General features: G+C 42.7%; 1 long non-coding RNA gene and 1 pseudogene across 1 annotated transcript; both read right to left on the bottom strand.

Moving 5' to 3' along the window:
• Positions 1–59,568: 59,568 nt before the first annotated feature.
• Positions 59,569–213,986, bottom strand: LOC112923245 (uncharacterized). The gene is made up of 5 exons (XR_003235646.2): positions 213,902–213,986; positions 124,686–124,737; positions 113,223–113,344; positions 66,385–66,488; positions 59,569–63,029 (listed from the first exon to the last, which is right to left on the bottom strand). It is a non-coding gene; the product is annotated as an uncharacterized lncRNA (long non-coding RNA).
• LOC112923244 (nucleolar protein 16 pseudogene) lies at positions 186,523–187,296 on the bottom strand (annotated as a pseudogene).
• Positions 213,987–214,618: the final 632 nt, after the last annotated feature.

Raw genomic sequence — 214,618 nt, 5'->3', positions numbered from 1 at the left:
TCCAAAGGTTTCGGAGTTAGGGAAATTGGAATGTTGGAGTGGATTTATCATGTAAGACTTGTTCATCTGCCTCAGGAGCATCACCACAACTGTGAGAAATAAATTTGTGAGGGGAGACCCTGCATCCTTGAAGAGATTTGTGGTTGCTCTTCTATGTCAGAAATTACAGTGGGAATTGCTGTTACTAAATTGGGATTTCTAGATGCAGTGGGGATAATTGGATCCTGGGGTGTCAGGGGCCAAGTGGCAGCTCTTAATCACCAAAGGCTAGGTGGGCATGGTTACAGTAATGGACGGTGGAGTCAAAACAGTAATCAGAACAGTCTGACTCACTGAGACGTACAGGGTTGGTTAGCCGATCACAGTGTAGCTGGAAAATAAATAAATGCACAGTCCACTAAATTCTTACTTGATCTGTATAAACAGGGGAGTTTTAGGTCAAGTGAAGAGAAGTCTAACTTGAACCACCAAGACAGAGAGTCACGGCCCCTCAATCAATTCCCAGACTTGAGCCAGTTTACAGACCCAGGAACCCCTGACTGCAGGAGAAGTCGGGTCCCCTTGAGGAAGGACCACACTAACCTGCCAAAAATTTGTTCTGTTACTCTTTCTCTTAGTCTTCCCCAAGGGGACTAGGCTGACTGTGCATTGGGGATAAGGAAATCACCAGATCTTTTGGGGACAACTGGACTGTGGCCCTGAATGAAGCTATTTCCAGGAGATGCAGGACCTCATGATGATCCACCTGCCAGAACAGGGGCTAATGGAGATCAGCCAATCAGTTAGGAGCTCATGTCCATTGCAGTGAATCCAGTGGGTCCCACCCCATGGTTATTTCCCCAGTTCTAGGATGCACTATTGGACCAGACATAGTCCAATGGGTAGAGTTCCTAAAACACTCACTTTGATCTGAAATTCGGACTGAACTGGGCATCCTGTGTTTTTATCTACTGAGTCAGGAGGTCCTTCCTGAAGAAGAGTCCAAGTGGGGAGAAACAGCTAGTGCACAAACACTTTGAGGGCAGGAGAGTGAAGCTTTGTTAGGAAGATGGTCATGACCCAGAGCTAGACTCTGAATGGCAAAACCCAGGGCCAAAGGACACGAAATGCTGCAGAGTGAGGGACTTGGGAAAGCTCTGGAAATTTTCCCTTTTCAAAAGAAAAAAAAAAGAAAAAGAGCCCATTTGTCCCTCGCCAAAACAACCCCCTCGAACCAAACCAAACCTCTCCAGTCCTTCCTCAGTTGATTCATTTCTAGGAAGTTCCCTTTATTAGGTCCGGTGATCAGAAAACAAATCGTCTGTGATGATTTAAATTGCACAGCTGCAGAGCAGAATATTCACATCAAAGGAGTTTAATTCTTAGAGCGATGCCATAGCCAATAGCCGCCTTTGCAAATGTGCTGCTTGGACTCAGTGCCTCAGGGCGGGAAGAGTGTCAAGTGCTTAAAGTAGTTTGAATTGGCTGGTTTCAGGGAGAGCTAACCACATCTTGGGTGCTTTGTGTCGAGAGACCTGCACATGTACATATGCTCCATCACAGCAATTCCACTCGGAGCAATTTATCCTAAAGCAAAACCCAGCTAACTGCATGAAGATGCATGTCCCACGATGTCACCACAGTGCTGATGAGAAGTAAAAAGCCAGAAATCCCCCGTATGCTCATTAAATGGGAATCAAGTAGTGCTGAAACACCCAGACAATGAAATGTTAGGTAGCCATTAAAAAGGATGTGGTTTTTTTAATAGAGGAAAAATGTCGCCCATCTATCCTGAAATGAATAAAATTATAAAACTAGATCCAGTGTGATCTTCTTTATGTCTGACAAGAAAAAAAGTACATCTGCCCAGCAGAAGAAAAGATGATGGGGATGGAATTCCTAGATGTGGTTTCTGGGGTGGTTTTATGAGGGATTGTTGAATGTAGCCTTGGTCTTGTTCTGTACCTGATTCTCTTTCTCATGTTCTTCGACAATAAATACGACTTTTCTGAAGACCAAACTGTTCTAATTTTTAAATTTTGTTTATATATATATTTTTAGATTTTATTTCTTCATTCATGAGAGACAGAGAGAGAGGCACAGACATAGGCAGAGGGAGAAGCAGGCTCCATGCAGGGAGCCCAATGTGGGACTCGATCCCAGGACCCTGGGATCACGATCTGAGCCAAAGGCAGATGCTCAACCACTGAGTCACCCACGTGTCTCGAGAACCAAATTGTCTTAAAGAAAATAGCATGCAGCTGCCAGGGCTCTGTGGGAAGGGTGAAGATAGGGACCCTGCTCCATCACAGCTGTCCACCCTGGGGGCCCTCGGGGGTGCCTGAGGCTTTGTAAAGGCTGCTGTTCCCCAGATTCCCCAGAAAACCATTCTTGCTGCGACAGTGCACCTTCCTCCCCTTGTCATCTCCCTCACATGTTAGTCCCACATCTAGAACACCCTGGGTGTTTGTCGAGGAAGTCCTAGAATCTCCCCGTGACCATCGTGGTCTCAGTTGTTGCTCTGTCCTAACTCTCTAACCCCACCGAGGTTCCGGTGACAGCTTTGGGATGGCTTATCATGTTCACCATGTAGACCTTTTACAAGGTTGCTTTCCTGCTTGTTTTTTTGTTTTGTTTTGTTTTAACCACCCTGTATTACTCTTCTCTCCCTCTCACCCTCCCTGTCACTTTTCAAAATATTTCCCAGTTTTCCCTGCTTTGCACACTGACCAAGAGGGCTTGGAGTGGCAGCGATTTTCTGGGTTGGGCTCCTTCCTCCCTTCTGCAGCCTGAACCCAGTGGTCTCTGTCCTTAGTGTATCTTAGAATCACCTGGAAGAGCTTCTTAAAAATAGGATGCCCGGGCCCTCCTCTCAGAGATTCTGATAGATTTGGTCTACACTGGGGAGTTGTTTTAGAGTCTTGCTCCCAAGTGAGTCTAATGCCCAAGTGGCGTTCAGAAGCCTGGCCTTCGCCCCTATAATCCGCATGACATCTGCAGGTCTAGAAGGAGGACAGCCTGGAGCAAAACTGCTTCAGCAAGGTGGGGGCAGGGGGGTGTGGAGGGGAAGGGGGGCCACTGGCCTGTGTTCTCTCCCCAGGTGGACCTGAGCAGCGAGCCCTCTGCCTCAAATTAACCCTGACAATCGAAAACGTTGCCCTTGCTACTAAGGCTCTGGTCCAGATCGGGAGGCTGAGTCAGCCGTGAAATCCCCGCTTGACTCCTTCCTGAATTGACTGATGTGTATTTTCTCTCCTAAATGCACAGAGCAGCACCCTCTATGCCTCTCTTCCGCTGTCACTCAGAGGCACATCAAGGAGGCTGACAAGAATCCATCCTGCACTCCCAGAATGTTCACCAGTTTCTGTCAGGTTAATTTCCAGGTTTCTTCCTCTCTTCTACTTCAGGACTTCATCATCTTTTTGCCTGGACGTGTACAACAGCCTCTTAACCAGCCTCCCTCTGATCCCTGCCATGTCCCCAACCACCTACTATAGGGATCCTTCTAGATTCTTTTTTCCCTGGCCATGTCGTTCCTTTGCATCGAAAGCTCCTACCTGCCTGACTTATAACCCTGGTAATAGAATAGTCATGAAATTAATAATCATCATGAATTTTAAATATTAATAATTATTAAATAATAATTAATCATGAAATTAATTTTAACTGTTATATACTTTTTGAGTTGTACTCCGTGCCAGGCATGAGGCCAAGCATGTTACCTGCACAGTCTCATTTTTCAAAACGTTTCATCAAGAAAATTTCCAAACATACAAAAAAGGAGAAAGAGTAACACAGGCACCTACTCTCTTCTGTAATTCTAAAATTCAAAGAGCTCTGATGTTCTGAAGTCCAGGAGTTTATCAGATATTTGGTGCCAAACCTTATTTGATAGCAAAGTAAGCATGAGTAAGCATGAAACGGTGTCTTTATTTAACACACTTAGTGTGAATATCCAAACATATTATTGCAGACATATTTGTAGGTTTTATTATGGACTGTTGTCCAGGCTCCCGTTAGACATATAATGCAACATATGGTGAATGCACCTGAAAGCCTTCCTAAAATCTGGAAGCATAGGAATTCAAAAACACGGGATTTTTAGAATTACACTGAGAATTTATGTACCTGTGACACAGATCAGAAACTCTTCACATTTTGACACCTTTGCCTTACTGTCAGTCTATAGAAATGATATAGATATACATGTACAGCGATATAGGGATACAGATGTCTCGGTGATACAGGTACAGATATAGATGGTGTAGATAGATTCTGTGGGGTTTTCCCCCCAAATATATCCACATCAAATCCCTGGAACCTGTGAATATTACCTCATTTAGAAGAGAAGTTTTTGCAGATTTAATTCAAGATACTAAGGTAAGGGTAATTCAGGCCCTACATCCAATGAGAAGTGTCCTAAGAGACACACAGACAGAAGAGGAGAGGCAATGTGAAACGGAGGCAGAGACCAGTGTGATGTGACCACAAGCCAAGGAAAGCCAGGAACATCAGAAGTGGAAGAGGCGAGGAGGGACTCTCCTCTGCCAACACCGTGAGTTTGGACATCCGGCCTCAAGGACGATGAGAAAATAGATTTCTGTGATTTTAAGCCACCCAGTTTGTGGTCATTTGTTGTGGCAGCCTCTGGAAATGGATACAGACTTCAAAATATGTGTGGACACTGACATAGCTGTGGCCACAGGCTGAACCACTTAAAAGAACTTGCAGCCCTCCTGACCTTTCACTATGAAACCTTCCAGCACGTACATCTCATGGAGCTCCCCCAGAGCCCGGTGAGGTACATATACATATTTTTTTAACCAACTTATGCAGCCATCACCATAAATCAGTTTGAAAACATTTCATCCCCTTGGCAGGATCCCTCATGCACATTTCCTGTTAGCTCCTGACCCTGCCGCCCGGCCACCACTAATTTATTTTCTATCTTTATAGTTTTGCCTTTTCTGGATGTTTCACATAAACAGACCATGCAATATGTGGTCTCTCGTGTCCAGGCTCTTTTCCTGAGCATAGTATTTTCGAGGTTTATCCATGTCATGGCATGCATCTGTAGAACGTTCCTTTTTATTGCTGACTAGTACTCTACTCTAAGGATAGATCACATTTTGTCTCTCCAGTTACCAGCTGATGGACCCTGAGGTTTCCAATTTTGTCTAGCCCATCAAATGTTAACCTTCACGGCTACTGTCAACTCCTTGACATGACATGCAAAAGATGTGTGTTTCTTTTTCTGGCCTGAGGTAACAAGATAACAAATGGTCTGAGATCCACTAAGGTTCCCATTGCAGAGGCCAGGAAATGGAGGCACATAAAAAATCAGAGTCAAAGCAAGGGGACTACAGCAGACCTGCCAGGGAGTATACAAGCAAGCATTCCAGGAAGAGAAGTTTGGGAAGTCATAACCCCGGAAGGAAGAAGGGGCCAAGGGCAGATGACAGCCCCATGCCTTTGAAAGACAGAAGTTACTCTAAGAATTCTCTGCAGGGGAGCATTTAGGAAGCAAGGAAATAGGGCTTTCCAGCCATGCTCAAGGCAACAACAAAGAGCTTCAGTGACTGTCAGAGTTAGGTCTGTCCTACATTCTGATGCCCTGTCCTTCTTGCCTTAGCTCCACGGAGTCAGCCAGGGTCAGTGGATGAGGTGACTGGGCCGGGACGGCTGCCTCCCCAGCAGGGACGTCTGTGTTTGTCTGAGCAAGATGACACAGGCAAATAGCATTACTGGGTCAGCCACAATGAGGTAGGAACTGGCTGGGAAGCTAACAAGCTCATAAATTGGAGAGGAATCAGACTATCAGATGGTAGAGGCAGGACACAACACAGCTACCCACTGGAGTCTCTGCCATAACTCAGGGAAGGCATAATATTTTCCCAGGAAGGGGTCATCTGAAGAGCAAATCAAATCAGGATGCTCATTTAGAGGGGGAATTTATGGCTCTATTAGCAAAGTACCCCACGAGGCTGATGCAGGGACCTGGGAGAAGAGAATGTATCATCCGACTTTCAACCTGCGAAGAAGGGCCCCTCCTGGCTGACGAGACCCTTTGGGCACTTGCAAGGAGCAAGGGAGCTTGGAAAACCTCCCAAGGGGCAGCCTGTGAGGTCCCTCGGGCACTCCGTTGGGGGAAGCAAGGAGAAGGCAGGGCAAGCTGATGTTCCCCATCACCCACCCCCCCAATTTAACCAGAGAAACAAGCTGGTTTGTAAAAGGAAGTCTGAACAGTTTCATTCGATGAAAAGCATTCTGCTGTTAAAAAAATATTTTTGAAACCCCTGAGGCATATCTTTCAGCTAAGCTACTGCAGTCGGCAACGACAGTCATTCAATGATGATAAATGAGCACTTCCTGTGTGGCAGGCATGCCCTGTGCCAGGTACCGGGAACAAGGTGGGCACAAAACAAGCGCGATCTTTGACCTCTTGGAGTTGACAGTCTCCTGGGACACAGAGACATTGGAAGGAAAAAATTCACAAATAAAGAATTATAAGTTATGGTAGGTTTGATATGGAAGAGGGTAACAGGAGACAGAACACTAACAGGAGAGGGACCAGGGTGGCCAGAGAGGGTTTCTCAGGAGAAATGACATTTAAATTGAAAGCAGAGTAGTGGCAATCATTAGAGAAAGGTGATGCATCTGTGAAAAAGCCTGTGTGTTTCCTAAAACTTTACAATTTTCTCTGAACAACCCATCCACGTGTAGAGAGTAAGGTGGTCCTTAAAATATAAAAATCTAGGGTGCCTGGGTGGCTCAGTGGTTGAGCATCTGCCTTTGGCTCAGGTCGTGATCCTGGGGTCCTAGGATGGAGTCCCGCATTGGGCTCCCTGCAGGAAGCCTGCTTCTCCCTCTGCCTGTGTCTCTGTCTCTCTGTCATGAATAAATAAATAAAATCTTAAAAATAATGAAATAAAATAAAAATCCCATGTTATTTTATTTTTTTCCCCAAATTTTCTACTAATGGGCCAGTGCCAGCAGCCTGAGTGACATCAAATGCAGCAAAGGACTCGGAGACAACAACCCTGAGCATGGCACTTGCACAGAGTGGTTTCCAGAAACCTCAGGTCTCTCACTCATCCATTCATTTGTTCAACAACATATGCCACTTATTTATGATGGGCCAGGAGCTGGGGTGGAGCAATGAGAGGGATGTGAATCCAGATCTTATACATCTTAAAACAAAGTAAGGGTAGACAAGGAGATAGGACATAGAGGACCATGCTGAGGACTACAAGTCACAGATAACATGCGGAGGGTGCTTGAAAGCATGGACACTGTGGCACCAGACAACCCGGGTCTGAACCCCAGCTCTGCCACTTACTAGCTGTTTTACCTTAGGTGAGTGACTTGACCTCTCTGTGCATCCCCTTCCTTCCTTTTAAAATCATACCTCATAAGATTACTGTGAGGCTTGAAGTATTAATATTTGCAAAGTCACACATAGTAAGGGCTATAGAACTATTTGATAAGTGGATTTTACCAAGGTGAAAATATATGCATTTTACTTTCTACACGTAGAAAGCATAAAAACTATGTGTTTAAATAACCATGGTTTTGCCAAAGCTGAGAAGAGTTTAAATTTTATCAGATTTGTGTAAGTGTGTGTGTGTGCGCAAAGTAACCCAATTCCTGTAAGTCTGTTACGTAGGACACCTCCCCTGCCCATTATCATGATTTTGGTATGTATATATCCTTCTAGGCAATGTTTTTATGATTACCTATATGTACCTATAAATTATATTTAGTATATATAAAAATAGGATATCATGGCACATCATTTTGGAATTTGCTTTTACCCCCACCCCAGCATTACATTTCAGTACCCATGCATGTGGATACTTATGTAGTTCATACATTTTATTCTTATTTTTTTAAGATTTTATTTCTTTATTTGAGAGAGAGAGAGAGAGAATATAAGCTGGGTGGGGAGGGGCAGAGGGAGAAGCAGACTCCCCCCTGAACAGGGAGCCCAAAGTGGGGCTCCATCCCAGGACCCTGGGATCATGGCCTGAGCCTAAGGCAGACACTTAACTAACTGAGCGACCTAGGTGTCCCAGTTCATGCATTTTAACAACTGTCTGTATTTTGTTGTGTGAGTGTACAATAACATATTTATCCATCCCCCTCCTAATTGACATTCAAGCTGTTCCCAGTTTTTCATGATTATAGTTGCTACTGCAATTACTGCCTTCAAACTTGTTCAAAGAGTTTCTCAATCTACACCTGGAATGTGTACTTTAAAGTGTCTTTGCCAGGGTGCCTGGGTGACTCAGATGGAAAGAGACAACTTTCTTTGTCTCTTGTCCTCATCACATCTTTGTGAGATAGAGCTTGGGAGCTCCAGTTAGAGCAGAGAAGTGATGTGCCGGGAAGCTGCCGAGCTCACCCACAGCTGCCACGGTCTTTGAGTGGGAATTAGAGCATCTCGCATTCTCATCGGGCATGCTGACCTTCAGCCCACTGGTATCTCGGTGGTGTTCCTTAGAGCAACAGGGTTCTAGAGTGTTCTCAAAGTTAAAGGGAGGGGATTATGGAAAAGAAGGTGGAAAGGGAAGGTGACCAGAAAGAATTTTAGGTGCCCTCCTCCCGTGTCAGCCCAAGCAAATCTGTCCTAACTTGTCTGAATGCTAAAAATACTTCATTTGGGGACCGAAGAAGAGTCCCCTGCTTAAAAAGAGAAGGAGGGAGGCCTACAGCTATTAAAGAAAGTCAACCAATAATTAATAACCTTCCAAAACAAAAGCACCAAACCCAGATGAATTCATTGATAAGTTCTACGCACCACTTGAAAAATAACTCATTCAATGTGACAGGCATTACTTTAACACCAAAACCAGATAAAGACATTATTAGAAAAGAAAACCACACACCAATGTCTCTTTATGAACATATACCATTATCTCTTATGCAGAACTCCTTAACAAAATATTAGCAAATTGAATTTTAAAATGCATTAAAAAATTATACATCATGACCAAGTGGGATTTATCTCAGGTATGCAAGACTGGCTCGACAGTCAAAAATCAATTATCTAATGTAATAAAATTAATGTAATCCATTACATCAACAGGCTAAAAAAGAAAAATCATGAAGCGCCTGGGTGGCTCAATCGGTTAAGCACCCGACTCTTGATTTTGGCTTAGGTCATGATCTCAGGATTGTGAGACTGAGCCCTACAGTAGGCTCTGCACTAGGCATGGAGACTTCCACTGCCTCTCCCCCTCACTCATGCTCTCCCTATCCCCCCTGCAAAAAAAAAAAAAAAAAAAAAAAGAAAAAATTATGTGATCATATTGATGCAGAAAAGGCATTTGGCAAAATCCAATACTCATTCATGATAAAAACCTCAATAAACTAGTTTTAGAAGGGATTTTTTCCATTTTAAAAATCAACAACAAAAAAACACCCTACTGCTAACATTTAGATCTAATGGTGAGAAATTTGAAGCTTTCCCAATAAGATCAGGAATGAGGCAAGTATATTCACTGCTTTTCAATATTGTACTAGAAGTTATAGATTTTTTAAAAAGATTTTATTTATTTATTTAAGAGAGCTAGAATATGAGTGGTGGGGTGGAGCAGTGGAAAGAAAGAGAGAAGCAGACTCCCTGCTCAGTAGGAAGCCTGATGCAGGGCTTGATCCCAGGACCATGACCTGAGCCAAAGGCAGATGCTTAACCAACTGAGCCACCTACGTGCCTCAGGAAGTTCTAGATAATGTAATAAGAAAAGGAAATAAAATGCATACAGATTCAGAAGGAAGAAATAAAACTGTTTTTGTCCACAGATGACAGGATCATCTATGTAGAAATTCTGAAAGAATCTACAACAAAATAATAAAAACCCCTGAAGCTATTAAGTGATTACTACGATGTTTCAGGATACAAGGTTAATATACAAAAATTAATCACTTTACTATATACCAAAAAGGAACAAATGGAATTTGGAATTTAAAGCACAACACCATTTACAAGTAGCACTCCCCAAAATGAAATACCTTGGTATAAATCGAACAGAATATGCACATAATCTATGAGGAAAACTACAAAACTCTGATGAAAGAAGTCAACGAAGAACTAAATAAATGGAGAGGGATCCCCAATACATGGATAAATAGACTCAATATTGCCAATGTCAGTTCTTCCCAGTTTGATCTATAGATTCAGTGCAATGACAAACTCCCAGCAAGTTATTTTGTGGATATTGACAAATTAAAGTTTATATGAAGAGATGAAAGACCCAGAATAGCCAACACAATATTGAAGGAAAACAAATGAACTGACAACGCCCAATTTCAAGACTTACTACAAAGCCACAGTGATCAAGACAAACTGCCACCTAAGGCGGGGGTGAATATTTCCCTTCCCCCTGTGGAAGTCTATGGCCAACTGAGTTGGCTACTTCTCTTTCCTGGGGTTGGTTATGTTCCAATCAAACCCCAAAGTGTTAGGTTCTAGCTAAGTAGTTTCTCCTGAGGGCAAGGATAGAGTGATCTGGCATATTTTTGAAATGGTTCCTTTTCCCCTTCCCCTGATTAAAAGCAGGGGAGATTTTTCTGCAATACTTACTGTAAGAAACTGGTCAAGTTCCTGGAGGTAAATCTCATAATATTGGGTGGCGGGAGTCCTTGCTATGAAGTTGAAGGAGAAGGGACACAAGCATTTAATCTATAGCAAGGTGTGTAATGTTGTCTCATTGTTATTTGAATTTTAATTTCCCTAATGACAGATGATGCTGAGCATCTTTTCATATGCTTTTTTTTTTTTTAAGATTTTATTTATTCATGTGAGACACAGAAAGAGGCAGAGACAGAGGGAGAAGCAGGCTCCCTGTTAGGAGCTTGATGCAGTACTTGATCCCAGGACCTCAGGATCACCCCCCCCCCCCCCGAGCCAAAGGAAGACCCTCAACCACTGAGACACTCAGATGTCCCAACTCATATGCTTATTTTTAATCTGTAACCTGAGGTGTCTGCTATTCAGGTCTTTTGCCCATTTTTATGTTCAGTTCTCTTATTGTTGAGTTTTAAGAATTCTTTGTATATATTTGGATGCCAGACCTTTATGAAATATATACTCTGTGTCTTGTTGGATATTCTTTCTAGGTGGAAACTAAGTTTCCAAAATGTGGGTCAATTTAAAGAAAAAAATGTTATGAAAATATAGGAAATCCCTATTAGGAACTAAGGATAGATGGTAGTTGAATATAGCATAAATCTTGATGGCAATAAACAAATGAACAAAATTCAGAAAATGTTCCTTTATAGGTTAAAGTGTTTCTGTCTGTCTTTCTCTCTCTCTCTCTCTCTCTCTCTCTCTCACACACACACACACACACACACACACACACACACACACACATATTCTTCTTATACACACAGAAGAGTCAAATCTACCTCATGAGCATGTTCATTTCTCAGGTAACATTTCAGACTCTGGTTTATGTAGTACAGGTAGGTTATTTCAGCAGCTTGCACATTTGGGAAGTTAATTATTCCAAGTCTGTAAGAAAGAGGGTTTGTTTTGTTTTACCAAGGATACATGCAATACACAAACACACACACACACACCCCATTACATAAGTTTTAAACCCAGTGGAAGGCAGAAAGAAAGGAAACCGGTGTCTTCATTCAAACATGCAACACTTTAGTTTAACTGAATTCTTGCCCACACAAAACATGTCTTCCGTGGGTCTCTATACTCCTGGGTTTTCACACCAACTTCCATCTCCCAAATTCACAGAAGCAAGAAAGGCACATTTCCCCAACATCTTAACAGAAATCGTTGGCATTTCTGAATCAACAGTGGAACAAATAGCATGAGCCAAAGCTGGGGGCGGAAAGGAAATGGGTGTGTTCAATGACCTGAGAGAAGGTAGGTGGCCCGACTATCATGAGGGTTAGTGGAAAGTGAGGAGCCAATTGAGTGGGGCTTTGGATGCCACTTTAAGGATTTTGGAAGCAAAGAGAAGGTCATCAAAGGAGTAGCACCAGAGGGTGACATGATGACATCTGACTTTCAAATAAAAAAAGAACGTAGTTCCTCTTCATCATATATTCCTAAGGATGGTAGTTTCAGGGATAGAAAATTGGGTCACTTGAGTTGCTGGCTGCATGCTGGAGAATCGGGAATGAGAAAGATGCTCAGTAGGCCAGCAAGGAAAAACTAAGACTGGTAACAGAGTATGGGCTAGTTAAAGACTTTGTTTCTTATCTATACTTTTTTCCTACAAACACAATTCCACTTCTCTTTCCTGTATGTGAGGGGTCTATGTAGATTATTGTCCCAACTTGGCTACTTTCTGGTATCTTTAATTGAAGTGTGGTCTTGCCAATTGCTTGGTCTTAGACTTGCGGCCTCCAGAACATTGTTCATGTTTCCCAATTTATGGTACTTTATTACAGCAGCCCTAGCAAACCAACGCAGCGGGCAGCAAACTGCTATACTATTTGTAGTATTCAGAACTTGGTCATCAACAAATCTTGGATATTTTTCTATTACATCCCAAATATTACAGTTATTTCAAAATATCATTTATGCTCATCAGTACTTTAAATCACAGTTGCTATTAAACCCTCTACTAAGTTATGGAATTTAACACACTAAAAAAGGAGCACATAGGTTATTATGTCATAATTTGTAAAATTCTTTGATAACTGAAATTCAAAATGATTGATTTTCTTCATAACCCCATATATTTTATGTTACGTATTTTAATACGTTATTCCGAGGAGGGCTTGTACGATTGCCACAGGGGTCCCTAGCTTGAAACAGGTTAACAATCCCTTCTTTAAGCAGAAGAGAAATATCTCTAAAGATATATCTCCACACCTCAGACCCCCTCCCCCATCCCAGAGTTCTGTGAGGTATGCAGGGGAGGGGCAGGGAGGTATATGTTCAAAGAATTGCTTTTCCAGTTAGAGAATGTTATGTGACTAGAAGTAGCTGTGCAAATTTGTCTTGATACTTGACAAACCAGGTGCAAAGATCTCCCCCAATGCCATCCCCATGCACCAAAATATAAGCAGCCAAAGGCAGAGGCTTTATTTCAGTTGTGGGTTCTCAGATTAATCTGGGTTTTCCAGAGAAACAGAACCAGTGGAAGTCCCAAGATCCACAGTTGATAAGCTGGGCACCCAGGAGAGCCTGTGGAGTGAGTTCTGGCCTGAGTCTGAGACCAAAGTCAGAAGATTAATTTTCCAGCTCGAAGGAAGTCAAGCAGGAGGAATCCCCTCTCATTTATAGGAAGGTCAAGCCTTTTTGTTCTATTTAGATGTTCAGCTGATTGGACGAGGCCCACCCATTCTGGGGAGAGCATTTTCTTTACTCTGTTCATGGATCCAAATGTTATTCTCCCTCTCACACATATACCCAGAATGTTTGGCCAAATATCTGGGCAGCCCATGGCCCAGTCAAGTTGATGCATAAAATTAAGCATCACATCACAGTAAAGTCTAAGCTGTCCGTAGCACACCACTGATGCTCACATAAATACCTGTGGAATAAATGAATGAAAAAGAAAGAGAAGGTATGCTAGACATATCCAAATGGGCCCAACAGGAAAGTGGAGAAACAGCCCAGGGGTCCAAACTATCCTCCCAAGGATGGTTTCCCAAGGATAACTGGGAGATGGAGCAAGATCTCTGTTGGCTTCTGGGCACACAGTTTGCTATTGATAGACTCCCTGGAGCCACAGGACTATGCACGGATGTGGCAGCGTTGCTGAGCTGGCCAGGCAACATTCGTAAAAAGCTAGTGGCCAACATACCAATGGGCAAACACAGGACCCTAAAGGAAATCCTGGCGTCTGATGCAGATTCTAGAGGCTTCGGAATGCCTAGGACCACACAACAAGGATCTGGCTTAAGCCAGGAGACTTCACCAAACTACCCCTGCTCTGCACACTCCCCCTCTCTCCCACACAGACCTTGCCTCCCAAAGTCTCCAGGTCTCAGAGGGACACTGAGTCACATGACCCTTTGAAGCGTGAGTCCTGACACACTGCTGCCTCCCCTGTCACTGCTAAACTGCTGCTCCAGACACATCAGAGGGGTCAGCTGCGAATGACTCAGACTCCAAACCCCAAGAGGCAGAGGATGAAACCCCCTTCAAAGGACCTGAGGGGAGTAAAAAGGATGTGAAGTCGGCAGATCATTGTTTCCAGCTGCAGGGAAGGCAGGAGGAGCCCTGCTGAAAACTCTCAGGAAGTGTCACTGAAGCCAACAGCCGCCAGATAACCAGAGTGCAGGTCAGCCCGGGATAGAAAACCCAAATGTGACCTCATCAGTGATGAATGAGTGGCTTCTGTCTTTGGGGGGATCCTATTTTCCATGTGACCGCTTTCTTGAAGGTGCCACTTTGCCCAGCCACACACACACACACACACACACACACACACACACACACACACACACAATTAGCAGTAAAGTCCACTCTGGAGATTAATGCAGCAGCCGGAGTACATCAGGGCCCATCCAAGCACTGAGCAGAGAAGAACACAGGCTGACCCTGCCACTCCCCGGGCTTGCTCTTCCCAGCCAGTGGTTGCCATAGCAAAACATGTTCAGCAAAGGGGTAAAGAAAGAGAAAACTGGATGTGGATGGGCCTCTCTCTAGAGCAGTGCATCACAACCAAGATAAAGAAAGGGAAAATGTGACTGGTGCCACAACCCAAGTGGCAGCAAATCTGTTTTAGTCAAGGTCTCTCAGTCGGGATAAAATTCAGCAGGATTTTTTTTCAGCCTTTGGGTTTCCCTGCAGTTTGTCCAACACACTTATATAAATAAGCCATGTGGGTGCTGTTACGGGTTGACCCCCAAATTCATATATTGGAGTCCTAACTCCTCAGGATCTCAGAATATGATACATATATTTGGAGATGGGGCCTCTAAAGAGGTGATTCGGGTAATATGTATCATCCATGTGACTGATGTCCTGACAACAAGAGGAGATTAAGACCCAGACACACACAGAGGGAGGATCATGTGAAGCCACAGGGAGAAGATGGCCATCTAGAAGCCAAGGAGAGAGGCTTTGGGAGAAACCAACTCGGCTGGCACTTTGATCTTGGATCTCTATCCCCCAGAATTGTGGGGAAATAAGTGTCCACCGTTGAAGCCCCTCGGTCTGTGGCTTCAAACTCATACAGGCACCCCACAACAGAGAGCATGAGTACATCGTCAGTGAAACTACCCATTTAAAGGAGTCCTGAGCCAAACGGATTTCTACTCTTCCCTCCAAGTCTCCAGCCAATTCCGTGCTTCCCAAATTTCAATTTCATGGGGGAAAGCTCCCCACCCCTGGTTTCAACTTTGAAACTAAATGGGAATCTAATTAAAACTTGTCTGTTCTTAAGACCTGTGTGCCCATCCTGGATACCTTTCCCATGTGTAACTCCCACAGATGCCTCACAGGCTGGGGAATCAAAGGACTGGAGAAGATAAAGAGACAGGGTGGAAGCAGCCCTTGATATTTATCCACACTGAGCTGCAAAGCCTGCATTTGACATTTCCATTCCCTAGGAAATCCCAGGAGACACTCAAGGGCAGTTGTGATTGTTCCCATTCTACAGAAAAGATAGCAAAGGCACAAATGGTGGGATAGCTTAAAACATTGTTTTCTAGCCAATAGGGGACATACCTATGGTGCTTGCATAAACTTTTATGTAAAAAGTGTAAAAGGGTTGCATGTGTGCACGTGTGTGTGTGCCATGTACATACACTGAAACAGCCACCTAATGGTATTCCCACTGCCAGGCTTGGCCCACTCCAATCTCCCTTCCACATTGTATCCAGAGAAGGTTTCTACAGACTATGTCTGATCTTACCACTCCCATAGTAAAACCTTCCAATAACTCCCCACTGCTCTCAGGATAAGTCTGAAAGGTCAACCATAACTGAGAAGGCCCTGAGGTATCTGGCCCTGGCCCCCCACTAAGGCCCCATATCCCTCCAGCAATGCTGAGCTTCTCCCTCTCCCCTGGCCTTTCTTTGGGAAACGTTCTTCTCCTTTCTCCACAATTCATCTGGCCAACTCCTTCCCCTACGTCAGTCTGAGTTTAAGTAAAACTTCTTCAAGAAGCCCTCCCCAATCCCACAAACTGGCCTCAATATCTTTCTGTGGACAGCCCCTACATCCCCTGCTTTCCTGCTCCTTGCAAAGTATCACACTGTTGGCTTGTCAGGCTCCCCCCTGGAGTATCAGCTTGGTCAGGACAATGTCTACATCAGGTTCTCCATATATCCCCAGGGCTGAGTTTAGCACATAGCAAAGAGGAAATGCTCCCTGTCCACTATTTTGAATGAATTTTGAATAGAAGTATATGGCCACGTCAGGCAGGAAAACAAGGTACCATCTTTGTTCTCAGGTTTGGGCACTTTGATGGGTACAACCCAGAAGGGGAAATGTTTAAAAAAAATACACCTTGACTTTCAATCAAGAGGTCTGACCTTAAATCAACTGTCAAAGAGGGGAAGTAGAATTTGGAAAAAAAGAAATAGAATTTGGGGCTCCAACGAAAGCATTATTTCCCCTTCCTTGTTTAGCACTCATATCCCATTGTCCAAAGCGTAGATATGTGGCCCCACAAGGGCATAAAGAAGACTGAGACATTCTGTCTCTACTCTGGGTAGAGAGTAGAGTCTCTACTATCATTTTCCTCTGGAAGAGAGGAAGGCCGGAGGTGGAAGGACAGCTAGTCGCCCTTTGCTCAGCTTCCTCAGGTCTCCACGGCAACCTCTCCTACTGGCACAGCCTGCCCTCTGTGTCAGAGTTCACGGAAGCACCCAGCACAAGTGACAGCAGCAAGAAGCAACCACACTTCATTCCAGGACCCACTGAGGCATGACATGAGTCATCAGATGGGAAGATTGGGAAACCATACATCTTTCCTCAACGCCCACTGCCCCTTTGCATCCTCTCTCCTTCTCCCTTTCTCTTACACCATGTTACTTGCAACTTGAGAGGCATCTGGTCTAATGAAAAGATCACTAACTGTGGCCCAGGAGACCCAGGTTTGAATCTTGAAAAAACCGCTTACAAGCTGTAAGACCTTGAGGCATTTAACCTGTGTGTGCCTCATTTTCTTATCTGTAAAATGGGGATAAGATTCTCATGGGATTGTATTAAGAACTAACTGGTTCAGAGCAAAAGCTCGAAAAATGGCAGCTACTGTTATCACGATGATTCCCTTGGTCCGAGGTCACTGTAGCTGCCTTCTGCATAATCACCCAATAAGCAGAGTTTATTAAAAGAGCCTCTATGCCAGGACTAAGCCACATGGTTTTCAGAGAATCAATATGTTAAGCCATCCAGCATACGCAGACAGGCTATAAATGAAAGTAGATTCAAAGACTGTCCCAAATGGAAGAGACCTCTGTATACATCCTGGTTTATCATTTTTCTGCTTGTTGCTAATATTGCTAATACCTAGGGCAATAGCTGTCATTTGTCAAATGCCTCCTACATACCAGATCCCATGCTTTTCCATCTTCAAGGTATATCCTGGAGGCACAAACATTTTCTTAGCCTTCTTTCACAAGTGAGAAGACGACTCAGAAAGTAATTTGCCCCAAGTCACCCAGAGCAGGCCTGATATTCAGATCCAACTCTAAAATAGTATTTTATATTTCATCCGCTCCTTCTTATATTTCCTTTGTGAAAAATGTCCCCAAAACAATAAGAGTACAAATCACCTGTTGGCACGCCCCTCTCTCCTCTTGAAGTCTATAATGATGAAATAAATGAGAGCCACCACCAGCCTCGCCGATCCCTCCCCCAGAGAGAACTGCTCTTAGCACACTGTTCTTCATGTCTATGTGGTTAAAAGGTCTTTAAATTGTCGTTCCCACTGTCTTTCAAACAAGACATTTCAAACAGGAGTTAAAATTGCTGGGTTCCAACCTGCCGGGAGAAGTGGCTTCCACGCTACACACACTGGCTTTAGTGGTTATGTTTCTTTCATTCGTGTGCTAACTCCCTCATCTATTCATTCCACAAACATCAACCAAGCACCTCATCCTTCCCAAGAGCTAGTTAGGCACCTGGAACACAAAAATTAATAAGATTCAGGCTCTTTTCTTGGAGAAACCACCTATATAGAGAGGAAACCCATTCCCTGTAACATATATCAAGATGAAGGTAAAAAATGAGGAGAAGCCTCAGGGAAAGACACACCTGAGTTAGGACTAAGAGGATGCACTGATCACACAGACCAGGGGGCACATCACCCCAAGCAGAGGCCAGTGGGAGGTTAGAACACCACGGAAGAGGGTGGGAAAGTCCCTTCAGCCTTTTTTGTTTTCTTAATTTGGAATTTTTTAGACTTAGATTTTTTTTTTTTTTTTTTTTTTTTTGAGAAAGAGTGAGCGAGAGCATGAATGGAAAGGGAGGGGCAGAGGGAGAGAGAAAATCTTAAGCAGACTCCACACCCAGCACAGAGTGCAACACAGGGCTTGATCCCACAACCCTGAGATCACAACCTGAGCCGAAATCAGGAGTCAGACTCTCAATCGACTGAGCTGCCCAGGTGCCTTAACCTCCAGCCTTGAATACATTTCTTTTTGACTATGCCTGACTTTCCAAGCTGCTACAAAGCCTCCTCTTCTACAAGGAAGATGTATGTTCCACTTGTAGAAATGTTAATAACTGAGGCAAATGTAGCACACTCTGTTAACCATACTGGAATTAAAACTAAAACTTAAAAATAAGAAGCCGACATTTAAAAAATCCATCACTAGGAATATTATTTGGCAGTAAAAAGAAACAACATACTGATGCACGCTACAACAGGGAAGAATCTTGAAAACATTATGCGAGGTGTTAAAAAACCAATCAGAAAAGGCCATAAACTATTTGATTCCATGTATACAAAATGTCCAGAACAAGCACATCTATTGAAACAGAAAGTAGGGGGCACCTGGGTGGCTCAGTCGGTTGAGTGATAGACTTCTGATTTCAGCTCAGGTCACCATCTCAGGGTTGTGAGATCAAGCCCTGCATCTGGCTCCATGCCCTACTTATGATTCTCTCTCCCTTTCCCTCTGCCTCTACCCTCCCTACCCACCCTCTATCTCTCTCTCTAAAAAAAAAAAAAAAAAAAAAAAAAAAAAAGGAGAAGCAGAAGAAAGTAGACTCATGGTTCTTGGGAAGGGGAATAAAGGTAATATTTTAGTATTGATTGTGGTGATGGTTGCACAACTCTGAATATACCAAAAACATTGAATTGTACACTTTATTTTTTTTTAAGATTTATTTATTCACGAGAGACACAGGGAGAGGCAGAGACATACGCAGAGAGAGAAGCAGGCTCCCCGCAGGGAGCAGGATGCAGGACTCGATTCCAGGACCCCAGGATCATGACCTGAGCCAAAGGCAGACGTTCAACCACTGAGCCACCCAGGTGTCCCTGAATTGCACACTTTAAATGAATGAGTTGTATGCTATGTGAATTATGTCTCAATAAAGCTCTTAAAAAAAAAAAAAAACCCTTAACGGAGAAGAAGAAAACTAATTATTCCACCACTCAAAAACAATATATTTCTGGGAAGCTGCCAGACATCATAAGTGTCCAGGATCAGTTTTTATTGTGATTGTTACTTTCCCATGACCTCCCTTTGGACCTGGGGAGAAGAAATCTACTTTTGAACTTGGGTTACCTTGAGAGTCCCTTGGTCAGGGAACAACCGAGGTCTAGTTTTCTCTCTCCTTGGTTTAATCCAGAGGTTACCTGGAGGAACCTGCTCCTCAAACTGCCTCCATCAGCATCACCTGGACCGTGGGGCACAAATGCAGATTCCCAGGCACCATCCACACCCTGTGAATCAGAACCTCGGAACGTGGATCCCAGGGACCTGAATGTGTGCCAAGGTTTGAGGACAGTGCTCGAGACAATGATTCTTGGCTTGTAACTTTCTCCATCACGTCATGTTGGCCCCCAACTGGTTTCTGAGTCTGAGCTGATTAGACTGAGTCCTAAATAGACTCAGACCACTGAGACCACAGAATCACATCAAGACATACCCGGTGTGGAAGAACCTTTGTGAAGAGCTATAAAAATAAAGGCCAACTGCGTGCGTGACTGCTGCAGGTGAAGTGTGAGAGGCAGACAGTGTGAACGGGCCAACGGGAGGCTTCACAGAGCACGCCGACAGAATGAAGGGGACGGGCAGCTTCAATTCTAGCCAGATTTAGGATGCCAGTCCCAAATCCGATCAGCTGGATGACCTCAAATTTAGCTCCTCTAATCTCAATGTTGGGCTGGATCACCTAAGAATATGTCATTCTGTCTCCCTTTCCGCCATCTGGATTTTTTTTCCAGCCTATAGTACGCCCTTCTGCCCCCTGTAGGGCTTTGGCCTCTGCACTTCCCCTCTCTGAGGGTCAATCCCTTCGTGTATTAAAACGATGGCTCTGAGGGGCAACCAAGTAGCTCAATGATTGAGCGTCAGCCTTTCGCTCAGGTCATGATCCTGTGGTACTGGGATTGAGTCCCACATCAGGCTCCCCACAGGGAGCCTGCTTCTGCCTCTGCCTGTGTCTCTGCCTCTCTCATGAATAAATAAATAAAATCTTAAAAACAAAATAAAATGATGGGTTGGATTGTCTGGAGATTCCCTCCCCACTCTAACATTATGTTATGCAAGGTCAAATGACCTTTGGGAAAGATTGTGAAGGCTTCCGTTGTTATTCTGACCCCCAAAATTAAAACAAGAAAGGATATGACCTGCATTTTTCAAGATCCATTTTATTGAGGTATATTTTACCTACGATAAAATGCACCCATTTTAAGAGTACATGTTGGTGAGTTTTGGCACAATCTTGGTCTCTATCACCACAATCATGATATAGAGCATTTCTAAGTCCTCCCAAATTTCCCTATGCTTTTTCCCAGACAACCCCTCCTCTGTGTTTTCTTTCACTATAGATTGTATTTGTCTTTTCTAGAATTTTGTATGCTGAGATAATCTAACACAAATGTGTGTAATGCATAGAGATCCATCCATGTTGCGATGTGCATGGGCGAGGTCTTCCCTTTTGTTGCCAACTCTGTTTACATGGGCCTGAGAAACAGAGGGCAAGCATCACTTCCTAGAAAGCCCTCTGCTTCCCCTGACCAGGCTACCCCTGTCATTTGATCCCACATACCATGTACCTGAGCACTGTAGTCCCTGCCACAAAACTTTTGGTTTCTCCATAGATGCTCAGGGGTCTCTCTGGGACCTCTCTGAGGTCTGTGAGCATTTCCTCTCTCCAACATGCCACAACACCATTTTTAATGTCCTGTCCCCAGGCTGGAAGGGATGGTCAGGTTATCATTATGTTCTGCTGGTTCTCTGCAGAGGGACTCTTGTAGTTGTATCCACATTCTAAGTTCTGGCTTTTGGGATCTGGGTAGTAGCAGCTAAGCTTAGTCTGCTAACAGAAAGCCCCGTTCTCACACCCATTCTCCAACTAGAATGTTCCATGCAGATGGTCCCTACTAAATAGATGACCATCTATATCCACTTTTCCTGTATCTTCTAATAAGGATACATTTGAAGTTTAATGGGGCAGAAATATAGCAAGAGTCTAGTGTTGGAGACAGCTTTAGAATCCCTCGAAGGTCTGTTCAAGATGTTAGCTTGAGTATTCAGAGGGGTTCCTGTTCCAGTCACCCCAGCTGTCATTTTCACATATTCGTGTGGCTGTTTGCCTGTTTGCCTCTCCCCCCACACCCTACTCAACGTCACAGCCCTGTAAGCCTCAGAGGTCAGGGCCTTTTCTGTTCTGGTCACCTCTCCATCCTCAATGTCCAGCACACTACCTAACACACAGAAGATGACCAACAGGTATGTGTTGACTAAACCACAAAAGGGAAAGAAAGAAATGAAAAACTGATAGAAGGACGAAAGGGAGGAGAGGAACAAGGGAAGGAGGGAAGGAAGGGCAGATTACACAGTAGGGTTCCTCCCCTCCATGGTACTTGCAACAAGGTGAAATCTGATAAAATAGAACATTGAACACGCCTTTACTTACACCACTGTGGGGCAAATTGTGTCCCCCAAAAAAGATATGTTCAAGTACTGAATCCCGGTACCTGTAAATAGGACCTTTCTTGGAAATAAAGTCTTTGTAGATGTAATCGGGTTAAGGAGAGATCATCCTGGAGTAGAGTGGACTCTAAATCCAGTGACTCTTAATAAGAAGAGGGGAAGAGTGGTGCCTGGGTGGCTCAGTCAGTTAAGCATCCAACTCTTGATTTAGGTTCAGGTTGTGATCTCAGGGTCCTGGGATTGAGCCCCATGTCAGGCTCCACGTGGGGTAGGGAGTCTGCTTGAGGATTCTCTCTCTCCCTCCTTTCTCTCTCTTTTTCCCTCAAATAAGTAAATCTTTTAAAAAGACAAAGGAGGAGGAGGAGGGAAGAGACACCGGGAGAGGACCACGTGAGGACAGAGGCAGAGAGCGGAGGGAGGCATCAACAATCCAAGGAGCACCGAGGATTGTTACCAACATCATAAGCTAGGAAGAGGCAAGGAAGGACCTTCCTCTGGAGCTTTCAGAGACAGCATGGCCTGATTCACATCTTGGCTTTGGGCATCTGGCCTCCAGAACTGTGAAAGAATAAATTTCTGTTGTTTTAAGCCATCCAAGTTTTTTTTTTTTAAAGATTTTATTTATTCGTGAAAGATACACAGAAAGAGGCAGAGTCATAGGCAGAGGGAGAAGCAGGCTCTATGTAAGGAGTCCGTCATGGGACTTGATCCCAGGACCCTGGGATCACACTTGAGCCAAAGGCAGACACTCAATTACTGAGCCACCCGGGTGCCACTAAGCCATCCAAGTTTGTGGTCCTTTTGTTACAGCGGCCCCCGGAAGCAAATACATGCACCCATCATCCGGGGTTGTAATGGCCTGTCTACTGGGCTATTTCCCCTGCAAAAGGTGGGGCTGTATGTTGTCCGTCTCAGTAACCCCAGTACTAGGACTGTTGTGCTCCATGGCAGGCTGTTGTTGCTCAGTCTCCATTCATTGAGTGGCCTGGTGGAAAGAGGTGGTGGTGGCTGTGGGGGACCCTCTGAGCCTCTCTGAGGTCAGTGGTTGCATCTTTTCCATAGGACACCAGCTCCACAGCACCACCCCTGCCCGGGACCAGGTGGCTTTCCTCCTCCTCAGAAAATGAACTCAAGAAATGACTGAAGTAGTTGTATCCCAGGGAGGACTGTGATTTTGAAAAAAACAAACTCACTTCCTGTTACCTCCCCCTGCCTCCCACCTACCAAACACCCCTTCACTATGGAATGCCTTTCCACCAACTGACTGTTCTGTCCAATGAAATTCTTCGTGTTGGCAAAGAGCAGAATAGCTCATCAAGGACCAGGTTTGCAGGTGACTGAGCCATCCTGAGAATCGCAGCTCATTTTTAGAAAATAAACTCCAATTAGCAATCTCAGTTGCTTGTTTCATTTCCTGGCTGTTCATTTTTCATGTGCTGCTGCTGCTGCTGCTACTGCCACTGCCACCGCTGCCACCACCATCTCTGTGGGGACTTCAAACCTGGAGACCCTGGGCACGTGTGTGGGTTCTTTGTTCTTAGCCTATGGAGACTTGCATTTTGGAGAGGTGAGGTCTGAGCGTAGAGGACACACAACCGATGCGGCACACTGATCACCTCGCATGCACCAAGTACCAGGCCACCTCCTGCACACACTCGCAATATGGGGGATATCGGACCCATTTCACAGGTGAAAAACTGAGGTTTGGAGAGGTTAAGGATCTTCCATCTCAGAGAATGTCACCCTGGTCTTCCCTCCTCCCACCGCCCCAGTCCAAGCCAGAAGACCAGGAATCATTCTTAACTCTCATACAATTAATTCTTAATTCTATTCCTTGGGCCCACAGAGGAGGTCTCAAATCCACACGCTTCTCTCCATCTGCACTGCCTTTGCTCTCCAGTCTAGCAAACCATGGCTGACTGCCTGGTGTGCACCAAGCTGTGGTCAGCGCATCTGGGATACAGGAAGAAATAAAACTGGTCAAATCTGGCCTTTCGATAGCCTTCATTCTAGCAACTTCTTGCCTAGAATTTCTGGGATTATTGCCTACATCTCCCAATTCATTCAGATATTCTTTCTCCTTCCACACAAACCATTCTCCATCATGTAGTTGACTTTTCCAAAATTAAAAATTTGATCATGTCATTCTCCTTGTACAATTGTCTGTGCGGTTCCTATTGCTCTGAGGATTAAGGGCTATCCTTCCTAAAGTGGTTACAAATCCCTTTTGTGGCCTGGCCCTCACGATCTCTTCAGGCCCACCTCTCACTGCTCCCCTCTCTACCACACACTCCTTATCCACCTTCCCCCATATGAACTTTCCTCACTTTAATTTAGAGTCTAAGGCACCCTGCCCTCTCTGGCCCCTGGCTCCCACACATAGAGGTTTCTTTGCCTGGTATATGGCTTCCTTCCTCTTTGCTTCCATTGGAAGCCTTCCTAGACCTTCTACCCTGCCCAGGTTACATTTGAGGCTCCTGGTGACTTCCTAGCACTGGGTCTCCTCGTATCATGGCACATGCCACCGTCTATTAATGCTGTCTTTGTCACTGGATTGTACCATTTGGAGATAGAGATGGGATCTTCCCTTCTTGGCATTGTATCCACAGCACTAGGACTTGAGAATGACCAACTTTATCTCCAGTTATCAAGGGAAGGGCAGAAACACCGAATACCCAAGTAAGCGTGCATTTTAGACATTGCCTTGTCTTTTACTTCCATCAGAATGATGAAATTTAGGCTCAGGGTAGGAAAGGATACCCTCCTCAACTTACCCATTGTAACAGGTTTCTTGCCCCCAAGTCTCATGCTGATCTCATGACCGTAACTAAGTGTTGATGAGATCAGCACTTATAGAGATGTCTATGTGCTTAGTCATGGTTCAAAAGCTAAAAATAACCTCTAGATTTGCTCCTATGCATCAGAGCTGTGGCAATGGAGGAGAAATCCTTACTTTTTGATGGAAAATTCCTTTCTGAGGAAAGGAGGAGGATGAGTGGAAGGAAAGATGAATATTGACACAACCTGGGTAAGCACAGCGACCATTACGGGTCATTTCAGGAAAACCAATGGACTTTTTTTAGTCCACTTAGTCTTCTTTAGTCCTTTAGTCTTCTTAGAAGAGAAGTGAGTTAGAGAAATGAAATCTGACTTACCTGTAGGGCCACTTACAACCACTTCCACTGGGAGGAAACGGGGATGAAGGAACTTGTAGGAAGATGGAGTGAGCCCACCTACTTAATATGTACCAGTCACACTAAGCATATCACATGCCTCAGCCCATTAAATTCTCACAACAACCCAATAGGACATATGCCCAGAGTTGCCCAACTAGTAGGTATTGAGCTGGGATTGGAGTCTGACTTGAAGCCTGGGGTTAATAAATACTATACTATGTTGACTCTGGGCCAGAGTTGTTGGCCAACATCTGTATAACCACTCCTCAAATACTGCCTGGTTTAGTACTAATGTCATCTTCTCTGCCTAAAGGAAGTCCCAGACAAGATAAGAATGATCCCCGAGATTCTTCAGATGACCCCATAACTTCGAAATGCCTAAAGATCAAGAGTATTGAAAAAAAAGTACTAATTTTACACCTTCTAGAAAGTTCTCATCCATTGAGAACAATGAAAACAAAACACTAAGCATCTACCATATGCCAAGCATTATGGTTTCCATAGATAACCTCAAATTGTATGTGGTTGACCCTGGGAGATCATGATCGTCTCCATCTTCACTTCCTTTAACAAAACACCTGATTTGAAGATATCAGGTAATGTTTCTGAAGTCAGACAGATGAATTGAGTTAGGATTCAAGTCTAGATCTGCCTGTCCCCAAAGCCCCTGCCCTTAACCATGATGGGATGCCATGATGACACAGCACTACCATCTGCCAAATGGCAGCACCTGGGGAAAATACAGCAGGTTCGAGGTTCAGTGTCCTGACTTGTGCCTTGACTTTTTCTGTCAGAAAGCACCTGCCTCCCATGGTGATTTGAAGGTAAAATCAGACAACTCCAGAACAGGTGGAGATTTGCACCATTGCAAATATAGGCTCTTTTGCTCTGCTTTGAATTTTTATTCATTGTCCTTGGAGAGACAGGAAGGAGGTAGAGGCAATTTGTTGCGAAGCCCCCAGCTGGAAAAAGTCAGAACTTGGAATGAAGTGGGAGTGGGGGAGTTCATTCCCCTTCCACAGGCTAAGACCTCTACTTTAATTTGCATATATGCAGATTAATGAAAAGCCACCCTGCAGCTACTCACAGCATTTGCATTGCGAACTCTTGCCCTGGAGTGAACCCACCTCTGCTAAAGGCCTCCTGAGTCCTTCACCCCCAGCCTTCTCCCTCATACTCACCCCTAGAATCCTGGGTAGGATTAAAACTAGAGAGACAGGGGATGTCTGGGTGGCTCAGTCAGTTAAGCCTCTGCCTTCAACTCAGGTCATGATCTTGGGGTCCTGGGATTGAGCCCCTCATTGGTCTCCCTGCTCAGTGGGGAGTCTGCTTTTCCTTCTCTGTTTCCCCACACACACTTGTGCTCTGTCTCACATTCTATCTCTAATAAATAAATTTTTAAAATATTTTTTAAAAATCTGTAGAGACAGCAAAATTCAACAACTGTTCCTGTGACATCTAAAAACTAAGCATCAGCTCATCTCTCCCAGTAGCCATTCCCTGCCCAGGGGACAGAGCTGGTGGGAGTTTCCTGCAGCAAACACAAAGCAAAATGGCCCTGGAGCCATTTGTTCAGGCTGTGGCCCTTTAAGCCTCCCTCAGTTTTCTCATCTGTAAAATGGGCACATTAAGCGTGGCATCCTCCTAGAATTGTGCTGGGGATTAAAAGAGCTAATGCATTTAGGGGCCCTGGGTGGCTCAGTCTAGTAAGGGTCCGACTCTTGGTTACAACTCAAGTCATGACCTCTGGGTCCTGGGTTGGAGCCCCACATCAGGCTCTAGACTCAGCAGGGAATCTGCCTATCTCCTTCTCTCTCTCTCTGCTCCTCCCCTGCTCAGGAGCACTTTCTCTCAAATCAATCAATCAATTTTTTTTTTTAAAGAGCCGAGGCATTTAAAGCCTTTACACAGAGGCTGGTACTATGTAAACATCCTATAAAATATAGTGTGGGGCTTGTACAGCCCATGTTCAGATGGCTTGGTGGTTAAGGACCTGGGCTCTAAAGGTGGATGGGCCTCAGTTCAAGTCCTAGCAATTGAGTTTTCTAGCTGTGTGACACTAGGCAAGCTTTTGACCTGAGTTTGTTTCCTTTTCTGTAAAATTTGCAGGGACTGGGGAGAGGAGAAGATGGCACTCAGCTCAAAAGGTTGTTGCAGGAACAAAATGAACAAATATGCCAGACACATGGTAAGCGTAACTCAGCTTAGGCTCTCCTGGCAAAATACCACAGGCTGGGTGGAAGACCAACAGACATTAATTTCCTCACAGTTTTAGAGGCTGGAAGGCCATCGAGGTGCTGGTGAATCTGGTTTCTGGTGAGACCTTTCTTCCTGGCCTGCAGACCACGACCTTTTCGTGGTGTGCGCACAGGGCCTTCCCTCCCTGCACACACAGACAGAACTTGGTGTCTTTTCTTTTTCTCATAAGATACCAGTCCTATTAAATTAGGGTCCTATCCTTATGACCTCATTTAAACTTAATTACCTCTCTATAGGCCCTATCTCCTTATATAGCCTCCCAGAGAGTTAGGGCTTCTACATGCAGATTTTAGTGGAACACCACTCAGCCCCTAATGGCATTCAAACAACACTATTTTGAGCCATCCACCAACTGAGGAAGGAAGCTGGAACTAAAATACAGAAGTGGAAAGCTGATAACCTGTTTCTCCCTCTGCAATTTGCCCTCTGCAATCCAAAGCACTGCTTGCATTTCCCCTCCAACCACTGAGGAGTAGCTCTGTCACCAAGGCATGGATGCTTCTAGTAACTCAGATCTTCAGGGACGCTATCACCGCTCATGGAGAATCTGTTTTCTCCTTCCGTTTTCTAAACTCCTTTATACTTCCCTTGGACCGAGATGACACCACTTAGTCACAGAACAACCTGAAGATTGATTTCTCTACTCCAACCAGCTGGTGGCTTAGCTGGGAACCAAAATACGTTTCTAGTGGTGCGTGGGGCAACTAGGGATTCCTATCTAATATTGGGGGAATTTGGGGACCCTGGAGATCCAGGGATTCCATAAGAATCCTCAAGGCGGGGGGCGGGGTGGGAAATAAGACCATGTTGGTTTCTTTTTTTTCGTGTTGCTTTCTATGTGCAGTTTTATAAATACAGTTTTAACTAATGCTTGTTGTCTACTCACTATGTAGTATCTACTAAGCAGTGTCTGGAAGCCTTAGAAGGTATGTGGCTTCATTTCATTCTACCCCCAGGATGGCTCCAGGCTCTCAGGGAATAGAGGGAGGAGAGCTTGTATCTTCTAGGAGACATTTAGCAATGTCCAGAGACATTTTTGGTTAGCAAAACTGAGGTTGGGGGTGGGGAGATTTTGTGATTGGCATCTAGTGGGTAGAGGCCAGAGATGGGACAGTCTCCCAGAGGGAAGAATTATCCGGTCCAAAATGTCATGAGTGCCAAGGTTGAGAAAGTCTGCTCTGCATGATAGCTATCCCTATAGTTCCTGTTTTACGGGCAAGAACATGAACTATCAGAGGGCATAAGCAATCAGCTCCAAATCACAGAGCGGTCAGGGTCTGAACACAGGTCTGATGGACTTCAGAGGTCATCTGTCCACCCCAGACCTACAGACCATTGCGATCATGCATCAGACATAACGTTGTGTCATCATGAGAGCCATCGGTGTCTCTGAGACCCTGGAACCATGTGTGGGTGTCCACACTTCATCACAGACCAGCTGGTTGAAGCAACTTTTGCAGTATGCTCACACCTAAGAACCAGCTCACCCAAGATTCCAAGTCATCTTTGAGCCAACAGAACAGATACCTTCCACAAGGTAATAAACACTGATTCATGAATTTGCCAACTGGTTTTCCCCCCAGCTGCAGCTAACATAGGTAATTCCAGCTACAGATTATACTGAGTCTTGGGGACTGAAAAAAAAGAAAATCAGCTTCAGGTGCCAGGCTGATGAGAGCACGAGTCTTGGAAGGAGAATGATTCCCCCTGCTTCTCCGTATTCATCCTCACACTTCGGATCAAAAAGTAATTGCCAATTGTTGTCATGTTAAGAGAGGTAACTGTGTAGGTCAAGCTTTCTGATTTCTTATTCAGGAAAATTTTCCATTCCCCAAACTCTCATCGAGAAGCCCAGACCTGAGAAAGCCGTGCTGTCAAAGGGGGCTCAGGAAACACAAATGATTTTCTTTAAAGACTCCTTTGTCCATCAGAAAGCAAGCAACTGGATCAGACTAATTATTTCCCAACAAAGACAGAAGGTTTCCTTTTAGCATCTGCTTGCTTCTTGCTATCAAAGGAGCATTTTTTAAAAAAATGTATCCCGGACAAGGAAGATCAAAAGAGAGGCACGTGTCCGGGGCGAAACATATTTTTTCACATTATTTCCAATTGAATTTGCTTAAATCTCTCATATTTTACCACGTGTCATTATGTGAAATCTTCACCTTGAGTTATGGCTGGTGAGGGAACAGGAAGACGCTCTAGTGAGTGGTGCTGGGTAACAGGATGAAAAGCGAAGACAGGTCCAGGGTGACCGATGAACAAAAGGAATAAGAAAGAGACAACTGTTTCATCTCAATAATGTTATTGATACCCACGTCTGTATTAGAGACATGAAGGGACCACACGTGTGAACTGGAAGGGGATTATTCCAAAGGAAAAATCAATGTTTGGATTAAAATGGGTTTATGAAGTTATGTCAAGTGAGCTCCTTTTATCTCTTGCCTCGGGAGCCCCCTAAGAGGCCCCAGTGCCCGCAAGCTACCCTGCCTTTTTTTCCTGGCACTTGAGCACTGAGGATTAGCAGTGGGAAAGGGAGACGGATCCTCTTAGACACAGTGAGGCAAAAGCGAAAATAAGCATCGGGTCAGCCAACAAGGGCTGAGCTCTCGATGTCAGGCACCCTTCCAAGCCCTTTCTATGTTTTAGTTCTTGCTGTTCTCCCGGTAACTTTAGAAGTGGGACATTTCTTCCTCTCCGCATTTTACAGCTGGAGAAACTGAGGCACCATCCATTGGTGCAGGTGTCATGGTTAAAAGCTGGGGCATGTCTCCAACTGCAAGTTGCCTGGGTTCAGATTCAGCTTCTGCATTCGCAAGCTCTGTGTCCTTGGCCAAGGCCAAGTTAGGTTTCTGAGTCTCGGTTTCCACATCAGTAAAAAAAATAAAAATAAAAAAATAAAAAAAGAGATGACATGGATCATGGTGATGGTGATGTGATGATGCCTAGGGAAATGTCATGGGATTTGGGGGGGATGAAATGAAATAATCCGAGCTTAGCACCCTGCCTTGCACAGAACAGCTGTAAGTAAATGTGTGTGCAAGCTTGACAATTCCTATTTTGAAGCTGATGATCAATTCACTGCTTTAATTCTCCAGGAGATGTAGACTCGGAAAGATCTTTATGTTTTAAGCCGATCAAGCTAATGTCAGCTCAGCTCCTGTGTGACCCTAGACAGCTGAGACTCTCTGAACCTCAGATCATGGTGTGTGAGGAAGAGTCTAGACCAGCAGTGGTCATATGTTTGGTAATTTGCAATCATTATTTGATGAGTAAAAGGCATTTAAACAAAAAATCTCAGAGTGCTCTAAGACTCTCCCGTCCTCTCAGTCTGACAGACCCCTAGCCCCGAGCCAACCCTGAACAAGGTCTGGTAGGAGGCCAGGAGTTCATTTCCATGCATCCCTTTTTGGCTGCAAGACCCCAGGTGTCTGTTGACCCACCAGGACAGTCCTCCTGAGCCCTACTGAGGGGGCTCCAGTCCCAAGGTCCTGCCTCAGTTTTCCTGTCACCCTCCACTTCCCCATGGAATCAGGGTCCATCCCTATAGAGTTGAGTCTCTGACCAAAAGCCTAGTTTCAGCAGCCCTGGAACCTTGGGAGGCTACACACTGTCTCTTCTTTCATGTCTTGTCTCCCAGCCATCAGCCAAAGTCCTGTATGAAGTCCAGAACCTGAGGTCATTACCCACTAGTCAGACATTTAGGAGTTTAAATCCTAGCTCTGGTTGACCAAATCACTTCACCGTTGTATGCCTCAGTTTCCTTACTTGTAAAATGAAGAGAATAAGCCGCATAACTTACAAGGTTGTTGAGAGGATTAAATACAACACTGCATGTGGAGCATTCAGGACTGTCCCTAGTTCCTGACTTCCCTGGACACTTTTCAGAATTCCACTCTCACGTCAGCACTCAGGTCAGGCCCCCAGATCATCTGCAGCATCCCCCTTTCACACCAAGTTAGTTCCCCAACCCTAGGTTCTCACACTCCTGGCATCCTTGCTTTCTTTCAATCACCCCCAGAGCCTGGTGAGGTTCCACATTTTACAACTTGGTGTGACCTAGCCTCTTGGAACTGCTTGCAACCTTCCAGATACCAAACCATTGCCCGTTACTAGGAAGACAAACAGGTCTGAGGTGAGAGATGCCCTCAGACCAGGTTCCCCTCTCATCAGCAGAGTAATCTGGCTTCTCACAGTTCTCTATCAGGCTGCAATCCTCAGAACTCTCCAGGTTGCAAGTGACAAACCCAACCCAATCTAGCTTAAGCATAAAAAAGGACATTAAGTGGCTTACATGAAAGGTCCAGAGAGGCACCAAAAATCCACGTCTCTCTCTCAACTCTGCTTTCTTTCATGTTGACTCCATTCTTAGGCAAGCTCTTCCTTTTTCTTAGTAAAGATGGCAGCTCCAGGTAATACTCCTACTAGGTTAGCATCCCAGTGGTTCCGTCTTACATCCCCAAATAGAGTCTCATTGGCTCTGACTGGGTTACATGGTCATCCCTTACCCAATCACTGTGGTCAGGGAGATTGGCTAAATTGAGCATATCTCTATCACATGTCCACACCTGAAGCCGGGTAGCGGGGTTGGGAGGGCCAAGGGGGTAGGAAATAGCTTCATTCAAAACACCTGGGCTAAGTGTGGAACGGGTGATGGATTCCCCCCAAGGGATAAGCAGGGCCTCTGATCAGAAGGAAGAGGAACGGATGCTAAGGATGCTGAACAAAACCAGATATGCCTACCACTGGCTGAGGGTTAGAACAACTTCACTAGGCCATTGGCAATCCAGACTGTAGATTGGTTCAGCTCTACTCCAGCAATGCTCCCGTGGATCAATCAGAGACTACTCCAGCAATGCTCCCGTGGATCAATCAGAGACGGAGCCTATGGCTCCAGACTTCACTTAGTATTATTCTCCCCTCTAGCAGACTTTTCTTCTTTCAGCTGCCAGTCATCCACCTCCCAACGCACACCTTGCTGGTGCTAATCCCCCTACCTGCTGTTGACACCTCGTGACTTAATTCCCACAGATGGGTGTCTGTGTTTAAGAGCAGGCATTATTGTCATTGAAATAACAGGATGCTAAAACCTTTATAAATTGATATGCCAGACAAGAGGGAGGCAAAAATGAATGCTAAGTTTCCTTGCATAATACTCTGTGGGATGTGTTTTTCCCCCTAAGAATATTTTAGCATTAATTAAGATAAACAATGATATATGCTGAAAGACAATTGAATCTGTTCTTGGTTAAAAATGGCCTCGTTGTGTAAAAATAGTACCCAAATTATAGCATATAAAGATGCAGAGGGAAAAATACTGTAAACCTATAACATGATTAAAATAGAAATGCAAACCGGTAATGATGAGGCCTTGAACAAATCTGGGGGAAGAAAGGAAAGATGGGGAAAGAAGCAAGACGTGTCATCATGCTTAATTTATTCATCTCCCCGTGGGATCCTCTTTACTGTGCTTCTTTTAATAATAACTACCATTTATCATGGCATGGTTAACATTTGTTTTCAGGGAAAGTGGGGTTGCTATTATCATTTTATAAGTGAGGCATCTGAGCTTCAGAGAGTTTAAGTCAAGGTCACACAGGTAGGAAGCAGTAGAACCAGGTTTAGCACCCAGGTTAGCTTAACTTACCACCCAAACACTTCCCACCTCTCCAGGCTGCCCCCCTGGTCCCAGGGGCTCCTCTCTGATAGTCCCCCCAGGGCTTGCTTCCGCAGCACATATACTAAAATTGATAGCCCCCCCCCCCCCCCCTGTGTGATCCAGCCAGTTCATCTCTGCAGGTGAGAATGAGAGTGATCGCTCACACATACCACACCTATGATGGGCCAGGGCACTGTTCCAAGCTCTGAGGACACATCCACGTACTGTGTCCTGTGTCCTCACCGAATCAGGAGATGGTTACTATAACTAACCACATTTACAGACGGGGCAAGTTAAACAGCGTGTCTAACATCAGACAGTGGTGGGAGCTGGAATCCAAGGCGAGCGATCCGAGTCTGCGTACTGAACCACTGTGCTGTACTGTTCTCTTTCCTTGGAGGAGCTACCTGTGACCTCTGATGTCACTCCCCCCAACGCCACTCTCCCCCCAGTTCCTGCAGGGATCATTACCTACAGTGTCTAGCTGGGTACAGTCTTGTGGTTCAGGAGGGGGTATTTTTATGTCTTTGTCTAATAAGTTAGAGTCTGCAAATCCCTTGAGAGCCAGAAGTTTCTGGTTTTCCTCCTCCCTCCCACTTGACACTGCTGGTTAATGCTTTGCACGTGACAAGGGTTCAGTTCAGCAGGGTTTCGTGGGGAGGCTGATGGAGGCCAGCTGATTTTGCCTCCCTCCGTGGCTGCCATCTGCGCGCTAAGAGTGAGGAGTCATAATCCTCGAGTGGGTCCTTGTACAGGAAAGGACTGGCCGAGGGTCAGGGATGGCTTTACACGAAGCCACCCTGGCCTAGAGGAATAATTCAAAGCTGTGGCAGGGTCTCTTAGGTGCAAATTTATTTCATTCACTCATGTCCTACCCGAGAGTTACTGGGCGGCTGCCCTGAGCCAGATGCTCTGCTTGGCCTTTGGGTATATAAAGGTGCCACCTCTATCCATCCGGAGGGACAGAGGATGGACAGGAGTGGTGGCCAGCCTGATGCCAGGGCATCAAGAAAGCAGCATCCTGCCTAGCAACTTCTGCAGCCTCTGAGCCCTGCAAACTCAAAGCAGTAGCAGAATTGCAGACTCCCTTCAAGCCTCTGCCTTTGCCCAGGGCCTGATGGTTCATCCTGGGCCCAACGGTTCATCCCCGGCCCGATGGTACATCCCCAGCCCATCGGATATCTGAGGACCAGGGCGCTCACTGCAAAGTTTCAGTGGTAGGGAGGAAGCTTCAAAGTCTCTCCTCTCCTCTTCGTTGTTTTTGGACCTCCTGAGTCAAACCTGCACTTGCTTTTCTTTCTAACGAGAGGATAGCGTGAGCTCCTCTGTGGCTACCCTTGGCTTCTCGCGGCTAAGTTCTTTCTGTCTCCGCAATGACAACAGCTTTATTGAATTTTGAGAAGTATATTACTTCCCCTTTTTTACACCATTTATCAGGCGCCTACTGTGTGTCACTGAAGCTACATTTGTGTTATCTGTCAGACGGGTGCTGTTCTTGCCTGCTTAAAAATAGGCAAACCCATGAGCCTTGTAAAAACAATTTGAACCCCAAATGTTACTGTTACTGATCCTGAATTACCTTATATGTGTCCGTTCTGATTCAGTTGGTGGTAATATTTGCACATCTCCTCACTTTATTCCTCTCTGTCTCTCTCTTCGGCTCATGTATAACATATATATATATGTATATATATACATACATAAAACATATATTATGTGAAATTATATATGTATGTATAAATATATAATTTCACATAAATGGAATTCTCACAAATGCTCTCTTATCGTGCACTCTTACTTTACATGCGTAAATCTGTATATGTGCATGCCTCTCCCTATTCTACATATAGTATATATTGCTTTTTATAATCAGAGACAAAATGTATACCATAATGTTTGTAGAACATTAAGCAATATAAAAATGTGTAAGTAGGACAGGAAAGTTCTCCAGCAATCCTACCCACTCCTCCAAGCAACTGTCACCAGTTTGATAAGAGTTCCTGGATTCGGGGTAGATTTACCACCATGATTAGGACAAATTAACCAGAGATGAAGGTCTTCAGGTTAAAAGGAATGTTTTTTTTTTTTTTTAAACTTTCTTGCCTTTGCATCTTTTTTCTCTCCCCAAGCCAATGTTAGGAGGCAAGGTGTATCTTTCTCTTCTTTTGCCCATATTCATATAAATATACGCAAACATAAGATTATGTATGTTAATAATGGGACATGATCATTATGTGTTTTACAAAAAGGGGTCTTGTGTCATACAATTTCTACATCTTGCTTGTGTCACGAACCAGAAAGCATATGAATCCCCTTCAAATGAACTGGCATAGATTTAATGCATTAATTTTAAGGGCTACATAATAGTCCATGGCATGGGGCATCACTGGGTCTTCTCCCCAGCTTTTTCCCCACTAGAAAGCACACTGAACTTCTGGATGTCTTCCTTCCCCCAGCTAATCTGGAGGTGGGGGAGGAACAGGTAACTCTATTTCTTTTCTGTTCCCCTTCAGCTTTGGCTTTGATGTTCAAAAGCCAAGAAAAGACTCCCTTTGTCTTCCACCACACGATTCCAAAATTTTTATATGGCACTTTACAGTTTGCAGAGAGGCCTTCCCACATTGTATTCAAAATGCACACTCAGAGAAGCTCTCTAAGGATAACTCTGAATCCAGTGTAACTTACTTTTTAATTTAATTTTTTTAGGATTTTATTTATTTATTCATGAGAGATACAGAGAGAGAGGCAGAGACACAGGCAGAGGGAGAAGCAGGCTCCATTCAGGGAGCCCAATGTAGGACTCAATCCCAGGACCTGAGGATTATGCCCTGAGCCAAAGGCAGACACTCCACCACTGAGCCACCCAGGCGACCCCACTCTAATTTATTTCAGAAAGTAAGAACCTCTTAAAATTCTAGCTAATTTTAAAAATTCGCCGCAACATACCACTTGCTGGAACTAATACCAGAACTCAACTCCTTGCTACTAAAGAAACCGGTCAAAGAAAAATCAGGGCTGGACAGTCATTAAAATGGTAAAACCAATTTCATTCAGAACTAGTGCAAGAGGGGAAAAGAGGCCTCTGTATAAACCTGGGCTCTTCTGGGGATCCACCATTAACAAGTGGGGATTTATGGCCAAGGAGCAGGCAGGGAGGCGAGTGGATGGAAAGTTGTAAGGAGGAAACATCAGAGGTAAAGGGGATTTCTGGCTACACCAATTTAGCAGGACTCTTGCTAACACTGGGTAGTGCAGACGAACATGGAAGCCCAAAGGTCAGGGCTCAGTTGAGAAAATAGCTCAGAGGAGCCTAACAGAAGTTTGGTCAAGGACAGAGTCTTTGTCAACTGCAGGCCACATTCTGGGAGGTGAGGTAGTGTGGATACCACTGCATCTGTCCACTGCATTCATCCATTCTCTCTTCTTGCAACACCCCACCCCCTATTTTCTTTTGGGATCAGCCCTCTCCCTACTTATAGCCTGAGTGATTCAAATGGGTTTTACCTCTTGCAGAGGTGGGGGTAGGCAAACACCTGACCTCGTCCCAAATCAAGAACATCATCTGACTCTTCCAAAGCCAGTGACACACAGGGAAACCTTTGCTGAGAATGCTGGGATAGAGGCAGCCTCTCTGTTGCACTGAACTTGAAACTTTGAGGATATGAGTTGAGCATTTCTGGCAGCCATTTTGCCACCAGGAGAAGGGAGCCTGCTCAAAGCGGGGTCAACACAGAGGAAAGCAGAACTGGCAGATGGCAAGGACCTGGGTCCTGAGGAAACCACAGGCATCCCTAGATCCAGCAGTGCCTAAAACTAGAGCAGTTACATAAACGACATCCTCAGCTGCTTGAGCCTTTTTGAGCTGGGTTTTCTATTTCATGCTACTAATGAGTTCTGATACCCATGAGTTAGGAATGCAAAGAAATTTTTTTTTTTTTTTTTTTTTTTTTTTTTTTTTTTTTAGGAATGCAAAGAAATTGTTAAACAGAAATCAGAAGGGGCAGTCTGAGCATGGTCTGGCAACACAGGCCCCAGGCTACCAAGTGGGGCTCTAATAGGACATTGTAGTTTCAGGGGATGGGCTTGGGATCCCAGAATCAGATGGATGTAGATGGCAGAGCAGAGACACACACACCCCAACTCCTAGTCCATTGGGTGTTTTCCCCCGTCCTCCTCTATAAAAACCATCTTTGTAGGTCTAAGGTGGGAAAGCATTCCTCGTGGGAAAGTTTCTGAAGCAGTAATACTGGCTCTCTCTCTCTTTCTTCACCATTACTAAGACTCCTCTTCCAGTCAATAATCCTTCCTCACCTTCATCAATCTCTATTGATCTGGATTTCCTTGCAAGTACTGGGAGAGGGGCTAACAGGACCCAGCACCACTCACATGCCTGCCAAGCCAGGAAAGAATGAATCCAGGGATGCACCCAGCTCCCTGGGCCTCCTTGCTGTCATCCTGTGCAGCAGTTAAAGAAGAGTTCCATGGTGGCTGAATCCCAATCGCCCTCCACAGTGGCAGCTGAGCTGTCCATTATCTGACAGGAGGGATATAACTGACTATCTGATGTCTGAGTTCAGCTGCCAACTGCCAAGTGGTCATTGTGACTGGTGTGTTATAACAGGGCAAGGAGGATGCGGGGAGAAACTTCAGTCATTTCTCAGAAATGACAGCCAAAGCCAAGCTCTAGTTCTTCTTCATGGAACTAGTCAGTTGGGCATGTCCATGACTTGGAAACACATGCCTCTGATGGGACACAGATCTAAAGAACTGAAGTCAGTGTGGGCCCTGGCTCAGCACTTCTGATGGTCAGCAAAGCTACATTGGCTACAGGCCGCCAATCCTCTGTGTCTTCATCCTCTGATCCTCCAGATAGAGCACAATCTCCAGGTAAAGGAGTAACTATCACTTCTCTGCTGAGCAAGAAGGGCAGGTCAGTGTAGTGACTAGACCTAGACCTAGAGCGAAAGCTGGACCAGAGCTACACCTGGACCTAGACCTAGAGTGAGAGCTGCACCAGATCTGAACCTGGACCTAGGTCTAGACCTAGAACTAGACCTGGAACTAAACCTTGACCTGGACCTAGAACTGGAACTGGACCTGAACCTAGACCTAGAACTAGATCTGGACCTGGAACTAGACCTGAACTTAGATCTGGACATAGAGCTAGACCTGGACCTGGATCTAGACCAGAGCTAAACTAGAACTAGACCTAGACCTAGACCTGGTCCTGGAACTAGACGTAGAACTAGAATTATTCTGTCTTTCCATTGGTTAAGACTGGACAAAGGGCCATGGGAAAACTGGACCCAAGATCATCTCAAGAACCAGCTTGGTGACCTCATCACACTTCATACAACTACTCTGGCTTTAGCCTCATGGCTTTATTGCATCTTTATAAGGAAACCCTCTAGAATGTTCTTCCTATAGGAGTACTTACAAAGTGTTATCAGTTAGGGCTTACCATTATAAAGAATATTCTCCTCTGATACAGCCTTTCTTATGCAATTGAAGGCATAATTCAAAGAAATATGCTCTATCATCCCGATAACTTCCTGACTGGTCTTTTTTTTTAACCTTATCAATCCCTCTTATTGTAACCCAGCTCATATTAGCTACCTGCCCAAACTATGTCCTAATGTTTAATATATAATTAATGCATCTTAGAAACACCAATGCATCACACATATATTAAGTTGGAATACCCACCCAACCGCTCCCTCAGTTCAGCTGAGTGGGGCTTAACACTTCAAGCATGGCCTCAAATCTTCTTTGCCTCTCTAACCATGGAGCCCATGGAAGCGGGCTCCTTGCAATGCCTTTAAATCCTCACCCCACTAGATTCGCAGCAGTGAGATCACACTTAAAAGTGTGGAACCACAAAACCCATGTTTCTCAGAATGTAACTACTAAAAACCACATTGAAACCAGCATAATGAGATTTTGAAACACACACAAAGCAATTTCTTCACCCAGCTCTCGCCAACAGAGCATCCAGATAGGTAGGATGAAGGATGGAAATGGACCACTCTAGCTACCTAAGTTCTATAGGGGAGAGAGACCCAGGTTATTTATAGGATAGGAAGTTATTAGAAGGGCAATGGGAGGTGAGATAGTCAGCTGTACATGGGAGGCATTCTGAATGTGGTGTCGGTCCTCCCAAGAAAATGATGTGAACAGTTTGCCCTGCAAGTAAGCTTACCCTGTGAGGCTCAGTGGAACGGCTGCCCCTCTGTCTCACAAGTAGATATGGCAAGATATTGCCTGTGAAGTTCCTGCCTGTGCCCTCCCCTCCACGTGGTTCTTGTTATTCCTTATTTTTTCTTCCCCCAGACTAGCAGCAACTAGATCCTATGACATTTATTTATTTAAGGAAGGGGTTGCAGAAAAGCAGTGAGAAGACTTTTTTTTTCTTTTCTTTTTGAGAAGACTTTCAATTTCAAATGCCTCATGTTGTAAGTTGTAAAATTTGGGCTCTTAAGCTTCAAAAGCTCACCTGTAAAGGGAGTCAGGGCAAAAGAAAATTGTTATTGGGCAAAGAAAAGTTCCCACCTCCCTGACCGAACATATTTCTTGAGTCTGGGGAGAGGGAGAAGAGCAAAGACAGTGAAAGGAGTAGAGTCAATTGACTCTGGAAATAAGGAGACACAGACACCTGCAGAGAGCCCTCGAAGAGGTGCAAAGCCCACCCTGGCACCCCTCAAATGCCTAATGGAATGGGGACTCTCATTACTAATCCCAGGAACTGCCTAGAAGCCCAGCTGACCCCATGAACACGAAACCTCTGTCACCCTTATTAACAAGTTAACAAACTAAGATGTGAGGGGAAAAGTGTATTAAGTGGGAGCCACTTTTCAGTAAAGAAATGGCTCTTAAATGTTAGCATGCATCAGAAGGCTTATAGAAACACAGATTGTGGGGTGTTTCTGACTCAGTTGTTCTAGGGTGTGGCCCGAGGGATGGAACTGCTGCTCCTGCCACGGACACCACTTTGAGAACCACTCCTTCCAAAGAACCTTAAAAAGAAAACACCTGGGAAGCCACCCTGCTGACTGGGTTTCTTCACATCCTCACAACAGGAGACATTTCCATCTCCAACTTCCACGTAAGAATATTGGAGCTCAGGGGTGCCTGGGTGGTGGCTCAGTGGTTGAGCTTCTGCCTTTGGCTCAGGTCATAATCCTGGGGTCCTGGGGTCGAGTCCAACATCGGGCTCCCCGCAGGGAACCTGCCTCTCCCTCTGCCTGTGTCTCTGCCTCTGCCTGTGTGTCTCATGAATAAATACATAAAATCTTTAAAAAAAAAAAAAAAGAAGGAAAGAAAGAAAAGAAAAGAAAGAAAGAAAGAAAGAAAGAAAGAAAGAAAGAAAGAAAGAAAGAAAGAAAAGAAAGAGAAAAAGAAAATTGGAGTTGAGAGGCAAAGTAACTTGATCAAGGTCACAGAGCACAAGATTAAAATCCAAGTCTCCTGGGTGTCCCTCCAGTCCTCCCCGCAAGCGGGGGCGCAGCTGGGGCCAGCAGGAGATCTGCTACAGGCAGGATGGGGGGTGCACATGCCCAGGCTCCAGCCAGCTGTAACCCCAAGGCCTGGCGGTGGCCGCCAGCCCCAAGCGCTAGGGAATTAAGGATGCGGAGCCGAGACTCTGCTCCACGTGAGTACAAACCGCTCTTTCTGGGGACCGTGGACCCCTGCTGCTCCCGTTATTTGAGTTATGTGTTATAGCTCTCGAGGGACGGATTTATCTTGGTTTTACTCACTCTGGAGCACCAGTTTTGCCCACTTAGTGCTTTTAGCTTTATATATCATTATCACACGCTCTGTTCTCCTATCGCAGACAGCTTAGCCCTTTTGGCTTTAATTTCTCTCCTGGTGTTCTTGCCAGGGGACAAAAGGCAAAGAAAACGGTCCTCTGGATGAGACAGAAAGGGTGGCCGGCTCCCCGGCCTCGGCAGCGAGGGCACTGATGAGGGCCAACTCCTAGTGTGCGCAGGACGCAGGCCCCCCGTCTTCATCTCCTCTTCTGCACAAGGCGGTGTGGGGAGGAGAGTGAAGCCCCCCGGTTCTGCAGGCGGCCAGCAAGTGCCTACCTGACTGCAGCTACTGCTACGGATCACTCTGCCCAGCACCTCCGTGTCACGCTCACGTGGACTTCCTACCCGGGGAAGAGATGACCACAGGTGAGGCTATCCAGATGCCACAGGGCCATGACGTGACTTGCCGGCTGCCGTTTTGCAGAACTGAGAGGACTCAATCCCAAGACTCCTCCTCTCTCATATTCTCATATCCCAGACTCTTTAAAAAAAAATATATATATATATATATATTTTTTATTATTATTATTCATTCGTGAGAGACACAGAGAGAGAAGCAGAGACATAAGCAGAGGGAGAAACAGGCTCCATGCAGGGAGCCCGACGTGGAACTTGATCCAGAACCCTGGGATCATGACTTGAACCAAAAGCAGATGCTCAAGCCCTGAGCTACCCAGGTGCCCCTCATTTCCCAGACTCTTATGCTCTGCCCCAAACACACTTTCATCTCTGGTGAAAATGCAGAATTACCTCCAGTTCCATTGCCTTGGGAATTTGGTCCAGGAGCTGTCATCTCCACGGCCTCCTGGTCACGTTTACCTTCTGTCTTTTGGAACTGAAGAAGCCCAGTCCCTCACATCTGTTCACAGAGAGTTCTACTCAGAACTTGGAGAGGCCTCAGCAGTCCCCAGGGGTCCCCAGGCCCAAGAGGGTGCACAGAGATGTTTCTGGAGCCACCAGGGAGCAAAGGGGAAGCCAAACATGGACAGGGCTCCTGTCTGCTCCCCTGCTCCTACTATCCACCCCCAACACACACACAAGGCTTCCATGAGAAAGGTTCCACATTTATCTGTTGGACGTGCTAAGCTTTTATGTAGGGGTTCAAGAAGGTTAAAAGAAATGTTAGAAACCACTGATTTTATTCAGCTTTCTTAATTTTCAGATGAGAAGTAGAGAACTCATTTGTCTCTACAGTTGGGATGCTTTGGAGGATCTTGGGGTGACTTATGGACAGCAGATATGTAATGTCTGGCCAAGAGAAGCTTGGGCAGTCCTCTTGCTAACGTGGCACCTGCCATGGGCTGGGTGGCAAAATGTGCCCTGGTCCAAATGTGACTCAAAGACCAAGGTCTTTACTGAGGGCCTCAGAGTGAGACCATTTCCCTCCTCACTCCCTGTCCACTCCCAACACATCACCCCAAATTCTGACATCCATATGACAAGGCCAGAGTGACCCAGAAGGTTACATGGGAGCCTAGAGCACTACTAAGTTTGATTTCTAACCTCTGACTAAGCTGTTTTGGTTTCCAACTAGGCATGAAATATATCCCCACCACACTGCTGTGGTAAGTCATCCTGAGCGTCCGGACTGTACACCAAACATCCTCAACACACTGCCTTTGCCTGCCCCAATCTGTAACCCTGGAGACATAGGGGAGGGGAGAAGGCAGGGCCAAGGCAGAGGACATATTTTGCTTCTGTCCGATGCTTCCTTCCTACTCTGTGCAGAGCTGGGAAAGCTGCCAGTCAGATGACACCAGCTCTATCAATAGGGCAGGCGACACAAGAAAGTCAATCAAATCCTCTCATCCTGGCATTCGAAGCTTCTTAAGAAGCTTGAGCACTAACAGAGGGACGGGAGGTAGGTAGGACACCGTGGCCACCCTTGACAACATTCTAGAAGGAGAATCACAAATCATCTGCTGCCAAGATCCCTGGAGGGTCCCTGATTCCCGACATCCCTGAGGAGGTGAGCTTCCCCGTGTCCTTCTCTTAAATGCCCTTTGGCTATTGTTTATGTCAGAATGGGTTTCTCCAGCTTGCCGTGTGTGATACAAATGAATAGAACTGACCTTAAGCAAACCTGTCTCCGAATAGAGCTTGCCCAGCTCCATTACTTGGGTATCAAAGATGCAGTTGGGCACATCTTGAGCCATGAAGAACTATGACTAAAGAAAATGTCAGCTAGAAGGAAAGGAAGCACATGTTGAGTGACTCCATGTGCCCCTCAGAGTTTACCATTCATTGAATCTGAATTTCAAGCCCATGTGTGCCAGCTCCCCGTAGCTACATAGCAAACCACCCTGAAACTCTGTGGATTACAGAAATAAGAATCTAAGGGCACCTGGGTGACACAGTTGGTTAAGTGTCTGACTCTTGATTTTGGCTCAGGTCGTGATCTCAGGGTTGTGGGATCAAGCTCCACATCCAGCTCTGGGCTCAGCAGAGCCCAGACTACTTGGGATTCTCTCTCCCTGTCCCTCTGCCCCCACCCAAATAAATAAATCTTTAAAACAACAACAACAACAACACAAAACAGGAGTGCCTGGATGATGCAGTAGGTTAAGCATCTGACTCTTGGTTTTGGCTCACATTGAGATCTTAGGGTTGTGAGACCGAACCCCGCATCGGGCTCCATGCTCAGTGTGGAGTCTGCTTAAGACTCTCTCCCTCTGCCCTTCTCCCACCTCTAAAATAAATAAATCTTAAAAAAGAAAAAAAAACCTGTAAGAATCTACTGTTGTGTGTGAGACTATGGGTCAGCTGGGGGGTTCTTATGTCAGCCGGGGACCATGGGCTGTGGTCAGTGGTAGATCAGGTCAGATGGTTTTATCATCAGCTGGGTTCTCTCTCTCATTGTGGGGATTGCTGGCCATAAGGTAGGGCACCTTGGGTGTTTTCCACAAGGTCTCTCATCCTCCAGCAGAGCAGCCTGGGCTTGTTCACAGGGCAGGGGCAGGAAAGAGCAGAACTGTGCAAAGCCTCTGAGGCCAAGGCTTGGAGCTAGCAATCTGCTGGATTTTAATAGACAAAGGAAGTCCCAAGGCCAGCCCTGATGTAAGGGGAGCAGACATAGACTCCTGCCTTGGTAGCCGGAGCGGCAAAGTCACAGTGCATGGGCAGTGGGGAGAACTGGGACCATTTTTGCTAGCCATCTTACCACGTCATGTAAAATGATCAATATACCCTAACAAAATAGTGGCCCAGAGAGGTTCAGTTGCTCATCCAAAGTCACAGAGGTTTTTACAACAGGTATTCTCATCCTCAGCACTATCGACATTTTAGACAAGATCCTTTTCTGTTGAGAGGTACCATTCTGTGCATCATTAGGATGTTTAGCAGCACCCCTGGCTGCTACCTACGAGATGCTAGAGCCAAGCAAAAACATCTCCAGACATTGTCCAGAGTCACCTGGGCTGAAATCCCCATTTTCCCAGTTGAGAAACACTGCCTTAAATCCAAGACTCGGACTCGCACACTACCTCTACCCAGTACCAGACTCGTATGAGGAAGTAATTCTCAACAGCCTTCAAAGGCAGAAAGAAGGGGCTGAGACTGTCACTGCAGTTTAGGATGACAAAAGCAGTGCCCTTCTCTTTCCTCTTGATCTTTCTCTGTAATGTGTTCTCCCCGGTTCTCCATGGACCTGGACCCCAGCTGCCCGAGAGGCTTCAGATGTGAATCCACCAGAGCCACCACTCACACTGCCAATTGGGCCCGGGTTCCTAACAGGAAACATTCACCCGACAAGATGTGAGCATGCCCGTTTTCAATCTCAGTTAACTTTTACAGCACTTTCTCCCATTTGCCGGCCACTCCGGCTGAATGCGAAAGCGTTTGCTGTTTCCTTTGCTGGGTATTTTTCATCCTGTGTCAATTAGCACGATGAAGGGAATCTAATAATGATGTATGGGCTGTGCTGGTGCGGCTGGCGCTGGCGGCTCTGCAGGAGGGCGGATGGTAGAGCGGAGCCCCAGCCATGTCCTGCCCTGGTCGCCGCTGGACCTGAATCTCCAGGGTTGCTGACAGCACCTGCAGTGACTCATTGCTAGTGCAGCTTGACCGAAGGACAAAAGGAAAAACCAGAGAGACTTTTGTACCCAAACATGTCAGGGCCAAAAGGGACCTAGAGATCATTCTGTCCAACCTCCTCACATACAGAAGTTAACTTGACTCCAGAGAGGTCAACTGGCTTCTCCAAGGTCAGCCAACCAGTTAATACCAAACCCAAGCCTAAAAGTTAGATTTCTAACACCCAGTCCAATAGTCTTTTTATACTTTTTTTTTTGCTTTGAAACATATACTTTTCTTTTTTATCCCTTTCTAACCTCCACTTGCCCAACCACCTTATTCTTTTTAATTTAATTTAATTTTTTTTATTGGAGTTCAATTTGCCAACATAATAGCATAACACCCACTGCTCATCCCATCAAGTGGCCCTCTCAGTGCCCATCATCCAGTCACCCCCATCCCCTTCCCTCCTCCCCTACCACCACCCCTTGTTCGTTTCCCAGAGTTAGGAGTCTCTCATGTTCTGTCTCCCTCTCTGATATTTCCCACTCATTTTCTCTCCTTTCCCCTTTATTCCCTTTTACTATTTTTTATATTCCCCAAATGAATGAGACCATATAATGTTTGTCCTTCTCTGATTGACTTATTTCACTCAGCATAATACCCTCTAGTTCCAACCACGTCGAAGCAGATGGTGGGTATTCGTCGTTTCTAATGGCTGAGTAGGGATCCCTGGGTGGCGCAGCAGCTTAGCGCCTGCCTTGGACCCAGGGCGTGATCCTGGAGACCCGGGATCGAATCCCACGTTGGGCTCCTGGTGCATGGAGCCTGCTTCTCCCTCTGCCTGTGTCTCTGCCTCTCTCTCTCTCTCTGTGACTATCATAAATAAAATAAATAAATAAATATATCTAGTGGCTGAGTAATATTCCATCGTATACATAGACCACATCTTCTTTATCCATTCATCTTTTGATGGACACCGAGGCTCCTTCCACATTTGGCTATTGTGGACATTGCTGCTAGAAACATCGGGATGCAGGTGTCCTGGCATTTCATTGCATCTGTATCTTTGGGGTAAATCCCCAGCAGTGCAATTGCTGGGTCGTAGGGCAGGTCTATTTTTAACTCTTTGAGGAACCTCCACACAGTTTTCCAGAGTGGCTGCACCAGTTCACATTCCCACCAACAATGCAAAAGGGTTGTCCTTTCTCCACATCCTCTCCAACATTTGTTGTTTCCTGTCTTGTTAATTTTCCCCATTCTCACTCCAACCACCTTATTCTTAATTAAAATTTAAACTCAACAGTTATTGAATGTCTCATATGCACAAAGATCTGGGTTAGGGGACTCAGTCTCTTTCTGCAGGGATCTCACACTCTCATGAGGGACAAGGGGATAGAGGAGGAGGAGAAGACAGGCACAAACATAACTAAGCCGCAAGTCAGAACTTCTTTGGTCCAAGAAAATGGACAAGGTGTGGTGAGGGCATGAAGAAGAGACAGTTGCTCTATGTCAGAATGAGGGCATGGATTTTGCCCTTCACAGTTGTCGCTGAAGACAAAATCAATCCATCTTCAAACCCGGGCCACAGTAATGGAAAGGAGCAGGACCCAGAACCTGGGACATTGACCCTTTATCTCTACAGCATAGACCAGTGATGGAAAATTCTAATACATTCAGAACCAGCACCATCTGGTGGTCATATTCCAGAGAGACAGAGCATCTCAAAATTTCCCCAGAGCTGCTGTAGATGATTTCTGTTTAAGAAGTAGGTTGCCTGCATAAAATGATCCCATCTATATACACTTGAAAAGCTAGATAGAGTTTTGAATAAATATATAAATGATACGTCCAGAAGGAGGTTCATCAAAACGTTAAAAGTGCTATCTCTGAGTGATTTGTTTTGACTAATATGTGTTATGTTCTATGTACTTCTTTTTATCATTGGATTCTTTTTAAAAAACAATGAACATAGATCCTTTTTAACCACAGAAATTGATAAAATTATATTCATTTCAGAGGGAAAAAAATAAGTGGAGAGGCTGAGGGTATCTCGACCCAGAATAAAGCACTGAGTTATTCCTGTGTGCTCACTAACCTGTTACAGGAATGAAAGCAGGTCAAAATGCAACTAACAGGTAGCTTTGAAGAGGGAAGGCAGGGAGGAGATGTCACACAAGGGCAAGAATAATAGCCGGCCAGTAAATAAACATTTTATACTTATATAACTCCAAGCAATTTACAAAGTACTTTTTAAATGATCCTTTAACTCACAAAGTACTCACTCAGCTTCGTGGCATGGAGTGGCTTCACAAAGCTCTGTTCTTATCCCTGTTTGAGTCCTGCCAAAGCTATATTATGATTTATCTGCTGTGATCATAATAAATAACACTAAAGCTGATTGAACATCGTTCTGATGTCAGGCACTGTGCCAAGATCTCTATATGTGTTACCATGTTCCATCCTTGAGACAATCCTATGGGGTAGATAGTAGGATGATCCTCACTGAATATGGACATCTCACCCACTAACTTATGGGAACTGGGACACCAAATGCTATGTTGTATTTGGCTTCATATCTCCAGTACCTATATGTTTGTGCTCGTTGGGTGAATGGATAAATAGATGGATGGCGTGTGGGGTAAAGTACAAAATTAAGAAGAAAAAATTGCACGACACTTGGATGGCAAAGTGGTCAAGCGTCTGCCTTTGGCTCAGGTCATGATCCCAGGATCCTGGGATCAAGTCCCACATCAGGCTCCCAGGGGGAGTCTGCTTCTCCCTCTGCCTATGTCTCTTCCTCTCTCTGTGTCTTTCATGAATAAACAAATAAAATCTTAGAAGTAGAAGTAGAAGAAGAAGAAAAGAAGAAGTAGAAGAAGAAGAAGAAAAGGAATGCAGTGAAATGAACCTTTACTGAGCACCTACAATGTATCTGATAGGCTTGCAGGTGCTGAGAGTATAACAATGTGTGAGACCAAATCCCATGCCACTCCATTCATTGGAATAGACACAGTAGAAGAGAGACATTTTTGTGGGGGGGAAGATCAGAATTCCATTATTATTATTATTATTATTATTATTATTATTCAGTTAGAATCTCAATAGGAAACAGTGTAGCATAATTTGAAGAGCTTTCTACTAATTTCAAAAATATGGCAAGGTAAAGTCCAGTGATTCTCAAACCAGCATGCATCAGAATCACCTAGAGGGCTGCTTAAGATGCCCACAGCTGGGCTCCACCTCCAATTTCTAGTTCACAAGGACTGGGAGTGTGACGCCCAAATTTGCATTTCTGATAAGTTCCCAGGTAATGCTGACACAGCAGGTGCACAGGAACCCACCATTAAGGTGAGAGCAATAATCCAGCACCAGCAGCAGTGGAGGAGCTGACTGCCCCAAGCCATCAAGGATAAGAAGATAGAAAGTTCAGAAAGTTGCCAGAACTTGGAAAGGGGAAGAGAAGGCTACCTTTCAGGATAGGGATTGAGGAATAACACTGTCACCTTCTTCCTCCTCCTGCCACCTAATTGGTCTGACCTAGCCAGAGCTGATGAGGATCAAATGCCTCAGTCTCCCAGAGACAGCATAAGATGGAGCCAGGTGGAGAGTGGATATAGGGAGGCTGAGGGAAGATACTTGGGACACACGTTGAGTTTTAAGTATCAGTGGGACATCCAAGAGGAGATGTCAAGCAAGAAACAGAGTACGGGCTAGAGCTCAGACAGGAAATCCCAAAGACCAGGAAGTAGCCTATCATATTTGCACTGCTGGGACCCAACCAAGATGCCCAGAGGTTCAGCGGTGGATCCAAGGTTGGAGAGACCCCAGGTCATGCTCACAGAACTCAGGGACCTAGCCAAAGAGTCACTTGGGGAGCGCAGGACAAGCAGAGAAAAGACCCAAGATGAGGATGAGGCTGGGAGAGAGAACTCAAGTACAGAAATGAGACAGGGAGGGTATGGAGGGGTGAGGCAGAAAGATAACTTGATACAGCCCCTAAAGCACAGTTGTCAAGAGGAAGCAAGAGACTGCTACATCAAAATACAAATGTGACTCAATGTGGCACCAACCCCCAGGGAAGTTTCATCAGTTAGGCAGCATGACCCACCCACTTGAGAGACAGCTCCCTTCAGAGCCAACACACCCTCTCCTCATACCTTTGATTCCACAATACCCCCACCTCAACTCCAGTTCAGTTCCACGAAGCTTCATCAAGAATTTGCTCTCGGGGGCACCCGGTGGCATAGTCGGTTAAGCCTCTAATTCCTGGTTTTGGCTCAGGTAGTGATCTCAGCATACTAAGACTGAGTCCCACGCTGGGCTCCATGCTCGGTGGGGAGTCTGCTCAAGATTTTCTCTCCCTCTTCCACTGCCCCTCCCCCCCCAAAATAAATAAATCTTAAAAAGAAACAAAAAGAATTTACTGTTTGTGAAGATTGTGAATTGCCATGCAGCCTGTTTTCAGATCTGGGAGATTTTGGAGAATGTTATGAGAACCCCTGAGAAACTGGGGATCATCAGGAAGACCTCTCCCCCTCAATATTAGTTTTTCATAAGGTTCCTGGTGTCTCAAATTTCACCATTAAAGATTCATTCCTTTGGCTTAAGGCTTTAATCCTCTATTAAATGTAAATCTCACTGGCAAGCTGATAGTGTTTGGGGAATGAGGTCATACATTAAGCCTTATCTATCATTGACACCTCAATGAGAGTGAGTTGACAGTCTTTTCAAGAGCCAGGTTTAATAGGGGAGAAGGGAGATAAATGTGCAGGTATGGAGGAACTTAGCAGCAAAGGGAGAGACACTCAAGGAGATAGCATCAGAAACTAACATTTATTGAGGCATTATGCTAATAAGAAAAAGAAAAATAGCTACCTTTTACTGACTGTTTAAATGTGTCAGGTTCCATGCTGTGCTTTTTACATATGGGGGGATAATTTACTGTGATATCTGTTTGTGCTTTGTTCTCATTGCTAAAGAACTTTCCAAAGATCAAGAGGGATTTTCCTTGCCTCATCTTAGATGACAAGTAACCAAGACCTGGTGTTCAGGGTAGTGTGCTCCTTCATGTCCAATCAGGGTGCCTTTATGTAATAAAAAACCCAAATAGAAGGGGCTTAAAAGATGGACAAACTATCTCATCTCATATAACAAGCCTGGATGTGGGAGGCTCCAAGGTGAGTCACAGATCATCAGAGAACTGGGCCTCCCTTCCTTTAGCTCCGTCATACTCAGTGGTTGCCTGGATCCTTGAGCTTATCCCTTAAGGGTCACAAGATGGCAGCTGTCATTTCAAGCATCATGACATTGGACCATCATGACATTGGGTTTCCCCTTCTGTGTCTTTTCTATGGTTGAAGACTCTGTCCCCTCCAACTCACTGCTCTGATCCCCACACTCTTGGTCCAAGATGGTGCATTTACGTTCCAGGCAGCAGGACAGAAGAGGGGAATAATGGAAGGGACAAACAGCAGGCATGAAATGCCTCCTAAAGTTTCCCAGAAACTTCCATTCACCCTTTCCACTTTGATCCCTTTGGCTAGAACTTAGTTACATGGCTACCCCCACCTGAAAGTCAGGCTGATAAATGTCAGCCTTACTCTAGGCATCTACTTGTACAGCTAACAATGCCATTGGTATGAAAAAAAGAGAAACTTGATAATGCAGACAACCAGAATCTCAGCCAAAGGGCCTAAAATACAAATTATGAAGAGCCATCCAGAAGGCCACTCTTGCCCTAGTTTTGGAACCTCATTGACAAAGAGGGAAAAAAGTCTGATAAGGCAGTGAAGTGGTACATTAAGCATTGACTTCTCCATTATGTAAGAGTATGAAGATTTGAGGTTTTCACAAGTGGTACAACCAGTATTCCATCTGAACACAGAGCCCTGTGGGATACCAGGGGGGTTGGACAAGATGCCAAGACTTTGACAGCACTGGCAAAAAAAAACTCTGTGGTCAAACCTCTGGCTACAAGAAATGCAATAGTAAGGAGATGCATCCCTGAGTCCTCAGAGAGGACAAAGACTGGGAAACAAAGTAAGATAAGTTCAGTGGCATTGGGGGAGCAGAAGGAGCATCAGGAACTCTGGTGGCTCCTGAGGACTGAGGTCCAAGCCCTTTCTAATTTTTTAAGACCCCTCCTAATCTTTAAGTCATAATTTAAATCCCCTAGATTGTGTATATCTCCAAAGAGAATATCCCTGTATATCTCCAAAGAGAATATCCCTGAATATACCCATGATCAAAGGTCTCAATGCTCTAGCTCATGAAAACCTAGAGCCAGATTTAACTTGATTTGAAACAAAATTATTTTGGCATTTGCGGCATTTGAATGCTGTAGAGCAAATTCCTAGCTGCTCATTTACATTGTTGTCATGGTCTCAACAATAGTATTAGATTGGTGCTGTGTTACCTGCATTACTGATGAGGAAACTGAGATTCTGATAAGTTATATCATTTATTAAAGAAGAAAGGAAAGAAAGAAAGAAAGAAAGAAAGAAAGAAAGAAAGAAAGAAAGAAAGAAAGAAGAAAGAAAGGAGAAGAGAAGAGAGAAAAGAAAAGAAAGAAAAGAAAAGAAAAGAAAAGAAGAAAAGAAAAAAGGTTTGGCAGGGCCATGAGTCACATCCAGATCTCTGACTCCAAAGCCAACACCAATGACCTGGTACCTATCAAAGGTAAAGGATAGATAAACTCATAAAAGGAAGAGTTAGGGATCCCTGGGTGGCGCAGCGGTTTAGCGCCTGCCTTTGGCCCAGGGCGCGATCCTGGAGACCCAGGATCGAATCCCACGTCGGGCTCCCGGTGCATGGAGCCTGCTTCTCCCTCTGCCTATGTCTCTGCCTCTCTCTCTCTCTCTCTCTCTCTCTCTCTCTCTCTGTGACTATCATAAATAAATAAAAATTTTTTAAAAAAAGGAAAAAAAAATAAATAAAAGGAAGAGTTACCAACTCCGCCATGTTGCCAACAGCCATCCAGGATCCCATCTAGAGGTAGTCAAGCATAAAGGTAGAGAGACCATGTTGGACAAGAACTGCAGTTACAGGGGACAGAAATAAAACTGGCATAAATTTGTAAACAAATCTAGGAAGTCCACAGTACATCTGGCTTCATTTATGGCTAGACCTACGCTGCCTCTTCTCAAATCTCAAGTCTCCTTTCCACGGATGGGTTCTATCCATAGGTGTGCCATCTTCATGTGGTGACAAGATGATAGCCAGTAAGTCCAGGCTCATCTTGTACCAAATCAGTGGCCCCAGAAGAAATGGGAACATCTCTTCTCCAATGGGTTCTGTCATAAGTGCCAATATTCTTCTCTTTGGCCTGGATGAAGTCATGTGTCCCTCTCTGAACTGATCGGAAGGCAGGGAGATAGAAGACAATTAACCGAGTCATTAAACCACCTCTGGAATGAAAGTAGGGGAAGATGACTCTCCAAAGGGAAATCAGGATGATTTTATTGCAGAAGAGGGAATGAATGTGGGTGGGCAGCAGCAACAGATATTCATTGCAAAGAACAAAGGAAGCCCCAATGTACACACATACATATGTGTGCAGGTGCAGGTACATGTACACACACAGACACACATGCGCACACATTCATGACCTGCAAAGAGCAGCAAATCAGGCTTCCACCAGTTCTGGATCCCATGAAGTGAAGTAGTAGGAATGCCAAGAGCCACTTCAGAGAACTCACTCTCAACAGTCCTCTTATTGTCCTTCCTCAGTAGAGAGAGGTATCCCACAGGCATCAGGGACATAAACTTCTTCAACATCTTGCTCACTTCCCCCTTAACATTTGGCAAAAGACAGACTCTCTAGGAAACAGAGCATGGGGACAACCATTCTCTTTCCTACCCAAGAGCTATCAAACTGGTGGTTTGGCCGTAGTCCAAAGGTGCAATCATGAAAGGATAATGGAAATGTGCCTGGATGGGGATGTATTCCTGCTTGATTGTGTGGCAGAAAAGGTAGCCTTGTTCTGAACCATCTGCCACCTTGGAAATGACAGTAACAAGACTTAAGCTGCCAGATTGCTTATATAACCCGTACATTCACATAGCAGAAACAGAGATGCTATGTAAATCAGTCAAATGGCATCACAGAAGGCATATGACATAGCCATGTCATCTTCCCAAATAAACGGATTCTACACAGTTGCATCAAAGTATAGACACTCCAGCTCCTCAGTCTCTGAACTCTGTGTCCAAATGCCACTGTGCTTCAGGATGAGTCAGGGGATGCCTCAGATTTTTTTAACCTCCCTCACATGTCTCTCTCTCTCTCTCTTTCTCTCCTCTCCTCTCCAAGTATTCAATCTATGCTTTCTCCCTGGATCTCTGGTGCCTCTGACACTCAAAACCCAAAAACCAGATTTCCACCAAGCTAGAATTTTCAGACTCCAGTTTCTCAGAAGAGGTGAACAACATTGACCAAACTGTCAAATGTGAATAATGTCATTCGTTGGCCTAAAGCAACATATACTGTCCAACTGGCAAGTGTTTAGAATCTTCAGATAAGGATTTACACACCAACTTTGCTCTTGGCCTTATCTTCTCTTTCCTACTTTCCGTTGTTCTTTGCCTCACTTTCCACATCTCCTTATCTTTATAATGGCATGGTCAGCATTTGTGCAAGCCAACTTAAGCTCTTTCTAGAATGAGGTGGCATGCAAATAAGCAAATACCTTCTCCTGTAATCTTTTTCCATCGCTGGTGTCACCATATACTCCGATGCCCAAGTTAGAAAGATAGCAAGCCACCCATATCTCCTCTCATGCTTCACCCCCACTCCCTGTCCTGTTCACCAATATCACTATTCTTATGCATATTTATCCGAACCATCCTGAAGTCTCCATCCCTGCTGCTACTGCATGAAAAAGCTTTGCAATGGTTCTGCATTTCCAATCTCGCCCTCTTTCAGTCTTCACCATTGATCCTGGTGAGGTCTACCCCAAATTCAGATCTACCATGTTCTTCTTTGCTCTCAATTCTCCCATGGCCCCTACCACCCACCAAACAATCTTCTCACATTCTTCCAATAAGTTGTAAGGGGCATTGCAAGTAATTTGTGACCAAAAGCAACTCCAGTACCAATGTTTATGAGTAGTTTCCCTTTTTGCGTATAAATTTGAACAGGTTGGAGAGAAATGGGATAGGAATCATTCATGTGAATGTGCACAGACTCCCCCACACCACAAGGCTTAAACAACAGAAATTTATTATCATGCCATTTTAGAGGCCAGAAGTTTAAAATCAAGGTGTTGGTAGGGTTGGTTTCTTCCAAGGCCTCTCTCTTTGGCTTGTAGATGGCCATCCTCCCTCTGTGCTTGTCTATATTCAAATTTCCTCTACTGAGAAGGACACCAGTTATATCAGATTAGAGTCTGCCTAGTGACCTCATTTTAACTTCTTTACCTCCTTAAAGACCCTCTCTGCAAATATGGTCACCTTCTGAAGTATTAGGGGTTAGGATTTCAACATATGAGTTGGGGTTGGGGCAGACACAATCCATCCCCTAACACGAAGGGTGTGCTGTGACTACAACTGCAATTATTGAATGTCCATCTCCTAGTCTCCAAATAGGGATGGTTCCTCTTTGCTGGAGGGAGGCTCAGATCTTCTTACCTAGTCCAAGAAGACACAGTGGGGGAGAAGATAGAAAAGGTGCACAGAGCTGTGTTGGCAGAGGGAGGCTACAGAAAAGTACAGGAATAATAAAATCATGACGTTGCTGTGAACTATTTTTTTGAATCTCTCTTATGGTTTTGGGGAAATGTGAACAACATCATTTTGCTTCCCGTTTTGGTGCCATGTTAGAAAATCAGCAAGGCAAGTAGAAGAGCATATAACAAATATAACCAAATCTCCTAAGGAGCCCATTAAACACAATTGATGCTGGGCTTTGTATATGATCAATCCTGCCAGTGATGGATTGGTTTTTCGGTGAGTCCTTTTACCTTGTGTTTAGCACCCAGGTTTATGAAACATGTATCTTTATTAGAATCCCACTAAGTTCAGAGAGAAGCTCACATTATGGAAATTACATGGGAAACTGAGCCTGATGACAGGATATGAATGACAGTCCATCTATCTCATGTTCTTTCAGGCCATGCAGTGGATGGTGGAGTTGGCTGGACCATTTACCTTATGCCCACTGTCTCCCATGGATGTCCCATCTCTCACTTTTGTATGTTCTTTGCTGAGCATGAAGAGCTGGATTATATTAAGTCAAAATATATGGATGATTTGACTTCATTGTAAAGGGGCTGAGCTATTTGAACATCGCATCTGTTGCTGGACTTTATTTCTTTGACCTCCACTCCTCTTCAAGCTCCAGACCTTCACTTCTCCAAGCTCCAAGTTCGAGATTTATATATAAGGACTGTGGAAAAACTTCATCTTTTTCACACACTTGCTGGATAAAGAAAGGGGTGCAGATACCACCAGTGAGCTGGTAATTGTGCATAAGCCTAGACACACCCAAGAAAATATATAATGCAGTAGAATGCCATTTGTGTGTGTCCAGTTCTGGGGGAAAAAAACAAGTTAACCTACAGAATAAGTCACAAGTCTTAAAGAGAACAAACAGACCTCATCACGCTCTATCTCTTCAACCACTACCCACAACATACTTTCTGCTCTGGAAACACCAAATCACTTTTTATTACACACATACATGCATCTTTTTAACATTTCTTTTCTCCACTTATTTAATAACAGCCTTACTTCCCTGTATAGCTGCAAAAATTGACCCAGCATACCCAAACAATACTAATATCATTGCCAAGACACACCTCCTCTAGGAATCCTTCTTTGGGTTAGATTGGAAAGCTTCCTTCTATCAAGGAACTTAGCACATTGTATTACACACATCTGCTTATGGGTTGACCTGCTCTGATGTTTGTTACTTGAGCCCAAGGGCTACCTCTTATTCATTTACATTTACATCCCTAACAGAGGACTTGGTGCATAACAAATGCTGGCATCTGGCTAATGGCCCAAACTTCCTCCCTCTGGGATTTTACCCAGTTGGTACCAGACACTAAGGCCACATGACAACCTAAGTAGAGTATCATCTTTATCCCTGGCTGGGCCAGGACCATTCACCTCACAACACAAGGCTTTCTGACTAACTGTGTTGGCAAGCATGGCCTACCTAGGCTTAGAGCCAAATCTAGCCTTCCTCCTATCTCTGTATCTAAACCCTTAAAAAGCGAAGATGAAGGAGGTGCTGAGAAAAAGAGGTTTTGTCACCACCATCATCAGTAGAAAAAGCTGATGCTGATAAATGATAAAGCTGGCTAATGTTTCACTTTTTCTAGAAAAACCACAAGTATGTTTTTTTTTTTTAAGACAAACCCCATAATGATAACAAAATGTACTGCAAAGAAACAGGCTTCAGCAAAAATAAAGTGCACTCATTTCCTGAGACTCGTGGACAAGACTGCATGAGGAGTCAGAAGCTTTGCGGGTTCATATTATCTACCCAGTGTTTTTCTAGCAAATACAAACCAAGTCTGGTAGCTGTTCCCTTCCACCCCACCTAAAGACAAAGCTAAAAATACATAAAGGGATGGATTGCTAGCATGGGATCTCACCATTTGCCTAAAGGTTTACGGGTAGCTTTGGACCCTGGTATAGAGAGGAGGCCAAAGCAATGCCATTTAGTGGGTCCATCAGACAAATTTAATGATATCTATTGAATATGTTTTAAGTGCATCTCTTTCCAAAGCCTAGAAGGAGACATTTCTGAGAAAGAGAAATATGAACGACTCTTACATATAAGAAAAGACTCTAGCTTTCTCATCAAAGGGAAACACCACTTAAAATTACAATCTTGGGATGCCTGGGTGGCTCAGCGGTTAAGCATCTGCCTTCATTCAGCTCAGGTCATGATTCTGGAGTCCCAGATCGAGTCCCACATCAGGCTCCCTGTATGGAGCCTGCTTCTCCTTCTGCCTGCGTCTCAGCCTCTCTCTCTCTCTCTCTCTCTCTCTCTCTCTGTTTCTCTCATGAATAAATAAATAAAATCTTTTAAAAAAATTACAATCTGATGCCATTTTCACCTTCTCAGAGTGGCAAGAATTATAATGTTTGATCATATGCTATGTGAAGGGGAAAAACTCTTTCATATATTATTGATGAAAGAATTAACTGGTATGATCTCTAAGATGAGAAATTGGTCAATATCAATCAAAATTACAAAAACTCATAACCTTGGACCCAGTAAATTTACTTCTAGAAAATTCTTCTATAGATATACCTGCAAAAGAGAAGATAATATATATCCATGGGTATCCATTACAGCATTATTAGTAAAGACAAAATAATGGAAGGAACCTACATTATACGAAGGGGGGTATACATAATTTATGGCGTATCTATACGGTGGACTATTATGTAGCAGTAGAAAAAAATTAAACTTAATTTTATGTACTGCTGAGGAAGCTTTTCAGTATATATTATAGTGGTGAAGAAAAAGGAAATTGTAGAAGAAAATATACAGTAAGATACCACTTATATAAAAATGTATGTGTGTATTTATGTAAATGCAGAGGAAAAGTTCTGGTTACCAGGAGTGCGACAGTATTTCTTGAAGGCAACTTATTCATATGAATATGATTATTACATGGGTGCTCCCTCAGAATATCGATGTTAGAAAATTGCCCTTGGCAAATATTCCTATAAGTACAGACATTTTTGAAGCTGGAAGAGTCCTTAGGAATCATCAAGCCCAACCCCCAGATTCTACAGATGAGTCGAATAAGGCCAGGTTGTTCACTGCCAATCCTTACATAAGAACCCAGCTTCTTTCCCAGCACGAAAACGGCACATACCAGAAAAGCTCCAGTCTTCATGTAAAATTTGCCTTTATTATGATTGCTACCTATTCTTAAATGCCCTCCCACCTACTCTGACCCCACCTTGCCCCAGGGAAACATTTCCCTGTACTAACTAAACAGAGGGGAAAGAAGGAAGTTCATTTCACAAAGGTGAGGGCTGCTTCAGAAATCAAGTGTGGTCTTTCTAATAGTGGAGGGTGATGCACCATCAGTTTAATTCCTATTCATTTGTGGTGCTTATTAGAGTGTCTGAAAATATAAGCTGAGTAATTGGAGCATTAGAATTGATTAATTGAAGTAGGCTTTGGTGTAAATACACCTGGAGAGATTTTTCAAGGTGGGATTCTCTGCTAAAGATTCAGAGGAATTCAGACCTCTGAACATTGGAATAAGGATGGTAGGGTGGTTTTAAAATATGGCTCCAAAATTTTTGACACTCCTGCCATCAAGAGGCAGGGTCTGGGTGCCATCTCCTTGAATCTGAGTGGGCTCATAACTGCCTCAACTTATAAAGTATGGCAGAAAGGATGCTTTGTGACTTCCACAGCTAGTTCATCAAGAGCCATACAGCTTCCGCTCACTCTTGGAGCCATGAGGCACCATGAAAGAAGTCTGACCATCCTGAGGCCACCATGTTGAAAGAAAGCCCAAGCCATTGGGAGAGACCACAGGTAGGCATTTCAGTCAACAGTCCCAGCTAGGCCCAAATGGCAGGCCTGAGTGTGAAGAAGCCTCCAGATGATTCCAGGTCCCATCTATTGTACTCATCGCCAGCTCTTCAAACGTTCTCAGCTGGAACCCCAGACAAGGTAGCCCCAGTATTTCCTATCCAAAGTCCTGACCCACAGATCTCATAATATAATAAAGTAGTTACTGTTTTACAGGACTAAGTTTGGGGTGCTTTGTTATGATATAGCAATAGGCAACTAGAGCAGATGGATCCTGTGACAATGAAATTGCCCAACCTCCACAGCCCTAAGAAAAACAGTGCTCCAGAAATTAGTTTTGACCCCATGCTGACTTGATTTCTCACCTACTCAACTAAGTTACCCCCTACTCTGCTTGTACCTTCACTTTAGGAACAGTAACTCATTGTTCCTATGGACCTGTTTCTGCCTCCAGACTAGAAGATCCTCAGCTACAGAGATATCTCTCTTTTCATGTTTAGAGCCATATTATCCAGTACAGAGTCTGGAGCATTTTGTATTCAGTACTAAAAAGGGAAACAATGTGCTGAGGAGAAGATGGGATCATCTTCGGGGGCTCTGGAAGGCTTAGGTTCCATGAACATGTTTATGGAGCTCAAGGCATGTCTATTGGATGGATGACTGCCTACACCCGCCCTGCTTTGGGGCCTGGGAAGACAGGGCATATTAATCATCAGAACTGAAAATAATGGTAGAGATTCTCTAGCCATCCCTTTTACTTTACCAGGCCCTGAGAGGAAAAGTGACAAACCCAAGGAGACATGGCTAATAAATGAACTAGGCACACAGCCTCCTTTACTGTATCATCACTGAGGTGTAATGAGTCCAAGTAGGAGGCAGGGAAACAGGGTGGTTACAGGCTCCAGAGACAGATAGTCCTGGGCCAAGCTCCTGGCCATCCTCGTTGGCGTATGGAGGTGGCTTCTTCAGAAAGAATGACAAGACTCTGACCTGTCATATCCTGCCAGCCCCACCCTCCATATAGAATAAACAGGCTTTTGGGGGTTTCTAAGGTCTGAGACTTTCTTTTTAGGATCTAAGTCCCTATTATAGGGGGAAAGCAGTATAATTAGCTTTTTTTTTTTTTTTTTTTTTGCATTGAATAGCCTTAAACAATGTCAGGGTTCAGAGATACAGAGGAAGAACTATAGGAAAAGGAAAAGGAGGAAGGGAATCTGGATCCAAGGGATTGACCCTAGAGAGAGCCAATGGACAGGTAGTGGTTCTCAACTGGCAACTTTGCCCCCAGGGGACATTTGACCATGTCTCAAGACACTTTAGGTTGTTAGAACTGGGGCTTGCTACGGGCATCTATCTAATAGGTAGAAGCCAGGGATGCTGTGAGACATTCTATAATGCACAGGACAGCACCACACCAAAGAACTACCCAGGCCAAAATGTCAGTAGTGCCAAGGTTAAGAAACCCTGGGCTAGGGGAAGGGCGGCTGTGAGGGGCACCTTGCAAATTCCCAGGAGCAGAGGCCCAGCTAAAGGATCTATCCCAAGGCAAAGGCCCAGGGATGGCTCAGAGGGAAGCCCACCCAACCCCGTGATGGGTCTTCACTGTGCCTGTGCTTCAAGATCTTCTCTTCTAATTGGCTGGTCCCCAAATAAGGATGGTCCCCAGCAGTGCCCCCCAGGACACGAGCAAGTTGCAGGAGATAGGCATAGGGACCGGAGCAGGGATGGACCGGGATGCGTAAGTGCATTCCAAATTGGGAACGTGGACCTCTGTATTACAACAGAAAACAAAGGTATTTGAGCAGAGTTCTCTGGGCCAGGCTTGTGGCAAGAGACGTGGTAGAGATAGCACTTATAGGACTAAACCAGTGTCTCAAAAAGCATTAAAGCAAAAGTGACTCCGACCACCCGTTAATGATCGTGATTATTTGGCTGCCTATGAGACAGTTTAAGAAATGATTTGTGAATTTAAATTTTAATTAAGGCAGAAGCCCTTGGGGGCCTCTGGATTTGAAACACGAAAAAGAAAAATCTACTGCTGGAAGGAGTGGGCTCAGAGGGCCTCGTAGCCCAGAAGAAGTGCACCTCCTATGCAACCAGTGGTCTAGCAGCCTGCACGGGAGCCCAAGTTTGAGGTCACTAACAACACTGGGATCAGGGGTCAGGGCTGGACAATTCAGTGGAACTATGCTCTTCGGTGTTCTAGAAAGTTCTTTGGAGTAGATAATAAAAAATAAGAAAACAGCCAAGTTTTCCACCTCTTTCTTGGGTTCTGTCTAGCTTTTAAAATGTGGTACACCACCCACTTCACTAACTCAGGGCCCAGCACTGGAATTTCTGGGATCTAGTCTCCTCTCCATCACTGATACCCCAAGTGACTCTGAAGTCCCATTAATCCTGTTGAGTCTTGGTTTCTCCATATGGGACTAATATTGCCACCCCTGGCTACCCTGTATACCATTTGGAGCCTCTACCCTAAGAGAGATAAAGCACTTTGGAACGGGCACTCTCTGGCAGGTCCACCCGGGGCACCCGATTCTCAAAGTTGTTATAAAAAATGAAACATGCTCAATCTGAGCCAAAGGTATAGCCTTGGTCACAAGAATGCAAGATAATGCTTTCTGTCAGACTTGACCTTATTGGACCCTAGAGATATGGGTTCCAGTACTAAGTCGACCTTAGACAGGTTTTTATCATTCTGGTAAAATACACATAACACTAAATTTGCCATTTTAACCATTTTTAAGCCTACAGTCCAGTAGTGTTAAGCATATTTACATTATTGTACAACAGATCTCTAGTACGTTTTCATCTTGCAAAACTGAAACTCTATACCACTAAACACTACCTTTCTGTTTCCTGTTTCTATGATTTTGCATGCTGTATCATTTTTTCCAGCCTTATGAGATATGATTGACAAATAAAAATTATATATATTTAGAGTGTACGTGATGATTTAATATACGTATACATTGTGAAATTGCAATCACAATCATGTCAATTAACACATCCATCACCTCACGTAGCTACCTTTTTTGTGTGTGGTGAGAACATTTAAGATCTACTCATTTAACTAATTAAAAGCATACAAGACAGTATTAATAATTATAATCGCCATGCTATAAATTAGATCTCTAAAACATTCTTCTTATGACTCAAAGTTTATACTTTTGAGCAATATCTCCCCATTTCCCCCAGCCCCAAGCCCCTGGAAACCACCATTCTCCTTTCTGGTACTATGAGTTCAACTTTTTTAGATTCCAAGAAAATGGGTTAAATATATATAATGGAATAAAAAAGAAGATCTTGCCATTTGCAACAACAGGGATGAACCTCGTGGATATCATGCTAAGTAAAATAAGCCAGACACAAAAAAGCAAGTTTTGCACGATCTCACTTACATGTGGGATCTAAAATAGTCAAGATCCTGCTTCGAATTCTTTTGGGTATATACCCAGAAGTGGGATTGCTTGATCATGCAGTAGTTCTATTTTTAATTTTCTGAGGATACTCCATACTGCTTTCTATAATGGCTGGACTATTTTACATTCCCACCAACAGTGCACAAGGGTTCCAGTTTCTCTGTATCCTTGACACTTGTAATTTTCTGTTCTTTTGATAGCGGCAATCCTAATGTATGTGAGGTCACTACAGACAGTTTTGAGAAATTCAGTACCCTCTCTGGGTCAGGACAAGGGAAACCAGCCAAATTGGTTTAAAAGATCTTTCAGATTGTTCTAAAAAAAATTTTCAGCAAATCAGTCTTGGTGTGGGCACCAAATGAGATCACAGACATGAAAAAAATCATCTTTGTCAAGTGAGAAGGGCCATATGGCTATTAAGCAGCAGATCGTGTAAAGGCGAAGAGAGTAGACTTGATGGTCAGAGTATCTTAGATTCATCACTCAGATCTGCTGACCACATGCTGTGTGTCACATTTTTAGTTTCTTCACCTGTCAGATGCAGGCGATAATTCCTGCCCCTTGCCCCGAGGGCTGATGAAAAGACCAGAATAAATCATAAGAGATAACAAACTTGAAGCAACCACAAGGGTGCTGTTCCTTGCTAAGAGTGAGAGCTGATACTATTTGTTCCATTAATAAGTGAGGTGCATTGAACTGTGTACACTTTAAATGGGTTGATTGTATAGTTTGTGAATTATATCTCACTAAGCTGTTTAAAAAAAAAAAAACCACCACCACCACCAAGTGAAGCACATAGAGGCTCTTTGATAAGGTTCAGCTACTTATGGTCTGAGGGAGATCCAGAATCACAAAAGGATACAGGCTTGGAGATCAGACAAAGCGGGGCACCTCGGAATCTCAACTCAGCACCCTGGTAACTGAGATTTTAACTCTGTACGAGCCTTGTTTGGTTTACTCAAATGGAACATAGGATTTTTTTTTTTACTTACTTTTCAGAATTGTTGTATAACATATAATGAATCTGCATGCCATGTAATAGGTGTTCACAAATAACTGTTATTTCTGTTGTTGTCAACTGTTATTTCTATTGTTGTCCTTTCCTAAGAAACACAGCATTCCTGAAGGTGATGGTGCATCTCAAGGTTCTGCCTAAAGTGGGAGGAAGAAGTGGAAGAAGAGTGGGGGGAAGACTGAGTTTTGTATTCACAAATACTCTTTTTCCAGAAACAAGCCATTTATCAAAGTACCGGAGTCTCGTTTACTGTCACAACACAAGGGCTAATTACATTTGAAGAACAATGGACTACAAGAGCAAAAAAGACAGGGCCTGTTCAATTAATGGGGAGAGAAGGGGGGGGTCTCTAGCATACAATATTTTGGACATCAGATTAGAATGGTTTAATTAGCTACCACTACAGACTTTGGATCGTCTGTTGTTCTATAAGCCATTAGTCATCTGTAGCTTTTAAGCATATCATTTAGATTCTCCCGTTCAACAAATACTTTTTGAGCACCAGCTACGTGTCAAGCACTCCGCTCAACGCTGGAGAGACACCATAGTCTAATGGAAGACAAATAGACCACCAATGGGTTTCTCAAACTAACTAGCCTCTAACAGAGTTCTAGTTTTAACCAATGCGATGCTCCCTTCCCATCTTCCATATTTCAGAAAAAGGCCTCTCCATCTATCCAGTTGTTCATGGCAAACACTATGGAGTCGTTTGTGAGTCCTCTCCTCTATTAGACCCTCGTCCTGTTGGTTCTGTCACCAAAATAGCTCTTGACTCTATCCACGCCTTTATCTATGGACACGGGCCCTACCGCAATGTAACACATCAGCTCAGCAAAAGCGTCTCTTAAGAAAAAGAAAAAGTGGGGTTTTTTTCTGTCTACGCCTGCTTCCCGTTGCAATCCACACAACATCCAGGGTGATATTTTAAAATTATGAATCACATTCCATTCCTCTGTTTAAAACCCTTCCAAGTCTTCCTGTTGCTTTTTAGACTGGAACCCAGAATCCCTGATACTGCCAACAAGTTCCCACGTGCTCTGTCCCACCCACTCTCCTGATGGTTGGCAATGTTCAAGTCCCAGCAAACCCTCCCTTGCCTTTAAGCCTTAGTCCTTGCTACTGCCTTCTGCACCTGCTCCTCTTCCATCTATCCCCAAGCCGAATTCCTTCTCATCTTTCAGGCCTCAGCTGAAATACTACTTCCTCCAAGAGGTTTTTCCTGACTTCACTAAGTGACTTCTCCTAGTTATTCTCCAGCTCATCACCATGTTTATTTGCTGCTCAGCACTCACTCCATGGATAACCATCTGGTGCATTTGTTGGTTCATTGGACATCTTATTCCCACTCATCAGTGGGTATCCTGATGGTAGGAGCTTTGTCTACTTGTGCACGGCTGTATTCTCAGTGCTTCGCGCAGGACTTGGCACACAGTAAACCCTTAACAACTATTAATTGGCTGGATGAAGGAAGGTGGTCATGTGCAAGGCGGTAGAAGAGCTCAGGAGAGGACATAAATAATGCTCCAGGGAGAATGGAGCTTTCAGCAAAGATGTGTTATGAACTTAAGCTCAAAATGTTGACTAGGAGTTTCTAGATTGACAGAGGCAGAAAAGCAGAAGCAGGTTGGGGGATGGAGGACTGATGGATTAGGGGATAAAATGCATTACAGCCACAAAGAACTGCTGAATATGAGCAAACGCAGAGTCACTTCAAGACAGTGAACTTCTCAGCTAATTCCAAGCACAACCACCCCTCATTCATAGGGTATTATGGAGGAAAGACAGCCAGGATAACCCCAAATCACAATCAAACAAAATGAGAGTCAACTCTCAATAGCTGGGAGTGGGTTATCCATACTTAATACACAGCACAGTCTTGGGACTGCTCCATGGCGCTTACATAGCAGGAGATGACAAAACATATTTATTGGTCCTGTGGTACTGGTGTTGGAAAGCAAGGTGTCTGTTCTGTTGCTGAACCCTATGGACAAATGGGTCTTGCTTTGTCCCTCTCCAAAAAGAGCACCTGTTATCCAGGCTGGGTCTCCCTGGAACCTGTCATTAATCCTTACTTAGCTCTTGCTTACATAGCAAATGCCAGTGGAAATGTGAGCATGTCCCCAGTCCTGCCTCCCTGTTTATCTGGTTAACCGGCAAGCTGGCTGGTCAGTCTTAGATAAATAAATGCTGGACACAGGCCTAGGAAGTAGCAAGAACTGAATCTATACAAGGGACATGAAGAAGCATAGCATTTTATTCTTTTTTATTTTATTTTATTTATTTATTCCTGAGAGATACAAAGAGAAGCAGAGACATAGAAGGAGAAGCAGACTCCTCACAGGGAGCCCGATGTGGGACTCAATCCCCGGACTAGGATCGTGCCCTGAGTCAAAGGCAGACGCTCAACTGCTGAGCCACCCAGGCATCCCACATTTTATTCTTTTTTTTTTTCCACATTTTATTCTTATATCTATGGGAGGACTTCAGGCAAGGGGGGCAACCTAAGTATGATACGAGCAGGGTTGCTCTGGCCACAATACAGAGCTTGGGCTGGAAAAACAAACCAAAACGCAAAAATCCCAAAGCAGGAGACCTGTGAGATGAGGTGTGGAAAGAAAGACTGGACTTTTGAGGCATATTTGAGGGGCAGAAATGATAAGGATTTGGGTGATCATAAGATGTTATGCTTAGATACGAGGAAGGAATCTGAGGTAACTCTCAGTAAGCTTATACCCCTGGGTGAATTTAGCCATTAATCAAGATATGTAACATGATCGAAAGAATAGGTAGATTCAGGAAACCTCAGAGACCTTCTCAGTTTTCACATTTCTTCTTGGACTTCCATCACCGCAAGGATTTCTACACCTTCTGGTAATGGAATGCATTGTTTCTCCACAATGACTTGTATCCTGCTTTCTGCTGCCATGCTTCTCACTAAGTAGAGTGTCATCCCCACCCTGTTGTCATTAGGCTTTGTAACCTGTATTTTGACCAATAAAGTGTGAGCAAATGGGACATACACCATATCCAAATGGAAGCTATAAACATGCCCTGTGGTTTGGTTCCACCCTTCTTGAATCTCACTTACCAGGAGAGTCACATGCCCCAGAGGGTGGCTGTTCCTTAGAAAACACATGGAACAAGGTCAGTTCAAGGCCAGCCCAGGAGAGTCATGGTGACCTGCAGCTCTGACATAATATAAACTGGAAACTCACACCTCTGGAACGTGGGGTTGTTTGTTGCTGCAGGAAAAGCCAAGCATGACATTTCCAAAATCTCAGTGATCTCCATCAAATGATTTACCCTGTCCAGCCCCTAATTCCCTCATTAGTAAAGTTGTGCTCAATGATTCCAAACTTTTTCCTAGCGGAAAATGGCTTTGTTTTGTTTCTTAAGACTGTGTCACTGCTCTGGATGATAGCATCATTTGAGGGTTCAAGCATTTTTTCCTCCTTTCCAACCATATAGGTTAATTAGGCAACAGCAACTTACCAAACTCCAGACTGGCGGTTAATGATGCCAAACTAGCACAAGATCAGAGCAAAAAGTCCTGGGATGGTTTAAGCTGTTGCAGCAGAACTTCTATTCTGAAGACCCTGAAATTAAAAAAAAAAAAAAAAAATCTATAGAGCACAAACCTGCCGCATTCAGCTGCTTCAGTTATTTATATGAGCATTTCCCGATTCAAATTGCATACTCAAATCAAATTTCCCTGGTTTATGCCTTCTTCAGCAATTACTTAAAGGCAGTTTACCTCTCTCTGGAGGAACATAGCAGAAAGGCCTATAGACAAAATCTCGTTGACTCAGGGAGAGATAAACGAACTCCAGGCCTGGCACAGCAGAAGTCACTTTGCCCATGGAAGTGAACACTGATGGGCCTCCTGGCTATTTTTCAGCCTCACTGATGGAAAGCATCTTCTAAGGAGGAGAAGGAGGCCCATGGAAATTGAAAGAGAGGGGAAGACACTGGGGATGGAGTGAGGAAGAAGGGACCACCTTCTCTTACTTTTGTGGAAGTCAGTAGGCTGACAGCCTAAGTCTGCTCCTACTCCAAAGGGATAGAGATAAGTCAAATGGGGACAGGGAGATAAGGATCATTTCCACACTAGAAAGGTACTGAGTCCTTGAAAATATACCCTAAGCAAGATGAACCTTATTGCAAAATTATGCAATGTGCAAAATTTATCTTCATTGGACTGTCAACTTCTCCTTCATTCACTTTTCATCATTTGGAAGGATTCCCTCATCCTCCACCAAGAAGGCAACTTTTGTTTAGTTATAAACTCCAGGGAGGGCTCTCATTGGTTGGGCTTGGACCACTGTTCATCCTCAAACCAGTAACTATGGACCGGACAATACAGTATTCTGATTGGTCAGGTCTGTGTATGTACCCATTAGTTTATGTCCCTAGTCACTGATTTTCTTACATTTCCTTCTTCATTCAGTTGTTCAACTAGCTAGATCTTATCTTAATTGCCTGCTGGATATCTATTGCCTTTTCTTTCAATTAATACCACTCTGGATTTATTTAGGGGAAGAGTTCCCTACTGTTCCCACTATGTGTTGTAGAGATGAAGGTGCTCTCTTTACTCTACACTACTCTACTGTCCTCACCTCTCCACTACTCTTATTCTATTTCCTCCACACGAGAGTTAGCTACTGACACAGACCTGACCAACTAAAACACTACATTGTCTGGATTACAGCAATTGGTTTGAAAATGGGCATGTGGCCCAAGCACAACAATGAGAGTTCTCCCTGGAACTTCTGCTGGAATCATCAAGAAAAAAGAATGGGAATTCTCATAACTTACTGGGAATAAATAAATCTACACAGGACATATACACATGGATAAAATATTTCTAGTCACAAAAAAGGTAGTGGAATGAAGAGTTGGAGCTATGTCTAGTCTGGAATCTACCACTTAAATAGCCTGGAAAACCTTGGGCAATGAATGTGTCTCCTCATCTAAAAAATGAAGATAATAATGACCACTCTAGTGCATGACTATCTGTGAATGTGCCACACCCCCTCACCCATCCAAGTGGTTGGAAGTAAAGAAACTTGAAATAGTGTAGCTGCAAGATGAATGCCCCCCAGATCTCTGAGTCCCTCTGAGTTCAAGAAGTGAAGTCAAGGAGAGCCACCAGAACCACCACTAATTGTGATGTGAAAGAGACATATATCTTTGGTGTCTCATGCCAGAAACATGTGGTTTATTTTACTGCAGCACAGTGGAGCCTAGCCTGATTAATGTAATAACCATCGGTTCAGTCATTCACAGATACCTGGAAAGCCCATGATATGAAGCCATCCTGCCAAGATGTGACTTGGAATAGTGTGTTCTGAGGCACACAGAAGGTGACAGCAGAAGCAGATGCTATTTCTGCTGCCCAGCATCTATAGCATCTATTTCTGGGACATTTCAGTGGTTTGTGGGGATGAAGATGTTTGAAATTGGGACCACTTCTATAGTCCACAGTTAGTATGTGGGGGTATGATATAATCTCAGTGTGTCACCGGGAAAAGAATAGGGCCAAGAATCCAACCATAGAAAGGGGCAAATCTGGATAAACCACCCAAGTTAAATATAGCACACTGAAAAGGAGGCAGACAGAGGTAAGTCACATTAAAAATCTATAAGAACCTAGAAAGAAAAGATAAAGGAAGTAAATGGGCTGGTAATATCCACTGTGATGGAGAAAATATAAGCATAGTGATCGAAATCATGAGCTTTGGGATTAATTTAATGCAACAAGTATTAAATGCACAGATTTAATGCAAGGGGTTTGAATTCCATTTCTGCTCCTTGACTACTTGAGCAAGACGCTTTATCTCTGAGCCCGAATTTTCTCATCTGAAATATGAGGATTAAGAGAGTCCCCACCTAATGGTGTGCTATAAGGATGAAATTTAACGATCCATGCAAAGTGCTTAGTACACAGTAAGAACTCAATAAATTATCATAATGATATTATTGGCATTGTAAAATAAGGAGTGGACAAAGAATGATCTCTAGAGGAGACGAAGGAATAAAGGAGAAAGATGATGGTATGGTAGTTGGGGTGGGAGCCAGAGGACCACTAGCAATGAACAAAGAAGCTGAAAGATAACAGCAGGTAGAAGATGATGCTCAAGAAGAGAGGCGAGGAGCTCTCATCACAGAAGTGAGACTGTCTGAAATCCACAGAGCAGGAGAGGAAGGGGAAAGAGGACCTAGAGAGAATGTACCAGAAAAAAAATGAAAACAGTTTTTATGCTAGTCATGTATGAATCCCCAGAAAAAGAAGGAGCAATGCAAGAGGAGGTAAAGAATAGAGCCAGAGGTGAGAGGGAGAAGTAAAACACAGGCTGCCAAGGGAGAAGGGCTAAGGGTTCAAAGGAAGCCTTGAAAGATTAAACAGAAACATGGAAAGGTAGGAGAGGCACAGATTAAACTAGAAATGGGTAACAGAAATAGCTTTACAACACAGAATGGGGGAAAAATGATAACGATGGCACTGGTCTCTGAATTCCAAAAGAGTTTCAGAAGCCAAAATTGTTTTCATTAACCTTGACACAAACTCATTTGGCAACAGTACTGGACTTGAACTGACATGCAGTTATTTATAGCGTTTATTTATCCCACACCCCACTTTGCATGAACATTCAAATATTTTACCTCACTAATGAGCTACTTATGAAGGGCCTACCACAGACTTTGCTGGTGAGTGTCTGTGTGTCTGTGTGTGGTGGGGGGGGGGGGGCGGGGGACAGATGTACGGTATGTGCACTGCATTATCTTTGTTATCTCCATAACATTCTGAATTCCAAAACACATATGGCCCCATGGGTTCCAGATCAGGATTTGTGGGCTCATACTGGAAGACACAAGAGTGGACGTGAAGAGACAAACTTGTATCTAATAATAAAGCTGATGAAAATTCCCATTCCTTGAGTGTGTACGACATGCCAAAGGTTGGATATGCACTATCTTAGTTAACCTCCAGCAATATATCAGGTACTATGTTATCCTTCATTTGTAGAGATGGGAAGGGAGGCTCAGAGAAGAGACTGGCCATGAGTCTACAGACAACAGGGGGGGCGGGGAAGAATTTAGGATTTGAACCCCGCTGTGTGACTCCGACACTTGCACACATCACCACTAGGCTATGCTGCTCCCCTTGTTAATGGTAAAAGAACGGAATTAAGTGTTTCTTGGGCCCTCACTGTGAAAGAGCCATTCTTAGACGTGAGCTTGCATAATTTTCGTAAGAACTCAATAAAGTCATATCATTATTCCTCATCAAAGGAGCTAAGCAACTTGTCCAAAGTCACAGTTAACTGATCAGATACCAAATCCATTATTCTCTCCTTTCACTGTGACAATATAAAAGTGAGCTTGGGAGCGTGTTATTCAAAGTAGCAGGCAGAAGAGAGCTGGGGCATTGCTGCCTTTAGAATAAAGATTCTTGGGGATGACAGCCCCGGTGCCAGGGGATGTTTGCAGAACACGGAGAGCTCTGTTGCCCCATAATCTCCATCAGCAACCCCCCTACCCCGTCATTCCTAGATGTGGGCAATTGGCATTTCTTCATTCTGTAGAAATGTACCTCTAGTCCATACTTCCTCCCAGCTCAACTCTTAAGTCTATCCTTTACAGAACTCCTGAAATTGGGGCAACTGAGTGGCTTGGTCAGGCATCTGACTCTTAATTTTGGCTCAGGTCATCATCTCAGGGTTGTGACATTGAGCCCCGCATCAGGTTCTTTACTGAGTATGGAGCCTACTTAAGATTCTCTTTCTCTCTCTGCCCCTTCCTCCCACTCACACTCCCCTTTTCTACTTCTTGCTGAAAGAAAGAAAGAAAGAAAGAAAGAAAGAAGAGAAAGAAAGAAAGAAAGAAAGAAAGAAAGAAAGAAAGAAAGAAAGAAAAGGAAGAAGAAAGAAAGAAAGAAAGAAAGAAAGAAAGAAAGAAAGAAGTCCTCAATTAGATTATAGAAAAACAAATGCTAAAAGGTATGTAATAACAATGAGACAAAAATTTCCCCAGGAGGGTAAAAAATATAATCAAAATGAATAAGGGAATAAAACAGATGATGGTCGAATAATGAAAATTCAAGAAGGACAGGTATGCAAATTCTATGAAAATTCTATCAATTGGGATAATGGCATAAAATCTGTGAATGCTCTTCATGGTTTTAGAACACTCTGTAAGGCTCAAAGTGACAACAGGTGTTAAAAATGCAAAGATCTGGGTCTCAGTGTGCCCTCCATCATGTCAGAGCTTGATCTTGAACAGTTACCATAACCTCTCGAAATTTGACCAAACGCTCTCCCCCTTTCCTGCAACCAAGCAACTCTTAGCTATACCCTACGCCTGTGTGTGTGTGTGTGCGTGCGCGGGTTTGTGCATGTGTGTTCACACAACATACAAAAGGAAACATTGTCAACTTTTATACTTTGTTAATGTTTCCAATCAGGCAATATGTGGAACATTCTGAACATGATTTTGAGCATGTTTATCTGTCTGAACACTCCAAAACAGTACATTTGCTTCATGCTCTAAATATAGCAGCCTTCACTTCCTTCTGGACATGTCTGCCAAGACAAAATATTTTGTCTGTAAAGATATGCCAGTTCCAATGTTCTGAATATTTCTTTTGGTTTCAAAAGTTTGGCAACAGTGTCTTTAGAGAGCCTGATGGGGGTATCAGTCAGGATAAGCTAGTTGAGATTGTGATAACAAACATGTCCAACTCTCATTCACTTAAAACAACAAAAGTTTATTTCCTGCCCAAAGTCCATCCCATAGTTACGTGAGGGGAGGCTCTGCTAAACTGAATGAATTTGGGGCAGGCTGACAGAGCAGCCACCACTTAAATATTGCCAGCTGCTATGCCAGTGCGGGAGGAAGACCTCTGGAGGGTCTCAGATTAACACTTTTGCCAGAAGTGGCTCACATCACTTCCACTCATAGCTCATCAGTCAGAATGACTTAGCAGGTCTTTTTTTTTTTTTTTAAGGATTTTATTTATTTATTTCTTAGAGAGAGAGAGCACAAGCAGGGGGGCAGGGGCAGAGGGAGAAGCAGGCTCCCTGCTGAGCAGGAGCCTGAGGTGGGACTCAATCCCAGGAACCTGGGACCATGACCCGAGCCAAAGGCAGATGCTTAACCAACTGAGCCACCCAGGTGCCCCTATTTAGCAGGCCTTATGCAACCACCAGAGGCCAGGAAAAGTATTCCAACCGTGTTGGATACACTCAACCGTGTACCCGACATTTGGGAGAACCAGAGATCTGTGTTGACCAGCAGTAATGATCTCTACTTTCTGAACAAATGTGACCTGATGCCACAGCAACCAAGCCTCTAGTGCCAGGCAGGTGAGCAATTCAAAAGTGAGGTCTGAAAACACGAACCGAACCAAACCAAACCCAAGCTGCGGTGTTTCCAAAGCACGTTTTCTAACATCACTGTACACTGAGGTATATAATTTGTAACTTCCATTATAGCTAGAAGCCGGGTAGTATGCTGGAATAGATTGCAGAACACTGTTTTTCACTTTTTCCTAATAAGGAAAAACCCCATGTAACTCGTTTTTGCAAAACAATTTTTAGGTAAAGATGAAAAATATAGATTTTTTAAAATTTCACATCTTGATATCACACGTTTTTTAAGCTTGCATTTAGGGGAAAAAAAGAGAGTGTGGTGTGAGGATGGAGTTTACGTCCAACACCTGAAGAATTACAGGAGTGGGCTAGGCAGGAAAAGAGGGAAGATACAGGGAAAGGGAGGGTGAGAAAGAGGTCCGAAAGCCAGCTGTGCCAGTAACTGGATTCTCTCAAGCTGCAATGGGCAGGGATGCACTGGGGGATAGATTTATTTTATATACAATTCGCAGATCCAAACTCAGAAGTGAAAAAAATCACTTTGTATGTTTTATAGTTATAAATTAACACTAGTTAATGTCCCTCTGGCTCTGAGCCCCTATCCCCGTGAACTGGCAGGAAGTTTAGCCTCTGATTCTCAAGACTGAGACAGAGAAACTAATTTCATGTTGCCGTGGGCATGAAAGGGCATCTCCTCCAAACGTCAGCCCATTTGCCCACTGCCAGCATCCCATCTGCTTCAGTCTCTATGATGCCTTTAGTTCTAGGGATTTGGTGGTCTTAGGGACAGAAGATCCTTAGCAGGGTAAGGGCACCCAGTCTCCCTGAGATCTTTGCCACTTCCTGGGAGCACTCAGAGAGGGCAGGGCTCAGCGCCTACTGCTCGCTGAACCTAGTGACCCCTCTCCATCCCATCTCTAGGAGTGTCTCCTTCCCATCCCATGGCTCCTCAATGTACCCCTCTCCCTCTGGGACACCTAGCGCCAACGGGCTCAGCTTCTGCAAAAAATAGGAACTCCACTGCCTTTGACTGCTTTTGCTTATGACTGACAAAAATCTTCCATCATGAGATGGCAGAGCAAGCCATGAGTATATTGGGGGGAAAACGCTTAGGAGGAGGAAACAGAAAAAGAAAGAAAAAGAAGTCATTGTGGCTCAAATGGAGGGAGTAAAGGAGGGAACAGTAGAAGATAAGGCCAAGTTAGTGACTGGGTCCACATTATGCAAAAAAAATACTAATAATTCTCCATAATAATGGCCATCATTCATGCATGCAGCACTAAGTACTCATGGAGATGGGGACACTTATAACTCTTCTGAACAACTCTACAGGGTGGCACTATTATCTCCATTTCACAGATAAAGACATTGAGAGTCAGAATGGAATGATTAATCACCAGAGCAAGTGGCCAAACCAAGACTCAAACTCGGGCAGATGTCTCCAGAATCTTAAACACTGTGCCCTACTGCCTGTCAAAGCAAAAGTCATAAAAAGAAAGAAGAGTCATGAGAATAAAAAGACAAGCCATAGGTTGGGGGAAAATATATGCAAAAGATATATCTGATAAAAGACTATTATGCAAAACATAGAAAGAACGCCTAAAACTCAATAAGAAGCAAACAGAGTGATTTAAAAATGGACTAAGGACCTGAACAGACACCTGACTAAAGAAAGCAGACAGATGGCAGATAAGCCTATGAAAACATGTTCCACAACATATTGTAAATGAAAACAATAATGAGATAGCACTTCACACCTATTAACATGGCCAAAATCCAAAACAATGACAACACCAAATGCTGGCGAGGATGTGAAGCAATAGGAACTCTGATTTGTTGTTGGCAAGAACACAAAATAGTACAGTCACTTTGGAAAATAGCTTGGCATCTTCTCACAAAACTAAATACACTCTTACCATATAATCCAGCAATCCTTGGTATTTACTCAAAAGAGTTGAAAACTTATGCCTACACAAAAACCTGCACAGATGCTTGCAGTAGCTTTATTCATAATTGCCAAAACTTGGAAATAAACAAGAAGATTACAGGTCAGGTGAATGGGTAAAGAAACTGTGGTATATCCGGATAATAGCATATTACTCAACGCTAAAAAGAAATGAGGTATCAAGCCATGAAAACACATGGAGGACTCCCAAATGCACTCTTACTAAATGAAAAGTGAGGTGGAGGAAAGGATGAAATCAATAAAGCGCAGAGGATTTTTAGGGCAGTGAAATTGTTCTGTAGGATACTATAAGGGCCATATATGCCATTGTACCAAAACATATAGGATGTACAGCACCAAGAGTGAACTCTGATGCACTTTGAGTGATAGTGAGGTATTGATGTAGGTTCATCAATTATAATAAATATACCACTCAGGTGCAGAATTTTTATTCTAGAGGAGTCTGTAGGTGGGTTCGGGGGTTGGAGGATATATGGGGAATCTCTATCTTCTGCACAGTTTTGCTGTGAACCTAAAACTGCTCTAAAAAATAACATCTATTTAAAATAATCATTAATGCCTGGGGGACGGACAGAGAATTGTAGCTCCCTGGAGGCAGGAGAAAAAAGTAAAATATAGAGAGGTAGATGCAGATTTATTTTTTAAAAAACTATTATATAAAGGGTCTGTGCATTTGATGTAGTTATCAAATATTCATTGGGTAGCCACACTATATACCATGATGGATAGTATATAGTCATAAATCAGCAGAGGAGACAAGGTTTTTACCCACATCCCACTCCCTCTGAGCATGTGTCACATTCAAATCTTTCAGAAAGAGAATCTAATTGGGCTAATTAATTATAATCCTATAGAGAGGCAGGATTCTCACATGAAGCCACCTCGTGGGCTGCTTTTAGCTCAAGTGCCAATCTCTGCCCAGCCACCTGTGGTCATGACACTAAATATGGTGCCTCAGTGGGAGACTCCAAAGAGGGCTACAGATGTAGAGACACTTAGGGTCTTAAGACACCATTCCAGGGATCCCTGGGTGGCGCAGCGGTTTGGCGCCTGCCTTTGGCCCAGGGCACGATCCTGGAGACCCGGGATCGAATCCCACATCAGGCTCCCGGTGCATGGAGCCTGCTTCTCCCTCCGCCTGTGTCTCTGCCTCTCTCTCTCTCTCTCTCTGTGACTATCATAAATAAATAAAAAAATTTAAAAAAAAAGACACCATTCCAGAGAAACCACAGTCTTAAAACTCAGTCTCTGTTACTCTACTCAGATTTCTATTTGACAGGAGCTCAAGGAGAAGTATTAAATTTGAGGGGGGAAAAACCCAGACAAAGAAACACATAGTTACACAGAATTGGAAAAACCAAGCCCGCAATTAGATTCGAGTTCTTTTACATCCAAGACAAGGCCCTGTTAGTGCCAGTTATGAAAGATGCATTCCGGCCCAGTCTCCAGCTTTTAGTACCATCTGCTCCCTTTGTATGAAAAATCGCGATTTTGTGAAAGTAAAAAATATAAACAGATTTCTAAAAGGTTCCATTAACAAAGGAAACCAAAACGCAAAGAAAAATTCATCTGATTCCCTGGTTCTGATTTATTAGGTGTCAGGGAACAAAACAGCGCTCTTTGATGCTGTGGAGGGCGATGCCTTGAAATTGCTGCCCTGCCCCCCATGCTCCCAGAAAAACCATTTTGCTGGACAGTAGGATTGATTGGCTAGTGCTTCTGGCTAAAAAAAAATAATAATAATTGTTACTCCTTGGCTAGTAGAACGGGGTTTGGTTTTGACCAGCAAAGACCCAAAACAATTTATGTAGCTAACAGTTCCCCGGCAAAACTGTAATTCTTCCTTTCCATCTGCTACTGCTAGATTATTTTATTATTGTCCGTGATGTCATCATTTTTGCTGTGGTTCATTTGGCATGAACTAACTCCATTCCCTCTACCACGTGTGGCTTATACAACATCACTGGAAAAACAGCTTGGAGAGCTTGATTGATGGGCGGTACTGAGTATGAATCACTAAATCTGATCTTTAGCAGCTGTTTCGGGGTGCATCTTCTCCTTGTTCCCCTTCTCCCCTAATAGAATGACTTTGAGCATAAGGGAGAAAAGTCTAGAGGTCCAGTGATCCTTTTAGTAAAATTCACTAAGTTTTGAGTTTTGAGACACGAGAAAAGTAGTATTCATCTCTATCTCGATGGCCGGAGCCTTGAAGGATAAAGAGAAACTGATGCTTATCTTAGAGGCTCTGGGCATGAGCAGAACTGCTTTGGGAACCTGATGGCCAAGGTCAGTGCAAGGCTGGGCAGAGGGATGTTCTCCTTGCACACTGCAGGGACTGTGGCACATTTGTGAAAGAACTCCAGCTGCCCACTACACCCAGCAGCATGCCAGGGACCCAGACCCATCACAGAAGACCCCAGCAACAGTATAGCAGAGGGTTGGTGCCCTCAAATAGTCTATAAGGTACATTTCCAGAAAAGACTCGAACAAAAGAATCTGAGTGGGATTGTCTTTCATGTACATGAGACATGCCTGGGGGACTCAGGTAGGGGCCCAGCAGGAGGAAGCCAAAGCTGCATGCCTTGTATCACCTGGACATTTATCTTTCAATGATCTTATTTGTGCCAACCAGCCGGTGAGGCCTGGAACACTTGGCTTACTTAAGGCAATTTGGGTTGCTCACAGCGAATAATCAACGTCAGGGAAAAGAGTAGAGTTGAAGAAATAACATGTAGGAGAGAAAACATGATCCACCATGTCACCCACTGTTCTGCCAGAGCCAGCCCTACTGAGGCACTCTGGGTTATCATAACCCTATATTTAAATTTTAATTATAACAAAAATTGTCTCCTGTCCAGGAAGGATGTGTGAAAAACCAATCATAAACATTTGCCAAGTCAGTGCTGAAAAGTTATCTGCTCCAAGAATAGACTCTGGCTCAATCTTGGAAAAAGAAGGTGGGAAAACTTTACTCCAAGACCTCACACCAGGCTGACTGGCAAAGCTAAGCAAACTCTGAATCACCCAACCTGCTTTTAGCATCCACCAGCTATTCTCGGCCGGGGTCCTTTGACTCCTGGGTTTGACGGAGCAAAGCTCGTGGCTGATGATCTTGGTACGAGCCACAGCTGGACCCCTCCAAATGCCAACACTGTCCCAGGGCAGGTGAAAGGTGTCTCTTCAGGCGTGGGCACTGCGTCACTTTTGAGGACCCAAATGCAATGCGCAAAGGTTCGACATTAATGAAATGAAATTCTACAGGATGAGAAAATCAGCCAGATGCCAACTAGTAGGTGGGAAGCATAAGTTCTCACCACCCGAGAAGCATTAAATTAAGGTTGAGAGGCTGAACTTGGAAAGCCAGCCAAAGCACCATCCCAGGAGGCTGAATTGGGAAATCAATTAGGGGGAAGGGGAGGATGGGAGCCCTGCCATGTCTTAGCTGCAGCAGGGAGAGAGGGCGTTTTGACTGACGGTGCTATATTGGGATCATGTAGCATATGTGTGTCTCCACCTCTGTTTTAACTTCATGGAGAGAAATTGCTAGAGAGGAAAGAGAGACCTAGACCAAGCAGAAGGAAAATAACTGTCCACAAGAAAACTTTAGAGGAATTAGGGAATTCTAAATTGGCGGCTTGGCTTGGCAACAAAGGGAGGGGCTGTGGCTCTGTATGGACAGGCCTGTGTCATGGGACACTTCCTTGGTTGCCAGACATTGGAGTCAGATGACACCAAAGGGCACTGCTTGTGGAGCAGAGAGGAAATGACCAGACTTTTTGGAGACCAGCTTCAGAGTCTCTTCAGATCTCAGCTTGTAACAGCTGAGTCAACAGGTCTTAAATAGTAGGAGTAAGTTGGAATACAGGAATTCGCCAGGATTCTGAGAAACTGGAGAGGCATGATGGCTATGCCAAATAGCCAGGATCCTCGAAGACCCCTGCTGCTGTGCCCCTTCTGAGCAAAGCCTCAGGCTGGCCCTGCATGTGGTTACCATGCTCCATGTCATGCAACTTGAAGCCTTGGTCACACCAGGAATTAGCACCTGGGGTAAATATAGCCCTTTATAGAATGGATCAGGAGAGAGGAGGCCCTTGGGGCTGCTGTATTCCGGAGAGTGGCTAACCAGAAGTTGCAGTGGGGCACCACCCAGATCTCTCCTTCAGAACTAAGGCTCTCATTCCCCCAGCTGCTGGAAGTGCTGGTAGCTAACTCACTCTGGGAATAGTCAGTAGAAGGGAGCTACCTCACCCAACGGCACCCCACAGCCAGTGATGGTCAGTGTTCACGTCTCGACACTCACCTAGTGGTCCCCTGAGTGGCTCAGTCGGTTAAGCGTCCAACTCTTGATTTTGATGCAGGTCATGATCTCAGGATCATGAGATCAAGCCCTGCATGGGGGCTCCATGCTCAGCACAGAGTCTACTTGTCCATCTCCCTCTTCTCCTCCAGCACCCTCAAGTAAATAAATAAATTTTTTTTAAGATTTTATTTATTTATTCATGAGAGACACAGAGAGAGAGAGAGGCAGAGACACAGGCAGAGGGAGAAGCAGCCTCCATGCAAAGAGCCCGACATGGGACTCAATCCTGGATCTCCAGGATCATGCCCTGGGCTGAAGGCAAGCGCTAAACCACTGAGCCACCCAGGCTGCCCCAAATTCTTTTTCTTTTTAAAGACAACTAGCTTGCCCAAAGGGAACAACTCTGAACAACTCCGGAGTGTGCCATGGGATCAGCTGAGGCATTGGTTGAGACTGCATCACGTACAGCTCAATTTCTCCCCTGCCCAGCCCTTTCGTCCTCACCCCTCCATGGTGCTAAGCCTAAAAGTTCTCCCCACAAAATTCCTGGAGGCAAATCATCTGAGAACCTGTTTCCAAGAAACCAGAGCTAAGATGCCACCCAATCTGATCTTCTGTCTTATAGGAAGGTGGACTTGAAATTAAGTAGGTAGATAGATAGATGATAGATAGATAGATAGATAGATAGATAGATAGATAGATAGATGATAGATATGAGAGAGGAGATGACTTAGAGGCAGAGAGGCACACAGAGAAAAGAGGAAGCACAAGCAGCAGAAGACACAAAGCAATAGAAGCCTGAACATGCAGAAGCCACAAGGTGGAGGATAAAGGTTACCATAGGGATTAGGAGAAACTCCATCATAAAAAGAGCACAAGTCCCTAAGGGTGCCTATTGGAGCTTTTTTTTTTTTCCTTAAAAAAATTTTTTAATTGGAGTAAGATACTCATAAAATTTACTATCTTGCCCATTTTTTTAAAAATGAGCTCTATACCCAACGTGGGGCTTGAACTCACGACCCTGAGATCAAGAGTTGCATGCTCTACCGACTGAGCCTGCCCGGTGCCCCCCGCCCTCCATCGAGCCCATTTTTAAGTGCAGACATAGTTCTGTGGAGCTCTTAGTTCCCTGACTTCTTGGAGCACAACAGCTGGAGGGAGTCTCTGCTTCCGAAAGGCCCCAAACCCTGTGTGCAAGAGGTAAGAGCAGAGGCCCCCAAGATAAACAGAACTAAGTGCAAATCCTTATTCTGGAACTTTCTACCTGGGACTTTGGGCAAGTTATCAGACCTGATGGGCCTCAACATCTTCATCTGCACAGTGGGGGTGGGTGGGCCGATGGCATGGTGCCTGGGAACCGCGGCTGGACAGACGGAGCAGGCTCTGGCGCAAACAGGCGTGGGTTCCTGGCAAGAGCCTTCCCCTCCCTGAGCCTCAGTTCCCCCACCTGGAAAATGTGCCCTCCCCATACCATCGCCCAAGGATTGGATGACATAATCCTTGTTGCATTCCCAACACTGCAATTCTTAATAATTGGAAGCTGCTTTATTACTGAGCTCTTTTAACTCTGGTTAAAATAGCCAGAGTTGAATTACGAAAATTTGTGTGGGTTTTTAAAACTGTTTCTCCAGTGGGAAGGAATAAAGCCAAGACTTAAATCTCTAGGTAGCAGGAAGGAATCTCAGATAAAACACCGCCCTCCACATGTTAAAAAGCTGCCGTGGCACAAATCAAGGTCTGTTCTCCCACTGATCCTCCTGTTTCGCTGCTGTGGCTGGAGGCCAAGTCCAGGATTTACATGGAAGCTTCCTCCCGAGCTTCTTGGCAGGGACTCCTCCCGGCCCCAGATTTTGGAGCAATAAATAAGGCTCAGAGGCAATGACCTGGTAGGGGCAGCCGTCTGGCGGAGTAGGGGGGACAGGAGAGGGAGCAGCGGGGATCCAAGTCTGCATCTCTGCCCCCCGGCGTAATAAGCAGAGTCACACATGACAGGAAGAGACCCTGCGTGTCCCAGGCTTCACCTTCCCACGCATGCCGCCCAGCCTGCCTTTCTCATCTTTCCTTCTAGCTTCATACATGAACATGGGAGATCATGTCACTGGCACACCAGCCCCGTCACCCGTACGTCACTGTGTGTGATGGAACATCACCGACCAGCCAGCCTGTCCTGCATCTACCACTCTCTCTCTGCCCTTCACCTGTCATTCTGTGTCTCTGCCCACCTGTTCCCCCAGCACCCCAACCCACACGCACACTGTACGTCTCCGTGTCTTTCACCTCTAGCTCTATGGCTCAGTCCTCTCTATATCTTGGTCTCCTCTTTATTTCTTGGTCTTTCTCTCTGTTTATCTGTCTCTGTCTCTCTCTCAGATCAGGAAAGAGGACAGGTATGTGCTAGGGCCTGGCAAATCCCCACACTTCAGTGTCTTGTACCACACCTGGGGTGACTCAGCCACCTGGTTTCTGGGCCAGAAAAGTGCTGAGCCAGGCAAACGCAACTTGTAGATCTGGCCTTCAGAGTGGCTCCAACCCCCAAGCCAGTCTTCCCCAGAAAGGGCCACCTGTGCTCTGACTCCATTGTCAGGATGGTGGTGCAAGAATTTGATAGGATGCTGAGATCTCTGACACTCGAATGCCTTGGGTCTGCCCACCCAGCCAGGTTTGCAAAGGTGGACACAGAGCTCTACCACTTTGGGATCCTCATGGGGCTTCCCAGCTGGCTTTGGCCATGACCTAGGCTGCCATTTCTCCTCTTACTAGAGGTACAGGAAGAGAGAGCGTGGTTTACACACAGATCCAGGAGTCAGGGGTCTAGGGTTCCCTCAACAGTCTGCTGTGTGACCTGCTGTGTGCAAGTCTGCTGACTTTTCTTAAACCCTTGTCTGCAAAGTGAGGCTCTATAGCAAATGTTCCAAACATGGCTCTGGGGAAATCACATCCAGTTGAGGCCCAGTTCCACTGACCACTGACAATTCACCAGGTGCTTCTGTATGGCCACATGCGCTATTACAATATGGAGAGAAGTACCCTACAGGTTGGAGTTACACTCCTGAGCTCCTAAGACCACCCCTCCCCCCATCACTCTGGCTCTTCCTCCTTCTAGTCCCTCTGAATTAGAAACTAAAGTATTCATATGTGGCACAGCCGGGGTCTCCCCAGCTTTTCATTCTGATCCCATGCTGCCTGTGCTTTCCAGGTTGTTAAAAAATAAATAAATAACAGGGGCGCCTGTGTGGTTCAGTCAGTTGAATGGCCCCACTCTTGATTTCAGCTCATGTCATGATCTCAGTGTCATGGGATAGAGCCCTGTGTGGGACTCCGTGCATGGGGAGGGGGGTCTGTTAAGGATTTCTCTCCATCTCCCTCTGTCCCCTCCCACCCCCGCTCACGTGCTCTCTCTCTCAAATAAATGAATCTTCAAAATAATAATAATGGGGCACCTGGGTGGCTCTGACAGTTAAGCATCTGCCTTCCATTCTGGTCACGATCCTAGGGTCCTGGACCAAGCCCCAAGTCGGGCTCCCTGTTTCTCTCTCCTTCTGCTGCTCCCTGTGCTTGTGCTCTCTCTGTCAAAAACATACAACTTTAAAATAAAATAAAAATAATAAGCTGTTTAAGCCACAGAGTCTATATATGATAGTTTGTCTCATATATAGTTTGTGGCAGCTGGAAATGTCTAAGATGGAAGGTCCTAACTCCAAACCAATAGGCTTTTGAGAAGGAATGACGCGTATCACGTTATGTTTATGTGCTTTACTGCTTCAAGGCTCTCTTGACCTATTGTGGGAGTAGAGAACCGCCACGAGCTCGAAACTCACTGACAATGTCACAAAGCAAGAATTAAACCTTCGTTATTTTTTTATTTTGTTTTGTTTTAAAAATATATATATATATATTTTGAGAGAGAGATAGAAAGAGAAGGAGGCAGAGAGTACAAGCAGGGGGATGGGCAGAAGGAGAAGCAGACTCCCTACTGAGCTGGATCCCAGAACCCCGGGATCATGACCTGAGCTGAACGAAGCCACTCAACCAACTGAGCCGCCCAGGCACCCCAAATCTTTGTTGTTTTAAATAACTGAAATCGATGGTTGTTTATTCCAGGAGCATGACTCAGCCTGAAAAATCAGCATTTAATGGTGACAGCAACATATAAATATTTCATTTCTTGCATGATATGTGGTTTGGTTGTTCAAACCAGGTCTTGTTTTTGGGTTTGTCATGGCAGTAGTTTTTGGTCTTCCTCTTTGTGTAAGGCTACCTTTATTCAGTTCTTACTGTTAACAGACACCAGGGATCTTCAATGGGAAATCATTCCTTCCTTCCATCCTTTCTTCATTCAGTAAATACATATTGAGCACCAACTGGAGCCAGGCTCGAGTACACAGTGGTGAAGGGAGGAGACATAGTTGGCTCTTTCCTCATGGAGCTTAATTGAGTGCAGGATAGAACGATGGGGTAGACATAATCAAATAAACTGATGTTTTAAAAGATTTTATTTATTTATTTGACAAAGAGAGAGAACGAGAGGGCACAAGAAGGGGGAGTGGCAGGTGGAGAGGGAGAGGGAGAAACAGGTTCCCCGCTGAGCAGGGAGGCCGACGTGGGGCTCGATCCTAGGACCCTGTGATCACAACCTGAGCCGAAGGCAGATACTCAACCACTGAGCCACCCAGATGCCTCAAATAATCTGATTTTAAGAGTACCCACAAGGGGCTGTAGTCCAGACTCAAGGTGGGAGCCTTGTGCTGGGTAAAGCTTCCCCAAGTCTTCTTCTGAAGTCTGAAGAATAATGTACAATACTCATAGGCTACTAGTGTTCTTGATCCATTTTACTGTTGAGAAAACGAATTTCCTACAGTGACAGTTTGTAAATGGTAGAATTAATATTAAACCAAGCTCTGACTCCAAAGCCAATTCCCTTAACCACTGTACTATATAGATGTATGTTTGCATTCAGGATAACAGGGGTAGTTCAGTTTTTAAGAGAATTATTCAGATTTTCAACCACTGCCCTTGCCAGAGGATACTTTAGTTTTCAGTAATCTCGGTAAAACTAGAATTTTGTTGGGCTCTCAGTGTTTCCCAAATCACCTGGCTACATGAGTATGTAGACACAGTTTAAATGTTGGAGTAAATATAGTTGGGGTGAAGTCAAATACACCACTTACCAAGTCACCTAGAAAAGAAATAAAGGGTCAAGAACTCAAGGTAGCATTAGCTAAACCAGCAATTAGAATCAATTTTTGAGCAACAATTAAACCCTCCCTAACATGGCTTCAAAACAGGTAAGTTAATTCCCAGCTCTTTGCAATTTATATTGTCTGCTCTCTAAAGGAGTTCTACAGCACAGCATCAGTGTGGATAATTACACCATGCTTGGGCAGTCCCGGTGGCACAGCGGTTTAGAGCCACCTGCAGCCCAGGGTGTGATCCTGGAGTCCCGGGATCGAGTCCCACGTTGGGCTCCCTGCATAGGGCCTGCTTCTCCCTCTGCCTGTGTCTCTGCCTTTCTCTGTGTGTGTGTGTGTCTCTCATGAATAAATAAATCAAATCTTTTTTAAAAAGTACACCATGCTTATAAAGCATTTCATAAGTAAAAAAACAAAACAAAACAATGCTATTGGGGGAACAGGGCAGTTGCTAGCCAAAATCAGGAGGCAGAAGCTGTAGGATGGGAGTAAAGGAAAAAAAACTGGAATACTCACCCCCAACATACACCCACTCCCCAGGCTCTGCCTTTTTGGACTCTGAGCTAATATGCACTCTCATTAAAAAAAGGAGAAGGAAGAGGAGGAGGAAGAGAAGAAAAAGAAAGAAAAAAAAGAAAAGAAAAGGAAAGGAAAGAGAAAAGAAAAGAAGAGAGAGAAGAAAGATGAAAGAAAGAAAGAAAGAAAGAAAGAAAGAAGGAAGGAAGGAAGGAAGGAAGGAAGGAAGGAAGGAAGGAAGGAAGGAAGGAAAGAAGAGGAGGAGGAGAAGCACCTGGCTGGTTCAGTCAGTAGAGCATGTGATTCTTGATCTTGGGGTTGTGAGTTCAAGCCACACATTAGGTGTGGAGATTACTTAAATATTAAATCTTTTTAAAAAAGAAATAGAAGAAAACACTCCACAAAATCAAAAGCCTTAGGGCACAGCTGTTTACCAGCTGGGGGGGGGATCTATGGTCACAGGCAACAGAAGCTGACATAAGCAGAAAAGGAATTTTCTAGAAGGAATGTTTCTAGTACAAGAAATCATTGCTCTGTCTCCTAAGTGCCCTCCCCCATCCATGGAATCTTGTATCCTTCTGTTGAGAATTCCATGTCCTAGGTCGCTTGACTGCTCCTTGTCTGTTCTAGAAGGTTGAGAGGGAGCGTCTATAGCAGGGGTTCCCAAAGGAAAAAGGACCTGTTTGATTTCTAAAGTAGGAGAACAGGGCTTGTGGATTATTGCCCCATGATGACGCATCAAAATGGAGACATGATAGCTCCTCACAAGAGAGATCAGGTTTTGTTAAGAAAAGGGAAGAGGAAATAGAAAGAAGGGAAGAAGACAGAAAGGGAGGGAGGGAAGAGGGAGGGAGGAATGAAGGAAAGAAAAAGTGGCTATTTCCAGTTGCTACTACTTTTACAGATGAGGGCTTAGGGCAGTTAGTTCAACTACCTGCAGACCCAGGATTCAACCCAATGTCTGCATGGTTCCAAAGACAAGGCACTTCCCCCTCTTCCACGCTGGCATGCACACCATGTGCCTCTCAGTGGCTCTTGACCTCTATATCTCTTTCTTGAAAAATCAAGTATAAATACAGGACAACTGTTTTATCGACTTAGAACCTAATGTGAAGATGGTGTGAGGAGGATATGGGTGGTAGTCTTCCCAGGGCTGAGTCTAGATACTAAAACTTAAAACCTGGTTAGATAAACCTAACCATTTTGGTCAAGGAAGCCCACATGTAAATCATCCCATGCCAAACTAATCATTCTGTTTCCTCCCCTTTCCCATCAGCCCACGTCAAGAATCCCAGCACATCCTCTCTCCCCACTGTGCAGCATGACCTTTTAGACACCCAGAACACAGAGTGAATGGACAATGGACCCTGTCTTACAGGAGGGCGATTGGCAGCCCTGTATTGAGAGTGTTAGATGTGCACCCTTTTTCATCCCCACCCCCCAATCCCAATTCCAGGAATCTATTCTAAGGAAACAATGAGTCACATCAATGCTCAACACAGCGTTGTTCATGAAACTAAAAATTAAAAGTGCCCTAAGTGTGAGAGAAATGTAAGGAAATGGTTAGTACTTCTAGCTAATTCTTATGGATGCTTTATTCCAGATATTGTGCTGATTGCATTTTCGGTGACCCAGGTGAATGCACCTCACAGACCTCCAACCAAAAGGAGTGTAAGTGACCAAGAGTCCAAGTGCTGCCACTGGAAAGCTATCACTGTATTTGCACAGAGGCCACCTGTCCCAAGGGCTGCTTTCAAACCAATGTCTGGGAGCAGCAGGATACTAAAACAGATCCATCCTGGGACATGTGAGACTTCTCTGGGAGCCAACATTGGCTTAAGAACTCCCTGATGGTCTTGGAACCTTCCTTAGACTACATAACAGTCGAGGATGCTTCCACCCAACCTTCTGTCCCTCTCTCCTTCTCTTGAGGTCAAACTTGCCCTGTGGCCTGATGTCTCCCCCATCTGTGGCTCCTTCACCTTTTTCTTCCACATGCAAGTCTACTAAAAAAATCATTGATCCTGTCTTGGTGCCTACTCCTCAGAGGATTAAAATGAACACAAGAGAGACCGGAAGGGGCCTGAACAAACAGGCAGGAAGATGGGGATTTGAGACTGGCTCACCTGCTGCCCAGCAGCTGAAGAAGATGCCCTCCCTCTCGGTACCTGAGTGTGGATAGTCTCTGTCACAGAGTGGTGGCTGAATTGCTAACCATTTCACTGATGGTGACCAGGGAAAATGTCCCAGTGGAAGGACATGCTGTAGCAAGTGTAGTGATGAATGCACCAGCAAAGCTTACAAAGTTAGCAGAGTTGGCTGGTCACTACCAAGTTGTACTGATGCCCTAGAGAAGAATGAGAGTCTGAAGGCTGTCAAAAAAGAGTTAATGGTAAAGTGTGAGATCCAGAGCACTTCTGTGCTTCTGTGGTAGCTAACAAAGGGGCCTTTGTCTCCTACAAGGAAAGAGCAGACACAGCTGAGTGGCAATCTTATGACCTGTTACAGAGCTGCAGAGCCCCAGAGATATTGGAGTGCTCAGCCAAGGCAGGTCTGTTATGTGAAGATTAGGGACCTGGTGGAGAAAAGCTGGGACCCATTAAGTTATGGAGGAAGTGGATTCTACAAGCACTGCTAGACTCTCTAGTTTTGCAGGGGTGGCCCGTCCTTCCCTATTAAGAGCCCCCAGCATGCTGGAAGATGCTGCAGAAGCTTCTCCCCAACAAGGCAACAGGTACTCCCACTCAGGAGCTGGTCTCACCTCACATCCTGGATGCCAGGCCAATAATAACCAGGCTAGCTCCCAGGATAAGCTGGCTGGAGATATGCTAGGCTTGATAAAGGAGGAAAGAGACTATATACCTAAAGAATTATAAGAATTATCCAGAACAGGGTGGCTCAGTCAGTTAAGCATCTGCCTTTGGCTCAGGTGTTGATCTCAATGTCCTGGGATCAAGCCTCACATCAGATCCCTGCTCAACAGAGAGTCTGTGTCTCCCTCTGCCTGCCACCCTCTCTGTCTCTCAAATGAAACAAAATCTTTTTAAAAAATTATCTAGAACATACAGTCATGTTGCTTCCCTTAAGCTGCTCCCAGCCAATGCTAGAGCTTGTCAGGTTTGCCAAAACAGGCCTATTTCCTGAGAGACCTTGGATTCCTATGATCAATAAGGACATAGAGATGAGTAGTGATAGATATGGAGATAGAGAAATAGATATAAGGTGAGTTGAGTTTCCTATAAAATACAATCCATGCCTATATGCACACAGGAAAATTAGTGCCGATCCACCAAGACACTTTCAAAAAATGTTTGTTCCTTCTTTTATTTTTCAAGTAGGCTCCATGACCAGTATGGAGCCCAACATGGGACTTGAACTCACAACCCTGAGATCAAAATTTGAGCTGAGATCGAGTCGGATGCTTTACTGACTGAGCCACCCAGAAGCCTCAGGAATGTCTGTTCTTTACTCATGATAGCGGAAAGCTGGAAACAACTCAAATGTTCATCAGTGGATAAAGAAGTTGTGGTATAGGATACAGTGGCTTATAACCCAGCAATAACAAAGAATATAGTTAGCTTTATACTGTAACAAAATAGATCTCACAATGTTAAATAAAAGAAGCTGGGCCCTTAATATTCCATAGGAATCCATTTATATTAAGTTCAAAATCATGGTATTTATTATGAGAGTAACAATAAATAGTACCCTGGGACTGGATGGTGGGAGGGGGGCAGTGAGGGTGAGCATTGCCTGGGAAAGGGCACGAAGGGGCAGAGGGGCTTCTACAAATGTGGTTTATCCTGATCTAGGTAGTGGTGATGCAGGCAGATAAGTAAAAGTTCACTATATGCCAGAGCTTACAATCTATGCACCTTATCATATGGTTGTTATGCTTCAATAAAAAGTTTAAAATGCAAGAAAAGGGAGAGAAAGCAAACATGCCACAAGGTTCACACTGGCTCTTTGGTCAAGGGGATTAAGGAGAATTTTAAATGCCTTCATTAGAAGTTTCTGCCTTTTCTAAATTTGCACCCCCTCCCCAAAAAAAGTGTATTTATCAGGAAGCAAAAATAATAAGTTATTTTTTTTAAAAAAGATTTATTTATTTGAGAGGGAGAGAGAGCAAGTGGTAGGGAGGGGAGGTGGGGGGGCAGAGGGAGGAGAGAAAGTCTTCAGCAGACTCCCTGTTGAGCGTGGAGGCCACTGTAGGGCTCGATCTCATGACTCTGAGATCATGACCTGAGCTGAAATGAAGAGTCAGATGCTTAGCCTACTGCGTCACCCAGGCGCCCCTAAAAGTTATTCTTAAAAAGGCAAATACATCACACGGTGCACACGGTCACTTGGCACTGACGTCAGACACCGGGCACTTTGCATGCAAAATTGGTTTCATGAGCTATCAGAGCCACAGAATCATGACTCTCTGTCCTGGTTTTTCCCAATTCATCACAATCCTAAAGCAATAACAGCATTGACAATGCAGTTGAGTAACTCTCCCGATGGTAACGTTCTCTAGAAATTAAAACTTGAGGCTGTAACATGGAAGCCCGTAGCTCTGGTGTTCTATGTACTTAGGCCCACTGTATATTGTTCCTTAGAAAGTATCAAAAATACCTCAAATCAAAGCACAATTATAGACCTGTAAATGCAAAGGCATTATTATGTTTCTGGGCAAATACCTCAATTCCCCTTGCATTTTAATAGTTGTTTTCTGATACTGAAGTTGCTAATGCTTTCATTGCCCTTTAATGACTATTCTTAGCAAACAAATTTGGTGCCTTACAATTAGTGATTTTCTTCCTAATTATGGCTTTTTTCAATTTCCACATGAGATGACAAAAAATTCATGTTTTGCCCAAGAACTAGCTTATTAGTTAATGAAAATTTGTCTAATAGCAGCCTTTTAGATACCCTGTCAAAATCAAAAGCGGCATTCAAAGAAGAGAGAGGTTGCTTTCATATTAACATTCAAAATTAATTTCTGGGTAGGGGCTGAGAGTGAGATGTAGAAGGCATAATTTCTTCCAAAAAGATTAAAATAGATATTCTTTCTGGAGTCTATAGAATTTAAAATTATTAAATATTTCTCTCTCTCTTTCTCTCTCTCTCTCTCTCTTTCTCCTGTCTACCAAATCCTTCCTTCTCTCTCTCTCTCCCCACCCCTCACAATCTCTCCCACTCTCTCGGTCATTCCCACCCCCTTCATTTGTACCTTTTCCTTTGCCTATGATATGTATACACACGCCCTAGAATTCAAATTGGTGGATAGGCAAAGATTAATCTCTGGAGTTAGGGTCTGATCATTTCAATATTGCTATATAATCAACTAATTCTCCACCTAGGGTTAGATTATTCAATTTCAATTCCCCATCCTGGATGCATTTGCTACGCAACAATGCTTTTGCAAGCAAGGACACACTGACCTAGGACAAATCTCCTACCTGTTCTTTGGTTTTTGAACCATAAATATGGCATGCTGGGAATGGATACAGAATCTAATATTGTCCCCCAAACAAGCATCCCTATTCTCTCCAGCAGACGCAGTCTGGTTCACTTGGCTGGGTTTGTTAATAATATGGAGGGAAAGCGAACTTTATCAAAAAGTAGTGACTCATTTTTCTCATCCAGTAAAATCCATAAAAGATTTAGGCACGACCCAAACAATTTACATCTTAAATATTCATGCCCTAGTCCCAGCCCTGAAATGACATTTAAATTGTGTCTGGGGAATCTGTTGTGCACTAACTGCCATGGTCCCTCTTCGGAGGGCTTCAAAGACTGGGAGGGAGAGAAAGGAATACTGAGACCTGTTTTTCATTTCAGAGATTTACAAGGGAGCAAATGAAATTCGCTCCTGCTCTCAGATGCCCCTCCTGGGAAAGGAAACACTGTCCCAATTGAGTAAATAAGGCCCTCGGTGTCAGCAAAGGCTGTGGTGGATGAAATTAATGTTCAAATGATCCTGAAGTTTCTTGGATAGGTTCTTTTAAAGCAGGGTTTCTCAACCTCAGAACTACTGACATTTGGGACTGGGTAATTTTATTGTGGGGGCTGTTTGTGCACTTGAGGATGCTTAGCAGTATCTCTGGTCTCCACCCACTTCATGCCAGTAGCACCCCCCAAAATGGGAAAGCCAAAATGCCTGCAGACATTGCCCAATGTTCTTGTTGGGGGGTGGGAAGGGAAGAGGGAAGAAGGAAGACAAAATCTCCCTTGGTTGAGAACCACTATTTTTTTTTTTTTTTTGAGAACCACTATTTTAAAAGACAAGTCTTTGGCCCTTGTTGTGTCCTAAACTCAATGAGTTAACTTGTTTCTTTCCAACATTTTTCCTTCCAGCATGTAAAAAAATTTATAATTGACATATAATATTCTACAGGTTTAAGGCATACAACATGTTCATCTGGTACATTTATATATTGTAACACCGTCATCTCACATAGTTATTTCTTTTTTATGGTGAGAACAATTAAGAGCTAGTCTCTTAGCAACTTTGAAGTCTGTTAATACAGTATCATTGACTCTAATCCCTATGAGGATGCATTGGATTTGCAGGACCTATTTATCTACTAGTTTCTATTTTGTACCTTTAAACATCTGGCCAATTCCCACAAACCCCCTCCCCTGGTAAACACCAATCTACTCTCTGTTCTTATAAGTTGGACTTTTTTAGACTCCACATATACATAAATCACACAGTACTTGTCTTTCTCTCTGTCTGACTTACCTCACTTAGCATAACGCCCCCAAGGTTCATCCACATTGTCGCAAATGTCAAGATTTCCTTCTTTCTCGTGACTGAATAATATGCCATTGTATACAGTACATTCTGGAATTTTTATTGAAGTATAACATGCATGCAGAAAAGCGCATGTATCTTAAGAGTACAGCTCAATGAATTGTCATAAAGGGAACACGCCTGTGCTACCAGAACCCTCCCTGAACACCTAGGTGTCAGCTGATGGAAGAACAGATAAAAAAATGTAGTCTTGGCCCTGCGCAGGAAGGGAGGGAGCGAGCGCGGCGGCGTGGCCGGGGGAGGGGGAAAAAAAAAAAGAAAAAAAAATGTAGTCTTATATATACCATGAAATACTACTCAGCCTTAAAAAAATAAGGAAATACTGCCATTTGCAACAACATAGAAGTACCTGGAGGGCATTATGCTAAGTGAAATAAGCCAGACAAAGACAAATACTGCATAGTATCACTTGTATATAGAACTTTAAAAAAACAAAAAAGGCCATATTTATAGCAACAGAGAGTAGAAAAGTGGTTACCAGGGGCTGGGATATGGAAGAAATAGGAAAAAGTATATAAAAGGGTACAAAATTGCAGCTATAAGATGAATAAGATCCGAAGAGATAATGAAAAACATGGTGGCTATAGTTGGTAACATGGTGGTGTATAATTGGTATTTGCTGAAAGAGTAGAACTTTTTTTTAAAAGATTTTTATTTATTCATGAAAGACACAGAGAGGGAGAGAAGCAGAGACACAGGCAAAGGGAGAAGCAGGCTCCATGCAGGGAGCCCGGTGTGGGACTCGATCCCGGGTCTCCAGGATTACACCCTGGGCTAAAGGTGGCATTAAACCGCTGAGCCACCCAGGTTGCCCTGAAAGAGTAGAACTTAAATGCTCTCTAGGATACCAAAAGCTAACTGTGGGAGATGATGGGTGTGTTAATTAATTTGATGGGAGAATCCCTTCACGATGGATACAAATATCAAATCATCACAATGTCCAATTTAAATATTTTACAATTTTGTAAATTACACTTCAATGGAAAAATTTAGAAATTGAGTATAACCTCCTCCACTGCCTCTCGCTTTCTTTATCTCTCTCCCTTGCTTCATTATCTCCCTTGAACTTATCACCTTCCAAATTACTTTCCTTTTTTTACCTTGCTTAATGTCTAAATCTCCCCCACTAGGATATGAGCAGGTAAAGCAGCCAGTACTGGGACTCCCAAGTCCAGTGCTCTTTCTACCACACCATGTCAAAAGCCTATTCCTGATTGCCCCAGGGCAGAGACTTGGCCCATTTTGTTTACTGTTCTCTCCCTGCACCCAGAATATGAGCTGGAATATAATAAGTGTTCAATAAACCTATGTTAAGTATCTGTCCCCTGGTTAGCCTTGCCTTCTCCCATAGCAGACATTCTGCAAAGAAAAACATAATTTTCTCTTCGACTTTGTGTGTCCTGCAAACAGCCCAAAAAACAACCCCTTTGTTCCAGCCAGCCCAATAGGTACTCCAGACCATCTTCCCCACCAGAGTACAGTCAGGTTTTCATCTGTGTATACAGGCAAGGAATGATGCCTAACAAGGCAGTTGAGGCCAAGTGGCCTTCACTTAGTGAAACAAAAATCTAGTAGGAAAGGCAGTGGGAAAAGCCAGTGGGCAAGCCAGCAGAGCTCAATCTGAATCACAAAATTTGTTACTGCAAAGTGTGAGTTTGTGTCTCCAAAAGGAAGACAGTCTGAAAAATGAGCAGACCTGTAGACTAAGGAGTATTATCCCAACAGGGGCAAGTCCCATTCAACAATGAGCTCTCCCTGCTTTTGAACCACCTGTTGAAGAGGACAAAAGATCAAAGTCTGTAGACCACACAGGACATACCTTGCATTTGGGCTTTCTAAGTTGAAAGTCGTGTGCTGTATTTTTTTCTTCAGCCAACCACAAAAGTGTCTTTCATTAACAGCATGGTGCCTGGCTCATCTCACAGTTGTCTAAGGCTTTAGGCATCAATGACCCAAGGTTCAGGGAGGGTGAGTGTAGTCTCACACAAAAGGACATCTTTACCCTCATGAGAAAAAGACTCTGGTATCCAGTGACCTGCTCTAATTGGTGTCTCTGTGGACCCCCCTTTACTCTCTGCGCTGGTGGAATCAGGACACAGCATTTGAGATGGCATGCAAGAACTGGAGTGGGGGGTCCCAGCCCTGGCTTCTCACTTCATCATTAGATCTTTGCAAGTCAACTAATCTCTCCAGACCCTGGTTTCACAGAGCACTTAGTTTTGTGGTAAGGAGAGAGAAGTGGTTATTAGCTGAGGGCAAAGTCAGAATTCAAACCCAGCTCCTGAGGCCCTGAAGCCTATGATCTTAATCCCTCCATTTCATCACTTTCTGTGTTCATCTTGACAATCGGGTTCTCCCTTCCCCTCTGAAATTTGAGTTTCTCTTCTCTCAGATGACAGATGTTTTCCCCCAAGTTATATGGATGGTTTTGACAAAACAACACATTTTCTTCCTTGATATCATCTGAAATAATCCCAGTCACTACTGTGCATCATGCTTCTGATAAAAAAAAAAGGCAAGTGTAAACATTATGTCTCTCTAAGACTCAATTTACACAAATTAGATATTAGATGAAGCAGACCCAAGAAGGCATTGTGTCTGGAGGAGACTAAGATGATGTAACTGTCAAAAAACAGCCCAAGCACAGCTTGGAAAGCTTTAACAATGGGAGGTGGCAGCATGGGAGTGGGGAGCGTAGACCGTGGAACATTCTCTCCTCTTTTACAATGTCGCTCTTTTCTGGCTTAATTAGGATCAGATAGTGTGCAATATAATCATCACCTGATAACATAATTCCGTCAAACATGGAAGAGTAATATTCAAGAGACTGAAGCATGAACGTAATTCACCTCAAGCAAGGGAGAGAAATTGGATTAGCAAAATGCCGCCAGATTCACTAATTAATTTGCTATATTATGCATGACAGGAAACATCATAGAACAGGAGGAGGAAAAAAAAAGCCTGATTTTTCTGAGTTTGGGAGGTACCAATGGACGTGTTTCCCCATAATTTATTTTTGCAATAGATTCATTATTTGATTAAGGATTGGCTGAAGGGAGATTCCACGGGGTAGGATGAGAACAAAGCAATGAGCTGCTGGAGCCAGTGTACTTATCCACTTAGCAGATGTCAGAATCACTCTACTTCACCACTCACTGTCTTCATTTAGAGAGCTCCCTTCTCCACCAGAGCACTCATCTGTACCCTGTTTCTCTATAAGCCCAAGAAATGGGCAAATTAGCAGGTGTGTGCCTTGGCCAATCCAGTATCAGTACAAGTCAGTACCAGTACAGGTTGATAGTCTTCAACTTTATTGTGTGTGTCTCCTGTAAATGACTGGATTTCTAATGAAGGCATACAAAATAATAGCAAATCCCTACTGTCTTACCTTGAAATAAGGGACAGACTCTCACAAAATTGAAAACCTCATTACATTCTTCAATCTATATGTTGATGATGATGTGGGTTGAGATCATGAAGCAATGCCTTCAAACTATTTATTTATAACCTTTCCACATAGTGATGTGAAAATGAAGATTTTACACTCTGGATCCAGACAAACCTGGACTCAAATCTTCCCCCTCCCACTGAATAATCTTGATCAGGTCACTTATAGGTCTCTCTAAGCTTCAATTTTCTCATCTGTACACTGGAGGTATGATAATTGTATTCACCACCTTAATGAGATAATACTCATCAGAGGTCTTCTTGAATAACTGGTCGCCTTCTCATTCTGCCATATTGCTGTTTCTGCTTCTTGAGACCCGGATGAAAGTGTAATAAGCTGGGTAAAGCTGGTCTCTACTGGAAACCCCACTAGCACTATTCCTGTCTGGAAACAGAACGAGCCCTTCCCTTTGGTTCATCACAGCTCACCAGAGATCACTTTGAGAATTTACAGGTTTCAGTGTAATGAAAAGAAAGCAAACACCAAGAATAATTCTCAACGGGTCAGAGGCTGTATTGTAATTCAACCACATAAGTAATGACATTAAATGTAAACAGGCTAAATATACACATGAAGAGACAGAGATTCACAGATTGGATTTTAAGAAGGAAGGCCCAAATACATACTGTCTACACAGGATGTGAGGTGAGACCAGCTCCTGAGCGGGAGTACCTGTTGCCTTGTTGGGGAGAAGATGCCATTGTGCCAGCACAATTCAAAACTGTTAATTATGCATATGTACAGAAGAGCTTCAAAACACATGAGGCAAAAATTGATGGGACCAAAAGGAGAAATAGATAAATCCACAAGTGTATTTGGAAACTACAATCTTGGGGGACACCTGAGTGGCTCAGTGGTTGAGGATCTGCCTCTGGCTCAGGTTGTGATCCCGGAGTCCTGGGATCGAGTCCCACATCAGGCTCCCTGCGCGGAGCCTGCTTCTCCCTCTGCCTATGTCTCTGCCTCTCTCTCATGAATAAATAAATAAAATTTTTAAAAAACTACAATTTATTTCTCAGTGATAGAACAAATAGGTATCAGTAAGAATATACAAAACTATCAAACAAGGTAATCTAATTGACATAGAACATTCTACCCAACAACAGAATACCCATTCTTTTCATGTTACATGGACCATTCAATAAGATATTCTGGACTATAAAACCAACTTTATCAAACTGAATTGATACAAAATATGTTCTGTGAGCCTGACAGAATTCAACTAGAAATCAATAACAAAAGACATCTGAAAATTTTCTAAATACTTGGAAATGAAACAATATCATCCTAAATAACCTATGAATCAAAAAGTTCTCCTTAAAAATTAGGAATTGCTTTGAATTTAATAAAAATACAAGTTGACATATCAAAATTTGTGGGACATAGATAAAACAGTGTTTATAGGGAAAACTACATCATTAAATGCTTATGTCAGAAAATAAGAAAAATCTCAAATCATGGTCTAAGTTTGCACCTTAAGAAATTTGAAAAAAGAAAAAGAGTCAAGGCAATCAGAAGGAGGGAAATTCTAAGGATAAATGCAGATCAACAAAATTGAAAACAGAAAAGCAAGAAAGAGCAAAAAATCAATAAAGCCCAAACTTGGTTCTTTAAAAAGATCAATAAGTCTAATAAACCCTTAACCAGACTCACCAAGAAAAAAATGAGAGTGTGAAGACATAACTTATGGATATCAGGAATTAAAGAGGTGACAGCACCACAGATACTGCAGATGTTAAGGTGATAATAAGTGAACATTATGAACAACTTTATGCCAAAATATTCAATCACTTAGATGAACTGGACAAATTCCTTGAACAACACAAGCTCCAAAGCTCACTCAAAAAGAAATAGAAGATCAATATACAAAAATCAATCATATACTATATTCCAGCAATGAACAATCTGAAAATGAAATTAAGACAATTCTAATCACAATAGCATCAGAAAGAAGAAAATACCCGAGAATAAATTTAACAAAAGAAGTAAAATACTTGTCACTGAGAACTACAATACATTGTTGACAAAATTTAAAAGTATCAAAATAATTTTTTAAATATGTTATTTATTTATTCATGACAGACACAGAGAGAGAGAGAGAGGCAGAGACACAGGCAGAGGGAGAAGCAGGCTCTATGCAGGGAGCCCGACGTGGGACTCGATCTCAGGTCTCCAGGATGACACCCTGGGCCGAAGGCAGCGCTAAACCGCTGGGCCACTGGGGCTGCCCAAAAGTATCTAAATAAATTAATATAAATTCCATGTTCATGGATTGGAAGACTCAAAATTATGATGGTTTTCTCCAAATAGGTCAGATATGACCCTATTCCTATGAAATCCCAGGAGACTTTTTTTTTCCCAGAAAGCTGATCTGAAATGTATATGTAAAGCAAAAAAATCCCACCAAAAGAAGAACTTTGGAAAAAAAGAACACAAATGGAAGACTTGAAACTCCCAATTTCAAAACTTATGAGCATTTATCATAGCACCAAAAGACATGAAACACTTAGAAAAAAGTGCAACATCTGTATGATGGAAATTATAAATGTCAATGAAAGAAATCAAAGATAACCTGAGTAAATGGAAACATATACCCTGTTCCAACTCTTGATTTCAGCTCAGGTCATGATCTCAGGGTTGTGAGATTGAGCCTTGCACTGGGCTCTGTGCCGGGTGTGGAGTCGGCCTGAGATTCTCCCTCTGACCCTCCCCACTACCCTCCTCTCTCTCCCCCTCAAATAAGTAAATAAATAAATAAATAAATAAATAGTTTCTAGGGAGGCATAAGAACTAGAATAGCAAAAGCAATTTTTAAAAAGATGAACAAAGTTGAAGAACTCAAGCTACCTGATTTCAACACTTACTATTAAAGCTACAGTAATTAAGACTGTGTGGTATTGTTGAAGAGATAAACACCCAGCTCAATAGAACAGAACAGGGAATCCAGAAATAGACCCACACAAATATGGTCAACTCCATTTTCACAAAAGGGCAAAAGTAGTTCAATGGTACTGGAATAATTATTGGATATCCACATGCAAAATAATGAATTTCAACCCATTTGCTACATCATCTGCAATAATTAACTCAAAAGGGATCATAGGGATCCCTGGGTGGCGCAGCGGTTTGGCGCCTGCCTTTGGCCCAGGGCGCGATCCCGGAGACCCGGGATCGAATCCCACGTCGGGCTCCTGGTGCATGGAGCCTGCTTCTCCCTCTGCCTGTGTCTCTGCCTCTCTTTCTATCTCTCTGTGACTATCATAAATAAATAAAAATTAAAAAAAAAAAAAGGGATCATAGACCTAAATATAAAACCTAAAATTATAAAACTTCTAGAGGAAAACATGGCATAAAAATCTCTGTAACCTTGGGTCAAGTGAAGATATTTTAGGTATGAGATTCAAAGCATAATCCATGAGTGAGAAACATTGACAAACCTGACTTGACCAAAATTTTTTAAATTCTTTTCAATAGACACTGCTAAGAAAAGGAAAAGGTAAGCCACAGAATGAGAGAAAAATACATGCAGAATACATATCTGATATCTGGACATATATCTAGAATTTATAGGGAACATTTAACCAACTCGGTAAAAACAGGCATAAGGTTTCATCAGGTACTTTACCAAAAAAAAAAAAAAAAGGGGGAATGGCAAATTAGCATCCAAAAAAAAGGCTCAGCACCATTAGCCATTAACTAAAAGCACAATGAGACATTATTATCCACCTATCAAAAAGGCTTTTATTTTAAACTGACAATATTTGAGGGGCACCTGGGTGGCTCAGTCGGTTAAGCATCTGCCTTCGGTGCAGGTCAAGATCCGGGGATCCCAGGATTGAGCCCTGCATTGTGCTCCTTGGTCAGCGAGGAGTCTGCTTCTTCCTCTCCCTGTGACCCTTCTCCCTGCTCATGCTCTTCCTCTCTCTCTAAATGAATAAATAAAAAATCTTAAAACTGACAATATTTTATGTTCACAAGGATATGAAGCAACAGGAACCCTCAAATGTTTTAAGTGGGAATGCAAAATGGTACAGCCACTTTGGAAAGCATTTTGGAAGTTTCCTATAAAGTTCAGTAGACAACAAATCATATGATTCAGCGACCCTGCCCCTAGACATTTACCAAAAGAAGTACAAAAGCATGTTTACACAAAATGCTGTCCACAAATATTCTGGTAATTTTTTCATTGTCAACTAAACTTGGAAATAGCCTAAATATGATTTGGCTGATGAATGGGTGAGTAAACAGTGCTGTGCCTTTACAATGGCCTGAGTCTCAGCAATGAAATGAAAGCACTATTTACACATGCTACAACTTTCTAAATCTTAAATGCTAAGTGAAAGAATGCCATGTGCTGTATAATTCCATTTAAGTGATATTCTGGAAAAGGCCAAACTATATAGACAGAAAACAGATGGGTGGTTGCCAGAACCAGGGGCTGGAGGGAGGCACTGACTATAAAGATGCAAGAGACAATTTAGGGGAATGTTTGAAATGTTCCGTATCTTGATAGGCATGGTTGTATAAATGTAGGTTGCCAGAATTCACAAAAGAATAGGAGTGGCCGGGTGACTCAGTCAGTTAAGTGTTTGCCTTCGGCTCAGGTCGGGTTCTCTACTCAGGAGGGAGTCTGCTTCTCCCTCTCCCTCTCCCTCTCCCTCTGTGATCTCTCTCTCACTCTTGCTATCTCTCAAATAAATAAAATCTTAAAAAAAAAAAAAAAGAACAAAGTCAAAGGACCAACACTTCCAGATTTCAAAACTTAATGCCATTTGCAGTGGCACCAAAAGATATAAAATATGACATATATTTAAGAGGTTGGATTTTACTGCATATGAATTTTAACTGAGCAGGGAGCCCAACACGGGGCTCGATCCCAGGACCCTGGCATCATGACCTGAGCCAAAGGCAGATGCTTAATCGACTGAGCCTCCCTGGCACCCCAGATACAGTCATTATTATAAGGACTGATGTTTCATCGTCGCTGGGGCTACTGTTTCAGTCTGCTCAGCACCTCACACCCCACTCTCCTGGTAATAACGATAAACCTCGCCAGCTAGAGTACACAATTCACATTTGGACTGTCTTTCCTCAAGATTTTTCCCAAGTGAAACTAGCGATAAAGGTCCCTTTTGTCTTTTCTGATCCTAGGATGTGTGTCAGATCAGCCCAAAGGTCGGCCTCCTCCCCACAGAGAACTCACTCTGGGCCTCAAAGCTGATGTGAGAAGAGGCAGAAAAGAGAGAGAGCAGGAGAGAAACCATGGTGTTGAGTCCTTGGACCCAGTTGTCCTAAGGCCACCTCCACCTGTGCACTTCCCTAGGTTGGTTTATAAGAGTCAGCAAATATCCCCCCAGCACCATCTTTTAAAATAAAACGAGGGGATATCTGGGTGACTCAGAGCTTTAGCGCCTGCCTTTGGCCCAGGGCGTGATCCTGGAGTCCTGGGATAGAGTCCCATGTCAGGCTCCCGGCATGGAGCCTGCTTCTCCCTCCTCCTGTGTCTCTGCCTCTCTCTCTCTCTCTCTCTCTCTCTCTCTCATGAATAAATAAATAAATAAATAAATAAATAAATAATAAATCTTTAAAAAAATAAAAAATAAAAAAATAAAATAAAACTAGTTTCCATCATCGGCTACCAAAGATTTTAAAAACCAGTAATAACATTAACAGTGACTATAAGAGCCAACATTTATGACTCACTCGCTGCCAGACACATTTTACTTTTTACCTCCAGTTGATCCTCACCCACGACCCTGTGAGTTAGGTGCTCCTTTTGCCCAAGTTTTTTTAAAGATATTATTGATTCATCCATGAGAGACAGACAGAGGCAGAGACAGAGGCAGAGGGAGAAGCAGGCTCCCTTTGCGGAGCCTGATGCGGGACTCAATCCCAGGACCCTGGGATCACAACCTGAGCCCAAGGCAGTTGGGTTCAGTGGCAGAGCCACCCAGGCGTCCCTTATCCATATTTTATAAACGAGAAGACTTAGGAACCTCATAGAGGTCAGTTTGTCAAGGTCTCGCCATCAGTACAGTTGGTGGAGTTAGTATCCGTGTGGCATAGACACCATTTATTTCCTACACTTTAAGCTGTTTAAGGGGAAAACTCTGAGCTTGCAAATGGATTTGTGGCAGTGGTTCTCAGCTCTGGCTGCACACTAGAACCTCCTGGGACACTTAATAAAAGCAATCCCATCAGACAGGCCATACCCTCATGACGGAGCAAATCGAAATCTCTGGGTTAGGAGAACCTGGTTTTGTTTTGTTTTGTGTTTTGTTTTGTTTTGTTTTGTTTTGAAGCTCCCGGATTCCCAGTGTGTGGCCCTGGTGGAGAGCCCCCTACTCAAAGGTTTAGCATTTGTCTTGACCACGGAAAACACGGCATCCCTTCTCCCTAGCTGTAACGGAGAGTCCAGAAATGTGCTTGATCCTCCACAGAATTAAATTGGGATCCAGGATTAAATTGGGATTTCCAGAATTAAATTGGAAGGGAAGCTCAGTTATAAACATTTTGAAAGCAGAAAAATAAGACTTCTGTGCAGGGATTTTCAGGGGAAAAAAAATATATATATATATTATATGTTGATTTTCATACTATTGTTCATTTGGGCCATACAGAAAAGTAGTCAGAACAGTAAGCCTAAATCGTATTAAGCCCCCAGTGATGCTTGGTTTTTGCCAGTACAGCCAGCTATCAAAACAGGAGAGACGCAGAAAGAATATTATCTGAGCCTCGGTGGTCCTGTAATTACTCCATGTTTGGGTTTTAACACCTGAATCCTGGCTCTTCTTTGAGAGCTATAATAATAATACCATATGTCCCCCCAACCTTGGGGCTTTCTGTCATATTTTCATTCAGAAATATGGACAAAGACTTTTTCTTCAGGGGAGACTTGCAGAAGATACCATTTGGGGTCTGTTATCCATCAGTCTGTCGGTGGGTTGTAAGGAACTAATTCATGACCCCATAATTCTTCTCTTTTCCTGCAAGGAACATTGCTAGTGAGCTCCTCCGTGTGGCCTTTTAGATGGAAATAAAGCTGTCCCTTTACCAGCAAAGAGTTTTATTATATTTTCTTGATGAGACTGAGCTATGTTGGATTCTAGCCCGTGGGACAAGAAGGATGGCAGGGTCGAAAACATTAGCTTGCACCTCCTGGACCTGTTTGGACCCATCTGTCAAGTAGACAGGACCTCACATGATCCTTTCAACTTTATGTCTCCGGACTAATTCTAGCCCTACTCAGGAGGCAACACCACCCTCAGGCCACGTTCTATAAAGGTCCTTTTTCCATATGTTAAATTTGTGTGCATTGGTGGGTGGGTGCTAGAGCCCTAGAGCCTGTTGGCCTGGGAGTTAAAAAGATGAGATGTGGACCAAGCAGTCTTGGGTTCTGTATTAGTCAGCTCTAGCTGCCCTAACAAACATGCCCCAACCTGCATAGCCTAAACAACAGAAATTCCTTTTCTTCCTCACAGTTCTGGAGGCAAGAAGTCCAAGATCAAAGTGCAGTAAAATTTGGTTCCTGGTGAGAACCTTCTCCTGGCTTGCAGACAGTTGCCTTCTCTCTGTAGTCTCACGTGGCAGAGGGAGACAGAGCTCTGGCTTTTTCCCCTTCTTATAAAGACACCAATCTCATCACAGGCACATCACTCTCATGATCTCATCCAAACCTGATCAACCTCCTAAAGGCCCCACTTCCAAATACCATCACATGGGGCGGTGGGGGGAGGGTTAGGGTTTCAATATATGTATGTCCTTGTAAGGGGGAGGAAATCCAAACACTCTCCGAGCCCATATTCATCAGGATTCTTTCCATGGCAAGTGACAGAAAACCTGGATCAAAACTGGATTAAGCGCAGAAATGACTGTTGATTCAACCGAAAAGTCCAGGATTATTCTAGCTTGAGATATGTCTGGATTCAGAGGCTCAAACAGTCACAACTGGAAGCATTCTCTTGTCTTCCATCTATCTTTCCTTGGGGTTGGTTTTATTCTCACTTAAGCCAGGATGTCCTTCTCTCCTGTAGGCTCACATTCTATAGCCTGAGCCCCCCGCCCCCAAGCCAAGCCAAGAAAAAAAAGGCAGCATTGTTCCCTCCATCCCCAACAGAAGTTGCACATTTGGCTCTTATTGGTCTCACAGGCCCATCTCTGAATGAGTACAAGGGTCAGGAGGGTGGGATATTCAGACTGGCCAGGTCTCAGGCACAAAAAGCCAAGAGCCAATTCCACCTGAGTCACATGCTCATGACAAAGGGGGAAATGCTGAATAAGAGAAGATACCAGATGCCCACTCTAAAGCCCCAATTTCTTAGTCCATAAAATTGGGAAATGGTACCAAGCTTTCAAGATGCCAGTGAGAGTAGACTTAAGTAATACATGTTAAGGAAACAGTGTAGGCATCACCAGGACCAGCTGGGACTAAATCAATGATTTATTGTACACACACACACACACACACACATGCCTGTGTTCCAATGTTCTAATTCCATAGGGACGTGCCCTTGGCATTCTTGCTTTCCTCCTACCAGAGTACTTCTCCTGTAACCTGCCATAGGAGGCGCTGCTCAGGCAGCCTGGCCCTCCTGGGGCAAGATGTTAATTATTGAGACCTCACCAAGGATGAGTAACTCTTCCAGAGAGACATCTCCAGAGTCTCCCAAAAGGGAGAGAGACCAGTACCCCCCTACATGCTTTGGATGAGAAAGCCACCAGGGTCTCAGGAATTTCCCACTGAAATGACAGTGGAAGAAGGAAGCTGATAGGTCAGTTATCACCAAGCACAGCAGCACAGATTATTTGAAATAGGACTTAATTGACACTCTGGAGGGAGAAGGGAAAGAAAGGCATATAAGGTGATGGCAAGCGAGGAGAGGGTGCCTCATTTCTGCTTTTAATTTTTCTGGGGGCAGCTTTCACACACTTCCCTCTCAAATCTGGGCTCATGAGACACTTAGAAGAAAAATAGCAGTTGCAGTCTCGAGAGCATTCCCTGTGTGCCAGGCTCTAGGCGGGGTACTCAGGAACATGATTTTATTTAATCTCTCATAGCACCCTGTGCAGCCTGGGGCACATTACGGCAGCTCAAGGGGATCCCATTTCTTTTTTTTTTTTTTTCTTAGTCAAAATATCCAACAAGAAGGGACAAACATGTATTTACTACATATGAGGCATGTTTTTACATGTATTAACTAATTTAAGCTTTATAATATCCCTGTAAGTATTGTTATTATTTCTATCTTATGAATGAGACTACTAAGGTTCAGAGAGGTTAAGTAATTTGCCCAAGGTCACATGGCTAGAAACTGACAGCCCAGATTTGAACACCGATAACGCCCAAGCTCTGGGTCTCTATGTTGCCTCCTAACACTGAGCTCATTCAGTAATGTGAACTCTTATTGCTGTTTCTCTCTGCTAATAGGAAGGAGTTAATAATGGAGGAATATTTTTCATCAACGTTATCATTGTTAGAAGTTTTGACAAAGGTATTTTCAAAGGTATTCCAAAGATATTTTATTTTGGAAAATAAAAATAATAAACTATTACTAGCTATCTACATCTGTATCACTTAGAGATATTCAAAGCAAGCAGTAGAAACCTACCCTAGGGGCACCTGGGTGGCTTAGTGGTTGAGCATCTGTCTTTGGCTCAGGTCATGATCCCGGGGTCCTGAGATCAAGTCCTGCATCGGGCTCACTGCAGGGAGCCTGCCTCTCCCTCTGCCTGTATCTCTGCCTCTCTCTCTCTGTGTGTGTGTGTCTCTCATGAATAAATAAATAAAATCTTTAAAAAAAAAAAAAAAAAGAAAGAAACCTACCCTAACACACTAAAGAAAGAACTAATCATTTGTTTTAAGAATATGTGGAAGGTCACAGAAATGAAGGAGAGAGATAAATACCTATATATTTAGATATATATCTATATGGTATACAGACATAGATGGATATGTTAATGAAAATGGGATTACAATGATATATATGTATATCAATGTGTTTGCTATATTCACCAAGATGTGTGCTTTAAAGATCTTTAATTTTGTCAGAGAGATAGAAGCAGGAACTCATCAACAGTCTTAAAGTAAATGATTTTGTTTCAATCACCTCCCACCCATGTGCGTCTTGGCTCAAGACTCACACTGCCAAGAGAGAGCTTAGATTGCCAGTGTGGGTCACTGACTCAGCCCTGTAGCCAGCGGTGGAGTTCCAAGCCATGCAACCCAAGCAAGGAGGAGTTCCCCAAAGGATGTGACATAGAGAAAACAGAAAAAAAGAGACAAATATAACCACTCTTGGTAACACCAGGACTCCTTCTAAGAATGACAGGATCTCATGGGAGGGGAGGTCCTCATCTAAAATTTAAGATCTATCCTTGGAAGAGCTTCCAGATGGTCAGAAAGGGCTCAAGTCCCAGCCCCATTACACTCCATCAAGAGTCTGAAGTGTCTCAGAGCCTCCTTGAGATTCCAGGCCAGAGCTGGGTGAGAACCTACTGCAGCGCCCAGAAGAAAATGTTAACTAGATTTATGGGGTATATTATTGATAAATCCAATAGCCATGTGTCAGAATTCAGCATGCTGATGTACAAGCAAATGGCATTAAGGCTTTGTATTAACTAGATAGACTCTGAGCCTCATTTATGTGTTGAGTGCAAATTGCTCCCCAGGACACCCAGTATAACAGCCCTAGACTGCCTCTTCTGTCTTTGCTTCTTGACTCCTTCTTCTGTCTAAAAGGATCCACTAGGCAGTGTGACCTTTGCAATGTCATCACTGCTTGTTACATCTGTGTCTGGAGCTGTACACAGAGATATACCAAATAAACCACACCCATGACGACTGCCTTTGAAATGGGACACAGCCACTGCTGGACATGGTTAAAAACACTCTGAAAGGCGACAGCACTTCCCCTCCCTTTTCATGAGAGCTGCTTTCAAGATACAACAAGCAAACAACATTTATTTGTTTTGTTTTGTGTTAATTTTGTTATTGGAGTTCAATTTGCCAACATATAGCATAACACCCAGTGCTCATCCCGCCAAGTGCCCCCCTCATTGCCCATCACCCAGTCACCCCAATCCCCCGCCACTTCCCCTTCCACTACCCCTTGTTCATTTCCCAGAGTTAGGTGTCTCTCATGAAACAACATTTATTTGTGTTTATTCTTCTACATGTATCGATGGCCATTAAGAAAAAGACTGACTGCTAGAGAATTATGGCTACAAAAATATGTAAGAGGTAGCTCTCACCCTCAAGTTTCTCACAGCCTAGTGGAGACTGAGCATGTTAGAATATATACTAAAACAGGAGCGAAAAAGACCTCGCTTCTTATCCCATGCAGACCACTTATCTATCTACTCAGACTGAAGCATATCACTTAGACTCCTTAACCCCCACTTTTCTCGTCTAAAAGATACCACTAATAGGAAGTCTATACTTGTACCAAAAGGCCACTCAGAAGCTCAAACAATCCAGAGAGCATAGAATTGTGTGATTCACTGCACTCGATAAATTCAGAATGATTCTCACATTCGTGTTCATTATGACACATTTCTTGAGCACCAATTATTTGCAGACTCATGCCAAAGACTCGAGATTTGAATCCACTGTAGTGCTTTAGACTTCAAATAAAATATCTTCCTATTTTTGTTAGTTAGCTAGAGCTGTATAACAAGACGCCACAGACTGGCTGGCTTTCTCACAATTCTGGAGGCTGGAAGTCTAAGACCCAGGTGCTGGCAGGGTTGGTTTGCTGTGGGACCTCTCTCCTTGCCTTGTAGATGGTACCTTCTTGTCCTCATGCAGCCTTTTTCTCTGTGCACATATACTCTTGGTGTCTCTTCCTCATATTACAAGGACACCTGTCTATGGGATTAGGGCCCCACTCTTACGATCTCATTCAATTTTACCTCTTCAAAGGACTTATCTCCAACTTCAGTCACTTTGGGGTTAGGGTTTCAACCTATGAATTTTGAGGGGACACAATTCAATTCACAACACTATCCAAATTGACTAAATTGAGTATTATGACATAACAGGAAGCTGAGGGAGAAGGATGATTCCAGTTTTGCCCATGCTGCAAGTGGTGACATCGGGAACTCGGAATTTCTCTGCATCCCATGCCCCTGCCCCATTCCACAGTGTAAGCTTCCTCCCCAGCCTGGCTCTCCTCTCTGGCATAACCAGGGCAGTGAGCCTCTTTAATTCCAGCATGATGAAGGAGAAAAACTGCATTTCTTTTCCCAGAAGCCCTCGGCAAGGCCCTCCTAGCATCTCGTTGGCCCAGACTGGCATGGGCCAGCCCATCCCTGAACCAATCACTGGAAAGGGAAATGAACTTAGCATGACTGGCTTGATTAGACCAGATGGATGTGTGAAGTCAACTGTGCTTCCTTTCTTCAAGTTTATATTCTAAAGGTGAAAAGGCTAAGGTGTCATCTAAAGATCTTTATATTCTAAAGATGTAAGGCTAAGGGGGTGTGTATGCCCATCTGGTCAGAAAAGACAATGTTTGGAAGTGGATTTCAGATGAAGAGATTCTTTAATGGGGAAATGGGGCAGCTATGTGACCAACTTTTCACCTCTTCACTGGGGAGAAAAAGGAACTCCTTTCTGGGTATTTATGTGCCAGTCATTGTGTGTGTTACTACTTTGTAACCTCATTGTGTGCTCATACCATATCTAGAATACTGGTAGGATGAGCATGATTCCCCTAAAGAAGAAACAGAAGCCCAGAAATTTAAGAAGTATGTTCAAGGTCACACAGCTAATGGCAGAATCAGAACCAGCACCCAGGTGTGTCTGGATCCACATCCATATTATTTGCAGAGCATCATGATTCTTAAAGACTCTCCCTCCATGGTTTCTCCCTTTTATTATAATAAAACATAATAATAACAAGAACTAGTACCATTTACAAAGCACTCACTATGTGCCAGGGATCGCACAGAATATTTAAGACATTACAGCAACAACAAAAAATAATGTATGTAGGAATCAAACACACCTTCCTACAAAAATGAATGCACTAGAGCTTCATGGAGAAAAACTCTTACAAAGGCCATTTTAAAAGACCTGAATAGATAAAGAAAAACACCAGATTTACAAATAGGATAACTTAACATTATAAGGATATTAATTTTCCCTCAACATTAATCCCTGGACTTTAAGCAGTTCTAATCAAAGTTCCAGCAAAACTTTTTGAGAAATTTGAAAAACTGATTCTCAAATGTATATGGAAATTTAAAAGGCATGAATATATAAGGTAATTTTGAAAAAAAATGGGAATAGAAGGACTCACTTTACTGAATATTAAAACATATTACTAAATAACAATAATTCTTTTTTAATGATTTTTTTCATTTATTCATGAGAGATACGCACAGAAAGAGGCAAAGACATAGGCAGAGGGAGAAGCAAGCAGGCTTCCTTCAAAGAGCCCGATATGGAACTTGATCCCCGACCCTGGGATCATGCCTGAGTAGAAGAAGACAGATGCCATGGACATGGCCAACATGCACATGAGAAAATGCTCTGCATCACTTGCCATCAGGGAAATACAAATCAAAACCACAATGAGATACCACCTCACACCAGTGAGAATGGGGAAAATTAACAAGGCAGGAAACAACAAATGTTGGAGAGGATGCGGAGAAAAGGGAACCCTCTTACACTGTTGGTGGGAATGTGAACTGGTGCAGCCACTCTGGAAAACTGTGTGGAGGTTCCTCAAAGAGTTAAAAATAGACCTGCCCTATGACCCAGCAATTGCACTGTTGGGGATTTACCCCAAAGATTCAGATGCAACGAAACGTCGGGACACCTGCACCCCGATGTTTCTATCAGCAATGGCCACAATAGCCAAACTGTGGAAGGAGCCTCGGTGTCCATCGAAAGATGAATGGATAAAGAAGATGTGGTTTATGTATACAATGGAATATTACTCAGCGATTAGAAACGACAAATACCCACCATTTGCTTCAACGTGGATGGAACTGGAGGGTATTATGCTGAGTGAAATAAGTCAATCGGAGAAGGACAAGCAGTGTATGTTCTCATTCATTTGGGGAATATAAATAATAGTGAAAGGGAATATAAAGGAAGGGAGAAGAAATGTTGGGAAATATCAGGAAGGGAGACAGAACATAAAGACTCCTAACTCGGGGAAACGAACTAGGGGTGGTGGAAGGGGGGAGGAGGGTGGGTGGTGGAGGGGAATGGGTGACGGGCACTGAGGTGGACACTTGATGGGATGAGCACTGGGTGTTATTCTGTATGTTGGTAAATTGAACACCAATAAAAATTAATTTAAAAAAAAAAAAAAAAGAAGAAGACAGATGCTCAACTGCTGAGCCACCCAGGTGTCCCAACAGTAATTCTTTTTTAAGTGCAGTGTAGTCTTAGGAACAGATAAATAAATCAATGAAGTAACAGGGATTCCAAAAATATTCCTACATGTATGGGAGGCTTGGTGTTATACCCCAATTGAGGAAGATCAAATTATTTGATAGATTTTATTGGAAAAATTGGTTCCCTGTATGGAAATTGTGCAGATTTGAAAGCAAGATCTTTAAAAAACCAGCATGAGGGGGAGACATGAAGTGTTCAACTGCATGAAAACTATGTTTTCTGCTCAGAAAAGGACATAATCTACACACTGAACACTCTTGCAGATCACGAGAAGATGTGTGCAATGCCTAAAACTGGGCTCGTGTTGAAATCTAGAGAAACCCCTACAACACAGCAAGAAAAAAATCAGGAAACTCAATAGAAAAATGGGTAAAATCTATGAAAAGAAAATTAATAGAAGAGGAAACACTAATGGCTAACAAGTATATGAAGAGATACTCAAATTCATTAGTAATTAGAGACAAGCAAATTAAACCAACAATGATATACCACTTTACACCCATCGTATTGGCAAAAATTACAAAGTCAGAGAACATCAAGTGCTAAGGAGAAGTGTAAGTAGAAGTCCCAAGTAGAAATCTCCCAATACTTGGGGCAATTAACTGCTCATCGACCTGACAGTCTCTACCCCTGGATATGTGCCCCAGAAAAACTCCCCCACAAAACCATAAGGTGAGGCTGTTCACCATAGTTTTCTTTATAACAGCAAAGTCTTTGATGTCCCTATGTGTTCATCACTAGGGGAATGGATAAGAAAATTGCAGTCTATGCATATACTGTCTCCCAGGCCAGTCAGAACGTAATGAATTAGATTTACATACAATATGAGATGTCAAAAATCTAGTGTTGAGTGGGAAAAAGTCACTTATGTCATCAGAGCCAACCTCTGTATTTTATTAATTATGTACTAAATTAAGGTATGAAGGGAGAACTGGGGAAATCTCTATTCCTATACTAGAAGGAACACCTATAGTGTGGGAGGAGTTAAAGGAGATCCAGAGATGGAGGAGAACACATAATAGAAGGAAATATAATCATGGAGAACTGTTCGGGCCAGTGAATCTGAATGAATCTATTCTGAGTCCTTAGAGGACCAACCTTGCTCACCAAAATGGTGGAAACATTGCTCTGTGGTCATTGTCACATTCAATCCTCACCAAAAAAAAAAATGCTAAGAGGCAAGTATCATTGTTTGTTGTATTTTTGTTTTGAAAACAGAGAAGGGTAGGCAACTTTCCCAAGGCCATGGAGTAAGTGGAAGGTTAGGGATCTGAAATAGGCTGTGTGTCTCCAATCATCACACTTGGCATCACACTCTACCACCTTTGTTTATTTTTTTTAAAAGATTTTATTTATTTATTTATTTATTTATTTATTTATTTATTTATTTATTTATGGGAGAGAGAGAGAGAGAGAAGCAGGCTCCACGCAGGGTGCCCGATATGGGACTCGCTCACGGGACTCCAGGATCATGCCCCAGGCCAAAGGCAGGCACTAAACCACTGAGCCACCCAGGGATCCCTACCACCTGTGTTTAAAGCAGGACTCTACTGAAGTTCAATGTGGCAGAGCATAACAAAGTATGAGTGCACTAAATTACTTCACTTGCATGTGAGTTTTCTAAGTTTCTAAGATGTCCACGGATACGGGCTTATTTTTAGTGGACTAGCAACACCTGACCAAGCAAAACAACAATTTCAGTTCAACAATTTCACAGCTTCTAATGCAAAACAGACCCGAAACAAAAACTGTTTCTTGCGGCCCATCTTTCTGCATGATGCAGCAACTTGTACCATAGACCATCTTTTCCCCAATAAGTTGCATAAGATTTTCAGCGCCAAGTGTATAGTTATAGGAGTCAAAATCTATATAAACTCAATTACAACATTTTGCTTCATCTTAATGAAAACTCCATACATCAAATTTACTTTCTGAAAGTATATTATAGAAGAAAAAATGCAGTGTTGGGACTTCCTAAGAACCAAATATTGGTAGCCTTAGGTAATGCCTGGCACATTGTCTATGCTTGTTAAGTGTTAAGTGAATGGGTAAAAGATAGCTAGGTAGGTGGAGGATGGATGGATAAGTGGGTGGATGGATGGATGGATGGATGGATGGATGAGTGGGTAGATGGATGGGTGGTAGGTTAGCGAGTGGGTAAATTATGTGCATTCTTGGCTCCATACCTGGGATTTTTCACTAATGACATAATCTAGATGCTTCCATGAACACATCAGGGTGACTAGAGTATTTCACCCTCTCCCCCAAAATGCCCTTGAAAATTTCACTTCTATTTTAAGCTGCTATTTTCTCTTAACTTTCATGGAACTCATTAATCTGCCGATGAGCACTCCAAAAGCACATGCAGCCTGCAGGATGACAGCAGTGTGACTTAGTTCAAAAGCTATCCTAGGGTCCCTGAAAGACTTTGGAAATTGCTCCTTGTTCTTTATTCCTTGCATTTTTGCCTAGTCTTGGTGTTGGAAGGAAAGAGAAGAAAACTCATCATTAGCTTAACAGAATGTCAGCGCTTTCAAACAGAGAGAGCTGCATCAGACCCTGGGCTCAGCTCTCATGTTCTCAGATGCCCCTGAGAAATGTGTTTCCTTGAAGTGCCCTTTAGAGCTGTCGGTTCCGTCTACCAGAGTCCCAGCTTCTGCAGCTAAAGGCCTACCTCACTGCCACTCTGCACACACCAAGCTGGTTTGCCTTCCATAACAGTGCTCCTTCCACTGGGCAAAGTCACCAGCATTCCATAACCCATGCACCCAGGGAGGGTATAGACCAGGACTCAAGAGACCAGAGACTAAGAAGTGAAGAATTACAATTCAGATTCCTAAAACAATCATTTCAGTTTCCATAAAAGATTTCCCCACTGGAGTCATTTTCACTGGAGCTTTGTCTAGCGCCATTCAGCAGTGCTTTACCCACTCACAAGTTACAAGGAGATCAAGTACAGATTCAGTAACACGGAGGCTTTCTTTCATAAGATGTCTGCACTGCTTTCTGCACACTAATCCAGCCTAATAGAGCCTTCATTTATCTATCTGGGTTGGAATGCATGAACATCCCAAAGACCTCTCTCTTGAGCTTATACGATATTGTTCTCATTTCCCAATTGAAGGAGAAATTTCAGGATTATAGGATTATATTTTATGAATGCTAGTTCCTGGCCTCGGGTAAGTTCCTTAACTATCCTAAGCCTAAATTTGCTCATGTGTAAAACAGAAAGAAAAATACCTTCCAAAGCTGTCGTAAAGATTGCTTCACTCAGAATGCAGTTTTTGAGAACCTACTCCTCTATGCAAGGCTCTAGAGTGAGGGACAGTTGGGGACTAAAGATAACACATGAGTGCCATGAGGTCGGAACTTGATAGGTGAGCAAGAGGCACAGGCCAGTAAGTGCTGGCATAGAAAATAAGAAAACTGGACTCTGAGTCATTCCAGCTTCAGTGAAACTCTTGCTTCCACCACTTCCTCATTACATGAGGCTGGGAAGTAACCTTTCTCAGCCTCAGCTTATCCATGGAGATAATAATACCTCTCTACTGCTTCTGTAAGGGTTAAATGAGATATTACTTGATAAGACACTCAGTAGTGTTGAGACCATAAAAAGTAATAAATAGACAATGATGTTAAGTGTTACAGGAAACACAAGATGATATGAGCACACCTAAATGTGCCAAGCACAGTGCCTGCCATGCGGAGGGCACACTATAAAAGTTAGTCCATACGTCCGTGTACATCAACTCTGATCTCATAAATTAGATCATGGCTTAATTTGAGCAAGGCAAGGAAAGAGCTAGAAATGGACTCAAGATCTTAGAGATGCCAAGCTGGGAGAAGATACCAGTGGCTGGCTGGTTGGCTGGAAATGTTCTGAATTCCCTAGGCATAGATAAGTACAACTACATTCACAAGGAACTACTGAGCTATTGGGGGAGGGTAGGGGGTAGAGGGAACACAGCCCAGGTAAATCCCATATCCACAGGGTATGAATATGGGACAACCATGAGTAATTAAAACAATAGGAATTCTTGGGAAGACAGGAAGTATGCTTGGCCAAGACCATATGATGAGCTATGGCCCAGAACAGGTGCTCCAGTCTGAAGACAGTCCATTACACAATGGTGACCACTGAGAACACGAGAGAAAAGAGAGCTGATTATTGATTAGAGACATCAATAATGCTGGTGTTGGACAAGCTCTTCTACATATGAGGCTTTACTGAAAGTTATAAAACACAAATGTTTAGGACTCTTTGGAGGCAAGTGGCAGAAATCCAACACAAATGGACTTAAGCAAAAAACTAAAATTGGTTAGCTTACCTAATTGATGGGTTAAGATGTCAGGCATGCTTAGATTCAAGTATTCAAGTGGTCTCATCAGGAATCCATCTTCCTCCATTTCTCAGCTGTTTTCCTCTGTTTTGTCTTCCTTCAAGAGTAATCTTTCCATGGAGAGGGAAGATAACCATGAGTAGGTTTATAGCGTATTCTTTCTGGAACTTTGATTAGAACTGCTTAAAGTCCAGGGATTAATGTTGAGGGAAAATTAAAGAAAAATGAAAATCAAGAAAGTTTTTGCTTCCACAAGTTGTAGTAAAAGTCCCAGGATTCTATCACTGGCTCTGATTGGTCCACCTTGAGCAAGGATGTTTTGATTGGCCAGGTCTGGGTCATAGGGCCACCCCTAGAACTAGGAATAGGGCCAGCCCAAGGGAGCCACCTGCCCTCAAGGAAAATAGAGATGTTACTACTGGAAGAGGGGTCATGAATCTGCACAGGTAAAAACACCACATGTCAACCACACTTTCCTGCTGGTCTTTTTTCTAGGCATCCATAGAATATCTGAGATCATATTCAGAAGTTAACTAATCTCAAAAGATATCAGCAGGGGTAAGTAGAGAAACAGACTTGGAAATGTCATCATGGCAGTTAACTGTGGGAAATGTAGCACCCTGATTGATGGCACAGCATTTAACCTCAAGAATACCAAGCCTTCAAGTGGTTTTCTTTTGACAAATGTGAGGCAAAGGTTTACCAAAACTAGCAGATATGACTGTGACTTACAAAATGAAGAAAAGCAAACAAGAAACACAATTTGATATGATTTAATAAAAGATTTGTTTCCACCACTTCTCCTGAGGACCTTGGTACATTTTCTTTTTAGAGACAGTTATTATCTCTACCTTTATTGAACAAAGGCATTGGAACACAGCTGCCAAGGATCTGTGAAGAAAATCACTCTTTTATTAATAAGACTGTTATTAGCAGGGGAAAAAAATCCATGTTTGGGGGTTTGCACTGAAGTTACAGGCCATTTCAAAGAAATATGGCCAACTACCACCAACATTATTTCAGGCAATTTCATGATCAAATGTCCTATTAGGTTGTTTAAATTTTTTATAGAGATTGTAAATCAGAACTATTTTCTATTTGCCCTAAATATTTAGGTGCTACAGGGAAAGCAGATCAAATTAAAGGGTATTGTGCACATTTTTTACTGGGATCTCCCAGGGATATAAATCATTCCACTTGGAGCATGGAGTTCTTCAGTAAACATGTTTGTGAAAACAACATCCGATGCTCCTCCAGTGTTCTCATTAAAAGGATGAACTGGGTAACAATAGCAGTGCCAGGTTCTTCCCATCTTCAAAATTTGCCAAGATTCAAAGGATACTACTCAGAGTTTCCCTAGAATTCCTTATAGGGATACATTTTGAGCCACTTCATTCCATTGTTTCAGCCCCAAACAATATCATGGGACAAGAATCAGAAGAAGACAGGAGGAACAGACAAAGATCTGTAGACATGCTGAAAGGAATCATTCTTTCTTTTTAGAAACAGAGAGTCAATATCTATCAAACGTGAAGATGCATATCCCTTGATCTAGCAATTTCTGTTTAGAGATTTAACCTACCGATACACTCATACATGTGCATAAAGATAGATATTCCAGGATACTTAATGCAGTCTTGCTTATAGTGGCAAAAGATTGGACACAATCCAAATGTCTTTCAATAAGGCTCTGATTAAATAAATTACAGCAAAGCCTCACAGTGGAAAACAATGTAGCCATTAAACACAATAAAATGAGCCTAGCTGAACTGAAATAGCACTACCTCTAAGATACGTGGTGAAATAGAAAAAAGGGGGAGGGGAGATGTAGAAGAAAGTGTAGTAGGATGCCATTTTGTGTTTTTTAATGTCAGAAAATATTTGGTTCTGTGTGTTAACTCTACTGGAATTGAAATTAAAACTTAAAAAAAAAATTGGCTGTGCACATAGAATACCTCCAGAAAGAAACCTGGGATTTCCCTCTTTGGAAAGGCCAGCACTATGTTCATTGTTATATCTTTTAGTATTGCTTTTTGAAGTTTTTAACATGTATGCATATGTAAACTTAAGTAAAATATTATTTTTGAGAGAGAGAGAGAGAGAGAGCATGTGCAAGGTAAGGGGTCAGGGGTAGAGGAACGGGGAGAAAGAGAATATCAAGCAGATTCCATGCTGGGCATGGAGCCCAAAGTGGGGTTTGATCTTATGACCCTGCAATCATGACCTGAGCCAAAATCAAGAGTCAGATGCTTAGCTGAATGAGCCACCCAGACACCCCTCTAAGTAAATTTTTAAATAAAAAGAAATATGGTGGGACGCCTGGGTGGCTCCATGGTTGAGCATCTGCCTTTGCCTCAAGTCATGATCCTGGGGTCCTGGAATCAAGTCTCACTTTGGGCTCCCTGCGAAGAGCCTGCTTCTCCCTCTGCCTATGACTCTGCCTCTCTCTCTCTCTCTGTCTCTCATGAATAAATAAATAAAATCTTTTTTTAAAAAAGAAAAGGATTATGTGCCTTGCCATAAATCTAACAAGAAATAGAAGAGATTTCTTGAAAAAATAGGAAAATAATTCGGACATACATGGGAGTTCTGAAAAAATGAAGTAGTACCTCATTTCCTGGGATGGTATGAAAGATTGAGTGAATGTTCTCAACTCTTCGTTCCCTCCACTATGGAATTAAACATCCTTGTACCTTCGAGATTTTCTCACTGTGGATGGAGTGTTCTTTATGACCCATGGATGTCAGTCTTGGCCATGTGACTAGCAGTGTGAGTGGATGTAATAGAATTAGAGGCTTTACACAGGCCTCTGTGGTTCTGCTTGATCTTTTGTACTTTTGCCATCCACCCTGAGATCAAACACTGGGTAGCCAGTGGTCCCCAGGATAAGGAGACAGAGACAGCAGACCTCAGACAACCTATAGTCTGGAGTGAAGCAAACGAATCCAACAGAGTCCAGCAGAATCACAGTCTACATGCAGACTCATGTGACAAAAATCATTTTTGCTATAAGCAAGGATTTGGGGCAGGTATGGTACACAGCTTTATTCTAGCCATAGCTGACTGATACAGATGGGATGACTCCCTTTCACTCTCTCCCATCTCCTCTAAGAAGTTGTTCCCAATTAACCTGCCCCTACACTGGACTGTGATCTTTCCAATGACAGGAACTGTGTGTTATTACTTCCTATATCCCCAGACTTCTGCACAGTGCCTGGCACAAAATTTTTAAAATAAAATAAAAAACCTTTCTCTAGCCACCTTATCTAAAGTATTTGCCTCTATCTAATAGTCTCCATCATATCACACAGACCATTAATTACAATCTGTAATTATCCTATTATTTTGTTATCTTGTCTCCCTCACTGGAACAAACATGAGCTCCCCAAAGGAAATGAGTTAATGAATGCAGAAAAAAAATTTCTTTACTCTGATTTTTATAAGCCTTCAGACATCTGTTTTACCATATTCTCCAAATTTCTCAGCCTGCCCTTCAAGGCCTTGCAAAAGCTGGCCTCAAACTGTTCCCAGTTCCATCACCCTTTGCTCCCCTTAGGTAATCCTATGCAACTTTTCACTGTTTCCCACCCACCACCCACACTTTATCTTTTTCTGCAACATTATCTATGATATATCCTCAATAAGTTTCCTTTAACTCTTCTCTCTACCATCCTGCTTATCTAAATTCTGACCATTTGCATTATTGTAGATTAGGTTCAGCTCTGATTCACTTAAGACTTAAAACACCAAGGCCTAAACAATATAAAAGTTTATTTATCTTTTTTCTTAATAAATTTAGAAGTAGAATAAGATTGGAAAGGTAATCAATGTTTTCAGAGGAACAAGATCCTAGTTAAAGGCTCTGCCATGGATTCCTTCCTAAACTCACTTCCTGACTCAAAATGGTTGCTAGAGCTCCAGCGATCATATTCTCATCCCAGTCCTTAGGAAGGAAGAAAGATGAAAGAAGAGCATGCCTGCTCTCTGTAAAGAAATCCACACCCTCTCCCTCCAGAATCATACGCACCATTTCCGCTTACCTGTCATCCAGGTAAGTTAGTTACACAGATACACCTAGCTGCATGGGAAATTGTATTAGTTAGTTTTGAAATATTACAAACCACTGTCTCATAACACAGCAACTTGAAATATTAAGCATTTATCCAGTGCATGATTCCATGGTTGGGTAATTTAAGCTGGGTTCAGCTAGGCAGTTTTTGTGGCCTCAGGTGAGTCTACTCATGCACCTGTGGTTAACCGTCTGGTTGTCTAAGTGTTGGCTGGTCTGGATGACCTCAGCTAAGAAAGTTTGTCTCTGCTCCAAAAGGGCTCCTATCCTCCAGAAGGCTAACTCTGGCTCAGTCACATGTGATGGTTGGTCAAGATCCCAGAAGGTTAAGTGAAGGTAGGATTGCAAGGCATCTTCAGGCTTAGGCTCAGAATTGACACAATGTCACTTCCATTGCATTGTATTAGCCAAAGCAAATCATAAGTGTGGCTGGGATTCAAGGGTGGGGAAATAGACCCCACAATTAAATAGCAGGACTACAAAGTCACATTGCAAAAGGAGATGCATACAGGAAAGGGAATAATTGTAGGGATTATCGCAAGCAATATTCAAAAGAACTGCCGTCTTGGGCACTGAGGGTGGCACTTGAGGGGATGAGCACTGGGTATTATTCTATATGTTGGCAAATTGAACACCAATAAAAAATAAATTTATTTTTTTTAAAAAAGTACTGCCGTCTTTACTCGGGGGTGGGAGGGATGACCCAGCTAAAAATTAGGGATTCTACTGTTATAGAAGTTATGGAAGTAGAGGGGAATGAGGGACAGCCTGCATTGTCTATGACACCCACTTTCAAAGCTCAGTTCCAAATGCACTTCCTCCTCCTGGGGAAGCCTTCCTTGAACCACTGAGCTAGAATTCTGGCCACCAAAGACCTTCGCCTGTATGCTGTATGACCCTTTCATAACTACCCATGGAGAGATGTTGGCCAATCAGTATCTATGGGGAGTATGCACAGGTGAGCCTTTAGCCATCCTCTGAAGCCACCATGAGCTTGGACACCATCTTTACTGAGATACTAACATTTATGTTGGAATAAGAACTTTTATTATTTGAAAGTAATAAATCTTTTGTTCAAATGGCAGGAGCATAAAACTGTTACTCTTGTTTTCAGCACACCCTGAGGTGTGAGGAACAAGGAATCCACGTGATCCAAGGATAACAGGTCAAATACTAAAATCTAGAAGGAATCCCTTAGCACCCAGAGCATAAATAGATATATACACTCCTCATCGGGGAGGCTGTTGGAACTAGTACATGGATATGTTGGCATTTTCTTTCTCCCTTTGTAATTTTTTCCCCTCCCTTTATGAATGGAATATAAATCAGTAGCCTAGAGTCCTTCTGGTTAACAAGGTTCTCATTTGGGAGGTTGCAGCCTAGGAGACTATTAAAAAGAGAAAGAAAAGCTTCTTCTATAAACATTTCCTGCCAGCTGCCGAGGGCTGGAGAGGAGGGAGGAGGAGGGGAACCAGAGTGACAGCACAGAACAGGACCATTAAGAGAAGAAAATCTGAAAAGCAGAGTAAAAATTCTTGGTCCAAGTCTCTGGCAGGTGATCCATGAATAGAAGTCTAACGCACAGAAAAGAAAACCCCTGGGTGGGCCAGACAAGAGGGAGAGAGCCTCTTGTGGATCCAAATGGGCCACGGCTGTCCAATGCATGGCAGAAATGCCTGCAGGTGCCTGCAAAATGTTGCAGAGCAAAGACCTGGGCTTTAGAAGCTGCAGAGAGGATGGCCTTATGCCTCAGCATCCTCCACCAACTCCTACAAGAATGATAATAGGGGCTTGCACTTGTTGGGTTATCACTGCGTGCCAGCTCCACAAGAAGTGTCTGCCATGCATTAATGATCACTAACCTTGGCCATAATGCCATCAGGCTGGAGCTGCTATCATCGACAGGCCTAGAGGTGCTCAAAATTTGCCCAAGTGCATTTGGTTCATAAGTGGAAGAGCTGCCATTCGATACCAAGTTTCCTAACTGCAGAGGCCATACTCTTGGACCTCTGCACCATCCTGACCTTTTACACCATGAAGGAGTGAAAGTGGAAGTGCACTACATACTGCCATCGAGTTATCCATCTCCAAGATGACCCAGGAGAAGAGACGACTGGTGAAGACAGTCTTTTTCATTGAAGAGCTCTTGAACTTTGGGAAAGGACATCTGCAAATCTACAAATAAGGATTAAGCAACAACGATTGCTTATAATAATAAATGGAGTAATTATGTTGTGCCAGCCATGATGCTAGCATATGGTTTATCTTTCTTAGTCCTTGGCCAGAAAAAATAGTTGCTCCCATTTTAGAGATGAGAAAACAGAGGTGTAGAGAAGTTAAGTCACATGGCCATGATCTCTCACAGCCAGGGAGCAGCTGAGCTAAAATTCAAAGGCAACTCTGAAACCAAAGAGTGAGCTTGTTTCCAGCCCCCCACCAGCAGCCTCCCCAAGTAAGTGGGGGAGTCGGTTATTACTGTTTCATTTATCCTTCAAATATAGGTTAATTAATATTCACCGAGTTTGGAAAATGTCTTAATTCCTGATATGGGGAAAGGGAGCTAGGAGAAAAAAAAACCCTTCATGTTTCCATCTGACTGAAAACGAGCAATCGCTGAGATGAGGAAGGAGTAAGAAAGGCAGACAGTTCTCTGGAGGGAGAACATGAGAAGTTCATACGGTCTCGACCTAGGTAGTCTGCCCTGACATCCTTGGTCAGGACGTCGGCCTGGGGATGACTAACCTGACAGTAGTCGAGGTGGAAGGTGGGATAGGGTTGGCAGAGAAGAATCCAGAGAAGAGGCAAGAGTGGAGTGAGAAGTGTGGAGCCAGGATCACTTGTGGATGGCTGTGGGATGGAGGTCCCCGCAGCAGTAGGAAGTATAATGGTCACAACCCAAGATGCTAGAGTCACTGCTTGGATTCAAAGCCCAGCTCCTTTCTGTACTAGCACTACTCACCTTACAGTTCTTGCCTCCCTAAAGTCCATTTGCTCTCCTGGTAGGTACAAGAGGGACAATTCTTGTTTCCTCTCATTGGGCTGTTGTGAAGTTTAAACCAGAAAATGAAAGTAAGCACTTGAAGAGTGCTTACTGACTCCATGCTCAGTACCTGCTGATTATTACTATAATACATCACCAGGGCTCTGCTAAACTTGGGATGGAAACCAGGAAGGGTGAAGTTTATGGCCCTGATAGGAATAATGGCAACAATGATAATGTAATCTTGTTAGTATTAGCTGTCTCTGCTGCTTAACAAATGACACCTTGGGATGCCTGAGTGGCTCAGTGGTTGAGCATCTGCCTTCAGCTCAGGGTGTGATCCCAGAGTCCCAGGATCGAGTCCCATACTGGGCTCCCTTCCTGGAGCCTGCTTTTCTCCCTGCCTATGTCTCTACCTCTCTCTCTCTCTCTCTCTCTCTCTCTGTCTCTCATGAATAAATAAATAAAATCTTTTTTAAAAAATACAAATGACCCCTAATGTGGCTCAGATTTAGCTTATCTGGATGCCTCTAGCTCAGGATTTCTCATGAGACTGCAATTAAGCTGTCAGATACACAGTCTCACTTGAGGGTTCGAGTGGGGCCAGCTCCTTCCCAAGCTCATTTACATGGTTATCAGCAGGCCTTGACCCCTTGCCACATGGACCTCTCCACAGGACTGCTTTATGATATGGTAGCTGGCTTCCTACATGACAAGCAATCCTAAAAAGAACACTCAAGACAAAAGTAATAGTTACTTTTATAACCTAATTTCAGAAGTGATTGTCCATTACTTCTGCCATATTCAATCCATTAGAAGGGAGGATATTATCACAAAGGTGTGAATGCCAGGAGGTGAGGATGACTGGGGGCCTCTGGTGGGGATTCCCACCACATGATATGTTCATTAAGGCCACAGAAACCTTCCATCATCCTATCACCTCATCTCCCAATATGGAACCTGCTTTCTTACTGAAAATCATGGCGTAAATTGAGTTCTCCATCATTCCCAAGAATGTTCAATTAAGGTAGAAAAGTGATTTTCAACTTTTTGGTGACATAAACATTCTTCCCCCCCCAAAAAAAAACTTCTTTAATATGTGGATGGATAAACATATTACTATATTATATTATATTATATTATATTATATAGTATATAACGTATATTTATATAAAATGGAATACTCTACTCAGCCCAAATTTTAAAACAGAAAAGAACTACTGATACAAACAATGCACATGAATGACCAAAGCATTATTCTGAGAAGAACCCTAACACAGGAATACATATTGTAGTGTACTATTGCATTTATAGGAAACTCTAGGGAAGAAAAATATGTTGTAATAGAAATAGATCAGAGTTTTCCTGGGACAAGAGGGAATTAATGATTAACTAGGAGGAGGAGCAACAGAATTCTGAAGGTGAGAGAAATGTTCTACATCCTGATTATTGAATCTCATTGAGCCATACACTTCAAATGGATGTGTTTTTTAATTTAAATTCAGTTTGCCAACATATATCACTCAGTGCTCATCACATCACGTATCCTCCTTAAAAAAATGGGTGCATTTTAATCATTGTAAATTATATCTCTGGAGAACTGATCACAATAAGGATGTGTGTCTATACTATTATAATAAATAAGAGGGCTGGGAATAGATCAGTGATGATAACATATGCCAAACCACAGAATATATTTAATCCAGTTCTAGGCACTCAAATTCCAAATAAAGTATAGGGAAAGATTTGGAGTAGTCTATGTGCTGCTGTGTAAAACCCCTATACACACATACCCTTTTTATCTGTAGTAAAAATCTACCTTAGTCCTCAATTTCTGGAGTAATCTATGATCTGCAAAGGAAAGCCTAATTTTATAAAGAAATGCTTTTCTTCTTTTCTTTTTCTCTTTCTTTCTTTCTTTGCTTCTTTCTTTCTCCCTTTATTTATCTTCCCCCTTCCTTCCTCCCTCCTTTTACATCGCATCAGACCCTAGCTAATGTTCTGCAGTTTTTCTCCCAATTTGTATCTCTTAAACACCATTCTGTATAGATTCACCTTATTCTTTTTGATGGCTACATTGTGTTCTATTGCATGGATGTCCTAATATACACTTAGGTAGTACTCTATTGGTAGAAATTTAGTTTCCAGTTTGTTTGTTTGTTTGTTTGTTTTTTTAGACCATTTTTTTTTTTTTTTGGTCAAGATTATTTGGAACAAGAAGAAATGTCTCCCACTGGCAAAGAAATGCCATTTCCCATTAGGAAAGGCTGGCATCTCTCCCAATTCATGTAATATCCATGATATTACTTATCTTGGGTGCGGCCATATTGTAGCCATCATTAAAGCTTCTTTTCCTAGGATCCAGGAGATACAAGCAACCTATTTGGCCCTCCTTAGATCAACTGCTAACACACACATAGTAGCCCGAGAAGTGAGAACCCAGCAAACATCTTGAACATCCTCTGAAAGTTGTGAAAAGATATGTTGCACTTGAGCTGTTATTAACACTTGATGATAACTCATTAAAACCATACTAATTATCAACAAGCAGTAGGCTCCTTTCACACTCTAAATGTACTGGTTCCATGCAAAAGTGATGGCTAAATTAACCCCAGAGAGTCAGCCAATGGCCTCCTCCTATCGTCCTGCTCGTTCTTTAGGCTAATTAGTTCCTTGCTCATCAGCTGCTTAGGATAAATAAATGACCCAGAAATACATTTTCTTCTACTTGATTGTAAGCTTTTCGGCAAAATATGGGATGCCTGGGTGGCTCAGTTGGATACACATCTCTTGATTTCAGCTTTTGTCATGATCTCTGGGTCATGGGATCAAGCCCCATGGCAGACTCCATGCTAAAGATTCTCTCTCTCCTTCTCCCTCTCCATTCACATGCATTATCTCTCTCTCAAAAAAAATACATAAAAATAAAAAGCTTTTCTGTAGAATATGGTGGTAATAATGATGGCCATTGCATTTTCAACCATTTACTCTATGCTATGTGTTCTACATGGATGATCCCACTGAACTGTACTAACATAATATGAAAATGGGCACAAAAAATGTAAACTGTGTTTACATAGTTGCCCAATGTCATGCAGCTAGCATGGGCATGCAAGGAAGTGTCTGTCTGCTCCAAAGCCCCAGGTTTTGAGTGAGATAAGATTGACCTGACACCAGGAGGACAAAATGATAATAAAGACTTCACTACTGAGATGCCCTAAGATGATCTGTACATGTCCCTATGGCCAAGCACACTGCTGAGCGCATAGTTGGTGCTCAATAGAATTTTGTCACCTGGATGAAGAAAACTGGGACCCCATATGAATTGTTTGTGGGTTACAGAAAATGACCAATAGTCAAAGTACTGTGATTTGGTTGAAATAGCTGACTTGTTTTCTACTCCACAGGCCAACCCTTTCAGAGAAGGTTGATAGAAGCTCATATGCACAGGGAGGACCTAAAGATATTACATGTTCCTTCCTCAACATCATGGAGGGTTGTCACAACAAAATATCCTCCAATCAGAAAGAACAACAACAACAAAAAAAATGTAACTATCCAAAATGAAATAAATAGAAAACATAATAATTCATGAAGTTTTGAAACTAAGTCATGGTTTGATTAATTCTGCAGCCATATAAACATCACAGACTTTTCAACAACTTAGAAAAAAAAAAGAGTTCTCTCAATAGTGGATAAATTAAATCAATCAAAGCATAATCATGAAATGGAATACTTTGAAGCTATTAAAAAGTATAATCAGCATATATTTAAGCCTGTTGGAAGATGTTATGTTATCTAAATTAATAAAGTCAGTAATAAAACATAAAACGTAGTATAATCCCAATTTTTTAAATAAAGTATCAAATAATAAGAAAAAGAGCCTGGAAGGATACTGAATAGATCAAAATGTGAATAGGTTTTTATGCACAATATGCTCATGGGTGATTTTATAAATTTTACTACACATACCTGTGCTTTTAAATTTTTATATAATAACTTTTTATTGTTGGATTAAGACCAGATTATATGGAAATAGCCCAAGTGTCCATTGACTAATGAATGGATAAAGAAGATGTGATACACACACCCACACACACACACACACACAATGGAACATTATTCAGCCATAAAAAAGAATGAAATTTTGCCATTTGCAATGACATGGATACAGCTAGTGAGTATTCTAAGCAAAATAAGTCAGAGAAAGACAAATACCATATGATTTCACTCATATGTAGAATTCAAGAATAAAACAAACAAGCAAAGGGGGGAGAGAGAAAGTGGGAAGCAAACCAAGAAACAGACTCTTAACTCTAAAGAATAAACTGATGGCTACCAGAGAGGAGGTTCGTGGGGGGATGGATGAAAATAGGTGATGGGGATTAAAGAGTATACTCACCGTGATGAGCGCTGGATATCATATCCAAGTGTTGAATCACTATACTGTATACCTGAAATGAATATTATACTGTATGTTAACTAACTGGAATTTTTTTTAAAAATCTATAAAAATTTAAACCTGTTGTGGTTGTTGTGTTTATTTGAATAGAGGCCTAGAGAAAAGAATCCAGTCATAGCCCAAAGCAGGCCCAGGAAAGGGCATCTGCTCAAGCAGGCCGTAGCAATTGCCAAAGGATCTGAGGGAACTTCATTTAGGGATCAGAAATTGCTGAAAATGGTGGATGAGTTTTTAAAACTCCACTCTACTGTGATTCACAGTAATTATCTTCAATTTCTTTTATAACTCATTTTAAATATGTTTATGGAACCTATGTCACTTCCAGATACCTACAAATATCTAGACGCCTGATACACAGTAGAAAAAACAGCCAGTGTGGTCCATATTTTCCAGTTCAGGTATCACATCAGCAGGCTTACAAAGAATTTTCCTTGGTGTACCAGCTCTTGGCTAGCTCTCTAATTGGACAATCTGAAACCCCCTAAAGACTCTAGTACTTGGTTATGAAAAAGAAACAGGTCTGAAAGTCAGAAGAGGTGGCCCAGCTTTGCTCTCAGGACTATGTAACCTTGGGAAAGTCCTTGCCTGTGGTCTCAAGGGGCAACGTATCAGACCCACACAATAAGATTCTCTCCTTCAGGAATTTGCAACTTGGAAACCAAGACTGGGAGGTGAGACACATTAATGAAAGAACTCGAGAGGCAGACCATGAATTTCAACTGCTCCTGAGTTTCCCAGAGCTATGTGGGTATTCTCCTTCCTAAGCAAACTTCCTTCATTCCACAATACCCTCTACTTTCCTGACAATCACTGATTGATTTTCCGTATATTAATCAGTGTCCTTTTCTGTTGCTTAGAACCAGCCCAGACTTCACTACTGTGGCTCAGATGGAAGGAAGTTCTTTCCTGCCCAGCAAGAAGGGAATTGGTCAGTCAGGCAAAGGAGTCTGATCCACAGGGAGAGGCTGCCACAAAGAGCAGCTGTCATCCTTGTGCTAAGAGGCAAGGACCCAGCAGGGCAAGCTGTCACATTCAATAAGGATTCTCAGTCAGCCCAGCCATGCTTTCTGAGTGTTCAGGCAGGAATCCCCCGGGGTGAGAAAACAGAAAGGAGTGACAATGGACATCATGAGTGGTCTACATCTCCTGGCTTCCCTTATGTATCTGACTGTGTTCTCACCTGAAGCCACACTTGACTGACTGTGTGCCAGCCATACCCAGGGCATCAACTCTGTGAATTTTTGCAGCTGCTATTGGAATCTCCCTAACACGGTAATTCTTAACTGGAAACAACTGTGCTCCCCATGGGATGCATAGCAGTACTGTCTGTGGACATTTTTTATTATCACAATTTGGGGATGGGTATCACTGGCAGCTGGTGGATGCCAGAAGTATTTGTTTCCTATTGCTTGCTGTAACAAATAACCACAAACTTAGTGGTTTAAAATAACATAAATTTATTATCTTATAGTTCCAGGGGTCAGAAGACTAATATAACTCTGCAAGACTGCTTTCCTCCCAGAGGCTCCAGGAAATTGGTTTCCTTGAATTTTCTAGCTTCTAGAGGCTTCCAACATTCCTTGGCTCATTCCAACATTCCTTGGCTCCTCTTCCATCTTCAAAATCCACAGCCATAGCACCTTCTCTTCCATCTCTATTTCCATCATTGTATTACCTTCTCTCTTATCAGGACCTTTGTGATAATACCAGGCCAATCCAGATCATCCAGGATAATCTCCCCATCTCCCAAGATGCTTCATTTAAGTCACATATGCAAGGGGTTTTGAGGGGGGTTGTTTTGGGGTTTTTTTGCCATGTTAGGCAACATATCCACAGATGATGTTAAGACATGGACATCTTTGTGGGGCTAGCATTGTTCTATCTCCCACACCAGAGATGCTGCTAGACATCCTACAACCCCCACAGAAAAGAATCATCTGATTTAAAGGTCCATAGTGCAGAAGTTATAAAACCTGCCTAGTCTGATACCAGTGCCAGTGCTGGGCCTCCCACGTGTCCTCACGTATAACCACTTCTTAATGTAAAGGATAGCTGCAGACCCACTATTCCTTGATCCCATCAATCTAAGATACTCCCTAAATTTTAAAACAGTAGCAAAGGTTGTTCAGCCCAAGTAAGTCGTGGAAATTGCTTCCCTAAAAAGTTTATTTTTAAAAAAGACTTATTTATTTATTGAGAGAGAAAGAGAGCGAGCAAACGCTCCCACATGGTAGGACACATGGTAGGACACATGTGCACACATGGTAGGTCAGGGGCAGAGGGAGAGAGGGAATCCCAAGCAGACTCCCCACTAACCAAGGAACCAGACACAAAGCTTGATATTACTACCCTGAGATCATGACTTGGGCCAAAATCAAGAGTCTAATGCCCAACCAACTGCACCACCTGGGGCAACCGTAAAAAGCTTAAAAGCAACAGAAAAAAAACAGTCTTTTCTTAGCCTTGACACTATTCCTATGACTTAAGAGATTTTTTGGCTTTAAATGTTTGGAAGTTACTCAGGGCAAAAAAAAAAAAAAAAAAAAAATTGAGCTCTCCATACTTTGGGACTGAGAATGAGAAGCAACAGCAGAAACCAGCTATTACCAACCCAATCCCAACTCCCCTGGTAATTTCTTTCTCCTCTTTGCTAGAAGCAGACATCTTTGGGAAGGGGAAAATGAACTAATGTTGGCTCGACATGCACAGAAGCCAACTGGGCTGTGTGCCTTACATCTTATAACCTTGCTGCATTGTCATCATCATTCCCATTTTATCATGAACAGACTGAGCCAAATTAAAATTTTGACTGGGGTTACAAAGCCATTAAATGATGGATTAAAACTCGGATCCGTGTTGCTTCAAAGCCTGGAGAGGTTTTGGAACAAGATGTTTGATATTCTTGCCACATTCCACATCAAAATTGTCTTGTACAATCTTAGAAGAGTGAACAAGAACACCTGAAAGTAACACAACTTCTCTAATGAAATAAGGCAGGAGTCAGCAAAACTTGTCTGGCAAGGGTCAGTTGGTAAATATTTCAGGCTCTGTGGGCCATGCGGTCTCTGCGGCAACTGCTCAATTCTGCCCTTATGAGACAAAAGAGCCACAGATGATACCTAAGTGAATGGGAGTAGTCTTGCTCCAATAAAACAGGTTTTACCAGACTTGGCCCTGGAGCCATAGTATGTGCCCCTGCCCCCAATAGCCTTACATTATTGGTGAGAGTACAAATCAGTATAATCTTTCTGGAAAGACAATATGACCCAGCAATTCTACGTCCACGACAAGAGGGCAAAGATAAAGCTCTTGGAGTGTCCCTTGCGACACTGTTTATAATGGTGAAACGGGAACGTAGCATCCTCGCCCACTGTAAGGAGTGGGCCAACCATGGCCATGGCCATTAAATGTTACAGTGTAGATTTAGTTAGCGACAAAGAAAGAAATCCAAGATGTATTTGAAAATCAGGTCATAAAATATTATATCTGTAATAATCTTTTTTTAAAAAAAGACTCTATCCATTCATTCATGAGAGACATAGGCAGAGGGAGAAGCAGGCTCCCCATGGGAAGCCTGAAGCAGGACTAGATCCCAGGACCCTGGGATCATGACCAGAGCCGGAGGCAGATGCTCAACCACTGAGCCACCCAGTGCCCCAATAATCTTATTTTTATTGAAAAATATGTGTACATAGATGTGATGGTTAATTGCATGTGTCAATTTGGGCGAAGGGATGCCCAGAGAGCTGGTAAAATGTCATTTCTTGAGTATGTCTGTGAAGGTGTTTCCAGAAGAGATTAGTATTTGGAACAGTAGACGGAGTCAAAGATGCCCTCACCAAGGCAGGTGGGCATCATCTCATCCCTTGAAGGCCTGAATAGAACCAAAAAATGGAGGAAAGACAAATTCACTCTCTGCTTGCACTGGGACATCTATCTTCTTTTGCCCTTGAATAACAGTGCTTCTGGGGCACCTGGGTGGCTCAGGTGGTTAAGCATCTGCCCTCGACTCAGGTCATGATCCCAGGGTCCTGGGATCAAACCCCGTATCAGGCTCCTTGCTCAGTGGGGAGCCTGCTTCTCCCTCTCCCTGCTGCTCCCCCTGCTTGTGCTCTCTCTGTCAAATCAATCAATCAACCAACCAATCAATCAATCAATCACTTAAAAAAAAATGAACATCAGTGCTTCTGGTCCTTGAGCATTCAGATTCAGACCAGAACATATACTATCAGCCCCTGATTCTCAGGCCTTCAGCTTCAAATTGGATCGCACCACTGGCTTTCTGAGTTCTCCAGCTTACAGACAGCAGATCCCAGGACTTCTCAGCCTCCATAACTATGTGCTCCAATTGCTATAATAAATCTCTTTTTATATAACCCCATTGGTTCTGCGTCTCTGGAGGATCCTAATACAATACAATAGACTTCAAAAAATCTTTATTGATAAATACTAAATGTTTATGCTGGTTATTTCTAGGTGGTATGATTTTAGTTATTTTTATGGGCTTCTTTATCAATCCTTGTAGCTTAAGGGCTTCTTAGTTCCACACTGGCAATATAGAAGGCGCTCAGGATATATTTGCTAATGAGGTAAAAGACTATCACCAGTGAACAAGCTACAACTTTTGAGGTTTCATTTGGATATAAGGGAAGCATTCCCACCATGGTGGGTGGTAAACACTGGGAAACATAATTAAGACACCTTCTGGAATCATCTTTCCTAAAGGTATGTTTTAAAGAATGGAGTCATCTTATGATCTTGGAATGAGGAAGATTATCCTTTTGTGTGTATGTCACAAATCCAGGAACCATAAAAAAAATATACATCTGATTACATGAAGCTTAAAAAAAAAGTTTTCAGACTCAAAACCACTATAAGCAAAGTCAAAATATAAATGAGAACTCTGTAAATAATGTTTGTTAAGCTTAGCAGAGAAAAGGGCTAATTTCTCTAATATATAAAATTAATAAAAGAAAGAGCAGACCAATAGAAAAAATGGGCGAAAGATAAGGACAGTTTGTAAGAAAATAAATACAAGGGCTTCTAAAACAAATGAAAAAATGCTCTGTTACTCATAATAAGAGAAATGCAAATTAAAACTATGCTGAGATATCAATTTTCACCTATCAGATGGGCAAATTAAAAAGAACCTGATAATCCACAGCTGTCCATGCAACTGTAGGGAAATAAACACTTTCAGACATTGCTGGAGATGGGGTGTAAATTGGTACCGCCTCCACAGAGAACATTTTAACAATATCTATAAAAAAAGGTATCGTTTGGCCCAACTCTTCCATTTTCAGGAATTTATCCCACAGATTTTTTTGCACATGAGCATAGCACACAGGTATCAGATTATCACCACAGCTTGTTTTTAATAATAAAAAGGTGGAAACAGCCCAAACATCCATCAGTAGGAGGCTGTTTAAATAAACTACATAGTGGGATGCCTGGGTACCTCAGTGGTTGAGCCTTCGGCTCAGGGCGTGATCCTGGGGTCCTGGGATCGAGTCCCACATCAGGCTCCCCACAGGGAGTCTGCTTCTCCCCCTGCCTATGTCTCTGCCTCTCTATGTGTGTCTCTCATGAATACATAAATAATTTTTTTTAAAAAGAACTCTGTTCAGATGTTATTTCTTCCAGGAAGTCTTCCCTGATTAGCCCAGCTCCTCCACAGAAAGTGAGCTATGTCTGTTATACCCATTCATAGTACCCTGTGGCATTTATCACAAGTTGTGTCTATTAGCAATTATTTAATATCTGTCTCCCTCAGTGGAGGTGCCAAAAGGGACTAGTTCATCCCAGCCCGAGGTGAGCACATGCCACATAAGACATGTTTAAAACAGGCTTCCCTCCTTTGGAAGGAAGGTGTTATCAACTGAATGGGTCCCCTCAAAATTCCTATGTTGAAATCCTAACCCCCATGATGATATTAGGAGGTAGGGTCTTTGGGGTGATTCAGTCATGAGGGTGGAGTTCCCATGAATGGGATTAGAGCTTTTATAAGAGAGACCTCAGAGGGCTAGCTAGCTCTCTTTTCACTATGCGAGGACATAAGATAAAAAACAGCAGTCTGCAACCTGCAAGATGGCCCTCGCAAGAACCTGACCCTGCTGGCACCATGATCTTGGACTTCCAGCCTCCAAGACTGTGAGAAATAAAGATCTGTTGTTTAAACCACCCAGTCTGGGCAGCCCCAGTGGCTTAGCGGTTTAGCTAAGCCACCTTCCACCCAGGGCCTGATCCTGGAGACCCGGGATCAAGTCCCATGTCAGGCTCCCTGCATGGAGCCTGCTTCTCCCAGGCTTCTGCTTCTGCCTGTTTCTCTCTCCCTCTCTCTGTCTCTAATAAATAAAAAATCTTTTTATAAAATAAAATAAACCACCCAGTCTGTTACAATTTTTAATAGCAGCCTGAGATGTGGCAGGAGGGAAGAACAAAGAAAGAATAACAACAGCAACGGTTGGGGTGCATCAACTATGAGCCACACAGTCTTCTGAGGGCTTCATGCACCTGTAACCCTCACAACCAATGGGCACCATTATTACCAGCATTTTACAGACGAGGAATCAGGGGCTTGAGGAGACTGAGCCACCTCCCCACAGTCACAGGCAAAGCAGCCAGGATTCAAACACAGGCAGTCTGGTTCCAGAGCCCAAGCTCTCGGCCTCTGGAAAGAAGGAAGGATGGAGAAGAAAGAGAGAAACCAGAGTGGGGAAAGGTTTCCCCAGGGACGCAGAAGGGAGCACCTTACTGCCTCCTTTTTTTTTTAAGATTTATTTATTTATTTATGATAGACAGAGAGAGAGAGAGAGAGAGGCAGAGACACAGGCAGAGGGAGAAGCAGGCTCCATGCGAGGAACCCGACGTGGGACTCGATCCCGGGACTCCAGGACCGCGCCCCGGGCCAAAGACAGGCGCTAAACCACTGAGCCACCCAGGGATCCCACCTTACACCTTACTGCCTCCTTACATGGGGAGCCTTGCCAGGCCAGCTAGCCACCTGGTTTTTGGGATATTACAGGAACATTCACGAGGATTCTAATATATGTATATATATATATATATATACTTATGGAGCTGACAACACTGTACCTCAACGGAAAGACAAAGAGACAGCAGGCTTGAAGTGTGACAGCTGTCTTGTCTGGAGGAGCAGGTAACATGCATTGTCGATAAATACACTATCTGATGTGGGTTAATAGGCTTCATTGAATTAATGATGACAGAATAATTACAGCAACAAGCAACAGCAGGAGGGAGGCTGGGGATTCTAATTGAGGATAATTCTAGTGCCAGGCAAGATCGCAAGTTTTGACTTTGGGACTATAGAAACTTCCCTGAGATGGGGGCTTTATTGTTTTTATTATTATTATTATTTTAGGTCGGTAGCACCCATCATGGCTTGTCCAGAGTTCTCTGCAGGTAAACAGGGAGTAATCTGCAGGACGGGAATCTTAATAAGAGAAGTGGAAAGAAACAGAAAATAAGAAAAGCAGAGGGGTTGCGATTTCTGCCATTTCTTCTCAAGTAGGATTTGGCCCTAATCCTTAAGGTTCAGACTGGATGGATCCTGGAAAGCCTAAGAAAATGGGGATTATATTTGGATAATCACAACAGCAGTAAAATACCCATCACTTACTGAACTTTTCCCCAGCCAGGCTCTGTTATAAGCACTCTTTATGCCTTAGCCTATTGAATTCCCTCAAATAATTTTGTGAAGTGGGAATGCACACATTCCCCTATTTTATGAGTGAGACAACTGAGGCCCAGAGAAGTAAAGTGACTTGCCTACGACCACACAGCTAGGAAATCACAGAAAATGCTTCTAAGCTAGGGTTAAGAAAACAGAGCTTCAGGGGCACCTGGGTGGCTCAGTGGTTGAGCGTCTGCCTTTGGCTCAGGTCATGATCCCAGGGTCCTGGGATTCAGTCCTGTATCGGACTCCCTGTGGGGAGCCTCCTTCTCCCTCTGCCTATGTCTCTATGTGTCTCTCATAAGTAAATAAATAAAATCTCTAAAAAATAAAAGAAAACAGAACTTTAGAATCATGGCCAGGAAAGGGTTACTTCCGAGGGAGGAAGTAGAACAAGATAGACCTACCAACCATAAATTGATGAGCAAAAATTCAGTCAATTCAATAATGATCTACTGAATACCTGTCATGGACAGAACCCAGTGCAAGCTCTGCTGTAGACCACTTTTTCCCCAAAGATGGCCATGAAAATAGCTCCCATGCCACTTGTTCTTATAACATGATCTTGATATTCTCCATGTTGAATGATAGAGTCTATGATCACACTCCCTCAGACCGTAGCAACTGCCCCAATCAACAGACTATAGCAGAAAAGATGCTATTTGACTTGCAGGGATAGAGCATATAAACTATATCCCCTTACTCCTTGCTCTCTTGGGGATGCTCACTCTTGCACCTCAGCCACCATGTTGTGAGGAAGTCCAACTAGCCCGTGTGGAGAGACCATGTGGAAAGGTCACATGTAGATGTTTTACAGAACTGGCTGTCTGAGGTCCCAGCTAACAGTCAGCACGAAACACAAACATGTGACAAAAGATGCCTCCAGATGACTCCAAACCCTAGCTGTCAAAATCAACCTCAACTTCTGGGTTTTTCCAGCTAGTCCCCGGGCATCATGAAACAGAAGTAAGCCATCCCCTCTGTACCCTGTCTGAATTCTTGACCTGTAAGATCCATGAGAATAATAAAATTATTGCTTATGCCATTAAATATTGATGTGATTTGTTACATAGAAATAATAACTGGAAGAGCCTCCATAAAATAATTTTTTTAAGTGTATGAGGGGCACCTCAGTGGCTCAGTTGGTTAAGCATCTGCCTTCGGCTCAAGTCATAATCTCAGGGTCCTGGGATCGAGCCCTGCACTGGGCTCCCTGCTCCATGGGGATTCTGCTTCTTCCTCTCTCTCTGCCCCTCCCCCTCCTCATGCTTTCTCTCTCAGATAAATAAATAATAAAATCTTAAAAAATAAATAAATAAAGTATATAAAATAGGATGTGCCCTTCCATCTCATTTGAAAAACAAGACTCCTGTGGAAAAATTTTAAGCAAATGACATATTTCACAATAGCCAAAAGGTGAAAATAATCCAAATGTCCATCAACCAATGAACAGAAAACCAAGTTGTAGTGCAGCCATACAGTAGAATATTATTCGGCCATAAAAAGGAATGAAGGCCTGATGCACACTACAACATGGATGAACATGGAAATATTTGTTTAATGAAAAAAGCCGAACACAAAAGGCCACACATTGTGTGATTTCAATTATATGAAACATCCAGAGCGGGAAAATCCATAAAGATAGGAAGTAGATTAGTGGTCAGTGGAGGGTGGGAACAGGGGCAAATGAGGAGTGACTGCAGTCACTGAATAAAGAGGCCAGGTAAAGGGTTTCTTTTGGGGTGATGAAAATACCCTGGAATTAGATAATGGTGAGAGTTCAAAAGTCTTGTGAATACCATTTTAAAAAGGAATGTGCCATATTAGGGGCTTCTGGGAGAGTGTAAATTCTTAAGCACTGGCATCAAGTAGATCTGGGTAGTCAGCTAGGGATTACCAATTCCTAATGGTGCAGATTTGGGAAAAGTTCTTGATCCTTCTGGAGCTTAATTCACACATCTGCGAAATGGGAATAAGAAGACTTATTTTGCAGGGCTGCTGTCAGGATTAATGATTGCCTTTGTCAGAGATTGGTACAGAAATGCACACAAGGGGGCATAAAGCAAACTAAGGATTTTATAAAAGGAATTGGGGACACCTCACAGAAACCCAGGTCACAAAGAAGAACTTGGCTTCCTAAAAAACTTCAACCAGAAATTAAAAAGCGATCAAATATCAAGACTGACGGGTCCCTGGGTGGCCTAGTCAGTTAAGCATCCGACTCTTGATCTCAGTTCAGGTCTTGATCTCAGGGTCATGAGTTCAAGCCTCGTATCAGGCTCCATGCTGGGCATGGAGTCTACCTAAAAAAAAAAAAAAATCAAGTCTGAGGGCAGCTAGCTGGCTCGATTGGTAGAACACATGACACTTGATATTGGGGTTGTTAGTTCAAGCCCATGGTAGAGATTATTTTAAAATCTTAAAAAAAAGGTTGAGGCACCTGAGTGGCTCAGTTGGTTAGGCATCCAACTCGATTTCAGCTCAGGTCATGAGATCAAGCCCCACCTCAGGCTCTGTGCTGGCCCTGGAGCCTGCTTAAGATTTGTCTCTGCCTCTGCCTCTGCCTCTCTCTCTCACCACTCTCACACACATGTGCACGCCCTCACAAAAAAATCAAGACTGATTCTTTCTGGTAAGAGTGAATAGGGGGCAGGGTTTCTTTAAAATTATTGATTCCTAGAAAAATCAAGATTTTGCATCATATTTTAGAGGTAATCCATTAGAGTCACTTAGTTATTTGTGAAATAACATTTTTGTAAAGGAGAATTAATTTGAATGCCAAATAGAAAAGACTCCACATCCTAACTGGTAGAGTTGAAAGGTAGTTTGATTATTACAAGTTTAAAGCACAAAATCAACCCCTCCTGTGACAAATTTAATTGATGACCCTAGGAGGACTTTCTATAACAAACATTGGAACATATATAGCTTCTTGTAACACATTTTTTTTTTTTAAATCTCAGGGTTATAGGAAGTTAACAGTCCTAGGGACTCTTAAAACAAACTTTTTAAATTGTATAGGGAAGTGATTTCCTATTTTATAAATAAAATTAGAAAGTGAATTCTATGCTGATAACAAAATTATATATAAACTTTATGAAATTCCTCATAGTATCTGTCCTAATATTCAGTAGTCTTCTTTATTAATCTGAAGGGGTGATTCTCAGCCTGGGGTGCACATGAGAATCAATGGCTACCTTTTATTTTATTTTTTTAAGATTTATTTGTTTATTTATTTATTCATGAGAAACACAGAGAGAGAGGCAAAGGCATAGGCAGAGGGAGAGGCAGCCCCCCTCCCCCAAGGAAGCCAATGAGGGACCCAATCCTGTCATACCCTGAGCCAAAGGAAGACCTCAACCACTGAGCTACCCAGGCATCCCCAATGGCTACCTTTTAAAAAATATCAGTGACTAGCATCCCCCAAAAAAGTCTGATTGGATCAGGTATGGAATAAGGAGCGGCACGCTTAAGGAATAACAAGGAGAGTAGCATGGCAGGAGCAGAGAGACAGGAGATGCAGTCACTGAATAAAGAGGCCAGCTCATGTGGGTTCCTGTATGCCAATGTGAGGATTTTAGATTTTACTTTAAAAAAATAGGAAGCACTGGGGGAGGGGCACTTGGTTGTAAGTCACATAAGCCCAGCTCAAATCAACCCAAGCAAGACTGAGAAAGTATTAGTCCTTCTAAATCTGTGGGTGGGGCTGATCTAAGGCTCAATGTTATTCATTCTCTCTCTGTCTCTCCCCTCACACGATTGCTTTGATGAAACAAGCTGCCATATACCAGCTGTCCTGTGGAGAGAGCCATCTAACTGAGGAGTGGGGGGCAGCCTCTGGCCAATAGCCTGCTAGCAGGCCCTCAGCCCAACAACTCTGAAGGAACTGAATCCTGCCAACAATCATGTGAGCTTAGAAGGGGATCCTCCCCGCTTTCTTCCTTGAGATGACTGTGGCCCCAGCAAACACCTCTACCATAGCCTGTACGAGACCTTGACCAGATGACCTAGCTAAGCTGCACCCACACTCTGGACCCATGAAAGCTCTGTGTTGTTTCAAGCTGCTAAGTTTGTGGGTGATTCATTAGGCAGTAATAGAAAACTAATACAGCGACTCAGACCAGCACCGAGACAATAAGGATGAAGAGAAATGGGCAAATTTCAAGTATATTTGGAGATTGAAATGATGGGTCTTAGAGATGAGCTGAACAGTGAGGAATTGGTATGAACACTAGGATTCTCCCTCCAGAAAGTGGGCGGCTGGAGGGTGTCACTCGCCAGTATGGAAAGGAATGGTAGATGAATGGGTTTGGAGAAGAGAAAAAGGAGCTCTCTCCTAACACCTTAGCTGGAGGTGCCTGAGGACCTCCAAGCGGAGATGCCAAGTAGGCAGTCAGCTGTGCAAGCCTGGAGCCCGGGGGGAGGGATACCACTCTGCCTCACTAAGTCTCGGTTGCCTTTTCCATTATTTGGAAAGGTCTTCCCATTTCACATGCCTCTGCTCTCAGGAAAGCCTTCCAAAACTAAAGTGAGCCCAACCCACCAGGCAGACCACGTATGGACACGTGATCTCAACTGAGCCAATTCCTGGGATTTGGGAAATGAAATTCAGAAAACAGTAGACATCTCTGTTGGCCTTTAAATCAGAGCAATCTGAACCTCCATTCAGTTGAGCATCTTTAGCCAAAACATTACTGAGAGAGAATCAAGTAGCTGTGCCAAATGGGAAGCAGAGACAGTAAACATGTTGCCCCAGAGCAAGAGAAATGGGGAGGGGCTGCCTTGGTCCTTGCCCACCTATCTGAGCCCCAGTGGCACTTTTTGCCTGTGAGTTCCATTAGACATCCACATTTTCTTCTTCTTTTTTTTAAGATTTATTTATTTGAAAGAGAGAGAGAATGTGAGCACAGTGGAGGGAGGGGCAGAAGCAGAGAGAGAATCTTTAAGCAGATACATCGCTAAGCACAGAGCCCAACACAGGGCTTGAGCCAAACACGACCCTGAGATCATGGCCTGAGCCAAAATCAAGAATTGGATTATCAACCAACTGAGCCACCCAGGTGCCCCAGACATCCACATTTTCTTACAATAAATCTGCCTTTGGTTCTTAACCTACTTTGATGGGTTTCTGTTACTTGCAACCAAAAGAGCCCTGATAAGACAGCAATACAAATAGTTACTGTATTTGCACCTGCAGATCAGGGTTGTCATGATGACTGTGTATTTGGAAGTGTCCTGTAAACTGTAAAGCACTATGCAAAAAAAAAGCTATTGTCACTACTTTAGTTACACCTAATCCTACTCTTAAAAATATCTTGAGATTCACTGAGCAGTTGTAATGTCCAAACTTCAAATATTAGAAAAGCTATAGGAGAGTAGACCAGATAGAATGGATAAAATGACCAAGTCAGGAAACAACAAGTATTAGTGAGGATGGGGAGAAAAGGGAGCCCCCTTACACTGTTGGTAGAAATGCAAGCTGGTGTATCCACTCTGGACAACAGTATGGAGGTTCCTCAAAAAGTTAAAAATAGAGCTATCCTACAACCCAGCAATTGTACTACTAGGTATTTACCCAAAGAATATAAACATAGTGATTTGAAGGGGTACATGCACCCCAATGTTTATAGCAGCAATGTCCACAATAGCCAAACTATGGAAAGAGCCCAGATGTCCATTGACAGATGAATGGGTAAAGAAGATATGGAATATATATACAATGGAATATTACTCAACCACCAAAAAGAATGAAATCCTACCATTTGTGACTATGTGGATGGAGCTAGAGGGTGTTATGCTAAGTGAAATAAGTCAGTCAGAGAAAAACAAATACCATATTATTTCACTCATACATGAAATTTAAGAAATAAAACAGATGAACACAGGGGAAGAGAAGGAAAAATAAAATAAGATGAAAATAGGGAGGCAAACTGTAAGAGACATTAAACTCTAGGAAACAAAAAGAGTAGCTGAAGGGGAAGGGAATGGGGAGAAGAAGTATAGAAAATACTCCCATCATCACAGAATGGATGGTTTCATTGGGGAAAACAAAACAATGGGATCAGGTTCCCACTCAAATCTCAAATTTATAAATAATTCTTTTTAAAAATCTATCATTTTTTGGCTTACCTAAATGGTTTTATTTATATTTACATTTTCAGCTTATACAACCAGTTTGAGCAAAAATCCCATGCACGTCCTGCCTCATATGTGAAATCACTTCTTCTGTTTTGACCTCTTTCTAACTTAAACAAACATCATCTCCTTCTAGGTTTCTGGCTACATAAGATTTACTGGGCTGTGCCAGGTGACATCTGAATTTAGGAATACAGCCGAACTGCACTTCTTTCAGAAGTTAGATTCATCTTTTCACCAAAAGTAAGCCTTCTTCCTTATATATTCAAAGTGGGGAAATTAAGGCTCACATTGAGGAGTTCCATCACTATGTAACAGAGACCAGGCAATGGACATGACCACTAAGAAACTGATAAACTGGGGTGTCTTGGTGGCTCAGCAGGTTGAGCATCGGACCCCTAATTTTGGCTCAGGTCATGACCTCAGGGTCATGAGGCTCCGCACTGCATATGGAGCCTGTTTAAGATTCTCTCTCTCCCTCTGCCCCTCCCCCAGCTTGAGCACATTCATGCTCTTTCTAAAATGAATGAATAAGTCTTTAAAAAAGAAAGAAAGAAGAAAGAAAGAAAGAAAGAAAGAAAGAAAGAAAGAAAGAAAGAAAGAAAGAAACAACTGATAACACACACACACACAAAGATGTTGGGCTCATGATGGAACCCCACTTCATTCCATTCTGACAAGCCTCAAACCCTTGTAAGAAGAAGATGTATGAATATGAGAAGCTACCTTTTATTGAGCACTTATTATATTGATTGTATTGTGTTAAGTGCTTTATGTGCATTATCTCAATCTTCACAGTGATTGTGGGTGATAGGTATTGTTGTCTCCATTTTAGAGATGAAGATGCTGATCTCAAAAAGATTCATTGCTTGTCCTAATTCACAGAGTAAATGGTAGAGCTACGAATCCCACCAAATGTCTTTGATTCCAGAATCAGCATGAAAAAAAAATCACTAAACCAAACTAATATTCTCCGGTCCTGTAGCAAGAATAAATAAAACCATAGATCATGCAATCAGGGATTCTGGTGTATCTACAGGTCTATAGTGCCTTATACTGAAGTTCTATCAAAGTTTCATGACCAAACAAATAATCAACTATTGGTAGTATTTTCCCTTCACAAAAACCCAATCAATAGGACAGATCCATGATAAAAAAAAAATCTGCTAGCAGAGGCCCCTGGGTGGCGCAGCCAACTGAGGGCCTGACTCAGTTTTGGCTCAGGTCATGATCTCAGGGGTCATGGGATCAAGAGCCACATACAACTCTATGTGCAGCAAGGAGCCTGCTTGGGATTCTCTCTCTCTCTCTGCCTCTCACCCTGAGTTCACTTGCTCTCTCGCTCTCTCTCTCTCAGATAAATAAATAAAATCTTTTAAAAAAAAACTACCAGCAGGTGGTCATGATTTTCTTTTTTCTTGCTTGCTTCCTTTTTTCCATCCTGAGGGGGAATCATCTACAAGTGTTTGGTTTAAAGGTTCAAAAACAACATCTGTGACTTTGAACAATGGGTTAAAGGAGTTGTCCACAGATGAAATGAACAAAGGAACATATTAGAGAAAAACATTTAAACAAAAATTCCTTCCAGCAATGTTCTTGGGAAAAGTCAATGCTGTGACTTAATCTGTCCGCCCAAAGCCTACTCCTTCAACATTTTACCCTGTATATATGTGTTTTACACAGTTTCTTTAAAGCTTTTAAATATTTGAGAGAAAGAGAGCACACATGAGCAGGGGGAGGGGCTGAGAGAGAGAGAGAAGCAGATCCCCAGCTGAGCAAAGAGCCTGAAGTGGGCTCGATCTCAGGACCCCAGGACCATGGCCTGAGCCAAAGGCAGACACTTAACCAATGAAGCCACCCAGGTGCCTCTTATGTAGTTTTTCAGATTGTTCTCATATTTGGTATTTCTTGGTACTTCAAGAAATACCAAGAAAAGACCCTATTTCAAGACTCTATCTCCTTCTCTAAAAGAGGAAGCACTGAAGTGCTTATCTCAGTATCTGGCACATAGCAAGGGCTAGATATGTCGGGCTTTATTGGTAGTGCTGCTGTGAACCATACTATCATTCATTCATTCAACAAACACCTAGGTGGAATACAACAAAATGAAATCCAATAGTCTATCCATCAATGGTTCCAAAAACCCAGTGGAGGAACCAGAATTTCTATATATAGGAGCAGCAACCCGCCTGAAAGTAGGAGGCAGTACTCTTGTCTAGAAGCAGCTATGAGGAAGGGAAGCTGACAGATTCTAGAGGGAACTAAAAGCATCCTTGAGCTGCTGTGACTTGGTCCTTTTGGGCTTCAGAGACTTCTCAAAATTACAGAGACTAAGGTATGGAAAAATCACACTCCCTAGAAGGTACTGAGCTGCAGTAGGGTGGAGGCTTTGACCATCTTGCTTAACGTCCATCTCCAGGGCATAGTCACAGTGGGAGCTTGTCCTAGATCAGGTCCCCAAGAATCAAAGCCTCAAACAGGCATCTTAAAACCCTGATTTTATTACGGGGGTGTTCTCAGAAGAAAGGGAGTGAGAGAAGAAAAACAGGAAAGCAGAAGAGGGTGGGTGGATATGGATTCATCAGAAGCCTAGTAGCTTTATTCTGATCCCACAGGGAACGCTAGCACATGAATGACATCACAGTTATCCAACCAGCATCACAGGGGCAGCCTTTTGGATGCCCTCTCTGTTGGCAGGGGGTCGCCCTCAGAGCAGATGCAAGCATGACCTCCCAGGCATTTCTGAGTGCCATCAGCTGAGCACAGTTCCCTGGAGGAGAAGCAACCAATAATGTCCAGGACAGTGCTCAATAAATACTTGTGGGATGAATGACTCGTAGCTATAACACGGCCCCATCCTCCCCGTATGTTTTTTTCTATCCACAACACAGAACTTTCATCTTACAAAAATCTCATCATCATTCTGTCTCTAATTCAGGAGTCTTCCCCAGCACAACTCAACAGTTTTGGACACAACTCACCAGGTCTAATAACCACTTTGGAGGAGGAAGAACCTAGCTGTGGAAGTTTTAAGCTACAAAATAATACCTTCACCCATCAGCCAAGGCCACTCCAAATGAATAGTTGCACCGGGTTTTCATCTGACAGCTGGATAAAGCCAATTCATGTCAAAGGTCCAGAGACATTTTTATCGCCCAGAGTATTTGCTTCTCACATTCTTGTACCACCCCTGGGCTGAGAACTCAAACTGGGGACCAGTATCATTTTCATTCCAAGTCCAGATTAAAGCAAGAATGTGTGGTATCATCATTACTGGCAGGAGGAACCAAGCCAGGTCTTTGTACCTTTTCCTTTGAATTACCCCCATTCTTCACTCGGCTTACAAAACGACCGGTCTTCCTAGTTGGAGCTGCTACCCACCCCACTCCTGCCATCAGGCTGTTCCTCTTCTTCATCTCACAAACAAAAGTACCTGTAAGCAGGAGGGTAGACTTGAAGAGGGAAGGTCATGATGCAGTCCTTTCCAGAAAGGGGGGATCTGATTCATGCTCCACACGGCAGCCAGATCAAGTTTCTGCAAAACTGCTGTCACTCCCCTGCTTTGAAACCTTTTGATCTTGGGACAAAATGAATAGTCTTCATTAGGTCCCATAGGCCCAGTGTAATGTGGGACTTGCCTGCTTTCCATCACCCACTACCCTCCAGCTACACTGACAGTCTTTTGGTTCCTCAAACATGCTGCTCTCCATTTTGCCAAAGGACCTTTGTATACGCTGATCCCTCAGAATGGTCTCACCTCCAGGTACTCTTTCAGATCAGACCTTAAATGTAATTTCCCTGGCTCCCATGTCTAATCCAGATTTGTTCTGAGTTGTCATCACACTCTTTCTTCATAGTACATCACAATTTGTTACTACAGGTTTTTTTTTAATGCATTCTCCAAAGCAGATGCACCAGAAGAAAGCTTATTTTGATGACTATCAAATGCCTATACCTATTTTTCCATTAGTTCTTGGCTCAGAGGGGGAAAAGGGCCCATCCTCTCATTTTAGGAAACATTATTTACCTGAGGTCATATGGTTGGTTGGTTAGTTGGTTTTTTAAGGCAGTGTTGACAGTTTTCCCTTGAACATTCAACCTGTGTAATATGTCCTGTGTTGCCCTCATCTTGGCTCTGGAAATTACTGTCTTCCAGATTTATTCCCCTCCAGAGAAGAGTGGAACTGAGTGAAGAAACATATGGAAACCTTATACGGAACTGCGGATCTTGCTGACATCATCACCAACCTCTTCCAGGAACTTCTTCCTTGAACTCCTGAAATCATCATATTTCCCATCCTCACTCTCTCCTGACATTACAAAGCACATCTTTAAAATCATATAAAATAAAATAATTGGTCAACATAATAGCTAGCCTTTGTTCAGCACTTACTGTAACGTGGCAAGTCCCATGCTGAGCAAATTCTCTGTCTCAACCCTTTCGCTCCCTTGCAACAGCTCTACGGCACAGGCCAGGCAGATGCTGTTATTCTCAGGCGAAATGGCATCTTGCCCAACGTCACACAGCTGGTGAGTGGGAGAGCCTGGTTTTAAGCCCAGGCTAGGTCTGCCTCAAAAGCCCATGGACTCACCATCACATCATGTCACTCTGATGTGTTCAGTTCAGGACTGGCACAGAGTCCTTGAACCATTCAGCCACAGGAGTATTCTAGAACCCCGCCTCCACAACAGTCTTCCCAGGATGTATGTCTGCCCTCATAAGCCAAGATATCCTTTTTAAAGACTTATTTATTTATTCATGAGAGAAACAGAAAGAAAGTGGTAGAGACACAGGCAGGGGGAGAAGCAGGCTCCCTGCAGGGGGCCTGATATGGGACTCAATCCCAGGACCCCGGGATCACGACCTGAGCCAAAGGCAGACGCTTAACCACTGAGCCATCCAGGCATCCCAAGCCAAGACATCCTAACAGAACAAGCATCAGTCTAGTAAAAATTGAAGGATGGGACAATGCAAAGTCTAATAGAAACAAAATTTACAATTTTTAGGTTTTTAATTTTTTTTTTAGTTTGCATATGGTAAATTTTACTCTTGGTGGTGTAAAGTTCTGTGGGTATACAAGACCAAATTAAGCCATAGAACAGTTCTGACACCCTAAAATCTTCCCTTACGCTACCCCTCTGGAGTTCCCATTTGTCATGACTGCAGTCAACGAAAGAAGAGCAAGAGGAGGGATCTGTCCTCTGTTCTGGAATCTAAATCTCAAGCAGAGAGGTAAAAAGGATGAAAACAGTTGGTTCTCTCCTCCCAGTATCATGATGAGGGAGATGATGAGCCCCTACTACCTAGAACCCCTAACCCTCCCAAGTGTGTCCTGCATCCACCTTACATGTTGTGGTATTATAAGAAGAATCCAGTCGACCTTTGTCCTGCCTCCTGGCAGAGAGCTCCTAAAACTTGGAATTCATGAGTAGTGGAATGTCTTTTGTCATTCATGACTGTGACCATATCTGAATTTATGCTAATGAGGTGACTCATGTGGGGCCCCTAGATAGCTTCATGAAGAGTGCTGGTCCACAGAAAGACAGAGCACCTGATTAGACAGTTGAAACTTTCAGCCCCACCTGACCTCCAGGAAGGAGAGGAAGCTGGTAATTGAGTTCACTTGATCTTAGCCAAAAGGCTGAGAAGTGATGGTGATTGAGTTCAATCAACCAATGGCCAATCACACCTATGTAATGGAGCCTTGATTTGGAAAAAAAAAAAAAAAAAAAACCTAAACAATAGGGTTTGGGGGGGGACTTGGTGAACACATCCACATGCCAGAAGGGTGGCACTGCACTCAGAACCCCCAGACCTTGCCCTATATTTACCTCTTCATCTGGCTGTTCATCTGTATCCTTTATGATAAATTATAGGAATAAGGATAGCACCTTGCTGAGTTCTTTGAACCCTTCTAGAAAATTATTGGGCCTAAAGGTGGCATCGAAGGGTGGGGAGATGGTCATGGGAACTCCTGAATGTATAGTTGGCCAAGCAGAAGTGCAGGTAGCCTGGGGACTCCATTTCTGGTTGAAGTGGGGGCATTAACCTGTGGGGTCTTTGCAAACTACTGGAAGATCGTATGAGAATTGAATTGCATTACTGGATGCCAGAGAATCAAAGTGGTGTTGAAATGACGGATCGGGTTAGTGCTGTGAAGACACGGCACACACGTCTAATCTGGAAGAGGCATGTTTCCTACAGCTGAGGGAAGCACTAAAGCACAGAGGCTGGGCATTGTATACACCGCGCAACCATAGTAACAGTTTCTATCCTGGGTTTGTCTACTTATGCAACTACGGGAAAGTGTTTGTTGCTGTTGTTGTTGTTGTTGTTGTTTTTAACTACAGGAAAGTTATATGACCTCCCTGATAAACTGGGAAGGATAATAATAATAATAAGGATTCCATACAGTTGTTCAAGACTTGAAAGAACATCCTACAGGGTTTAGGATAATTCCGGGTGCATAGTAAACCTTCAATAAAAGTAGGTGGTTGTCATTATTATTCCTTTCATTTCTTCCCATTCACTCCCTCTTTAAGTTTGCCAGACTAGGTGCCTTCTGCTTGAAGTTAGAACAGCTGTTGATACCCCCGCCCCTTTCCTTTGAGCAGAGGGAGTGTGGTCAGCTAAGCAAGAATGACATCCTGCAGGGAGGAGGATTTCTCCAGACAGAGGAGGTTCCCACAGACATTAGGAGGAGTAAGAAAGAGGATAGGACAGAGATCCAGACATGCTCTTGCGCCTGCCACAAGAACAGGATAGACTTCCTCCCTCCTCTCCCAGACCAGAAGGCATACTGGTCCAGTCATGTGCCTGGGCTCCTGAGGAAATGCTGAGTCTAGAAAGTGCTGTCTGCCCAGCTGCCCACTAGAATCATCTGGGCACCTGCACGACCTTGTGGTGCCTGCATCCAGCCTTGACTTCAATAGCTTGGGAGGATGTCCATGGTGGAGGGATTTCTTTTTTTAAGATTTTATTTATTTATTTCTTTGAGAGAAGAGAGGGAGCAGAGGCAGGGGGAGGAGCAGAGGGAGAGGGACAAGCAGACTCCACGCTGAGTGCAGAGCCTACTCAGGGCTTGATCCCACAACCTATTAGATCACTACCTGAACCGAAATCACAAGTCCCACATTTAACCAACTGAAACACCCAGGCCAGCCAGGTGGAGGGATTTTTTAAAAGCTCCTCAGGGAATTCAAAGGTGCTGCCAAGGCTGAGAACTTCCATCCAGGAGGAGGGAGCCAAAGGGTCACCTCTCTGGTATTCACCTTGTCTTCAGGGAAGGGCTGTTGGGCTTTAATGTGCATGTGAATCATCTGGCCAGAATGTAGATTCTGGTTCAGTAGGTCCTGGGCAGGGTCTGAGACTCTGCATTTATCGCACATTCCCAGGTGATGCTGGTGCTCTAAGCCCAAGGATCACACATTGGTTAGCAAGAGTCTACCTGAGGGCTGTGGGTGCTGCACATCATTGCGCAAACACCTCATATGGGGGCCCCCTGGCCCTTCAGAGGGGCTGGCCCAAATGCAAGACACCTGCTGCTTGGGATTAATCTTCTCTGAACACCTGGGCCTTTCCACAATTGCAAGTCACCCCACTTCTGCCCATTTGGAGGGCAGAAGGCACTCCCAGGGGCACAGAAGGAGACAAACGGTGGCTCAGGGCCACCCACAATGCTCGTCCAGCCCCAAATGGAGTCAGTCTGAGGCCTCTAGCCCAACTGCTCACAGTCACCCCTTCTTGTCCAAAGCCCAACCCTGTGCATGGAGCGTCCACTCAGAATAAACTCCCTGAGCCTTTCCCGCCTCCCCTCTGTACCTGAGGCAATTATTACTTGTCATAAACAAGAGCTGCCAGCTGTGAGTAGCATCAGGTTTGGGTACTTAGAATCGTTTCTCTCAGAGAAGAATTCTCCATCCCAATGATGGTTCTGCCCAGCCAATCACTGTGTGGTCCCAGGCCCATGTTTTGATAAGATAATCTGTCACTGTCAGAGATGCAGGGCTCTTGATGCAGGGCTCTTGCTGCAGGGAGGGGAAGAGTGAGGAGAGCATCTCCCCCTCTCAGGAAGTGCAACTGCTTGCCAACTCTCCCAGGAGCCTGTCCCTAGAGAGGCCTTGACAAATGTCAACCAACAGAATGAACCCCCCCCCCCACTTCTCCGACACCTGTAGGCCCTGTCCCACTGCAGCCTCATACCTCTCTCTTCTTTATCTCTCACATGCCATTCAGGGAGACTGGAGATGCCTTCTAGTACGGAACTACAGTTGAAAGCAAGAGGAAGGGACGCCTGGGTGGCTCAGTGGTTGAGCGTCTGCCTTCAGCTCAGGGCATAATCCTGGAGTTCCAGGATCGAGTCCCACATCGGGCTCCCTGCATGGAGCCTGCTTCTCCCTCTGTCTGTGTCTCTGCCTCTCTCTCTGTGTGTCTCTTGTGAATAAATAAATAAAATCTTTAAAAAAAAGGGGGGGGCAAGAGGAAAAAGTTAGTGGTGGGGATGGGGGGTGGTCTTTGCAGGAACAATGAGGTCGTTTGTGATGGTCAGCCTTGAAGAGAGCCCCCAATTATCCCCACCTCCTAATATTCACATCCTTGTGTAGTGTCTCTCCTTCCCCATGGTGCCAGAATTGGCCCATGTAATAAATACATTATCGGTGCATCCTCTCTCCTCAATCACTCCCTTAGTGCAATTGCTCACTCACTTGCTGTGTCTTGAGGACATTCACGCAATTGATGGAGAAGCCCGCTGGCAGAGAGCCTCAGGCCTGCCAGTGGCCAGGTGAATGAGCTCAAAGCAGATTCCACCGTCATGAAGCCTTGATTGGGCGGCAGCCCGGGATGACAACTTGACTGCCACCATAGGAGCCAGAGGCACCCAGCTGACCTGCTCCTGGATTCCTGACACAAAGAATCTGTGAGATTATCAATATTTGTTGTCTTAGGCTGTTAAATTTGGGTTGGCTTGTTACACAGCAATAGATAACTAATACACTATTCATACCAAACCAAACCATGAGTATGGTGTGGGTCCTTCTATGGCAAGAGGCAGTACCCATCACTACAAGAGACATGGAGACAGTAATGGTAGTGATAATCATACTAATAGCAGCTAACAGTAATATAAGCCTTACCTGGAGCCAGACACTATTCTAAGCACTTAGCATGCATTACCTCACTTAATCCTTTAACCACCTGTTATTATTACTGTTATCCCCATCGAGGTGCTCCAGCCATCAGGAACATGTCTGTAGAGTTAGGTTTAGTGACATGTTGCAACAAGGAAGACCACACACCATGGGGGACAGTGGTGTGTCTCAGAGAGCATTGGGGGAGTTTGTTGTAGGATGTGGGTTTGCTCTGGACTGCGTGCTGTCAGAAGGCAGCAGTAAATCCATGATTGGGTATCTTAACCATTTTTACCTAAGAGTCCAGAAACAGAGTGGGGCAAAGAAGCAGCAGCATTCATGTTACTTGGAAGGACGGAATGTTTGTTGTTTCCCTGGTTTGCAAGATGCTGTCACTTTTGTGCTCAGATATGACTGCAGAGTGTTCTTATTTCTATTTCATTTCATTACTGTAAACAGGAAGTCTTCATACTCATGGTCCTGAGAAATTGCTCAAGTTAGGTAGACCACAGCCTGGCTGCTAGCACCAGGCCAGCTACCGACTGATCACAGGACAGCATTCTTCCTTCCCTATTCCCATTTTACAGGTGGAAAAACTGAGGCCAAAATAAGTTAAGTAGTTAAAATATCAAGGTTGAAAAAAAGCTTTAGAGCAGAGCTTCTTAAACCAGTGGTAGTTTAGAGCCAGTTTTGTTTGGGGTCTTTTGTTCATCTGTTTCCCAATCTATCGTGAGCCAATACTTTCATAATATGCAATATAAATGAATTATTAGAATAATGATCATGCACTTAGATGTTGCATCAATGTCAAATTGCTAGAAAAGTTTCTAAACATGTTCTCTCAATTTATGTATTACCTGGTCACAAACAAATACACCAGTTCTCGGACCAGTACTATCTACGGAGCATACTTTGAGCACCTTTAGAGGCTGTCTGATTAGGGATTCTCAAACTTCATGAATTGGTGCACCTTCATTTTTGCCATGTCTGTGTAGTACCTTCACTATTATTTACTTAATGTTATCTTGAAATATCCTCATCCTATATTACCCCATACCTTTTTTTTCCAGGTTTATTGATATTTTTTCTTTTTTTTTATAAATTTATTTTTTATTGGTGTTCAATTTGCCAACATATAGAATAACACCCAGTGCTCATCCCATCAAGTGCCCCCCTCAGTGCCCATCACCCAGTCCAGCACCCCTAGTTTGTTTCCCAGAGTTAGGAGTCTCTCATGTTCCGTCTCCCTTTCTGATATTTCCCACTCATTTTTTCTCCTTTCCCTTTTATTCCCTTTCACTATTTTTTATATTCCCCGAATGAATGAGACCATATAATGTTTGTCCTTCTCCGATTGACTTATTTCACTCAGCATAATACCCTCCAGTTCCATCCATGTCAAAACAAATGGTGGGTATTTGTCATTTCTAATGGCTGAGCAATATTCCATTATATACATATACCACATCTTCTTTTCCATTCATCTTTTGATGGACACCGAGGCTCCTTCCACAGTTTGGCTATTGTGGACATTGCTGCTAGAAACATCAGGGTGCAGGTGTCCCAGCACTTCACTGCATCTGTATCTTTAGGATAAATCCCCAGCAGTGCAATTGCTGGGTCATAGTATCACCCCATACCTAATTAGGATGGCTACTATCACAAGAACAGAACAGTGTTGGCAAAATTGCAGAAAGATTGGAAACCAGATGTTCTGGTCATAGGACATAAAATGATGCAACCATTTAGTATGAATATATCTTGAAAAGTTAATAGAGTTACTATATGATCCAATAATCCTGCTTCTGGGCATAAACTCAAAAGAACACAAAGTGAGAAGTCAAAAAGATATTTTTACACTCATATCCACTGCAGCATTATTCACAACAGCTAAGAGGTAGAAGCAAGCCAAATGTCAATCAACAGATGAATGGATAAAGTATGGTATATACATACAATGGAATATTATGCAGCCTTTAAAAAGGAGAAAACCTTGTCACAGCATACAGTGTAGTTGAGCCTTAAGAACATTATGCCAAATGAAATAAGCTAGTCACAAAAGGACAAATACTCTATGATTCCACTCATCTGAATTATCTAAAGTAGTGAAAATCATAGAAACAGAAGGGAGAAAGGTAGCTTCCAAAGGCTGCAGGGAGGAGCAATTAGTGTTTGGTTGGTATAGAGTTTCCGTTTTTCAAGATGAAGAAGTTCTAGAACTCTGTTGCACAACAATGTGAATATAATTAACAGTAATAGGGGTTCCTGGGTGGCACAGTCAGATAAGCATCCAACTCTTAGTTTTGGCTCAGGTTGTGATCTCAGAATTGTGAAATCGGGCCCTGCATCCTGCTCTGTGCTCAGTGGGGAGTCTGCTTGAGATTCTCTCTCCCCCTGCCCCTCTGGCTTGTTCTCTCTCTCTCTCTCTCTCTCTCTCAAATAACTAAATAAATCTTCTTAAAAAATTAACAGGAGGTGCCTGGGTAGCTCAGTCAGTTAAGTGTCTGCCTTTGGCTTAGGCCATGGTCCCGGGGTCCTGGAATCAGCCCTATGTCAGGGTCCCAGCTCAGTGGGGAGTCTGCTTCTCCCTCTCCCTAAGCCCCTTCCCCCACTCATGCTCCCTCTCTCTCAAATAGATAAAATATTTTTAAAAAATAATATTAACAGTACTAAACAATATACTTAAAAATGGTGAAGATGGTAAATTTAATGTTATATGTTTTTCACAAATTTTTTTTTAAATCCTCCATCCCAAATAATAGCAAACCATATCATGTGTTGAAGTGGCTAGTTTGACATATTTCTTTTTATATATATTAAATTCACTGTTGATGGAATGTAAAAATGTGTTTCCCATGTACCATTGAAAATCATTTTGCATACCACCAGCGGAGCACATACAGCAGGGAAACATTGACCTTTGAGCCTCCTATTGCATCTGTGCCTACCATCTGAGGCCGAGCAAGAGCAAAGGTTCAGGATCACTCCTGCTTTCTGAGAGCTTGTGGTCAGATTGAACAGTTAAAATATACACCCCTTGGAGAGGGGTAGAGCTTGAAAGAAATCTGTCTGTTCCTTAAAGACCATAGCGCCCAAAGCCATTTAAGATTCAGTGATGGGATGAGCACTGGGTGTTATACTATGTGTTGGCAAATCGAACTTCAATAAAAACAAAACAAAACAAAAAGTCAGTGCAAGACCAGACCTGTTTTGTTCTCTGTTTTATACCAAGTAGCTGGCATATGTCTTGCCCAGAGTGGAGTCTCAACTGCTCCTTGTTGGGTTCTATTAAGATAAGATAAATAGTGACTAAGTAGCACACATCAGTGAAATACGAGACAGGGTTCCTAACCTGGGATTTGTAGGTGGACTTCAGTAGGTCTGTGAATTTGAATGGGAAAATCCCCATTTTCTGTAACCTCTAACTGATGTTCAGCATTTGCTTCCATTACAAATATAGGCAACAAACCACAGTAATATTCACAGTATCTGTGACTTTGTCACCAATATAAATCATGGATATTTTTCATATCTCATTGTAGTCATTGCAGACATCTCGATATATTGTTTATGCATCACTAATTGAAATTAAATAGTTATTAGACCCACCACTAAATCTTATTTTATGTGTTAGTAAAGAAGCATACATTACTATGACACAAATTTGGTGGTCTTAAAAATTTTGATAATCATATTTTAGGATAATTACAAAGAAATTCCTTTGTAATTCTACACACTTTACTTTCTGCATTTACTTTCCATTGTCAGTCTGACAAGGAGTCCATAGACTTCACCAGATGCCAAAGGTGTCTGCCACACACACATCCACACACAAAAGGTTAGGACCTGCTATTGGATTGACTCAGTTTCCCCAGTGTAGCTGACAACTGACTGGGTCTAAAGAGAAAAAAACTGAACATAGAAGAAACCCATTTTTGCCACATTTTGAGAAGCAAACGTCAATTCACCATCCCAGAGGGCAGTGAATTCACCAATTAACAGTTGTGTACAGGAACCCCCTGATAAACCATCAGGTTCAATGTCCCTAAAATGTAGGCTGATTTGCAAGGTCAAGACTCAGAAAATTTGGGGTTGAGCAAAAACAATTGAAATGACCTTACATCTACAGAGTTTAAAACATGGACTCTGGAGCTGGACTCCTCATGTTTATATCCCAGCTCCAACAGTTAGGATCTGTGTGAGCTCAGGTAATCTATTTCAACTGGGTGGATTTTACTGTCCTCATCTGTAAAGCAGGAACCACAGAGCCTGACTGTGGTTGGTGGAAAAATGGCCCTTTGAAGATACCCAGGTTCTAAGTCCTGGATCCTGGGAATATGTTAGGTTCGTTCTTTTTTTTTTTTTAAGATTTTTATTTATTTATTTCAGAGGGAAAGAACATAAGCAGGGGGAAAGGGCAGAGGAAGAAGCAAGGGACCTGACAAGCAGGGAACCTAATGTGGGACTGGATCCCAGGACCCTGGGATCATGACCTGAGCTGAAGGCAGATGCTCAACCAACTGAGCTACCCAGATGCCCAATATGTTAGATTCTATGACACAGAGCAACTAAGGTCACAGATGGAGTTAAGGTCAGCTGACCTTACAATAGAGAGATTATTCTGGATTATCCAAGTGGACCCAATATAATCACAATATATTGTTAAGTATGGAAGCAGGAGGAAGAAGAGTCAGAGATTTGAAGATGTGACAAATATGATGTGAAGATAGAAGAAGGGGCCACAAGCCAAGGGATGTGAGTGGTCTCTAAAATTCAGATAAGGCAAGATTCTCCTTAGGGGGCTCCAGAAAAAGTGCAGCCTTGCCAACACCTTGATGTTAGCCAAGTGAGACCCACTTTGGACTTCTGGTCTGCGGAACTGTAAGATAATAACTTTGTAGCATTTTAAGCCATGAAGCTTGTGGCAAATTGTTACAGCAGCAATAGGAAACTAATAACACTATTCTGGAGGGGTTTGTAAGGATTGACAAATGAGTTGGTTTCTATAAAGCCCTTAGAACAGTGCCTAGGAACACCTGGGTGGCTCAGCGGTTGAGCATCTGCCTTCAGCTCAGGGCATGATCCCAGGGATCAGGGATCAAGTCCCACAACGGGCTCTCTCCGAGGAGCCTGCTTCTCCCTCTGCCTGTGTCTCCGCCTCTCTCTGTGTGTCTCTCATGAATGAATGAATGAATGAATGAATGAATAAATAAATAAATAAATAAATAAATAAATAAAGTCTTTAAAAAACAAAACAGAACAAAAAGAACAGTGCCTAAAACACAAGTGGGGCTATACGTTATTAGTGTTATAGAAATGAGAACTAAAAGTGAAAGAAATTAACCACTTCTGAAACACACCAAGTCTGTTCAGGTCAACCCCTTGCTCTGTTTTATCATCTCCTGGTGAACTCATGAGTCCAGGCATCAAATCATGCAGCAGCTAACAACACAAAACAAGAGAAACCAGACATTAGCTGCCTCCTGATGGACAAATGCACAGCCAATATTGAGGTAGTCTTGCCAAAAACCCCCACACTGTCAAGCCTAAACCTGATGAAACTTATAGGTCCAACTACCAAGGGACCAGAAACACAGAAAATAGAGGAACATGTCAAATGACACCACAGAGATGTGATCAGCAATATCTACACTGGGAAACTCTACAGCGATACATCTCAAACTTGCATGTGCACATAAAACACCTAGGGACCTTGTTAAAATGAATATTCTAGGGGTATCTGGGGGGGCTCAGGTCATGATCCTGGGGTCCTGGGTATAAGCCTTGCTTCAGGCTCCCTGCTCTACTGAGAGCCTGCTTCTCCTCCTCCCTCTGCCTGCTGCTACACGTGTTTGTGCTCTCTCTCTCTCTGTCTCTCTCTCTCTCTTTCTCTGTGTCAAATAAATAAGATCTTTTTTTAATGCAGATTCTAAGCCAGTAGGGCTGGGGTAGGGCCTGAGACTCTGCATTTCTAATAAGCTCTCACGTGATGCTGATGCTCCCGACCCATGGACTACATTTTGAGTTTCAAGGCTCTACCAGACAAATAACCAATTTTTCTAGTAATAAAAGAACTGAAGGGAAAATCTACAGATTAAAAGATACATGAACCATTACATAGTTTCACATTTGGATAAACTGGTAGAGGGATGGGGTTGTTATCAAAGATAGGATATGCAGTAGAGGAAAGAATTTGATGGAAGTTAATTATTTTAGTTTTGAATAGGTTGCACTTAAAATGTCTGTGTTGGGCCACCTGGGTGGCTCAGTCTGTTAAGTGATCAACTCTTGGTTTCCGCTCAAGTCATGATCTCAGGGTGGTGAGATGAAGCCCCATGTGCTCGATACTCAGCAGGGAGTCTGCTTGGGATTCTCTCTACTCTCTCCCTCTGCCCCTCTCCCTAATCTCTCCCTCTCTCAAAATAAATAAATAAATCTTTAAAAATAAAAATAAAATGTCTGTGTTATAGAAGGGAAAGACAAAATTCTAGAGCTGCTTTTATGTTCCTTAATATAAAAAATTACTCAAATTTGACTTTACAAATCTGTACTATCTGTAAGTAAGGGATCATTTTGCTATGATGTATTTCCATTGAATGTGAGCTACCTTTAAAAAGAAAAAGAAAAAGAGGGGCAGCCCGGGGGCTCAGCAGTTTGACACCGCCTTCAGCTGGGGTGTGATCCTGGAGACCCAGGATCAAGTCCCACATCGGGCTCCCTGCATGGAGCCTGCTTCTCCCTCTGCCTGTGTCTCTGCTTCTTTCTCTCTCTCTCTCTCTCTCTCTCTCTCTCTCTCTTTCTCTCTCTCTCTCTCTCTCTATCTCTCTATCTCTGTCTTATGAATAAATAATATCTTCAAAAAAAAAAAAGAGGCTCAATGGGTGGCTCAGTGGTTGAGCGTCTGCCTTCAGCTCAGGGCATTATCCTGGGGTTCCAGGATCAAGTCCCACATCGGGCTCCCTGTGGGGAGCCTGCTTCTCCGTATCTCTCTCTCACACACAAATACATAAATAAAATCCTTTTTTAAAAAAAAAGATACATTAACCAAATATAATATGTAGGAGTTTAGTTGGATTCTGAAAAAGCTTGTTAGATAGTAGGCAATCTGAACAATGACTGGGCATTTGATACACTAAGGAATTATTATTAAAAGTGTACTGATTCTATTGTGATTATTTCTAAGAGTCTTTATCTTTTGGAGATGCATACTGTAATATTTATAGATGAAACTTTTGTAATTGGAATTGATTCTAAAATAATGTGGAAGGGCCTCAACATGTTTATTGCAGCATTATTTACAAAAGCCAAGATATAAAAACAACTTGGGTCCATCAATAGATGAATGAACAAAGACACAATGGAATATTACTCAGCCACAAAAAAATGGAATCTCGACATTTGTGACAACATGGATGGTCTTAGAGGGCATTATGCTAAGTGAAAGAAGTCAGACATAGAAAGACATGTAATTTCACTTATATGTGGAATCTAAAAAACTAAATGAACAAATGAGCAAAATAATGTGGATGGGGTATATAGGGATATAAGCCAAACGAGACTGACCATGAGTTTATCACTACTGAAACTAGGTGATGGGTAGCTAGGGATTCATTATACTATTCTCTCTACTTTCACATACATTTGGAATTTCCCCTAATAAAATTATTTTAAAGCACATATTTTTTTAAATCTTCTCTTTTAGCTTCCCCTTCTCTAGGACCATACTCTTCTAATGTTCCTGAAAAGACTATCAGGGCAGGCTCTCCCACACCTTTAAGTTATAAAGAACTGACTCTTTCAGGAGTCTTGAAATTTCAGGCTTGAAATTTCATGGCTTTTTTCCATGCTTGCATTCTCCTGTTTCATTTTGCAAATCTCAACAAAATACTTGTGTAACGAGCTAATTATCACCATATTTGAGGCCATGCATGTACCTCCAGGCCCAGTTTTCTTCTTGCAGAGAAGTCCCCTCCACCTGAAATGCTCTTCTGTGGAATCTCACCAGCATTCTGTTCACTTGTTCCTGCTCTGGGGCTTCAATTCACCACCCAGTGTAACCAGACATCCTCGGGTCTCTCTACCATGCTGCACGGTGGCAGCCCTCAGCACGCTCACTATCTGAGATCATTGAGTTCTTCTACTCATTTACTTCATGTTGTCCTTCGTCATGCACCACCTCACCCAATCCTCCCTTCTGAGTTATATTCTCCATGTGGACAGGAGCCTTGTCTCCCTGTCCATTTCCAAGCACAGTATGAGAAAAAGGAGGGAGAGAAGGAGGGAAGGAAAGAAGGAGGGAGGAAAGGAGGGATGCTCTAAATATATTGAATAGTTCCATGGGGAGCCTATAACTCAGCAGACCAAATGCATTCTTGCTAATAGCCTTATACACATTCATACAACTCTATCCCATGTTTGTAGTAAGTAGTGAGTGAATGATTTTTCAGGCCAATGGAGCTGCATTGCCCATTCCTTTCAGAGGAAATTTAAGTCTCTATCAACTTTCATTGGACACCCAAGCTCTTGGCTCACAACACTTGGTCACAGGGAGGTCTCTGTGCAAATCAGAGATGATGGCACATGTGATGCCTGTGGTTATCAATCCCCTGTCACCTTGGAAGCTTTCAATAACTCACCTAACTGGCCCCATGCCAGGGGGTTAATCAAAGAACTGAGCTTTCCATTGAAAGTCTGGAGTAGCACTGGCCTATTGGAAAAGAGGGGCTTACACAAAGAGACTTCACTCCAAATTCCAGCTTCATCAGCTATGGTCTGTAAAGGGGTATAGGGTCCTGGAGACTGGTGAACCTGGATTAGAATCTCAGCTTCTCACCAGTTTTGTGGCCTTGGCTGGGTTTCATAACCTCTCTGATCCTCGGTGTCATCGCTAAAATGGGACTAATAATAATTATCTCTACCTTGCCGAATTGTTGTAAGGATGAAATGAGATGATATAAATAAAACATTTAATCCAGGGCCTGACGTGGAACACCAAGTAGATTTTCTCTATTACTGCCACTGCTACAGCAACCACGGTCCTCTGACCTTGGGAGAGCCACTGAAATCCTCCAACCTTCAGCAGTCTCTTCTCTAAGAAGGAATAACAATGACCTACATCCACAGAAAGTTTGGTGCCTCCCTCCCTTATTTTCTTCAGTTTCCTGCTGAAATATCCCCTTTACAAAGAAGCCTTCCCTGGCTAGTCCCCTTCCTATATAAATAGCCCACAGTCTCTTCATCCCATCATGGTTTATTTTTCATCCTAGGAGCTATCCACCCAATTTACAGTCATTTGTTTAGTGTCTGTCTTTCTGCCAGAGATCAGTGCCAAGGGAGTTAGAGACTTTGTCTATTGTGTTTGCTGCCTCTCCCCTGGGCCCAAACAGTGTCCGGTACATAAAAGCATTCAATAAATTTTTGGATGGATGGATGGATGGATGGATGGATGGATGGGTGAAAGAAAGAAATATGGTAACTACCAACACTAACTAGCCAGCCCTGAGCTGCTACTCAACGGATATTAGTTTCCTTCCTTCCCTCCAAGGTGGGAAAAATGAAGAGCTCTAGATATTTTCTCAGAGGGCCTAGGGGAGGAAGTGAGAGAGGAATTCCCACAAACCTACCTCCTTCCCCTTCTCCACCATCATTCAAACAATTAAAACGAGAACCAGGCTGCAGGTGCTAAGAAGTCCGGTGGATCCCTCATCCCCAGGAAGCCCTTCCTACGAGGAGTTCCTGCAGCTCGCTGCTTGCAGAAAAGAATTCAGGCAGAAGTTGGACAGCTGCTCCATTGGCCGTAACCCCAATAAACAGTGTCTGGCCAACCAAATACGGGGCCACTGAGGGTTAGGACTGGGCTGCTTTCTGGGGTCTAAGAAGTAGAAAGTCAATGGGCCTGATGTATGGTGTCATTTACGGCACCTGAAACAGAACATCCGTTACCAGGTTGGCCACTCTTAGATCTGCCTTAATGTAACAATACAAGCAGTGGCTGAGTCTCAAAGGCCACTTTACAAAGGCAGTGGTTACATCGCAGAACCATCTTTCCAAAGCAACCAGGATCTTGTCACTCCTCTGCTGAAAACCCTCCACCGGGTTCCCATCACATCTCAGGACCACACTGGGTCTGGCATGGTCCGGCCCCACCTACCTGTCATCCAACATCATCCTGGGCCATCCACCTCGTTAGTCACTGCACACTGGCCCCACACATCCTGCTGTGTCCCTACAACAGGACAACTATGTCGTCCCACAGGGCCTTAGTATTTTGGCCTCTCCTGCCAGCACTTGTTCCTTCTCCTCATCCAGATCTTAGCCCCAGCGAGCTCTTCTAAAGTAGCTGAGCTACCCAGCCTCCTCATCAGCTCAGCCTGTTTCAGTATCACTCTAGCTCCTGGGCACCTGGGGAATCTGCAGTTATGTTGGCTTGTTTACATGTTTATTTCCTACTCTCCCCTCCCTCCCCTTTACCATAAGCTCCCTGCATGAAAGAACTCTGTCTGTACAGCTCACTCTGTATCCCTAAAAGAGTCCCTGACATACAGTCAGGGTTCAATAGGTATTGTTTTTTAAGGAATGAATATGTTAGGAGTTCAAGGCCAGGAGTTAGCAAACTTTTTCTGTAAATATCCAGAAAGTAGGGACACCTGGGTGGCTCAGCAGTTGAGCATCTACCTTTGGCTCAGGGTGTGATCCTGGAGTCCCGGGATCGAATCCCGCATCGGGCTCCCTGCATGGAGCCTGCTTCTCCCTCTGCCTAGGTCTCTGCCTCTTTTTTTTTTTTAATTGTTTTGTATATTTTTTTATTGGAGTTTGATTTGCCAACATACAGTTTAACACCCAGTGCTCATCCCGTCAAGTGCCCCCCTCAGTGCCCGACACCCAGTCACCCCATCCCCCCGCCCACCTCCCTTTCCACCACCCCTTGTTTCCCAGAGTTAGGAGTCTCTCATGTTTTGTCATCCTCTCTGATATATCCCACTCATTTTCTCTCCTTTCCCCTTTAATCCCTTTCCCTATTTTTTATATTCCCCAAATGAATGAGACCATATAATGTTTGTCCTTCTCTGATTGACTTATTTCACTCAGCATAATACCCTCCAATTCCATCCATGTTGAGGCAAATGGTGGGTATTCGTCATTTCTAATGGCTGAGTAATATTCCATTGTATACATAAAACCATTTATCCATTTCTCTTTCCATGGACCTCTTCCACAGTTTGGCTACTGTGGACATTGCTGCTATAAATATCGGGGTGCAGGTGTCCCTGCGTTTCACTGCATCTGGATCTTTGGGGTAAATCCCCAGCAGGGCAATTGCTGGGTCGTAGGGCAGGTCTATTTTTAACTCTTTGAGGAACCTCCACACAGTTTTCCAGAGTGGCCGCACCAGTTCACATTCCCACCAACAGTGCAACAGGGTTCCCCTTTCTCCACATCCTCTCCAACATTTGTTGTTTCCTGTCTTGTTAATTTTCCCCATTCTCACTGGTGTGAGGTGGTATCTCATTGTGGTTTTGATTTGTATTTCCCTGATTCTGCTTCTCTCTGTGTGTCTCTCATGAATAAATAAAAATCTTTAAAAAAAAAAAAGATCCAGATAGTAAAGATTTGGGGCTTTATGGGCCATATGGTCTTGGTCATGACAATTCACTTCTGCCATTGCAGCACAAAAGAGCCAATGACAATATGTAGCTCATTGGGCAAGGCCTTATCCCAATAAAACTTCATTTACAAAATCTGGCAGTGAGCTGGATTCGGACCACGGGTTGTCATTTGCAAACCCTTCTTCTAGATCAGGATTCTGAATTCAAGTATACTATCTACACAGTAACTTGACGTGATTTTGTCCCCCACATGCTACCTCACCCACTGTGAGGTTTTTTTTTAAGATTCATTTATTTATTCATGAGACACAGAGAGAGAGGCAGAGACACAGGCAGAGGGAGAAGCAGGCTCCTCACAGGGAGCCCGACTTGGGACTCGATCCCGGATCCCAGGATCACGACCTGAGCTGAAGGCAGGCGCCCAACCACTGAGCCACCCAGGTATCCCCCTACTGTGTTGTTTAAGTAAAAAATAGAGGTGTCTGGGTGGCTCAGTCGGTTAAGCATCTGCCTTTGGCTCAGGTCATGATCCCAGGTCTTTTCCCTCGGCCTCTGCCTGCCACTCCCCCTGCTTGTGCTCTCTCTCTTTCCCTCTGTCAAATAAATAAAATCTTTTTTAAAAAATAAGTAAGCTCGAGGTAAAACTGCATTATATCCAATATTCTAACAAATAGGCTTCACACAAGTAAACACATCTTAAGTGCCTACAGTGCACCAAACATGGGGCTAAGGACTGAGAATACAACACTGCACATGACTGGGGAGTCATGTTGTGTGTAGCCAAGGGGCCATTAATGTGAAAAGATGACAATTCAACATGAAGCATTATGATGAGGGCACAGTGGGCATCAAGAGGGATCGGGCCTTCTATAAGGGGTAGAGCAGCCCTATATTAATGGTCACTATGATTCTAGGACAATGGAAACTAAGAAGGATGGCTGGCCTGGAGAACCTTAGGCAACATTACAAACTTCCTGGAGTTCTATGAGGTTTCAGCAATGTCCCATCAAGGTTTATCTACTAGGGTGCAGTCTTACACTTCCCTAAAATTACCATCAGGCATCACACTTGACCTATGAAGACAGGAAAGCTTCTAGGAGGACTTGGTGCCTAAATGGAATCCTGAATCAGGGAAGCAAGGGTGTTCCATTCACAGCACATGCTAAGGTTGGAGATGACATGGCTTAGTCTCTCTGCAAAACCAAAATACACCTAATATGATAGGCCTAGAGAGAGGGATGGAGTGAGGAGGGTAAGATTGGGTGGGCAGACAAGACTCACAACATTAGGGCATGAGAAGAAATTTGAATTTTATCCTAAGGGTAGGGGGAAGCTTATCAAGGTTTTTCAGCAAAGAAGTTGGAAAACCAGACTTGCTTTTTTGGGAACATGAAGCTCAGTGTCCAGATGACGGACTGGAAGAGAGAGACTGGAAACCAGGAGAGGTTTTGCAAAACTCTTGAGTGTTTTATAGCGCACAGACAGAGCTTCAAGACAACCTCTATGGAAAAGGCAAGTTAGCCTATCCAAGGATTTCCACTTGGGACAGACTTCCCTTTCAAACAGGAACAAGAACCTTTTTAATTTTCCCCAAAAGTCCAATAAGGACCATTATAAGGGTCCAGCTGCCAGGCTTAGAAACAGTTGAGCAAAGCAAAAATGATAGAGAAAAATAAAACACAAATGAGACTCTATTTTCCACTTTGAACTGAGGCCAATAGATGGACGGAGCTTGCGGTTTTCCCTGAGTAATGACTAAAGTAGGAAACAACACTAATTATTATTATTATTCTTATGTTAATAATTACATTCAATTGGACTACTTAAACAGAGAATGCCTTGGGGAGCAAAGACAGTCGAAGGAATTCCATTATCAAAATTTCATTTGCGGCTCATGGTCTCCTTAGCATCACTAATTAATATTCTCTCCCTAAACAAACCAGGATTGAGGAAGTTGGTGAACTAGAGAAATATCACTTATCATAGGAAATGATGGGGAATACACAGAATAAGAAGACTGGGGTCACACTTGTGATTTTTATCAAAATAAACTGCTCCTGAGGAGCCACTTGGCAAAATGCACCTGTACCATAATGCCTAGCAAGATTAATGGCTTCAAGACAATTGTAAAATTAAAACAAATCTCAGGTTCAGTCACTGAGTTTAGACATTAGGGAAATGCTCATTTTGCTCCAGCCATCAATTCATGACAGGTTTTTGGTTTGGGTTTGTCTTTTTTTTTTTTTTTTTTTAATGTGCCAGCATTTGACTCAATAATTGGATTTCCTCTCATTTACAATCTATTTTAAATATACACCTGAGGGCACTGGATTTGTGGTACTGCTGAGGCAGTGGCTCCTAAGAACACAGGCTTTGCAGTGTGAGAGATATGGGTTCAAATCCTGATCCTGTCATTAACTACACGTGGCTTTGAGTAAGTTAGTTAATCTCTCTGTGCCTCAGTTTCCTTATCTGTCAAATGGGGATGGTAATATTATAATTCTGTAACCTTATAGAATTTTAAAGGGTAATGGTCCTATGACAATGTCCAAAGCCTGGCATGTATTTTAATAAGTGGCAGTTGTTCTGGAATGATTATTATGTTGCATACCTTCTCCTGCTCACAGGAGACAGACAAAACAACCCATTGTGAGTCAGATTCTGCATCAAGGCCACTGGCTTTCAATAAGTATGCCTTGTTTGAATGTTAATGAATACATGACCCTGGTAACTAGCACTCCAAATTCTCACCCAGTTTCCGAAACCATCTTAATTTCACTTGTTTAAATGGAAAGTAGGTCTTCTTGTGTGTCGACTGCAACAAGGCCTCTTCAACAGGGGTACATTAAATCCCAGAAAGGGAATAGATATGGCATCGAGCTCCAAACCATTAGCCTTTAGAACAGGAGTCAAAAGAGAGGAAGTTGCAGACATTGTCTTAAATGTGACCTGAGGAGACATTTTTAAAATCCAGGTAGCAGAAGTCTCTTTTGGACTCAGTAAATGTTGCCATTTATTCCTGGTAATAACCATAATAATAACTATCCCCCAGCAAGTGCTTCTATGTGACAGATATTTGGCCTACTGCTCTATATCTATTATCTCATTTAACCCATGTGACAGTCCCATCAGGTCTAAATCTCTATTAGTCTCCATTTTTATTTTTTTAATTTTTTAAAGATGTATTTATTTATTTATTTATTCATGATAGACATAGAGAGAGAGGCAGAGACACAGGCAGAGGGTGAAGCAGGCTCCATGCCAGGAGCCCAATGCGGGACTCGATCTCGGGACCCCAGGATCGTGCTCTGGGCCTAAGGCAGGCACTAAACTGCTGAGCCACCCAGGGATCCCTCCATTTTTATTTTGAGGAAACTGGAAGCCCAGAAATGATAAGTAATTCTCTCAGATTATGCAAATAAGAATTGAAACTTCAGGTGTCCTTAAAAATGCAATTATTTAAAGACTATACTATATTGTCTTCCAAGCAAATACAGACCCTTAGACAAATGTCATAAGCATATCACCTGCTTTAGCTTCCTGTGGTTGCCATAACACAAGACCACAAATTGGGTGACCTAACCAACAGAAATGTGTTGTCTCACAGTTCTGGAGGCTGGAAGCCTGAGATCCAGGGGTCTGCTGGAATCTGTTCCATGACTCTCTCCTGGCCTCGGAGATTGATTTACAGGCAATCTTTGGCATTCCTTGATAGTGGATCCCTGCCTTCACCTTCACACAACATTCTCCCTGTGTGCATGCCTATCTCCAAATTTCCCCTTTTTGTAATAAGGACACCAGTTATATTAGATTATTTCACTCTACTCCAGTATGACCGCATGTTGACTAATTATATGTACAAAGACCCTATCTCCAAATAAGATCACGTTCTGAAGTACCAGGGGTTAGAGGTTCAACATAGGAATGAGGGGGTCACAATTCAATCCACAACATCACCCAAATCCATCTGTCTTAACCGATTATCCCCTCATCTTCTGACCCAAGGTAGGGGGTAGGGAAACAAGGCTTCTACATGCTCCCAAACATACTGCAAGATGTAACTCTTCATTCCAAACCCCACAGAGCCATTTATCCCATGTTAGAAAGGAGAACTGAAAAGGGATACCATGCAAAAGATGTCAAAGCAAAGATAAATGTTTCCTCAGGGGCAACAACTCTCAGAGATTTGAGTAGTAAGTTTTTGAAAAATGGACACATAAGGAACAAAGGTTGAGTTTTGTGGAATCATTGATAACCCCCAAGACAACACCCAGCTTCCCTCCATGATTATAAATTGGGGGATTTGAAATGGAACTTCTATTGTGTGGCTTTCAAAGCCCTCGGTGGCCCAGAAGCAGTGAATCATTTCTAAGGTAAAGTACTTCCTTTGAACTCGGGGGAAACAAAAGTAGGCAGATAAAAAATGATAATGCTGGAAGCAGATTTATGAGCAACTTGAAATCTGAACATTGCTTTTTTATATTGTTGAAGATGGACCAATCCTGTGGCCCATGTGGGAATAAGCCCCTAAGATTGAACACCAAAAATAAAATATCTCAGCATGTACCAAACTCATACAGGAAATCTCATGCAAGCCCCTTCCCCGTAAATAATCAATGTGATATAAAATGCGTATTCCCTTGTCTAGCAATGGATATAAGTAGATGAATAGTTGTTCATTCTTTCAAGTTATGGAGAGAGTGACTGCCATATGCTGAGTGCTGTCCTGGGTCCTGAAAAGAAATACCTCAAGGAGGGTTTACCTATTAGGTGAATCCTAAACTGAGTAATCAAATCATAGACCTACAGGCGACTTCAGGAGTCATTTAGGCAGACAAAGGATGGTAAAGGAGATAGAGCAAGGCATGCTTCTTCTATTTCTGTTGTGTACCATTTAACAAATTCTTCACAGGAAACTTTCAAGATGGTGTCTTTCCTGTGAGCCAATATTATGAATCTCATTCTGAGCAATTTGTAGGAATCCACAGTGACTAAGATCCTCTTCCTCTAGTGGAGCATAGTTTATATAGTTATCACAAGCAACAACCATTATGTCTTTGAACTCCTCCTAACTAACTGAGGCCAAAGTTATTCAAGGAAAAAGACACGTTCCCTATCTTGGGGACACTGAAAGTCCTGAGGATGTATAAAATGTACATGTATAATAAGGTTACTTCCATACAAAAATAATACAATGAGAAAATATTTTATTGGGTAGAAGTTGAAAACTGGCAACCCCTATAGGTCAGCTCCTGCCTGCCGACATTCTTATTCAGCTTTGTTTCCCCCCTCCACACTCCAGCTAACTTTTTACTTTGAAAATTCTCAAGTCTAAAGAAAAGTTCAAATAATAGTGTAATTACTATTCAGATATACCTGACACATATACACGCGTTTCTTTTATGAACTATTTGGAAATAAATTGCAGACAACAGAATACTTCACTCTGGAATACTTCTGTGAATTTCTTAATAATAAGTACATTCTTGGGGGCAAGGGGGAAAAAAGTATATTCTCCAATATATCCACAATACCATGATCACACTCAAGCAAACAATAATTCCATAATATCATATAACAGTCCGTATTCAAACATCTTTAACTGACAAAGATAATGTCTTATATAGTTGTTGACTAGTTCTTTTTTTTTTTTTTAATTTGGAGACTTAGTTTTCCTTAAAAAAAAAAAAATGAATGCCTAACAACCCCAAGCCTGGATTCTCACATGGAACAAATAGCTAGAACTGAGTCCCCTTTAGATAGGATCTATGTTCTTCATTTTGCCACCATCTCTACCACTCACTATTTTCACCAAGCAAAACAAGTTGTTGCAGAAATGCCTCTGGATCCCTTATAAAGGGCTCTCCCTGAAATCACGGTGAAGCAAGCTATTGCCTCTATCTAGAGGTACTGCCATGCTAAATTCCAGCCATTCCAACCCCTCTTTTTCAGCTATGTCTTCCAAAACAAGCCCCAAAGACTAAGATTTAGTAGACATCTGGTGTTGATGAAGCATCTCAAACACAGTATGTCCAAAAGTGATTTTCTTCCCCAAGACCCTGTCTTATTTAATTTTTTATATTTTTATTTTTTTAAGATGTTATTTATTTATTCTTGAGAGACACAGAAAGAGTGAGAGGCAGAGACACAGACAGAAGGAGAAGCAGGCTCCTCACGGGGAGCCTGATGTGGGGCTCGATCTTGGAACTCCAGGATCACACTCTGGACCAAAGGCAGGCACTTAACCGCTGGGCCACCCAGGAGTCCCATTTTATCCATAGTCTAACCCATGCCAGATGACAACAATCCCCCCCTTTCAGTTGTTGATGTCAAATACTTCAGTTATCCATGACTCTCGTCACTCCCACACACAACCCTCATCCAATTCATAAAGAAATTTCATTGGCTCTCTCTTCAAACTATGTTCAAAATGTGGACCACTTCTCTCCATCTCCACTGTTTTCACTCTGGTATTATTCACCATCATCTCTCACCCAGACTATTGCATTGTCTCCTCTTTAAACATTAGTGCTATGGCCAAAACCTTCCTATGGCTTCTCATATCACTCAATTCAAAATCAACATCCTTAAAATGGCCTCTGAGGCTCCACACAATCTTGCAATCCATTGCCTCTCTTGTCTCTTCTCTTACTCTCTCCTCAGCCCCTGCCTACTCTTTTCCAGCCACACTGGTATCCTTCTTGTTCTTCAAACAAGCCAGGTACTCCAGGGCCTTTGTATTAACTGTTCCCTCTGCCTGTGAAGCTCTTCCCCCAGATATCCCCTTGACTAATTCTTTCACCTCATCCAAGTCTTTTTCTTTTTTTGTCTAGAATATATCACCTTCTATGTTGTACATATATTTATTCTGTTTATGCTTTATTGTCTACCCCCGCCCCCAGCAAGAACGTAAGGGCCAGTTTTATCCACTAATATATCTAAGCACGTGAAAGAGCATTTGAAATAGGAACGTAAATGGTGCAGCCCTATGGAAAGCTCTTTAGCAGCTTTTCAACAAACTAAACATAGAATTACTGAATGACCCAGCAATTCCACTCCCTAAAGAACTGAAAATGGACAGCTGAACAAATGGTACATGAATGTTCATAGCAGCATTATTCAGAATAGCCCAAAAGGTAGAAACAACTTAAATATCCATCAATGGATGAGTTAGTGAACAAATTATGGTATATACATAAAATGGAATACTATCTGGCCATGAATAAAGAATGAAGTATTGATACATGTTACCCTGTAGATGAATCTCAAAATATTTATGCTAAGGGTAAGCAGCCAGACACAAAAGGTTTCATATCGTATGATTTCATTTATATGAAATATCCAGAATAAATATATCCATAGAGACAGAAAGCAAATTGGTAGTTACCAGAGGTTTGAGGTAGTAACTGTTTAGTGGATATGGATTCTTATTTGAGGATAATGAAACGTCTTGGAAATAGATGGAAGTGATGGTTGTTCAACATTGTGAATATACTAAATGCCACTCATCTGTTCACTTTAGATTGAGTCATTTTTTGTTAAATTCATTCCATTTAACCTCTATAAAAAAGAACACCTCAAAAAAAGGACCTTAGATAAATATTTGCTGAATAAATGAACGAACAAATGAACAACAAATGTTGTTCATGTGTGGCCCTGAAAACAAATCACACTCAATGGCAGTCTGTGGAAAGGCATCTTTTGAAAATCTGTGACCCTTCACTAGACACATTTAAATCACCCTGTTTGAGGGGATAGGTAAGCACTGGAATGGTGTTGGCCTGGGGGGGGTGGTCTATGTCTATCTTTGGTGGCCTCAGCTTTTTTATTCCTCTGCTCCTGGAGAATAGGAGACAAAACCTAGGGTCTTATCAGGGGGGAAAAATCTTCCTGTGTTGGAATTTCCAGAACCTACTGTCTTCCTACATAGCGAGAGACATTTCTGACTGCCAGGAGGGAGTAAAGCCAGTGGGAGTTTGTCCCATCTGCCTGCAGAGGGACAGGAACATTATCTGTCTAAATACTTCTTCGTCAGAAAGTCTTACAGCTGGAGGCCTTTCCTTGCTCTCACTGTGACCTCAGCCTTGGGGCCACATTAAGGAGCATTACCATGCTGCTGAGAAGGGGAGGGAGGGAGGAAGGAGATGGGCTGCCAGACTGGAACTAAATTAAAAATAAAGCTCCTCTTATTAAATTCATAATTATTGTGAAGCTGTGAAATCTTATTTTAAACCTCCAGCTCCTTTCTTTTGTCCAGGGTACAGGCTGCCTGCTTCCGAATCCCTATTTTGCTTTATGGACAATTTCTTTTTAGCATTCTGAGCATTTAACCTTGAAAAATAGTGTTGTTTTGCTGCTGTATTTTCTGATTGTTAGTCTCCAGGCATCTCTGTGGCATCTTTATAAATCTGCAGGAGCTGGTAAATATTTCTTGCCGACCAGCAGCTGAAATCTGAAAATACCAGCTCACTTTTTAGCTGTCAGGCAATTAATGTAATTCAAAGGAAATGAAAGGTATGGGCAACTGGGACTGCTTTTAATAACAGGAGGGTTCCTGGCTCAGGCTTAGAAAGGCAGGAGAGAAGAATCAATAAAAGGCGAACAGAAAGGGTAGAAGAGGGCATGGAGTTCTCCAGAAACATTTTGTCAGCATGCTGGCAATACCGCTAATCTGTGCCAAGAGAAGCTGATAAATGCAGCCATTGATGGTCATCTTAAAGATGGGCCAACCTTCAAGGCCTAGACCAGGGCATCCATCGGCCTATAAGATAGCTCTGTAAAAACGAAAAAAAGGTTGGTTTTTTCATTCATCTGGGCAGGTGAATCCAGAGAAAACGCCCCCTGTGGATGGATGCAGCCCCACACCAGGGTACACAGCTTGACAATCAGAGAATAACTGGATTTCAGCCCTCTTCCTCCGAACTCTATGGCCAGGGGCCTTTGTGCAGTGCGGAAACTGTACACCTGCACATAGCAGCCCTATCCAGATCTTGTGCCACTTCCCCATCCTTCATAATCATTCTTCCCTGCTAAATCAAGAACCAACTTGTTAGCTTTAGATCCCAGAGGTGAGAGAAGTGTAATTGGCTATAAAACTTAATAGGAAGAGTTAGACTTATAGAGAAGGGGTGGGGGGAGCACACTCATATGGTGATGCTGTTTCATTTCTTGGAAGAGGGAAAGTCTTTCCTTTTAGTGAGAAAAATAATGATAGGCAAGTCATTAAAGAGAGTCATTTTTCAGTTCAGAGAATGGTAATTCTCTAAATGTCTGCCTCCTTCCATGTATCTCAGATAGGGTAGTAAGGCTGTACAATGCACAGGGCACCAATCCCATGCTGCTTTATGTTCCCTTCCTGGACTAGAGTGTGGATACCATGCCCTGGAATTGTACAATATGGCAACCCTGCATCCCATGTGCAGTGCATCTAGGAGGCTCAGAGAGCACACTGGGATACATACTTCACCCTATCCTAAGAGAAAAATAAGCTTTCAAAACCTAGTCCATCAAGATAAACAGAAAACCATCAGATGTTTTTACGTGCCAGCAAAGTACTTTTATTGTTTAGACAATAAAAAAGTCTATTTACCATAATATTTTAAAATATCAAAGACCTACGGATACATCTAGCAAACGATATGGAAGACTGATCCATGAAAAGCTCTAAAATATCACTGATAAGAATTTCAAAAACACCTAAATACATGGAAGGATAAACCATGGTCATGGATTGGAGGACTCCATGCTGTAGTATGTCAATTCTCTGCAAACTGATCTGTAGATTTTTTTTAAGATTTTATTTATTTATTTGAGTGAGAGAGAAAGTGAGAGACAGAGCATGAGCAGAGATGGGGGGCAGAGGGAGAGGGAGAGGCACACTCCCTCCTGAGCAGGGCACCATCTCAGGATGCCAGGATCATGACCTGAGGAGGATGCTTAACCTACTGAGCCACCCAGGTGCCCTGATCTGTAGATTTTTAACACAATTCTGATTGAATTCCCATTTGGTGTTTTTATGGAAGCTATTGAGAAGCCAATCCAAAACTGCATTTATATGTAATTGCAAAGGGTTAAGACTAGCCAGGACAATCTTAAAGACCAACAAGTAGAAGCACATGTATTGGGAATTAAGACTTATTATAGTGGTAGAAATTAGGACAGTAATGCTGGCACAAAAATAGACAAACAAATGCAGGGGTCCAGAAACAGACTAATGCATCTACAAACACAAAGGACATGAGAAAATTAATCTTTCCAAAAATGGTGTTGGGTCAATTGGATATCTAAATGGGAAAAAAAATAAAGTAAAACTTGTCACCTGCCTCACACCATACAGAAAAATAAATCCCAAATGGTTTATAGTTCTAAATGTAAAAGGTAAGATAATAAGCATTTAGGAGGTAAAATTTGAATGTATCTTCATTATTTTCAGGTAAGAAGTGATTCTTGGACAGACCATAGAAAGCACTAACCAGGGATGCCTGGGTGGCTCAGGGTTTGAGCATCTGCCTTCGGCTCAGGGCATGATCCCGGAGTCCAGGGATTGAGTCCCGCATCTGGCTCCTGCAGGGAGCCTGCTTCTCCCCTGCCTATGTCTCTTCCTCTCTCTGTCTCTCACAAATAAATAAATGAAATCTTAAAAAAAAAAAAAAAGCACTAACCATAAAGGAAAAGATTGATAAATTGGATTTATTAAAATTAAGAACATCTATGCATAAAAGGATATCACTGGGGGAAAATAAGATACCATTAGGAGAGGGAAAGGCAAGCCTCACACTGGCAGAAGATAGTTGCAACACATATCACTAAAAAGGGATTCATATCAGAATATAAAAGAATTTCTAAAAATCACTATCAATAATAATAACTGCTCTACAGAAAAAAATGAACAAAAGACTTAAATAGTCACTTCACCAAGGGAAGATATCTAAATGGCCAATAGACAAATTAAAAGATGTTCAATATTATTGGTTATTAGGTAAATGCAAAATAAAATCATGAAAGAGGCACCTGGGTGGCTCAGTGGTTGAGCATCTGCCTTCAGCTCAGGTCGTGACCCTGGGATCCTGGGATGGAGTCCTGCATCGACTCCCCACAGGGAGCCTGCTTCTCCCTCTGCCTGGGTCTCTGCCTCTCTGTGTGTTATCTCTCATGAATAAATAAATAAAATATTTTTAAAAATCACTCTGAGACACTACATATCCACTAGAATGGCTAACACTCATAGACAAACAATATCGAGTTTGGTTGACAATTCAAAACAACTGGAGCTCCCATACACTGCTAGTGGAAGTTTATACTCATGTAAGCACTTTAGAAAACTGTTTAATAGAATCAACTAAATTTGAACAATGCTTATTTTATGACCCAGCAACTTTATTCCTTGGTATGATACCCAACAGAACTAGCGACATGTGTGAACCAAAAATCAAGCTCAAAAATGCTCAGAGCAACATGGTTTTTAATGCCAAAAAACAGAAATATCCACAAATGTCCAACAATAACAAGTAAATAAAATGGTAGTATATTCACACGACAGAATCCTATTCAGCAATGGAAATCAACTAACTACAGTACGTATAATTATATGGACACACCTCACATTGCTTGAATCCATTTTTATCTTTTTAAGTGGCAAAAACGAGTCTATGGTATTAGAACTCAGTAAGGAAATCACTTTTGGAGAGAAAGGGATGCAATGGTGCTTTAGAGGTGCTGGTTATTCAAGGATATTCGCATTGTGAAAATATATTGAGCTAAACATTTATGACTTGTGCCCTTTTCTTTCAATATTTCACTTAAGTGTTTTAAATGCATTTTTTGCACTTGTTTATGGAGACTAATGTCTTTCTTTTTTTAAGTTTTTATTTAATTCCATTTAGTTAACATAACAGTGTAGTATTGTTTCAGGAGTATAATATAGTGATTCAACACTTCCATAAATCACCTGGTGCTCATCACAGTGCGCTCCTTAATCCCCTTCACCTGTTTCACCCATCCCCCCCCCTCCACTAACCTCCCCTCTGGTGACCATCAGTTTGTTCTCTATAGTTAAGAGTCTGTTTCTTGGTTTGCCTCTCTCTTTTTTTCCCTTTGTTCATTTGTTTTGTTTCGTAAATTCCACATACCAGTGAAATCATATGGTTTCTCTCTTTCTCTGACTCATTTTGCTTAGCCTACTACTCTCTAACTCCATCCACATTATTGCAGAGGGCAAGATTTCATTCTTCTTTTTTTCATTTTATTACAATGATAGGATATTTATTATACCCATCAGCATATCAGTATAAAATTATCGAGAACTATATTTAACATTTAAAGTGCTTACATCTTTCAAGTTTTGTATTTTCTATAAAATTTTATTTTAAAAAATTTTTTTAAATAATAAATTTATTTTTTATTGGTGTTCAATTTGCCAACATACAGAATAACACCCAGTGCTCATCCCATCAAGTGCCCCCCTCAGTGCCCGTCACCCATTCTTTTTGATGGCTGAGTAATATTCCATTGTGTATATATACCACATCTTCCTTATCCATTTTTAAAAAGATTTATTTGAGAGAGAGAGCTTGAGTGAGGGCGGGGGGGGAGGAGAAAGAGAATCTCAAGCAGACTCTCCACTGAGCCCACAGCCTACCACAGGGCTCAATTTCATGACCCCAAGATCATCACCTGAGCCAAAACAAGAGTCAGAAGCTTAACCAACTCAGCCACCCAGGCGCCTCTTCCTTATTCATTTTTAAAATCTTTTTCAGATACACTATCTGCAGAGTCCACTCAGAACACCAGATAGATTTAATTATTCCCTCACCTATATCTTGGACACATTTGAGTTGTTAAACTCTCACAAGCTATTACAATTTATTTTCTTCCATGCTTGTGTCCCTGTAGACTGCAAAACCTTCAAGTCAGGAGTAAAAATCGATATTTGTTGGGGTATTTGGTCGCTATTGTTTTTTGATCTTCAGTTGGGCCATCCAGCATATACTTTCTCCCTTCTGGTTTTTCTCCATCCTGGTTTTTCTTTTGAAGATCCACTCTTCCCTAACTCTTAATCTATGTTGTCTGAGTGGGACTCTATTACTAATCCTACAGGTAGAGGAGATGACTCAGGGCCAGAAAAATCAGTGTATGTCACATGACCTAATCAGCCTTGATCAATCTCAGTATTTTTGTGGTGAATACCAGACTAAAGATGCTTGAACATGAGGCTGAAGAATCAGGTTCCAGGAGCTACTGTCAGCTATCACAAGAAAAGGAGTCTACCTAAAACACAGAGCCAACTCTGAGGAAGCATACCCTTGTAAAAAGAGACAAGATAGAAAATCCAGAAAGAGACCCACACTTATATGGTCAAATGCATTTTACAAATGCATCAAGGCCATTTGATATAAAAAGGATAGTATTCTTGGGGCACCTGGGTGGCTTAGTCAGTTAAGCCTCCAACTCTTGATTTTTGGGTCAGGTCATGATCTCAGGGTCGTGAGGGTGAGCCCTGATGTGTGTTGAGCATGGAGCCTGCTTGATATTCTCTCTCTCTTTCTCTCTCTCTCCCTCTCTTACCCTCCCCCTGCTCACACTCTCCAATTCTCTCAAAAAAAAAAAATGTTTTAAGAGTAGTCTCAAAAAATGGTGCTGAAATCATTGGTTTGCCACTTGCAAATAAATAAATAAACAAACCTTGACAAATGCTTTACACAAAAATTAACTTGAAATGGATCACAGACCTAAAAGTAGGATGCAAAACTATAAAATTTCTAGAAGAAAACACAGAATAAAATTTTGTGATCATGAGATAAGCAAAGATTTCTTAGACATGACACCAAAAGTGTGATCCCTAAAAAAACATTTTGACAAACTGGATTTCATTAACATTTTAAACTTCAAAAGGCTCTATTAGGATAATGAAACTGGAAACCATAGAGTAGGATAAAGTATTTGTAAAACATATTTCTGGTAAAGGGTTCACATCCAGAAAACATAAAGAACTCTGAAAACTTAATAATAATAAAATACCGGTATAATTTTTATATGAGGCTGTGTTATTTTACTGTCTCTGGAGTTCTTACATTCTTTTACATACTTTCAATTTTTTTAAAGAAAAATAGGCCTCATTATATAATTACTGTTGTGGTTTCTATTCACTCAAAGTTGACCTATAAGAACTCTATCCAAGAATGGTGTTTATCCTCAAAATAGTGAAGAATACAATTTTTTAAATGGGCAAAAGATATGCACAGACACTTCACCAAAGAGGTTATGCAGATGGCAAATAAACACATGCAATGATGATCAGCATCAATTATTAGGAACATAATTATACCTCAATAACTCTAATTAAAAAATAAACAAATATATATTGTGTTAAGCCCTGAACTGAGATTTATTCCTGGATGTTCCAATTATGTAAGCCAATAAATTTTCTCTTATCTTAAGCCACCTGGGTTAGATTTTCTGTTGCTTGTCACTAAAAGAATCCAATATGTTTCATGGGCCCTGTCTTATCTAGCACTTAAATTTAATGAAACTGAATGGTCTCCACACCATTCAGATTTCCCAGAAACTAGAAAGAGTTTCATGTTACAGATGGAAAATGTGTAGTATGTGCACACATCCCCCCATCTCTGCCCATGACAGTGATCAATAATCACTAATCCTTTGATTCTTTTTTAAAGATTTTATTTATTTATTCATGAGAGACAGAGAGAGAGGCAGAGACATAGGCAGAGGGAGAAGCAGGTTCCCTGCAGGGAGACCGATGTGGGACTTGATCCCAAGATCCCGGGATCATGACCTGAGCCAAAGGCAGATGCTCAATCACTGAGCCACCCAGTTGCTCCAAAAATCACTAATCCTTTAAATACAGCCTCAGCAGGGTTCCTGGGTGGCTCAATTGGTTAAGTAGCTGATTCTTTATTTTGGCCTAGATCATGATCTCAGGGCTGTAAGATCAAGCCCTGCATCAGGCTCTGCATTCAGCACAGAGTCTCCTCGATATTCTCCCTCTCCCCCTCCCTTTAGTCCTTCCCCCACTTACACATACACTCTTAAATAAATAAATAAATAAATAAATAAATAAATAAATAAATAAATAAAATCTTAAATACACCTTCAGAGACCTTCCCAACATGGAAGGTCTTGTTCTCATTACAGGCTAACATCACTGTTACTCCTTCCCTCTAGTAGGTAAACTCCAAAATGCCACCGAATCATCCCCATCCCTTGATTTTCATGTCCTTATATAATCTCCTTTCTTGGTGTGAACAAGACCTGTGACTTACTTCTAGTCCACAGAATATGGCAACAGTGATGGTATGTCCCTTCCATCATTACTTACACAAGACTGACTTCCATCTTGCTAGTTGACTCTACTGCCTTCTTGGTTTCTGTGCTTTGAAAAAGAAAGTTGCCATACTGGAGATGCCCACAAGGCAAGAAACTGAGGTTGGCATCTAGCCAACAGCCAGCACAGGATTGAAGCCCTCAGTCCAATGACCCTCGAGGAACTGAATCCTGCCAACAACCACAAGAGCTAGAAAGTGGATCTTCCCCATTAGCACCCTGAGATGAAACCCCAGCCTGGCTGACACCTTAATGGCGGCATGTGAGAGAGTCTGAAGCACAGGAAGCAGCTAAGCTGCATCTGGGTTCCTGATCATGGCAACTGTGTGATGGTAAGTGTGTGTTGTTTTAAGCTGCTAAATTTGGGTGTAATTACCATGCAGCAAAAGATAATTAATATATTTCCCCATTATGAACAATTTCAAAAGATGCACGTAACTACGTACCTCACAGGAAGAATGCTCGGCGGTATTTTAACTGTACACTTACCTGATAACAATTAAGCCTCATTCCGCTAACCTGTCTGTGGCCTCTAATGTTTGCCCTAATTAACTACGAACTGATTTCCTCAAACTAAAGCAAATCATCTCTCAACACTTTCTCTCTTCTTTCTGCTTATTTTTTTTTATATCCTAATAAACCAAGCTAATCTCTGGGAGCTAAATGGATAATTCTTATGCTATAGATTAAAATTACCTGAGTCACATAGATAAAATTTGCCCTTTTAGTTGGAGTTTCTGGCAAGTTGTACCAGGGATACCATGGTAACTGACACGATTTTACTAAATGTCTCCCTTAATCTTATTCATTAATGTTGAAAAATTGCCACCTCTACTTTCTCTCTTTTAAAAAAAAAGAAAATTTAGGAGCACCTGGGTGGATCAGTTGGCTAAGCATATAACCCTTGATTTCTATTCAGGTCATGATCTCAGGGTCATGAGATCAAGCCTCATAGTGGGCTCCATGCTGAATGTGGCATTTGTTCAAGATTCCCTTTCTCTGTCTGTCCTTCCCCTACCCCCATTTGTGCACACATGCACTCTCTCACACTCATTCTCTCTCTCTCTAGAATAAATAAATAGGGACGCCTGGGTGGGTCAGTGGTTGAGTGCCTGCCTTCGTCTCAGGACGTGATCCCAGAGTCCTGGGATCAAGTCCCTCTCTGTGTCTCTCATGAATAAATAAATAAAATCTTTAAAATAAAATAAAATAAAATAAAGTAAAATAAAATGGGATGACTGGGTGGCTCAGTTGGTTAGGTGTCTACCTTCAGCTCAGGTTATGATCCCAGAGTCCTGGGACAGAGTCTTCCGTCAGGCTCCCTGCTTAGCAAGGAGTCTGTTTCTCCCTCTCCCCCTGCTCATGCTCTCTATCTCTCTCTCTCTCTCACTTGCTCTCTCAAATAAAATCTTTTTTAAAATAAAATAAAATCTTCTTTTTAAAAAAAATGTAGAAATAAAAGGAAACAGGAATGGCTGGGTTGGAAGTATAAAATTGGTTTTTGCCTAATTCTCCTTATTACTTCACACACTTTTCCCACTTCATGTTTATCATTTGACGATCAGCTTCTGTTTCATAGAAAGAAGCATATATTGCCTTGGTATTCACTTCTAACACTCCAGCTGGGGATGCCACAGACCAAGGATCTGCAAACCATGGCCTGTGGGTCAAATCTGGCCTATCACCTTTTTAGAAAGTTTTACTGAAAAACAGCCACATCCATTCATTTGCATACCATCCACAGCTGCTTTTGCACTATAATAGCAGAGTTCAATTGTGACAGAGACATATGGCCCAAAAAGCCTAAAATATTTACTATCATGCTTTTCACACACACACACACACAAAAAAAAGGTTTTTGAATCCTATCATAGGATAGAGAATGGCTATATTTCTTCAGGGCTGTGGGACACCCCAAAAAAACATGAACAGGAAGCAGGAGACATGTGTTCTAGTTCTAGTCCCATAGCTATGTGACCACGCATTGGTCAGTTCCGTTCTCTGAGCTTCAGTTTATCCATCATAATTGTAGTAAATGGATTGGATTAGATTGCTTCCAGTTTTGAATAACACATCAACTCAAACAACTTTGGGTATAACATACATGTGAGCAGTCCTACTATTTTAAGGTAAAATGTAATGGTTTTGTTTTTCTTCCCTTTGTTTATTGCACTAGACAGCAAATTAAACCTTAAGTCTAAGCTCGCCCTGTCTTGGAGGAAAAGAACTAATTTCCATTTGGTTATTGCTTTAAGCCATTAATAGTTAGTACAAAAGAACCAGGGGAGAGGAGGCTTGTGTAGAGTAATTTTAATCACCACTCTTGTCATGACGAGCATCATCATCATCATATACCTTGCACCTATGATGTGCCAGGTACTGTCCTAAGTGTTTTAAATGCTTTAATTTTTAAATTTTTGCAAAAACACCACAAATTAGCTATTGTCATTAACCACATTTTACAGGTAGGGAAACTGAGGTACAGATACTAACACCTTGCCCAAAGTCACAAAGCCAGTAAGTAGCAGAGCCAGGATGCAAGCCCCAAGCAGCCTAGCTCCAGAGCCCTTTCTATTAACTGCCATGCAATAAAAGAAAGAACATTCCTGTCCTTGAGAGAGTGGCTTGAGTAAAAGCAATGGGAAGAGAAGAGATTCTCCACCTGTCTCACTCCCATTTAGACTAGAAGATACTGCCTAGGGCCATGCAGAGGAGAGATGATAAGAGATCAGAGAGTTAGGTAGTATGGCCAGGCCCCCAAGCCACCTCTTGATATTCTTGTGTTTCCTGACTGTTATCTCTCATCTGTAAGAGGCAGTTTCCAAACACCCCCAAGCCTTTGGACAGCCTGCCCCCTCCTCCTCCGTTCCTGCACTTCTTCACCTGGCCAAATCCTCACAGTCACCATGTTGCTGGGCATCACCTCCTCCTGCGGCTCTCCCAACCCTCACCTAGACATCATCTTATAGCTTCTTGCAAGCCCTGCGTTCTTCGGCAAGTTATAGCTCCTCTCTGACCCATGCTTTTCACCAATAAGATGGTAATAATAATGGGCACGTGTAGGAGACAAAAAACAACAATTAGCTCTGTGTCTCATTTTTTACTTTGCTCCCAAATTAGTTGAGCTCTCCCCTACAGAGTAGGAAGTGTGTCTAATTCATTCCCCTAGTCACAGGCCCTATCATAGGACTTGACACTTAATACATGTTTGATGAACTTGGAAGAAAGGGAAGGAGAGATGTAATCCTTCACTCAAACATCTCCCAGTGTGAGGGGAGAAACAGATGTGTACACGAAGAACTCAAGCCATCTATATATATGAAAATCGTTATAAAAGAAACATTAAATAGAATCCCACAGAATCAAAGAAGAAAGAGCCATTGATGGCTGTTGGTGATACTGGGAAATACTTCAGAAGGAAGTTGATGGCTGGTAGGGAAGCAGGAACCTGCCAGGCATGGCAGACAGATCAGGGCATTCCAGGCAAAGAGAGGAGCACTACTGATGTGCTACTTGATGATCAAGCACACTTGATGATTCCCAAGCACAAGGATTAAGATCTTACAGAGAGTGATGGTTTGGGGGAAAAAAGAAAAAAAAAAAGTAGAAACAGTAAAAGTGTTTAAGGAACATATGTCCTTAACGTGGAAATGAGATCAAGGGATACCGATAATGTATGGAAAAGTATGGCTATTTTATCTTTAGTAAATAACATAGAAAAGCTGAGAACACTGAAAAGATTATCGGTGATTTTTATAAGTCTTAAATTAGCAGCAATCAGTACTATACAACTCATTTTCCATTTGCTGCCTCAAGACCGCAGGAAATTTTTCCAGGATCTCCTTCCCCTGCATCTGCAATCAGATGCTTACAAATTCGTTTTGCTTTGTTGCAAATAACATGTATGCTAAGAGGCACTTTTCCTCTATAACTGTACATCCATCCAAATGGGTCTTTTCTGATTTTACGATTTGAATTTGTTGATGTAGACCGTTCCCCCACCCTGGGGGGGCAGGAGAGGAGTCTCCCTCTTATGTCCCAGAGACACAGAGTTTGTAAAGCCCTATTCATTTGATGTCCTAAATAGTTGTTGACATTTATCAAGTGCTTACGATATGCCAGGCAAGGTGCTCCAGGCCTAAGAACCATTACATCATGTAGTCTTCACAGCCTCCCTGTGAATACAGAAGCAGTCCGAGAATACTTCTCTTGTGGTTTCTATCCTCAAATGACAGATGAAGAAAGAGAGGACCAGAAATATGAGTGTACCTGAGGGGATCTGCCTGGCAGGTGGTAGAGCCAGATTTGAACTCAGGTTTGTCTGACTCCAGGGAAAGAGCCTGCGACCATAAAGCTTTGCTGACAACTCTGCTTGGCCCAAGGGAGTAGCGCCATCTCCAACCCCTTCCCAGCACTCAGGATTCTAGAACCTTGCCTGTCCTGGCAAAACTGTCCTGGCTAGACAGTACCCTGGGGCTCCCAGTATCTGGAACACATGGTTCAGAACCTCCTCCTGGAGATGGGGATTTTGGTGCCAAAGCACTCGTAAGCACCAGCTGGCGCTCCTTCTCCAAAACTCACTGAAACTGCTCCTACTCTACCAACCTCATCACCTCCCTTGTGCCACTAACAACTTCTAGTTTCCTTGCCGATTAAACCCAAAGAAGGAGCTCATGTTTGTTGACCAAGATGCCTCCAGAAAAATGTTCGGCGCGTTTCTAGTTTTAGCACATAGGTGTTAATACACTCTGGCCAAATAGAGGCAGAGCTGGAACAGTCCCTAAGGGGCATTATGTATTTGATTCATGTAACAACAGACAGCATTTTTAATGCTGAGCGAGGTTTGCACCTTGCTCAGTGCTTTGTGGGCATTAGCTCATGGAATGCTCCAGGCTACCATAAGCTGTGGGTACTCTCACACCCCATTTTCCATGTGAAGAAACTGAGGCAGGGGTGCATAAGTAACTTGGCTACAGTCCTGCAGCGAGCAAGTGGCAAGGAGTGAAAGGTTGCAGAATGATAGGGAAATAAGGAGTGAATGGTGCTCGTCTCTCCTACAAAGTTGATGCTGAGTGGGACAGTCTCCCACTCAGTTCTGCAAAAACACAAATGAGCACTGGGGAGGCAGACGCTCTCCTTCATTGCTAGTGTGGGAGCACACAGGGCTGCCACCCTCAGGGAGGGACAACGCGGCAATACCTATGCAGAACCACAAATGCATGTACAATTTGAGCCAGCAATTCTACTTCTGGAAATTTATCCTAAATACATGTGAAATCATGCATGTACAAGACTATCCATTGCAGTGTGTTTAGCCTAAGTAATCGTTGGAGACAACCCAATATCCATCTAGAGTAGACTAGTTAAATAAAGTATGGGCAACCTCTAATAGGGTACTGTGTGGTTGGAAATTAAAATAAGGAAGCTCTCCGTGTGCTGATATGAAAGGATATCCAGGGTATATAAGTAAATAACCCAAGATGCAAAACTCTGTGAAATAAGAGTCAAAATTAGTATCCGTTGATATTTGCAAAGGAGCTCTGGACAGATACATAAATATGAAAACAGTGATTTCTCATTGGCGGGAGGGCAGTGTAGGAAGAATTTTCACTGTAATTTTCTTTTTTTTACTTTTTAGTTTTCTAACCATGCAAATATATAATCTATATTCCAAAAAATAAGTAAAAGAAAATGTATTCCCAAAAAGACATTGTCCTGAGTTTGGCCAATGAGGTATCTAGATCAAATATTAAAGGTAGATTTGGGGATGGCAAGAGTCCTGAGCCTTCCAAATACTGCTTTTGTTGGCATCTTGATCAGATATTTCGACATCGGACTGGAGTTTACATCTCTCTCCCAATTTTAACACCCATTCCTAAATGGAAAATTTAGAGATTGATCATCTAAAAAAATTAGCAAAGGGAATGTGGTTATATTCTTTTTTTATAATAAATTTATTTTTTATTGGTGTTCAACTTGCCCACATACAGAATAACACCCAGTGCTCATCACATCAAGTGCCCCCCCCAGTGCCCATCACCCATTCACCCCCACCCCCCGCTCTCCTCCCCTTCCACCACCCCTAGTTCATTTCTCAGAGTTAGGAGTCTTTATGTTCTGTCTCCCTTTCTGATATTTCCCACACATCTCTTCTCCCTTCCCTTATATTCTTATTTTGTACAGCAGATGCCTTTAATAACTAGCTTTCTATTCCCCTTCCAAATGCTGGTGTTACTGATATGTAAAGGATTACATTAATAGCAGCTACATGTTAATAATTGATGATCTGTTTGCTTAACGTTCAGTTATTACTTGATGTAAGAAGTCTCTAGTGCAAAATATTCTTGGCTAATAGCTCAAATAAAATTGATCAAGTGAGGTTGGGTGGTTGTTGACTTTTTTTTTTTTCCCAAATACCACAGCATTTGCCTAGTTCTTATCTGTAGATAAGAATATGAAGAAAAAAAAAAAAGAAGAATATGTATCTGTGGCAATGCTTTTGGTCCACAAAATCAAAAGTCACCAGTATTAAGAAAATAATACTTGCATCCTTAAATAAAATGGAAAGGCCCACCACTCTGACCCATAAACACCTCAGCACTTAGTATTGTTCACAGAACAGTCACATCAGAAGTGAGAAGATACCTCCTAGACAAGGAATATGGAGAGAAGTTCTCACAAGCACCAAAAGATGGTGGTTTCTGGGACATGTGGGTGGCTCAGAGGTTGAGCCTTTGGCTCAGGTCTTGAACCCGGGGTCCTGGGATCAAGTCCCACATCAGGCTCCCCATGGGGAGCCTGTTTCTCCCTCTGCCTATGTCTCTGCCTCTCTCTCTCTCTCTCTCTCTGTGTGTGTGTGTGTGTGTGTCTTTCATGAATAAATAAATAAAATCTTTAAAAAAAAAAAAAAAAGGAGATGGTTTCTGCACTCCAAAATGCCATTCCTCAAACTCTTCTTCACCCACACACATCTGCAGGACCACCTTCAGACCTGAGGTCCTTGGTCCCTCTGTCACTTGGGCTCTGCACCAGCACCATCAAAGCCTGACCATCACCCAAAACATCAACTCTCATCAGTAACACCACTCAGGCACCAGAGAGTCACTTCTCCCAGATTTTGACCTCTGTCCCCAAACCAGAAGGCAACTATGTCTGACAGGCTTGAAGGCTTGTGTGTAGTACTGAGGCCAGAGACTGAGATGGGCACAGCTGTGGAGTGTCAAAATGATCTGAGTGGCAGGAGCACTTAGGAAGAGAAAGGACAAGTTCAGTGACTTATTAAAGACTCAGATGGAGTAAATGCAATAGATTTTTGCACAGCATCATACCATCTCCCCATAGTACTAACTGCCTATTTTTGCTTCTCTCTGTGTTCCAATTTGCAGCTCTGGACCTTTGCAGGAATCAGGACGGCATCTGCAATGCCTGAGGAGAATGCAATATTAAACAATTTATATTACTCTTAATTTCATACGTGCAGAAGTCTGGGCACAACATAGGACCCATGACACTGATTCTTGACATTGACAACTGAATAGGGCACAGAAAATTAGAATTATGAATAGTTTTTAAATAAAAATTCATAGTAAAATCTAATTAAAATTTCAAAAATTATATTTCAACTTTGTCTAAATTTTTAAAATATTTGAATATTTAAAGCATTCACATTTACTCATAATTTGTATTTTACCCTTCATTTTTGATAAATGATATTGAGTACCTTAGGAAGAAGTAGCTTTTCTTGAAAACGTGAAAAATAACTTTAATTTTTTAATTTTTATCCTGACTATAATGTACTTTCTTGGTGAAACTATATCCAAATGTTGAATATTTTGAGTCTGATATTTTATTTTAATCACTAAACCATTACCGTCAACAGATATAAATCAGTAAGTATCATGATTATAAAAACAAGTGATTTTGCTAAAATGAAGGCAAGAAAAAGAAAATTTATGGAATCTATATTTTAGGAATTATATGTATCTTTTTATACTCATCCAAACATTGCCAGCCAGCCCACCAACAGAATGTTTAGAAAGTGTCCAATAATTTGATTGAGTATATTTTCCCATCTTTTGACAGTTTGATATTTTGCCAACTTTTGCTCTTGTAAAAACCTTAGCTTTATTTGAATTTTTAAATTTTGTCATTACAAAGGTTTTTTTTACCAAGCTAGGAGAATGGAACATATATTGATTTATATTTAAATATGTAGACATACAGTATGTACACCCTCTACTTGTACTCTTAACCTAGACCCGGCAAATAGTCGGTGAGGACGCACGTATCTGGATCTGCAGCACGCTGGGAGAGAATGGCAGTTGCATCCCTGACCACATTTGCCAAAAGTGCTCCTTTTAGGTAATATGTTATTGGAATGCTCATTGAGACTATGATAAGAAGAGGTGCCTGGAGGGCCCAGTGTCCAACTCTTGGTTACGGCTCAGGTCATGATCTCAGGGTCCTGGGATTGAGCCCCATGTCAAGCTCCCCACTTAGAAGGGAGTCTGCTTGTCTCCCTTTCTCTCCACCCTGCTGCTCATGTGCATACTGTCCCTCCCTAAAATAAAGAAATAAAGCTTTTTTAAAAAATGAAATGTCCATCAACAGATGAATGGATGAATAAAATGTGGTATGCCCATACAGTGGAATATCATTTGGCAATAAAAAGGAGTGAAGTATTGATGCATGCTCCAACGTGGATGAATCTTTTTTTTAATATATTTTTTTAATTTAAATTCAATTTCCCAACATACAGTATAACACCCAGCGCTCATCCCATCAAGTGGGTGAGCAATATGGGTGAATCTTGAAAATATTACTCTAAGTGAAAGAAACCAGTCACAAAAGACCATATATTGTACAATTTCAATTGCATATAGTTGAATCTATAGAGATAGAATCTACAGAGACAGAAATTAGATTAGTGGTTACCTACAGCTGGGAGATTGGTGAGAAATGGGGAGTAACTGCTAATAGATATGGGGTTTCTTTCAGAGGATGAAAGTGTTCTACTATGTGTGTGTGTGTGTCTTTCATGAATAAATAAATAAAATCTTTAAAAAAAAATCACTACTGATTGTAGTGATGGTTGCACAACTCTGTGAATATACTAAAACCACTGGGTTGTACACTGTCTGTGGGTAAGCTGCATGAAATCTGAATTACATCACAACATGGTAAAACAACACCAAAAAAAAGAAACATCAGGATGAGAAACAGGGCCAATCCCATGGCTTTGGCTTTGTCATAGCCTGCCTGGTGCCCTCCGAATTTATCCTTGGCCTGCCCCAGGCCTGGCTCCCTGCCTTGATGTCTGCACCCCACCACCCTGGAAGAGGTAAAATCTCCCTCCCCCTCACCACTATTTAACAGAGGACTAACCTGAACTGGCGGTGGGGGGGCGGGGGTGGCATTAAGCCTCACCCCGCACATCTTCTCCTGCAGATTAGAAAGCACTAGCGAGAATGAAATATTGTTCTCTAAACTAATGTGTAATCCTCACAGACAACACCTTATTACCGTTTGAGGAGCTGTGCCTTTAGGGTGAGCCCACTTTATCAATTTAGGGCCCTGCCTGGATGTCCTGCTATTAGTTCTCCTATTTGTGTTGCTCTGGGTCCCCATGCCAGCACCGTCTGCCTTGCCCCCCCCACCCCCAAAGCAGTTCCCCTGGAATTTCCAAAAATCCCCCTGCATGGATGGCCTGGGGGCGGGGAGGGGCTGGCCTTCCCTGGCAGCTCCAGGACTGTGTGTATTAACGGGCCACGTGCCTGGATCTGCTGAAAGGGGCGGCTTAGGCCCATAAGCTCCTCACATACGGATGAATAATCACAGATAAAAACTACTTTCAAATATGATTAGGCTCTAACGGAGACAGAGAGAGGCAAGAGGGAGCACAGCTCTCACGAGCAAGGAGCTAGGCTTCCAATGCCTAGAATAGGCGATTAAGGCCTCTGCCGGAACCCCTGGGACTCTGCGAGGGAAAATATTACAGGGAATCGCAGCCTCCTCTGCTGCTCCTCTTTTTCCTCAAGCCACTACCCCCCACCACCACCCCCACCTTCCCGAAGCTTTGTGCTACTTCTTTCTGCAGGTTGTTGTTTCCCTCTGGGAACAAGGCTGCTCTCCCCGCTGTGACATCTCAGCTCCTTAATCCGAGCTGCCTGTCACTGACACGCACGTGTAAATCCAGTAGGGTGTTTGTTTGCTCTGTTTCCTTCTAGCTGATACTAGCGTGTGTTTCTTTACTGATGTATGCTTGTGCTGCCTGTGTCCCCACCATATACGAGCCCAACAATAATAGCTAAAACCCCAGTGACACTTACACAGCAGCCTTCACATATATTAGCTCAGCGAACCTTCATGATAATCATATGAGTTAGGAGCTGTTGTAATCCCTTTTTATGGATGGGGAAATTAAGCCCTCCAGCCTCCAACCTAGTCAACTGTCTGCTCCAAAAGGCTGAAAATATTTACTATCTTGTTCTTTCTAGAAAAGATTTGCCAATCTTTTTTTTTCCCCCAAACTCAGATACTGTTTTATTTGAATTCTGATTTTGAGTATTACAGTTCCAGTGAGGGGCAGGTAAGGAGGGTGGTCGTAGGATACTTCCAGTGACACAATCATTTGTCAACAGCAAATCCCAGTGCCCTGGCCCTTCAGTGCACCTGGAAGTGAGGTGGTAAGGAACATGGGATTTGGCCTAACTCCAAATCTTTTGGGAGGTATCCAAACCTGGCTGCCCCATCCCTGGGAGCCAGAAGTTAGGATGGAGCATTCCCCCAACAGCTGCCTTGGGCTCAGCTCTGGATTCCCAAGGAAGGTGCCTGCACCCAAGCCCAGTCTGGTAGGGGACATCAAGCAGATGAAAAGGCAGTTATGACTCGTAAGTATTGCTAAGCAAGTCTGGGGTGTAGGGGCAACAGGATGGGTGACAGTAGTAGGAAAGGCTTCCTAAAATTGGCACCTGAATTGGGTAAAGAAACAAGCGGACAACTATTAAAGGCCAGAATTCTGAATGCTGTGTAAGATGTGTTCTGAGGCCGAATAAAAGCCCTCACAAGTAGGGAATCTGGCTGGCTCAGTCGGTAGAGCATATAACTCTATCTCAGGGTCATGAATTCAAGCCCCACATTGGGCGTGGAGCCTACTTATTTAAAGAAGGAAACAAAAAACACACTCAGCTGCAGATAAGATTCCAAAGGCTGTGTGCGCTGCTCACAAGGGTTAGTCACTGTTAGTCATTGTTAGGAACTAAGCCAGCTACGTCCCATAGGAGGGGTTCCTGGGACCCTGTCAGTTTCCACCCTGCCCTGACAGTATGGGACTGAAGAGGAGGATAGCAAGTGAAAGTCCAGGCTTAGCTGTTAGACCAACCTGACTTCAAACCTCACATTGACCTATCAAGCCTCAGTCTCCTTACCTGTAAAATAAAGCCACAGACCTTAACAAGGTTTTATGTGAAATGACCTATGTAAAAATACCCAATTCTTTTGAAGAGCAGTAAGAACCAGATTAGAGGGGGAAACATTAGAAATGAGAGAGATTTGGTATTGTAATAGTTGAAGATATAGTGTTGGGGAGATAGACCTTGCCCAAGCACTCCAGGGTTAGCAGCAGACTTCTGTAGAAGGGTGAATGCTGTGCAGGAAACCAAGGCAGAACAATGGAACCAAAACGGGACAAGAGGAGGGAGGCCACACCTAAGAGGGTGTGGGAATGCAGCACTTAAAGGGTTAGATGGGCTCTCTGCCCTGAGTTAATTTTCACAGGGGCAGTCCTGGGTCTTGGCCATGAGGGGAACACATAACCATCAGAAAAATAAAATAGCCTTGTTTTATTATATACAGACTGTATGTAAACCACCCGCTGAAAACAGTAGGTTCTGGCTTTTTTCAGGGCCCTCAGAAGCCTCTTGGAGACAGTTCCTTCCCCAGAGAAGGGAATGTGAGTGTGTCTATTTGCATGTGTGTATAACCTTTTGATTCCATGGGATTTGACCAGCCTCATCTAGCCACATGCCCCTTCTTGCCTTAAACCCTGGCTTCCAGCTTCTCTGGTCCAGGAGGAGACCTCAGCCCCAGGGTAGGTATCAGCCAATCACTCAACCTCCATCTTATTCTTCTGCAAAGATTCAGTGAAGGTTTGCCACTCTGCTGGGTAAAAATGCCTATAGAAGTTGATCTTATTCTGAATTTGTTTTGGGGTATCTTGATAGTAATTCTTCTCGTCCCGGGCCATAGCCTTGTCCTCCCCGTTATTCTCCACCATGTAGCGCACATAGTCAATAAGGTCTCGAGACAGTGTGTTTCCTTCCTTTTCTGAGAGTCTGGCTTCTGCCTCTAGGTCATTGAGCACATAGGGCTTCCGCACAAGCTCCTTAGGCCTCTCCTCTATGTCCACCTCCATGGCCTTCACCTTTCTCTTTTGGAGGGGCACCACCTTGTTGGGGTCCATAGCCAACCCCATCTTGGCCAGGTTCTGCCGCACGGATTTAGCATGGTCCCAGGCACGTTGGATGTGGGAACACTCAATCCGTGGCACTGCTTTCCGTCAAGCATTCCTGTTCAGACGCTTCCGGTTAACATTGTAACCGAATTTTTGTCTCCTGGTCTTCCCCTTGGCCTTGGGCATTGCAATGACCACCGAACCGGCAACTGCGACCAGGCGTCTCTCCCTCGCAGCACCAGATTTGCCAATCTTTAGTCTAGAAACCTCCCAGGACCAAACAGAACCAGGGTCCTTCAAGAAATCATTAACATAGGGTCCCCCTGGGACCATTGAACCACTAGTGACCATTTATTCATTCGTTCAACAAATATTTATTGAGCACCTACTGTATGCCAGGCTCTGTGCTTGGTGTTTTGAGTTTACAAGGTTAAAGAAAGTTAGGCAGGTTCCCTGCCCCTTTGGAGCTTTGCTTGGTGGGAGCAGGCGGACAGAAATTAGTACGATAATCACATTAATAAAATGGAAAACTCTAAGTGTGATGAGCATTACCATGGAGACTTACTTCTATGGTGCTTTAAGAACATTCAACAGTGAGATTTTTAGCCAGACTGGTATAGGGTATGTAGTTCAGGAAGACATCCCTCAGGAACTAACCCTACTTCACCCCCAGAAGACTAAGAGGGGGTAACTGGATAAGGAAGAGAGTAGTATGTTTCAGGCATGATGAAGGGAGCATGGTACACTCCAGGCATTGAAATGCCCAATGTGGCTAAGGCTGCAACAGAGAAGAGGACATTGTCCAAGGTGATTTCTGAGCACACAGGACCTTACAGGCCACTTTAGACCAGGTGTTTAATGTCTAATGAAAGAAGGTGATGCTTAAGTATGGTCCAGAGTGATGAGAAAGAGCCAGGAAGACAGCACTGCAGATAAATGGAGCAGCCGACACATTATGTACCGATTGTAGAACAGGAAATGTACCCTTATAAGGGGGAGAATGGGTGTTATCTCTTTAACTAAAGGCTCAAGCTGGAAATCACCAAGAGGGGGACAAAGATGTTTATGTGCCTCCTGGCATCATGCAATGTGAAATACATGGTAATGCCCCAAAGGTGTCACCAGAGGCCAAAAGGTGTCACCTCAATCTAATCAAGGCTCTGAGGCAAACTTCCAGTGTGCAGGGAGATACAGGGGACAGAGGAACAAGTCAAACCACACCAAGAGAAAACGGCAGAAAAATCCTGATGTGGAACATTCTAAAAGACACCCGGCCAAGATTTTTCTAAAAGTTAGTGCTTTCTACTTCAATTTTAAAAGAATTTTAAGCCAATATCAATGTAAAGGGGGAACTCTGCGAGACCTTCTACATAAAGATATCCACAGATTATTAAAAAAAAAAAACCGAAACACTTTGTCAGACCACATTCCTCCATTTTCTGTCAGAAAATATAATACTTGCATCTATATATGGCCAATCCATACTCTTTGCTCCTCAGCAGTCATGATTTCCATGGAAACTAGAACAACAATGTTGACTTAGGGGTCAGGCTTTGCCCAGAAATTGGAGAGGTAGGGAATGAAGCCAGAATTCGTGGATTTCCCTTGGCCCTCAGTTTGAGGCTGGAGATCGAGATTGCTACCAACTCAGTTCTTTTAAATTGAGTTTCCTCTTCCATAATCTTTACTAATGCAAACTTTTGAAGAAGATATTGCTTTGGGGAAGTTTATAACAGCTGTAAAGATCTCTATTAACCATCCTTTATCAGTGAGATAAAGACCAGCTGTTTCACTAATTGCCCTTAACTGCTTGGGCTTGATTATTAATGAATGCCCTTGCCTTGAGTTCAAACAGCTTAATTAGCTAAAGTTAAGTGTTTCCAATAAATTTACTAACCTATGATAAGCTTTTCTTTAATAGGAAACGTGCAGTTCTTAATTAAATAGAATAATTTACAACTCCACGTCTATTATAAGTAATGGTTGCCCAGTTACCATGTTACCTAATTAGGTGATATTGAAATTCTTCCAAAGGGGAACTGAGGGCACAGTTGAACATGCCCTTGAACAAACCAATTAGTTAGCAGCTCATCAAAAATGTGCAGTGTGGAGTTCTGGACAGATCATGGCATTGGCATCTGGACTGGAATCTCTCCTCGGCCCCTCATAAGACTCCTGCTGCCTCATGTATAATATGGGGACCTGACTCTCTGCAGAGCTTATAGGGAGGTAGGTTGGATAGCATTTGCAATTATTTAAGTAAAAGAAGAAAAAGACAAGTGAATGCTCTCTTTCAAGTCCTATGAGATGACATCTGTAGAGGCAAAAGTATTCCCAGTGGAGATGTATGGATAACGTGCACAAAAACCAAACCCCTCCATGTAACCATGAAAAAAACATCTAGCATACTCAGGTTGGGGAACTTTCTACTGGTTGCCTAGCCTGTAGATGCAAGACTGTCAAGGTCACAAAAATAAAGAGTGAAAAACTGTCACAGACCATTGGTGACAAAATTCATGACAGTTAAATGCAATGTGGTACCCTGGATCAGATCCTGGACAGAAAGAGATCACTAATGAAAAAATTGGCAAAATCCAAAGCCAGTCTGGAATTTAGTTAACAGCAATGTCCTGGTGTCTGTTTCTGAGTTTTAACAAATATATTAGGAAGGTTAGATATTAACAACAGAGGACATGGGGGACAGGGTAGGGAGGTTAACAGTATATGGGAACTCACAGTACTATCTTTATAAATTTCTGCAAGTTGAAAATAATTCCAAAATAAAAATGTGTTAAATACTGCTTACCTATTAGGTAAGAGTAGCTCAAAAACAGGTTTGCCCAACTGATGAATGGATAAATACAATGTAGTATACTTGTGCAATGGAATATTAATCAGCCATAAAAAGGAATGATGTGCTGATACATGCTAAATGTGAACTTTTCAATGAACCTGGAAAATCTTATGCTAAGAAAAAGAAGCCAGACACAAAAGGCCAAGTATCATACAATTCCATTTACATGAAATACAGAATAAACAAATCCATAGAGACACAGAGGTAGTTAGTGATTGCCAGGGGTCGGGGGAGAGGAGAATGGGGAAAGATTGCTTAATGGGCACTGCGATTCTTTTGGGGGGTAATGAGAACATTCTGGAAGGAGATAGAGGCGATCGTTGCATGACACTGTGAATGTACTAAATAAACGTCATCAAATTGTACACTTTACAATGGTTAAAGTGGTAAATTTTATGTTGTATGCATTTTACCACAGAAATAAATAAAAAATAATTCTGTTGTATTTATTGACATGATTGGCACAATTTTATAAAGACCTTTCCTTGAGCTTTTCATTGGGAAGCCTCACTTTTGTCAGAGGAGAGCCTTGAGTGCATCTCCAAAGGTCCCAACAGGTAACGGTCCTCTGTCTGGTGGGAAGGAAGTAAGACTGGTTCTGGGCCAGGCCAGTGGTGTTTGAGCCACTTCCATGGAGCAAGCGGCTCATCCGTAGTGAGCAAGGAATGTGCACTGTCTGCAGGCTGCTGGCTGAAATATGAATTTGCTTAATGACTATGCTATACCGAATGGTTCTTGGTGTCCAATGCCTCTTCTAGTTTTAAATTCATGTCTGTTTGCCTTTCACATTTCTATAAGAATTCAGGAAACTCTTGCTCATCAGAGTACCAAATAGGGTCAAGAAAAAGGGTGACCTGAGGACACCTGGGTGGCTCGGTGGTTGATGTCTGCCTTCAGCTCAGGTCGTGATCCCAGGGTCCCAAGGTCGAGTCCCACATCGGGCTCTCCATAGGGAGCCTGCTTCTCCTTCTGCCTATGTCTCTGCCTCTCTCTCTGTGTCTCTCATGAATAAATAAATAAAATCTTAAAAAAAAAAAAAAGAGGGTGACTGGAGGTTGCCAAAGGTTCATAATTTCTGCCCAAAGGCAACATAAAAGTTCCCAGAACATTCCACCCCACCCCACATGGCAGTTTGGTCACACTTGAAGCGCTCAGCTACAAATCTCTGGTAAAACCACAGGCAGATCTGTCTCGGAGTGGGCAGTGCCATCTCTAGGGCTCCTCGAGAAGCCCATCTTCAAGCAAAAGAGAGGACCCGAGAATAAAGAGAATGAAACCCCATCTTGTGTCTGTACTGGGTTGAATAGTGTCTCCCAAAATTCATCTCCACCCAGAACCTGACAATATGACCTTATTTGGAACTAGGATCTTTGCAGATGTGATTAGGTAAATTAGGATTTAGGTCATTATGGACGAGGGTAGGCCCTAAATCCAATGGCTGGTGCCCTTATAAAAAAAGAGATCTGGGGGCAGCCTGGATGGCTCAGCAGTTTAGCGCTGCCTTCAGTCCAGGGCCTGATCCTGGAGACCTGGGATCGAGTTCCACGTCGGGCTCCCTGTATGGAGCCTGCTTCTCCCTCTGCCTCTCTCTCTGCCTCTCTCTCTGTGTCTCTCATGAATAAATGAATAAAATCTTTAAAAAAACAAAAAGAGATCTGGACACAGAGACACAGCAGGAGAGATGGGAAAGGCCATGTGACAGTGGAGGTAGAGATCAGAGTGACGCATCCAAGCCAAGGGTTGCCAGCAACCACCAGAAGCTAAGAAGAAGGAAGATCCTCCCCTAAAACCTGCAGAGGGAGCATGGCCCTGACAACACCTTGATTTTGTATTTCTGGCCTCCAGAAGTAGGAGAGAATAAGTTTCTAATGTTTTAGGCCACAGTTTGTAGTAGTTTGTGACCTCAGCCCTAGCAAACAGATATAGGGTGTATATCCCATGTAGTCTAGGGACCTCCATTTCATTGTAATAGAAAGAATCCAAGGGCCACGTGGCCTGAGAAAGTATACATCTCCAATGTTGGCAGACCCAAAAACATTGTTTTAAATATGGTGTGGATGAAATGCAAAAGAGGAGAATGATTTTGCAATCACATTGCAAACAATCATGGTTGATGACTGTGCATTCGCGAATATACACGGGTAAAGGCATCCAGGCGGTGTGATTTTTAACAGTTCACCTGCAAGGACACCAGCCATTAATTAGGTTGGTTATTATTACCCCTCTCTGCTCACTGAAACCAGACGAGGCCTAGAATAAGGAAAGTATTTGCTCAAAATCACATCACCATTATAAATATCATCTGCACTTTGTAATAAATCCCACCATCACATATTTAGGCAGAGCCTTGAACATTTTCCCAAAAAAGCTCTTGCATCATCCCATGAAACCCTCACATAAACCATGGAACAAAAATAATATGGGAATGTTTATCCCTGTTTCTCTGATTAAACCAACTGAGGCTGAGAGAAGGGGTTTTTTTTTTCTTTCTTTCTTTCTCTCTTTCTCTCCCCTTTGCTCATGTCCCCAGCCTGCTCTCTCCCTCTCTCTGGTAATCCCTTTTGACAACCTAGCATATTCTTCCAAATTTGTCTCTATTTTCATAGAGTCACATGCAAATACGTGTATTTACACACCCTATACAATCCACAAGCATTTGTCATTTTATACACACTTTGCTGGTTCCTGTTTTCTCATTCTACAATATGCCGTGGAAATCCCTCCAAGGCATCTGGTATTACTCTAATTCATCGCTTTTTAATGGCTGCACAAAATTCTATGGTGTGGATGTCCTGTAATTTATTCAATCATTAACGAGCATTCGCATGTGTCCCCTCTTTTCCAACTACAAACAATGCTGCAATAAATATCCTCTCTACAAATGTCCTTATGCACCAGGGCTTTTTATTTCTATGAGATGAAGTCCCAGGAGAGAGACTGCTGGATCAAAGAGTCTATGTATTTCTTTTTAACTGTTTTTAATAGAACAGAGCAAGAGAATAAGATTGTGGTTATATGGGGAGGAGCTTGCAGGGGGCTTTGGTGGTATTGGTGATGATCTCATTCTTAGTCTCACAAATGCTTATGTTATCCTTTTTTAATAATTTGCATGTATGTTACTACCCTTATGATTTTAGGTATATTGAATATTATATAATGATTTTAAATAATCTGCATATTTTAATTTGAACAAATGTGGCCAAGCTGAGGCCAGCTGAAAGAATTCTTGTCTCCATCAATGATGTAAGACAGCAACCATCTCCCTGCTTCCCCATCAGTAGTAGATATGAATGTTCTCTTCCATTTTCTTCCCAGGACAGAGACATTCATCTCACTGTTACTTTAATTTACATTTCTTTGACACTGGTGAGTTTGAGCACCTTTTCTAACGTTAGTTGTCCATTTGAATGGATATAAGTGGTATTTTAAATGCTCTTAAAAACCCTTTCTTGTTAAGTAAAAAGGGGAAGGCTGATGCTCAGCTCTCTTAATCTCCCCTCCTTAAAAGATAAAGCTCAGAATCTTCAAATACCACGAACAAAAAACTTAATCAACATAAATTGATTCTCTCTCATCAAAATTCCAGACTCCACGATGACATGAGCAACCCACAGGGAGATCCCCACATGACACCCAAGACCCCTGAAACACCAGGCATAAATGTCACCTTCCTTTGGGAATTGATGAGACTAGCAGATCATGGCCTCTGCAAGGCTCAAACTAAGGGCTGAATTATGTCACCCCAAAATCCATATGTTAAAATCATAACCCCCAAGGGTGACAGTATTTGGAAGTGGGATTGGAAATAAAGGTAGAACCCTCATAAATAGGATTAGTGCCCTTATAAAACAGCCCCTAGAGAGCTCCCTTCCCACGTCTACCCTAGGAGGACACAGCAAGAGGACAACCACCTATCAACCAAGAAGTAGGCTCACCAGCCCCCAAATCAGCCAGTGCTTTGATCTGGGACTGCCCAGCCTCCAGGATTGCGAGAAATAAATTTCTGTTGTCTACTAGCTACCCAGTTTAGAGCATTCTCTTCTAGCAGCCTGAATAGAATAAGATACCAGGTGAGTGTGTCCTTTCGTGAATGAGAAGCTACCTAGCCTCCCTGTGGGGCAGTTGGAACCCCCACCCAGCTGGCTTGATCCCTTCCAGCACCACTCTCTCCTTGTCTGTCCTGACTTGCAGGGGGTGATGTTCTTACAAGAGCTCAACTCATCATCACACCATGCCTTCCTTTTCTCACGGTATAGTACACCACGGACATCTCCAGAAAAAAACAGCTAGAAAGCTCATCTTTTTTAACAGCTATACAACATTCTATAGTATAGATTTACCAAATTTTATCTGGTCATTTGCTATTGATGGACATTCGGGGCATTCCCAGTTTATTTTTCCTTGTGACAATGCTGTCATAAATTTTCTTGTATGTATATCTTATATGTATATCTAATTCGAGATCAGATTTTATAGACATTTATCTTTTAACTTTTTCACCATACCCTCTTCAGTGCCAGACATTATTGATTATGGTTGTTGCTGTTTGTTTGTGTGACAAAGTCTGAGGGGTTAAAAATGAGAAGGGAATTTCATTGTAATGTTGGAATTTTTTTTTTAGCTACCTTCCACATAGAGATCACTTGTAATTTTATAGCTAAAATTTAATTTTTATAGTTTCCCATTCTTTCTAATCAACTGAGTTATTTGCTTTTTTCCCTCTTCCTGGAATTTAGCTATTATTAGACACTATGATAGATAATACAGATTAAAAATTGCATTGATTTTTTTTTTAATTTCCAATGCCCTCTGAACAGCTGATTCCTTGCGGTTATTTGCAAGCAAAAAGTTGAATCTGATATGGACCCTGCCTGCAACTGGCTTCCAATCTTAGAGGAACATCATAACATATATGAATAAGTACAATTAATAAAATTGAATAGCACGGCATAAGCATAAATGCAGTACTCATGGGACTCAGAGACAGGGAAAGCTTGGTTTACGCAGTAAGACAAAGGCAATGTGAGGCGCCCATCCAATTTTGACATATGGAAATGAGGGAAGAACTGCAAAAAGGAGAAGCAATGTTTCTTTCCTTTTCAAATCCCTGGCCAAGAATAAAAACAAGTGACCTTGAATTGCAAATATGCATTGACTATGGGTGACTGCTGGGGAAATGCATGCGTGGTAGTCCACATCCAATGAATGCATTACACATCTTTATTATACGAGATATCAGTCAATTCGTGACAGGAAGTGAAGACATGACACATTTTCTGGATCTAGCTATATGACAGCATCATACGGATATCAGTTTAGTGACAATATCGAAAGAATGAAAGAGCGAAAATGTATTCTAATAAACTTCATTCATTCAATAAAAGATCTTCGGTATAGGAGATAACACGGTGAGAAAGACAGCAAAGCTGCCACCTAGTGTGAGGTTTATAGCCCAATAAGGAGCATGGACAAGCAGAGCAATAAAAAGAAAGTTTTTGCCAGACTTGCTTTCTTAATACCATTCTCCTATACAAGGAACCAGAGCTCCTCAGAAAAATGGATGATTCTAGGTGGCGCAGGGAAAATATGAGATGAGCCTGGAGCATCTTAAAGTGACAAAGAATAAGAAAGACCTTAGACACCTAACTCTGGGAAATGAACAAGGGGTAGTGAAAGGGGAAGTGGGTGGGGGGTTGGGGTGACTGGGTGATGGGCAATGAGGGGGGCACTTGGTGGGATGAGCACTGGGTGTTATGCTATATGCTGGCAAATTGAACTCCAATAAAAAAAATAAAATAAAAATAAAAAGAAGAAGGAAGACCTCAAGAAACGGAAGGAGGTAGTTCAAGGGGAGCCAATCTGAAAGAGCCCCCAGTGGCCAAAGCTGGAATGATGTGAGCAACAAAATAAATAATGTAGTATTGGCTTATAACCCAAAGTAGAAATATATACGAGCTCATGCTCGTGTAAATAAATGGTTGAATAAATAAACACACTGAGTGAAAAGGGACAAATCTTCCATTCAGAAGAATTCCAATTTCCCTCCCTTGGCTGTGGGCTGGACTTAGGAACTGGCTGCTAACAATCAAGGGGAATAGCTTGAGTCTGAACAGGGAAACTAGTAACCACGCAGTGGAGAAGCCTGACTGACGCTGCCTTAACTCCATGATCAAGATCAGCATCGCTATGGGTGAAGTCATGTTGGTGCATGTACCTCCACGCTCTTCCTCCCAAAAATCCATCACCCGACCTAAAATGTGTGAAAAGGTTTCAGAGAAACCCAGATTGAGAGACATTTGACAAAACACCTGCTCCATCCTCCTCCAAACCATCAAGTCCATAAAATGCAATGTGGTGGAAATAATCAAAGTGCCCATCAGCAGATGGATGGAGATAGAAAATGTGATACATACATACTGCGGAATATTATTCAGCCACAAAAAAAGAAGGAGATCCTGCCATTTGTGACAACATGGAAGGATTTTGAGGGTGTTATGCTACGTGAAATAAGTCAGATGAAGACAAATACTGTATGATCTCACTTTTACATGGAATCTAACAACACTGAACTCATAAAAACTGAGTAGAATAGGGACACTGGGTGACTAAAGGTTGAGCGTCTGCCTTCAGCTCAGGTCATGACCCTGGGATCTGGGATCCAGTCCTGCATCGGGCTCCCTGTGAGGAGCCTGCATTTCCCTCTATGTTTCTGCCTCTCTATTTCTCTGTCTCTCATGAATAAATAAATAAAATCTTAAAAAAAAATAAAAACAGTAGAATGGCAGTTGCCAGGGGCTTGGGGATGGGGGAGAGAAGGAGATGTTGGTCAAAGGGCATAAACTCTCAGTTACCAGGGGAATGAGTTCTGGGGATTTAAGTTACTACAGTTAACAATACTGTGTTGTATAAATGAAAGATACAATGAGAGCAGGGCTTTCATGTTCTCACCATAACAACAAAATGGTAATTATGTGAGATTTAACCTTATTTTGGCAAATATTTCATAATATACATGCATTTCAAATCATCACATCTTACACTTTACACTTTTATGATATCATATATCAATTATATCTCAATAAATCTGTAAATAAAATAAAATGAATGTAATATGGCATCCTGTATGGGATCCTGGAACAGGAAACATATATTATGGAAAAACTAGGGAAATCCAGGTAAAGTCTGAAGTTTCCTCTAAACGCATAAAGTTGAATAAATGCTATTTTAAAGTGTTCATGGTGCAGTGAGAGGGCACACCAGGAGTAACTAGTCAAAACACAAAGATTTCAAAGCAGAATAAAAATCTGGACAGGATTTTTTTCAATAAAAAACCCCATGGTATCTGCCTCCAGAACCAAGCAACAATTATCAAGGTTAACTGACTTTTTTTTCTTGTTGTTGCTATCATTATGATTATTATTTTCTTTCTATTGTGTTTCTTAGTCAAAAAATAACATTTATCCTATGTGCTCATTAGGACCAGCCAGCCAAACAACAGAGAAAAGCACAAAGTAAAATATAATACGCTTTTCCCACCTCCACTCTCCAACTAATCCCTTCCTGAGGAAGTAGTTCATGTTCTTTTCTATAATTTCTCTGTGTTTACATTTGAAATACAAAATATATATGTGGCTTTTTTCCTTTTCCCCCCCTTTTTAGCTACAAAAATGTTACTTTACTCATTGCTCTACAACTTGCTTTTTCATGCAAAAGTGTATCTTAATGCTGTATCATAAATATCTTCCTAGGGTAATGTATATAAATCTGACTGATTCTCTCCTTCATTCAATTTCACCCAGATACAATTTATATAGAATAAAATGCACCCATATTAAGTGTAGGGTTTGGTGAGTACAATTATTACATATGCAACAATGTATATGCCTGGGTAACTACCCTCACATCGTTAAAAAATGTTTAAACCAAAGTTTGCAAGAATCTTGCCAAATCCAGTGAAATCACCTGGCTTCCTCCTTGGAGTAGAAGGCAAGAAGAGATGGAAATGTCCAGAGAACCCTGGTGAGAAGCCTTGCTCCTCACCTCTCAGGTGTAGTATTTCAAGAACATTCTCATCCCCTAGAATAGTTCTGTGTTTGGCATGGTGCTAGACTTGCATGAGTTTGGAAAGGTCTAGGGAGACACCTAGGCAGAGAGTTGGCTGGGGCAAAGTTGTGGAGTCCCTGATCCAACATTGGGGCACCAGAGCTGAGGATAAATGGCAGGGAGGCAGGCTGAGTGAAGCAGTGGCCAGGGACTTCTCCTCCTGGAGGTTTCTTCCACCACTTCTCGTGAGCAAGCCTGCCATGAGGGTCAAGACCAAACCAACCACACTTCCTAGGACCAATGAAGACCCCCAAGGAGAAAGTGGAAACCATTGGCCTTTTCCTAAGCTCTGTCTGAACACCATCTTTGGAAGCAGGTAGGAAAATTAAAAGATATGGTCCCAAAAGGGAATTGGAATTTTAAACTAGCTGAATCCTTACCTGAAAAAGATTGTTTTACTTGGGGCGGGGACGGGGAAGACTCCTCGAAACTGGAAGAGACAAACACTTCCAATCAGCCAATTTAAGTATTTTCCCTTTACTCAGCAGAATGGGGACTCCCAAGGAAATGTGATTTGGTTAGACCAGCACTTGCAAAAGAAATAATGCAAGCCACAAATGTAATTTTAAATTGTCTAGTAGCCACATTTAGAAAAAACAAAAACAAAAACCAGAGGACTCAGCTCTTCTGCTCCTCCATATACACCCAAGAGAAATCAAAACATGGTCCGCACAAAAACTTGTACACAAATGCTCGTGTCAGCATCATTCATTAGAGCCAAAAAGTGAAAGCAAACCAAATGTCCATCAACAAACTGTAGTATATAATAGAATATTATTCCACAATAAAAAGGAATGGAATAAGTCAACATATCCAAATCATTATTTCAACATGTAATCAATAGTCTATAATCATTGAGATGTTTCACACTCATTGTTTTCTTAGTCCAATGTCTATTCTACACTGGCAACACATTCCAATTCAGGTGTCAAATTTTCATTGGAAATACTAGATACATATTCAGATTTCATAAAATTTGCGATTACACAAGTAAATGGATATACCCACGTTGTGGGAAAAACATTTTAAAAGTTTTCCAATAACTGAACTTGAGTAAAGTTTAATGTTTAATAGTTTAACTATTTATATATTAATGTGGATATATCTGTACCTATGGCTATAGGTATAGACAGATATAGATGCATAAATAGAGATATATAAATATTGACAGATATAGGTAAAATAGTTATACAGATATAGGCACATAATTTGAGTGTGATTTGTTAAAATCTCAAGCCCTACTACATATACTAAAAACAAAATTAAACTCCTCTCGTGGCCTCAGACCTTATGCGATTTGCCCCCCACCTCCCTCTATTATCTCACATCGTAACACTCTCCTCTCCCATGAGGCTCCAGACACACTGGTCTTTTCACTCTTCAAACACTCACCCCTGCCCACTTACACTTGCTCTTCCCTCTGCCTGGCACACTCTTCACCAAGATCTTCTCAGACCTGGCTCCCTGCCATCATTCAGGTCTCTGTTCAAATGTCACCTCCTCAGAGAGGCATCCTTGACCTCCTTATTCAAATGCAACCCCCATCCAGCCACTCTCCACCTCATTATCCACTGTCTTCCTTTTATCTTCTTTGTGGCATATGTCACTATTTGGAATTATCTTCCTTACTTTTCCTTTTATTTATTGTCTTTCCCTTGCTACATACACACACACACACATGAACATAAACTTCATGATATAGGGACAAAGTCTGTATTATTCACTGCCCTATCCCCACTATCTAGAATTATGCCTGGCATATGGTAGATGCTCAAAAAATATATAGCAAGTAAACGAATGAGCCATTCATTCATCAACCAATCCTCTGTGGGGTTTTTTAAGATTTTATTTATTTCTTCATGAGAGTCACAAAGAGAGGCAGGGACATAGGCAGAGGGAGAAAGAAGCAGGCTCCTTGCAGGAAGCCCAATGCAGGACTTGATCCCAGGACCCCAGAATCATGACCTGAGCCAAAGGCAGATGCTCAACCACTGAACCACCCAGGCACCCCCATTCCTCTGTTAATAGACATTCAGATGGTCTCCAGTTTAAGTTGGTCCTATTGTTTCTGCCTCCTAGAGCTATGAGGAGCACTCCTGTACAACATATCCTTAGCAAGTAACATATATTCTTAGCTACTGATGCCTGCCTTCCTCTAAGATGGATTCCTCAAAGTGTAACTTCTGTATCAAAGAATGTGCCCTTTTAAAATTTTAAAGGCAGAAAATGTCTTTCCCAAGAATGTCATGATGATTTTACTGTCACGCCAGCAGTGTATAAAACTATTTCCTTTCCCACTCTAGATAACATCACTGTTTTAATGATTTTTCCCAATCTGAGGAATATATAATTGCATTTCATTTCAAATTCAAATTAAAAATCTTTAAACACTAGGGAAGTTACATACAGTTTCAGACTTTTATTGGTCATTTGCATGTCCTGGTGTACTGCCTAATGATCTCCTGTATCCTGCTGGGTTGTTTTTGTTTTAAATCAACTTGCAGGGGCAACTGAGTGGCTTAGTTGGTTAAGCCACCAATTCTTGATTTCAGCTCAGGCCATGATCTCATGATCAGAGATGGAGCCCCAGGATGGGCTCTGCACTCAGCAGGGAGTCTGCTTTAGATTCTCTGCCCCTTCTTTCTCTTCTCTCTCTCTCTCTCTCTCTCTCTCTCTCTCATTCTCTCTCAAATACCTAAATAAAATCTTTAAAAAATAAAAAAATAAACCAACTTGTATCAACTATTAGGGATAGTAAGTCTGTCATAAGTTCTCATTATTGAGTTCACCTCATCTTATGCTGCAGTAATTGTAATCTGTGTGTAGTCAAATCTGTCCGTTTTTGAGGTTCCAGGGTCCCAATATAACTGACATAAGCTGACTTGCAATTCTGAGACTAATCTTCACCACTCAGGGAGTACACTCAGCAAGTCCCAAGGACATCCCTTGGGGTGTGAGCCCATAAACTCACCACCTGCTGCTTCAGGGTCTGTCTTCCCTATATGTCTGATTCTCTCTCCAGCTGGCCTTGGGGACACATCCTTTGAATGCAATTTGGTCAATGGATAGGGATGCCAACAGCTTTTACCATGAAAATCTGAAAAAGTGACTGTCACCAGTGCTACCATTTGCAGAGGAAGAGAAGGGCCCAGAAAGGCTGAGAGTGAACCCAACATCCTTGCCCAGACTGGGACCCCACAGATGCATTGCTACCCAACTCTTAATATTGAAAAACTTCACATTTATGGAGAAGTTGTAAGAATGGCACAAGAAAAGCAGCATACATCCAACATTTAGATGTGACTAGTTGTTAACATTTTGTCTATATATATATATATATATATATATATATATATATACACACACACACACACACACAATGCTAAACCATCTGAGTATAAGTTGCAGATACATCAATCCTATAGAGCTTGTCATGCATTTCCTAAGAATAAGGATGTTGAGCAATAAAATTATGGTTTAATTACCACACTCTGAAGATTTATTATCACTCTAATACTATCATCTAATAATCAGCCCATATTCAAATGTTCCCAATTGTCTATATGACATCCTTTAGAGCTGGATTTATTTTTTGGGGGGGGGGGTGTCTGGGACCCAATCAAAGATCACATATCATATCTACTTGTCCTTTCCTCCTTATTTTTCTTTCATCTAGAACAGCTCTCAAACATGTTTGCTTGCTTGTTTTTAGGACACTGATGTTTTTGAAAAGTCCAGGCCAGCCGTTTTGCACAATGCCCCTCAACTTGGATCTATCAGATTGTCTCCTCATGACTCTACTTTTTTTTTTTAAGATTTTATTTATTTACTCATGAGAGGCACAGATTGAGAGAGAGAGAATGGCAGAGACAGAGGCAGAGGGAGAAGCAGGCTCCATGCAGGAAGCCTGACATGGGACTCGATCCCAGGTCTCCAGGATCAGGCCCTGGGCCGAAGGCGGCGCTAAACCGCTGAGCCACCCAGGCTGCCCTCATGACTCTACTTTTGACAAGAAATGCTGCATAGGTATTACTGTGACATGCTCAGCACTCATATCAGGAGGTACATGATGGTAAGTTTGATTACTCAACTATGGTGGTACCCACACATTGCTTCATTTGCAAGGTACCTTGACCATGAACTGATGAATGATCTGTGGGGAGATACCTCAAGACTAGTATCACAGTCTCCCCCAGAACATTTCCCCTAATAGTTTCAGCCTACACGGCTGATTCTTGCAAGAATCAAGTATTTCCATGGTGGTTGCAAAATGTGAGTTTCTAGGCTCACCATTTCTTCTACATTTATTAGTTGATACTCTCTAGCACTTTCCCTTCTCCCTCTCTTGTCTTTTTTTTTTTCTTAATATCAATACAGACTCCTGGATTCTTCTTTAATTCCATGTGCTATACCCCATAACTCTCATTATTGGTTTTGATGCTCAGATTATACCAGATTTGGCCAGTGGGAGCTGGCTTTGGGCTGGCTCCTGTATCATTGTGCCACGCTTCCATCATTTTTTTGAAAGCATTCTATATTTTCTGATGAAAAAAGATATTTCAGAGATGCCTGAGTGGCTCAAAAGTTGAGTGTCTGCCTTTGGTTCAGGTTATGATTTCAGGGTCCTGGGATCGACCCCCACACCGGTCTCCCTGCTTGGAGCCTGTTTCTCCCTCTGCCTATGTCTCTGCCTCTGTGTGTGTGTGTCTCTCATGAATAAGTAAATAAAATCTCAAAAAAAAAAAGAAAAAGATATTTCTGTATATCTTGTACCTTTCTTGCCCCAGCCCTGCAATCAGCCATTTCTCCAAGGACTTTTGGTAACTTTGGGTGGATAATGCTATTTAGGAACCAAGATCCGAGCATTAGGAGTGCTCAGTGCTACTGGGGTGTCATGCTTCGGTAGGACAAATGTACAGCATGGGAAGTTGGGCCAAGAGTCATTGGGCAGCTGTGCCATCAACAGAACTTGAATTCAAAATTCGAGTCAAGTATCATGTTCCAAGTACAGGAAGTATTTTTTGTTTTAGATTACCAGCCTCCAGTCCACATTCATCTGATAACAGCACCCCCTTATCCTTTTGGGGAATTATCTCTCCTTTCTGTGAACAGTCACAGTGAGGCTGTAAATCAAGGTGTCTTGAGCCCCTCCTCATATCCAGGAGATGGGCACTAAATCACTAGAGCAGACAGGTGCCCCTGGACCCAGAAAGGATGCTGAAGAAAAATCCGGAGGCTGGTATTCACATTAAGAGGGTTTGACCACACATCCAGAGTTGGCAAAGCCAAATGACCTTCAAGATGAAATTAAACGCCCGTCTCCAAGGTCTGTTGGTTTCTCATTTAGTGAGAGCCTTTATCCCACACAGTTGAAATCTTCCCTGTCTTTGTAGACAAATTCTGACACAATAGAGCCCATTTCTAACTTTTCCCCCTCATATTGGTTCTTTCGTTCATCCTTTCCACTTCATAGAATTCAGTTGTTTTGACAAATGTCTAGATGGCTAGTGATACGTTTTAATCTCCTTCCAAATTCTCACAACAGATACCCTGCTTGTAAATCAGCATGGCTTTTTTTCTGAGGAAAAGCTTCTGAAACTTTGTTCATCTTGCATTGGTCCCTGCAGGGTTTATTTGCCTGCTTGCTTGTTTTGTGTGGAACAAAGGAAAAGCCTGAAATCCTGATACTCACACCTTCAAAAATTATGAAATCTATTTACCTTCCACTTTCTTTTATTTTAATCTTTTCTCCTTCTTTCTACTTTGTCATTCTTCTAATCTCCAACACATGGGTACTACACGAAAATGTGAAAAGAAGGAAGGCCAGGAGGGAGAAAAGAGGAGAGGAGAGTGAGAAAATCATCAAAGGAAGGAAGATTCTTGCACTCCCCGCGCTTCATGATATAAAAACACAATGAAATATTTTCTATCTTTTGGTGCATGGGTTTTTTGAGTCACCCCCTGCTTTGACACTGGATTTACTCATGTCAAAAGGACTTGGTCATTATACAAGACCATTGCTCTGGGGAGCACAGTTGCAAGGGTGCTAAGCTGATGGGTGCCACTTGTCATCTAAATGAATAACGGAAGATTTGTATCTCACTATGAGCCATAAGAACAAAAGTGGTTATTTCAGGGCTATTGGAAATACCAACTGCCAGAGCCTAAGGTTTCTCTCCCTGCCCTGCCCTTATAAATCTAAGCTTATGGGACAAGAGGAGTAGAGGTTCACTGCTGGGTAGCCAGTTCAGCTATATGTGGAAAGAAATGAAATATTGTGGGGGAGAAGAGGTTCTGATGAAGGTATCGCCAGTTTTTCTGAAGTTTGGAGCAACAGATAGGCTTCCAACAGGGAGAGGGAGAGATTGCTTAATTTCCTACTCACTTAAAACTCTTTTAGCTCATCAAGAATGTACTGGGGGTCAGCCCTATCTGGGAAGGCAAAAATGAGCAGATACTCAAGTTTTTGCTGATAAAGGAACAAGGGAAATGGCCATCTCTGCTCTGACCAGTGTGACAGATCCCTTTGTGTTGTGCAAGGCTTACAGCCAATGGTGTGCTGAAAACCCTTCGCAGTGTACTGCCAAGTTTGGGTCCTTATGCAAACACTGTTGGGTTGTTTTTTTTTTCCTACAGCTGGGGTACTTACAGTACTTTCTGTATGATTTCTGTTGAGCTGAATAGTTTATTCAAGTCTATAGAAAGTGGATTTGAGGTCGAAGCAAGTAAATACAAACACAGTGTAACATCAAGAGAGCGCCAGGGAAACCTGTTTCTCAGATCCTGGCTACTCACAATGTGATCTTCACACCACCAGCCCAGGTATGACCTGGGAGTCTGTGGGAAATACAGGATCTCCAGTCCCACCTCAGACCTACCGAATCAGAGTCTGCATCGTAACAATATTCCTGGTGATTCATGTCCATGGAGAAGTTCGAGAAGCAGCAGCTTAGAACATGGACAACCTCCCTCATATGAACCTATGAGACTTGGGTCAAGGCATTCACAAGCCAGCTGACATCCCAAGGTCAACCCAAATGGTTGGTTAATAAAATTGAATGGTGGTTGATAAAACATAACCTGTACTTGTGTGCTGCCACAATTTCTGATGGTCAGAACGACATTTTGCCCGGCACTTATATTATTATATCATCCACTTTGATGGTCACCACAGCCCTGTGAGGTAAGCAGTACAAGCTCTAGTGCCACCCCCATTTTACAGGTGGAGAAATTGAGGTTCTCAGAGTTAGGGTGACTCTTCCCAAAGGCACATGACTCTGGCAAGGTCCAGCTGGCACTTGAATGCTGAATGGCTGGCTCCAGGAAGGGGCCTTTCTACAGCTGCTTGTGAGCCAGTGTGATAAGGACCAGGCTGGTTGTGTGGCTGAAATGAAATCAGTGTGGTGTACGCTTGAGAGGAAAAAGGATTTCTCTAGCGGGGAGTTGGGAGAAGTAGATAAGCTGACATGATGCTGACAGCTTCAGATATCAGATCCCAGGTGTCTGGCTCCATGAAGAATTCACCTTCACTTTCACATCCTTCTGATGTACAGAAGGGTGAGGTGATGTCAACAGGCCATCCCACAGAGACCCAGAAACCATCCAGGACATCATGCGTCCCTCAAATCTAGGACAAGTGCCTTCTTTTGACAATAATGGCCTATTTTTCCCACAGCAGGGTGACCAAACTCTTTCCTTCATCTCCAAGTGAGGCTGAAAAAAAAAAAAACCCAGATTTGGGGCTTCTTGCTGATATGAACTAACTTGAGTGGAAAGCCCATTGTTCAGCCTTGTTTCTTCAGCCACCTGCCTAACCTGATTGTAGTCACTTAGAGAGAAGTTCCCCACAGAGAAACTGAAGAGCTTTGCTTAAAGTAATCAACAGAGACCTTGGGGTCTGTCGCAGACCTCAGGAGACATTTTAACAACTGTGCCTGGATACCTTTCCCTCTAGCCCTGTTCTCTCTTCCTGACATCCTCTGTAAAACTGGATCTTGATGGACTTCAGTGAAAGAAGCCATGTGGATTCTGAGAAAGAGGTAAACTGAGGCAGACTGGAGCACTAGGGGTAGGAAGATCACCATTTTGTGAGCTGTGTAGCTTAGTAGCACCTAGCTGGCCTGCCTCTTAGAGCTACTAACTTCTTGTGGGAGGCCAAGGTAGAAGAGAAAGAAGCAGAGTTCCAGCAATGATGTTCAATTAAGCTAACCTAGGGTATCACTGGTTCAGTTCAGCCTATCTTCAGGACAAACAAGAAATTGAAAATCCCAAGAGAAGTCATAGCATCGATTAGCTGGCATCCAATCATTGATTGTCTATGTTCAATGCATCATGATACAAAAAAATAAGAAGAAAAAGAATTCACGAAAATAATTTGGAAGGGGTGCCTAGGTGGCTCAGTTAACTGGCTCTTGATCTCAACTCAGGTCTTGATCTCAGGTTGTGAGTTTAAGCCCCACATTGGGTTCCACACTAGGACCACTTGAAAAATATTTTTTTCTAAAAATATCTATATATAAAATTTGGAAGCCCTCTTAGACCTCTAGAATTAAGGTTGATCAATGTTTGGGACACCTGGGTGGCTCAGTGGTTGAGCATCTGCCTTTGGCTCAGGGTGTGATCCTGTGGTCCCAGGATCGAGTTCTGCATCGGGCTTTCTGCATGGGGCCTGCTTCTCCCTCTGCCTACGTCTCTGCCTCTCTCTCTGTGCCTGTCATGAATAAATAAATAAAATCTTCTTAAAAAGGTTGACCAATGTTTTTCTCATACAATGGACAATTTCTCAGACAATGGGACAATTTCTCATTGAAGTGGACAATTTCTCATCATTCCTCTCCTCCCACCCACCCAAGATAGGTGATGTCCTATGCTCGCGCTTCAGAAAGGAATAATATCAGCAAAGCAGAAACCATTCTAGGTGTTCCAAACAAAGGAATTGATTATAAGAGTTTGGGGATAAATGGAAGAACAATTAGAAAGGGGGCGCAGATCCAGATGGCTAACAGACACATGAAAAGATACTTAACATCACTCAACATCAGGGAAATACAAATCAAACCATGATGAGACACCGCCTCACACCTGTCAGAATGGCTAACATTAACAATACAGGAAGCAACCAGACATTGGTGAAGATGAGGACAAAGGGGAAGCCTCTTGCACTCTTGGTAGGAGTGCAAACTGCTGCGGCCACTCTGGACAACAGTATGAAGATTCCTCAAAAAGTAAAAAATAGATCTACCCTACCATCCAGCAATTGCACTACTGGGTATTTACTCAAAGGATAAAAAAAATACAGATTGAAAGGGGTACAGGCACCCTGATGTTTATAGCAGCATTATCTACAGTAGCCAAACTATAGAGAACGCCGAAATGTCCATTAACTGATGAATAAAGAAGATTTATGCTAAGTAAGAAGTATTATGCTATGTGAAATAAGTCAATCAGAGAAAGACAAATACCATATGATCTCACTCATGTGGAATTTAAGAAAGAAAACAGATAAACATAAGGAAAGGGGGGGAGGAAAAAAAGGAGAGAGGGAAACAAGCCATAAGAGACTCTTAATGATAGAGACAAACTGAGGGTTGATGGAGAGAAGTGGGTGGGGGACGGGCTAGATGGGTGATGAAGATTAAGGGTGCTCCATTATGATGAGCACTGGGTGCTGTAAGTAATGAATCACTGAATTCTATTCCAGAAACCAATATTGCACAGTATGTTAACTACCTAAAATTAAAATTAAAAAAAAAAAAGAGGGATTTGATAGGTGGAAAGAAGAAGGATGATAACCAGAGATCAGAATCTCCTAATGCTTTTAGGTTGGATCCATGAGGCTGCATCCACTGTACTGTTGAAGATATGCTACAGCCTCTTCTGGAGTTTTCAAAGAGGGGCCACCTCCTGGAGGGCTACCACTACACAAAGGTGCTGCCTCTGCCTTGGATGCTGAAGTCTGGAATCACCCCATCCTTGCTGCCACTATAACTGCAGGAATTTTCCTCCTTTCCCACCTTCTGGTTTCCAGCAAGCACCTCCCAACAGGAAGCCAGCTGTCAAGAGGAGTATGAGAAATACAGTGTGCAAATTCCTGACCCCAGAAGTACAGGCTACGTACAGATTATGGAAGGGCAGGTGTTTAAACCAAGCTGTCCCAAGTTGACAGCGCCACCCAATGGCCAGCACTGGAAATCAACATGACCCACTCCTTTCTCAAGTAAAAGGAGAGACAAGTGATCTGCACTTAGAGTTCAAGTGTGAGTTAAATCAGGGCTGCTCCACATGTTTGTTTCCAGACTCAGGCTGAAGGAGCAGCAGCTATGTAGGGTATGTTTTTCTATGGTGGGTCATAAGAGTGAAAGAAAGTAAGTAAAAACACACAAGCACATTGAGGTGCTTGTCTGCATCATCTCTGCTAATGCTGCCTTGGCCACCAGCAAGTCACATAGCCAAGCCCAGTATTTCACCATTTCACTGGGTAGTCAGACTGTGCTACAGGATAGAGTAAAATATGAATGCAGCCAAAGTCTAAAGGCAGATAAGCACACCCATGATTTGCTGAAAACAGACTGTGTGCACACAAGGCTCAGTATGGTCCAGCATTTACTTACAGCAAGAAAAGAGAGACAGTGCACAAGAGCCAGCCCTGTGTGATGCATCAGTCCCCCAAAACCAGCGTATCCATCCCACTGCCAGCACACCACTTACCTCATTTCATGCTACAGCAGATGGAACCCAACCCTTCCCAATGGGGTCTAAAATACAGAAATCTGGGGGTGTGCATGAGAACCATTGGCTTGTGTGCTTAAGGAGAATGAAGGAGGACACATCAAGCTGGGAACAGAGAAAGGTATTCCTTCACAAGGCCATAAGCCCAGCACAGACAGGGAGAGTGCTGAATCTCCCAGAAAGGAAATGTTCCAGGCTCAAACCCATTGCTATAAGGCCAACCTGGCATCCAATGGCTGCACGCAGGAGATTGCCTTTCCCGACACCCCAAGTCCTTGGGTGGGGAAATCTACCCCACACATCCAATGCACCACAAGGTCATACAGCAGAAGAATTGTGATTAATAATCCAGTCTACCACAGAAGGCAGAAAAAAAAATCTTATCGTTGACCTCTTTATTCCTACCGTCTAGGACCAGGACAAGCACAGAACAGACATCAAGCAATGATTGTTGAAATTAATAGATTATTAATGGCATGGAGTAATGTGAGACATATATATATATAACAGTAATTGAGAACACGAACTTTAGCATCACAGGACCTGAGTTCAATGTAAAATGGCACAGTGACTTTAAAAAGTTTGGTAGAGATGCCTGGGTGGCTCAGGTCATGATCCCAGTGTCCCAGATCAAGTCCCTCATCGGGCTCCCTGCAGGGAGCCTACTTCTCCCTCTGCCTGTGTCTATGCCTCTGTGTGTGTCTGTCTGTCTGTCTGTCTCTCATGAATAAATGAATAAATTTTTAAAAAATAAAATAAATAAAAAGTTTGGTAGGTTTTTTTGTAAAGTTAAACATAAGTTTGCCATTAAACCCAGCAATTCTACTCCTAGGGATCTACCAAAAAGAACGAAGGCGTGCATCCACAAAAAGATATGCACATGAATGGTCCTGGCAAAATTATTCACAACAGCAAGGAAATGGGAATCATCCAAGTGTCTGTCAACTGGTAAATGGATACAGGAAATGCAGTGTGCCCATAGAGTAGAATACTATTCAGTGTGAAAATGAATGAACTAATGATACTTGCAACAACATAGATGTACCTGTGGATAAATAAAAGAAGCCAGATGAGAAGACCACACATTATATGATTTCATTTATATAAAATGTCCAGAAAAAAGCAAATTCACAGAGACATACAGAAGATTAGTGGGTTGCCTGGAGCTACAGATGGGAATGCAGATTGAATTCAAATGAACACAAGGGATCTTTTGGAGGGCAAATGGAAATTTCTAAAACTGGATCATAGTAACGGTTGCACACATTTTAGAGTTTACTAAAACTCACTGGACTGTACATTAAAATGGATGAATTTTGATAAAATCACAATAAGATCTGGGTTCAAATGCTGGCCCTACCATTTAGTATCCATGTGACCTAGAGGAAGTTTTAGAGTCCTATAACCTCTGTGAGTCTCCATTTCTGTAAAATGGGGACTTAACAGAGGAGCGTTGAGAAATCAGAAAGATAATGAATGTTGTGCCCTCAACATGGGGTCTGACAGGTGTCTAGGGAGCTGTCATGAACTTTCTAGCACCTTCTGCTTTTAGAAAAATCACTTATACTCAAGCCCATCCCAAGTCCAAGGTCCAATGTCGGTTTCTATTTAAGTTGCTGGGTCTCAGATACCCCTGGGAAAATCTCAATATCTGCCTTGTCCCAAATCCCTGGAACGAGAATTATTCAGAATATTTCTGGGCCAGAAAAAAAGTATGTCAACTTCACCTATTTCACTGCTCCAGAAACTGAAGCTCTTCCAGACTGCTATCCTGACATCAAAGAGCCCCTGACCAAATACAGGCATTTCCTCTTTTCTTTTTTATCTCACTTTTTTTTTAAATGGGAAAAAAAAAAAGCATCTTGGCTCAGTGGGTCTGGGCTGCCAGGAGCTGACATACTCTAAGCTAGTTGCAGGAAACATCCCAGCCTTTGCAATGAACCTTTGGGGAAGGAGCAGCCACTGAGAATGTGATTCACTTTGATGACAGCTTCCTGATGAGAGCTCGAACCAGCTGGAGGGTTGGTCAATTTACGACTGCACAGAAGACTCAATAAAAGTCATAAATAATGGGGCACATGGGTGTGAGTGCACCACACGAAGCCAGGAGGTCCCAGATGAAGAACACAAGGCCAGTAACTCTGGTTTGGCTCAAGGTTTATCACGACGCCGTGAAAGGTACAGCCACCGTATGCCAGGGATCTTGTCACCCAATGGAAACAGATTGTGCCTAAGGACTAGGGGAGCCATTTCTCAGATTCCTTGGGCCATGGATCTGTGGGCAGCAGAGGTAAGGAAAAGCTGCCTTCCCCGATAAATTCTGGTGTCGCCAAGCTTGACCCTGGATAAGGACTCTTCTGGGAATGAGCAACTGGATATCTCACCTTCCAGACTGCCTGACTGTCCACCATTCAATCCCCCTCTTGAAACCAAATGCTTTGTGTTCACATACAATACGAAATAGCTTCAGAACAGGCCACCTGTTGTACTTTCACTCACTCATTTAAGGACCCTTACTACTATTATTGCTGATGTCAATAATATTGATTCTGAACTGACTTCCCTCCTGAAATAGTACAAACTTCAAGTCATTGCTATAATGGTGAGGGTTACGTGAGATAGAATTAAAAAGAAAGAAAGAAAGAAACCTCAGCACGGGCCTGGCACATAGTAATCCTCCATAAACTGCAGCTATGGGATTTCTCACTATCTAAACCCTTTTTTTAATTTTTTAAACGCTTTTTTATGAAAAGATTTAAAATGCACACAGCAGTGTTATGGAGCATCTCTCTCATGTGGAGGATATAGGATGTACTAGATATATATATACTAGATATACATACAGACACACACTAGAAAGTATATATATAATGTATACTAGATTCTATATATAACATAGTATATATTATATAAATAGTGTACATATTCTACGTAATGTGCTTCATATGATACAGTATAGTTGAGAGTTTATATACATAATATAGTATATACTATATTATATATATATTTATACTATATTATGTATATACTATATTATATAATATATTATATTATATATATTTATATATATATAAATGCTATGTAGGTATAGCTGCAGTATAGATGCAGATTATATAGATGTAGGTTTTACAAACATATAGCCAGACAGGACACAGTGAGGGGACAGACATGATACACTATACGGTGGTCAGGAAAGTCTTCCCTGATAAAGTCACATTGGAGTAGAGTCTTGAGTAAAGTAAGGGAGTGGGCCATGTGGATATCTCAGGGAAGCGAAGGGCATTCCAGGTAATGGGAACAGCAAGTGCAAAGGCCCTGAGGTGGGATCAGATGCAACATATTTGAGAGTTGAACAGTCACCAATGTGTGGGAGTAGAGTGAGCAAAGTATACCAGGGGAGGAATACCACACAAAGTCAAATGTCAGAAGCCGGGGCCAACAGGGCCTCCCAAGTGAAAGTAAAGAGTTTGGGCTTTATCCTAAATGTGATGGAAAGCCCATTAAGCATTTTGATTGGATTTATTCCCTTTAAAGACCCCTGAGACTACTGTGTGAGGCAAGCTGAAGGAGCAGTGAGAACAGCTGAGAGGCTCCTGTCGTTGTGTAGGTGGATGATGATGTGGCCCTGGACTTGGGCAACAGTGGGGTGGAGCTGGGCCCCGCTTTGGGGGTAGAACAGATGGAACCAGTGGGGCAGCCGAGGGACAGGGTGGCAGGGTGTAGGAGTGGGAGGAAGGGAAAGAGAAGCAAGGCTGACTCCTGGCTCTTTGGCGACTACCCCAGGAAGAAGATGGTGCCATTCACTGAGCAGCAAAGACACAAGAGAAATATTTGGGGTGGGGGGAGTGGGGGGAGGGGCGAGTGGTAAAATGTAAAATATTTGAGTCTGGTTCATACTTTAAACCAAGGTGGTAATTTAAAAAATATAAATAAATAAAAATAAAATAAATCACAGCAGTCATTTACATGTCTGTGTGACCAATAGCATCTCCTATTAATTATGGCTTTCCAGTTAACAAGAAACTTCCATTTTTACCATATTAGACATGGTGTATTACATAGTAAATAGCATTATAGAGTGAATATGGGATGTAGATAAAAGTTGCTTAAATATAGTATATACTACATAGTATATACCATATTATATAAAGCACATATATGATAGATATTATAATAGTGTAGTATCTATATTATATAAATCTATATAATACTAGTATTTATATATTATATTAACAATACATTATGCTGAAGATAGCATATAGTATATTAGAGTGTGTTATATGATGTATTTATATCATATATATGTAATATACATTACATGTAGTATATATTATAGAATATAAACAATATTTAGAATAGATGATATATGTGCAATTCATGTTATATGGTATATATATAGTGCTTACATCTATAGTGTATATTATATACACTATGTTATATATAATATGAAGTATGCTATGGTATATTTTATATACATATAATATGCTAAATATTATAGACCACATAGTATATATTCTATCTACCAAACACTGTGTATATTCTATACAATATGCTACATATAGTGTAGTTGAGACTTTCTTATATATTTACAAATTATTCAGTGCACATAAAATATATAAAATGGTATATATAACATAGTATATTATACACATAGTACATTACATATAGGTTATTCTTTATTGTCTCCTTGGGCCTTAAAAGCCCTCAACCTTCCCCCTAGTTTCCCCACCCTGCCAAATTGGGACAAAACAGGGTCTCAGAGAGGGAAATATCTTCCCCAAAGTCCCAGAGGTGGCAGGACAAGCAGCTGGAGCCGGGTCCATAGAATTCCACTTTCCTTCCACTGCCATGTAAGCTCCAGACCTTTCCATGAGAAAAATTGGGGCAGTACGAAAATCTTGCTCTTTTTTATAGAATGTACACATGCTCCAGAGACTACGATCAGAATTTCTAAGTTGCATCTCATTTAACCCTCCCCACTGAAATCACTCGGGCTATATATTTTGCCGTGGTTATCTCTCCACGGATTAAAAAACTGAGGGTCTGATAGATCAGGGACCTAGCCCAAGGTCACAAGGTTGAGGAGGAATGACCCCCAAGCGCTTCACTCACCACAAGGGGTAACTGGGTAGAAAAATCCAAAAGCCAGTTCCACCTGTTTGGCGGCCGGAGTCCAGGTGTAGCTTCTGCTAGGCCTGTGGAAAGAAATGTGCAATTTTCATGTGACATCTTCCTTCTGAACTCTCTCGTCTGTAGTGAGAGAGACCTCCAATTTGGGCTTCAGCGCATCAATTATGTTGTACAGTTAAACCCTCTTCCTGGAGGGGGTGGGGAAATCACTAAAACTGAGCCTGACGAAGAAATTACTAGCACCCCGTCAGTGAAGATGGAACTGAAGCCCCCAAAGGTAGAAATGACATAAACAGCAGCCTGCATTCCTAAATTGTAGATTTCTCCTATCCCAGTTCTTCAAAAGCTCCAGATGCTTGAAGGAAAAATACCTCTAAGTAGACATTTGTTACTTATTTTCCTCTCGTTGCCTGTGCAAACATCCTCCTAAGCTGCACATTCCTCTTATCTTTTTCCTCTATTCTCCATCACAGCAGTTGCTTGGAGCCCATATTCCTCCATTTTTCAGCTCTCAAAATTGCACAAAGCTTTCCCAAAGCGTGGGTCTGTCAAAACTCATGTATAGTCTGAGATCCTGGCTGGAATGGGAGGAAGATGAGAGGCAAAGGAAGCAGCTGGGAGCAAGAGCCTGAGTCTTGCCCACAGAGGCCAGGAAAATGAGCATTTGCTCGGATGGGTTTAATAGGGTGAAGGTTGCAT

The sequence above is a fragment of the Vulpes vulpes genome, chromosome 3, assembly GCF_048418805.1.
Source record: "Vulpes vulpes isolate BD-2025 chromosome 3, VulVul3, whole genome shotgun sequence".
NCBI classification, from domain to species: Eukaryota; Metazoa; Chordata; class Mammalia; order Carnivora; family Canidae; genus Vulpes; species Vulpes vulpes.
The sequence above is the reverse complement of the archived record's forward strand: the minus strand, read 5'-3'. Positions and strand labels throughout refer to the sequence as shown.